The sequence below is a fragment of the Cheilinus undulatus genome, linkage group 20 (assembly GCF_018320785.1).
Source record: "Cheilinus undulatus linkage group 20, ASM1832078v1, whole genome shotgun sequence".
Taxonomy (NCBI): domain Eukaryota; kingdom Metazoa; phylum Chordata; class Actinopteri; order Labriformes; family Labridae; genus Cheilinus; species Cheilinus undulatus.
The window spans coordinates 888,905-1,132,697 of record NC_054884.1 but is presented as its reverse complement, the minus strand read 5'-3'; the positions used below and the strand labels follow the sequence as shown (position 1 = coordinate 1,132,697).

The 243,793-nt window shown below is 41.0% G+C and overlaps 1 protein-coding gene across 1 annotated transcript; it reads right to left on the bottom strand.

Moving 5' to 3' along the window:
• Positions 1-2,930: 2,930 nt before the first annotated feature.
• LOC121528762 (protein shisa-6) lies at positions 2,931-213,287 on the bottom strand. The gene is made up of 10 exons (XM_041816340.1): positions 213,260-213,287; positions 212,040-212,917; positions 189,752-189,912; positions 153,683-153,784; positions 74,383-74,421; positions 47,022-47,084; positions 44,972-44,992; positions 20,116-20,268; positions 7,257-7,360; positions 2,931-4,223 (listed from the first exon to the last, which is right to left on the bottom strand). Exons 2-10 carry the CDS (start codon positions 212,564-212,566, stop codon positions 3,351-3,353), a joined length of 2,043 nt encoding a protein of 680 aa, XP_041672274.1. The 5' UTR covers positions 212,567-212,917; positions 213,260-213,287; the 3' UTR covers positions 2,931-3,350.
• Positions 213,288-243,793: the final 30,506 nt, after the last annotated feature.

The following is a 243,793-nucleotide window of genomic DNA, read 5'->3' as shown; positions in this document are numbered from 1 at the left end:
TTTCTCTGGGGCTCTGGTGGCCTAGTTAGGCTGCAGCAGGGAAACTGAGGCTAAAAACCTCCAGCTGGGTGTGCTGGGTTCAAAGGTCACAGCTTTTGTCCTGCATATCATTCCCCACTCTCTCTCTCTCTCCTTGATTTTCTGTTCTGTCCTACCAAAATAAAGGCCTTAAATGAATCTACTGTGCAGTATACATACAGTGTCATGCCTCCTTTCAGATACTGTGGCCTTCCTAACCAGACTGGTTCTACTGGTTCGAAGTCAAATGGTGAAAACGTGGTCACATTCTACAGCGCTGTATGGTTCATACATGCTCTACACTCTTATGTGGGTAAAAACTGGTTGAATACCATGTGTCTAGCTGAAGGACTCTGCACACTGAGTCCATCTCTCATCTCATGTTGTGTCCATCATGTTTGCAAACTAACTCCTGAATAAGTTCAAGCTGGTGAATGGGCGCTTCCTGGGTTTTATTTCTTAAAATCAACGTGTGCTGCATCTGCAGCCTTGGTGCAGCCTCCTGGCTAAAATGTACCTCCATCTGGGGCTAAAAATGGTATAAATGATTAATTTTAGGTTTCTAATTTTCCCAGTGAGGTTGTTCCAGGTTCTTTTCCTTTCTTGTTTGAAAGAGAGAATATTGATAACAATGACTGAACTTGCTTAGGTATGAAATTAAACATTGTTTCAATAGCAGTGTTTCTAAAACAATGACTAAAAATGTTAGTCCATGAAGGTGAGACTGAAGGTCTTTGCACACTCAGCCCATTTTTTTGGCCAGATTTTTTCACGAGGAAACTAACCTCACGTTGTTCTAATCATGTTTGCACGCTGATGCAGAAATCTTCATCATTTTTTCAGAGCAGGTTAAGTTTTCTGCAGGTTTTCTCATCACTACATGTCGTTTAAATGGATGAATGATGGTTCAGATCAGCGCCTGCTGCTTCCTTCACACTTGCTTGGCCCCGCCTGATCCCTCCTATCTCCAGCTGGGTTTCCATTACAGTTTATCGCAAAATAAAAGCGATGTTTCTTAAATTTCTATTGAGAACAATTGCGCTTTGTATGCGTTTCCATTGAAGGGAGGTTTGGGCATAGGCCTTGCAATTCTCGTAAAATCTCCTCTCGCGTGAATCTGCTGCAGGGAAGCTTGACGCTCGAAACCTGTTGCGTGTTGGTGAGGTTTTGGTTACATCTACGGCGGTTGCCTGGATAATTTAGAACAAAAGACGAAGGCAGCGGATGATAGTTCAGAGGTGAAGTCCGTACGTATGGCAAAAGCCACGTATAAGGGTAGAAGTATGGTGTTAAGAAAAGTCTCGTCTCTTCTTCTGCCCACACGTACCGTGCCATGTTGTCTCAGAGTGACTGGTCATGTGACACGGTACGTCACGTCCTGTGACTTGTAAATAAAAAAAAGTGTTTCCATTACACTTTTGCGAAATATTTCTATTTCAAAATGCCTGAAAATCCTCCTCATGAAAGTGTAAAAACTTTTAGCGATATTTTAGGTTTTTTTCGAAATTCAGGTGTTTCCATTACCAGTTTTTTATTTCTCTATTTCGATTTTGCGCATTTGCAAGTGTAATGGAAACCCGGCTTCGCTCTCTGCCCTCCCACACCTAAACTTCACTTTAGACACCGTAGAGCTAATCTGACACACCAGATGGATGTGAACCTTCCAGAGACGACGACTGGGGAAGGGCAGAGGCTTTGAAAAAAACTCGGAGGGTGATTGGATGAACGTTCTGTCTGTCACATCTTTACGGGCCAATCAGAGCAACAAAACACGAGACGCAGCCGCTATCGAGGAGTAAACTCCACAGAGAACTGCATAACATGAACCATGGTGACTGTAGACATGTCAGTACTTGACTTTTGTGGTTTTGAAAAGAAAAAAAACTCACTGCTGTTCTTTGTTCTTCTTTTAATGAAGAAATGTCGTCAAGTTCTGATAAAACTGGCGCTTTAGCAGCATCCACGCTAATGTCTCCGGTCATATCTGCGCCGGCCTCTTGTTGCTGCTTGTTTAGGTCGCGACTCCGCCCCTCGCCGCTGATTGGTCCTGTCACTTTCTAACCGGGCCCAAACGGTTCAGACGGGAGCTTTGCAAGATGGATTCACCAGTGAGAAACACAGAAACGGCGTATCCATCTGCTTTGCAAGGTTACTGTAGATATCAACCACTGAAATATAACAGATACAACCACCTGACAGAGACTGAGCTGAAGCTGTTCACAGCTCTCTGTCAGGATGGGTGGATCCAGAGTGATTTAGAGGAGTGACACAGAGCCACAGGCTGCTTATTTTTGTAGCAGTACAGAAACACTTTGCCACATTCTACAAATTTTCGCAGTGAATACAAATAAAACACAATGGACTCAGTGTGGAAGGTTTGAGTGTGTGACATTTCTTCATTATTGAGATCTGAAAAAACTTCAGAAATAACAGACTCAGTGTGCAAAGGCCTTGAGACAAGCTAAAAACATCTTTGGTGAAAATTAGGAGGCTAAAATGTTATGTAGTGCTGGACTGTTGGGTGTCACAGCCATAATACTTATAAACTATGCATATAAACAGGCAGAGATTAGTATTCATTCCCCCTGTTTTACTAATAGTCTACTTTCATGGAAGTGCTCATACTTCCATAGTATATGATGAGCTCTGTCAAGGATGGATCCAGGGTTTTCATTTTTATTTTTTGAAAGAACTGCAAAATCATCATCCTGCTTGACATCAGACTCTGCAAAGTGTCTGTGCCTAAGAATTCTATCAGACTGTAGATCAGTAAAAATGGACTCACTGTAAGACGGCCTTCATGGTGAATCTAATTGTCTCATCATCTTTTCTGTTAAACATCCTAGCGAGGAGACTGTAGAGCATGCCAGAGAGCATCTCCAACTCCAGTATCAAGCATGCATGGTCTGACTTTGAGAAATTTAGCTGGATTTCAGTTGCGCTGACATGTTTGTTGGAGTCTAAAGAAGCATTTTTCTCACATTAACCTGGTCATTTGTCTTTTTCTGACTGCATGTAAACGTACTGAGTGTTTTCGCACTAGAACAGACACAGGATGAGGCCACAGCCTGTGGATGAATCAGGGAATCAAGACAATGGAAATAATAGTAGGCAAGTTAGCTGGATAATAGCACGCCTCCCCGTCTCCCGCCCCTCTCTGGCTGCACATCTCGCTGGGCCTGTGTTTGTACAGTGTAGCTCTTTGTCCGGTCTCTCGCAGTAAGCTAAAGTTGTTCTTGGTCCTGGGATCAGTCAAAGAAAGTGGAACCGCCAACGTCCTGCTCGTAAAGAAGAAGGCCAATGAACCCACGTTTTCCCTCCCTGCGGCTGCGTTAAACAGTCACCTCAGTCTTGCTGCCTGTGCGGTAGTGCTGCTGCTGCTGCTGCTGCTGCTGCTGCTGCTGGTGGTGCTGTGGGATGTAGTGGAGCTGCTCCACCGTATGAGTCCGTCTGGAGGCAAACGCCTGCCTCTTAGAAGCTGTCTGGTTCATGGCTAAAGTGTTGGAGTGCGCCGTGTTTCCCCCTCCTGATGCCCCGCCCCCGCCGCTGCTGCCACCACCAGCATTGTTAGAGGCACTGGGATGGGAGTGCATTTTGGTCATCTTGTAGCGATCCATTAGCGGCGTGGTAGGTATGAACACGTCTGTGTGCGAGATGGCACGCGACATCGACATGTCGCTGCCACGAAAGCCGCCGGAGATGCTGCTGACCATGCCGCGCTTCAGCGACATCATCAGCTTGTCCGGCGAGATCAGAGGATCCTGGGACAGGAGGCGATCTTGTGAGTACAGGCGATCTTGTGAATAGAGGCGGTCTTGAGAGTAGTGGCGGTCTTTAGAGTACAGGTGTTCCTGGGACAGGAGCCGCTCCTTGGAGTACATGCGGTCCTTGGAGTACAGACGGTCTTGCGAGGTGTGGCGGTCTTGTGGAAGCAGACGCTCCTGGGATCGGAGGCGCTCGGCAGACAGGAGCTGTTCGTCTGAGAGGATCCTGCCTCCGTATGGGGACATCCCATTAGAGGACATGCTGTAGTCCTGCTGAGGGGCCCTCTGCGGGGACAGGACTCGATCCTGGGACATGGCCCTCTGGACTCGACGGGGCCTCTGCCTCTGCTGCGACTGCTGCTGTGAAGACTGCGACGAGGGAGGGGCCTGGGAGATGGACGATGGTGGGGGCTGGCTCTGGAGCTGCTGCTGGTCCCGGTGCTGTTGGACCAAAGATGGAGGAGGTTAGAGCCAGTCTGATACCAGGACCAGATTCATACATGTTTCTGATAATGTTTGAACAGTGGGGGGCCTGATTGACAAAGGGATGGTTCAGCTTTGATCTTAGTTTTTCTTAAAGACATCGTCTAATTCACAGAAAGTAGACTCCATTGCTCCCCTAACTGTGCTGCAGAGCAGACAGCATCTCTGCACCAGTGCAGTTTGCACATTTTTATCTAGCCATCATGCAGAATGACTACTAGCTGATGCACATTTAATTATAAGGCACTGTTCATAGAAAGGCTAGCTTTAGAATTTATTGAACTGAGACGACACTGTACAGGGTAAAAATATTGGCAATCAAAATAATGATGTCTCGTTTTCTAACTTCCTGATGAGTTTCAGCAGCAAGTAGCAGTACCAATAATATTCCAGGGGCGGAGCCAGTGGCAAACAGGACCCTCTAATATCTAATTGGCATCCTCAAAAGCGTGGACATTATTGCTGATTTGCCTCGTCTGCCATTACATCGAGCGTTTAGCACAGTGTTACTCAACCCTGCTCAACCAAAGAGCCAAATTTTTAAAAATATCTTTGCAAGAGCCACAATCTAACTGGTGAAAAGTTGCAATAAAGGGTTAAAATGGCAATTAAAAAAGGTAGAGGTGGCAAAAAAGGCAGAAAAGTGGTAAAATGGGCATAAAATGACAGTGGATAAAATTTGGCAAAAATGTGGAGAAAAATGGCAAAAAAGAGCAGAATTGGCAAAAATGGGTCAAAAAAGTGATATAAACATTAGTTACCGATGGCAAAATTGTCAAAAAGGGACAAATATGTCGCAAAATAAATGAGTGAAAAATGACTAAAATGGGCAAAAAGCAGCAAGAAGTTGGCAAAAAATGAAAATGGGCAAAAGGAAAAGAGTGAAAAGTGGCAAAAAAGGGGGAAAAAAATTGCAAATAGTTAAAAGCAGGATATACGTGGCAAAAAGTAGCAAATATTTGGCAAAAAATGATGGAAAAGTGACGAAAATAGGCAAAAAGTCACAGAAAGGTGAGAAAATGAGCAAAAGGAAGTTACATGGGTGAAAAGTGTCGGGGGGGGGGGGGTGGCAAACCCCGCTGTAAGAGTGGGAAACAAACTGATTAAAGTGACTTGTGATGGATCATTTCTGAATTCAAAGTTTCTTTTTTTAAGGTTTTCTGGGGGAATAATAGTTCACATTAAGACGTAAAAGAGCCACAAACCATCACAAAAAAGCCACATGTGGCTCCAGAGCCACAGGTTGAGAAACACTGGTTTAGCGTAAGGGCAGACAGGCCATGGAGTCGAGCTCTGATGTAAGCCCTTTATCAGCTGATGGCCAGCTGATGTGCTCTAAGCGCTATTGGCCAATTGCGCTCATGCTGCTGTAATTTAACTGCTTTTGCCTGGCTACACTCTGCTGCTCTCTGCAAGCTGTTCTTGAAACCTCCCTCCCCCCCAGCTCCTCCTTTATCCTGCTTCTAACTGGATCAACGCCATATACTGGGCCTTGTGGACATTAAAGTGGCCCAGGCACCCTTATATATCTAGAGCTATAAACCTGTATATCACTGGACCATTACAGCCATGTTTATGGTTTTTTCTTAAATCCCTGAACCCTTTGATTTCATATCTAGAGTGCTTATTTTGTATACTTCATGTGGCCCTGAAACCAAGGTATTTTAACCCTTTAAAGCCTGTTGTATCATATTTGATACATACTTTTATGAGACCTCTATCTAATCAATATGATCAATAAATTACAAAAACAACATCTGAATACAGTCTGATCAATGATGAAAATGCCCTCTGGATTATCAGTTACCAAAAACACCTAATGTGTCAAATTAGGTACAAAAAATATACATTTTATGCATTTTTTGGATTTCAGTAGAGGGTCAAATAATCATTTCAGTCCCAAAAAAGAGAATTTTGGCTATATCTGGCTATAGTTTGTGTTTTCAGGCTTTAAAGGGTTAAAATCTTAATTTCTGGGGACCTTGCTTCGATCCCTTGGGCTTTGAACCCGGATATTTTCTGGAGCCTTTAACCCTGATATTGTAAGTGGGAGGACGTCTTTACTTCCCTTGTTTTTTAACCCTCTAGTGCCTGTGTTTTATTGGGACTCTAACCTCTTGGGCCTTGAACTGTTTTGTTTAGTTGGGCTATGAAAGCCCTTGCACCTTAATATTTTATGGAGCATTGCAACTGTATATTCTGGACTCCTTGTATTTAATCAGGCCCAAACCATTAGGGCTTAAAATCATAATATGTGATGGGGTCTTGAGCCCCCAGGGCCTAAAACCCCATTATGGGCCTTGAGCCTTTATGTTCTATGGAGGACTGTAACCTTAGATTTTAGGGCCGTGAACTCTAGGGTTATCTTATGCTTTATACTCCAGGTCTTCTTTCTCACGGCTTATTTTCAAAGTCTCTAATTCTATTGTTCCAGGGCCTCAAACCTTTGTAGCCCTGGACCATTTGATTTGATCGGGCCATGAACACTAAGGGTCTTGAGCCCTCGTCATGTATGGAGCTTTGATGGAGTATTTCATGGGGCCTTTGAACCCAAACATGTTCTGGAGTCTTAAACCCTTATATATTCAGGACTGCTAAGGCCTTTAATGAGTCTGTATGGAGCCTTAAACCCTGAAGGCCTAATCCCCTTTCATTTTTTGAAGCCTCAAATGCTTACATTTATATGGCCTTGAACCCCTCGGGCCTTGAGTCCCTTAAATGTTAGGGAGTCTTGAACCCCTGTAGGGCCTGGAACCCTGTACTTTGTTGGTATTTATGTCCTGGAAACAACATCAGAAAGCAAATAATGGTGTCAGAACATCTATAAAGGAGTGAGTGAGTTTATTCAGAGGCTGGAGGCTAAGCAGCTCCTCCACCCACTGCAGCAGAAAAACAGTCCAACAAATTCAAATGTGGCACCACTTTCTTTGCCTCAAAGACGAACAAACAGCACAGTTCCTGCACTCTCAAACCAAGCACTCAGGCACCCACCTGGTCTTGAGCGATTTTTAGAACGTGTAACGGAAGCGTGCCTCTCGCTGCCAGGTCGGGCAGGTGGCGCTTACGAGTGTAGTAGTCCTCCACTTCTTTATCAGCTGCAGAGGAGATGGAAGAGAGGAGAAGAAAGAGAAGAAAAGAGGTGAAGAAGAGTTTCAGGGAGTGAAAGGAGGAGTTGGAATGCAGAGGGAGAAATCTGAGAACATGGCACACAATGCAGAGGGAAGTGTTGGCGGGCCCATCTGTGCTTCACCTTTCTGAGCTCATGGAGGGGAATAAAAAACAGAGAGAAACAGAGGAATCACAGTCAGACTGGATTACATGCCAGGCACATAACATCCACACACCCAGCCTTCATCTGGGATTCAACAGGCAGCGCTGGCTGTGGGGGCAAACTTTACAAAGGTCATGTGAAAGTCTACAAACAAACAGCGTCATAAACAAGAATGGAGGACAGGCACCTGGAAAACACATGCTGGAAAAGCTGATCGTAATATTGCACAACCACTCCGCAGTGAGAGCCGTGTTTCAGTGTCCTTGAGTGGATGTTTTCTTCTCATTTATGAGTACGAACAACCTCGACATGCATTTAGAGGCAGATCAGAAAAAAATGAATACATTTCCAGAGGCAGAAGAGTGTAGGAGTGAATGTAGCATTGACTTCATGCCTCACAACACAAACCCATGCATAAAGACTGGTATTAAAGTACATAACACACGGAGTGACGCACATTTACACCAACCGCCACACAAGGAGACAAAATGCAGAAAAATCATTCAGGTATAGAAATGCTAACATGGCCTTTGATAGGCTGCTGATAGACCCTTGGCAACATGAACTGATATAAAACAAGGAGGACCTCATATTTCAACCAGTTTTAACATTATAATCCTCTAAATGGACAGCCTTTCTGCAGATTTCAGCATGGGAGACCTCAGACAGAAGGACACGTTCAAGAGATCATAATACTCTAGACCAGTGGTCTCAACCTTGGGGTCAGGAGACCCTGAGAGGGTTTCCAAATGCCCTAAAAATGAAGAATATTTTTTGAATTACACTGTTGCCATTTTTCACCAATTTTGTCAATTTTTTTTTTACCTCTTTTCATCATTTTCCTGACAATTTTAACACATTTATGTCCCTTTAAAGCCTACCATTGTGCAAGTCTGCCAGGACATGTTCTTACAATTTTACATACTGTAGTGCTATTTTTGGGAGTATGTTTATTTGCTTTACATCAGTATAACCCTTATATCCCAGGTTTTAATAATATGTATTGACTTATGTCTTCACTACTACAATAAATTAATTAACAATAAACCTAAAAAAATGAAAATCGTTTGTTTTTTTCACATATATTTCAAAATACAGAAATTGCACAGCTGTATCCCTCAAATTTGTAAATGTAAAAAAGTTGCACAATATCCTTTGGAACCACAGGAAATTTATTTGGAGTCTGTACATAACTTTCTTTTTGAGATATAGTCAATTTTGTAACCTGTTAAAAAAAAAAAAAAGCCAGATGAGTAGTTGGACTCTTCATCCAACGCTGTAATTAGTTTGAAAGCTTGGCGCCAGCTCTAAAACTGTTTGGCACGGTTTTGTGAATCCATAACTACAGATGTGTGTAAGTGTGTCAAAGGTGTGTGTGTGTGATGGATGTCTGGTGTGTGTGGGTTGTGTGTCTGAGTGTTTTTGTAAAAAAGTAGGGCTGAAACGAGAGCGAAGGCGAGTATGTGTGCAGGCTAAGTTCTTCAATTTATTCCACGGAAAAAAATACAACTCCCGGGAAAATACGCCACTTCCTGTTGTTGAGGTGGGGAGCCTATGAGGTAGAGACACTTAAGAACCATGTGACAGGTCACGCCCACAACGTGATGACGTTTATTTTAACTTAGGAAGTGCTGCAAATACCCGTGGTCTCGTTTATGAAGATTTTTGTTATGTGCATTTTATTGTGTATTTTCACAAACCCATCACTGCAACGAAAAAGCGCTCTGAAACACGGTGAATGTGTGAAATGTTAGTGTAACTCCCCAGGTATTATATGCAAAAAGAATGATCCATCTATCTTATCCGGCTTCAAATCTACCGCCAATCAGAAATGGATATGCTTATCATAGCGCCGGCGCTACACTAGGTTCTATAGGGTTAACACCTATTCTTATCATTTAACACCTACTTTTGTCATGTTTAAACTCTTTCCACCACTTTCTTCTGCCTGTTTCTGCCACTTCTAAACCAATTCTTGCCACTTAAGCATAATGTTGCCTCTGCTGACCCATTATTGCCACTATTAACCCCTTTTAACCACTTTTTACACCCAATTTTTGCCCTTCTAACCACATTTCACCATTTGAATTGCCCATTTTTGCCAGTTTAACCAATTTCTGCTAGTATCTGCCTATTTTTTTTTCTCAGTTAACCCATTTTTGCCCATTTTAACTCCTTTTTATGCCCATTTTTGCAACTTCAATGAATTTTTGCCTTTTTTTTGTCATTTTTATCTAATTTTTCCCACTTGTAAATAATTTCTGCTACTTTTAAAATCCAATTTCAGCACCTTTTCCTTTTCCTTTTCCATTTTTTGCCATTATTAACCCATTGTAGCAATTCTTATTATTCTTTTTTTTTTTTTTTTGAAAAAGGGGAATTACATTTTTAATAAGGCTATTTAATACACAAAAAGATTTTTTTTTAATAAGGGCGGTTATTTTTTCAGGTTGAATGTGAAATATGGATTTCACAGCTTCACATCACAGTGGACCATGGTTTTGCTGGCCATGGGCCCCCAGTTTGGCTGGGTACCATAGAGATCTCCCATTTATCCCCCTAATGGACGGCCTTGTCTCCACATGACTCTTCTTGATTGTGCCTGGCTGTGTTCAACCACCTTCAGGAAATATTAACCTCTGTAGTTTTATGTCATGAACAGAATTTTCAGAGACATTAATGCCACATGGAAAGTATCTGCAAAGTCACAAAGTAAAATTAATAAGCCACCAGCATTTTTTCTTTTATTAAGGCACCTGAAAAGTCTTTTATTGTAATGATCAGGAAAAACCTGCAGGTCAGACAAAATGAATGCTAAGAAAGGGTCATGCTAGTTAGATCTTCTTTTGTTACTTCTGAGACTTAAAACAGAGAGAAGTATGTAATCGAGTGTTTTAGCATGATTTCAAGTTCAAAAATCATGCCTGAAGCTTTTTTTTTGCAGCTTTAGTACTACTGGTGTTTGAGGTTACAGTTATACGGAGGTCATCTCACAGAAACTCGGGTAAAAACGTGACTTCAGAGAGAAACACACGGCTGGCGTCTGCTAGCTCAGTGCCAGCGATGTCCTCACAAGTCGGTCCCATTTTAACAAGTTTAGAAAGACAAAGCCAGTATCTGATATGCTGATATTTCCTTTATACTGATGTATAAACCTTTCTTTATCATAAAGAAGACTGTCAGTAAGGCTGAATCAAGCAGAGCTTTGCTGTGAAAGAGTGTAAAGAACACTGAGAGAGGAGAGGAGACAGTCTGTTACACTTGGAGCTTCATTCACAATATTCACAATATCACATGGACACACCCACACCTGATGGTACACCTGTATATTTTATATTGGTAAAATAATAATATAGAAATTATGAATAAAAATACTAAATAACTGTGTGGGCTCAGGGTGTCAAAAGTTGTAATAGTCTCATTTTTACCTCCGCCAAGGAGGTCATGTGGTCGCCAGGGTTGTTAGTTTGTTAGTTAGTTAGTTTGTTAGTTAGTTAGTTTGTTTGTTAGCAACATAACTCAAAAAATTACGGACAGGTTTTGATGAAATTTTCAGGAAATGTCAGAAATGGCATAAAGAAGAACTGATTAGATTTTGGGAGTGATCCGGATCACCATCTGGATCCAGGAATTTTTTAAAGGATTCTGTACTATTGGGAGATAGGGCTAATGGTGGAGGTCTGCGCTGTTACCACTTTACACCAGGAGATGGCGGACATGAGTAACTTCAATCCCAGCAGCATTTGTGGGTGTGTTTCTATTCAAAATGTCGGAGTTTATAGAGTTTGAAAGACGCACGCCCAGTCGAGGAGACGAATCGGAGCGTAACAGAGAGAAAGACAGAGAATTGTAGCGAGAATACTCACAATGCTGGGAGGAATAGAGGAATATTCACCCTCTGACATGACTTCCGGTTGTCCAGTGAGACCAAGGGTGAGACTGTCAGTGCATCTGTTGGCACCGGCAGGCAATGCTTCCACCATGACAGTCCACCTGTAGCGAAGCCAATACTTTGCCTCACCGCATTTCCACCTCACCAGGGAGGGAGTAATCGGGAATGCCGTGGTGGGTGGCACATGGGGACGGACCCAGGAATTTATGAAAGGATTCTTCACTGTTGGGGGATAGGGCTAATGGCGGAGGTCTGTGCTCTTCGGGTGCCTCTCTAGTTTTACCAAGTAACAGCTGTGTAACATTAGGAATGTATTACAGTTACACAGATGCTCTTATCCAAAGATACTTACATCTGGGACAGGTGTTCCTGGTGTTCAGGACCAGGCACAAGGGCCCACACTAAACCCCCAATCTCCCATTCAGCATTCAGCAATGTAAACCGTCCAGGAAGTACTAAGCTAGTAAAAATATACCGATTATCAAGTATTTCCTCATAATATTTTGGCAATTCTCTGGAAATTAGTTGGAATTTTGTCAGAAAATTTCTTAGAAATAAAATAATAGTTTTCTGTATATACTGTATGTTTTATAGTAATCCCCAGCTGTTTTCTAGATTTTGACCCACTAAATTAAAGCGGGTCTTTCCTGAATAATTGTCAAGTACTTTTTAGGATTAGGGTTAGGGTAAAGTGCCATCTAATTACAAGAGGATGACCATAATATTACAAGAAATAACTGATACATTATTACTGGGTATACTGCCTGAAAATGACCAAGTTTTGACTTGGTAAAATGCCAACTTATTAAAGGTAAGCAAAGAAATTACTAAATAATGCTATGAAATTACTAGGTGAAATAAAATGTAATGTACAGTTTTCAGCTGATGAGGTAAAACCGAGCACACAGAGGGGCAGATAAGAGGTTAATGCTCTGAGGAGCTCCACTACAGCTGACCAGTGGTTTTAAACTGTTTTTACAAAAGGCACACCCGAGATCGAGCCATAATCTCAAGGCACAAAACATTCATGTTCATCAAAATAGCCTTTTTAAAATGTCTTTACTTGGTGTGTGTGTATGCTAGCAGTATGGCAGAGCTAATTCTGCTAACCCCTGTTGTCATTTCATGGAGGAATTTTACACAATGAGGGAGAAAAGCCGTTAATGCCCATTAGGCATGTTGGGACATGCAGCAGTGCAGATGAACAGTAGAGTTATTTTACAAAGCTGAGATAGGCAGAGCACACAGTGGTGTTAAATGGAGCTGCACCATAATCCTGTGTTAACTTGACGACAATATGACTGCCTTTAACTAGCATTACACCGACTGATGGCTGACAGTGATCCTCAGAATACCATTAGCGAACCTCGGCTAGCTTGTATTAGCTAATTAGCACCCACCTACACTGTAATGTGAAGAGTTTCTAACCTTTCTCTTCTCAAACAGCAGCATTTTAGACCTAAACACATGGAGAGCACATCAAACTGTCCATACTTTTGTAGTTTTTCATGGTGGTGTCAGGAGGAGGGTTCTTCTTTGCTGCAGACACCAGAATGTTCTGGATGGGACACGTCTGGTTTAACATGGACTTAAAGAGTGTCCCTGTGCTGCAGAGGGGTCTAAATCATGGAAGGCTTGGTACAGGAGACCATTTTAGGCCCCGTCTGATGATTTGGGGACTATTTTTACAGAGGAATCAGCTATTTTGAGATTGGCATTTGAAAACAGAATCTTGTGTTCAAAGTTTGCAGAAAAAAGAGATTGCCACGTCCTACCAGGTGTGGGGGAGGGGTCTAAATTGGGCCTAAAAGAGGGCCTAAATGTGCCTCGTATGTAGGCTGATTCTTCCTTCCTGCTCATGTTTAACCATCAAAGTCAGAGGTGAGTGTTATTATATGGGGGAATAAATTATGCAGAGCTGAGAGCGTGAGCCGTCTTTCTCAATAAAGCAGAGCTCACACCACCTGCCAGGTTCACTCTCAGACAAAAACCCCTTCAGCAGAGAGCCACGGGCGCCCGCTGCAAATCGATTCATTATGAGACATCATAAAAACAAGATGTTCCTTTCTCAGCCATAATAGTCCTCAAGATGTGGGCCGGGCTCTGCAAACTCATCAACCATATTACCATAGAGTGAATGACTTCCTTGTGGTGTACACTGTCCCGCGCTGCAATGGGCTAAACGCTTTTCTTCAGTTTGATACCAATTTGCATTAATAAGCAGTCGCATTCTTCTCTTTTATTGTCACTACAATGAAAACGCCGCTCTATCTTCCCTCCGGCACAATCCGACATGATCTATCAGCGCTCAGACACTACTTGAGCAACAAAAAGAAGCTTCACAGCCTTTTGGCTATTTGCTGCAACAAATAATCTGCTTTGGAAGCAGAAAGAAAGTTTGGGAGACTGAAGGACGCTGCCCGAGGAGATTTCCTCTTATTCTCTTTTGTGTGCTGCTATCTAGGACTGTTCATACGGTTTTGTTTCACTACTTATTGAAAATGTTAATTCATAAGCATTCTCCAAGCAAAGGGGCAGTCTTTTGTTGTTTCTTTTCTCCTACTCCAGCCGAGGACAGTAAATAGCAGCACAACCTGCTGTTATATAAGTTTATATTGTTGGCAGCCTCCGCTCTGACAGGAAGAGTTGTAGATCCTCATCCTTCACTTTGACTACCGGCCAGCAGTGAAAAGGGCCGGTCATGATGGAATTACACAAACCTTGTGGAATATTTGCGTTCCACTCAGAGAATATCAGGGGATGAGACCTCATTACGCAGTAGAAATCCAGCATAGCATCGCCAAATCAATACCAAGCCGGGCCGGGCACGAGAAGCCGCTTAATGTACTTATATGCTGGGAGAGAAAACGTGGCCGCGGCCTCTGAGGAGAGAGAGAGGAGCGCTGCATCTCAATGATCGGTTTCTTTTATTAAGGTTTAAAGTCATGTAGACTTAGGGGCGGGTTTACTTTATGGCAAGGATTAAAGTACAGCAGTGACTGGGTGAAAATCAGCACCTCATCGGTCCTTATGTGAGTCAGTTTTACTGTCAAACAGAGCTGAGACCACTGTGGTGCTCTCTCATGCATAGAGAGTTCCTAAGGGCCAGTTACAGCTGTACATCCCTGTATCCTCCTCATCCTCTCCTCACTGCTCTCTGTATGTCACTACAGACCACGTATGTGTGAACTGTTGCTGTGAAGTGTGTCGTCTGTTGTAGACTAAAGGCTCAGACTGAAAGAATCCGGCCAGATTTAAGCCTGACTGCAACGTCGCAGCTCATCGTGAAACTCGGGCCCAATTTAGAGTGTCGGCAACGACAAACAGTCTTGTAGTGTGACGTAATTAACGGCGCGTCCAAGACGCCCCACGACCACGATTCAACAAGACTAGCATGTCAGAAATTTCATACATTGTCGCCTGGTTTGACACCCTGACCTGACGTTATCGACGTGAATCCTGACGTCTACCAACAGGAGTGTTTGTCCTTATCTTTGCATCATCATTTAAAACACGGGTGTCAAAGTCAAGGCCCGGGGGCCAAATCTGGCCTGTGGTGCAGTTATACCCAGCCCACCAGATCATATGATATCTTTATTAGAACTGGTCCACCAGTATGTCTGCAGATTTCCTCGAGTATAAAAACGTAAACTTAACCTTGATAATTTATAACATCCTGGTTGAGTCATAAAAATAAGAAAATGTAAACAGTAAAAATAATTTGATAAAAGTCAGGAACATGGGGAAGAAATTAGTGTTTCTCTATATTTTCAGTTTTGCATCTCTATGACGTAAAGTAATGGTTTTGACTTTTTATGTCATATTTTAACCTTTAAATCTCATTACTTTGAGTTTTTATCTCATATTTTTACCTTTTAGATTAATAACTTTGATTTTTAAATCCTACTTAGACCTTTTAAAGCCATGATTTTGACTTTTATCTCATGTTTTGACCTTTCCAACTCCTAACTTTAACTTCTATCATTTTTTTTTTTTACCTTAAAAACGCAGGAATTTAAATTTTATTTCATATTTTGACATTTGAAACTCATGATTTGGATGTTTGACTCATCTTTAGACTGTTAAAAATTACAATTTTGAATTTTATCTCAATTTTTGACTTTTAAAAATCATGGTTTCAGTATTCTATCTCATATTTGCCTTTAAAAAACATTATTCTGACTTTAAATGTCATGTTTTACCCTTTAAACGTATAGGTTTATCTCAGATTTTGAGTTTTTACCTTATCATGTTTACCTTTTAATCACAAAAAAACATTTATAATCAGTGCCAAGTTTTTTACCCCCATAGTTCATTTCTGGTGAAAATAAGGTGAACATTTTATGGTTAAATATCGACTCTGTCAGACCCGAGTTCAGAATCCGGCCCCCGCTGTGATTGAGTTTGACACCCCTGATTTATAAGATTTACCACTTTTATCCCCATAACTGTTATCCATAATCCAATCCACTTTTTTACGAGCTAGAGACCGCTACAATCACATGGAGCGCTTCTGTTGTAGAGTGGTTGACACTCTTTGACCCGCCCCGTCAACCCGTGAACTCACACTCAGTCACGGAGACGGTGGTGACGTCAGCATACGGTGAGCGGTCAGGATCACTCCTGTAGTGTGGCCAGGCTGTCGGCCAAGATGGGACAAGATTTGGTCTCATAGTCTGGCATGGTGCCATCGTGAACGACCAGAACAATCGTGTATTCAGAGCCGGCCTTTAGCTGCTCTGATTTATGATGGTGAGAATAAATCCTGGACGTTCCTGATCAGTCAAATTGACTGATAACATAAATTTACACAGCAGTGAGTGTAATGTCAGACAGTACGACTGCTGTCAGCTATAACTGGCCAATGACTGATTTCCAAACATAGTAGCAGGTTTAATGATGTGTTTAATGAGATGTTTTAAAGAGCAGTGGTGTATGGTAAGTACTTTAACTTGTTTTAAGTCTCACAGATGTGTGCTGCATTTCTCTGCATGAATGAAATCTCTGTCTGAAAACTGTATTTCTCTTTTTTTCTGTTCTCCTGGTGTTGGTGATCTAAGAGTGAAGTCACTGATGTAACATGTGCCCTGTGGCAAAATGTGCTAAGTTCACTTGGCGGTGGGTGTGTTTGCACCTGCGTGTCTTTAGTGCAAATTCTTTAGTGGATTAGGTGCAACAGAGCAGCGGTTTCCAAAGTGGGGGTCGGGACCTCCAGGGAGGTCGGGAGACAGTGAAGGTGGGTCACAAATGCTTTCCAAAAAACAAAGAAAAATGTAATATGTTTAAAAATCTTAAATTTGATTGTCTATTGTTGAAAAATATTGTTAAATAAGTTCAATTTAAAATAAAAAAAGTAGTCATCAAGTGACATTTGTGCTTAAATTTACATAGAAGTTAAAAAAAAATGCTGCTTCGTGCACTTTATCCCTCAAGAGAAGGTGGGGGTCTGGATCTCTTATGCCGTCATTTTGGGGTCATGGGCCTAAAAGATTGGAAACTTCTGCATGTGGAATGCTTGGGTGAAAATCTTGCGCTGTCAGCGCGGCACAAAAATCTCAGTAGATCTGCCCCTTTGTTGTTAAATGTACGGATGGTTGTAGCTCCTTCGGAGTGTATTTCGGTAACATGGATGGTGCCTGGCTGCTAGGGCTGGGTAATGCCACTGATTGTCTGAAATGATTCGATTGCGATTTACAAGGCTCCTATTTGGATATCAATTCATGCAGGGACATTTTACTTAGAAAGTCTACTTTACTTCAACATTTAAGAGATTCTAAGAGAAGTGTAGTTGAAACTACTGCAAAGAATGTTCCAATCAGGCATTTTATTAATAATATCAGAGTTTTCATTAAAAATGGACCCTAACCTAGTAGTATTTACATTCCTGTTTTACCTCCATGTGGAACATTCTGGATGTGGCTTTTTGTACAGTTTGCCTCTGCATTTATAGGGTCAGATCTACTAAAGGTCTGCGTGCATAAAGACATGTGCAATCTCATTGCACACACAAAAAAATGTACAAACGGATTTACTAACAGTGCGTGCTGAGGGTTGCATCTTTCAAAGGTGAAAAATAACGCGGCTGCATCCAGTTAGTATGTTTGCTGCAATGAATATGCAATATGGGGCGTTAACACGAATTGTGTGTGTGCTGGGAGGAGAAAACATAAATATATTATTTTAGCGCACGCATAGCGATTTATCAAACCTGAAAGCAATTTTGCTCATAGAAACTTTGTCTATATTTAACACGTGTCAAAGGGAGGTGCAAACGGTTTGTATGTGTAATTGCACACACATGGCTGCGGTTATTGTGGCAAGAAGGAGACATCCAAACTATGAAAGCAGATGCAGAGAACGCATTTTTCACCCTCGTGTGAACATTTTTGGAATAAATGAGGAAACAGTCATTAAAACATATCGCCTATCCAGCCTTGGAGCTGTTGGAGGAACTCAGAGAGGATTTGGAGTCAGCCACGAGGAGGAGTCACGCAACACCTGCAATGACAAAACTCCTTCAAATTTACTTTTTTTTTGCATCTGGGTCAGTCCAGCGTACCGTAGCTGGGATCTCCCAATCCCATTTTTCTGATGCTCTGTATGAAGTTGTAACACTTAACTTTTCCCAAGCTAGCGTTAAACACACACAAGGGGGGATTTTTAAAGAAAATAGAAAACCTTGTCCACCCTTATCCAAACCTTACCCTATAATCCACCAGTCTCCTCAGAAAAAAAACAATAAATCCACACAGCAAAAACCCCCCAAAAAACAAAAATATACAATCGACTGCTAACTACTGGTATACCAGGTAAAAAATACAAAAACAAGACGATCTCACCCAAATCCAGGGAACATAATCCAACAGGGAAACTCTTTTTCTTCTCCCTGACTCCCGAGGGCTTCTTTGCTGTAGCTCATTTAAGTGTTTACTGGCTTCATCCATCAACTCCTCTAATTCTGTAATTCGAATTTCATTTTGCGCGTTCGGCTGTCATGCTGCAAAACATGAAACACGCAAGACCTTCATTTAAATAGGAATGTCTCCAACACGTTTGCACCTCTTGTCATTTGTGCATTCACTCTTCGTAAATCACCCGCAAACTGCCGTCCAACCCCAAACGTAAAATTCTAGATTGCACACGCAAATCAGTACACGCAAATTGGGATCTTAGTAGATCTGGCCCATAGTGTTCAAATCCAAAATGCATGATATGCACGTATGCAATGATATCCTCTTTTAGATTAATATAAATAAAGACAAGTACATTTCATTTCTCTGCTGTAAACGGTGGGGCTGTGCGTAATTTGCTGTGAAACAGAGGAATGGGGGTAGTAAAGTAAAGCACACTGTACAGACGATGCATACGGGGTTTCAAAGAACAGCTGGAGTTCGCTCCTCTTGAACGTAGCATCCCCAGGTGACTCTCCACCAAGTCACCTGCTCGTGCTGCACCAGTGAAAGTTTACGTAGGAAGAGATATCCAGCTTGTATTGAGAATGCGTCTAGATATCCATAATTCAAAGATTGGGTGTAAGATTCAAACCTGGAATCAGAGTCTAGACACTTTTAGAGGCGAGTGCAGCTGCATGAGCGACATAAGTCTGAGACTGGTACCGCCAAGAGCAACCAGGAGAACAAAAAGGCATTTATTAAAGATCGATCAAGAATTTGGTGTGCAAGGGTCCTTACTTACAGCTCCATAATTGGCTCTGGAATCAGCCCAGAGATCTTCATAGAAACACAAAATACATGTTGATATTCCTGTATTTCATTATCCAGTTATAACCTATAAAAATGCTCAACAGATGTGCGTGGAGTGAAGGTAGCACTGATAAGAGGTATCCTAAGGTGACAGAGTACTCTGTGTATTTTATCCTGTTCCCTAAAGCTCACATAGTAAAGTGCAAAGTCTTTTCAGGACAGTCAAAATGCAAACTAGTGTCACTAAGGTGAAGTAGAACATCACAGAGCAGCAAACTTTGCTACCTAACGTTTCCACTTGTTGGTCTACCTGGCCATAGCTTAGCAGTGTTAGCTCATCACCTCTTCTGCTGAGTATTTTTGTTCTTAGACAATCAAACACCAGTCTAAACTGTTGCCAACTGACAGCTAATGGTAACTTGGGTAGTGTGCTGATTGGTTGCCCCACTGAGCTAAGGGGGCGGGGCACAGCAGTAGGTCAATTGAAGCTAAATCACTAAATAGATGTTATTGTGGAAGGTGTTAGAAATAGAGCAGACAAACTTCACTATGATTGCGATCTTTAGCTCTTTGTGCAAAATAATGACAAATCCTGTTTGCATAAAATCACATGAGGGCCAGATCATTAGGACCTGACCTGGTCCACAAGGCACCATTGGGGGATCACTGCTCTAACTTGTGGCAGTATCTAATGGCAGATAACAGCTCAAGTTCAGCTATGCTTTATGATTGATGCCTGTCCAAGTATTGTCTTTTCTGGCCTCAGAGAACCCTGACATGAGTGATAGACATAAAAAGACCAGAGCTACAGTAACAGCGATCGAACCAATGGTGGACATCCATGTTCTATGATAAGAACCCGCCGCAGCGAAGTGATTCCCCGCGAGGTTGAGGGACAGCACACGTGATGCAGTGTTTGTTCATGCAGGGCTTCAGGGCAGCAGGGGGCCTACACTTGCATGAGAGCATTGAACTTGGACCTACTGAGTTTCTTCAGGGACGAGAAGCGGTTGAGGTCGGCTTTGACGGCCGCCTCGTATGAAGGCGGCAGGTGAGACAGGCTCTGGAAGGAGCGTGAGAAAGACAGGTCATAGGGTTCCGTCTGCGACGTCAGGATGCCGCTAATCCGATTGTTTTCTGGAGACACATACATACATATAGAGAGACAGAGGAAGGAAGAGAAGAGAAATGGGCAGGCTGGCTTCTTCACTCACTCACACCCCACCCCCGCCCCCCGTAAAAAGAGCGCCAGGATCAGAGCATTATGAGGACCACCTGCTGAGGGAGAGAAGGGGAGACGGAGCTGGAGTTTTAGTTTTACAAATATTTCCTGAGGGCAGATGAAGTCAAAAACCATGACTGAATACTTGGAAGCATTTTTATTAGAGAATTTACAAAATATATATGAAAGAGGAGGCGTCGTTGGTGATTCTCTCAACCTTTAAGCACTGCAAAGCCACATAAAGGTTCAATGGCTGACTGCCATTTTTGATTAAAAATGGTTATCAAGGTTAAAAACACTAAAAAAAACCATAGTGACCTTATATAATTAAATCTGGAATCACTCACATGACTCTTGTACAAAGAAACAGCAAAAGAAAAGAGAAAATGTGTTTATTAATTATGTTATTAATGATTATGATTAAAAAAATAAATAACAGCTAGTTAACCAGGGAATAAATGAGTGACTAACAGCTAGCTAACAAGGGAATAAATAAGTAACTAACAGCAAGTTAACCAGGGAATAAATGAGTGACTAACAGCTAGCTAACAAGGGAATAAATAAGTAACTAACAGCTAGCTAACCAGGGAATAAATGAGTAACTAACAGCTAGTTAGCCAGGAAATAAATGAGTGACTAACAGCTAGCTAACCAGGGAATAAATGAGTAACTAACAGCTAGTTAGCCAGGAAATAAATGAGTGACTAACAGCTAGCTAACCAGGGAATAAATGAGTAACTAACAGCTAGTTAACCAGGGAATAAATGAGTGACTAACAGCTAGCTAACCAGGGAATAAATGAGTAACTAACAGCTAGCTAACCAGGGAATAAATGAGTAACTAACAGCTAGTTAGCCAGGAAATAAATGAGTAACTAACAGCTAGCTAACCAGGGAAAAAATGAGAGACTAACAGCTAGTAAGCCAGGAAATAAATGAGTAACTAACAGCTAGTTAACCAGGGAATAAATGAGAGACTAACAGCTAGCTAACCAGGGAAAAAATTAGTAACTAACAGCTAGTTAACCAGGAAATAAATGAGAGACTAACAGCTAGCTAACCAGGGAATAAATGAGTAGATAACAGCTAGTTAGCCAGGAAATAAAAGAGTAACAAACAGCTAGTTAACCAGGGAATAAATGAGTAACTAACAGCTAGTTAACCAGGAAATAAATGAGAGACTAACAGCTAGCTAACCAAGGAAAAAATGAGTAACTAACAGCTAGCTAACCAGGGAATAAATGAGTAACTAACAGCTAGCTAACCAGGGAATAAACGAGTAACTAACAGCTAGTTAACCAGGAAAAAAATGAGTAATTAACAGCTAGTCAACCAGGGAATAAATGAGAGACTAACAGCTAGCTAACCAAGGAATAAATGAGTTTCTAACAGCTAGCTAACCAGGGAATAAACGAGTAACTAACAGCTAGCTAACCAGGAAATAAAAGAGTAACTAACAGCTAGCTAACCAGGAAATAAAAGAGTAACTAACAGCTAGCTAACCAGGAAATAAAAGAGTAACTAACAGCTAGCTAACCAGGAAATAAAAGAGTAACTAACAGCTAGCTAACCAGGAAATAAAAGAGTAACTAACAGCTAGCTAACCAGGGAAAAAATGAGTGACTAACAGCTAGTTAGCCAGGAAATAAATGAGTAACTAACAACTAGCTAACCAGGGAATAAATGAGAGACTAACAGCTAGTTAGCCAGGAAATAAAAGAGTAACAAACAGCTAGTTAGCCAGGAGATAAATGAGTAACTAACAGCTAGCTAACCAGGGAATAAATGAGTAACTAACAGCTAGTTAACCAGGGAATAAATGAGTAACTAACAGCTAGCTAACCAGGGAATAAATGAGTAACTAACAGCTAGCTAACCAGGGAATAAATGAGTAACTAACAGCTAGCTAACCAGGGAATAAATGAGTAACTAACAGCTAGTTAACCAGGAAAAAATGAGTAATTAACAGCTAGTCAACCAGGGAATACATGAGAGACTAACAGCTAGCTAACCAAGGAAAAAATGAGTAACTAACAGCTAGCTAACCAGGGAATAAATGAGTAACTAACAGCTAGTTAGCCAAGGAATAAATGAGTAACTCAATACTAGCTAACAAGGGAATAAATGAGTAACTAACAGCTAGTTAGCCAGGAAATAAAAGAGTAACAAACAGCTAGTTAGCCAGGAAATAAATGAGTAACTAACAGCTAGCTAACCAGGGAATAAATGAGTAACTAACAGCTAGTTAGCCAGGAAATAAAAGAGTAACAAACAGCTAGTTAGCCAGGAAATAAATGAGTAACTAACAGCTAGCTAACCAGGGAATAAATGAGTAACTAACAGCTAGTTAGCCAGGAAATAAAAGAGTAACAAACAGCTAGTTAGCCAGGAAATAAATGAGTAACTAACAGCTAGCTAACCAGGGAATAAACGAGTAACTAACAGCTAGCTAACCAGGGAATAAATGAGTAACTAATACCTAACTAACCAGGGAAGAAATGAGTTATCAACAGCTAGCTAACCAGAAAATAAATGGGTAACTAACAGCTAGCTTACCAGGGGAAACATGAGTAACTAACAGCTAGCTAACAAGGGAATAAATGAGTAACTGACAGCTAGCTAACCAGGGAATAAATTAGAAACTAACAGCTAGCTAACCAGAAAATAAATGAGTAACTAACAGCTAGTTAACCAGGAAAAAAATGAGTGACTAACAGCTAGTTAGCCAGGAAATAAAAGAGTAACAAACAGCTAGTTAACCAGGGAAAAACTGAGTAACTCAATACTAGCTAACAAGGAAATAAATGAGTAACTAACAGCTAGCTAACCAGGGAATAAATGAGTAACTAACAGCTAGTTAGCCAAGGAATAAATGAGTAACTAACAGCTAGTTAGCCAAGGAATAAATGAGTAACTAACAGCTAGCTAACCAGGGAATAAACGAGTAACTAACAGCTAGCTAACCAGGGAATAAATGAGTAACTAACAGCTAGTTAGCCAAGGAATAAATGAGTAACTAACAGCTAGCCAACCAGGGGAAAAAATGAGTAACTAACAGCTAGTTAACCAGGGAATAAATGAGTTTCTAACAGCTAGCTTACCAGGGAATAAATGAGCAACACCATATTAGCTGACAAGTTAATAAATAAATAACTAACAGCAAGTTAACCAGGGAATAAATGAGTAACTAATACCTAGCTAACCAGGGAAGAAATGAGTTATCAACAGCTAGCTAACCAGAAAATAAATAGGTATCTAACAGCTAGCTAACCAGGGAATAAATGAGTAACTAACAGCTAGCTAACAAGGGAATAAATGAGTAACTGACAGCTAGCTAACCAGGGAATAAATTAGAAACTAACAGCTAGCTAACCAGGGAATAAATGAGTAATTCAATGCTAGCTAACCAGAAAATAAATGAGTAACTCACAGCTAACAAACCAGGGTATAAATGAGTAACTGACAGTTAGTTAACCAGGGAATAAATGAGTAACTAACAGTTAGTTAACCAGGGAATAAATGAGTAACTAACAGCTAGTTAACCAGGGAATAAATGAGTAACTAACAGCTAGCTAACCAGGGAATAAATGAGTAACTGACAGTTAGTTAACCAGGGAATAAATGAGTAACTAACAGTTAGTTAACCAGGGAATAAATGAGTAACTGACAGCTAGTTAACCAGAGAATAAATGAGTAACCAACAGCTAGTTAACCAGGGAATAAATGAGTAACTAACAGCTAGTTAACCCGGGAATAAATGATCAACTGACAGCTAGTTAGCCAGGAGATAAATGAGTAACTAACAGCTAGTTAGCCAGGAGATAAATGAGTAACTAACAGCTAGCTAACCAGGGAATAAATGAGTAACTAATACCTAGCTAACCAGGGGAAACATGAGTAACTAACAGCTAGCTAACAAGGGAATAAATGAGTAACTGACAGCTAGCTAACCAGGGAATAAATGAGTAACTAACAGCTAGTTAGCCAAGGAATAAATGAGTAACTAACAGCTAGCCAACCAGGGGAAAAAATGAGTAACTAACAGCTAGTTAACCAGGGAATAAATGAGTTTCTAACAGCTAGCTTACCAGGGAATAAATGAGCAACACCATATTAGCTGACAAGTTAATAAATAAGTAACTAACAGCAAGTTAACCAGGGAATAAATGAGTAACTAATACCTAGCTAACCAGGGAAGAAATGAGTTATCAACAGCTAGCTAACCAGGGAATAAATGAGTAACTAACAGCTAGCTAACCAGGGAATAAATTAGAAACTAACAGCTAGCTAACCAGGGAATAAATGAGTAATTCAATGCTAGCTAACCAGAAAATAAATGAGTAACTCACAGCTAACAAACCAGGGTATAAATGAGTAACTGACAGTTAGTTAACCAGGGAATAAATGAGTAACTGACAGCTAGTTAACCAGAGAATAAATGAGTAACCAACAGCTAGTTAACCAGGGAATAAATGAGTAACTAACAGCTAGTTAACCAGGGAATAAATGAGTAACTAACAGCTAGTTAACCCGGGAATAAATGATCAACTGACAGCTAGTTAGCCAGGAGATAAATGAGTAACTAACAGCTAGTTAGCCAGGAGATAAATGAGTAACTAACAGCTAGCTAACCAGGGAATAAATGAGTAACTAACAGCTAGCTAACCAGGGAATAAATGAGTAACTAACAGCTAGTTAACCAGGAAAAAATGAGTAATTAACAGCTAGTTAACCAGGGAATAAATGAGAGACTAACAGCTAGCTAACCAAGGAAAAAATGAGTAACTAACAGCTAGCTAACCAGGGAATAAATGAGTAACTAACAGCTAGTTAACCAGGGAAAAAATGAGTAACTCAATACTAGCTAACAAGGGAATAAATGAGTAACTAACAGCCAGTTAGCCAGGAAATAAATGAGTAACTAACAGCTAGCTAACCAGGGAATAAATGAGTAACTAACAGCTAGCTAACCAGGGAATAAATGAGTAACTAACAGCTAGTTAGCCAGGAAATAAAAGAGTAACAAACAGCTAGTTAGCCAGGAAATAAATGAGTAACTAACAGCTAGCTAACCAGGGAATAAACGAGTAACTAACAGCTAGCTAACCAGGTAAAAACAGGAGTAACTAACAGCTAGTTAACCAGGAAATAAATGAGTAACTAACAGCTAGCTTACCAGGGGAAACATGAGTAACTAAAAGCTAGCTAACAAGGGAATAAATGAGTAACTGACAGCTAGTTAACCAGGGAAGAAATGAGTTATCAACAGCTAGCTAGCCAGAAAATAAATGGGTAACTAACAGCTAGCTTACCAGGGGAAACATGAGTAACTAAAAGCTAGCTAACAAGGGAATAAATGAGTAACTGACAGCTAGTTAACCAGGGAATAAATGAGTAATTCAATGCTAGCTAACCAGAAAATAAATGAGTAACTAACAGCTAGTTAACCAGGAAAAAAATGAGTAACTCACAGCTAACTAACCAGGGAATAAATGAGTAACTAACAGCTAGTTAGCCAGGAAATAAAAGAGTAACAAACAGCTAGTTAGCCAGGAAATACATAAGTTACAAACAGCTAGCCAACCAGGGGAAAAAATGAGCAACTAACAGCTAGTTAACCAGGGAATAAATGAGTAACTAACAGCTAGCTAACCAGGGAATAAATGAGTATTTAACAGCTAGTTAACCAGGGAATAAATGAGTAACTAACAGCTAGCTAACCAGGGAATAAACGAGTAACTAACAGCTAGCTAACCGGGTAAAAACAGGAGTAACTAACAGCTAGTTAGCCAAGGAATAAATGAATAACTGACAGCTAGTTAGCCAGGAAATACATAAGTTACAAACAGCTAGCCAACCAGGGGAAAAAATGAGCAACTAACAGCTAGTTAGCCAGGAAATAAATGAGTAACTAACAGCTAGCTAACCAGGGAATAAATGAGTAACTAACAGCTAGCTAACCAGGGAATAAATGAGTAACTAACAGCTAGCTAACCAGGGAATAAATGAGTAACTAACAGCTAGTTAGCCAAGGAATAAATGAGTAACTAATACCTAGCTAACCAGGGAAGAAATGAGTTATCAACAGCTAGCTAACCAGAAAATAAATGGGTAACTAACAGCTAGCTTACCAGGGGAAACATGAGTAACTAACAGCTAGCTAACAAGGGAATAAATGAGTAACTGACAGCTAGTTAACCAGGGAATAAATGAGAAACTAACAGCTAGCTTACCAGGGTATAAATAAGTAACTGACAGTTAGTTAACCAGGGAATAAATGAGTAACTGACAGCTAGTTAACCAGGGAATTAATGAGTAACTAACAGCTAGTTAACCTGGGAATAAATAAGTAACTAACAGCTAGATAACCAGGGAATAAATGAGTAACTGACAGCTAGTTAACCGGGGAATAAATGAGTAACTAACAGCTAGTTAACCAGGGAATAAATTGGTAACTAACAGCTAGCTAACCAGGGAATAAAGGAGTAACTAACAGCTAGCTAACCAGGGAATAAATGAGTAAGTAATAGCTAGCTAACCAGGGAATAAAGGAGTAACTAACAACTAGCTAACAAGGTAATAAATGAGTAACTAACAGCTAGTTAACCAGGGAATAAATTGGTAACTAACAGCTAGCTAACCAGGGAATAAAGGAGTAACTAACAGCTAGTTAACCAGGGAATAAATGAGTAACTAACAGCTAGTTAACCAGGGAATAAATTGGTAACTAACAGCTAGCTAACCAGGGAATAAAGGAGTAACTAACAGCTAGTTAGCCAGGGAATAAATTGTTAACTAACAGCTAGTTAACCAGGGAATAAATTGGTAACTAACAGCTAGTTAACCAGGGAATAAATTGGTAACTAACAGCTAGCTAACCAGGGAATAAAGGAGTAACTAACAGCTAGCTAACCAGGGAATAAATGAGTAAGTAATAGCTAGCTAACCAGGGAATAAAGGAGTAACTAACAACTAGCTAACAAGGTAATAAATGAGTAACTAACAGCTAGTTAACCAGGGAATAAATTGGTAACTAACAGCTAGCTAACCAGGGAATAAAGGAGTAACTAACAGCTAGTTAACCAGGGAATAAATGAGTAACTAACAGCTAGTTAACCAGGGAATAAATTGGTAACTAACAGCTAGCTAACCAGGGAATAAAGGAGTAACTAACAGCTAGTTAGCCAGGGAATAAATTGTTAACTAACAGCTAGTTAACCAGGGAATAAATTGGTAACTAACAGCTAGTTAACCAGGGAATAAATGAGTAACTAACAGCTAGTTAACGAGGGAATAAATTGGTAACTAACAGCTAGTTAACCAGGGAATAAATTGGTAACTAACAGCTAGTTAACTAGGGAATAAATACGTGACGAAGAGCTAGTTAACCAGGGAATAAATGTTTATATAACAGCTAGCTAACCAGGGAATAAATGTTTATATAACAGCTAGCTAACCAGGGATTAATTGAGTAACTAACAGCTAGCTAACCAGGGAATAATTGAGTAACTAACAGCTAGCTAACCAGAATATAAATGAGTAACTCACAGCTAACTAACCAGGGAATAAATGAGTAACTCAATACTAACTAACCAGGGTATAAATGAGTAACTAACAGTTAGTTAACCAGGGAATAAATGAGTAACTAACAGCTATTTAATCAGGGAAAAATAAGAGTCACCAACAGCTAGTTAACCAGGGAATAAATGAGTAACTAACAGCTAGTTAACCAGGGAATAAATGAGAGAAACAAAAAGCTAGCTAACCAGGGAATAAATGAGTATCTAACAGCTAGCTAACCAGGGAATAAATGAGTATTTAACAGCTAGTTAACCAGGGAATAAATGAGTAACTAACAGCTAGCTAACCAGGGAATAAACGAGTAACTAACAGCTAGTTAACCAGGGAATAAATGAGTAACTAACAGCTAGTTAACCAGGGAATAAATGAGAGAAACAAAAAGCTAGCTAACCAGGGAATAAATGAGTATCTAACAGCTAGCTAACCAGGAAATACATAAGTTACAAACAGCTAGCCAACCAGGGGAAAAAATGAGCAACTAACAGCTAGTTAACCAGGGAATAAATGAGTAACTAACAGCTAGCTAACCAGGGAATAAATGAGTATTTAACAGCTAGTTAACCAGGGAATAAATGAGTAACTAACAGCTAGCTAACCAGGGAATAAACGAGTAACTAACAGCTAGCTAACCAGGTAAAAACAGGAGTAACTAACAGCTAGTTAGCCAAGGAATAAATGAATAACTGACAGCTAGTTAGCCAGGAAATACATAAGTTACAAACAGCTAGCCAACCAGGGGAAAAAATGAGTAACTAACAGCTGGTTAACCAGGGAATAAATGAGTAACTAACAGCTAGCTAACCAGGGAATAAATGAGTATTTAACAGCTAGTTAACCAGGGAAAAAATGAGCAACACCATATTAGCTGACAAGTTAATAAATAAGTAACTAACAGCAAGTTAACCAGGGAATAAATGAGTAACTAATACCTAGCTAACCAGGGAAGAAATGAGTTATTAACAGCTAGCTAACCAGAAAATAAATGGGTAACTAACAGCTAGCTTACCAGGGGAAACATGAGTAACTAACAGCTAGTTAACCAGGGAATAAATGAGAAACTAACAGCTAGCTTACCAGGGTATAAATGAGTAACTGACAGTTAGTTAACCAGGGAATAAATGAGTAACTGACAGCTAGTTAACCAGGGAATTAATGAGTAACTAACAGCTAGTTAACCTGGGAATAAATAAGTAACTAACAGCTAGATAACCAGGGAATAAATGAGTAACTGACAGCTAGTTAACCGGGGAATAAATGAGTAACTAACAGCTAGTTAACCAGGGAATAAATTGGTAACTAACAGCTAGCTAACCAGGGAATAAAGGAGTAACTAACAGCTAGCTAACCAGGGAATAAATGAGTAAGTAATAGCTAGCTAACCAGGGAATAAAGGAGTAACTAACAACTAGCTAACAAGGTAATAAATGAGTAACTAACAGCTAGTTAACCAGGGAATAAATGAGTAACTAACAGCTAGTTAACCAGGGAATAAATGAGTAACTAACAGCTAGTTAACCAGGGAATAAATTGGTAACTAACAGCTAGCTAACCAGGGAATAAAGGAGTAACTAACAGCTAGTTAGCCAGGGAATAAATTGTTAACTAACAGCTAGTTAACCAGGGAATAAATTGGTAACTAACAGCTAGTTAACCAGGGAATAAATGAGTAACTAACAGCTAGTTAACGAGGGAATAAATTGGTAACTAACAGCTAGTTAACCAGGGAATAAATTGGTAACTAACAGCTAGTTAACTAGGGAATAAATGAGTAACTAACAGCTAGCTAACTAGGGAATAAATGAGTAACTAACAGCTAGCTAACCAGGGAATAAATGAGTAACTAACAGCTAGTTAACCAGGAAATAAATACGTGACGAAGAGCTAGTTAACCAGGGAATAAATGTTTATATAACAGCTAGCTAACCAGGGAATAAATGTTTATATAACAGCTAGCTAACCAGGGATTAATTGAGTAACTAACAGCTAGCTAACCAGGGAATAATTGAGTAACTAACAGCTAGCTAACCAGAATATAAATGAGTAACTCACAGCTAACTAACCAGGGAATAAATGAGTAACTCAATACTAACTAACCAGGGTATAAATGAGTAACTAACAGCTATTTAATCAGGGAAAAATAAGAGTCACCAACAGCTAGTTAACCAGGGAATAAATGAGTAACTAACAGCTAGTTAACCAGGGAATAAATGAGTAACTAACAGCTATTTAATCAGGGAAAAATAAGAGTCACCAACAGCTAGTTAAGCAGGGAATAAATGAGTAACTAACAGCTAGTTAACCAGGGAATAAATGAGAGAAACAAAAAGCTAGCTAACCAGGGAATAAATGAGTAACTAACAGCTAGTTAACCAGGGAATAAATTGGTAACTAACCGCTAGTTAACCGGGGAATAAATGAGTAACTAACAGCTAGTTAACCGGGGAATAAATGAGTAACTAACAGCTAGTTAACCAGGGAATAAATGAGTAACTAACAGCTAGTAAACCTGGGAATAAATTGTTAACTAACAGCTAGTTAACCAGGGAATAAATCAGTAACTAACAGCTAGTTAACCAGGGAATAAATGAGAGACTAACAGCTAGCTAACCAGGGAATAAATGAGTAACTAACAACTAGCTAACCAGGGAATAATTGAGTAACTAACAGCTAGCTAACCAGGGAATAAATGAGTAACTCAATACTAACTAACCAGGGTATAAATGAGTAACTAACAGTTAGTTGACCAGGGAATAAATTAGTAATTAAATGCTATTTAATCAGGGAAAAATAAGAGTCACCAACAGCTAGTTAACCAGGGAATAAATGAGTAACTAACAGCTAGTTAACCCGGGAATAAATGAGTAACTAACAGCTAGTTAACCAAGAAAAAAAAGCTCAATACTAGCTAACCAGGGAATAAATGAGTATCTAACAGCTAGCTAACCAGGGAATAAATGAGTAACTAACAGCTAGTTAGCCAGGGAATAAATTGTTAACTAACAGCTAGTTAACCAGGGAATAAATGAGTAACTAACAGCTAGTTAACTAGGGAATAAATGAGTAACTAACAGCTAGTTAACCAAGAAAAAAAAGCTCAATACTAGCTAACCAGGGAATAAATGAGTAACTAACAGCTAGTTAACCCGGGAATAAATGAGTAACTAAGACCTAGCTAACCAGGGAATAAATGAGTAACTAACAGCTAGTTAGCCAGGGAATAAATTGTTAACTAACAGCTAGTTAACCAGGGAATAAATGAGTAACTAACAGCTAGTTAACCAGGGAATAAATGAGTAACTAACAGCTAGTTAACCAGGGAATAAATGAGTAACTAACAGCTAGCTAACCAGGGAATAAATGAGTATCTAACAGCTAGCTAACCAGGGAATAAATGAGTAACTAACAGCTAGCTAACCAGGGAATAAATGAGTAACTAACAGCTAGCTAACCAGGGAATAAATGAGTAAGTAATAGCTAGCTAACCAGGGAATAAAGGAGTAACTAACAGCTAGTTAACCAGGGAATAAATGAGTAACTAACAGCTAGCTAACCAGGGAATAAATGAGTAACTAACAGCTAGTTAACCAGGGAATAAATGAGTAACTAACAGCTAGCTAACCAGGGAATAAATGAGTATCTAACAGCTAGCTAACCAGGGAATAAATTAGTAAGTAATAGCTAGCTAACCAGGGAATAAAGGAGTAACTAACAACTAGCTAACAAGGTAATAAATGAGTAACTAACAGCTAGTTAACCTGGGAATAAATTATTAACAAACAGCTAGCTAACCAGGGAATAAATGTTTATATAACAGCTAGCTAACCAGGGATTAATTGAGTAACTAACAGCTAGCTAACCAGAATATAAATGAGTAACTCACAGCTAACTAACCAGGGAATAAATGAGTAACTCAATACTAACTAACCAGGGTATAAATGAGTAACTAACAGTTAGTTAACCAGGGAATAAATGAGTAACTAACAGCTATTTAATCAGGGAAAAATAAGAGTCACCAACAGCTAGTTAACCAGGGAATAAATGAGTAACTAACAGCTAGTTAACCAGGGAATAAATGAGAGAAACAAAAAGCTAGCTAACCAGGGAATAAATGAGTAACTAACAGCTAGTTAACCAGGGAATAAATGAGTAACTAACAGCTAGTTAACCAGGGAATAAATGAGTAACTAACAGCTAGTTAACCAGGGAATAAATTGGTAACTAACAGCTAGTTAACCGGGGAATAAATGAGTAACTAACAGCTAGTTAACCAGGGAATAAATGAGTAACTAACAGCTAGTTAACCTGGGAATAAATGAGTAACTAACAGCTAGTTAACCAGGGAATAAATCAGTAACTAACAGCTAGTTAACCAGGGAATAAATGAGTAACTAACAGCTAGTTAACCAAGAAAAAAAAGTTCAATACTAGCTAACCAGGGAATAAATGAGTATCTAACAGCTAGCTAACCAGGGAATAAATGAGTAACTAACAGCTAGTTAACCAGGGAATAAATTGGTAACTAACCGCTAGTTAACCGGGGAATAAATGAGTAACTAACAGCTAGCTAACCAGGGAATAAATGAGTAACTAACAGCTAGCTAACCAGGGAATAAATGAGTAACTAACAGCTAGCTAACCAGGGAATAAATGAGTAACTAACAGCTAGTTAACCAGGGAATAAATGAGTAACTAACAGCTAGTTAACCAGGGAATAAATGAGTAACTAACAGCTAGCTAACCAGGGAATAAATGAGTAACTAACAGCTAGCTAACCAGGGAATAAATTATTAACAAACAGCTAGTCAACCAGGGAATAAATGAGTATCTAACAGCTAGTTAACCAGGGAATAAATTGGTAACTAACAGCTAGCTAACCAGGGAATAAAGGAGTAACTAACAGCTAGTTAACCAGGAATAAATGAGTAACTAACAGCTAGTTAACCTGGGAATAAATTATTAACAAACAGCTAGCTAACCAGGGAATAAATGTTTATATAACAGCTAGCTAACCAGGGATTAATTGAGTAACTAACAGCTAGCTAACAAGGGAATAAATGAGTAACTAACAGCTAGTTAGCCAGGGAATAAATTGTTAACTAACAGCTAGTTAACCAGGGAATAAATGAGTAACTAACAGCTAGTTAACCAGGGAATAAATGAGTAACTAACAGCTAGCTAACCAGGGAATAAATGAGTAACTAATACCTAGCTAACCAGGGGAAACATGAGTAACTAACAGCTAGTTAGCCAGGAAATAAATGAGTAACTAACAGCTAGCTAACCAGGGAATAAATGAGTAACTAACAGCTAGCTAACCAGGGAATAAATGAGTAACTAACAGCTAGCTAACCAGGGAATAAATGAGTAACTAACAGCTAGTTAACCAGGGAATAAATGAGTAACTAACAGCTAGTTAACCAGGGAATAAATGAGTAACTAACAGCTAGTTAACCAGGGAATAAATTGGTAACTAACAGCTAGTTAACCAGGGAATAAATGAGTAACTAACAGCTAGTTAACCAGGGAATAAATGAGTAACTAACAGCTAGTTAACCAGGGAATAAATGAGTAACTAACAGCTAGTTAACCAGGGAATAAATGAGTAACTAACAGCTAGTTAACCAGGGAATAAAGGAGTAACTAACAGCTAGTTAACCAGGGAATAAATGAGTAACTAACAGCTAGTTAACCTGGGAATAAATTGGTAACTAACAGCTAGTTAACCAGGGAATAAATTGGTAACTAACAGCTAGTTAACCAGGGAATAAATGAGTAACTAACAGCTAGCTAACCAGGGAATAAATGAGTAACTAACAGCTAGCTAACCAGGGAATAAATTATTAACAAACAGCTAGTCAACCAGGGAATAAATGAGTATCTAACAGCTAGTTAACCAGGGAATAAATTGGTAACTAACAGCTAGTTAGCCAGGGAATAAATTGTTAACTAACAGCTAGTTAACCAGGGAATAAATGAGTAACTAACAGCTAGTTAACCTGGGAATAAATTGGTAACTAACAGCTAGTTAACCAGGGAATAAATGAGTAAGTAATAGTTAGCTAACCAGGGAATAAAGGAGTAACTAACAACTAGCTAACAAGGTAATAAATGAGTAACTCAATACTAACTAACCAGGGTATAAATGAGTATCTAACAGCTAGTTAACCAGGGAATAAATGAGTAACTAACAGCTAGCTCTAACCAGGGAATAAATGAGTAACTAACAGCTAGCTAACCAGGGAATTAATGAGTAACTGACAGCTTGCCAACCAGGGAATAAATGAGTAACTAACAGCTAGTTAACCAGGAAATAAATATGTGACAAAGAGCTAGCTGACCAGGGAATAAATGTTTATATAACAGCTAGCTAACCAGGGAATAAATGTTTATATAACAGCTAGCTAACCAGGGATTAAATGAGTAACTAACAGCTAACTAACCACAGAACAATGAGCTAACGGCTATCCTAGTGGGTTCCTTACTGTACTATTACTGGGAACATAATGAGTCGTGTGTTTTGGGCTAATCTACACCTGATCTGGTACTGTGATGGAAACAGACACTTATTGATGCTTAACCACGAAACAAATGTGTACCTAATAAATTCCTTTCATTAATTAACATGTTTACTTTGGGTTAGTCTCCTTAAATTCCTTAGATACTTAATTACAGTTAGATCAAACAGTTTAAATAGTTACAGGAGATGGAATGAGGAGCTAACTGCTCGTTAACCATTGACTTTTATGTTATAGCTTCCTTTTTTTTCTGTATTCTACATTAGCTTCTTTTTCATGTTTAGTTGAGTAAAATCTCTGGCACTGAAACACTTTGGCTCATGTCAGCCTGTAAGAAATAGCTGCATCTAAAACTCCAGCTCTCTCAGGGTCTGGGTTTGGGAGTGTGGGGGGTAGGCGGTCACATCAGGCACTCATAGGACGTTTGGTGTGGGACTGACTTGACAGGTGACGTGGTGGTTTGACAGGACCGTGGTCAAAAGAAAAAAAACAAGATAACACACGGAACAACAGATGTGTGCTGAGAGTGACCTCACTCATGACAGCTCGGTGATGTGATCGGGGATGTGGCGAGGAGCAGCGCCTGGACCGGCTGTCGTTGATGTGACCTGATATGAAGCCAGGAAGACGCTCGGGGGGAGGCTGACTGGACCAAAGCCCTTCTTTTATTCCCTTCTTTTCTTTATCTCTCCCTCTCACACACGCACACGCACAAACATCCGCAGTCTGTTCCATTCACCGCCGTCTTCCTCGCTCTGTCAATCTTATCTGGCCCACCATGCTACCACCCACTTTCCTTCGCTTCTTAATTCTTTCTTGTCCATTCACTATTCCCCCCGCTCTCATTTTCTTCCTCGCTGCTGCTCTATCTCGCCCTCCCCAGTGGGCTGTGAGTCTGTCACGCAGTGCAGAGCAGCGGGCATGGGTGCGGCTCCGCACCAGCCTCCAACGGACGGATAAAAAAAGGCTTCAGTAACTGCTGCTGCAGGATGAGGATAGGGGGAGGACAGAGGAGAGGTGGAGAATCGAAGAGGGAGACAGGAGGCTGAAATACATAAAGAAAATAGAATTTAAAGAGGAGGGAGTCTGAGGGCAGGCTGCAGGGCCATGTGCAGCAGGGGGTCCTTGGAGCTGCAGGGAGTGTTGGTTTGAAGGATGTGAATGATCTGTGAGTGGACTCTCTGCCACACTGCATCAATAAGAGGAGCATCGACTCAGACTGTGGCATGCTGTTAGCGATCCCAACACATCGCTCTGCTTCATCAGGATGGACAGAACGAACACAGACCCGATCAAAGAGGCTCTGCAGAGCTTGCTGTCTGTTTTTGCATTCATGAGTTTAAGGATATTCTAGATTTTACTTATGCAGACCAATCCAAAATCAATAAAACAACATTTTGGTGATTCTACTCTAAAGTGGTCTCTCAGCATACACTGCAACAGGACAAGCATGTTTTAAATCACTCAAGTATTTCTCATCGTTGTACTGAAATTATTTGAAACTCATCCCTTCATCTGAAGAGTTTTCCCAGCATGCCCTTGGCCATTGTGCTTTTGGACTTAAAGGAAACTGTTTCAGTGTGTTCTGATGTTTGTTATGCATTTTTCCACTCAGTTCAATGAGCTTTCGTGGCGTGGAAAATGTGTGTTAGCATTGCTAAAGCAGTGTAGAAATACATAATAGATGTTAGGTTTTATACACTAAGAGAATAACCAGATGACCGTATTATAATTAGTACATACGGAACATCCAGAGAGTATTCAGACCCCCTTTCACTGTTTCAGTTTTTAGCCTTACAGCCTGATGCTACAGTCATTTACATTCATTCTCTCCTACATCTACACTCACTGTAGATTAATGACAACGTGAAAAGAGAAATTTAGATTTTTTTGTGCAGATTAATTGAAGATAAAAAACTGAAACATCACATTGACATCAGAATTCAGACCCTTTGTAACAAGAGTGTAAATGTAGCTCAGGCTCCTCCATGATCTTTGCTGAGATGTTTCTACACCTTACCTGGAGTACACCTGTGCTAAATTAACAGCTGACAATGATATCAGAGCAGAAACCAAGGGTCAAAGGTCAAAGGAGCTGCAGAGCTGGATTGTTAACAGGCACAGATCTAAGATAGGTTACAGAAACCTTTCTGCTGCTCTGAAGGTTCCCAAGTCCTGATTATGAGATGCAGAGTCAAAATCATGAGGAAGTATGAGATAAAACGTTGAAACTATGAGAGAAAATGTTGAAATATAGAGATAATATTATAAGGCAGAACGTTGAAATTGTTAAATAAAATAAAATATCAGAAAAAAGCTACAACCTTTACATTTTATCTCATGGTATAGACTATGTTAACTTTAATTTTACATTTGACTTTCTCATAATCATGACTTAGCTCACAACTGTGACATTTTTATCTTATGATTCTAACTTTATATTTCATAATACTGACATTTTTAATCAAAATTTTGACTTTTTTTAAACAATGATGACTTCTTTTTCATCATTTTAATTTTAAGATTTTTAAAAATTACCCAGTGGTCACATTTTTTTTTTCTTGTAGAAGAAACGAGCTTCCCTTGTTCAGAGGCTAGGTCCCTAAAAACCCAGAAAATGGACCCTTAGAAACCCAGAAAATGGGCCCTAAAAACCCAGAGAATGGCCCCCAAAGAACCCAGAGAATGAACCCCTCAAAACTCAGAAAATGGCCCCAATAAACCCAGAGAATGGACCCTAAAAATACAGAGAACAGACCCCTATAAACCCAGAGAATGGACCCTAAAAACCCAGAGAACAGACCCCTAAAAACCCAGAGAATGGACCCTAAAAACCCAGAGAACAGACCCCTATAAACCCAGAGAATGGACCCTAAAAATCCAGAGAACAGACCCCTAAAAACCCAGAGAATGGACCCCTAAAAACCCAGAGAATGGACCCCTAAAAACCCAGAGAATGGACCCCTAAAAACCCAGAGAATGGACCCCTAAAAACCCAGAGAATGGACCCCTATAAACCCAGAGAATGGACCCCCATAAACCCAGAGAATGGACCCCTATAAACCCAGAGAATGGACCCTAAAAATCCAGAGAACAGACCCCTAAAAACCCAGAGAATGGACCCCTAAAAACCCAGAGAATGGACCCTAAAAACCCAGAGAATAGACCCTAAAAATCCAGAGAATGGACCCCTATAAACCCAGATAATAGACCCTAAAAATCCAGAGAATGGACCCCTATAAACCCAGAGAATGGACCCCTATAAACCCAGAGAATGGACCCCTATAAACCCAGAGAATGGACCCCTATAAACCCAGAGAATGGACCCCTATAAACCCAGAGAATGGACCCCTATAAACCCAGAGAATGGACCCCTATAAACCCAGAGAATGGACCCCTATAAACCCAGAGAATGGACCCCTATAAATCCAGAGAATGGACCCCTATAAACCCAGAGAATGGACCCCTATAAACCCAGAGAATGGACCCCTATAAACCCAGAGAATGGACTCCTAACCAGAGTTTAGACCCTCCTCAGCTGTGATTTGCTGATGGTAACATTCATGTGTGTTGAGTATTAGCATTGGTGCTAGCGTCCTGGCTAACAGTTCCCTCATGTTGAGGCTGAAAGTGTCAGACTATTATTGGGTTCTTAAGTTGAAAGTATGTTTTTTTCCCACCTAATTTTGCCTAAAAATCTTTATAATTCACTGAGTTGGATTTAAAAATATTAAGTATTGTAAGATTTCACAGCTTTTTTGACTTTGAAAAAGTGAATGTAGCATAAATAACAGATATATCTATAACATAAATATAACATAAATAACACATCTACCATGGTAACACTGAGAGCCTCAAACTGCTCAGTACCTGCTACTTTTATTGAGAATTATTAAATTATTTTATGACCAGATTGCTCTTCTATTTTGAGTTCCTTGTTTTTTACAGTGTACTCTTCTGACATACGGTCATTTCTTTGTTTTTCTCTCATTAACCTCTCAGTCAACAGTCTCTTGACATTTTAGCCGACTTGAAGGCTGCAGCTGAGGAAAGAAGATATTTTCATGCTGCTTTTCTGTCTTAAAGCTGCGTTCAGTCCAAAAGTAGAACAAATTTTCGCCTCCAGTGTCTCGTGCAAGTTCACAGTTGGATCAATAGTGCCTTTTCCCTGTGGTTAAACTATAAAAAACCTTCATGTGTGGGTTCATTACATCACCCTCAGGCGCTCAAAGCTAGTAAAATTTCCCTACTGTCTCTGGGAGCTTTGTCTCAGCTTCACTGATTTTGCAATAAATGCATCGGCAGAACACTAAAATAATTTTATTATGATCCAGTTTTTAAGTAGGAAAAGTAAAAGTCATGATCTGTTAGCTGTGCCTGTTAAATGAGAAGGGGGCTTTTGCTGGTGTTTAGACTCAGCTTTCACTGCTCTGTAAAATCTGAGAGCCTGAAAGAGTGAAATGCTCCTTTAAATCAGAGCTGTAGCTGCTGTTTTACTCTGTGTTTCCAGCTCATACTTCTAAACCTCTAGAGGGAACAGCAGGAGTATACAGCTCCCTGCTCTGGATGAAAACTATAAAAAAACTAACATCAGTTTAATCAGAAAGCTCAGGAGACTCATGACCACCATCAGAACACACTGTCTGCACTATCTTCCTCTAATATTTTCCTCTGTGCATGGACATAACGGCCCTGGGGTTTCTCTTTCATAAGCGACCATGTTAACTGGTGACCTTCAGCAGAATGGGTTCTTAGGTGTTACAATGGCTGTTTAAAATAGATCACCTTGCAAAGCAAATGGTCTGTCTAGATTCCACATCTGTTATCAGGTGGATTGGATCCTGCAAAGCTCCAATCTGAAACGGTTCTGCAAAATTACAGAACCGTTGTTTGAGCAGAACAAGGGCATGGTGGGCATGGTTTAGTTGTGAGGTATACACCAAAAATCATTCAGATCATTAGAGGTCACATATTTAACGCCTTTAAGACAAGGAGGATCAGGAGAGGAGGGCGGAACTTTCTTCTAAGCAGGTAGGGCCAACCAAACCTGGGGGCGGGGCTAACCCCCCCTGATGACATCATGAGGGGAAATCTGAGAGCGGCTTGTTTCAGGACACATTTCTGAAAGGTGGGGGGGTCTGATTCTTGTGGCGACTGTGGACAGGCCAGAGGCATGTTTTTGCTAGAAAAGCCTGAAAAAGTGTGTCTTACATAGTATGTGACCTTTAAGATAAGAATTTGGTTTGTAAATAAGGTGCCCAGAGTGAATAAATCAGCATCAAAATAAACTTAGGTCAGAAAGGACAGCTGATGCTGCCCTGCATGGAGGTCCAAGTCCTTTAGAAATCTTCAGACTGAGCAAACTGAAGAACGGCAGACAGTGGTGGACTCAGGTGTTTGAGGGTTAGCAGGGTGCTGTATGTGGCGAGGCAGCAATGCACCAAAGTTGTCATAAATTTATAGTGAAATAATCAGAAACCCTAGTGAAGATTAAACATGTGTGATTTTACTCACTTCATCTCTGGTAAACAGCTGTGTACCATTTCTCTGCCACTGGACATGGAACCTTTAGGGGGCGCTTTATCAGGTTTAGTTCACGGAGAAATTAGTTCATCCTTTAGGGCAGTGGTTCTCAACATGGGGGTCTGGGCCCTTAAGGGTTGCTAGACACTGGGAGGGGGTTGCCAGATGCCTTAAAAAAATTATATTTTTTAAATAATTTAAATCATGTATTTTTACAAATTTTGTGTGAATTTATACATAAAATCAGTTAAATGTGAAAAAAAAACACGGTAATTTGATGAGACTTATGCCAAAATCAAAGTAATTTAAAAAGCTGTAGAAAGTCTGCAAACAGGACTGGCTGGGTCCCTAAAAACCCAGAGCAGGGACCCATAAAAATCAGTAGATTGGGGCCCTAAAAACCCAGAGAATGGACCCCTATAAACCCAGAGAATGGACCCCTATAAACCCAGAGAATGGACCCCTATAAACCCAGAGAATGGACCCCTATAAACCCAGAGAATAGACCCCTATAAACCCAGAGAATGGACCCCTATAAACCCAGAGAATAGACCCCTATAAACCCAGAGAATGGACCCCTATAAACCCAGAGAATGGACCCCTATAAACCCAGAGAATGGACCCCTATAAACCCAGAGAATGGACCCCTATAAACCCAGAGAATGGACCCCTATAAACCCAAAGAATAGACCTTGATAAACCCAGAGAATGGACCCTTATAAACCCAGAGAATGGACCCCTATAAACCCAGAGAATGGACCCCTATAAACCCAGAGAATAGACCCCTATAAACCCAGAGAATGGACCCCTATAAACCCAGAGAATAGACCCCTATAAACCCAGAGAATGGACCCCTATAAACCCAGAGAATGGACCCCTATAAACCCAGAGAATAGACCCCTATAAACCCAGAGAATGGACCCCTATAAACCCAAAGAATAGACCTTGATAAACCCAGAGAATGGACCCTTATAAACCCAGAGAATGGACCCCTATAAACCCAGAGAATGGACCCTTATAAACCCAGAGAATGGACCCCTATAAACCCAGAGAATGGACCCCTATAAACCCAGAGAATAGACCCCTATAAACCCAGAGAATGGACCCCTATAAACCCAGAGAATAGACCCCTATAAACCCAGAGAATGGACCCCTATAAACCCAGAGAATGGACCCCTATAAACCCAGAGAATGGACCCTGATAAACCCAGAGAATGGACCCCTATAAACCCAGAGAATGGACCCTATAAACCCAGAGAATGGACCCTATAAACCCAAAGAATAGACCTTGATAAACCCAGAGAATGGACCCTTGTAACCCAGAGAATGGACCCCTAGAAACCCAGAGAATGGACCCCTCTAAACCCAGAGAATGGACCCGTATAAACCCAGAGACTGGACCCAGATACACCCAGAGAATGGACCCCTCTCAACCCAGAGAATGGACCCCGATAAACCCAGAGAATGGTCCCCTATAAACCCAGAGAATGGACCCCTATAAACCCAGAGAATAGACCCTAAAAACCCAGAGAATAGACCCTTGATAAACCCAGAGAATGGACCCTATAAACCCAGAGAATGGACCCTATAAACCCAGAGAATGGACCCCTATAACCCCAGAGAATGGACCCTAAAAATCCAGAGAATGGACCCTATAAACCCAAAGAATAGACCCTATAAACCCAGAGAATGGACCCTATAAACCCAGAGAACCGACCCCTATCACCCCAGAGAATGGACCCCTATGAACCCAGAGAATGGACCCCTATAAACCCAGAGAATGGACCCTGATAAACCCAGAGAATGGACCCCTAAAAACCCAGAGAATGGACCCCTAAAAACCCAGAGAATGGACCCTAAAAACCCAGAGAATAGACCCTAAAAATCCAGAGAATGGACCCCTATAAACCCAGATAATAGACCCTAAAAATCCAGAGAATGGACCCCTATAAACCCAGATAATAGACCCTAAAAACCCAGAGAATGAACCCCTAAAAATCCAGAGAATGGACCCCTATAAACCCAGAGAATAGACCCCTATAAACCCAGAGAATGGACCCCTATAAACCCAGAGAATGGACCCCTATAAACCCAGAGAATGGACCCCTATAAACCCAGAGAATAGACCCCTATAAACCCAGAAAATGGACCCCTATAAACCCAGAGAATGGACCCCTATAAACCCAGAGAATGGACCCCTATAAACCCAAAGAATAGACCCTGATAAACCCAGAGAATGGACCCTGATAAACCCAGAGAATGGACCCCTATAAACCCAGAGAATGGACCCCTATAAACCCAGAGAATGGACCCTGATAAACCCAGAGAATGGACCCCTATAAACCCAGAGAATGGACCCCTATAAACCCAGAGAATGGACCCTGATAAACCCAGAGAATGGACCCCTATAAACCCAGAGAATGGACCCTGATAAACCCAGAGAATGGACCCCTATAAACCCAGAGAATGGACCCCTATAAACCCAGAGAATGGACCCCTATAAACCCAGAGAATGGACCCTGATAAACCCAGAGAATGGACCCCTATAAACCCAGAGAATGGACCCCTATAAACCCAGAGAATGGACCCCTATAAACCCAGAGAATGGACCCCTATAAACCCAGAGAATGGACCCTGATAAACCCAGAGAATGGACCCCTATAAACCCAGAGAATGGACCCTGATAAACCCAGAGAATGGACCCCTATAAACCCAGAGAATGGACCCCTATAAACCCAGAGAATGGACCCTGATAAACCCAGAGAATGGACCCCTATAAACCCAGAGAATGGACCCCTATAAACCCAGAGAATGGACCCTGATAAACCCAGAGAATGGACCCCTATAAACCCAGGGAATGGACCCCTATAAACCCAGAGAATAGACCCCTATAAACCCAGAGAATGGACCCTGATAAACCCAGAGAATGGACCCCTATAAACCCAGAGAATGGACCCTGATAAACCCAGAGAATGGACCCTGATAAACCCAGAGAATGGACCCCTATAAACCCAGATGGACCACTTTAAACCCATGTTTACATTTTGACCTGTTTTCATTGCTTTCTCCTGTAAATTTTAGCCAAGTTTTGCCAGTTTTAAACCCTTCCACCACTTTATTCTATGGACCACTTTAACCCAGAGAATGGACCCATCTATAGTTGTTGGACACTTACTTACATTTTTAAGAATGGACCTTTTACTACACAAATGGACCCCTATAAACCCAGAGAATGGACCCTTTGATAGAGAAGTGGACCCCTTACCCAGGTTAAATATGAAGTATGGATATCTTGGACTCAACTTTAATGGTCCAGGAGTTTACTGACCTCAATGGTCTCCCAGTTTGGCTGGGCTCCAGAGAATGGACCTCTCCCATTTATCCCCTTTATGGATGGACCTTGTCTCCACATGACTATTCTGAATTGTGCATGGCTGTGTTCAAACACCTTCAGGTACAGTGGGGTCCCGGTCTCCATAGAGGGTGCTTTATGAAATAGCACAACTGTATCTAGTTTGTAAGGTGACATTAGGGCACCATGGTGACATTACCCCCTCTGTCCTCTCTCTGAGTCCTCAGTGCCGGCAGATATCTGGGTCTAGGAGAATATCAAACCAATGAAGAAATCAAACCATGAATTTAAAGCAGTACGGCACAGACATGTTTTTATTTTTACGTTAAAGCTTGTCCCAGCACATATTAGGCTGTATTTAGATCTGACAGTCACTCATGTGAAATTTAAACCCTTCCACCACTTTATTCTATTTTTGCCACTTTAACCCATTTTTCCCATCTATAGTTGTTGTTGACACTTACTTACATTTTTAAGAAGGCTTTTTACTACACAAATGATTAAAAAAGTATTTTTTTTTCTTTGATAGGAGTGGTTATTTTTTCAGGTTAAATATGAAGTATGGATATCTTGGCTCAACTTTAATGGTCCAGGAGTTTACTGACCTCAATGGTCTCCCAGTTTGGCTGGGCTCCAGAAAGCTCTCCCATTTATCCCCCTTTATGGACGGCCTTGTCTCCACATGACTATTCTGAATTGTGCATGGCTGTGTTCAAACACCTTCAGGTACAGTGGGGGTCCCCGGTCTCCATAGAGGGTGCTTTATGAAATAGCACAACTGTATCTAGTTTGTAAGGTGACATTAGGGCACCATGGTGACATTACCCCCCTCTGTCCTCTCTCTGAGTCCCTCAGTGCCGGCAGATATCTGGGTCTAGGAGAATATCAAACCAATGAAGAAATCAAACCATGAATTTAAAGCAGTACGGCACAGACATGTTTTTATTTTTACGTTAAAGCTTGTCCCAGCACATATTAGGCTGTATTTAGATCTGACAGTCACTCATGTGAAATAAAAGAAAACTAGCATGGCTGGCTAGACTGCAGCTCTGCAGCTCTGCAGCTTTGTTAACTGAAAGAAAATAAGTTTGACTGATTGAAACAAACTGATGAGGAGACTCCTGTTTGTCTTTGCCTGGGGGCAAAGACCTCACCTGCGCTGCAGCTCACCTTTATAGGCCCTATGTTATTGCAGTGATGTGTTTTGTCAGTCAGACCTTGAGATGGAGCAGATAGCAGGATTATTAAGCACAAATGTTGGATCCATTAGTGGCTGCAGTCCATTTTTAGTGAGTCAGACCTTCAGTGCTGATAGGCAGTGGGTTGGGAGATTCTATGTTAAAGACAAAATACTGAATGTTTCGGGTCCATGCATTGAACTGTGGAAAGTATTACCAGATCTCTTCTTCTCTTTTATTTCTGCACATTAGCGTCAGATTCAATGGCGTTTTCATTAAAGCCTTGTCACAGGTGCAAACAGACAGCAAGAACGTAGTCCGAGCCTCATTAATCAGGTCTGCAAACACACAGGCTGAGGTGGAGGAGAGGACGACACACAGGCGGGGCTGGTTTGACGTGTATGTGTTGACACGCGTGTGCTGGGATGTCATGAATGACTCTGAATCAGATGCGTGAGTGTCAGACTTACCACGCCTCAAAGACCGGTGAGCTACCAAACCCAAGTGGAAAAACAAATATTTCAGAAACATGTTGATGTGGAGAAGACCAAAAACTACAACTCCATTGTTAGCAGGACGTTAACAGACAACACCTCGCTGAAAAACCCCGATCAAAGCAGCGTCTGCTTTCTGCTCCTGATTAGCAGCTTTACATCGGCGGCTGGCTGCACTCGCCCGGTTTTATCAGAACAACTCAGTGAAATTTGAATCCTTTCAGGGCGTCAGAGTCTGCCTCAGATGTGTTGTTGAATTGAACGTTTTATGTTTGCCACACATCTTCAAGGCTTTCTCTACAGTTTGCTTATCTGTGAGCGTGCATGGAAGGACCACACGCTCTTCATGCCCATAAGAAGGGTCTGCAGAGCTCAGCCTGAGAGCAGGCTAGTCATTATTTCATGGTTTTGTTGAAACAAACAGAATTTAAATCAAATGGAGAGATGAGAGGGATTTAATAAATAGAGATGGCCGTGAATATTCGGCGTTTCTCTCCTTTTATCTCTGCTCTCTCTCTCTCTTCAGCCTCCACCTTCATCGTCCAAAAGCAGCTGCTGCACGTCTGCAACCTCAGGCTCATGGCAAACACAGGTGGGAGGTAGAGAAGGAAAAATACCTCAGGTTGTCAGATACCAGGAATATAAACTTTGATTATCCAATATTTTATGTACTGCATAAAATCATTTTCTGCAAACTCCTGCATGTGGTCTGATTTGCAATAAAAACCTTGCTGTTGGTTCTGAAACGTTGCTAGGTTGTTTTTTTTTTTGTGCCGTTATGAAAGTGTCACCTCTTCTGCTCTGTTAGTAAGACATGCACATAGAGTTTAAAGCTAAAGTCCTAATATTGGGAGAGTAATGATGTGAGAATAAAATCACAAGTTATTCAGCTATATTTGGAATTAGTTTCAGTATCATTGAGTCTTTTTAGAATTCTCATTCTGATGAAAATATTTTTGATTTTTAACAAAATATGAAGTTTTCATTTTTTCAGTGTAAAGTCTATAGATGATCCAGGTCTCTCATTTTAGTGCAGGAGACGTATGAGTCTTCTGTATTCCTAGTCTGTATGAAATATGATCCATCCACAGCTAAAACTATCATTTAATGCTCAGAATGACTTCAGTCCTCTAAAATGGACTTTTATCTCTGAAAGGATTGCTTTTTCAAACTTTATTCTCCTAATATTACATCTAATTCCTGATCTAATGACTCTAGTTGCTTTAATGTTTTAATATCGTTCTGATTTTCTTTTAAGGAGGCCCCAATGATACATCTTTGGGACAGAAGCTGGAGCCACATGGACGAAAGTGAAGCAGAACACTGGCAATGTTGTTGTACCTAAGCAACGATGTTGTTTTTAAGTGCAGCTTAGACATTGTGCAGGAGTTTGTCTGCATTTGTGTGTGGATCCTGATGAAAAAGACGTAGTTTTGGTCCTAAAATCCCTGAAACAGCAGAGACTATGTCATTTGAAAACATGCAGTATCACAAAGTATTGCATTATCCAGGATTCTGACCACCTTCAATAGTTCAGGACTTCTTATTCTTCTACTTTTACTCAGTAATTTTTGCACAAGTCCATTTCTCTTGAGCAGACTCCCACAAACAGCTGCATGGCATCAGTAATAAAACGCTCACAGGGAGCAGGAGGTTGCGGTGATAACTTTCGTTCTAACAGCGGGGAACGCGGCAGGTTGCACACGCTCCGTCAACCAGAGGACGGCCTGACCTCGACAGAACATTAAGTCGATCCTCAGCCAATTTTATTCCCTTTAAAATGGAGACGGACAGCGACCCGCTCCCAGAGAAATGTTCATGACTATGAGACGTGACACTTCTATGATTCAATCTCAGGCAGAAAAAGCCTCATTTTCAATAACAGAATGGATCGAGGCGAATTGAAAAGAGGACCGTGTCAAGGGCTTTTTCACACGTCCGTGTCAAGCAGCGTATTGGAGTGAAAGCCTAAAGCTCAAACTCTGAGCTACACTGAGAATCCCTTCTCTCTGCTGGTTTCTCTTACCATTCTTAGGTGTGCGTGTGGGGCTACCTAAAGCCACATGGTTATAGTTGTGCTGATGAGTACCTGCAATGACAAAAGCAATGAAACATCTGTTCAGCATCCATGAGGAAGCACAAATACAGACTGTTAGCAGCGGGAGGGCCACAATTAAAGAGATAAATCCCCCAAAATATTCAATTCTGAAGCATAACTGTGATATCACACAGACAAATGTGTGCTTTAAATTTACTTTTATGGCACACATTATAAAACCGCATCATGATTCCACAAACTTGTTTCGTGGGTGAAATATCCCTTTAATTTCCTCAAATCTAAGCAAATGCACATAAATATAGATGAGAGAGTTTGTGGGATGATTGTAAGTAGAGCAGAGTCAGCTGTCACCGCAGCATCGCCCTGTAAAACATGTTAGCATCAAACAGAAATCAAGACGCTACAGCAGGATGAAAAAGAGGCAAAGCATTAAAACAGAGCAGTATACAATATTCATGGTACCATGCCCCACATCATACAGAACTCATAATCTGTGGAGATTACATGATTCAATATTAAAGACACAGATTCAACATTAAACTCCACATTCATCTTTCAAAAGAAAGCTCAGATGAGAGTCTTCACTTCAACACCAGGCATCGAGAAACAGAGGAGACACTTTGTCATATTTTTGCTTTTAGGAAGAAAATGCATCAAAATATGAAACTAGATCACACACCGCGGTGGAGGGTGCACTAATGTGCAAAGTAGAACATGTTTGCAATGTTTTGACTCTTTATTTGCACAGGGAACTTCTAAATTCATGTTCACTGCTAATGCATGGATGCATGCACACACAGCAGCAGGACATCCCTGCAACAAAACCAACAACAGGATCCCTGACGCCACAAACTCACAACATATCAGAGCGAAACTAGTCAAGATTTGGTTAGACAAGGTGAAGGACTACAATACCCATGAGCCTTAGCAACCATTTCTAAATCTAAGAAGCTGGAAACTCATGAATGGTTTAGAGCAGAAGCAAACAGATGAAAGGTGTTGATGGAGAATCTAAACATCAGTGTCAGAAGTTCAGAGCTGGGGAGAAGGCCTTAACTTTATATCAGCATATTTTCTGGTGTAGGCATAACACATTTAAATGTTGCAGCCCCCCTCCCCCCTAAAACTGTGATGAGCATTTCCTGATGTGGGCGTTCACAATCAACACACTCAAACAAAACAAATACAGACTTTTATTGTGAAGGACCTGTGCTGCATCACTGATTTAGCTTTAGCAGTGATAGCGTTGCGTGTACAGAGCTACAGGGTTTATGGCTACTTCTCTGACCTCACTTAATGCCACAGCCCACCTTCTCGAATCATCCTGGGCTCATCCATTAAAACACACCTCTAAAACAGTTGTTCAGAAGTGCTGCAGCTCTGGGCTAAATACAACCCGAGGGGGGCCATTAGCCGTTATCACAAACGTCAGACTGGTAGAGTGATAGACCTGATGGCTGTGCTGCATGCTCATCACACAGACATGAGTGGACGATGTTCAGATTGTTACCTGCTCTGTAGTCAGAGTTACCTCCAATTTCCATATACAGCGTGCGCGCTGCTTACCGAAGCGCCGCGGGTTTGCTCTGACCGAAGGAGAGCGAGCCCGCCCACTGGAAGCGTGTCTAGAGCGCAGCGGACAGTCCTGATCAGCAGGAAAAGATCACGGGAGAACTGCAAGTTCACACAGGAAAAGTGTGTCAACAGCGGCTAGTTTACCTTTTGGGTTTCATTTATCGTCCTTTCTGGTATAAGTCCATGATATTATTGCTTCCTCCATTGGGTGAGGACATCAGGAAGTTAAAAGGTTGATTTTTGCTTAAAGGATCTGTGGTTTTATGTGAAATTCTTTGGCTAAATATCCCCCAAATTTAACTTTCCCTTGTCAATAGCGCCGGTGTAGCTCTGTGACCCGCTGACCTCTCGGTGACCCTTCGCTCTTGCTGCAGGATGAGACATAATGTTGATATAGAGATGATTTACGATCAGGACTCCGTGCTTTGCGTCTTATTTTGAAAGAACCGGATGTTCTATGCTTGTGACTTCCATGGTTGGTGCTTTCTGAACGACGGTGAATTTACGAGGTTTGGCAGCAGCCGGCGCTGAAATAGACCTGCAGTGTATTTGAAACAGGTGTTGGTCCAGGCACGGGCCGCTGCCGGTCTGGAGCGCCGGGTATGGAAATGCTCTGAGAGACTAGAGAGGGAGCGAAGTGCTCCGCTGTATGATTTGCTTTCCGCGGCGTGCACGCTGTATATGGAAATTGGGGGTTAACCATGCTAGTGACGGGACTCAAACTGAGCTGTTGTCCATCATATATCACTCTGTTACACTACTTTTCATTTACCCTCCACTGTGACTGGCAGTTTGAGGCATCAGTGGCTTTAGTTTGACTTCATGTTCATTTTACAACAAAACAAATGAACTCAAACAGGTGCTGCAATAACGCCATCTTCTGGAGGAAATTACTCTGATTGTCCCGTACCGTGTCCCGCCGGTCTGCTTCACTTCAGTAGCGTTGCTCTGGGCCTGATTACACTTGCATGTGTACACAGTAGGTGGCAGTATGCACACAGTTGGTTTGCAAATCCACCAAGAAGAAGAGAGCCATGGCAGCAGCTGGGGTCTACACTTGTGAATGATGTTTTTCTTCACCACCAGCACTCACTATTTACATATCAACCATGCAGATCAGAGGATGTTATGGGCCTGTGCTGCACAGATAGAGACAGGAGACATTTGTAATTGACTTTTCACCTCTGCCCCCGGCAGGTATCCTGTACCTGGGTAACATTCTGCCTGAGGCCTCCTCTGTGAGTCCAGCTCTGTGCGGTTCAAATAAGCCTCTTAACCATTAAATCCACCATGATGGCTTTTCCTCCATTTCCACATTTTTAATAGTCACATTTTAAGGCAGTGGTTCCAGATGTGATTTCCATGGAGCTCCTGCTCCTTGTACTGAAGATCAGCTGAGACCTCCACTCTGAAGAACATCACACTGATTTCCTCTACCATGGATATGGGATGATGAAAAGCAAAGACGTGGCCCACAATCATTTAGTCACAGCTCCCCCTGTTGGCAACAGATACACTGGAAAAAAGGCCACTCTTAAAAAAGTAAAAAAAAAAAAAAAAAAGAATAAAATAAAACAAGTATTCCATGCTTGTAATAAGCAAAAAAATCTGCCAATGGAACAAGTGAAAATTCTCTTGATAAGATTTCTTGAAATTAGACATTTTATTCAAGCCTTACGAGATAAAAGTTGGCTTAAAGGTCACGTGTTTTACCCTGTAAGACGAGTTTACATCAGTCTCAGAGGTCACCTAAACACGCCTGTGAGGTTTTTTACTGGAGAAACACTCCAGTATTGATTTCTGCATGTCTAAAAGCTTCTCTGTTTCAGCCCTGCTCAGAACCAGCTGTTTCTGTGTCTGTGGCTTTAAAAGTTAATTAGCTGTCTGACTCCGCCCCTGACCACACCCCTCTGAGGAAATGGATGTGGCTCTCCTGATGTTACAGACACTTTTATCCAAAGTTAGGGACCTGACTGGGAGTTGAACCATCAGTCTCCCAGGCCGTAGTCGGCAGAATAACCCACTGAGCTATCCAGCATCTCAACTTTCTTCAGAGCAGGGAGGGCCAACCAAACCTGGGGGCGGGGCTAACTCCCCACATGACATCATGAGGGGAAAATCTGAGAACGGCTTGTTTCAGCACACTTTTTCTGAAAGGTGGTGAAAGAGAGGGGGGAGGGAATGGATTTTTCTGGTACTTGACGGGATTGTGGACTGACCAGGGCTCATATTTTTGTTAGAAAAGCCTGAAAAAGGGTTTTTGCATAATATGGCCCCCACCAAAACTAGCTTAGAAAACTCATTCTCAGCTATGTTTAACCAGTGTTGGGAAGTTTTGTGTCTCATAATAAGGCTCTGATGCTGAGAAGTGGCATCCCCTTTGTTTCAAGTGTTACTCATTTAAAGTTTTATAAAAGTTACACTGTTCTCCATCTGAGCCCAGCACCCACTTAAAATAAGATTATAAACTGGTATTTCCAGACAAAATGTCTTGAATCAGCATTCCTGTCTTGTTTTAGGAAGCACTTTTTCTGCCATCATAGTTCTCCAGGCTGTCTCTATCTTGTTGATCTGATTTGTTTTCTTCATTTAAGTTAAATCTCATTGTTGAAACAAGATAACTCATCTTTTACAAATTACACAGCAGCTTAAAAACCTTCTGCAATGTCAAATCATCAGATATTTTAAGACAGGTTCCCTTATCTAGATAGTCCAGATGTACTGTCTAAAAACAAGCTCATAGTTTACTGAAATGTAACTCTTTAGATCTTTGTGTCTTGTTTTAAATGAAAGGAGATATTTTGACTAGAATTGAGAGAAATATACTTGGTGAGGTTTTGAGTTTTTGCCGTGTAGGCACCGTTCATGGATCATGACTTCTACATGGCTGGCTGGATCAGCCTCTTCTGTGGTGTGGGACACTCAAACACCCGGCCCATTCTGCAGTCCACAGCTCAAAGGCTGGACCCGACACACACCATTCTGACTCTGTGGCTTAACTGTTCTTGTGTGTTTGTATTTGTATGAATAGTTGGACAAAGTATGTTAGAGAGAACAGTAAGAGGATCACCGAAACCTGGATCTGTAGTCAGCACTATCTGTCATCTGTGTCGTCATTAGTGAGAGCTGAGGCGTTTCACTTCCAGCACGGAGAATAACCCCCAGTTTGAGCCAACAGTTGGTCCGCCGTGCCGAGCAGGGGTGTGTGTGTGTGTGTGATGCAGAGTGCTGGGCTGGCTCTGCACTGTGGAGGTGCTTGAGTTGAAAGATGGGACCTTTACTGAGCCCATTGTACTGAGAAAAGTTGATGAATGACAGCCATTCTCAGCAGTGTGTAGGAGCGAGTGTGTGTGGGGTTACGGAGGAGGAGGCAGCGATGGATGGAGTCCTCGCCGACGAGTGTTGATGCTGCGACTGCTTCTTTTGCTGTCTGCTGCTGTGCCTGTTTAAAAATGCATTAGAGCTGACTGCTGAAAACCTTCATTTACATCTGTCACACTACTGAACGTGTCTGTGGGGGGGGCGTTCAATATTTGTTTGAGCTATAAAGATAGATGTGTTCATGTCAGATACTTGAACAGAGGAAGATGAGTTCCCCAGTCTCTGAAAGTTCAGCAGTTTCATACCAGCACGTCTGTCAGCTGTGCAACCATGATGCAGCGAGGCCTTTAAAGCTTTTAATATTTGCATTTTAAAAAAGCATTTACTATCCGATCTCTATTCTTTGTGAGTGTAATTATTTAACTAACCTCCTCTCTGGAACTAAATCAGCAGGTCTGTGTACAAGAAGCAGTTACATAAGAGAGGGTCACGGATGTTTGACTGAACTCTGTGTTTTGTCTCTCAGGAAAAATCTACGACAAAAACAAGAACACAAACCCACTCCAGCCCACACCATCAGCTGCTCCTGCCAGCTACACACAGCAGATATGAAGTTCAACCAGCAGGAGACGTTCAGAGTCAAACAAACACACTCTGAACACTCACACACTCCTGATGGTTGGTCCTAGTTTAATTCTGATGTTCAGTTATTCTACAGCAAAAAGCACGTCCATACTGACAGTGAACCCGTTCCTTTCAGTCCGGTGATTAGAGGACCCATGAAGTCAAACACGTGTGTCTGGATCTGTCGACCTCTCCACTCATTATTTAGACCAGAGCTGGACTACAGCAGAGGGATCTAAACCAGGGCAGTGACCGTACCTCTCAGTGCACGCAGAAGAATCTGTATGAATCATTTTTACCCATAATTCTTTAGTCTGGTCTCACGCTAATCGTGTTTTCAATGACGCCACCGTCATCCACAGCCAGTGTTGTCCATCCAAACATGAAAACAGCTGAGTGCCTAACACTGAAGGTGAGCCTGGTTCAGTCTGAAGAACAGCTGAAGGATGTTAAATATAATGTAATGGCAGTTTTCCCCGATATCACCATTAAATATGTGATTATTTCAGGGTGCTCATCTTATGTATAATTCAACAAACAAGAATTAATCATTTTATATTCTAAGAAGAGCAATGCCTAACAAATTAAACTAGGGAGGAATCGTTCTGAAAAAAATATCCAAGTGGGATTATTTTTGGCTCACTTTGCAAATTTGAGATCAATTGCTAAACTAAAGCGGTGAATATAATAATAATAATAATGATAATGATAATAATAATAATAATGATAATGATAATAATAATAATAATAATAATGATAATGATAATAATAATAATAATAATGATAATAATAACAAAAAATAATAATAATAGTAATTTTAATAATATTAATAATAATAATAATAATAATAGTAACAATAATATTAATAAATTAATAAATTAATAAAATAATACATTTATAATAATAATAACAATAATAATAATAATGATAATTATTATTATAAATAATAATAATAATAATTATTATTATTATTTTTATTATAATAACAATGATAATATTATACTAATAAAATAATAATATTATAACATAAGCAGTATTAGTAGTAGTAGTAGCAGTAGTATTAATAATAATAATTATAATAATAATGATGATAATAATAACATTAATAAAAATGATAATATAATAACAATGAAATAATAATTTATTAATAATAAAAAAAATAATAATTATGATGATAATCATAGTAATAATAGTAATTATAGTAATAATAGTAGTAGTAGTAGTAGTCATAATAATAATAATAATAATAATAATAATAATAATACAATAATAATAATGATAACAACAATGATAATTAATACATACATGTAATTATAAAGTGATAATTTTTTTTCTTGTTTTTGTGTTGAAAATGAAAAATATAAAAAAGTAGAATAGTAGGATTTTTGTAAACTATACTAAAAAAATAAGACACTTGAATGTTTGCTGTGTTTGACAGAAATATCTCTGGGGGAAAAATATATATTACAGTAAAATGGAATTTATATATATATATATATATATATATATATATATATATATATATATATATATATATATATATATATATGCCTGCCTGATCATTTTACTCTCCACATTTAACGAACATCTCTGTTTCTTTGTGTGGACTGTAGACTGTAAGCAGTTTGAGCTGTTAACCTCTTAGGTGAAGCAGTGCTCTAAAAAACACTGACAGTAAGAAATGAAGATACTGGGTGCTGGCGGTGTAGTGGTTATGTCTGTGCGTCCCAGGATGTCTTTCTTGAAGCAACATCGAGTTTGAAATTCAGCATGTGGCTCCTTCTCCAGATGCCGTTCCTACTCTCTCCACTGTTCCATCCTCTAAATAAAGGCATAAAACAGTTTGTAAAATCACAACAAGAAAAGGATGACTGCTCTAATGACTATTATTGATGAGGATCAAGGTTAAACATCATTTCTTGGTTAGTTTTCTCTCTGGTTGGAATGTAAAGTTTAGGAAAGGCTGTGCACTGAAAAATAATTCAACCCTGCGTGCTGCATCAGCGTTTGATTATCTGAAATTAAAGAGGCAGATTGCACAGCCTTATATTTTGAACCAGTTTTGCTGTGACTGAGCTGCTGTCAGCCATGTTGGCTAACATGGCTAACATGTAAACAGGCTGTATTTACATGTGCTGAGTGTCATCATCCAACAAGGACATTTAGATACAGACACAGGCCAAGCAGAGGAACCTGCACAGCAAAGATCTATGCACTTCAACTCTCTAAATCCACTGACAGGACAGACTTCAATGAAAGAAACCTGTCCCACCAACAAGGGTCCTCATTACGCTGTATGCTCTTCTTTAAAAGAGGGCCCAGCTCTCTGGATTTCTCTTAAAGTGATCTTTAAGAACCAGGAAATGGACCGACAGGGTTCTTGATCTGTGAGAAGTTTGGTCTCGATCTGCTGATTCCACTCAGAGACTTTCTGAGGGGTCCAGAGAGATGAACCCAGCTGAACGGTCCAAAGAGAAGACGCTCATTAAGAACCGGGTCGGCCAGGCTCAGTGATCCGTCTGTGATCTGGGGGCCAATTAACCATATTCAACCAAGGTTCGAAGCACAATCTGGCCCTAAGACTCCCAGAGCCAGCAGGATGCTGATTGGCTCGAGCACCACGGTACCATAAATCTCAGTGAGAGCTCTTCCTGCTTCATGCTTACTGGGACTGCTAACTTTACAGAAGTAAAAACCTGCACTGACCTCGATCCGACCACCATACCCGGCTACCATAGCCAGTCCAACACGTACGGACTCTGTTTCTGGGCCGCCCTCTAAGAGCTTTTAATGGCATTATAACAGTTCTGTATGTAGCCAAGCTGTGTCTTTTTGTTTGACTTTTTTGGCCTTTCACGGCTACCGTAGTTTAGCTCAGAGAGAAGCAGGAGGATGCAGCTGAGTGGCTGGCTGAAGTCAGCTAATGAGCTAGCAGTTTTAAGTTTACTTTTAAAGAGTGCTGGAAACATAAGCCTGTAGGTGTGGTTATTTAGGACTACTTATGAGGCTGAGTGATGAAAATGTGTGATTTAAGTTTCTGTTTCCGTCCACCGTATTCCTGGGGCCGCTGCTGTAACTCTGAATATGGGCGAAACTCCCGCTGCTAAGGCGGATGTACATAAATACATGTATTTTAATACAGCAGCTAACGATAGACGCTAACTACAAACGACAGTTTGATAGGAATTTACCGCAAATTTATAAATGTAAATATATTTTTGTGCTCACATGTTGACATTGTTTGTACTGTAAGCTGTAAATAAGGTGAATACCACATTATTCCTGGGGGTCTACTGTAGCTATGAATATGGGCTGAACTTCCAGGACAGCAACAATAAAAGCAAAACGCGATTCTTTTAAGGGCTCACTAAAGTGATTTAGTGTCAACAGTGGTTGTTCTGAAATAAATACACAGAGCTTAACAAATGTATTAGACCACCCTAACCCTAACCAAAGTAAGGTTTCTGCCACAGCTGCCCTAAATCAACAGCACTGGTAATTACCAAAATCATTTTTATGTCTCTGCAATGGTTAATACACCAATATGTAGAAGCTCTTTAACCCAAATGATATTTTTAATGCTAATATAGAATTATTATTGTTATCCACGAATTTTCAATTTTACTGATTTACAAAAAAAACTGAAAAAATAGTAAAGCACATTAATATTTCTTGATTTATATGTCAAATTATAGTTATTTACTGTCATTCCTGAACAGAAAAATGAGTTTTAGTGGTTGAATGTTATGCTTGATTCATTTCTGACTTCTCAGAGAAGCCCAGTGAGCCGGCTCACATTTGGGTGAATTCAGTTTGAAATTCCTCATTCCTGTTCAAAATGGTAAAACGTGGAGAGCTGACTGAAAATGAAAGAGTCCGCATTAAAGCACTTCATGATGCTGGATGGTCTCTGAGACAGGTATGACAGGTGGTCTAATACATTTGTTAAGCACTGTACATTTGCTGCAATAAACAATAAATCATTTTTGTTAACTAAATAAAGTTAAATGAGCTGAATGTTTAAATAAAGTTTGTTGTAATGCTCAGTACCTGTTACTTCCTTCGTGGTATTGCTTACATGACAAAGTTAAAGACGGTATACGTCTCTAACAGCAGTGGTTTAAACATGCTGTTCACTGTTTAAATGCATTTGAAATGTAATTCTTTCAATATTACTTCATCATTAATTTAAAACTTGACATTTACCAAACTGAAGAGCTGACGACTTTAGTCACAGATAACTTTATTAAAATAATTCCCACATTTTAAGAGGGATTAGTTGGTAGAACAAGGATTTCATCAACCCCACAAACTAGAAATGTTCTGTGAGGGTGGTGTCCAAACTCAGTAAACAAAACTATACTGATATGAAGCTAATGAAGTTAGCTGAATATGCTCGTCTAGGTTATCAGAGGTCATGTCGTCACTTTGTACTCTTTAGAAGGGCAGAGAAATAATAATATTGTCCCGTCCCACGCAAAGAATCATGGGGGCTAGGAATAAGGTGGATAGAAAATAACCACGAACGCAACGCTAATTTTTGTTAGCCCATAAATATGATTTTCTCTTATGTGTTAGCATCAAGCTAACGGACCTTTTTGGACTTTGTGTGAGAAGATAGCAGATGGCATGCCAGCTTTACAGAGCATCATGTTAAGGTGTGTAATACAGTTTGGTTACAGTGAAAATGTTATTTTAGGTCTGTCTAGTGACAAACTATATTCTCTGTTATTTTACAGTTTTACAGAAGGAAGTGCCTCTGTGTGTGAGGTCTTAATAAACGGCCAAATCACGGAGAAACGGTCCCTCATTTCACTGAGAAATGTTTATCTATCTGCCAAACTAAAGAGGAACGTTCAGGGAGGGCAGAGTAGTATCTTACAGCTCATCTAAAAGGGTAGAAATGGCAGAAGTGTGACTAAAACTAAAATGCAAAGACTAAAACTGAGACTGAAATTAAAAATATGCAGCGCCAAAATGAAAATCAAGCAGTCACACAGTCATTACACTGCTGCCACGCACCCAGTCTGAAACATCCCTGATAGAAGATGAAGAATTAGATCAGCTCTTTAAAAAGATGCAGACGTTTTTCTGTGTTAGTATACTGTCTGTCTGATACACTTACTCCAGCAGTGGGTGTCTTCATTTCAGTAAATTGGCAGATAAAGACAGATTCAGAGCCACATCCTCTCTCTAATTATACCGTGGGTTTGTTCTTCAATGACTGACGTGCTCTCCAGGGTGTCGGGTTAAAAAGAGTTTCCTATTTAAATTGCTAAGAGGATGTTTTTCTCTCACTCTGTGGATAATATGGCGCTGTGTCACTCAGATTCACCGTCTGAATCAACCAAATATCAGCGATCCTCGGGCTGCAGAGTCTCGGACACGTTCCTCTGCTGCCCCTCCCCTCCGCGGGACGATTCCTCACATCAACCATGTGATCTCTGGAGAATACCTCCTTGGTGAGTTTGCATAATAGCATCCAGATGGCACAGAAGTGAGTCAGTAATGTGACATTTGGTGTGGCATTTTGTTTCACATCACACCTTCAAACATCACATTCATAAACCGCAGACGGGAGAGGCGGCGTGCTGAGCCCGCCACAGAGCACCTTGAACCTGCACCGAGGCTAAAAAGCATCCGCAGAATCAATAGTGGTCACAAGCTGAGAGGCATGTGGGAAACCGTCGGAGCATCGATTTCTAACAATGTGCATTCTGTCCAACAAGTGAACGTCCTCGTCACCGTATCTTTGTACTTTGTGCCTGTGTGAGCGTGATTGGCTGCAGGCTCTTGACTTTCCATGAACAGGGACATCACTCTGACAGAAGAGATGAAGCAAACCAAGCTCTGACAAACATCAGTCTGTCTCTGTCATCTCTGTGACAACTCAAAGACAACAGGCAAACAAACAAGGTCATCAGAGGATTTACTGGGACGACCTGCAGATGTGAGCAACAGACCCAGCTAGGCAGGGATACGCGACGGTCCAGCACGACAGGAGCCAGGTGACAAAGTGAAGGAAGCCACGGATAAGGACACATTATCTCAGGAACACAGATGTCCAGATTGACTGTGCTTTCATGCCATCAGGGTGCTTTAGTTGCTGATGCTAGCTCATGCTGCATGCAGCAAGGGCATGCTGCTATCCCCAAAGACCCCAGAAAGCCTGCCGCTCTTTCCCCTCCGTATGGGCAGCCTCTGGTCGGTGTTGTTTTTGAAAGATTGGGCAGGGAGCCCTACACTTCTCACACAGTCTTTGGTTTGAATCCTATCCAGTGTTAGAGCAATAAAGCAGACATTAATTATAAAAATGAGACTTGGACTAAGAGATGTAGGTTAAGCCTTTGTCAGAGTAATTCCATGTTGTAAGCTCGAGTCTCCGAGCAGCCGTTCACTTAAGATTGAGCAGTGGAAGCTAAAATTAGCCCGGCTATAAATATAACTTATAAGCATTATCACCAGTGTAATTAGGTCAGAGTTAAGCCTCCTGCTCCACCAGAGAAATCAATGAGGAGGTGGGGGCTTCTGGTGTCCAGGGGGCTGGAGCTTTGTCCCCCACTAACCGAGTGAAGTGGAGCTATTATAGAAGTTAACATTTCCAGATTAAATGTGAACACTCTTGGTCCATTGTTAAATGTCAGGCCTTCGGTGGCTCCCCTTTCCTTCACTGCCAGAGGAGTGCAGGGACGCGCCGGTGGCCCTGGCTGTCGGCTGAGGCATCCACATTCGTACCTGTCACACACAGAGCAGCGTGCGCCTCCACTGACGCCGCCGCCTCCACCTCCTCTGGGCCTTTCATAACTCTGGTATAGCTCCACTTGGCAGGGCTAATGGGACGGTGGGGCTGTTGGTTTTAGAGAGGGATGTCAGGAGGAGAGTGGAGCAGAGAGCTCTCTAATAGATCGGGGGTGGGGGGGTGGGGGGGCTGCCTTGTGATCGCTGGCCCATGCTGCTGTTTCTCTCCACTCTTCATCCCACTGCTCCAACACATCCTCCGTTTTCATACTCTTCCTTCTCTTATCAGCTCTCCGTCTCGCTTTATCCCTCGTCCACATCATCTCCGTCTCTGCGGTCCTTTACTGCACCCCCCACCCCCACCCTCCATCCTCTCGTCCATGCTGTAGAGATACCAAGCCTTCAGGGTGTCCATTAAATGCTGCTTGTCTGACTGTTTTGTTTGTCTCTCTGTATGCAGCACAATCCCCACCATATCTAACCCGCTCTTACTCCCCAGACATCACGAACACTTGCATGTTTGGTGGTCCGATGCTTCAAAATACGACGCTTTAGCTTCCCCAGTGTCATTTCAAGGCACGGTCCTCTAGCTTGTTGTTGAGTGTACTGTGGATGTGCCGTTGACATCAGACGCGTATGAAAAGCTAGAACTGGAGGTTGAGGGCGATGAAATGGCCAGCAAAGCATGGGAATATCATGCAGAGGGCTAGGCCTGCATGTTTTTATAAAACAAAGGTTGGAAATCATCATTCCACCCCTTCTTGGTTGCTTTATTTGCTTTATTTACATCACTGGCAAACACCCATTGCCAGACTCTGAAAAAACAGAAACCTTTCTGCTAAGACTGGTGGTCACTAACTACAAGGCTAGAATACGATTCCTTTTGAGATTATTTCCCATCATGCATCTGGTGGAAATTCACAAGAATAATGTTTGACAAGAGAACACGAAATAGAAGGAGATGGAGATCGCATTTGAGTTAATATCTCTTATAATCAAACAAAAAGGAAAGTTAAACACTGAAAACTTTGCACATTGCTGTAACAACCCATGAACTATCCTGGAAACACTTCAGAATAAAAGTACTGTATCAAAACCAGAGTAGTCCCACCACTGGTACACACTGATCAGGCTTTTACTGTGAAAATCCCAGTAGTGGTTTACCGTTCCTGTCATGTCAGACTGGAATGAGATCTGACTGCAGCTCTGAGCAGAAATGTTTTTCAATCTCCTGAGTTGCTCTAGAAGGATCTACACTCACGTTCATGTTTTAAAGAATAAAGTGATTTTATGGCTCCCATTGGTCGTGGACGATGGTCACGTCACTGAGAACACAATTAGCATACGACCGCCTTAAAACAGCTAAAATCGAGTCTTATGACCACCTCACACCTAACGACTGAGACAACGGGGGAGAGCTGAAAGTTTAGCAAGACTCCCAAGATTTTAATCTGAGTTTCGAATATTGTCTAAGTCGTTAGTTGCAAGACCACCTTAAGTCATTTAAGGTGCACTCATACTGGGGCCACTTGCCCCATGCTGTGCATTTAACCCCCCTTTCCAGTCTACTGTTGCTCTGGGTCCAACAAAGCCTGAGCATGGAGGCTACTGGGCTTCCGACTACTGTAGCCCTACTGTTGTAGTACTGTTCAACTAGACTACACCTTCCTGCCACACCACTAAGCAGCTGAGCCCTCCATGAAACAAACTGTTGGTTTAAAGATGCCAAAACTGCAGAAGTGGACACAGTTAAACCAAAATTTAACTTGTTTGACGACAGATATGCTAACAAACATGCTAACCTCAGTTACAGTTGTTTCACAAAGCAGTCGACATGAATGTAGAGAGGGACCATCATGAAACATCTAAAGGTCTCTGTACACTATATTGCCAAAAGTATTGACTCACCCATCCAAATAATGTAAATCAGGTGTTCCAGTCACTTCCATGTCCACAGGTGTATAAAATCATCACCTAGGCATGCAGACTGTTTCTACTAACATTAGTGAAAGAATGGCTCGCTCTCAGGAGCTCAGTGAATTCCAGCGTGGTACTGTGATAGGATGCCACCTGGGCAACAAGTCCAGTGGTGAAATTTCCTGGCTCCTAAATATTCCACAGTCAACTGTCAGTGGTATTATAACAAAGTGGAAGCCATTGGGAACGACAGCAACTCAGCCACCAAGTGGTAGGCCACGTAAAATGACGGAGCGGGGTCAGAGGATGCTGAGGTCATAGTGCACAGAGGTGGCCAACTTTCTGCAGAGTCAATGGCTACAGACCTCCAAACTTCATGTGGCCTTCAGATTAGCTCAAGAACAGTGGTAGAGAGCTTCATGAATGGGTTTCCATGGTAACAGCTGCATAAGACATACATCACCAAGTGCGATGCAAAGCGTGGGATGCAGTGGTGTAAAGCACGCCGCCACTGGACTCTAGAGCAGTGGAGACGCCTTCTCTGGACTGACCAATTGTGCTTCTCCATCTGGCAATCTAATGGACCAGTCTGGGTTTGGTGGTTGCCAGGAGAACGGTACTTGTCTGACTGCATTGTGCCAAGTGTAAAGTTTGGTGGAGGGGGGATTATGGTGTGGGCTTGTTCTTCAGGAGCTGGGCTTGGCCCCTTAGTTCCAGTCAAAGGAACTCTGAATGCTTCAGCATACCAAGAGATTCTGGACAATTCCATGCTCCCAACTCTGTGGGAACAGTTTGGGGATGGCCCCTTCCTGTTCCAACATGACTGTGCACCAGTGCACAAAGCAAGGTCCATAAAGACATGGATGAGAGAGTTTGGTGTGGATCAACTTGACTGGCCTGCACAGAGTCCTGACCTCAACCCCATAGAACACCTTTGGGATGAATTAGAGCGGAGACTGAGAGCCAGGCCTTCTGGTCCAACATCAGTGTGACCTCACAAATGTGCTTCTGGAAGAATGGTCAAAAATTCCCATAAACACACTCCTAAACCTTGTGGAAAGCCTTCCCAGAAGAGTTGAAGCTGTTATAGCTGCAAAGGGTGGACCAACGTCATATTAAACCCTATGGATTAAGAATGGGATGTCACTTAAGTTCATATGCCAGTCAAGGCAGGTGATCCAATACTTTCGGCAATATAGTGTACATCAAGTCCTGTTTTTTAGTACAGGTTTGATTTTTAAGTCATTTAAATGGCCAACAGTTCAGAGCGGTGGCTGCAGCTCAAACATCTCTCAGCAGATTAAACAATAGTTCAACACAGATCAACGACAGCATTTGGACTTTAAACCATATAAAGCATGAAAACAGAACTAGAAAGATGCACACTTTCTCTCTAACTAGGCACTGCACCATACACATGCAAATAACTGTGCAAATAACTGAAATAAATGTAGGGCTCTGACGGCGTTCTCTTGTCTAATTTTTGCAAATGAATGCAAAAACAAAAGCTTTAAACTCACTGTGCATGTTTGAGCAGGAAACTTTTTTGTTTTTATTGGATTATGCATTTATTGGGAAATGAATTTAAAAATGGACTCTGTGTGCAAAGACTGTGTACAAACCTTATGCAGCATAAAAGTGTCTCCTTGGTGTCCATCATACAAGAAGAAATGCTTCTCACGGATCAATACTCTCTAACAAACCACCAAAAGTCTGCATTCATTTCTGGGAGTAAAAGTCTCTCATTGATTCCACAAACTAGCAGCTGTAAATGGAGCTTTCTACTCTGTTCTCTGGTTTTACATCAGTGTGGTCCGACGTGATGTGCCAGCATAAAGAGACAGGATGAATATGCAGGAGCGGAGGAAACAGGACTGAAAATAATGAGCTGTGTGGGCCGCTCCTCCACGAGCTGTCTGAGCTACTGACATGCAGACCATCGTCATAATTTAACATCCATTTAATTTCATCTCTTCACCACCAAAGCTATCAGACTAGCAAATTATGTTTTTCCCCAAACTATACAGACTGAACTTGAAACACAAGTTTTTTAAAAGGACTACTTTAAAGCTGCTGTAATATGTGTCTGCCTATTGTGTTTTTAATCTAGGAGGGAGGGACAAATACAACATCACAAACAAGTTTATTTTAATCTTTGGACAAGGGCCATACTCAGCCGTAAACTGTTAGCACATTAGCATTTTAATCAGACACTAGTCAAGTGAGAAGCTTTTACTGTAACTGCCAATTTTAAGAGGAAAGGCAAATCTAGATGACATATTGTGACCTTCATTAAAGTTCAATAACTTCAGGAGAGGAGGAGGAAAATTTAGAAAAATTCAAGCTTGAACCTCAAAGTGTTCTTCATTGTTCATTACAACAGGGGTTCTCAACCTTTTCAGCCCGCGACCCCCAAAATAAAAGTGCAAGAGACCGGGGACCCCCACTGGACCTGAAGGTGGCTGAACACAGCCATGAACAATCCAGAATAGTCATGTGGAGACAAGGGGGGCTCAAGAGGAGAGCTTTCTGGGGCCCAGCCAAACTGGGGGCCAGCAAAATCCTGGTCCATCGTGAAGTTAAACTTGGTATTTTATATTAAACCTGAATAATAACCACTCTTATCAAAGAAACACATTTTGATTCATTTGTGTAGTAAGTAGCCCTCTTAAAGGGGCTCTATGTAAGATTTTTGCTTTAAAACTTCCCACTTTTGAGTCTATAATGGTGCCACTTTATCCTGATGTGAAGAATGAGGCTCTTTATGTCGTCCTTGTTTGCCTGTATAAGTCTGTGGAGTCATTTCTCTGTGAAGAATTTGGGCCCAATTTTCTGCAAAAATCTCAACAGAAGTGACGTCAGGTACTACGTAATGCGCACACACCCCCTTGCTCTGTTTATACCTGACAACGGCGTGTTGAATGGAGAAGGCTGCTTCCGCGAGTAAACGACCGGCTAGCTCAGCCCAAACACCCACGCAAACTCCACGAAAACATAAAAAACTAAGATAGTTTTATCTGCTGAAGCCGGTCAGGCTAAAAGAGAGTGTGACCGACGCAGGAGGAAATCCAGGATAAATATCAGTGGAGCATTTGAGAAATAGAGGGAGCTACGCTCGGCACTCAGGATAAATACCGATCCAGAGACGGCCGTCTTTCTGTAGAAAAGGTAAGGCATCACTCTGGACCATGAAACACAATGTAGTGTTTATGTTGTATAAACCATATGCTACATCACGTTAGCTTGCTTATGATGACGCTATCCATACAACGAGAATGTCACGTTGCTCATTTAGTGTTTCCCGGATAATATTGCATCCTTTTCTTGCCTCCTGGCACTGGACTCAACTTACTGAGTTTATGTTTTGATACTTTGTAAAATATCTTGAACACATAATGTCATCTATCTGATCCCCGCGGTCGAGGCTCCATTATCAGAGCTAAGCAACGTTAGCCCTGCTGCTTCTGCTCTAAAACGCGTCCCATTCAATACACTTTACACATTACACACGTAAAAAGACAATAAAATTGGTCAATGCTGCACTAAGTAGTGAAGTTGTTCATTCATAGAAATGGTGGTGAAAATGTTGTCCTTTTTTAATCGCCTCATATGAACCAATATTTAATTTTGTGCCGTGTCCGCACTAGAGGTTCAAATATACTTTATATATGTATGTATATATCTATGTATATATTTATACTTTACTTTAAAGTGTTACTTCACTTACCTCCTCTGTATACATGATGCCGGTACATCACCTTGGTCTGCGTGTGTATCAGCTGATAAACCAGAGGCTCGTTCATGAGCAAGGAGCGCGCCATTGTGGACGAGAAACACAATGTTGTTGTAGTTCACCTAATGGCCAGCGGTGTAGCTACACTGATATTTTCCTAAATTTTGCATAGAGCCCCTTTAAAAATGTAAATCTTTTTGGTAAAAACAGAATCAAAAGATGTTAAAAATATCTAAAATGGGTTAATAATGGCAAAAAAGTGAAATCAGATTTTAAAAGTAGCAGAAATGGGTTAGAAATGCCAAAAATTTGATAAAAGTTGCATAAAATAACAAAAATATGGCAAAATGGGTTGAGATGGCTAAAATGTGCATATTAAGTGGTGAAAGGGGATTCAAAAGTGGCTGAAATGGCATTAGAATGGCAAAAATAGGTGGAAATTTGGTGAAATGGTATAAGAATTGACATAAATTGGCAAAAAAAAGGTTAGCTGAAGCAGAAAAAGTCAGCAACTGGCAAAAATGGCTTTTCAAATAGTGAAATGTGGCTTAAAAAGTGGTAAAAGGGTTAATAGTGGCAATAATGTGCCAACAGAGCCAACAATAGACAGAGAGTGGCAAGATTTGGTTTAGAAGTGGCAAAAACAGGCAGAAAAAAGTGGTGGAAAGGGTTTAAAATGGACAAAAAATAGTTTTAAGTAGCAAAAATGTGTTAAAATTGGCAAAATTGGTGGGGAAACATGATAAAAATGGGTTACAATTGAAAGATTTGGTGTTAGGTAGCAACAGTCTGATTCAAACATGTTCTTAGCTTTTGTAAGGCATCTGGGGACCCCCTCTCAGTCTCTTGCAACCCCCAATGGGGTCCCGACCCCAAGGTTGAGAACCCCTGTATTACAGGAATGGCTGAACTGTTACCACCGATAAATCACAAGAGTGTTGACCAGTGACATGGGTCTGCATGGGACTGTTTCCAGAAAACATAAATACTGATCATGTTAACTCAGAACTCTGTCCACGTCTGTGTCAGGACAGCAGGAATCAGCCTTCATAGAACCTTAGTAGTTAGAGCATGGGACCATAGCCACGTCTGTGTCAGGACAGCAGCAATCAGCCTTCATAGAACCTTAGTAGTTAGAGCATGGGACCATAGCCACGTCTGTGTCAGGACAGCAGGAATCAGCCTTCATAGAACCTTAGTAGTTAGAGCATGGGACCATAGCCACGTCTGTGTCAGGACAGCAGCAATCAGCCTTCATAGCCCCACTGCTCTTTATCTGATGTTTTTAAGGCTGAAAGCAGCATTGAATGGATCATCGCTCCTTTGCACAAGTCGAGTTTTGCACAAGTCTTGCCACACAGCGGATTGCTATGATTGGTCATCAGGGGTGTAGCAAAGAGAGGTGGGGTGGGGGTGGGGTGGGGGTACTGATCACCCTGAGGAGCCTGTGATGATAAGTGTGTTTTAATCTAGTTTTTCTTGGTAAGTAGTATCATTATTGAATTATTGATATTATCTAAAGTGACAAAATGAATCAGTCAGCAGACTGAAATTTGTATCAGATAGAGTGAAATAAATACTGGGGGGCCTCTGCTCCTCCCTTAAAAATGTCCAAATGGTTTAGTCCAGCATTGGGAAATAATGCAAGTAAATTCAGTTTGACCATGGTAAAAATATTGTTCATAAATGGTGAAATTATACCTCAAAAATGCATTAAAATGTACAGCTATTTGTAAGAAATGATGCAACATTTGTTGGCTGGCCGGCCAGTTTAAGGGGGGGCTGGTGAAATATTCTTTCTGGGGGCCCAGAATCCCTAGCTACGCCCTGGTTGGTCATGCAGGTTTTAGTTTCCTCTCAGGTTAAATCATCAGATATAATCACAAGTCATCTGTGGTCAATCAAAAACAGACTGAGGCAGTTTGGAGGCTAGCAACAGAAACTTCCTGTTTCATGGTGTGACATCAATCATTGACAAGCCAGCAGAGCCACGCCCCCTACATTTTAAACAAAAGCCAAATACATTTCTGTCTACAAGACTCTTCCAGCTCTTTTCAAAATGTGAATGTGCTGGATTCCCACAGCCGCCTCATCTTCGCTGTTTCAACCAAATATTCAGAATGGCACACTTCCTGTTGGCTTTATGAAGTAAGTCCTAGAGGCAATTGTGCTGGCATGTGGCTGCTAAATTTTTAGACCCAAAGTGCGACATATTTTGACTGTACCCATATGAAACTTCCACTTCTTTCACTGGCATCATGTTTACCAATTTTTACGGGAGCACAAGTAAAACTACTTCCTGTTTCATGGTGCATAATGCATTGCTATTGCTGCAGCTTTAGTCACAGACCTGTGAGCTTTGTGGGACAGTATGGGGAAAATTTAAGGCTATTTCAAACTGGTCCTGAGGATGATGGGAAGATTCCTGTAGAAGTTCTCCTTGTAATTTTTTAAGTGCCTTATTTCTTTTCACCAGAAGAGTGTTCACATTTGCATCCTTAGCTTTGTTTTCAGACAGCTTCTTTTTGGTGCAGAGTTGGTCAAGTTTTCTAAACCCCCAATTCTGCAAGCATTTAATACAAAACAATCAGAAAAACTGGCATTTTCAATATGTTATACCCGTTGTGCCAAATGTGTGGATCATGAGAGTAGCACTGAGCAGCACTGCAGGAAAAAGTGAAGCAGTATGTGGAGAAAAACACTATCAACAGTCCTGAAACATTAAAAAAATCACTGCACTTCATCATTTCAGCACAGCACTGCAGAATTATCAGACATTTTAGTGGTGACAGTAAAGACCATTCAAGAACTACAGCTCTAATTCCAGTAAATGGGCGTGCATTGCTGCTGTTAACCCTTTGTCTGCAACCACAGTCCAGTGCATGTGAGATTATCTACATGTGTAATGCTAATGAGCTGCACTGGTATCTCTCTGTATGCATACAGAGCTCCATCACTGAGAGACAGCAGAGCTGCAGATTACAAAGATCCTGGTCCTCAAGTGTAATAAAATCCCAGTCCAGAGTGTTTCTATCCATACAGCCAGTAAGTATCGCTCCTTATCTCATAACTCACAATCACCCCCGAGGCACGAGAGGCCAAGTCGTTGCTCCACATGTCAGAGCCTCTCCAGTTTGACAAATGTGCCCCGATCGTCCCAACAGGGACGGCAGAGGGCGGGAGGTCAAGATGGACTTCATATCCAGCTCATTTTGAAATGTGATAGACAGTGAACCCAGCGCAGATGGCTGTGACCCGCTGTGTTAAAAGGCAATAAGAGATCCATTTTATTGAAGTAGTGCTTCATGATGTTCCTACAGAGCTCGTCTGCTCGCTCGCTACTAAACCAGAGTGACTCCAAAGGTAATCATCCTTCCTGAAAATCAAACAGTGCAACAGTTTGGCATTTTCATCCGCTGTCACATCGGAGAATAAAGCGGCAATAAAAAAGCCATTTCTCTCAACAGATGATTGACATACCAACCGAGTCCTTTTGTTGAGACTTCCTTTGAGAGGAGGCGGAGGGCGAGGAAGAGGTAGAGGAGGAAGAGGAGGGTCCGTATATCTTCAGCAAGGATAAGCACAGATTTTTCTGATGTCTTCTTAAAATAAAAGAAGTAACATCATCAAAACTGCCTTTATCCATGCCTCTATAGACCAGCCCTCCTCTCCACTGAGACGGACACAGTCGAAGACCACGCACACCAGAGAGGTTAGCACATTCAGTTCAGTACACACAGAGAAAGCTGCAGTGAAACAGTTCAAAACATACATTTCAAAGGGCAGGATTAGCACACACTGGAATGGGACCAGTTGGGTTTTAAGGCACAACACAATGACAAAATAAGAAATGTGGGCCAGCCATAACAAACATCAAGAGGTGCTGGAAATTCTCATTTACATACTGGATGTCCCAGTGTGGGTTCTTTTTAATCATTTGGCCCAAACTCTGCTCAGAGGATGGACTTTTGGAGAAAACCCCAGATTTAAAAACAGTTTTAACGTCCTCTTTGTGGTGTTTGCTTCAAGGCGAGCCCACATTACAACAGCAGAGATTTCTACAGGAACAGGTAGGGGAAGAACGGTACAAGAATAAGGCTTTCAACCTAAAAGAGTGTGATTCAGTCATGTTTTTAGTTTGATAAGGAGTTCAGGTTTAAAAAAGGACAGCTACTGGTGAGAGAGAAGTCCTCAGTCTGAGTTCAAACCCACTCTAGGACCACCTTACTATAAGACACTGGAAGATACTCCATCAACTCCACCTCCTCCAAGACTAGGTCTGAACAACTTAGGAAAATAATCTCCTTGTGGTTTTCCCCCCAATATTTTGACTGTGATTTGATTTGCAGTTATTTCCTCATCTTATGTATTTTCAAGCAAACACAAGAAGTAAATTATTTTGTTATAACCAGCTCATTATTAGATCAAACCAGAGCCAAACCGGGGCACGCAGGCAGCCTAGCGGTCTAAGGCGTGACCCATGTATGCAGGAGGCCCGGGTCTGAATTCGGCCTGTTGCCCTTTGCCACATTTCTCTCCACACTCTCGACTCTATCCACTGTCCTCCTCTGTCGAATAAAGGCACTAAAAGCCCAACAAATAAATCTATATAAAAAAATAAGAGCTAAACCATTTCTAAAAAAATCTGATGATTTTGACTTGTATTATAAATCAGATATGAATTCTTGTATTGAAGGGAATGATCATTTTTATGTCAGTGCCATTTTCAATAAGGAAAACATATGGAAATGAAGAAAGTGTGATTTCTGTTGTAGAGCAGGGGGTCAAACTCAGTCACAGCAGGGGCCAAAATCTGGATTCAGGTCTAACCTGAGGGCCAAACAGGGTCAAGATTTAACCGAAAACTATCAACCGTGTTTTCACAGGTCATGACTTATTGGGGAAATTAAACAGTCTTGATAAATGATTTTAAGATTTATATAAAAAAGGTCCACTTTATAAGTCCTAAAGGTCAAAACACAACAATTAATGTCAAAATAAAGTTTTTAAAAGGCAAATAATGAGATAGAGAGTTACAATCATGAGTTTGAAGGTCAAAATACAGATAAAATACAAAATCAAGAGTTGAAAAGAGGTCATAATAGAAGATAATGTTCAAAATTGTGACTCTAAAAAGTCAAAATATGAGATAAAATTCTCCATCAGGAATTTTAAAAGTGAAAATATGGGATTAAAAGTCAAAGTTAGGAGTCTAAAAGGTCAAGATATGATAGAAAAGGTCAAAATATGAAATAAAAAGTCAAAATTCTTAGTTTCAGTCGTAATCTTGGGATGCAAAATGAAAATATGAAATGAAAACCCTTATTCCTGACTTTTTATCTGATTATTTCTACTCTCTACTTTTTCATATTTTTATTATTTATCAAGGATTTTCTTTTTAATCTTCCAGGTTAAATTTACATTTCTATACTGGAGGAAATCTGCAGACCTCATTTCAGTGAGCCTAATTAAGATGGGCCGGGTAAAACTGCACCATGGGCCACATTTGGTCCCTGGGCCTTGAGTTTGACACCCGTGTTGTAGAATATTCTACAAATTTGCACTTGAGTGTTTGCATCCTATAGTATGTAATACATAACATCTCGGCTGTAAAAACAGTTTTAAACCGCTATTTTGACTTAAATTTGAGCTGAAAGAAATATTGTGCGATTTTTGCAGAGGGCCGTACTGCCCAGCCCTACCCAGGACAAGTAGGTGGCGCTATGTATGAAGTTTGTAAACCTATCAGGCATAAAGAAGAAACACTTCTTTGGTAGTGTGGTAGCAGCAGCTGTAGTCCGTCCTGCTTCCATAGATGTTTTTAAGACTCCAGCTTCATATCCAGCATGCAGCTCAGAGGGGGAAAAATGCTGCACGGATGTGGCTGTCTCTGCAGGGAGGAGCGTTTAGAGCTGACTTCACAACTCCACACTCTGACTATAACTTAGAGTGAGTCACAGGGGACCATTTGTTGATTCTGATGATCTCCTCTGTGCATTTAGAAAAGTGTGAACAAACCATGCATGCATATTTTGTGCAATATTTCATTAATGGCAACTCATATGCTTTTCCAGTGCAGTAAAACACGCATAAACACATCTGTAAATGCTAACTATGTGCAATAGGGCTATGTGCATTAATATAAACACTTTAACTGACCAGGTCAAGGGTGAGGTGCATTAATATAAACACTTTAACTGACCAGGTCAAGGGTGCTGTGCATTAATATAAACACTTTAACTGACCAGGCCAAGGGTGCTGTGCATTAATATAAACACTTTAACTGACCAGGCCAAGGGTGCTGTGCATTAATATAAACACTTTAACTGACCAGGTCAAGGGTGCTGTGCATTAATATTAACACTTTAACTGACCAGGCCAAGGGTGCTGTGCATTAATATAAACACTTTAACTGACCAGGTCAAGGGTGAGGTGCATTAATATAAACACTTTAACTGACCAGGTCAAGGGTGCTGTGCATTAATATAAACACTTTAACTGACCAGGCCAAGGGTGCTGTGCATTAATATAAACACTTTAACTGACCAGGCCAAGGGTGCTGTGCATTAATATAAACACTTTAACTGACCAGGTCAAGGGTGCTGTGCATTAATATAAACACTTTAACTGACCAGGCCAAGGGTGCTGTGCATTAATATAAACACTTTAACTGACCAGGCCAAGGGTGCTGTGCATTAATATAAACACTTTAACTGACCAGGTCAAGGGTGCTGTGCATTAATATAAACACTTTAACTGACCAGGTCAAGGGTGAGGTGCATTAATATTAACACTTTAACTGACCAGGTCAAGGGTGAGGTGCAATCTCGTCTCCAAGCACATTTATAATCATATGCAATATTTCACCATGCACTGTAGCACTACAGCACTTTACCGTCTGCCTTATGCACTTGAACTGCAATGGTCACTTTATTCCTGGTCTATCTTAAGCTAAGGTCCCCTACCATTGGGTCTTTGTATTTTATTGTACTATGTTGTCTGCTGTCTGATTTTTAATGGACTCTGTTGTTTATACCATCAACCTGCCGACGACTACAGATGGAAATTAGCCTCTGATCATCAATGTTCATTGTCCCTTGTAATAAATAACTAAAACAAACCCTTGAAAGTTTAGTTGTTATGATGATATCTGTGTTCACGTCTCATGCCTACTGTTCCACACCAAAGACCACATCTCCAGACCGGCCCAGTGAACCAGTGTGGTCAAAACTCATCCACCCAGGCCAACTAGAGCCAGATTATGGGCTCAAGTGTTCATGAATCCACGCCTCTATGATGTAAAAGCTCCACTAGAGAGTTTTCCTGATGTCTTTGCTAGTTTGTGTGAATTTGCCTGTCGACTGTCTCTCTGTCATCCATCATGTAGTTTTCAGTGCTGTGGTGTATTTCTCTCACCTTAATCACAATAAATCTTTAAAAATATTGATGTTTGATTCCAACTGATTCACAACCCATTACCTATTTATGAAATAACAGGAGACTATTTTAGGATGTACTCCAGGACATTATTACATTATTGTTATTGGGTTAGGGTTATTGCATTGAAAAGCATGATAAAATGTGTTTTTATGGTAATTAAGCCTTTAAAGTGGTAACATTTTAGCAGCTATGTTTGTTCATAAATCCACCTAACACCAGCTCCTCTTACGCAAAATATGAAAATAATACAAGCTTGACTGGACTCCTGCTTGCCGTTATCATGTACAGCTTTCTAAGGCTTTTAAACAGATCAAACACACTGTTTCAGGCTTTTCTAACAAAGGTGTGTGCCCCTGGCCTGTCCACAGTCCCTCCTTTCTCCACCTTAAAGAAACAAGCCGCTCTCAGATCTTCCCCTCACGACGTCATGTGGGGAGTTAGCCCCGCCCCCAGGTTCAGTTGGCCCTCCCTGCATAGAAGAAAGTTCCGCCCTCCTCTCCTGATCCTCCTCTCAGCTGCCAGCTCACCAGGATCAGGAGTTACATACAGTGTCACATCCATTCCCGGAGACGGAGAGATGGGTGCCTGGGGTTATATACCTGCATCAGTAGGTGCAGCTAACCGCTTAGTGACTCATGCCTAAACCTAACCCCCTTCAGGGCTCTAGACTAAACACCTGACCTTAACCCTAGGACTTAAGGTGGGCTCCAGAGTATACCCCACTACCCTGCCCTAACCCTAACCGCTTAGTGACTTACAAAATACGGTGTTATTACATAATGAATTGAAAATGTATTACATTAAACATAATGCGGCGTTATTACATAATGTGGCGCTACAGGGCTGAAACAGAGGGGTTTTTAGACATGAAAATCCAACACTGGAGTGTTTTTCAGCATCAAACTTTACAGGCATGTTTTGGGAACCTCTGAGACCATATAAACTGACTTGAAGGGGGGAAATATTTGACCTTTAAGATCTTATCTTCTCAGTTTTCCATTCATTTATAAGGAGTATTTCCCCCAGAAAGGGGCAGATATGGACCAGGTTCTGGTCACTGCAGAAATACAGGGCAGAGACACAGGACTAGGACACGGCTGCAGGCTGCCTGTATGGACTGAATTTAGGACGTTTCTTTGTTACATGACTATGAGCCCACTAAAAATAAAGTTTATATTTTGTTATTTAATCTGTGGTACAGCCTTTAAAGCTTCACTAAATCAGGAACCGTGGTCAGCTGGAGCTGCGGGTCACCTTTTAGGACACTTCACTGGATTTGAACATTTCTGTTGGAGTAGCAAGTAAACAATAAAGGTAAAACGTGTCCATTAGTGGCTTTTAGAGGTCTTGTTATCTGTGTTTTATATTTAGAGGCTTGGTCTTTACCTTGTTTTCAGGGCTGCCAACGAAAAAGTGAAATACTTGAGAATAAAGTGATAAAACCCCACATGGAACTGTGAGAGGGAAACCAAGAGAAAAGCATGAGCCGCAGCATAAATACAGAGTGTTTGAGTCTGAGAGACGTCTGTCACTGTTTCTGGAGAAGCAATGATGATAGGGTACTGGGACTTTCACTGATCCAGAATCAGAGCTGGAGTAAAGGGGGGGTGAAGCCTTGTCTGACTGGGCGGTGTTGGCTTCATACCCAGTTAGAGCGTAAAGCTCGTGAGTCTAGATGAAGGCTCTTATGTTGTACCGTTCCACCTCTAGAACCAGAACACACAGATCCAACATCACAGTCATCACACAGACAGAAGAGCTGAAGGTAAAGGGGGAAAATACACAGGTTAGGGTTAAACAGAGGTTAACAGGAAGGCACTGCACTACAAGTAACACTGCGGGTTCAAGCTGCCTCCAAACACTCACCAGAAACCTCTTCAACTTCTGACATTTCTCTTTAGTTCGTTCATAAAACACAGAAATCTGCCACAAGTGTTTGGAGGCAACTTTGACCCGTTAAGAAAGAGCAGCCATCCCTACCATGGTGACTCTGGGAGCGGACCGGCCAATGTTTTTCTCCTGGAAAACACAACCAATGGTTACTCATTACACTGTGCCTCTGTGCAGGAAATACCACACAACAATGACGTCACACTCAGAGGAGGAAATCAACAGAAACGACATTTTTTACACTTTACAGTCATTAAAACAGTAAAAATCACTTCATCTGATATAAAAGTTGACTGATGCCCACAACAACACAATGATATAACTCTGTTAGGCTGAGGACATCCTGCTATATTCTCATCACAGTCCTTTAATCAGAAGTCTCATAAATTATTCTGGGGAAGGAATTTACCAAACAAAACAATGACAGCAGAAAAATGATCATCATAAACTAATGACTGGATTTATAATCCATTAATCTGCAGATTATTGAATGAACTCTTGACCCCAGTAAGTGGTGATAAAATCTTTAAACATCTACAAACATAAAGCAGGGGTGTAGTGGGGGGGGGGGGGGGCTGATTACTGATTACCCAGGCCCACAGTAGGGAGGGGCCCTCAAGAAGCCTGCAGTAAAAAAGATGTTTTTCTTTATTTTTCCTTAGCATTTAGTGATGAAATGATTCAGTCAACAGACTGAAATTAGCATCAAAAAGAGTAAAATGCAATACTGGGGCCCCCTTTAAAATGTCCAGATGGTGTGGTCCAGTGCTGCAGAATAATACAGGTAAATTTAGACAAATATAGCTCATAAACAGGGAAATTATGGCTCAAAAATACATTAATGTGCAGAGATATCTGTAAAAATGAGGCAACATCTGCTGCTTGGCTAGCTGGCTAAGGGGGGTCCTGTGTGATATTCTCTCTGGGGGTCCTGAATCCCTAGCTACGCCCCTGACACAAAGCTACATCTGAGAATGACTTGTTTATCAGAATAACTCCAAAAGCAAGCATTATTTAGAACAGCAGCAGCAGTCTGACATTTAAAAAGCTTAACAAACAAATGTTGGAGATATTTTAATGACAAGTCACCAGAAATACCACAGAGCACCAGAGCCATGAGAGTAAACACTGTTTTACAAGATTAAAGATGGAGGTGTGGTTAAGGAGGATCCGACCAATCAGAGCATTCCATCTCCTTTCCCTCAGGTGATGCAGACACACCTCTGGGCTAACAGGAGCTTTACGTCTTTACTACCAGGTTAAAAATAGACTGCAGCGTTCTTTAGCTTCACTGGTGACAAAGTTAAAGCTGTTTAAGTTTCAGAACTAAACCTCGATTTTATTTTGATGTAAAGAAAACACTGATTGATTAAGGAGATGTTCTGTAGATGCTGTGCAGCATGGAGCTCTGAGGTCTAGGACATCCTCAGTCCTTCACTCATCTCTGTATGATCCCACTGGTTAACATAGGCTCAACTCTGATTAAGGCTATACTAAATCTGCTTCCATCATCACTGTGTTATTTTTATTCATGTGGAAAGTTCTGGAAGCTCCCATCTCTGCTCTGTGACTCAGTCACAACATCTGCTTTTGTTCTCTGTACCTGAAATGAGTAAAAGGAGTTTCAGGTACGCTGCTGCTGCATGAAGACATCAGAGGAAGATGCTGCAGGATGAAGATGTTCTGACTGACTTCCCCTCTGCTCTGTGACTCAGGATCAGCTTTTCTCTGAGTGGAACTGCTCCGTTTTTATGTGTTCTGCTGTCTGTCCTGGCCAGGACACTCTAGTTAGGCATTCCTAAACTCAGGGAGGTTTTCCAGGTTAAAAAGTTAAAACAGAAACAAATGAGAGTATTTTTATAAGCCTTGGTATTTCTAATGTGGTGTTACTGAAAATGACAGCCTTTAAAAATCATTTTCAATCATCTGAAATCCTCCTGACTAAAAACACTGATGGTGAAGAGTTGGAATATACATTATATTGCCAAAAGTATTGGCTCACCTGCCTTGACTGGCATATGAACTTCAGTGACATCCCATTCTTAATCCATAGGGTTTAATATGACGTGGGTCCACCCTTTGCAGCTAGAACAGCTTCAACTCTTCTGGGAAGGCTTTCCACAAGGTTTAGGAGTGTATTGATGGGAATTTTTGACCATTCTTCCAGAAGCACATTTGTGAGGTCACACTGATGTTGGACCAGAAGGCCTGGCTCTCAGTCTCCGCTCTAATTCATCCCAAAGGTGTTCTGTGGGGTTGAGGTCAGGACTCTGTGCAGGCCAGTCAAGTTGATCCACACCAAACTCTCTCATCCATGTCTTTATGGATCTTGCTTTGTGCACTGGTGCACAGTCATGTTGGAACAGGAAGGGGCCATCCCCAAACTGTTCCCACAAAGTTGGGAGCATGGAATTGTCCAGAATCTCTTGGTATGCTGAAGCATTCAGAGTTCCTTTGACTGGAACTAAGGGGCCAAGCCCAGCTCCTGAAGAACAAGCCCACACCATAATCCCCCCTCCACCAAACTTTACACTTGGCACAATGCAGTCAGACAAGTACCGTTCTCCTGGCAACCACCAAACCCAGACTGGTCCATCAGATTGCCAGATGGAGAAGCACAATTGGTCACTCCAGAGAAGGCGTCTCCACTGCTCTAGAGTCCAGTGGCGGCGTGCTTTACACCACTGCATCCCATGCTTTACATTGCACTTGGTGGTGTATGGCTTGGATGCAGCTGTTACCATGGAAACCCATTCATGAAGTTCTCTACCACTGTTCTTGAGCTAATCTGAAGGCCACATGAAGTTTGGAGGTCTGTAGCCATTGACTCTGCAGAAAGTTGGCCACCTCTGCGCACTATGACCTCAGCATCCTCTGACCCCGCTCCATCATTTTACGTGGCCTACCACTTGGTGGCTGAGTTGCTGTGGTTCCCAGTGGCTTCCACTTTGTTCTAATACCACTGACAGCTGACTGTGGAATATTTAGCAGCCAGGAAATTTCAGCACTGGTCTTGTTGCCCAGGTGGCATCCTATCACAGTACCACGCTGGAATTCACTGAGCTCCTGAGAGCGAGCCATTCTTTCACTGATGTTTGTAGAAACAGTCTGCATGCCTAGGTGATGATTTTATACACCTGTGGACATGGAAGTGACTGGAACACCTGATTTACACTATTTGGATGGGTGAGTGAATACTTTTGTCAGTACAGTGTAACAGACATTCTTCATTTATTCTTAAAATATAAGGACTTTAATCTCATAGATTAAAAACTATAAACTTGTTAATTCTTCAGTCGTGTTAGTGTGTGATTTTAATTTCATTTATTAACACCGTTAATGCTGTAAATTCTTTACTCTGGTACCTTTTCAGTTTTAATCTAGTAAATCTACAGCTTTAATCTGGTAGTATCACCACTTTATTCTCTTATATCTTCATCCTGGTAAATTTATGACTTTAGCCTTGTAGTTTTAGGACTTTTTAATCATAGCATAAATCTAAATGTCTTCTTATGAATTTACAGCTTTAATCCTGTCATTATATTCTCCTCTGAGAACTCTGCTCTGGTGAATTCATGATTTAAATCCTGTAAATTCATCACAAATGTACGACTTTAAAGTTGTACGACTGTATTGAAGCAGATTTATGACTATAATCTCAATTTCCATCATTAATGTTGTAAATGTTAAACTTGAATCATGTTCTATTACGACCTCCTTCCTTCATGACTACAACCATGTAAATCTACCACTCTAGTCTCGTACTATTACAGCGTAGATGTCATGCATTTATGGCTTTAATATCGTTGATTTCTTACTTTAGTCTTGTAAAATACCAACTTTGTTCCCTGAAGACTTTTTCCAGTAACAGTGTGACATAAATCATGGGATTTATTGACATGAATTTTGTAAATCTATGATTTTAAACTCATTAATAATTTTATTTTATTATATAAATCTTGTATTATTCCGACTTTCTTCTCCCATGACTTTAACTGAAAATCTTAAATCAATAAAAAAGTCGATGCATTTTCTCCCGTCAGTTTCGATGTGATTCCTGCAGCTCTGCTCTGATTGAAAAATCTCAGTGCTGAGATATTAAGTGTGTAATATTTCAACTGCTAATAAACTACAGCGCTCTGTGCCGGCGTGATGACACGGTGAGTAACAGCTCTAAGTCACATGTCTCTGTCTCTGCCCAACACAGAAACAAACACACCAGCCACGCCGGAGCGTGGGAGAGGACAGAGAGGAGTCCGAGTTTGGAGACTGGGGCCGTCAGAGACGAGGGAGGAGAGGGTAATGAGAAGAGGGGAGGAGGAGTGAAAAGTCACTGTTGTTCCTGCACCCTGATACCGGCGAGCTCCGACCATGCAGCACTTTGATCCATCACTATCGATTTACCCTCAGCTCCTCATCGCCGCTGCCTCCTACACTCACGCTGCTGCAGGGACGCTCTGAACATCACGCACTGCCAGCTGACCTGAAACCCAGTGACCAAATGAACCTCTGGTCTGGATTAGCCTCCTGATAAGAAGTCTGCTGGAGGTACAGCCATGAGCAGGAGGTGCAGATTTCTCCACAGGAGTTCACTGATAACAGCCGCATGTTTACACGGAAGCTCAGTGAGGAGATATGTGAGCTTTACTGCAGAGACGTGCTGTTAGCATAGCATTAGCATTGCTAGTGTTAGAGGGTGGAAGGCTTCAAAGCCCGTTAAGAACCTGCAGAGGTCTTTACCGTGCTGTAAAGACAGGATACAAAACATCCAGCAGTTAGACGGACTGACTGACAGACTGTCACCATAGCCACATCCATAGCCACATCCAGAGTCCACATCCAGCTGGGGTAGGGGTGTGCCAGTGATAGTCAACGTGTGGCTCTGGAGACTCACGTGGCTCTTTTACGTCTTCATTAGAAATATTAAAAACCTTAAAAAGAGAAATGACCAGCTTCCTTCTCTGTACAGTAGGTTCTAATCTCAGTCTCTGTGTATTTACACTGCCTTTATTTGCGATTTTTCAGCCCTTTCCTCAATTTTTTGCCACTTTTAATCAATTTTTGCTGCTTTTAGCCCCTTTTGCCACTTCTGTTTCCAACATTTTTTCCCATTATTGCCACATATATCCTGCTTTTTGCAATTCATTTTCCCCTTTCTTGCCACTTTTGTCCATTTAAGCTGCCTTTCGCCCCTTTTTGCCACCTTTTTGCTACTTTTTGCCAACTTCAGTCACTTTTCACTCATTTGTTGCTACATCTTTGCTGCTTTTTTGCCATTTTGGTTCTCTTCCTGGTCAGGGCCTTTCTGTGTGGAGTTTGCATGTTCTCCCTGTAAACCTGTGGGTTCTCTCCAAGTTCCTCCCACCACCAAAAACATGACTGTTAGGTTGAAATAGTAGAAATATATTTGCTTATATTGAGTATATTTCATTTATTTTTAGACTGTAGGAAGTTCAGATTTTAGCAATATCAGCTTAAAACGGCATTTTCTGCCTATTTTAACTCTTTTGAAGGGTTTTGCTGACTTACTTAGTTCCAGATTTAACCCTTTACCTACTGAGCCGGCACTGGAGCTGTGTTTTATATGTCTGGAGTTTTATTACCGTAACTCTGTCAAAGTTTGTCTGATCAGAAAAATTCCAACAGTGCTGGAAAGCTGAGAATTGTGGTCATGTACACATATATGGTTCATTACGGTACTATAACCATATGACGTGGGCATTCATAGCAAAACACCAGAAGTATCACGAGACCGCTACACGGATTCTCAACACTGTAACTCCTGGAAAGTTTGCTCAATCTAAAAAATTCCAACGCTGACAGAGAGCTGAGAATCTGTGCTTTCCAGATTTATATGATGTGTGGTATATATATTACGGTAATGTCGACCAGCACCGTGAAAATGTCTGCTTTGGCAGAAGACGAGTGAGAAAGGAGGGTGAAGGAAGAGAGTCAAAGGAGAGCGAGTGAGAGTGGTGTTTAGTTTTCTAAAAATAGCGTTAGATAGTGGCATTTGTGCGTGTCTGTCATGTGCAATAACAACATGTTACTGAGAATGCTGAGAATGCATTTTTCCACCTTTATTTGCACTAGTTGTCTCCTATGTATATAGTTATCTTTTGCACTGTGTTTTGCACACCCAGAGTCCTAGACTCCAAAAATGACTGCTGATTGTTCTGAACATGTATAGGTTCACATTTCAAATGTCAAATCAAAACTTCATGAGCAATAACAACATTTCTTCTCATAAAAGCCATGAAAAACAAATCTGTTTTTGTGTTTTTCTTCTTTTAAACTGCTGATAATTCCATATAATGTGCAATAATCATCAACCAGATGTTGGAAAGTCAAGTTCAAGTACTCCTGGGAAAAGGGACCAAAGCTCTCAGACTTAGGGCATTTCCTGATTATTTTACAGTCAGAATAACAAAATATGTCCAAATCGCCATTTTTAGACTCAGTAGGTAAAGGGTTAACAATCTTTTTCTAAGAAATCCTATCAAGTCAAATCATCTCACTGCATGGACAGATCATTTCACTAGTTTTGAGTACCTTTCCTCTCAGATTTAGTGTTTTTATCTTAAATGGAGGCACCCTTTGTTGCAGTGTGTCTTGCTCTGATTGGCCCATGATGCCTGTGACAGACAGAATGTTTGGCTAATAACTTTACAAGAACTTTTTGAGAAGTCCTGCCCTTTCCAAATGCTTTGGGACATTCCCCAGATGAATGTGGGATCTGGAGTGTGGTCATGACAGCAGGTTAGCATCATTTATATTCTGTGTGGTGTTTTCTCTGCTGTAGCCGGTGTAACGTGTTGATCCGACTCTAAAGCTCGGCACTAAGGCTCTAAGCAGCGACCACAGAGCTAAGCTGGTCTGAAACCATCACTACAGTCTCTGCAGCTCCACTGTTTCCATCAGGACAGTGGAGAGATCAGGAGGGAGGCTGAACTAAATATTTATACATAATAAATAGTAATGTTCCCATCATCTCCAGGTTGTGTCTCAGTCTTGAGCCAAACAAACATCAAACATGTTCAACTGCACCTTAATGCAGGAAATAACACCTATAACCTTTGAAAAGTCCCACCCACCTCTCTGACACTCATCCAGGCTCACCTAGATGAACATGCAGACAAAGACCCTGGTCTTAGAGAGACTCTATTACATGGGCTGTAGAGTTCATGGGGTCCACCCCCTCCCACATTACAGGAATCCTCCACCCCCCCCCAGCAGGGACATCAGATCCTAACAAAGGCTGTGGGGATGACAGAGTGAGTCCTCGGGGGTAAAAACCCTCCACGGCCATCAATAAGCCGGCCTTGCATTACATGTCCGATGGATTTATCAAGCCATCGATAGGTTATTGACCGAAGAACGCTCAAGGTCATTTCTCAGGAAGCTCCTGCAGCCGAGCAGCGAGGTTAGCGTCAGAGCAGCTTCATGTTTCTCCGAGGAGCCATGAGGGCAGATTTCAGCGCCTCATGAGGAAAAATGATCGTAATTCATCTGAGAAGGGTTTATCAAGAGATACTGATCAATAACTGAGAGGAGACGCTCAGAGCCAGCAAGAAAAGAAATGACTTTATTCAGTGGGTTCTGACTTTCTATGAGGGCATGAAGGGATCAAAATGAACAGTAAATCAAATCCTCTCACATTCACACCCTGCTGTGATCCAGCATTTTAGACTGTTATACACCACCACAGCAGCTCTGACCATGTTTGCTCAACTCATTTATATTCATTAATGAGGAGATGCAGAAACGTCCGGCAGCAGCAGGCTGTGGTCCTGCTGTCCCCCTACCACTGAACTAAACTCAGGATAACAGCTAACCATGTCTCTAACACACACACTGAAAAAACTCCAGCTTAGCAAGACGACTGGTCTAATGTCAGATCACAAACATAAATATTTATACTAAAATATTCTACTCAAGACTCACCTGGCATGTCAAAATAAAGATCTCCTGTAAAGACTGAAGGGCTAACTGGTATCTAAGAGGTTAAGAATATCAGGAAATGTCGGCGTAAGCACAGAACCACTGTAAATGCTGTAGTCGATATGCCAAGCCTGTAGGTGGCGCTGTAACGCTGCCATGGAAATGCACCAAAAGAGAGAGGAAGACTACGGAGCATGCTCATTATCTATTATAACACTGGTTCCCAACCTTTTTCCCTTTGGGCCCCCTACTCACATTTAAGGAAGCTCAGCCCCCCAGGACCACATCATTCACATTACTGACAACGTCCAACATAACAGGCCCACATTGTTCTAGACTAAAGAGCTAGGTATGAACTGTCTGTTATTAGGACAGTGCATTAGGGACACTGAAGAACAAAAGAAAAGGTCATTTCAAGAAAAAAAAATACTCTAGTTTAAAGAGTTAATTTATGGAAAAGGGATGTTTTTAAGACTTTAAATGTTCCTGAACTCTGAATTATAATTATTAAGATTACAGTAAATCTGACCTCTGTTTTTAGGTTGAGTTCTTGTAAAATTTTGACTTAAAAATTTGAAATCTTTGAGTTTCTAATGTTAAATTCCTGACTTTTATAAGACTTTTATAAGACTTCGTAATTTCAGAAGTGTTGTGTTCCCTGCAGCAGATTCACGTGAGATGAGATTTTACGAGAATTGCAAGGCCTATGCCCAAAACTCCCTTCAATGGAAACGCATTCAAAGTGCAATTGCACTTAATTGAAATTTAAGAAATATTGCTTTTATTTGGCAAAAAACTGTCATGGAAACCCAGCTGGAGACGTCCTTCCTGTAGTCCTGTCCTGCAGACTGATGACAGCCTGCACAAACAGCAGAAAACCAAAACATGAAAAATGGTGAATATCAGACGGAGCAGAATCACTGCAGGCTCTTATTCTGGTTTATTAAAGATCATTAGGAGGACAATTTAAAGCAGGCTCTATAGAAAAGTCTTTTTCTTCTGCCTTTATTTCCATAAACAGTTTACCAAACCTTCTCATGTGCAGGCTGGAAATTCAAAAATAAGTAAATTCAACAGTTTGGAGTGTCTGTAGGGCATTTATGTGGCCGGGATATCAACCAGGTATCAATATTGTTTGATTTTAATTGTTTAATCAAAATTCTAAATCCTGGTATGATGAAAACTATGAGACAGAAACATGTCGATGATTAAAGTGAGAATAAACTTCTCTTCCCTGGTTTAAAGTGATGACTTTTCCTGCTGTCATGTAGACGACCCACCTCTCTCCATTCTGTCTTAATCATGGAGTACATATTATTAGTAGTAATGTTGTATTTTAGTGTAGTTTGTGCATGTGTAGTGTTTTACAACATGGCTAACAATCCTCTGAGCTCTATGACAGCCTCTCTCTGCCATGGAGTCCATTTTTAGCCCCAGATATGAAGCTCATGTTTCTACTTTTGCTCTCAGAGGTTAACACAAAACTGCGTCTCTGTATGAGGTCAGTCTGGCTGCTCGTGTTTGTGGCGGTGCTGTAAAAGCTGCAAAAGCTCCAAACAGATCTGTTTCCAGGCCTGAGTGCTTCTCCAAGGTTATTTAGAACCAAAATGTGACAGGAAACCTTGGAGCCCACAGCGCATGGTTAACAGTTCTCCTGACTCAACATAATGTGGAGTATTTACGACGTGTGTGCAGTGTTTTAGTCTCCACATTATGCAGCGTATTTATGATGTGTGCAGTGTTTTAGTCAACAGGAGCTTGTAAGGTTAGAGAGAGAGCTGCAGGAGGATTCTGAGTTTCCCCTCAGTGATGCACGAGCAAACAATCGTCTCACAGCGTGTTCATGTGGAGCCGAGGAAAACTGCAGAAAGCCTCGGCACAGACCTTCTGAGCTAGACTGTTTTTATAGTGAAACTCCCATTAATGTAGGAGCACAGGGGTTCAAATATCTGTATTTTTTCCAGTAAGACGGACTGAAAACTTCTGAGTATTACTACACTGAATGTGTCGACACATCAGGCCCTACTCTGACAGCAGCTGCTGCAGGGTCGGTGAAAAAGACGACGGCTTCAGGTGGAAAACAGGAAAAACGTGAACTGGAGATGGAGCCTACATCATTCTAGTGTAACCTTGTGTTCACCTCTAGGAGATGTTCCTCGCTAATTTCATTTAGCTTCCAAGGGTCATTGCACACATGCATCGTGAACTTTTAAAGGACTAAACCAAAGAAAACCTGCCCACATTTCTGATGCATCTTCAGAACATCAAAAACACACTTTAGACCAGATCTAAGGTGGTCTGAGACCGGTTCTGGCATGAACTCTAGCTTATCCATCTGCTTTGAAAAGTTAGCCAATAACAGGGGCCAGGGGCAGAAACCTATCCGTTGGTCCGCCCACCCCGCCACGCGTACTCCAGTCCGTCTTTATGCACATGTGTCTAGACCATTCTGTGATCATGAGTTTCCATAGCAGGTGGTTCCTGCATGGAGAAGAGCCTGGTGCTGTTTTCGGCTGCCAACCATTCATAATGTGAGAAAAAACATCAGTATTGAGCTTGTTTAGAGTTTCAACAATAGAGACCCAGCCAGGCCATGAAAAGAAGTTTAAAGAGCTCCTGGAGACACGGCAGCAGACTGGAGTAAAAGCCTCTGAGGTCTGGAGGAGCCGCTCCTGATCCTTTCCCTGAAACCAGAGATCCTCAGTGGCTCTGGAGCCACATGAGGCTCTCTTGTCATGATTTGTGGCTCTATGATGTCTTCATTTTTAGAAATTATTCCTCCAGAGACCCCTATGAAGGGAAATTTGACCTCAGACATTAAGTCACTGTAGTCAGTTTGTTCCCCACTCATACAGCAGCCTTTAATTGTCCAATTTAATTTTCAACATTTATTTTTTGTCAGTACTGTTCGATTGCCCTTATTTGCAATTTTTTGCCCCTTTTTCTGCCACTTTTTGCTGATTTTTGCCACTTTTAATCCGTTTTTGCTGCTATTTGCCCATTTTGATCACTTTTCACTAATTTTTTGTTGCTTTTTTTCTGTTTTTTTTTTTTTTTTTTTACCATTTTTGCCACCTGTACCTCGCGTCTTTTGTCACTTCTCACCCATTTTTGCCACTTACTGCCCTTTTCTGCAACTTTCCCTCCACATTTTTGCCACTTTATACCCAGTTTTAGCCATTTTATTTTGCCCCTTTTCATCCATTTGTGACACTTTTTGGTCATTTTTGCCACCTATTGCCACTTCAACCCTAAGAAAAAACCTCAGAAATGAGGTCACTGTTACCAGTTTGTTTTCCACACTTACACAGCAGGCTTTAATTGTCAAACTTATTTGTCAACCTTTATTTTTTGTCTTTATATTTCCATTGCCCTCATTTGAAATTTTTGATCCTTTTTTCTTTATTTCTAGCTCTTAATCAATTTTTGCTGCTTTTAGCTGATTTTGCCACTTCTTTTTGTCACTTCTTGCCAATTCCAGTCATTTATTTCTTCATCTTTTGCCATGTTTTTGCTGTATTTGACAATTTTTACCACATGTAACTCTTTTTTTTGTCAATTATCACCCTTTTTTGCTACTTTCTGCCCTTTATATCCACCTCTTCTTCTTCTTTTTGCCATTTTTCACTCAGCTATTGTCATCTGAAGCCTATGTTTCCCTTTTTACCCATTTTTTCCAACTCTTTCCCATCTTTTCCACCTTTAACCCCTTAATGCCTGTTGTATCATATTCAATACTCACTTTTATGGGAACTCTATCTAATCAAAATGATCAATAAATTACTTAAAAATATTTTAATACAGGCAGAAAAATGATATAAAAGCCTACAGTGGATTACTGGTTGCCAAAAACACCATAATGTATCAAATGTGATACAAAAATATTATATTTGTAATTTTATGGCATTTTTCCTTTTTTGGATTTGGGTAGAAGGTTAAATAAATATTTCAGTCACAAAAAATTAGAATTTTCTGGCTATAATTTGGTTTAACAGGCTTTAAGGGGTTAACGTATTTTCATTGCCACTCTTCACCTCTTAGGTTGAGGCTCTTTAAAGGTGTTTTTCAACAGTTCGGCTCTTTGGCTGAGCAGGGTTGAGTACCCCTGCCTGAAGTGATCTGGTTTGGTTCAGTACAGTCCGTCACAGTGAACCCTGATCCTGGGGGGACCGTGGCTCCGCAGGTAGAGTCTGTAGTCCTGGAATCTGAAGCGCTGTAAAAGCTCAAGCCCATTAAAGTGTTCAAACCGTGAGTGAAGGGATTAAATGTATGAAAGCAGAGCTTGAAGTGTGGAGTTGGCAGCTCAACAGTAAATGGCGACGGTTCTGATCCTTAATTGGACTAGAAACTCTGTCTACACCTACAAACAGTCAGCAGCACTGACAGCTGTAAGAGGCAGACAGTCTCGCCTTTCTGCTGCAGCATCGCTGAAACGGAGGGGTCCGTGCACCACGGCGCCCCCCCTCTCAGGGTAAATCATCCTGCCAGCATGTCCACCATCAGCACTTAACAATGTTTGGTGCGATCCTGAGCCCAGGGTAACTCAAGTACACGAGGCTCAGCTGTGTCTCCAGCCAGCCTCACCTCAGCCGGCCCTGACACGTCAGCGGGGTTTCATCCTGAGATCAATGATGGATGATGGACTCAGCCCGCCAAAATGTCAGCCGCAGAAGTGTTGTGTGTTCAAAATAAACCCAAAGAAGAAAAATAGCCCGCAAAGTCGGACGTGACAAGCTGCACAGTTCCACCTTGATTTTTTTAAAACTCCCCAGTCTCCATGGCTAGCTCTGAGTTTCACTGATGATAACGTGTTTTTCAGTAAGTCTACATGCAAACAGAGACTCCAGGGCCGCTGCCATGCTGTGATGTATGCTGCAATAAAACTAAATGTTTTTTTATGACTGTAAGACTTCACATACTCGGGGATTCATATTAGCACATAATGTAGAGCGTGCAATATCTCATAAAGCACGCCTGCTAATGGTGCTGCTGCACGAGCCTGGAAGCTGCATTCAGACAAACTGATCATTAATTCATCGGCACAAATGTTTCACCGTAAGAAGATGACTCTGAGCGCTCAGGTTGGCATGCAAAGGCTGCTGTTAGGGCAGGAGAACTACAGCAGAGACAGAGCTGCAGGAAGTGAGACAACTGATGCTCCTCATCACAGCATAGAGGACCAGCAGGCTGAGTGAGTGTCCTCTGATGGGTTATCAGCCTCCTGCGCTCAGATACAGGGGTGGTGTGGGTATATTTGAGGCCCCAGGAGACCCTGATCCATTTAGCTGAAAGCATTAGAACAGTGAAACTCAACCTGTGGCTCTTTTATGTCTTATTTCTAAATGTTTTTCCCCTAGAAAGCCTTAAAAAGGGAAACTCTTTTGCTACTATTCACCCATTTAAGCTACCTTTTGCCATTAAATACCACTTTTTGTCTACTTTTTTTGCCCATTTCAACAATTTTGAAAAATTTTTACCCATTTTCTTGCCACTTTTGTCCCATTTTTGCCCTTTTTTTTACCAATTTTCTCCCATTTTCACCCACTTAAGCTACCTTTTGCCATTAAATACCATTTGTCCTAGTTTTTGCCACTTTAGCCACTTTTTTCAACACTTTTATCCATTTTTGCCCTTTTCACCATTTTTTTGCCACTATTCACCCATTTAAGCTACTGTTTTGCCATTAAATACCACTTTTTTTCTTACTTTTTTGCCCTTTTTGACACTTTTCAAAAATTTTTTACCCATTTTTGCCCTTTTTCACCATTTTTCTCCCATTTTTGCCCCTTTGAGCTACCTTTTGTCATTAAATACCACTTGTTTCCCAGTTTTTGCCCATTTTGGCCACTTCTTTTCACCACTTTTATCCAGTTTTGCCCTTTTTCACCAGATTTTTCACTTTCCACTAAGACCTCACTTTGAAAATATAAGTGGTGTCTTATTTTGGTTGACATTGATACTACTGGAGGCCAGAGGTTAGCGCTGTTGCCTCACAGCACGAAGGTTACTGTTCTCTTCCCAGTCAGTCTGTCTGTGTGGAGTTTGCATGTGTGGGTTCTTTCTGGCCTCCTCCCACCACCAAAAACATGCTCATTAGGTTAAGTGATCACTCTAAATTGCCCGTAGGTGTGAGTGTGTGAGTGTGCCTGTGCCGGTACGTCAGAGACTGGCGACCAGTCCAGGTTGTACCCGCCCCCCTGCGACCACCAGTGGGACATCAGTATAGAAAATGGATTTATACTATTTCAGTTAAAAAACCTACGCTTTTTTAACATGTGTCACAGTCTCTTTAGTTGTTGTGTAGTTGTAGTAATAAGGCTGTACAAATTCCCACGCCACACCTGGACTTGTCCTGGAACACACTAGTGTGTGGGAACCACTGCACCAGAGTAATAGGAACCTAAAATCTGAAGTCAGTCAGCCTGCTCTAACTGAGACCTGGAGCTTCACTGTAATCCAGGACTGAATCCTCTAAGGTTGCACCCAGAGGTGAGAAGTGTGGCGAGCAGCTCTCCTCCACCCTGACCATCCTGCTGAAGCTACCATCAGCTCTGCACAGAATGTGCCGTGGACCTGGTCCTCCATTCCTCTCACTGACATTGCTGCAGAAAGCTACGTCTGTGGCACAGAGAGGTCTGCAGAGATGTGGATGTTTCATTAAATGATTCTATTAAAATTCACATCAGCCTGACCTTTAAGAACAAACTTTGGCATTTAATTACAATGAAGAGCACAAAGTTTTGGTAGCTCAAAAGTGCATTTTCTTCCTCATCTGCCTCCCAGGTTTCTGTTTTCTTTCAATCAACACCTCACCGAGAGAGGACGCGCCGGTTTCATGCTCCGCTAATCACGCTACATTAGCATATTAACAAATCAATTGGCACCAAGGAGAGCCTCTCAGTGTACCTGTGGCAAAACACTGCCTGCAATATTATTATGCAGCGTACTGAACGTGTGATTGGTTTCCACACACCCCCACCCCTAACCCTACACACACACGGCACGGCCCCCCTGCTGGGAGTGTTGGATTGCTATCAGTCCCTGAGAAAGCTGCTTACATAACCGCTCTGCCAGCAGCACCAGCCCACGTCAGGCTCCATATTAGATGATAGCATCTTTAATGGCTCTTTGACAATGTTGCATCTCACTTGCAGTTTACGGAGATGAGGCCTTTTATGTGTGCGAGCGTGTGAGCGTGAGGGAAAGAGGCCGCTGTTGTCTGCAGTAAGACGGCGTGTAATGAAAAGGAATAAAAAGGATGATGATGCTGCCTTCATGGAGAAAGACCAAAGCTGCTCTGCCAACTTTAAGAGCAAAAAACAATAGTTATGATTCATTTGTGTAGCAGCTCATGCGATTGTTTAAGACTCTCCGGGGCTTGAAAATAACGACGTGAAATATTTATGCTGAACTGGTTCAGGGTTTGGGACTGCAGAGCATGAAAGCCAGTCGTGACGTGATTAACAAGAGAAGAGTACAAAGTTGCCAGAGTTTACCGGTCTTCTTGCAGGGGAGTAGAAAAAGCTTTCTTCATTAACTCTCCATCTCGTACAGCAATCCCCCAAGCTCAGATAGAGCGGGGCGAGCGAGCAAGGGGAAGATTAAGAGAGGGAGAGCAAGAGCACAGATTCGATAAAGAAGGGGAGAGTCTTATTTCAGTGCTTCACACACTGCTGCATGATCAAAGTGGAAAATGCTGTTTTAATTCCAAGAATCATATCTCATCTCCTGTCCACAAGCTCATTATAGAGAATTATGCTGCAGGACAGGGAGGAGGAGGAGAGACAGAAGAGGAGCACAGAATAAACCCAGAATCCTGCTGCTGCTCCACCACACTGGGCGTAATACTCTCTGACACACTGCAAACCTCACATGACCTGCTTTAAATGTCGTAAATGGGGAACGCTGACCTTTGCTTTAACCCTGAGGCATGCACCTGCATGGGGCAGAGCTGGAATACATTATTTAACATGAACATAGCTTAATGCCAAGGCTAGTGCATGATTATATGCAGGATTTTTGCCTGATCCTGCAGGATTAGGGTCCCTAAATCAATCAGTGTATCCTGTGACATTTAGTGTATTTCTACCCAGGCACTTTATTTTCCATCTCCAGATTCACTCGTCCCAACCTTAATCATTCTCCACCAAAGGAAGCAGTCCACATTTTCCAGCAGAGAGTCAAGGCCTCAGAGTTGGAGCTGCTGACTCTTGTCTCGGGTACTCTGCATTCAGCTGCAAACCAGCGCCTGGAGGCCGCCAGCTGAAGAAGTGAACAGAACCACATCATCTGCAAAAAGCAGAGAGAAACCCCTCCCCTCGTCCTGCTGCACCTTGAGATAGAGCCCATGAAAATCACAAACAGTCATTGACAAGGAGCAACACGCTCCAGGAACATGTCTGACTTTATGCCGAAAGAGTGTTAACGTACGTAGGAAGGGTTTTGATTCCACTGTAGAACATCCCCATCATGATTCTCTCCTGTCTACACAATGCATGAACATTTAAGGCATACAGGTAAAAGCTCATAATGCTCAGTGTGGATGTATCCCAGTAAGACATCATAGACTGCCCTGTCAGCTGACGTGATCCGCCATATTCTCCTGGTACAGAAAAGCTTCATTTATGCTCGTCCAGCTCAGTGTGAAGAGAATCAACACACTTGAACTGTGACTGTATTTCAGGATCAAACCCTGCCTTTGAATCTAAGCAGAGACTGGTGGCCACCCTGCTTATGCCTGTGCTGGACTACAGTGATGTTTCAAACATGCATGCTTCATCTCAGAGCGTGCATGCTCTAGATCCTATTTATCATCTAGCTCTGAGGTTCACCACTGACTTTTTTCACTCATTTTGAACTTGGTTTATAAAAACTTCTGTTTGCTGCTCCCTTTGTCTGGACTGAACTACAGAAAGAGCTGAAACTTTGAGACATGTGACTGCAGATGCTTTGAAGGATGTATTCTGACTGTAGCTGACCTCCATTCCTCTGTTTATTTCTTGTCTTCCTGTGTATTCATGCATTTCAGGACACTCTGGACAGAGAGAATCTAATCTCAACCAGCTGGTTAGAATATAAATGAACAGGTATCTGGATCCTGATATTCAAAGGAGTCAGCTCGTAGACCAGCCTAACCATCAACCAAACATCATGACTCCTCGTAAGCCCACAGGATTTATTAACTAAATAGTACATCAGCAGGCCCTTAAAAGCATGTTTACAACAACAGGGAGAAAAGCTGTTAAAGAGGCACCACTAGCCACTTAGCTCATGACTAATAGGCCCCCATTCATTATCAGCAGCAGCAGAGATACCAATCCTCAGATAGAGCAGGGGTTCTCAACCTTGGGGTCAGGACCCCATTGGGGGTCACGACACACTGAGAGGGGGTCTCCAAGATGCCTTAAGAAAACTAAGAAGATTTTTCAGATTTACACCGTTGCCACTTTACACCAGTTTTGCCTAATTCTAACCCATTTTTATTGCTTTTCCCACCAATCTTAACACATTTTTGCAACTTTAAACCCATTTTTTTGTCATTTGAACCCTTTCCAACACTTTTTTCTGCCTGTTTTTGCCACTTCTAAACCAAATCTCTGCCTATTACCACTTTAAACCTCTTTAACCACTTTTTAAGCCACATTGACAGATTGATATGCCCATTTTGACAGTTTCTGACTATTTCCAGCCCTTTAATGCCCCTTTAAATAAACTGTACCCTCATTTCACCAGTTTACAACTGTTTTTGCCACTTTAACCCACTGTAACCCACTTTAACCCACTTTTGCCATTTGGTTGTTTTTTTGCAACTTTTATCTTGCCCACCATTTTTTTTTGCCATTATTAACCCATTTTAGCTATTTTTAACATCTTTTTATTCTGTTTCTACATTTATAAGAGGGCTACTTACTACACAAATGTGTTAAAATGTGTTTCTTTGATAAAAGTGGTTATTATTCAGGTTAAATATAAAATACCACAGTTTAACTCCATAACAGACCAGGATTTGCTGACCCCCAGTTTGGCTGGGCCCCAGAAAGTTCTCCCATTCCCCCCCCCATGCTGTGTTCAACCACCTTCAGGTACAGTGGGGGTCCCCGGTCCCTGGCACCTTGATTTTGGGGGTCACAGGCTGAAAAGGTTGAGGACCCCTGAGCTAGAGAGCCACAGAGATGCATGCACTGTTGTTACTAAAAGGCCAGTCACTGTACATCTAAATGACCAAACTGGATTGTTAATCTGAATCACTGCATGGTCTAAACAACCTCTATGACCGGTCAGCAGTTTGTTTACGTCGCATTTTAGTCCCACCTCAGCTCTGAGAACAGCTGGAGTGATTCTAGATAAAGTAGGTACCAGGTATGATCCCTAATGGGAAATCTAAAGAGACTGGCAGTGGGTCAAACCGGTAAAGAAAAGAATCAAAAGTGAAAAAATCAAGCACAACAGCAAAAGACTAACCATGGAAATAAAACTTTTTCATGTACTGAACAAGGAGCGTCTAATTCCAGGGAAAGTACACTCTAAAACCGTCCTCTTCAGGCCTTCATTACTGTACACTACATGTGCACTCAGGCATTAGCACATGTTCTCATTTATACTGTACAGGCACCAAATTATACAGAAATACTATGCAGCTTTTAGCACGCCTGCTGAGCACAGCTTTCAGCACCACGGACAGCGTTCAGTTTCCATGTAATTAGAGAAGAACAAAGTCCACCTCCTGGAGCGCCTCAGACAAAAGAGACTGGAGCTAACTTTCACAAGAGCTTCCAGAAAGTGCTGCAGACTTCCAGTCTGTGGCCTCTTTAGTCTCAGATGAAGTAATATTTCATAAATTGTTCAAAACTTAGACCAGAAGAAGACATGACGTGGTGATGGTAACTGACACATGAACAGTGTTGGATGAGGATGGACGGTGTACTGGGTATGCTGGTTTAAGTCAGTGTCACTAACCCTGCTCAACAAAAGAGCCAAACTGCTGAAAAATACAAGAGCCACAATCTATGTGGTGAAAAGTGGCAATTAAAATAGGTTAAAGGTAGCAAAAATGATCAAATAACGCCAAACACTGGGAGAAAAGTGGCAAAAATGGACGGGAAATGACCAAACTATGAGTTAAAGAGAGAGAGAAATGGTCCTAAAGTGGCAAAAACATGGTAAAAAACAAGTGAAAGTGACCAAACTGGGCAAAAATCAGAAAAAAGGTGAGAAAAAGTGGCATCTAGTTGCAAAATATAGCTCAAAAGGACAAGAAGTGGCAATAAAAAGGCAAAAGGGGCCTAAGAATTGCAGAAAGCAAGATAAAAGTGTCAAAAATGGGTGAAAAGTGAGAAACAGAAGTGGCAAAAACAGACTAAAAGCAGCAAACACTGGCAGAAAGTGGCAAAAATGGGTGGGAAGTGACCAAAGTGGCAGGAGAGTGACCAAAAATGAGTTAGAGGGGGCAAAAATGGTCCCTAAGTGGCAAAAACGTGGCAAAAAATGAGTGAAAGGGACTAAATTGGACAAAAACAGCATCAGAGAGTGGCAAAATGGGAAGTAAGTGGCATTTCATTGCGAAAGGCCGCTTAAATGGACGAAAAGTGGCAAAAAAGGTGAGAAAGGGGCTAAAAGTGACAACAGGAAGTGGCAAAAATAGGCTCAAAGCAGTAAAAATTGAATTAAAGTAGCAAAAAAATTGCAAACAAGGGCAACGGAAGTATGCAGAAAAAAAAATAGAGGTTGACAATAAAGTCTGACGGTTAAAGCCTACTGAGTAAGAATGGAAAACAAACATTAATGTGAGTTGCAGTGGATGATTTCTGAGGTTAAATTTTCCTTCTAAAGGTTTTCGGGGGGAATAATGTTTCAAATTAGGACATGAAAGAGCCACACGTTTACGAGATAATAGACCGCAACCTCCGTTACAGCACTGTATGAGCGTGTTAAAGTTTTACTGATATCCCACAAAGCCTGGGACACCCAGCTTGAATCAGGGTAATAATGGATGAAGCTAAATGTCTAATGACAAGTTTGGACCCAGAGTTTGGAGACAATCATCTTTACAATCATGATTTCAGAGAGGGAGTGGGATATAAAGTTGTGATGTCACTTCCTGTGTTCCCATGAACCAGCTGGTTGTCTGTCAGTGAATCAATAAGCAGTGATTTACCTCCTACCTCTTTTTTACCTCTTTTTTTTCTGACCTCTGTGAACCGTTACACCCCCAGTTTGATAATCATGTTCTACTATTTGCTTTTTTTTTTTCTTTTTGCAAAAATATTTTCTCATTATTTATGACCATTTTTCTGTCTTTATGCATGCTCTGACATCTATGAAGAAATAATAATTTCTCTTTAGAGCATTTATGAAGCATTAACTGATAACACACGTGCAGCTGTGGTGAGAGTCCGCAGACAAAAGCTTAATGCTAGCTCAGCCTCCAGCTCTGAACAAACCCAATTTAATCCCTTATAATTACTCTTATAATTACCTGGGTAAATCAGCGCTAAGGTGGCTGAGGGACAGTAAGAAAAATGTGCATCACCAGCGGTCAAATCCCGCTGTATATGCTAATATTTATGCTAATATTTATGGATTAGTGAAAAGACAGCATTAGGCCTCGTCTGTAATGACTGTGTCCACACCTACAGCGTTTAAGGCACGGTAACAGCACTAACTATTCTGAGTGTAATGGAGGAGTCTGTGTGGAGTTTCAAGCTCCCCGCTGACCGAGGCCGCAGCTCCACCAGCTGATGTCTCACATCAACACTCACAATAGAAGCAATCCTCTGAAGGAGATGAGCAGCTGCAGGAGGACACCTGATGTCTGTTTGTACAAGCAAAAGCATGGAGGTGTGACCGTCCGGGAGAAAACAGCCTCCCAGTCCAGCACACAGACCCTCAGCAGGTTCACATGCACTGTTGAATCCAGGCACGGCTTTTGGTGATGAGAGTCCTGACTGTTTTTTTTGATCCGGATTATTTGGCTCAGCAAGAAGAGACCAACAGCTCCTCAAGCCCTGGCCAATACCTTACATCCCTAGTTATGAACTCAGATTGCTTTATTGATCTCTATCTTGATCAACTGATCTCCAGAGGCCGTGTTAGTCCAGTTTTGTCTGATTTTAGAGCAACCAGCAGGATCCATGGTGGATATTTAGAGTTTAGTTTGCACTAAAACAGTCAGTCAGCCTCTGTCTGCATGGAAACAAATTTGTTTCCATCCTCCAGTTTTCACACACATTATACATTTTACTCATATTAGAAAAAATATTGAAATGCTGTAAATCTGAAAAATAAAAAAACATACAAAAAATATTTTTGCTTGGTTAGAGACGGTGGAAAAGAGGGCGTATTGCTCATGTGACTTTTTTAATGCAGTCTTTATTGTTGTGAAAGTCCAGGGCACTGACACTGGGCTCTGATTTTTCTTCAGACTTTCCATCCAAACCTACCTCTGACCTCTAAATGTCTGCTTGCTCTTTAGTTACTCCCTCAAATTTTCTGTGCATATGCTTGAAACCATTCCCCTCTTCTTCTGGTAAATTCTGTTCACTTCTAGGATTGTAACTGTTTTATATTCGTCCTGATCCATCGAGGTAAACAAAGGAAAAGAAAACTAATGCGACAGTATTTATCCGCCAATCTTGGCGGCACTAATGTTGGTACGTGTGGTTGCTAACCACTATTAAACCACCAACGAAGAAGAGGAAGTTGCTGTCACCAAGAAGAAAAGTCCTCCTGCAGAGCAGCGAGACCCGCTGCCGTTTCTCCCTCTCCTCATCTCTGCGCTGTTTTTAAAACAAAACCTCCAGATGTGAAACAGCGAGGATTGAATATATTACCGCTGCTACTACATTTTAAAGACAAGACACAGACTTTACGAGGAATCACTGCACCACCTTTTTAAAATTCAAAACGGTGTTACAGCACTCTTCATCAATCATAAAAAGCACTTTTTTAAATTTGCAAATGTATTTTAATTCATTTGGTTTTGTAAACCAGGAGATATGGGGCTGTTTTCCGGTTTGCTTTCATTTTGCATATTTTTTTTGTTTTCTTCTTTTCTGTCTCATATTTTAAAATCACAGGCTGTACCATTCATATATCTCTCCAACTGTGGCTGGAGCATCCTCTGCATACAGAGAACATCCTCTGCATACATGGAGCATCCTCTGCATACATGGAGCATCCTCTGCATACACGGAGCATCCTCTGAATACAGAGAACATCCTCTGCATACATGGAGCATCCTCTGCATACACGGAGCATCCTCTGCATACATGGAGCATCCTCTGCATACATGGAGCATCCTCTGCATACACGGAGCATCCTCTGAATACAGAGAACATCCTCTGCATACATGGAGCATCCTCTGCATACATGGAGCATCCTCTGCATACATGGAGCATCCTCTGCATACATGGAGCATCCTCTGAATACAGAGAACATCCTCTGCGTACATGGAGCATCCTCTGCATACATGGAGCATCCTCTGCATACATGGAGCATCCTCTGCATACACAGAGCATCCTCTGCATACACGGAGCATCCTCTGCGTACATGGAGCATCCTCTGCATACATGGAGCATCCTCTGCATACACAGAGCATCCTCTGCATACACGGAGTACCTCTGCGTACATGGAGCATCCTCTGCATACACGGAGCATCCTCTGCATACACGGAGCATCCTCTGCATACACGGAGTACCTCTGCGTACATGGAGCATCCTCTAAATGCACGGAGCATCCTCTGCATACACGGAGTACCTCTGCGTACATGGAGCATCCTCTGCATACACAGAGCATCCTCTGCATACACGGAGTACCTCTGCGTACATGGAGCATCCTCTGCATACACGGAGCATCCTCTGCATACACGGAGCATCCTCTGCATACACGGAGCATCCTCTGCATACACGGAGCATCCTCTGCATGCACGGAGCATCCTCTGCATACACGGAGCATCCTCTGCATACACGGAGCATCCTCTGCATACATGGAGCATCCTCTGCATACACGGAGCATCCTCTGCATACATGGAGCATCCTCTGCATACATGGAGCATCCTCTGCATACATGGAGCATCCTCTGAATACAGAGAACATCCTCTGCGTACATGGAGCATCCTCTGCATACATGGAGCATCCTCTGCATACATGGAGCATCCTCTGCATACATGGAGCATCCTCTGCATACACAGAGCATCCTCTGCATACACGGAGCATCCTCTGCGTACATGGAGCATCCTCTGCATACATGGAGCATCCTCTGCATACATGGAGCATCCTCTGCATACACAGAGCATCCTCTGCATACACGGAGTACCTCTGCGTACATGGAGCATCCTCTGCATACACGGAGCATCCTCTGCATACACAGAGCATCCTCTGCATACACGGAGTACCTCTGCGTACATGGAGCATCCTCTGCATACACGGAGCATCCTCTGCATACACGGAGCATCCTCTGCATACATGGAGCATCCTCTGCATGCATGGAGCATCCTCTGCATGCATGGAGCATCCTCTGCATGCATGGAGCATCCTCTGCATACACGGTGCATCCTCTGCATGTCTCTGGATTAGCAGACATCAGGGGGCAACCTTCCTTACTTTTAGACCCTTTCCAGCACGTAGAGCACCTGGTTTTTAAAAAGTTGTTCAAAAGTGCTCATTCCACTGAAAAAATCCCTCTGAAGTGGAAGCTCCACTGTCATACATTGATATTCTGCATAGAGAGAGATACCTGCTAATAAGCAGGTGGACTGTAGTTTACCTCAGCTTTTAGAGCAAAAAGCAGCTTAGCCGGGAATGTGCATTAAAATGAACAAACAGGACGGCAGTCATACTTGGACGTTCATAAATAGACATTCTACATAACGACTGTTGAGCACTCTACGCAGTGCAGCATACTGAGCTGAACGGTAGTATGAAGTAGACAGCCTAGATATTCACCAGCTTCTAAGGCAGCGCTGCAGTTCTCCTTTTTTCATGAGTATCACACCGATTGTCTGACTTCTTCTACATAACAGTAGTGAAGGGGAAAATGCCCAAATATGTGCAGAATGTCTAAAAATGCATTGCTGTTCTGCATAGAGAGATACCTGCACACATCCATGCATGAGTTCCTCCTGCAGCTCCCCATTCAGCAGCACAATCAGCCTCAGCGGGGGCTCCACTCATTGCAGCCAGTTAATTCTAAACTCATTAACAATGGAGCCGGAACAATAGTGCGCACAAAAGCAGAAGGTGTGGGTGGACTGCCTTCACGCACGGGGGAGAAATGAATGTTTTCATAATCAACTGTCAGTCATTTGCTAAGATAAAGCCTTCTTTATGTCTGCATAGGGGACTGAAGCCCACAGTTGCTATTTAATTACCATTTTGCTGGAGTTTTACAAAAGAAACATAAGTATGCAGTGTCATGACTACAGAGGATTGGCTTCATGAATAGAAATGTGTTTCTACAAAAGACGGAGGAGCCCGTTGAATTAAAGGCCTGACACATTCATTGAAAGTTCTGATTTTTTCTGTCTCCTCTGGCCTGCTGCTTCAAGAAGGAATAAAAAAGACTAAAGGAGTGGATGAATATTAACCAGTCGGCTCTGTACTGGGAGGGAATCTCGCTGACCTTTCATGCCCTACAGGATTTTTTCCCCAGACATCCTTTTTGTTCGGCTTTTACTAATTTTTCAATTACCACTAGCTAAAAAGCTTTTTTTTTGAAGCGTTGAGAGTCAAATTTAATCTTGAGAGTGGTATTTTTGTCTGTGACAGCCGCATCACCACGCCGCCCGCAGCACAAAGCTGACAACACTTGACGAGGTGTGCACATTGTGCCTCCAGAGCGAGGTGTGAGTGAGACAAATCTGAATATTGATTGAGTCCATTTAATCCACCTCTGCGTCTATTGATATGTCAATCATCCTGCTAAATCTAGTAAAACGTATCAGTCCCGAGCTGCACGGCGGCCCAAGGACACGGCTCCTTTCTGTCGTGTTTTAATTGCTGTTGGCACCGCGCGCCGTGACTCATGGTAATGACTTAATGAAGTCATTGAGATTTAGTGAGCAGCCACGGGCTACGGACTTCCTGCCGAGAATAGTGCACCATTCAATATGGCTTTATTAACATTTCAGAAAAGTGCCACGAGTCACATCGGTTACACTGATCACAGAAATAGTGATTAATTTCATGGCCTGCCAGATCAGACTGGAGGGAGCGCAGGGAGGAATTTTATGGCACCATGTGTTGGAATTTTAATATTTCATGATTTCATCTTGCAGGAAATAATCCTTCTCTCTCTCTGCTGTTAAGCATTCTACTCTTTCCCCAATACTCATGATATACGCCTTTGAATACAGCTAAACCTCACTGGATGCTTTAACCTTCAGCTGTTTTAGAGGGATGAGCAGAGACAATACACTCTTCTTAAAGCTTGAAAAATTAGATGGACTATCAAAGGTTCCTCTCAGGATTTCAGGAAGACTTAGACCTCCTTCTAGAGTATTCTGATAACTGACAAGTACCACTGAATGCATTTACACATCTATTAAAGGTCAGGACCGAGGATTTCCAAAACATCTAATTAAGAAAAGATAAAGAGGAGAAAATGCTAAAAAAAAACAGCCAACATAATGACAGGGTTTATTAGGACGCATTCACACCAGAGCTGTTTGTTCCGCTTTAAACCAACTCGCTCCGTTTTACCAGATAGTCTGGTTTGTTGAGCGTGGTGTGAAAGCTCATACGAACTCTGGTGCGGACCAAACAAGTGGACTCTGGTCTGCTAGAAAACAGGGGGTCGTGGTCCGCTTCCAGCTGAACCCTGGTGCGGTTCGTTTGAGGTGTGAAAGCAAAGAGGACCAACTTGTGAGCCAAAGGCAGGAAGTGACATAAAGTGTAATGATATAAGGATTTATATGTGATTTAATTCACTCAAATACATGTTGGTGCCACGCTTGGCGTCTGTGTAGCCATGGCAACGTCATAGTCGGTGCGGATTTATTCGTCTCATGTAAAGAACAACATGCTAGACAGCTCACTGCCTCGCTGCCCGAGTCTGTCTGCCAGAACGCCCCAGTGCAAAACTACAGACCCTAAGACGGCATAAATTCAGTGTTTTTCATTGTTTACGTGGATAAAAAAAGCCCAGTGGAAGGAGATGGATTTCTGATTTCGTCTTCTTCTATGCTCTCTTTTCTTCTTGGTTGCTGTTTGTCTGTGACGACAGCGCCCCCTACAGGCAGAGGTTGTGGGTGTTCAGACGGTGTGGTCTGTTTGGCCAAGAGCAATGTGAATGCTTTCCAAAGGAAAGTGCAACATTGTTGTAGTCCCTCGGACTATCAGGTGTGAAAACGACCTTAGTCAGCAGGCTTGATGCTAGCCTGATGTACTCTGTGGAGCACGGCTAACATTAGCAGCTAGCTCCAACAGCCTTCATTCTGCTGTGCTTTCATTTGTGGCCTCTTTTTACTTCAGTTCACTACTTATACACGAGTTCAACCTTCGGCAGCCAACATGCCACTCTATTTCCATTTTCTACTTAAAACAGTCGTACTGCGCTGTTTATCTACCGAGCTTCTCGTATCTGACAGGAATGTAGCATCCATTAACCCTCTGAGGACGGTATTAGCATCCATTAACCCTCTGAGGACGGCGTTAGCATCCATTAACCCTCTGAGGACGGCGTTAGCATCCATTAGCCCTCTGAGGACGGCGTTAGCATCCATTAACCCTCTGAGGATGGCGTTAGCATCCATTAACCCTCTGAGGACGGCGTTAGCATCCATTAACCCTCTGAGGACGGCGTTAGCATCCATTAACCCTCTGAGGCCTCCATTGTGCCGTTCTAATGACGCTATCCACACCTTTAAAACCTACGGGATCACCGGCGCTCCCATCTTTCTTTAACTGAGGGTAGAATTGTAACCAAATGAGATAGAGCAATAATTCTTCATGCATATAAAACCAGAGGAGTAACACTAACATATCACACATTCAGTGTGTTCCAGAGTTCTGTTTCCTTCTAGAAATATCCTTCATTTTTTTGCAGAAATGTAGTATAAAGTGCACACATCATCAGCAATATAATATGATCTGTGCTAGAATTGTGTTGTTATTGTTTATCATGCTCTACTACAATCAAAAGTATCTGCACACTTAGAGATCTGATTTCACTCCTGTAAATATTTACTTTTTAAAAAGATGCTGTCTTTTTACAAATTGTGGACATTTTCATTTCATTCTCGTTTTTGCCACAGTTTACAAAGATGAGTGTATTTCATGAATGAAGTTATGACCATACCCAAAATCATTTTTTTGTGGGTTGAAATTATCTCATGCAACTTTTTTACAATCACAATTTTGAGGGATGCAGCTGTGACATCTCTGTATTTAGGAAAATGTGTAAAAAAATATATATGCTTTTCATTTTTCTTGTGGTTTTTTTTTTCACTTTTGAGAAATTTAATTTGTTACTATGGATTTAGTACATACATATCATTAAAATGTGGGTTCTAAGGGCTGTATTGATGTATATAAAATTCAAATACTCCAAAAAATGGCACTACAGCATGTAAAAATGTAAAGATACGCTCTGGTGGACTTGTTGTACGCCAGGTCATAAAGAGTTAAACTCTTATAGTCGGTCAGGAGAAGAGCAAAAGCATCTTTTTCACTAACACACCTTTAGCTCCGCCTCTTTTGCCTAAAGTGATGCTGATTGGTCCGGTCTTTCTCTGACCGGGAACAAACGTATCAGCTGACACCTTTCAAATGCATCCACCTGATGGCAGACATGGAGTCTTTGCTGGTGACGTGGCTGCTGGCAGGAAACTGAAAGCACACGTGTGAAAAGATGGAGCAACAAAAACAATGGCGGCTTCAAAATTTTGTGTCCAAATGTTTCCAGGCACCCAAATTACCATTTTAGTGAATTTGTTTTCATGCAAACATGTTAGTGTGCTTGTTTTATTTAAGGGAGTTTGGATGGTCCATTTCTGACTCAGTCTCTGGACATCATGATCATTTTAACACCAACAGGCTTTGGCAGCGCTATGTTTGACGAATCAGAGTGATTCCCAAAGGGTCTTCCTCCGTTTATATTCTTAGAAACAATTGGAAATTATTTTAGGAATGCATTTTGGTCAGAGCTCCGGGATCAGCACCATGGCGGGCTTTAGTCTCCTAACGACCCTTCTGTGTTCATCCCTCAGGCTGTTTTTATCAGTGCCGATTTAACCGCCGACGTCTCCTCCTCCTCTCCAAAAAAACAAACAACCCGGTGATTAAAATGTGGTTTCATTTTTAAGTCGGAGTTATTTGGATGCTGTTCAGAGAGGCTTTGGGGAGCTGCAGGCCCAACATTTGATACCTGAACCTCATCTGTCAGAATATTGTTGGAATCAGAGAGAAATAACTCCAAACATGAAGTCAGATGGAAATGTTTTATGACCTGCTGCTGGTGCTTTTGGAAAATGTGGATAAATCTGTGCCCTGCTGGTAAAAGATCCAACTTACAGAGATTTTAGTTGGAATTCAGTTTCTTACTAAACCCAAAAAAGGACTAACATATCAGAAGTTTGTGTGAAATAAACAGTGATAAAATACCATCCTGAGTGCAGCCGTAGAGCAGAAAAGCTCTCTCACACTCAGAGGAAAACTGATTTTCTGTGTGCATCGTGGCTAGTGACTTAGCAGTCTGAAAATGTAAAGGTGCAGAAAGATGCAGGGTGAAGGAAGCTCCTTGTATGGAGAGGATGCACCAGGGGCGTTTGTCCTGAGCTATCACAGTTATGTGCTCGTAATCACGGGACGAATATGTCTGAACCCTTAAAATACAGCAACAAAAGCAATGTGAGCATCCTATCTGCCAACCTAAACGGCGGCCATGTTCCTAAGGGTTTACTAAGCACTACTAAACAACCAACGGAGAGGAGGAAGCAAAGCCAAACACACGAAGAAGAAAAGTTCTCTCCTGCTGCGAGAGAAGCAGAAACCCAGACCTGCCAGCTTCTCCTCGTCTCTGCGCTGGTTTTAAAAAGCCTCCAGATGTGAATGCAGAGAGGCTCAGAGAAATGACTGATGCTAGCACATTTTAAAAGTCATGCATGCAGAAGTAGAACCCAGCCTACAAACATGTCACTGGTGCTCGGTGCAACATCCCCTCCTGTGTTTACCAGAGCTAGTCTGACAAATAACCCACAATTTCCTCATAGGACGACTGCGGTGCGCGCCAACATGCCGCGGGATTGGTCCGACCGAAGGCGAGCGACCTCACCCACTGGAAGCGAGTATAGAGCGCAGCGTGCAGCCCTGATCAGCAGGAGGAGATCACGGGAGAACTGAGTTCACGCAGGAATAGCATGTCAACAGTGGACTAATTTACCTTTGGGGTTAATTTATCATCCTTTCTGGTATAAGTCCATGATATCATCGCTTCCTCCACTGGGTGAGGGCTTTAGGAAGTTAAAAGGTTCATGTTTGCTAAAGGATCTGTGGTTTTATGTAACATTCTTTGGCTAAGTGTCCTCAAAAGTAAACTTTTCCTCATCAATGGCGCCGTTGTAGCTCTGAGACCCACTGACCTCTCGGTGACCCTTTACTCTCACTGCAGGATGAGACGTAATGTTGATATAGTGATGATTTATGATAAGGAGTCCGTGCTTTGTGTTGTATTTTGAAAGACGTGGATTTTCTATGCTTGTCACTTCCTCTTCTGGAGCTTTCTGATCGACGGGTATTGATGCGGTGTGGCGTGTTCGCTGTATGTGGAAATTGGAGGTAAGTCAGGATGTTGCACATGGCACTGCTGCACCAGTTTTTTGTGTAACTGCACTCTTCATAAATATGATTCACTGCTCTAAACATACAATATTTTAGTTTCCATTTCACACATTTATTTTACTTTTACAAATCGGGGAATATTAGACTGTTAATTTCTGTTTTGCTTTTTAAACTTCCATCAATGTTGGAAGGTTTCATGGCAGCTGGGTGGAATTTTAATGAACCTGTGCAAAGAGTCTTTGATTTTAGGGAAACCATTGTGTCACCTTTCCATGACAATGAAAACAGTGCTGTTTTCAAAAGTTGGCACCCTCGAGCACTGATTAGTGTGTAAACCTACATCCAAAAAGGCAACACCAGGTTCCATACTGCAGAAATGTGTTAACTTGCATGGACTATATTACATGTTAGAGACTCATGCATGCAAAGCAGCATCTTTGTTTTCAGTCTGAAAGCTGACACGCCCACTGAGCTCCTGTTTTACCACTCAACCCCCGAGTAAAGTTAGGATTCATGGAGCTTCTGTTTCCTTCATGTATGATAAACTAGTCTTTCATCCAGGCTTGTAAGGCTGATGTGTTTTTAAGAAACAGAAATGAAGCTCTGTAGAATCCTCAGACACATGCGGTCGCTAACTTAACTGTCCACAACACTCTCAACATCATTAACACCAGAAACACAGATCAAAACTGCTTCCCAGTCCACCTGCTGTGCAAACTGAAGGCTTTCTTGTTGGTTTCTACCACTTCTGACTCCACCATTCAACATAAAGCTGCAGATCCCACAGACTCTGCCCACAGCATGCCATGGTTTTCTCTGTGACCCACTGATGACCTGTGGTGTTAATAGGGATTCATGATCGGTCAGTGCATTGTGTTGTACTAAATTCCCTGGATGGGCTGAGCATTTTCATTCCTGTTTCTTTTCCTGAAAGTAGACTCAGCATGCATTCAAGCAGAGCAGAGAGGATTGGTGTAGTGCATGTACCAGAGAAGGACCAGCAGATCGTATTTCATGTGCAGATCGCTGCTCAGACAGAGTATGTGGAATTTTAGGATGGTGTGAAGGCAGACCAGAGGGTGCTGCACCCTCTAGTCCGAGTCTTGGAAGTTTTTAGAGTATTTTTGTAAACTTTCTCAGTATAATCTTAATGTTCTGAGTGAAAACTTTCTTTCCTACAAATTAATATGCACACATTCAGAACATAAAACTGTCATGAAACGCTGTGGGAGCCCTCCGTCTGTGTGATGAGTTTTAATCTTAATGATTTTAATTCAAATCAGGCTTCCTGGCTTCTCTAATGGAAAGTAAAAGATTAAATTTCCTCTGAGTTGAGGAGCGGTGACTCACTGCACAACATGAGGGAGAAAAGTTATAAACAGCTTGAGTGGAAATGTCTCCATGTATTATTTCATATTTTATTGATGTCAGGTAATTGGTTAAAGCGTCTGCCGGCTGATCAGTATTCTGGGTCGGGCGTGAGCAGAGTCAGAGGGGAGATCTCTGACGGAGCCGTCCTGCCATCTAATTAAGTAATAAGCTCGCAGAGAGAAAAGCCCAATGAGCGGAGGAGAAAATCTATAGAATTCATTTCCACAGATGCTGCAGCAATTTGTTTCAAATGACAAACATACTGCATTCATTAGATGTACAAAAACATAAATCATCTTCAGACTCATTTACGGGGTGGAGGAGCGTTTGGCTCTGGCGGTCATTTTGGTTTGTTAAATTGGCACATTAACGCCCATTTAAGGACGCTCTGGTTGTGGCGGCTTCACTTTTCACTCCTACTCTGCAGACGTGTTCTCTCTGAGTCCATCCTGATCCTCCATCAGGCCGGCAAATTTATCAGAGATGATGAAGCAGTTCAAACTGACACAGCAAAGAAAACCAGCTGGGATTTAACCCATTAGAATTTACTAAATCAGGCTTTGTTCATTTTCATTAGAAAATAGAAAAGAAAATAGAAAGATGAATCGTCGACTTGGACTAATTTTACATGCAATAAGGTGTGTCAAAACCTCGAGAAGGTTTGCCGTTTCCTTATGTTAATATTTACGTCACAAATTCGCCGCGTCTAAAAGTACTGCGCCTCGCCGCTGATTGGTCCTGTCACTTTCTAACCCAAACAGTTCAGACCTTTAACTAAAATCAGACTAAGCTACAGATTTACCTCTTATTTCCACATACTCCACGATCAGGGTGTGCGGAGCTTTGCTCTTACCAAAGATGATGGACCTCTCACACAGGAAGTGCTGCATGGCCCCGAGCAGCTGGAGACTCAAGACCAGAAGATCAGTGGAGAACTACGAGTTCACACAGGAGGAGTATACAAACAGTGGGTCATTCAACGTTTCTGGGATTGATGTGCAGAACAGTTTAAATCATTCTGTGATCTTTCTGCCTCCACCATGGCTGAGCATGAAGGTTTATGTGTGCTTTCATGTAAACTTCTACTTACAGTACTGAGTAAATCTATGACCCCCTGTCTGACAGGTAATGAGATGTAATGTTTATAAAGTGATGATTCACTATCAGGGGTCAGCGCATTGTTGACTGGATGCTTTCACTTTTTCCCTCCTATTTGGATCGATCTTTTCTGCGTGGATTAACAGCCAGAGCCTAAAACAAATCTGGCACGTGTCCCGAACAGAGAGGTGCTTATGGGACGGACTGGAGTGCGACTTAGAATGCTCTGCAGTGCGCTTTGTGACGGGATAGACAGAGTGCAGGAATTATCTGGTAATCTTGGGTGGATTCATTCTTTCATACACATTTCTCTTATGACAAAGATGCCTTTTAATTTCTACATTTTGAATCGAACATTAAAATAAAGATTGAACAAAATACCATATCTATCACGAAGGTATTTAACACTAAGCAATCTTAATTCACATAAATCATAATGCAGTTTTTGTAGTTGTACAGGTTTGATGTTTCTCTAGTGATGTTTCTCGCTAGTGAAGCATCCTCAGAACGTTTCAGCTTCTTGATTTCAGTCATTCTCAGTCTAATCCACGCACACAGGAAGACGTGTCTTATCTTAGTGGTGCTGCACACCCTGCACAGATGCATGCATGGGCGTGTTAGTGCACGTGCTCATACAAGTCAACACATTTCAAGTCAACTCTAGTGGCAACTTCAGAGACTACCATTATGAAATAGGACATCTAATCATGTTTAATATCTTCAAACACAGTCAGCTCTCCTCTATTTACCTGCAAAAGCACAAACACTAAACTGTGTATACAACCCACACCATCCAAGTCTGTGACAGCTCAGAGAAACACACATTTACTGTAAATACTCCAAAACTATGGACTAACTAAGGTTAATTAAAGATGCCCAAAGTCGTTGTGCTCAGGTCTCATGGCGCTCGTTCAAAACTCTCCCAGCAGCCTGAATTTTGGGAACAGTCAAGGAGAGAACTCTAAAGAAGGCCTGAATGAGTCTCTAAGCACCAAATCAAGGACTCTTTGTGCAAACATGCTGAGCACCTGTTGAGACGAGCCACACGCTGTCTGATGGAGAGACGGCGTGGAGGAGAGGGCGGGAGGAGGCCAGCCTGCAGATTGCAGGGCGATGGGAGCGGGGACTCCTGCAGCTGAAGAGGGAACGCTCCCCCCGCTGTGTGAAATTACATTTGCACAGCCGAAAACTGCAAAGAAAACAACTTCACAGATTTGTAAAGAAAGCAGGGAACCACCCCTGCTGCACTTTATAATCCAAAACCAACTCAAGGACGGGTGAGGCCGGGGACGCGCAGAAGATTGAAAATCAGAGCGGAGTTTTAGAGACATGGCAGAGCAAGGACAGTAGGACTGTTTTAACACTTAAGCCATCAACACATCAGAACAGAGTTTAGAAGCATGAGAGAGCACTGACATAAGGACTGTTCAAATCTTTACCTTTTTAAAAACAGGAAAATCAGACGTAGTGGATTTTTAACAGTTATGGCTCAAACATGGTTTTAACTCTGATGAAGATGCAAAGAGAGACAAAGAGCTCCTTATTTCAGAATCAAAGCATCCTCTACAAGCAAAGCCAGTTTCTCCACAGAAATCCCAAACCAGGTTTCAGGATCATCAGTTCCTGTCCCTCGTTCCGGTCTGTTCTGACCTAGAGACACACGTGTCCACGTAGAAATAGACAGGCCTTCTATTCAAAGGAATCTCAGAGAGTTTGATGCCGTTATTGTTCACACAACCCCCTGCAAGCCCGTACTGCACATGAACACTAGAATGGAACCATCCATGATGCAGACGAACTCCCTGTCTGAGACGGCTTTAACTGTCTGAACACACACACGCTAGATGATTCAGATTAGTGAGACCACACACACACCTGCCTCCACAGGCAGAAACCCCCAGGATCAGTGACTGAACAGGCCAAACAAACGACCATCGATGCCGTCAGCTGGCGCACATTAAAGTGTGTGTGTTCAGGTTAACTGCCATGGTTGTGAGCTATGGAAGCATGCGACGTCCAGTTGGTGGCCCTTCCTGTCTGGCTCTCATGGGCTGTTATATTATATTCATCCCATGGGTTGCAGCTGTGGTATTTCAGGGAGATATAGGGGGGTTGATCAGGATCAGAAAAAAGCCACACAGCTGAGCATTATCTGGACAAAGTAATGCAGTGATCCTCAACGTGTGGCTCTGGAGCCACATGTGGCTCTTTTGTGATGATTTGTGGTTCTTTTATGTCTAAATTTGAAACATTATACCCCCAGAAAACCTTTAAAAGGAAAATTTGACCTCAGAAATCATCCATTGCAAGTCACATTAATCAGTTTGTGTCCCTCACGTGTACCGTAGGCTTTAATTTTTAAGCTTTATTGTAAACCTCTATTTTTCTGTGTACTTCCATCGCCCTTATTTGCAATTTTTTGCTACTTTAATTCAATTTTTACTGCTTTTAACCCATTTTTGCCACTTCTGTCCTGATTTTTGCAATTCTTTGCCCCCTTTGCCCCCTTCTTCCTGATTTAAGCTGCCTTTTGCAATTAAATGCCACGTATTTCCCATTTTGCCACACTTTGATGCTATTTGCCCATTTTAGTCACTTTACACTCATGTTTTGCCACTTTGGGACTACTTTTGCCACCTTTCACTCATTGTTTGGTCACTCCCCATCCATTTTTGCCACTTCCCACCCTTTGTTGCCACGTTTCTCCCAGTGTTTGCCACTATTTGATCACTTTTGCTACCTTTAACCTATCTTACTTGCCACTTTTCACCACTTAGATTGTGGCTCTTGCAAATGCATTTTTCAACACTTAGGCTCTTTGGTTGAGTCACACTGAAGTGATGGCTGAACAGGATTGCAGGCATTAGGGGGAAAACCAGCTTGTTTTTAATACTTGTAGTGTTTTTGTTGATATCTTTCCGTATATTGCTGTCATTTATTAATATTACTGCAGACTTGTTTTGGGGTTTTTTGTGCCTTTATTAGATAGAGGAGGACAGTGGATAGAGTCAGAAACAGGGTCAAGAATGGGGGAGAGACATGTGGTACAGGGCCTCAGGCCGGATTCGAACCTGTGCCGCCCGCATACATGGGGAGCGCCTTTAACCACTAGGCCACCTGCTCCCCATTACTGCAGATTTGTTTGTGTCTAGGTCTATGTGCATGCAGTTTGGTTTATGTTTTACCTTATTGCCTCTTCCCTCTTTTTCTCTGTTTTTATCCTCATTGTTTCTCTTGTAACGGCTCTCATCTTCTTAAATCTTTGCTCCTCTTGCTCTCAGCCTGTGTAGTCTTGGTTCTTTTATTGTTTGGATTTTGTTGATGTCTACTTTTACTCTTGGTTGTCTTTAACTTTGGTTTTTGTTGCTTCTGCACATGTCAAAGTGCTTTGTAAACCTTCATATGTGCCCTAAAAATACAGTTATTATTATTATTAAAATAATCTGGAGCAGTGTTTCTCAGGTGGAGGGTCAGGGCCCAAAAGAGGGTCGTGGGTCAAGGACGTTTGCCTGGAAACAAAACTTGGCAAAGAGAGTTCATCTTTTCAAGATCTTTAAAAAAAACAAACATCTTGGTGTCCATTGTCTCTATAAAACAACCAAAAATATCTTCTTTATAGGAAAGTGTTTAATAAGGTGCATGCATGTCCTATCTGGGCTTCCGTAATCAGGTCAAACCTGTCCTGTCTCTTAGTTCGGTCTAAGGCCAAAGCTACAACATGTCCCTGGGTGCTGATCCTGTGGTGTTGCTGGTTCTGATCCAGTCTGCAGCCAGCCTCGGTGTAGGACCCCGTCTTGTGGCTTGGAAACCTGAAAGTCTCTGATGAATGTTTTTGGATGGCGTGCAGAGGAGGCGCAGCTTCCTCTCCACCATTACTCTGATGGTATCACGCGGGGAAACAAATTGAAAGATGAGTGAAGTGGAAAATGACTGTTAGTGTATTGTAGCTCTGTTTAAACTGGTGAGGCGTTGTAATTATGCAGCCATGGAATGTTTACCCAGGGAAACGGCGTCAGAAACGCGTCTCTGCATGAAATACAATGGCTCTTTATGGGCGTGTTTAATTATTACGTTCTGCAGCTCCGCGGCCAACGTGCTGCCTCTGCCTTTGACGAAGCGTCATATTTCACGTTGGCATGCGTTTCAGTCAAATGAGAGCGAGTCAGGTTGATAGATGGAGGCTGTGTAGAGATGATGCATTTCCCCTGTGATTGCTTTCATAGCCATTACTCACAGCGCGCCATGATTAGTAGGCTGGCAGCTGACACCTCTGCCTGCGCCTGTGCGTGGCAGCGTCTCATAGGAGGGTCCGGTTACCTCCGCCACAACACTGATCTTTGATTGCCGGGCTCAATCAATGAGCCAAAATAATGGATTATGTGCATTCCTATCAATCAGCCTGCCAGAGGAAGGCAGTCATGAAGGACAGACGGCAGCTGAGCTATTTATAAGAAAGGCCGGGGGACTTTCAGGAATATCCATCACAGGCCGTCTCCCGGATGTCATTGTGTTACCTGTTCGAGGTATTTTGGGAGGAATGTGTCTGTGCTGACCTTGGCTCGCCCCTGTGTGAGATGGGAGAGAGAGAGCAGTGATGAAGTGTTAGCTTGACCCTGTAACTGAGGTAACGTCCTCTGACACCGGCCTGCTGGAGAGATTTAGGCGAGTCGAGCTGTCACTTCTAAATTTGAATCAACGCGGCGGCGGCGGCGGCGGCTGCTTTGACTCCGAGTCACAGTCAGTCAGCGTTAGGCTCTGAGCTGGCAGCAGACACGTTTACCTTTAGTCACGGCGCTCTAAATCCAAACGCCTCCATTCTTCTCCCATCCTTGCTGTCATAATTTATTGTTGAGCACGCTTCGCTTGTTCTCTCCAATTTGTGTTAAGTGAGAAAACAACCACAGTCTGGCTTCCTGATGTGGCGGCAGATCAGGCAGAGGATGAGTGAGACAACTCCTCTAACACCAGACTCATGGGTAAAGCCAACACGCTGGATAACATGTCCATCTGGGTAACGCCGCGTACACGCGTCTGGAAGGAACCTTCAGAAAGAGTTAAAGGAGACTGAATTAAAGTTCTGTCTCATTCATTAAGAGCCAATCAGAACAGACTGCACACAGCACCACAGCTTCATGGGCCGGTTTGTGTCTGAGCACTGGTTCATCAGGACCAGGAGGATCTTTAGAGATTATGGTTTAGAAATTCACTTCCTGTTAAAGCCACACACCAACGCTGTCGCTGTGCAAAGCTCTGAGTCTGTCTTTGACTATTTAAACGTCTCTGACTGTCCTTCCTGTCCTGCTCCAGACATTAAATAGATATACAGTCTTTATTTACAGCTCATTCATCCTTTTTCCATGAAGCATTAGAAAGTCGTACAGCAGGGGTCATCAAGTACCGTACACAAGGGCCAGATTTAGACAGAAACTCTGGGGGCGGGACTTTCAAATACACAAAAATAAATAAATATTGTGGTCTGGTTAACACTTTTTGACTTTTTTATTTTCTCAGGGTGCCGGTGGCCTAGTGGTTTAAGGTACGCCCCATGCACGTGGATGGCCCGGGTTTGAATCCAGCCTGAGGCCCTTTACCGCATGTTTCTCTTCTGTTTCCGACTCTATACGCTGTCCTCCTCTATCAAATAAAGGCACAAAATAAATCTTAGAAAAGAATGCAGGACATTTCTAGGCATCAGTGAGATCAGTCCCTGTTATCTTTAATCAGCAGGCCACAAGGAGACAGGCCTGACAGCAGAACTGGCTGGACCCCTGAAAATCCCAGAGAAGGGCCCTCCACAGTTGTGAATTACACCAGCATTAACACATTTTTTACCTCTTTAACCCATATAAACCAATTTTTCTGCATATTTTATCCCCTTTGTGCCACTCTTATCCATTTTTGCAACTTTTCTTTTATTTTTTGCCATTTCTTTAACCTCTTTTCTTCACATATTTTCAACAATAGTTGTAACTTTTAACCAGTTTTTGCCACTCTTTAACCCCCTTTTGCAACTTTCCTGCCAACTATTTCTCTTGTGTGCCACTCTTGAACACCTTTTCACTAATTTGCAATTTTTGCCACTTTTGACCCATTTTTAATACTTTTTTCCCCTTTTTGCCTCCTAAACCCATTTTTTGCCATTCTTTAACCCATTTAAACCAGTTTTTCTGCATGTTCTATCCCCTTTGTGCCATTCTTTAAAGTCAAACTTTATTAATCCCTGAAGGGAAATTCACAGTTTACACTCGATTGTTTTACATGCTACACACACGCAGACAGAGTGATGGCCTTGCTGCTCTCGCTGAAGCGCTGCCGTAGGCTGTTGGGGGTCCGGTGCCTTGCTGAAGGGCACGTCGACAGTGCTCAGGAAGTGACCTGGCACCCCTCCAGCTACTAGGCCGAGGTCCAGATATGGTCCAGCCGGGACTCCAACCGGTGACCTTCCGATTCCTTCCAGACTGAGCTACTGCCGCCCCTTTTATCCATTTCTGCCACTTTTTTATACTTCTGCAAATTTCTAACCCATTTTGATTATTTTTTTGAACTATTTTTGTCATTTTTAACCAAGTTATGGTACTTTTTGCCCCTTTTCCCCTCTTCAACCAATTTTTGCCACATTTCAACCCCTTTTCACCACTTTCTCTGGTCTTTTTAGCAGCACTTCTGCCAACCTTAACTCTAATTTAAATATCTCCTAATTATGACAGTAAATTTCAGTAAAAACAGATCTGATGTTGAGTCCTTCTCAAAATATTTCCACATGAATTATTTGTTGGATGGATTTAACAGCTGCAGACATTTAAAGCCAAAGGATAATCTTAAAATCATCTTTTCCTCCTTTTTCTGAATTTAATGATCTTCTGGGGGCCGGACAGGAAGCTTTGGGGGGCCTGATGTGGCCCCCGGGCCGCCAGTTGATGATCAGTGTCATACAGCATGATGAAGAAGAAGCTGCGCCTGTTGCAGACATATATTCTACTCCTGCAGCTCATTTCTCTGCTTTTGTTTAGTCTTTTTTTTTAAATAAGCCATTTTTCTTTGCACAAATCCATCTGCTCCAGTCAAACAGCATAGTCAAATTCAATTAGCAGAAATTAGAGTACATTAGTGACGGCCTATTAAATGATTAGAGGGAGTCACTTCAAAGAACGCTTGCATGAGAGCAGCTTTTCTCTTTAATAAATACATCCTTTAGATCTCTCACCGTGCAAAAACGCGGTGTGACGAGTCGCTCTCCTGAAGTTAAAGGGCAAAATGACATTTCCTCAATTAGCAGTCTCAAAATAGAGCTCAAGATGGCCGCCGGGGTTTACTGGACGAGATCGTTAGCCAGCTCAGCCACGGCGCCCTCAGAAACAGGCCGTGGCCTCTTTCCTCGACCAAAACATCCCATTTAGACACAGTGGCACGCCTAAGTGTGCATTAATCACCATATCTCCACACTGAGTCACAAGCACAGGCGCTGTGGGTTTGAAGTTATTTTAAGGCCATTCATTAAAAGTGAAAATGTTTCAAATAAAAGCCTGCAGCTTCAGTTATAGCTAAAAGGCTAATGAGCTAGCTAAAAGGCTGGCAGTCAATGAGCCGCCAGCGCTGCAGATATCATCCTCTGGAAACACTTTCCATTTTTTACTATATTTCCCAGGGGGCATTGTGGCAGCTGCATGGCTGATTCCTCCTGGTTTAATTTAATATCTTCATGCTTCCTTAGATTGCTGTGTGTGCTGGATGAGCCCCGGCCGTCCAGAGAGGGATGGAGGAGGCATCTCCGGGTGGAGCTGGGGCCAAAATCTGGAGCCGCTCGAGGACAAAGCTGAAAACTCCCCGTGCTGCTCAGGTGGGTTTGAGCGCTCAGAAGTAATTCTTCCCATAATTCAGTTTAACTTCCAGCGAGCAAATATTGACTCGTTCTCTTGTAAACATTTAATTTTCTCAGCACAGCTGATTCCGGCTGATGAAAGGACCGAACTCTAATTACCGGAGATTACTAATTAATGTTTGAGGTGATTAATAATGTAAAAGTCACTTTTTGCATTGCTCCAGAGTATCATTCTCTAAGCTCACCTCTGAACACAGGATTATTCTGCAGAGGAAAGAGCCAGCTCAGCCGTCGTGTGGCTCTCCTCGCTCAGGGAATGAAGACAGGCAGGAATTTTATTACCTCCCCGCGGACCGCAGAGAGTTCAGAGCTGTTTAGGCTGAACCTGATGTAATATTGATGGGGCCGGTCAGGCTGGCACAGACAATGCTCCAAGTCGACGGATCAATGCCACATCAAGGGAACAGAGGCAGCTTAGTGAAGGGAGCACAATGGAACAGGAGGTAGATCTAGTCTGAGGGCTTTAAAACAGACAGGAAGTGAACATGGAGCGACGACACAGCCTCATCACCGGCACAAAAACAGCCTCTCCTCCGACTCTGAGCTGAGAGGACGAAGAACAAGTCTTAACAACCACAACAGGTCCGAGTGTTTGTGTGGACCGGAGTGTTCTGCAGTGTCACAACATCCCTCTTCAGCGCCGTGTTGCCGTGCATGGTTTCCCCACAAACAGCTGACTGCTATAATTAAAAGACTGAGCCAGCAGACGTGGCCGAGGCCGGGCAGCAGAGATTTGTAGCATGGATACAGGAACAGTTTCTACACTAACACGTCCGCTGCTTCGCTGTCAGACTTTGCGGTTCGATGCTCACGGCTGCAGGAGTCGATTCTCTCTGCAGGGTCTGTCTCTTGTTTTTCACTGTCGATGAGGAGCTCTCCGAGAAAACAGCACATCGGCCTTTTATTTAAGCATCTTTCCAAATTGAGTTATAAAATTTAATGGAGGTTTTCCACGAGCAGATTCAATCCTAATTACTGATTTAGACTCTGATAGAAGACTAAAGTGTCCTTAAGTGGTTTGAGCCCTGAGGTGTCTTTACAGCAGCTGAGTGGGTTGTGTTTAACGCGCTGTCGTCTACATTTACGCTGATTTTGGTTTCTAAGACCGACATATAAGATAGGGAGGTACGAGCACTGAGATTATTCATCTGAAGGAGGGAAGATGCAGATAATATTGAAATGTCTTCATTTACAGTCAAGTTTTGGCTTTTTTCAACCAGGTTTACACCAGAATAAAGGTGCCAGAGACCGGGGACCCCCGCTGTACCTGAAGGTGGATGAACACAGACATGCACATTCAAGAATAGTCATGTGGAGATGAGGCCGTCCATTAGGGGATAAAAGGGGAGGTTTCTGGGACCCAGCCAAAATGGGGGCCCATGGAGGTCAGCAAAACCATGGTTCACTGGGAAGTTCAGCTGTGAAAACCATATTTTATATTTGATCTGAATAATAACCACTCTTATTGAAGACAAAAATATCTCTTCTATTATTTGTGTAGTAAATAGCCTTCTAAAAGTTAAATAAAAGTGGCAAAAATTAAATAAAAGGGGCCAAAAAAATAACCAAAAATGGATTAAATTGGCAAAAATGGGCACAAAAGGTGGTAAAAGTGGATTAAAAAGTGGCTGAAATGGCTTTAAAGTGCAAAATTTTAGGGAAATTAGGTGGACTGGAATAAAAAAAAAAATGATATTAATTGGCAAAAATGGGATAACTGTGGTTAAATGTGCAAAAAGGGGTGTAAAAAGGGGTTAATAGTGGCAATAATGAGGCAACAACGGGCAGAAAGTGGATGGAACTGGTTTAGAAGTGAAAAAAGTCATTTAACAAACGTTAAAAAGTGATGAAAACTGGTTAAATTTTGGCAAAATTAATGTAAAGTTGCAACAGTGTAATCTAAAAATTATTCTTCCTTTGTTTTTTTAAGGCATCTGGTGACCCCCTCTCAGTGTCTCGTGACCCCCAATGGGGTCCTGACCCCGAGGTTGAGAACCCCTGGTTTACACCATCATGATGATGCAAAATGACTTTGGGGTTCTCTTTTGAAGTAGATTCATTTACTGCAGGTTCAGGTGAGAGAGTCTGCAGAGATCTTAGATGTTAGCTCCTGCTGTTTTGCTCCTGTACTTTAGTTTGCACCATATTAAAGTGGTGACATGAGCCTCGTTCTGTTTGATCAGCACAAAAACAGGATGACCATTTCCTTTCATTCTGAGGATAAAAAGCACAGCTTTGTTTTGCTTTTTTGCTGCATTCAAAGATTAAAGTATGATGGATGAAGGGAATCTGACGAGGGCGCAGTGCAGCGGTGTGTCTGCCTTAAACTAGACTGGAGCACCAAATCCTGGACGTGCATCGGCTTTTTGCTTGTTATAGGCTGGACTCGTGTCACAACCAGCTATTTCATTTCTGTTTTTTGCCTCACATGTCATCATAGCTTATGTTTTTTTATTTGTACACTGAACTGTAAGTAAATCCTTTGTTTTTCACATCAGACTGGTGCATAGGAGGAGAACAAGGGTGGACTTTAAGACACCAGGAGTCTGACTGTCTCCACGCTACGACTCCTTGTCTCTGTTCCAGCACATCTTTTGTTGTAGCGCTGCAATGTTTTCCCTCATGACTGAAAAATGCTGAAGAACTTGGGATGTGGTCTGTTGTTCTGAGTTCTGATGGGTCCTGCTGCTGGACTGGCTGAGGAACACGGCTCTAGATGATTCTAGTGTGAGACCACGCGCCTGACATTTGTGCTGTGGATATTCCACAGAAATGGGATCCTGTAGAAATCAATGGGATCAAATGTCAGAGAATAATCAGCATCATCAGTCCTGGCTTACATTAGAGATGCAGCCAAACCAAGGGAGAAGACTCAGGGTGAAATCCTGCTCATGTGAAGGTAGAGTTATGTTTTTGTTTGTGAGCTGTAAAAGTATGCAGCAGCCGCTTGGCGATGCTGCCCAGTCTGGTTGTTGTCGTTGGGAGACTCTCCTGCAGGAGGAAGCAGGAAGTAATCATGAGGAAACCACACCGGAGGATTATATGGACAGGTAATAATGCAGCCAGCCTCAGCTCAGAGCCATGCCCCCCTCAGTCTTCAGAGGGGGTACATCTGGTCGAAGGGCTTGGTCACAAGACTCTGGACTTGGTTTTACTATATCAGGACCTACATTCTGACCTGGACTTTAGCATCACTGACTCAGGACTTCACTTGGATCTTAGAGTGTGCATCTGAGGTGTGTTACAGGTCTTAACCATGCTCCTGCTGGATTTCTGACCATTCCCACATGCATCTGCACAAACGCTGACCGTTCACATAAAACAGAATATCAAACTCTACTTTCATTGTACTTTCATCGTGTGGATGAAGTGGCGCCGCTGATGGTCCAGGACTAGTCTAAGCTATAATGGTCACAGCAGCGCCTCTCTCTGCATTCATTCATGCTAAATTCATACAGAGGTGGTTCCTGATCATGGAAGAGAAAGCAGCAGACTGTGTTCTTTCATTGACTCCAGCTGTGCAGAGCTGTTCAGCTCTAGAAGCTGATTGGTCAGACTCTGTTGACCTGGAGCAGATCTGCACCATCATATCTTCATTTCAGTTTTGCATCCTGATGTGATAAAATTAGATAAATTATCAGCCTCCATCATAAATCAAAAGATCCTCAGCTAGCCTCTCCTCTTTCTGAAGAATGTCAAACCCACCATCTCTCCATAAACGGACCTGAAATTCAAACCTCAGAGCGCACGCATTCAGGTAAAGAGTGTTTTAATCAAAGCAGCCCCCCAGCTTATAAATGGCCTGTTGGACTGTTGGTACTGATGTGATATGAAAAACAGTTTCAGCGCCAGCCCGCAGGGTTTGTGTGCCAATTAAATTTAAAAACATATATCACCAGAGGATTAAAAAAATCACAGGCCTGGAGGAAACGTAAGAGAGGGCTGCAGTTACTGAAGCCAGAGTCAAAGTGTTACCAGCTAGTGCTGCTACAGCTCCAGGTATTCACACCTGGAGACGAGCCTAGATCAGCCGTGCTCAACGTGTGGCTCTTCAGTCATGATTTAGATATTATTCCTCAGAAAACCTCAGAAAAGGGAAACTTTGACCTCAGAAATCAGAAATATTATACAGAAGGCTTTCATTGCCAAACTTAATTGTCCCATTTATCACATTTTTGCCACTTTTCACCCGAATAAGCTACCTTTTGCCATTAAATACCTCTTTTTTCCTGCTTTATTTTGCCCTATTTTGCCACTCTTTCATCTAGACCAGTGTTACTCAACCCTGCTCAACCAAAGAGCTAAACTGTTGGAAAATAACTTTGTAAAAGCCACAATCTAAGTGGTGAAAGTGGCAACAACGGCTTGAAGTAGCAATAAAAAGTTCAAGATGGCAAAAAATGGTCCAAAAGTGGCAAAAAATGAGAGAAAAGCAGTCCTAATAATGTGTCGTAGAGGGTTGGCCGCTAACTGGCGTTAGCCCGAGTGTGTGAACCATCATAATGTTTGGATGGACAGTAGTACAGCGTGGCATGGTCATACTGAGCTTAAAAACACACTGTGACACGTTTCAGCATCAGGTCTTCATCAGGAAGTCAGACAGAAGCTAGGGAGCAGTGGGTCCTTTTAAAGAGGTTTTTGACCAATCGGAACAAGGGATGGCTGCAGAGGATGCCGATACATGACGCCACCTTCAGGTTTGGATTTCAGGTTTATGGAGAGAGGATGGGTTTGACATTCTCCATGAGAAAGAAGACAGGCTAGCTGGTATCATCTGATTGACAACGGTGGCTGGGAGGGCATGAATTTATCTGACACCCGGACCATCCTGAGTCTGGAGTCTGACCTCATTTGGTACTAAAATATGTTTAAAACTGACAGATAACCTGCTAACCTTGCAAAGCAGATGGATACGCCCGTTTTCTTGTTTCTCTCTGGTGAATCCATCTTGTTAAGTTCCCATCTGAACCGTTTGGGCCCGTTTAGAAAGTGACAGGACCAATCAGAGATGAGGGGCGGGACTTTCAGGTGCAGCAGAGTCGTGACGTAAACAAGCAGCAGCAAGAGCTGGTGCAGTTATGGAGGAAGAGATTAGCGTGGATGCTGCTAAAGCGCCAGTTTATCAGAACTTGACGACATTTTTTCGTTAAAAGAAGAACAAAGAACAGCAGTGAAGTTTTTTTCTTTTGAAAAACGACAAAGGTGAGTACTGACATGTCTATAGTCGCCATGTTTTGCGTTATACGCGCAGCTCGATAGCAGCTTCGTTACATGTTTTGTTGCTCTGATTGGCCGGCAGAGATGTGACTGACAGGACGTTCACCCAATCACGCTCAGTGTTTTTTCAAACCCTCTGCCTTTTCTCAAACGTTTCCTACTGAAGCTTTCCCAGATGGATGTGTGAAATAAATCCATCTGGTGTGTCAGGTTACTAACCTGCTACATATGAAAGCTTTGCTACTTTTTGATATTCTTGATGATTAAATAAATGGAGATTATATAGTTTTAAACCACATTGATCCCAAAAGTGCTAAAGAATCAAAGCAGGAACAGTTTTGACCACTTTCTTACTAATATATAATGTTTTAGAGCAGATTAGTGCTCCCATCATAAATGCAGACATATGTTTTCATTGTTTTCTGGTTCCTCAGAGCTTTGATATCAAATTGGTTTTATTGTAGCTCATATTTTGCTGCTCCCTCTGCATCCCGACCATGACTTTGTATTCCCAGTCTGGAGATTCTGAAACATCTTTTCTTGCCTCTGTTTCTCTCTGAATCCCTCTGAGATTTGAAGTTACGTTCAAAATAAAACAGACCAGCCGGCACACAGGATCTCAAAGAGAGAGAGCGGGAGCCCCGACACTGAACGTCTTCAGCTTTTTTACGCCAGCATATGGATGTTTCGATTCTGCCATATGTGCCTGAGGGGGATTCTCCCTTGAGCTAGCTCTTCCTCTTTCTTCTGCGTCTCCTCGGGGAGCTCTCTGGCCCCCTCCACCACCGCTCCTGTCATCCCAGGCAGGCTTGCTGAGAGCCTTTTCTTCCCCTGCATCCTCCCCTGGCTTCTGTCACCAACCGCTGTCTGAGCGTCTCAGCTGAGTCCCCGTCTCCCCGTGGCTCTCGCTCACTCTAGACTGCACTGTGCCAAATGTGCAGTAATTAAGACACAGAAAACTCCTCCACTCAGTTGGGGAGAGGATTGAAAAGCTTGTATCTGTCGGAGGCGGCAGCATGCTGCTAATTTTGCCTGGTTTGAAAGCGCTTCAAGGGTGAGCCAATTACTATGTGCATATACTACAGGAAGTGACATGACTCACACGGCAGGAGGGCAGACTGGTTAGGTGGCAGGAAAGTTTGAGCATCTTCACCATCTTCATCCTCAACACAAAAACAATGAAGTAGTGCTGCACTTTAAACAAGCTTTGCACTCGGAGCTATGAGCACTGAGGTTATTCTGTCTGCACATTTAAAAAAAAGGACTTCATGTTGAATCAGGAGTTTTGCACATTTTGGTACATTAACTCAGGAACTTTCAGGTTTTTGTCTCTGAGTTTGATTTTCTGCATCTTTTAATCAGTTTGAGTCAGTTCAAGGGCAGAGAGATAATTCATCACACGGTACAGTAACGGTAGACGGTAAAGCATCAGTACTGTCAGCGGTAGAACTTCAACCATGGTATGGATTCATTGTTGGTGAGAAACTGTGTAAATGCTGGAGCTGTGGTGAACACATGAGCCTGAAACCATCCCGCCGTAAGCGTAATGTGACTCTAATGTGCTCACTCTGAGTCCAGACATCATGTTTCCCTCTGACACTAAAGAGCAGCCAACCATCACCCACTGGGACTAATGTGAAGCACAGTAACAAGGTCAAAGGTGTGTCTGTAATAACAGCAACATGAAGCGAGTGTTCATTTTACCCAGCATCCCTGCTGGCCTGTCTGGAGCTTTGATACAAGCCCTTTAGCCCGGCGCTGCTGCGTCTCTTGAACAGCTCTTTAAGCGAGTGTTTAACCTCCTGAGACCTGAGTTTGTGTTTGGAAAGCAGTTTTAGTTTCCCCACTTATCTGAGATAAGAAGGACCTGATAACTTCAAAACATCGGCCTCGTCTTTGAGCAGGGATTTATCAAAAATGTTCCTTTCCAAACCCCCCCAAAATTCCCTAAATAAAAAAAATTTGCTTTTTTATTCTTAAATATTTTTAAAGAACACAACAAAAAATACCCAAAATTTCTCTAAGTAGTCTTTTTTTTGTTTAGCAGAAATGTGTCATAAAGCCTACTCCTATTTTTTTCCTAAAAATTCTTGTAAATTCCTTAAAGGGATACTTCAACATTTTGGCAAATTGCCCATTGCCATAATCCCTGTAGTCTTATTAATCGGTTCATTTCCTTTAGCTGTCGGTGAAAGCTGTTTTTAGATGCCAGCTGCTCTGCCAACTCTAAGGAGTCTTGTGGTAATTCTGGCTTTCCCTCATCAAACTCTGGCAGCTGGCATCTCAGCGGCCGATCTAAAGACAGCTTTCACCGACAACTAAAGGAAACCAAACTATTACTAAGACTATAGCAATTATTGCAATGGGCCAATTTGCCAAAATGTTGAAGTATGCCTTTAAAATTTTCAGGCAAACTTCCCAAATTTCAAAGACAATTTAGCCACAAATTTCTGAGCAAATTCTAAGGAAAAAATGAAAGATAAAAAATGAAAGATCCCCCAGAAAATGACCAAAACATGCAGACAAATTCCCTGAAATATCCATGAAAATTTCTTTCTTTCTTTTTATTTCTTTTTTTAAAGATTTATTTATTAATTTCACAAGTGCAGCACAGACAAACAGAGCAAACATCAGCGACATGTCTCCTTTTTCCCCCAACAATCGCACCCCTCCCACAAAAGACACCCAAAACGAAACAAAAACAAACAGACAAAACAAAACAATAAAAACAACAACAACAACAACAACAACAACAACATTTCCCTGAAATATACATGAAAGTTTCAAAGGACAACCCCTACCAGCCAAATTGCCAAACCAGTTTCACAGGATTTATGGATTAATTCCCCAAATTCCCTTAAAAGTTCCAAAAAGGCCATTTTTCCAGTGAAACTCTCCATACAACCATATTTCCTACATTTCTATAAAAAAACTTTAAAATTTCCAAGTAAATTTCCTGAAAATATCCAACCAGCAAATTATCCCAAAAATTGGAAAATTATGTAAAAATTCTAGCAGCAGAAATGATTATTATGTTGCAAAAGAGCCAAAATGTGATGTCCACATCTGTGCATGCAGGGTCGAGGAGGTTAAATTTGATTTTTAGTCAGAAGTGACCTGTGGTGAAGCAGCTGAAGACTGCATAAACCTGCTTACACTGCTGTTAAAGCTAAGTTAAATCAATGATAAACCCGGTACTGAAGATGAATCCTTCACAATAAAAGTCTTTAGTTGTTGTTTGACCCAAGTGCTTTTATTGTGAAGGCCTACATTTAGAAATCTGGTGTTTTAAGTAGCAACGACACACCGCAGCAAAAAGGAACAAAACCATTAAACCTTCTAAGACCAGTTTCTATCGGTCTCAGATATCGGTCTCCCTAAAACATGCCTGTGAAGTATGTTGTTAAAAAACACTCCAGTATTGATGTTTGCGTGTCTGAAAACTCCTCTGTTTCAGCCCTCCTCAGAACGAACCGTTTCTGTGTCTGTGGCTTTAAATGTTATTGAGGTGTCTGACTCCGCCCCTCTCAGGAAATGGGTGTGGCTCTCCTGATCCCCCCTTCAGCCAAGAGGAGGAATTGGAGAGGAGGGCGGAGCTTTCTTCAAAGCAGGGAGGGAGAACCAAACATGGGGGCAGGGCTAACTCCCCTAATGACATCATGAGGGGAAAATCTGAGAGCAGCTTTTTTCAGCACACATTTTCTGAAAGGGGAGAAGGGGGCTGGGGGGTTTTTCTGATTTTTGGGCTGATAGTGAACAGGGGCAGATATTTTTGTTAGAAAAGCCTGAAAAAGTGTATTTTGCATAATAAGCAATAATCCAAAGTGTCCTCACATATCTCTGTGTCCTGACATGTTTAGAGAAAGTTCATTCCAACATATCTGGTCAGTTTAGAGCCAAAGTTCTGCTTTTGCTTTCAGGGACTTTAAACTGGCAGCGTTCCTGCAGTCCTCTCATGGATAAGCACCAGTACTACTCCATTTTAAACTCTCTGACAGCAGTTAGCCAGCCTGCAGAGACGTGTTTCCTGGAGTTGGTGTCTCTCTGCTCCTTTAATACGTGGTCATGAGTGAGATAATGGTGTCTGTAAATAACACAGGAGCTGGCAGTCATACACGGTTATGTCACGAAGCTGCTCCTGTTGATTCATAATGAAGCCGTGTCAGCGACCCCCCCTCTGTTTTCACACCGTATCATATTCATGGCTCACTCTGAGGGGGGCCAACAGGCCCGCTCGATATCTGTGAGAACACCTCCTTCATTCGACACACTCCCGTCCCAGGCCCCTAATGGCCCCGCGGGAAACTTCATTATTTATCGCTATTGAAGGGGCCTTTCAATTATAATACCTCACCCCCCCTCCGTCTATTACCCCTGGTCGGGGCAGGGGAGATTGAATACCTGTAGCCTCTCTCAGCGATAATTCAAGCAGCCCACCGTGAGAGGAGTTCACAGAACCTTCAGCAGGGACGACGTGGAGGCAATTTGCCGCCATGGTCGTAGAGAAGCGGGAAGGCTGCTGTGGTGAAATGGAGTCGGTGACAGCTCAGAGATGTAGACATGGCTCCATCTCTCTTTTCAGACCGGCAGCAGCTCCTAAAGCCGCTCTCAGGCCAGCTTTCAACACATCACGTCCCTCGCTCCGACCGTGGTTCCCTCAAACGTCCAGCCTGACGAGGCGCTGATCCCTCGCCCCTTCAGCTCGCGTGGACTTAAGTGTGAAATGGATTCCCAGAAAAACCCAGCAGCCACTTCACAGAGAGGCGGTTGGGCTTGTTTTTAAACACACCCAGAGATAATGAGAGATAGGCTTGAATGTTCGCTCGCCCACTTCAGCAGATTGTATTATCACTGAGTTAATTCACTCAGAACAACAAGCACAGAGCCAGCGATAATGTTTTATCATCTGTGAATGTGAAATTAGTGAATTGTTTAGGTAGTCAGAACACAATCGCTGGCTGTAAATTGATAATGATTACTGATTATCACAACAACAGCACACATTCATCAGCCTCACAAAGAGAGCGAGCGTCTGAACGCCACTGGAGGTCTGTTTGTGTTTGCATGAAAGGAAAGTGATCTGGCAGTTAACAAAACTCTACAGCAGCAGGTTTACCACTCCAACTCCTTCCTTTTCCTTCTGATGCATTTGAACAAGAGCTTTAAAACAGTTAAAATCCAGCTTTTATAGTATAGTACAGTATACCTGTCAGCAGAAGCACGAGTGAAACTTTGATACCAGAGTCCTTTTTATGGAGCAACAGTAATGGAACTACCAGCGTAACTACTGTGAGAAATGAGGATCATTGTATGCCAGTGGGTCATTTTGTACATGCACTCCTGCATATGTCTTCATGTATAACAGCATTAAACTTTGACAGAAGCTCTCCTAGCTCTAGCTCATGGTTTCAGTCCACACCAGTGTAGCAGAGACTCTGTCTGAACCTAGCATGGCCTAGCATGGCCTGCAGCCCTGATCCAGGTCTGGCCGGGAACCCTGCCCCCTCTCTTTGGCTCAGGTGGAGTCAGAAGTGCTCTGTAAGACAGCAGCATAAATATTACCTTTGAGTTTTGTCTTTTGTCATGAAATAACTGCAGGTTAACTTCCCTGGTGCAGACCACCTGCAGCAGCTGTGAGATGGAGATGACCTGCCCAGGTTCACTCGTCACATTTCTTCAATCAAAAGAAATATTTTAGACAGCTTGGACTTTAGATGGGTCAGAAGTAGAGACTGAGTCTGGAATTAGGTAAAGTAGGCCGGAGCTGGGAATCATCGGCCTGTCCTAAGCTCTACATTGCAGCACTCATTTAAATAATCAGTCTAAAAGTCAACACATTTAAATGCTTGTCCTCGAATTTATTTATTCACTTATAACACACTGGAGGATCCGCTCACATGTCAAAATTGACTTAAAATTTGTTTTGAAATGCAAAATAAGTGGATTTCATAAATGTGATTAATCAGAACTAAAAGACTCCTGATCAGATAGCCTTCATCATGATGAGGAACTGTCCCATGATTGTGTCCCTAGCCCTTGAAGAATAAGTCTTGTGCATAAGCGACTGCAGGGACAGAGGTCAGGCTGGGTTCTGGTCCCCACACACACACACACATTTTCATGATGTTTTTGTCCTGAGCATAAAAACAGTCTGTATTTAAAACCCCTTAGCTCCCCTGGACTCACCGCACACTCTTAACTTTTGTCAACTTTGATTCAAACCCAGGAAGAATGCAGAGAAAATTAACACCAAACTGAAAACACGCTCTCCCTTTTGCCTTTTCAATTTTTCATCTGCAGGAAATATATTTGGAGATGGATCCCGACCCGGAGCTGATAAATTTTAATTTGATCCCTCCCATGCATCATTATTTGCACAATGCAACTGGCAGCAGCCGTGGCTGCTGTGCTCTGAATAGCAAGTCTACATTCAAATTCTGCACCGAATACAAAATTTCCCCGTCTTCCCTTACAACAAAAGGCAATCATTCCATTTGTTTTCCCACACAATGGCCTCTGGATAATAGTAGTGTGTGGGGGTGGGTGTGGACAGGGGAAAGCTACCAAGTTATCTGCCTTTCCCAGTCTTGGTCTCTGCCTCGTGGTTATGAATAATAGATTACAGATGAGAGAGCGCCGCTGCCTTGCAGGGAGGTGGCTATGAAGCTGCTTGAGGTCAGCGCGGCAGAGCCAAGATCAGTCTTTTAGCAGGCCTTTCTAAAACACTCTGACAAGTATCCTCAAAATGCCCTCAGCTCCACTATTTATACCCACGGCTTTATCACTAAAGCAAGTGTGTGAAGGACACGGCCGTCCACCAAACAAAGTCATGCTTTCCAATATGATAAACAGCCTCAGACGCTTACAGTTGGAGCGCCGCTCACTACGTATTTGGTGAACTCTCGCCAGGTTTTACAGGATCTGTGCTCTTTCTGTGGGGTTTGACCAGCAGGGGCGCCAGAGAGCTGGGACTACAAGAAGCTTTGTTTTAAAGTAAGGACCTCGGATTCTCTGACGCCACACACAACCACGCTAATATCAGGGTTAATTATTCAGTTTATGGAAATAACATGCCCACCAAGCTGGAAACACCAACAAATAACTCAGCCAAGAACATCCAACAACAATAAAATCCCAATCAATACCATAAAACCTCCTGAGGAAGTTTTTGGCCTGATTTGTAAGAAAACAAGAGACGTGAAAAGAAATCAAACTATTAAAGACAACCATTGATTGTTCATGCAGTTCAGATGTTAAAAACATGATCTGAAGAGTTGTACTGAGTTGGGTGCTTTCCTCTCCTAAGTTGCTCTAAACCTTCTCTCTCTCTGGTCAGCACAAATGTGCATGGGGACGCCAGTGTAGCTCAGTTGGTAGATACAGTCTTTGCTACACTTGGTGAAGATTTTGAATCCCTGATCCTTAAAAACAGGGGATCTGACGGGCTAGTGGCTATGGCTGCATGCCCCATGCCTAGATGTCAGACTGCCTGTGGCTCCTTTCCTGACCCTCCCCAGCTCTGACCACTTGTCCTATCTCTGAAATAATGGCATCAAAGCCATAAACTCATTAAAGACAGAAAAATGTTTACAAAAAACATAAATAAAAGAGAAAAACGGGGTTCTGACTGTCAGCTGATGATGGTGCATTGTCATCCTCCACTCTCTCACACTGTTTTTAAATAAACTGATGGTAAAAAGCTCCTCTGCAGCTGTGCTGCTGTGGCCACCATTAGCCAAAGGCACATAGCAGTGAAAGCCCAACTTTAGCATCTAATCCTGCCAGGTTACTTATTTCTAAACTCTAAACAAAACAAACATTTAGTAGAGTAAAAAATGAAAGTTCTTCTAGTGCTGCTTTTACAGTAAATTCATATTTTCCAACAACAAAAAGATTTTCTGTTATAGAAACCAAAGCTACTTCTGCAGAGTTCAGGTGTGGCTCTAATGCAAACTTAACCCCTTAAGCCCTAGCGGGACCAGATCTGGTCCTGCTCCCCTGATCCAAACAAACCCGCTCTGTGAGCTCTAGTTTTACACAAAAACAGTCATGTTAGACATGAAATTAAACAGACATCACAGTAGCCGTAGTGCTAGAACACTTACGCCCCCTACGGGATGGTTCCTGGTACTACAGACACAACTACAGACTTCCTTTGAAAGGGAACTATATGGAGGTCTGGGTGATCTGACAGGAGAAGAAGAATCCCAAGAGGGGATTTGGCCTGGATATTTTTTTCTTCTAAAATCTCTCTTATTTTGTCCTGATAACCCTCTCACTAGAGGTTAAAGTTGAAAGAGGCAATGTCAAAATGTGGTGCTTTGGCCTACTGGAGATTTTGGACTTCAACTGCATTATTTCTGTGGGATATCTGTGCTAAAATTGCAAAAAAAAAAAAAAAAAAAAAAAATTAGGCGAAAATGAAATTTTTCATTTGCTATTATGATTCTCTCTGATCCAGTAACATATGTACACATATTTACAGTTGTGAACAAATGTCACCAGTGCCCTCTTCATCATTGTGCCTGGATCATTCAAATAGAGCTTGTAGTTTCAGAGTTACACTCATTTAAAGATGGGCTGGTCATTTCTAGCAGTAGCCTAATAAAAGAGGCTTAATGGGCCTTTCTGCAGATATTTCAGTAAACCTTTACAGTACACTGGTTAGCTGTGTTTAGATTAATTGTGCAGCACTGACGCTGACTACGTTCTTAATTTGCATCGTAGGAACACAAACCAAACCAGTTTTACTGGATCCATGTACACCAGCATTAGTGACCCATGCTGCTGAGTATCATATGAGTCAGGTCCCCTTATATAATCAATGCTTGGATGTATTTTATATTTGTGGATATTTTCATACAGAACTCTTTGAGTGGGGGGGTTTCACTGCTTTCAGGCTGAAGCCTCAGCTCCATCCGTCAGTGTTGTTCTCAGCTGACTACCAGGTTAGAGGTGTTCAGAGGAAACAACACCCCTCTGTGTAATTTAATAAATGTTGAAACAGTGAGAGGCATCATGAATAGAAAGAAGAAGTCTGTTTGATTCAAAGGCCGACACAGTCCTTTTAGCGGAGGATTAACAGCCCTCAGATCTGCGCCCATGTCTCTAATGGGAGCGGGTGTTCACGGCTCACGTTTGGTCATAAAAAATCAATTAAAGCTAAACATTGATTCTATTCCCGGAGCGCACGCTGTCATGCAGAACAAGAAGAAGGAGAGTGGAGGAGCCTGGATTCAAAGACTGGGACCAGACCCAAAACACGATTCCAGCGTTCACGCCATCCTTCTTTCATCTGCTAACGCATTCGCTGCAGGAGCACAGCAGTCCACGAGGGAGGGGGATATTTATGTCAAAGTTCACAAGTTCGTTTTATTCTGGAGCCGGCCGCGGCGTTTTAAGTCATCTTATCAGAGCTGCAGACGTGCAGGTGAAGGTGGAGAAGCAGCGGGCAAAGAGGGTTTGGATTTAAAGTTGTTAAATGTTCTTTTCATCAGGGAATCGCTCCCCGGGGAAGAGCTGGAGGACAGAAAGCTTGATTTCCACACTCTATTTGTTCTCCACTTTAAAGGATGATAAATGCTTCCTTATAAAAGAACTTCCTAAAGAAAAGTCTTGTTAAAACTTGCAGGAAGGTTTAATCCGTTATCACTGAACATGTATAAAACTCCTGAGCTGGCTAAATAAAGCAGAGCAGCAGCAGCGGCCCACAGATGTGATGCTTCAGCACATGGCGGATTCCAGATCCATCAGGCGCAGCGGCCCTCTTTATTTGTGTACAGGACCCTGTTGATCAAAGATGATGAATAACGAGTCTAAAGGAGGGAAATTAGCATGAAAAAGTCCTTGCATTTCCACTGATGCATAAAATATCTGCACTTACTTTAATGAGTGGCGATAAAAGTTGCCATGCTGTGTGGCGGGCGGCTCGGTGATTGATGCTGCACATTAAGTTTACGCAGCCGTGCCCGAGCAGACATCACAGCAGCCTATTGTCCCCCCGACTACCTGCTGGAGAGGACTCTATCTCTGTTACCTGCTCTCCACATCCTCTCATTTCTGACTTTTGAACCAGGGCTGTGCCGTGGTGGAAACGAAGCTCCTGCTGGAGGTTTTAGGCCTCTGTGAGGGATACAGCATCAAAGTAGTGGTGCACCAAGCTATAGCCCAGTATAAGCTCACTAAAAATGCCATCAGTTCATGGTCAAGTCCAAGGCTTGATCCAGGTAGAGCCTAGCCCCTCCCTCTTAGCCCCAGCTCTACAGTTAGCATGTCCATGTCTACAGGTAGGCTGTCCTGATTCTTATGAACGGAGGGCAAGGTTGAAGCTCTAGAGCAGTGATACTCCACGTCTGGCTCTTTGTGATTATTTGTGGCTCTTTTATGTCTTGATCTGAGAGATTATTCCCCCAGAAAACCTTAGAAAATGGAAACTTTGACCTCAGAAATTAATCACATTAATCAGTGTCTCTCCCAGAATTATACAGAGGCTTTCATCGCCAAACTTAATTGTCCCATTTATCCCATTTTTGCCCTTTCTCACCATTTTTGCCACTTTTCATCCATACCACTTGTTTTCGCTTTTTTGCCCTATTTTGCCACCCTTGACTGCTTTTTGCCCATTTTAGTCACTTTTCTCTAATTTTGTTGCCATGTTTTTGCCACTTTTGGGCCATTTTTTCCCCTTTTACAATTTCACCACTTTTCACCCATTTAAGCTGCCATTAAATATGACATATTATACCAATATAAAACTATATATATACAGTGCTTAACAAATTTATCAGACTGTCATATTTGTATCAGAGACCATCCAGCATGCTGAAGTACTTTAATGCGGACTCTTTCATTTTCAGTCAGCTCTCCACGTTTTACCATTTGGAACAGGAATGAGGAATTTCAAACTGAATTCACCCAAATTTGAGCCGGCTCACTGGGCTTCTCTGAGAAGTCAGAAATGAATCAAGCATAACATTCAACCACTAAAACTCATTTTACTGTTCAGGAATGACAGTAAATAACTATAATTTGACATTTTAATCAAGAAATATTAATGTGCTTTACTATTTTTCAGTTTTTTGTAAATCAGTAAATTTGAAAATTCACGGATAACAATAATAATTCTATTTTAGCATTACAAATATCATTTGTGTTAAAGAGCTTCTACATATTGGTGTATTAACCATTGCAGAAACATAAAAATGATTTTGGTAATTACCAATGCTGTTAATTTAGGGCAGCTGTGGCATAAACCTTACTTTGGGTGGTGGTCTAATACATTTGTTAAGCATTGTAGATAAAATATATAAAAAAATCTAACACTTTAAATCAGAGTTGTAGTGGACAGAATTAACACTGCTGCCTGTGGATATCATGGCATTCCTGTGCAGCCTTGTTTTCAGCACTCCGGTATTCCCGGTGTCCCACATTCCTGCACAGTCCCGCCTTTCAGAGATAAAGCTCTCGTTCCCTCTCCCCCTCCTGCGTACCTCGCTGCCAGACAAATAGCTGCACTTGTTTCAAAGTGGCCACAACAGAAGGACTATGATAAGAGAGAGCTGTCTCCAAACTGTCATTTCCTCCGTCTGCCTCCACATCTCTCGTCCCTGTAATTGACTGCAGACTGTGAAGAAGTGTGATTGTTCCTCAGGACGACCCGCTCGCTTGTCACTAGTTGTAGGGCAGCTTGTCATTCACTGACCTCCACGTCTGACTTCTGATGGCGTTCTGGAAAATGCTACGAGGTGTTTGGTCACGTGTTAATTTCTCAGAGGTGGTTATTAATCCAGACCCTGGGGGGGGGCTCCACAGGGGAAGGGTTTTAATGAAGGAAGGAGAAGAAATACAATCAGCTGGTCCAGCTTTAACTTCTCTACAGCTCAAAGAGAATGAATAACTCTCCCTGCTCTCTGCCAACCCCAAACTGAGCCGACAGCGTGATGAGAGGTTAATATGCTTCTAACAGAATCCTTAAATCCTGATGCATAACTGGGACAGAGTAATGTTAGGCTGGCCACTTACATGATGATTTCTAAACCTTCACTGATTTCAAAGAAGTGGGAGCTGTGAACGTACACGCCCTCCCAGCCTGCTGGCTCTTATTGGCTGCTGCAGGGATTCAGATAAAGGCGGTTCAGTCTAGAATGGTGAGAGTCAAACATGTTTTCATGATTCCAGATGAGAGCAAAGGCAGGGCCAGACTTTTAAGGCCAGGGGTGTCCCAGCTGTGGCAGTGACTTATGTAGGGGTGGGCCTGAATCGTGCAGGAATGGATCACATTTAACCTACCAACACATCCGTAAGTCCTCTTAACTTTATTCATTTAAGGACTGACATAAAAAGAAAGCTAAGCAGCACAGAGGAGGGCAGCTGGCAGCTTGGGGCAGCATGTGGCCCCGTCCACTCTCAAAGTGGCCCTCAAGTCGCTTCCTCCTCACCGCAAAACAGTATTGAGTCAAAAGTTAGGGGGCAGTGCCACCAAGCATCACGTCTGTGGCATGTTTTAATAGAAGTTATAGAGGAGGAGTCATTTTTACACTAAAGAGGAGCTGCTGTGTCTACTCTTGTTTGCTTAAACAAGGACAGAAGAGGAAGACAGTCCGAACAACCACTCAATCAAGAGAGGCGGGACGAGGGGGAGTGTGTGGTCTGTGTGTGAGATTTCATCTAGGAATGTTTCATGATCCGGCTGTCTCTGTGATCCTTCATGGAAGAATCAGACTGATGTTTATATATCTGACCTCTGTAACTAAAAGTTCTTAAAAATCGGCCATCTTGACGTCTGGCGCGTCAGAATCTGTAATGTAACAGGTTAGTCACCGCAGAGTTTTTGGACCAGCCAATCAGATCCCTAGGTGGGCTATGGCCACCTCCTGGATACACCCCTGGATTAGGAAGGCTGGATAAGGAAACACTCCTGTATGCAGTGGTAGGGTCATTTTCTTTCAGGGACACCAACCTGCTGCAAAATCAGAGCACACAGTTACATTTTCTTCATACTGGAGTACTTAAAAGCCAAAGGTAGAAGATTTTCTCAGCAATCACTGAATCTGTTTTCTAATGTCTGTATCTGCAGAGAGTCTGCTCTTCGTCTTTATTTATATTTTCTTATTCTTTCTCATGTTTCTGAAGTCATTACAGAACAGTATGGGGAACCTTAAGACAAAATAATCTTCATGCAAAGATGGAGAAGACACTGATGTCTCTGCTCTTTGTTAAAGATACTAAAAGGGAACATGTCAGGCCAGCTGAGATCCCAAGTGTGGTGATAAAATGGTGGTATTTGCCGACCTGTGAAGGACGGCGGTCTGCTTAGCAGAGCAGAGAGGAGACACACTGCAGGTAGAGTAAAGCATCACTACAGAGAATGAAGAAGAACCCAAACTAAATCCTTCAGTCCCTGGCTTTAATGGAAGTTTGCACATGTGTTTGTCTTTCTTAAAGTGGCTAAGATAATATTATCATATGTATTCTTTGCTTTGCTCTTTGGCTTAATAACCTTCATCTTTAATTACAACTCTGACTTTAATTGGTTCTTTTAAAGCTTTGCTACTTCACTACAGCAGTGGATGTAATCTCTCTAAACAGGATTAGCTTTAAAACTGATCCTGCAGGCAGAGCCATAGATCTGGAGCTGCAGAATTACCATCAGTGGGCATGGAAGCTCCATGCTGTATGGAGGGAAGGGGGGGTGAAGAGCAGCATCCATAATAGCATGCATTCTGAAGATAAATACCGTGATCAAGTGTCTATTCAGACGTTTGCATGGTAACCGTGGTCAACCTATTAACCGTGGTCTACCCATGGTAACCGTAGTCAACCTATTAACCGTGGTCTACCCATGGTAACCGTGGTCAACCTATTAACCGTGGTCTACCCATGGTAACCGTAGTCAACCTATTAACCGTGGTCTACCCATGGTAACTGTGGTCAACCTAATAACCGTGGTCTACCCATGGTAACCGTGGTCAAACTATTAACCGTGGTCTACCCATGGTAACCGTGGTCAACCTAATAACCGTGGTCTACCCATGGTAACTGTGGTCAACCTAATAACCGTGGTCTACCCATGGTAATCGTGGTCAACCTAATAACCGTGGTCTACCCATGGTAACCGTGGTCAAACTATTAACCGTGGTCTACCCATGGTAACCGTGGTCAACCTAATAACCGTGGTCTACACATGGTAACCGTGGTCAACCTAATAACCGTGGTCTACCCATGGTAACCGTGGTCAACCTAATAACCGTGGTCTACCCATGGTAACCGTGGTCAAACTATTAACCGTGGTCTACCCATGGTAACCGTGGTCAACCTAATAACCGTGGTCTACCCATGGTAACCGTGGTCAAACTATTAACCGTGGTCTACCCATGGTAACCGTGGTCAACCTAATAACCGTGGTCTACCCATGGTAACTGTGGTCAACCTATTAACCGTGGTCTACCCATGGTAACCGTGGTCAACCTATTAACTGTGGTCTACCCATGGTAACCGTAGTCAACCTATTAACTGTGGTCTAGCCATGGTAACCGTGGTCAACCTAATAACCGTGGTCTACCCATGATAACCGTGGTCTACCCATGGTAACCGTAGTCAACCTATTAACTGTGGTCTACCCATGGTAACCGTAGTCAACCTATTAACCGTGGTCTACCCATGATAACCGTGGTCTACCCATGGTAACCGTAGTCAACCTATTAACTGTGGTCTAGCCATGGTAACCGTGGTCAACCTAATAACCGTGGTCTACCCATGATAACCGTGGTCTACCCATGGTAACCGTAGTCAACCTATTAACCGTGGTCTACCCATGGTAACCGTAGTCAACCTATTAACTGTGGTCTAGCCATGGTAACCGTGGTCAACCTAATAACCGTGGTCTACCCATGGTAACCGTGGTCTACCCATGATAACCGTGGTCTACCCATGGTAACCGTAGTCAACCTATTAACCGTGGTCTACCCATGGTAACCGTGGTCTACCCATGGTAACCGTAGTCAACCTATTAACTGTGGTCTACCCATGGTAACCGTAGTCAACCTCTTAACCGTGGTCTACCCATGATAACCGTGGTCTACCCATGGTAACCGTAGTCAACCTATTAACCGTGGTCTACCCATGATAACCGTGGTCTACCCATGATAACCGTGGTCTACCCATGGTAACCGTAGTCAACCTATTAACCGTGGTCTACCCATGATAACCGTGGTCTACCCATGATAACCGTGGTCTACCCATGGTAACCGTGGTCAACCTATTAACCGTGGTCTACCCATGGTAACCGTGGTCAACCTATTAACCTTGGTCTACCCATGGTAAACGTGGACTACCCATGGTAACCGTGGTCAACCTATTTATCAAGGTCTACCCATGGTAATCGTGGTCTACCCATGGTAAATGTGGTCTAACCATTAATCGTGGTTTAACCATGGTACCCATGGTCCAACCATGGTAACCGTGGTCTATCCATTAATCGTAGTCTAACCATTGTAACCACGGTCTACCCATTAATCGTGGTCTAACCATGGTAACCGTGGTCTATCCATAAATCGTGGTCTACCCATGGTACCCATGGTCTAGCCATGGTAACTGTGGTCTACCCATTAATCGTGGTTTAACCATGGTAACCGTGGTCCACCCATTAATCGTGGTTTAACCATGGTAACCGTGGTCCACCCATTAATCGTGGTTTAACCATGGTAACCATGGTCCCACCATAGTAACCCTGGTCTACCCATGGTTTAAACCATGAGGATGAAGCTGAGGATGCTGATGCTGGAGCGGGGAGAATTTAGGGAGTATTTTAAACCCACAGGTCCTGCTTGGCTTTTGTCTGCTTTGCAATATTCAGCATCTACACAAAAAGCAAAAAAACAAAGGAATTTCTTATTTTATTTTCTGTACAAGAACAGAGCAAATGAGGTCTAGGTGGGAAAGCATCTTAAAGGTTCCCAGTTCTGGCCCAGGGGTTCAATGGTTCCACCAGAAAGCCAGAGCAGCTTTTGGAGGCAGTGTGGACATCTGATGATAGCTGGTAGGCTCTAAAATTGTGACGTTTTGCACTAAAAATGACTCCAAGCATTGAGACTTCTGACGGCTCTTCACTGTGCCTTTCCATCCAGCGGCTCAGATCCATCAGCTGCATATTTCAGCGAGCGTGTAAGGGATAGAGACGTGCCGTCTCCTCTCTGTTTTTGGTAACAGAGGAATCAGTCTTGATCTCTCTCTACTAATGAGTGCCGCGGCCCGGCCCGGCTCTCTGCTGGACCTTATTAACTCTTTCTTATTGGTTATTCTGCAGAGCGCTTAGCCAGCAGGTCAGCTGTGCCACCTCCCCTGATCCTCGCCATGCATTTGTATGAGCAGGTACGCTCCAGCCGACAGCAGCTCGCTGTCAATCAAAATCAGCCAGAGTGGATCAACTGGGGGACTTTTCAGCCTCAAAAAGTGATCTGGGGCTCAGATTGTTCCCTGAAGTGGGACAGGCTTTCAGAGACGTTAAAGAGAAAGTTCTATCAGAAAAGAGATTTTACCCTACACCCCGAATATCTGCTTAACAAATAAATGAGCAGTGATATGTTTATAGTGCTACAGGACAGGCCTGCTGTCATCAGGTACTAGAATTTATAAAGTCCACATCCTCCAACATTGAAAGACATATGAATCATCGCAGCATCTCTGTTTCCCCGACTTAAACTGGGCTCCTGCAGAGATCATTTCCCATCATGCTCCCAGTAAGAACTGGAAAGAAAAACTGGAAGAACAGACACAGCTGTCCTTGTTTGTGCAGTTTTTCATCTTTTGCATTTATTGAGGTAGTGGTAGGCGGTAAACCCGTATCAATACCATCACCTTTCAAATGTCTGCCATCGAATGGATTTTGGCAACACCATCATCACTGGTTTCAATGTTGTATTTCAGTGCACACGCGAGGCAGCAGCTCGGTCCGAGTCCTGTCATCAGCGTTACGAGTAACTGAACATCACCTCCTGTTGTAACTGAGCCCAATAAACAGGTAAAGCTTGCTTTTCTTCTCCAAGTCTGATGGCCGTAATAACAGCAACATGCAGCCAGTGTCTGCTCTGCAGCATCTCCATCAACATGTCTGAAGCTTTAGCAAAGCTAAGTGCTACATTAGTTTGTCTCAGTATGAGCCCAGTGCTGCAGTGACTTATCTTATAACAACTTAAACAAGCATTTAAAGGAAGGTTTAGAAGTTTCTGGGGCCTCAGCAATCTCTTAAACTTCAGTCACTTAATCTCCTTTCCTGACACTTGTAGTATATTCACCATCTTCACTGTTAGATCAAGCTGAGTGGAGCCCAAAGGATGATGGGTACACAACGACACTTCTTGCCCTGAAGATCTACAATTTGAAACAGCGTTACTCAACCAAAGAGCTGAATTGTTGAAAAATACATTTGCAAGAGCCACAATCTAAGTGTTAAAAAATGGCAATTAAAATAAATTAAAGGTGGCAAAAATGGTCAAAAAGCAGCAAACACTGGGAGAAAAGTGGCACTAAAGCCTGGGAAGTGACCAAAACATGAGTTAAAGGTGGCAAAAATGGTCCAAAAACAGCAAAAGCGTGGCAAAAATGAGTTAGTAATGAGTGCACTTGAGCCCTAAGTCCTGTTCATTTTGTCAGTGTGAATACAAACGAACTGCGCCCTGGCACCGGGCCCACTTGGGGAGGTGGTCTCGGGCACGATTCAAGTGGACTCTGGCACGGTTCCAATGAGATGTGAATTCAACTGCGCTAGGATACGGGACAGAGCGCCGTATCAGCTTTATGACATCATCGTAAAAACTAAACTTCTTTCCACAGCGCGGCAGTTTGTTCACATTTTTCCTCAGTAAGGGGCTGAAATGATCAGAATCCAGTCAATAAACGGTCTGCTGTGACTCACCTTACAGATGAACACAAGCTGGAGTCAGTGAGAGGAGGAGCAAAGGCAATAAAAGTCTCCTGTCACCTCAAAAACCGCTGTATCTGCACAGCGCGAGCCCATTTAATCCTCTGAGCTGTAGTAGATGTGCAGATATGAAGAGCAAAGGTGCTGGCATCTTAAAAGTGATTTCAATCGTCCAAGGCTGCAGGATGAACTTTTTGCCAGGTTAAAACAAAAACAATCTTTGCTCAGGTCATGACCCCAGTGGTTGCCATGGTAGCTTCTTCTTCTCTCTCCTCCTTGTTGAGGTTGTAAACCAGCTATGTGCATACTGCCACCTGCTGTTTCAGACTGAGTACAGATGCAAGTGGGCCCGGGCACGCATTGATGTTAGTGTGAAAGCAGGCCAGGGAGGGAAGGGGGAGGGGGAGGGATCACACCGTGACGCGGTTCGAAACAACTGGGCCTGAAAGCGCCCTTAAACCAAGGGTAATGGTTGGTCCTGCTTTTATAGATAGATTGAAGATTGTGACGTGAACTGCGCCCCAGAAAAAGGAACTTGTTATGGATGTACAAGGAAATAAGTCAGAGGTGAATGTTTGACAACTGAAGGTTCAGATGATCTCTGACTATTGCACTGCGCTGTCTTAAAGCTAAATGAGAATAAAGGAGCAGAGGTGGACTTGTTCTACATCACTGTGGCTGCTGACGTGGATAAACTAAAAAAGGCTAAAAGGGACAATAAAGCATGAGATTAATGACATTTCTAAAATTAATGCACTAATTCAGATCCTTACTTCACTGCAATGAATTCTAATGATCTTGATACCTGAACAGAAACAATGTGAGCTGAAGAAGCAGATTTGAGTTTTTACACAGATCTCTCTCTGATCACACAGACTGTTTTTATCATTCCTCTCTCTGCGACCCAGAAAGCATGCTGCCTTGCTGCTCTTTCCATGCGCTCTCATTCAGCTGTATGTAATGAATAATGGTTGTGACTCACTGTTATGTGTTTGTGGTTTGATTTCAGAGAAAGTTTCAGCTGACAGAGGGTGAAATGCAAGATTAAAAAAAGTGACACATTGAGCTGCAAAAAGAACAAACCCACACTGAGTCAGTCTTGGTGACTAACTGGACAGAAGGTGATGTTAGTGACTGCTGCACTGCCTGATTTGCTGTAAAATGTGCTTTTTGCATCACAAATCACATTCCCCGTCTCTGGTTTGGTGATGCATTTAAGACTTTTGTGGTCAGTGCATGATTCACGCCGTGCCACGCTCGGCTGTTTTTCTGTGTGTTCCTTAAACAACACCAAAGGTTTTTCACGGCCGGATGTTTTCATCTTCTGCCTCATCAGCCCCGAGTGTTGATTACACGGGCTGGAAATGATGATACTGCCTGCAGGCTTGTTGTTGTGCAGCGGCTGATTCATGTGCAGGAACAGGAGATGACTGTTTCACAATCAGAGGACGCGCTGAAACGCACAGACGCTTTTTATACCCCATCATCAAGATGGCACAAAAGGTAAACAAAATGGACAAATTAGGGCTGCAAGAGTGTAACAGCAGAACAAATGATCAGTGTTTGCTTTGTTAAATCCTTTTATTCCTCGACTTCTTCCCTGCACGCTCTCTCACACTGGCGTACTGTACAAGAACCAACTGCCAATTAGTGGCTCTTGCACTCGTTAATGTGCTGAAATTGCACTGTAAATAAAGTTCTGTGATAACATCCCCCGCTAATTCTGCTGCTGCATCACCATATCCACCGTTTCCAGACACAACGTTTTCAGAAAAACAATAATTGCCTGCCATGAAAACCAATTTGACTTCCTCCACAGGGCAGAATTAAAAGTTGGGCTTAGCAAGGTAATGAAGTATGGCACACGCTAAGTCAAGGATGGAGGCTTTGTCTGAAGTAATCACTTCTCCGGATGCTGTGGCTTGGCTGCGTTTCATATCAACAAGACTGACATATGGAAAAATAATTAAAATGGACGCATTCAACCAACAACAGCTGGTGAGCTGCATTTTTAATACACTATCACATTTGCATGGTGGCTGTCAATCCATCCTCTCCTGTCTGAGGCGGAAAATTCTAATCAATCAAGGTGTTTGAGCGTAATGTAGCTTTCCTCTCGACCCCTGAGGTTAAATGAAGTGCCGGGCATTTTTAAATCCCTCACAGTGATGCCAAACAAGAGGAAATAAAGGCAGAGCTGCATGTTCTTATCACTTTATCTAAATAAATGTTTTTATGATTTCCCAGTTTAAATGGCTCCACCAGTTAGCTGCATGATTTTGAAGTGAGAGCAGAGACTGTATAAAAATGGACACCAGGCTACCTCGCCCCAAATGAAGCCAAACCATCCAGAGCTGTCTCTGCTGCTGGATGGTTAATGTATGGATGGTTAATGCACAATGTGTCTACAAACTGTGGCCATACTGGCTCTCGAACAACCTCAGTGGAAACTAACCCTCTATTTCCACACGCTCTGTCTGTGCTGCTCTGACCAACAGCACACACCGTCACCCACTGAGCCCTGAGCAGCTCGGGATGAGAACTACCGGTTCATGCAGGGATGACGTGTGCACAGACGGCATAGGCTTCATGAAGTTCACCAGCTCCTCATGTTGACACAGTTCAGTTTTCTTTTGCTACTACCAGCATGAGCTAAGAGGAAGTTACCAACCCACTAAACCTGACATGATCATTTCAGATCAGTGTTTGGCTACATGTTGACCTGTGTCTTTATGTAGCTCAGAGCTTTTCTTATTAATGTTTACTTGATGCTACGCTGTAACAAGTCATAGCTAGTTTTAGCTAGCACGCCAGAGGCCTTAAAAGGGGAACGCTTTGGTCTTGGCCAGTGTTAAGTATAACCTGGCCAAAATTACTCCTCTGAATACTTCAGCGACTCACCGCTGGGCCAGTCGCTCCATTTGGATTAATGTAACCCTGAGGAAGGGGAGGCTTGATATAGCATGAGAATGATTACATGACTTTAAATCTTATTGGTTTATTATTCCTACAGCAGGAAGGTTCCTGGCTCAACACCCAGGCAGGGCCATCCTGTGCTGGGTTCTCCCCGTGTATGCGTGGAGTCCCTCTCCAGGCACTCCGGCTTCCTCCCACAGACCAAAAGCATGCTTTGGTGGTGCGGGTGAGAGAGTGCCTGGTTGTTTGTCTCTGTACGTCAGCTCTGAGATTGACTGGCCACCAGTCCTGAATGTACTCTGCCTCTTACCCAATGACAGCCGCGATAGGCTCCACCCCTCTGTGACCACAAACCGCTGCTGCTGATTGGATCCAGCCACTCCTCCAGCCTTTAAATCCCAGCTGCTGCAGTCTGCTCTCCTCTTCACCAGCAGCGTTAACTTTTGTGATTTGACTATTTAGACCAGGGGTGTCAAACTCAATCAGAGCAGGGGCCGGATTCTGAATTAAGGTCTCACCTGAGAGCCTGACAGGGTCCACATAAAACCATAACCCGCCAACCTTACTTTTCATCAGTGATGAATTATGGGGTAAAAAAAAAAAACACAAAACAAATCTGGAGCTGATGTTTATGATTTTTAAAAATTAAAAAAAGTCAAAAAGAAAACTTTAAAGACTCAAAATCTGAGATTAAAAGTCAAACTTCTTAGTTGAAATTGTCAAAACATAAAATTAAAAGTCAAAATAGTGTTTTTAAAAAGCAACTACATGAGAAAAGACTTTAAAATTGTGAGTTTTACAGGTCAAATTATGAGATTAAATAAAAGATTTGAGTTTTAAAGGTCTTAAATAAGCCAAAAATTCAAAACTTTGTTTTAAATTATGAGTTTAAAGGTAAAAATACAAGATAAAATTTAAATCCATTAATTTAAAATGTAAAAATAATATGATGAAGTTCAAAATCATGAGTTTTAAAGGTAAAAATATGAGATAAAATTCAAAATCATGAGTTATAAGATCGAAATGATACAAAATTATAATATAATGGGCTTAAAAGGTCAAAATATAAAATAAAATTTGAAATTGTAAGTCCAAAATTCAAATTTAGAAGTTTAAAAGGTCAAAACATGAGATAAAATTTGAAATAATGAGTTAAAAATGTGAAGGCACTACTTAAAATTAAAAACTGTGAATATAAAAGGTCAGACATGAGATAAAAAGTCAAAATTATAAGTTAGAGTCGTAACTGTGCGATGCAAATTTGGAAATATCAAATGGAAACAAAAATGATTTTCTTTTCCACATCCTGACTATTTTTACTTCTTCTATTTTGTTTGGCTGAACAAGGATATTTAGGACAAACAAGGTCAAGTTTACATTTTTATACTGGAGGAAATCTGCAGACCTCATACTTTAGGGCCACTTAAGGTTAAAAATTAAATGATCCTGCGGGCCGATTTTAACTGTCCCATGGCCGGATTAGGCCCCCAGGCCTTGAGTTTGACACCCTGATTTAGACTTTGCAGTGAGATTTGGTAAGTTACTGATTAGTTTGTGATTGTTAGCTGTTAAAACTCTTGAGGAAAAATGTGTGATCAAACTCAGCTCTTTGCAGCCTCTGTTGTTCTTGTCTTGCTTTGTGTAACTGGAATCCAGACAATCAGGACTGCTGCTTCTCTTCACTACTGGCTTTCTTAGGAGTGGGCTGAGTGGGGCCACACATTGTTTTATGCCCACATTCCCCTAAAACCAGGGATGTAACAATCTGTGACAAAATCAGCCTGATTTCCTGTTTCAGCATCCAAACTGGCGGTAAGACCCAGCACGCCGTTTAGCCCTGTTTCTTTTCGTCTTTTCTGTCACTTATGTAGACACGCATGAGGAACAAGGGGCGAGGATGACAGACAAGCTGCTAGAAGAGTCTGACAGGAAGGGTCTCTGGACTTGCTTTCACCTTTTTGAGATAGTGGGGCATTAGAAACATCCATATCTGTGTCTGGAGGTAAAGTTAGACTGGTCAGTTCAAAGAAATTCACCAAGCAGGGGATTTTAAATGTAAGGTTTTTATGTGACAGTGAGTGTCTGATGCGGCATGGTGCTGACTAACTTACCAAAGTTGGTTGCATGCTCTTATTTTGAAACGCCAGAATAATCCGGTGAAGGATTTCTGATTCAGAATGTTGACTTTGATATGTTCTGAAATCCACAATCTCAGGACAGAAATACTAAAGCTTTTGTTACGGTTGTTCCATCTGATTTTTGTTGACTCCACTCTTTCAAAGTTGTGTGTATCTGTTTCTGTTGATGAGCTGGGGTCGTTAGTTTGAGGTAAAATGACTGGTTTGAGTGACGATTCTCGGCGCGGCGCTGCAGCTCTTTGAGATTCTGCTGGTTTAAGGAGGGTTAAACACACTGCAGCAGTGAGGAATGTGTGTGTGTGTCAATGTGACAGTGATTTACAGTGCAGACTTTTACCCGGCGACAGTGACTGAATAGAAAAGTACACTGCAGTTCTTCTGTGACAAGAACAATTAATATAAGGCTGCGATGGGCTTCAGCCTGCGTGGGCCACGAGCGATGATGTGGTGTAGCGTCGCATCGATGCTGCCAGCGAACACGGCTCCCCGGCTCTTATCTATCTGCTGAGATTATGTTTCCACAGCTTTTATACAATTACCAGAGACTCTGAAGCTGCTAACGGACTTCTGCAGTTTTTACACCCAAGGCGGTGAACAGTGCAGTCCCATCTGACAGCATCCTCATTAGTTTGGCTCAGTTTGACAGAAGCCTCAACCTTCCCGCCTCCTAATTTTTGGACAAGAGGACAACAGAAAACACCGGAGCATGGAGAGTTTGAGGCGCTGCATCGATCTGCACAGATGGCTGAGGGGACGGGGGCGAGGCGGGCAGCTGTGCATGCTAAATAAAGGTTAGCGCTACCAAAAGATTGGCACTTTGGGAAAACACCACATTGGAGCTGAAGAACGAGGAGGCATTTCACAAACAGCCACAAAGTGACCCTCGCTACCATGTGCCTTTAAACGAATGGAAGGTAAGTTCTGACACCAGGGGGCTCCACATCAATCTAAACCACAGATGACATCAACTCCCTATTACAGGGATGAAGCTACATGTAACAGGGATGAAGCTACATGTAACAGGGATGAAGCTACATGTAACAGGGATGAAGCTACATGTAACAGGGATGAAGCTACATGTAACAGGGATGAAGCTACATGTAACAGAGATGAAGCTACATGTAACAGGGATGAAGCTACATGTTACAGGGATGAAACTACATGTTACAGAGATGAAGCTACATGTAACAGAGATGAAGCTACATGTAACAGGGATGAAGCTACATGTAACAGGGATGAAGCTACATGTAACAGAGATGAAGCTACATGTAACAGGGATGAAGCTACATGTTACAGGGATGAAACTACATGTTACAGAGATGAAGCTACATGTAACAGGGATGAAGCTACATGTAACAGGGATGAAGCTACATGTAACAGGGATGAAGCTACATGTTACAGAGATGAAGCTACATGTAACAGAGATGATGCTACATGTAACAGGGATGAAGCTACATGTAACAGAGATGAAGCTACATGTAACAGAGATGAAGCTACATGTAACAGGGATGAAGCTACATGTAACAGAGATGAAGCTACATGTAACAGGGATGAAGCTACATGTAACAGGGATGAAGCTACATGTAACAGGGATGAAGCTACATGTTACAGAGATGAAGCTACATGTAACAGAGATGAGGCTACATGTAACAGGGATGAAGCTACATGTAACAGAGATGAAGCTACATGTAACAGGGATGAGGCTACATGTAACAGGGATGAAGCTACATGTAACAGAGATGAAGCTACATGTAACAGGGATGAAGCTACATGTTACAGGGATGAAGCTACATGTAACAGAGATGAAGCTACATGAAACAGGGATGAAGCTACATGTTACAGGGATGAAACTACATGTTACAGAGATGAAGCTACATGTAACAGAGATGAAGCTACATGTAACAGGGATGAAGCTACATGTAACAGAGATGAAGCTACATGTAACAGGGATGAAGCTACATGTAACAGAGATAATGCTACATGTAACAGGGATGAGGCTACATGTAACAGGGATGAAGCTACATGTAACAGAGATGAAGCTACATGTAACAGGGATGAAGCTACATGTAACAGAGATGAGGCTACATGTAACAGGGATGAAGCTACATGTAACAGGGATGAAGCTACATGTAACAGGGATGAAGCTACATGAAACAGGGATGAAGCTACATGTAACAGAGATGAAGCTACATGTAACAGGGATGAAGCTACATGTAACAGAGATGAGGCTACATGTAACAGGGATGAAGCTACATGTAACAGAGATGAAGCTACATGTAACAGGGATGAGGCTACATGTAACAGGGATGAAGCTACATGTAACAGGGATGAAGCTACATGTAACAGGGATGAAGCTACATGTAACAGAGATGAAGCTACATGTAACAGAGATGAAGTTACATGTAACAGGGATGAAGCTACATGTAACAGGGATGAAGCTACATGTAACAGAGATGAAGCTACATGTTACAGGGATGAAGCTACATGTAACAGGGATGAAGCTACATGTAACAGGGATGAAGCTACATGTAACAGAGATGAAGCTACATGTAACAGGGATGAAGCTACATGTAACAGAGATGAAGCTACATGTGACAGGGATGAAGCTACATGTAACAGGGATGAAGCTACATGTAACAGGGATGAAGCTACATGTAACAGGGATGAAGCTACATGAAACAGGGATGAAGCTACATGTTACAGAGATGAAGCTACATGTAACAGGGATGAAGCTACATGAAACAGGGATGAAGCTACATGTAACAGAGATGAAGCTACATGAAACAGGGATGAAGCTACATGTAACAGGGATGAAGCTACATGAAACAGGGATGAAGCTACATGTAACAGGGATGAAGCTACATGTAACAGGGATGAAGCTTCATGTAACAGGGATGAAGCTACATGTTACAGGGATGAAGCTACATGTTACAGAGATGAAGCTACATGTAACAGGGATGAAGCTACATGAAACAGGGATGAAGCTACATGTCACAGAGATGAGGCTACATGAAACAGGGATGAAGCTACATGAAACAGGGATGAAGCTACATGTAACAGGGATGAAGCTACATGTAACAGGAATGAAGCTACATGTTACAGGGATGAAACTACATGAAACAGGGATGAAGCTATGTGAAACAGGGATGAAGCTACATGTTACAGGGATGAAGCTACATGTTACAGGGATGAAGTTACATGTTACAGGGATGAAGCTACATGCTACAGGGGAAGCTAGGATGAAAGAACACAATTGTAGCATGGCTGCCCTAAAATAGTTACATTTACAATCATGATTATTTTCATTGGTTTTTTGTGATTGCAATCATTTATCATGTTTTTGCAACATCCTCAAGCATCTATGAAACTTAAATTTTCCTACTATATGGGTTGAATAAGAATAAGTAAAAAATCTAGATATTAGATATTATCTAGATACTAAATGTTCTTCAGTAATCATCTAATCTTCATGATCTTGTTTTCCTGATTGTTGAGTGCAAAAATGTAACATACTGTACCTTTAATCTTCCCAAAAAGAATGAATAAATATACACTCGCTTTAAATCAAACCCACGTCTGCAGGGAGAGTTTCTGGTTGTTCATCTTCATTTGCACGAACCCGTCACTTTGAGCGAAGGCAAATCACACAGTGAACAGATGGTGTCCCACCCTCACACTACACCTGACTCCATACAGAGACAGAAGGCTTCTGGAAGAGTCATAAAACTGCACAAAAGGAAATGTTTCTACACCAACACAGCCTGGTTTAACTGCTGGGAGAAATACTTCACACTGGTCTCCATCTACAGGGAGGTGGATGGTCTGTAGGGTGGTGTAAAGGTGACTAAACACAGCCCATGTGCAGCCCGAAAAGGATCATTCAGAGTTTTTTCTTACAAATTTACCATCTTTGACAATTATCATGAATTCAAATGATTACCTTTTCAATCTAAAGTATTTTCTTCCTCCTGATGCACACCGACAAGAACAATTCTGCAACAATCTGAAAGCCTGAAAGCTCACATCGCTGCAAGTGGAGGAGACGATGTCCACGGACACAACGACACAACGACCTGTCGCTTATCTGTATATGACTTTAGTATGCAGTGTGAATGAGGACAGTGGAAGTGAGTTACTCCATATGGTTGCAGTTTTGTCAAAAAACAAACAAACAAACAAAAGCAGAAACAAGGATCCAAACTTTGGCAACAGCTAGTCTTAAGATGAAAGGCATGCCATTCAACAGCCAATCAGCACACTAGAGCCTAGAGAGGAAGTCAGCTGGTCACGCTGGTTGCGTTGTTTCCAATCATCAGCTCCATTAAAGTTATGGTGACACCAGATTCCTGCACAGCCAGGGAGACATCAGCAAAAGATGGAGATCCTCAGACCCAGGCCAGTGTTCCCATGATGCTGTTGGACTCTGGATTATTCTAGTAGTAGACTAAAACAGCTGAATGGAAGTAGGAAGAGGGTCATTGTCAGTGTGAAAATAATAAAACCATCAGTAATAGCAGGATGGACTCGACTGTCTGCACAGAGCATGAACAGATATCCACACAGCCGGTGCCATGGCTGTGTCCTCTTTCTTTTCTTGGCAGATTTATAAACCAGCTACACTCGTACCATTACCTACTGTATCCAACTGGATGGGTATGCGAGTGTGCTCAAGCACAGAGCGGTGTTAATATGACAGACCAGTGAGGGAAGGGGATGGACGAGCTATCTCAGACTGCAGCAGTAGTAAACAACCATGCCTAATGTCAAAACATCCTCAGCTTCAAGCAGTGCAAATCATGCTCACAACATACTTCCTGTGTGCATTACACATGCTATAGATAATTTACATCTTCCCTTTAAAACACAGACACAAGTCCAGGATCACAGAACCCCTGCAGCGCTGCAGAGCCCAGATTTTAGGGCTTAATCCACCACGTGCCATTCCCTCTTTACATCATTTAAAAAGGGCCAAAGGTTTGTCCTTCGTGATATTGTCTGTCTTTGCAGCGTTAAAATGTGTTAGTTTGCCATTTCAGTGTTGGTTTAACATCCTCTGTTTAAAACCAAAACTCTTCTGTAGCCACCAAAGGCTCTGGTATTCATGAGGCCAGGGGTGATATGAGCCAGTTTCTGTGCTGAAGGATGACATGTTGGCTTCCAGTTCCTCCTAAGCCATCTGACTGTGGATGTTTTTGTGTCTGCTTTCCCACACAGGCTCACAGCGCTGCTTTAATCTCAGAGACAGAGACATTACATTTTCTGCTGCAGCTTCAAAAACAAAAAACTTTCATAACCTGTTTAAAAGTTGAACCTGGTGTAAAATAAGGACATGTAAAAACTCTGTGTTCCCTAAAATCTGCAACAACAAGTTCTGACCTTTCTCCAGCGGGTGCTGAAAGGCATGTTGGGAAATGTAGGACACAAGTTGAGTAACGCGGGGTAAGCTAAGGGGAAGGTTAGCACTCCGTTAAGGTACATCTGAACAAACCAACGCCGCGGCTGCAGACCGGGTTTGAGTTCCCCGACCCGCCGCTCGTGGCTGATCTCATTTGGAGTTCACATCAGGGTTGTTTTGTACCCACAGATGTGAAGCATCCAGCTGCTCTGACCCCACGCGTCCTCCCTGGGGGCCACGCTGCAACACACATGCACACAGTCTGCTGTATAATTAACAAGCAAACACTCTTTCAGTCTGTTTAATTAAGCAACATAACAGACACCATATCCCTGCCAGAGGTCTGCTCACACACCTCGCTCTGTCTGCACGGCCAAACACGTTTAAAAAAGAGAGAGAGAAAAAGGCAACATCTGTGTCCAGGTTCTGTGTTTTTCCACTCACAGGACAGTGAATTTTTTATTTGCATTCTCTTTTTTCCAGCGTTACTCTGGGCCAGAGCAAAGCAAGCTGTGCAAACCTCTTCAGTAACAATGACGCTGGCCGTGATTTAAATACAAGCTGACTGTTTACCTGCTCTTAACCTCAGACTGCAGCCCACAGCGATGGGCGCTCATACCCCTGTCCTCTAGGCCAGTGCTTCTCAGCGTGAGAGGCATCTGGCTGCAGACCTCGAGCAAACCTCTACGCTGGGGTGTGACGTACATTGCCCAAGCCATGGACCTCTACGCTGGGGTGTGACATATATTACCCAAGCCATGGACCTCTACGCTGGGGTGTGACGTATATTACCCAAGCCATGGACCTCTACGCTGGGGTGTGACGTACATTGCCCAAGCCGTGGACCTCTACGCTGGGGCGTGACGTACATTACCCAAGCCATGGACCTCTACGCTGGGGCGTGACGTACATTACCCAAGCCATGGACCTCTACGCTGGGGCGTGACGTACATTACCCAAGCCATGGACCTCTACGCTGGGGCGTGACGTACATTATCCAAGCCATGGACCTCTACGCTGGGGCGTTCAGCTGCAGACCTTCACGCTGGGGCGGACCTCTACGCTGGGGTGTGACGTACATTGCCTGAGCTGAATTTTCTGCTCTAGCTGCTTGACCACTGACTTACCCTAAATCTAACCACTCGGGTTTTAATAGCTATGCCCCAGTGTAGGGATCGGGGTCTGCTGCTGCACGCCCCAGCGTACAGGGCTATGCTAATATCTAGTAAGAGTCAGCGGTCTAGTCATGCTAACAACAGCTAACACGCTGCACGCCCCAGCGTAGAGGTTGTGTTGAGGTCTGCACCCAGACCCTCTTTCTCAGTGTTGGGGTTGGGACCTCCTTGGGGGTCATGAGAGAGTAAGAGGTTGACTAAGATGTCTTTAAGAAACTAAGAATATATTTTGCATAATTTGCATTTTTGCTTCTTTTCATCCTTTCTCTGCCACTTCACACCAGATTTTCCACCTGTTTTCATCACTTTTTTCTTGCCAAATTTTGGCCCTTTTTCTACATTTTTGCTACATTACTCCCATTGCTGCCACTTCTTAATCAAATTTCAATGCTCTTTCTGTGCATTTTTCCCACTTTCAAGACATTTTCATCACTTTTAAACCCTGTCCTCCTTTCCTTGCCCCCCCAGGGGTGCCCAGACCCCAGGTTGGGAAGCACTGATCTAGGTTATACTCACAGATGACTGAAGCATTTAGTGAGCATGATCAGAGTGGATACTGAATAAACAGAGCTCAGGTTTGACTGTTTACTCGAGACTAAATCTCAGTCAGTTTAACCAGGTATGAATCATTTACCTACTTGAACCGGTCTACATGTTCCTGGATTATTTCACCTGTGAGGATTGAGGGATTTACTGAATTTTTTGCATTATTATACTAGAAAGAAAAAGAAGTTTGTGTTGCTGAAAACAGTGAATACACTGCAGTTTGGAGCAATTTACATCCTTCAATCAGTCAAGGAGAGAAGTGAAATGTGATGTCGCTGAAGCGTTTCTGCTTTTGTGGATGTGAAGAGTGCTTAAAAAGAGACGATGAGAGAGCGGGGGAGGAGCGGTTAAACTGCTCGTTTCCCTGCATCACCCTGAAGTGATTGTACACTTGTGCAAAGCTAAAGATAATACCAAGCTGCAACAATACCACAACTGAAATCAGAGCAGTGTTTCATAGATCCCAGGCTTCAATCCTGCAGTAATACCTGCCTGTGGGCTGGAGACGCTCAAACGGAGAGGCTGGGGAGAAGATTAAAGTCCTGACACTCGTGCTTCACATGCTGGTTTTTGGAGAGATTTTGGAGTGTCAGAAGACCTCTCCGAGATCTCAATCTGCCACTTTTTATTTGTTTTGCAGCAGAGGAATCAAAAGCCGCAGACTGCACAGATGCTGAGCGATAAACACCGACACATGCTGTTGTTGTGGCAAACATATATCTGCTCAGAGAAGAAATTCTGTTTAAAAGAGCCCAGATTCATAAAACAGCCTCTTTTTCTATTACCCGTCTGTGCTAGTGCTGTGTGGGTGAGGGTGGTAGTGGGGAATCGTGGTTATTTTTCCTGGCAGCGTATGAATGTGATTGTGAAATAGACCCCCTCTGGGGATGAAAACAAATGAAGCAAAGAGCAGCAGAAACAGCTAATTTCATGCAAACACAAGTACCAAGGTTCCTCATTAGAAAGAGAAGAGCCTCTGCAGAACAGGGAAACAAAACCGCTGATATTTATGAAGTCATGTGATACGCCATCAGCTGTTTTCAACCCTTTTTGACTGACAGACCGTCTCCAGTGAAGGTGGCGAGCCACCAAGGCTTACGTTCATATTGTCGTCTGAGATTTCCTCCATTTCAGAGGTCGCTGTTACAGTCAGCTTTAGTCTTCTGGAGGGTCTTTATTTATTAAATCCAAACGTTTCAGACTGGATGCTTTCTAGGGATGCAATGTTTTTACATTTTTGGTGTCATGATTATAGTTTAAGAAGGTTTCTTTATTGCTTCTTTTATTTAAATGGAAAAAAAACAAGTAGCGTTCTGCCCTGTATTTGCATATGTCAACAGAAAACAAGGTGTTTAAGAGCTTTCAGGATTAATGTGACGTTTTAAACCGCGGCTAACCGTGACGCCGTATAATCACTGCTTCCTAAACAGACATTTCTGGCAGCAGCCCTCTCCATTTTTTTACCTCAGTAAATCTCCCTACGAGTGGCTTCACAGTTTAACTGAGCTGTAAAAATAATACCATTCTGTGGAGTTTCTTCTCTGGCAGAAAATCCAAACCGGGCTTTTACTGTGAAAGGCACAGAGTTTCTCTTTCCTTCGACATCTTCTGCTGACGTGGACTAAGCTGCTAAAACAAGGTAAACGTCTTTTTCCTGTCTGTTTAGGTGCAGACGTGTCCGGCTCATGATAAAGCTAGGCAAGCCTTCTAGTCCAGAGATTTTCAGCAGGACTGGGCTCCTGAGGACCTCACTGAACACATCCATGCTGTGACAGCCCCCTGCTCTACCTACCTTAGTACCTGTGCTCTTTCAGTCGAACCTGTACTCAGTAATGTGTATTTACTGATCAGTAAACCATGCCTTCTGTGGTTACTGGAGTTTCTAACATTGCTAAAAATGAGGTTTGTGTTTCTAGCTTTCTGAGCCCCGGGTGTGGCTCACTAAATGACAGTGAAGATTTACTAATCAGTAAAAACACCTCAGAGAGTGCAGGTTCTTTTGAAAAGAGTCCTGCATTAAAAAAAGGCCTGGTAATCACAGAGACGTGCCCAGCAGGGTCATGCATCAGCCGTGTGACCCCGGGACACAAAGGCATCTAGAGCCCTCATCTTGTTAACATGTCACAAACAAGCTGTGCTTGTCTGCTCTGTGAGGAAGAGAAAGCTCCAGAAGTTTAGCAGCTTTGCTAAATCGCTGTGCCTCAGCTTTTGACCTTCATCAGCATCATCAAGAAACAAACATATTCTACTGCTGCGGACACACATTTCTACTAAAACAAGGTACTTATCAATGTTCTGGTCTATTATTGCAGAGAGACGAGGCGAGCCTTTTATTCTCATGATTCTTGGCATGAAAATGTGGCAGCCTGAAAGCCCTGACTTGTTTCTGTGGACGCTGAAATGAAAATGAACTCATGACAGATCCTCACTCAGGGCGCGTTCACACCAGAGCTGCTTTAAACCAACTCTGGTCCGTTTTCCCGGATACTCCGGTTTGTTTGGAGTGGTGTGAAAGCTCACACGAACTCTGGTGTGGACCAGACAAGTGGACTCTGGTCTGCTTGAAGACAGGGGGTCTCGGTCCTCTTCCAGCCGAACCCTGGTTCGAACCCTTCGTTTGAGATGTGAAAGCAAAGAGGACCAACTTGTGAACCAAAGCCAGGAAGTGGCATAAAGCGTAATGATATAAGGATTTATATGTGATTTAATTCACTCAAACACATGTCGGTACCTCGCTTGGTGTCTGTGTAGCCATGGCAACACGTCGTAGTCCATGCTTATTTATTCGTCTCGTGTAAAGAACGACATGCTGGACAGCTCACCGCCTGCCTGGCTGCTCCTTATGCCCCACTGCAAGAGCAGAAACCCCAGACATCGTAAATTCTGTGTTTTTTTCATTGTTTATGTGGAAAGAAGACCGGTGGAAGGAGCTGGATTTCCCCGCTTCATTTTCTTCTACGCCTTCTTTTCTTCTTGGTCGCCGTTTGTTTGTGATGACAGCGCCCCTAGCGGGCAGATGTTGTAGGTGTTCAGGCGGTTTGGTCCGTTTAACAAAGAGCAGTATGAATGCAAACCAAACCAAACAGACCGAGTCCCTCAGACTATCAGGTGTGAAAACGACCTCAGTCGCCATGCAGCCAGTCTGAAACAGCCATGAGAAGTCAGGCCAGTTATCTGGAATGGTTTATTAGCTGTATTTGTGCCTTTTGGTAACTGAGAGAAACTTTAATAACAATCACGGCTCTAATAAGTTTTATCATGAAGAAGAGTTGCAGACCGACTGGTTGCTGCGTCTCTGCAGGGGAAAAAGCTGGTAGATCTGTGGAGATGGAGTTAAAAATGTGCAAGTTTGTCTGTATAATTGACACAAACTGATCAAACTGCCCTATCAAGGCCTCTCCCAGTCCTAAAACTGGTCAGAGCTGCAGTCAGTTTGATAAGGAGGGGACCAGAGAGAGAAAGGAATGGTGGAAATACGAAAGCAGAGAGGAACCAAACTCCATTTAAATAATTGAGGTTTTTACTGAAGCACTCAGCCACCATGAAACATTACAAGCATCCTCCCTGTGGAACAAGCACATTCAATTAAACATTTGAAAGCAGTATCAGGTAAAAGAGCTCGCCTTGAAACCACTCCGAGGTCACACACAAAGGCAGGGTTTGGTGTTTGGAGCCAAAATGGACGAGAATAAATCACAAGAGCTCGGCCAACATGGCTGCATACTAATCAGTGAATTACCCGCGGGGAAACTCTGCCCCACAACTAATGCTTCTCTGTGTGTAGTAGATGTGTGGACTGTTGTGCAGTCACCTTCTGCTTCAGCTCTGCGTGTTATTGTGTCTTTAATTGCAAAAAGCCGAGGCAGGAGGTGGCGTGAAGTGTCCAGGAGAGAAATTGAATCTGGAAACATTTCACCTCCGTGTGGTTAGAAGATGGAGTGTTTGAGCATTCAGCACGTTTACTGAACAGCGTCTGTTAAATCACAGTTCACTCATTCATTCAGGAGGAGAAAAGACGGTTTACCTTTGGGATGGCCTCGACCCAGCGTCACAAAGCCCGACGAGATGAAGTTGTGAAGGTCGGCGCCTCCACTGCTGCGCACGCTCTCCTTCCCATAATGGAGACCTGCTCGCAATCGCACACAAACACACACACACACACACACAAAAACACAACCAGAGAGACACAGTTAGTTTGGAGGGTTTACTTCATGACTGAAGACTCATGAAACAAACTGAAGACTTCTGATTAGACAGCAAATTTATGGATAAAGTCTGATGATCCTTAACAATCCCCTATTTTATTAAAGTGGGACACCCTAGACCCAGGCTATTCAAAGGGACACCGCGGGGCCCCAAAGTCATTTCTAAGTGGCCCTTTCAGTAGACTTCCAATGCTTAAAGATAATCAGGCTAGGTTATTTCAGCCAGTGAGCCAGACACGATCACAAGATGAACATGAACACGTGTTTCTCGTATGTGCTGTTACATGTTAGTTTGAGCACAGATATTCAGGATGTACCTGCAATCTCTGCATTCAATGACTTTCACGTTAATAAAACACAACATCCTGTCTCGTAACCTTGGTGCCCCCCCCCCATTGTTAAATGTGGGAGCCCAGAGGAATCACTGTCAGAGGCCCTCATTTATCAAACCTCAGTGAAAAACACTGCTGAGGTGATATTACAGCTTGTAATGGAGCTTTGATAATAACTGAGGGCAGTCTGTGTAATTTTTTAAATAAATTGATAGCCTAAAGCAGTGGTTCTCAACTGGTGGGTCGGGAACCAAAAGTGGGTCCCAGAGCAGTTTTCAGTGGGTCACTCAGGTGTCTGACAAAAAAATGGTGGCAAAACTCTTAATTGGGCACGCATCGATACCTTTAATTTTACCGTTTTACTGTGAAAGTGGCTATGTTTAAATGTTTTTTTCAGTATTTCAACTAATTTATCTCCTCTTCTTGCAATAAATGGCTACTTTCCCCATGATAATAAGTAAATTCACAAGTTCTCTGGAAAATTGGCAAAATTGACACATAATGATGGGAAAGAGGGTGTAACATTTTTCAGTTGTGTCCCTTTTCTTTTTAATATCAGGTGTTTTGGTCCAATCACGCTCTAAACTGCACCATATTCAATTACCTACACATGCATTATTCACCATTTTTGTAAACTTGGGTCACGGTCAGTCATCAGACAGACTGGTGGGTCCTGAGGCCGGACCAGTTGAGAACTACTGGTACATCAAAGATAACAAACAACAAGCTGAAAGCTCGCTGTGTTCGACATCAGTTAAAAAACAATACTGCTGCCATGGACGGTCAAAGCTTTGGTTTGATGTTAAATACATTTTAGAAGTCATATCTGATCTAACAGCCAGGTCTGAGATTGATAAATGCCAGTCTGTGTGTGGAAATAAAGGTACAGCCACATTTCTGGTGTATGCATGTTTGACAACTGAGGAGTGACTTTACCACTCCTTGTTTTCATTTAGAGTTTGATTCTATTACAGTCGTTGGTAATAGTCTACACAAGCGTTTTAGCAGAAGCATGTATAAATGTATGCATGTGTTTGTTGGTGTGTTCATGTGTGTGAGTAGAAGGAAAAGGTGCCCTGGTCGGCTTATTTACCTGCGTATCTGTGTGCACAATCATGTGAGTGTTAGGGACTACGCAGCAGCACCCTGTTGTTAGGACACTGAATGTGCAGCAGCCCAAAATAAAACACTTTCATGGAAAGAGCTGTATGCATAGATGTGTTTAATCACTTTTCATGGGTCCGGGTGGATCTGTGTGGTAATGATAATTGCAGGAAACAGGCTGGTTTTTGGTTCTGAGCTCTACAGGTGCAGAAAGATGCAGTTAGACCTGTGCAGGACGGTTCTGTTCTACTAGATCCATTATTTACTGGATCCAAGAGTCAGGACTCAGCTTTGCTTCGCCTGTTAATAAGATGCATGTGAGAAATATGAAAATGAAATGACATTGTCGATTACTGCTTCATACGACATGAGGAGAGAAAGCAGAGCTAGTTCTGGACCTTAGAGGAAATAAGTGATCAGTAGAAAGGTAAAATGTGAGTTTTTACAGTAAATGAGACATTCAGGAGCTGTGGTTGGACTTGTTTCACATCACTGTTGCTGCAGGGAGACGCTGACATGGATTAACCGAGGTGAGCTAAAGGGACAATAAAGCATGAGATTAATGCTGACAGCTCCATAAATACAAACGTTTTTAAGTAACAAGGCTGACATGAAAACTGTAGGACAGGACTGACAGGTTTAACAGCCTGAGAAATGTAAAAAAAGATATGAAAGAGTCTGTGGAGTGTATATGCATGGAAAGCTTTCCTTAATGTTTGATGCTCTTTTAAAGAGGCACATAAAAAGTTTAAAAAAAGGTCAAAAGTTGAAGATTACAGAGCGAAAGCAGAGCAATAAAGTTCAGCTTTAAAGCAGTTACAGACATGAAAAATCTGTTTGTGCTGCTCCATCATGCTCTCTGCTGTGTTTCTGTCGGGTGTCAAATGAAAACTTCCTGTGGTTTCTCTCCCTGCGGCACTCAAAGATGGGAAATGATGTAAAAGTGAGCGCTACGAGCCAGCACATTGTTGTGATCCTGGTAAAAAGAAAAGGCAATATGTTTCCACCACCCACATTCAGCTCTTGCACACGTGCACTCTGAACTCAATCACACTGGCTCGCTCGCTGGCTGCAGAGAAAATCAGCCATCCCATCATCGCACACTCGCTACTGTTGTCTTCCTTTGTCACCTCTGTCATTGGTAGGCCGCTCCACGAGCCACTGCGACAACCCTCCAATCTGAAAGACCCTTCAAAAGCAATCCCCCTCCTCTCCTGCCGCTCCGCTCGGAGCTCATTAAGGAGAGGTAGCATGAAGAGCTGCTGGGGAAGGCTATGCATTAGGAATTTATCGTCCTTGATACAAAGAAAAATCGTGACATTCACCCCGACAAATCAGCAGCTCGCGGCGGCCAGGATTCATATGGTAATATTTTTTTAATCAGACTTTTCTCTGGTCACACACACCTCAGAATTAGCAGTGAGAGATGGGGAAATGTGAATAATAAGATAATTATATCATGAACTGAGCAGGATGTGGCCTGGCATCAGGGAGGTTATCCGCCCCCAAGGTCGATTACGCTTTAACCCAGCCAGGGGCGGCTAATTCACATGGTATTCTGCGTTTTACGGCGTCGATGTGCTGGAGTGGACACGGAGCTGTGTGCATCATCTCGATGAAGTCGTTCAGCTGTGTATCTTCACATCTTCATTCCCCTCGATGGAGCTGCACACCCTGGCCTCTTTAGAAGCTTTTTAAACGCCACCCAGGCTAAAACATGCCTCCTCTTCTTTAACTCTGCCCCCTCATGAAGCCAACCATGCAGGGCTGATCTGCACAGGGACATAATTACTGCAACACACATGCACACACAAGGCCAGAGGTGCAGCTGAATAATAAGGGCCAATAATGCGATCTAGGCCAGGAGACAATTAGGAGGGGTCTCTGAGAGCTGCGCTGCAACACTCAGGAGGAGCTTTAGATTAAACATGATGATGCAGTCAGCACTGAGATGTTGATTTGAACATGTGGGTGATGATAATCTGACCAATGGGGAGCCGGCGAGGTCACAGGAGAGATGTTATAGCTGCGGATTAATCCAAGGGAAGTGGTGCAGGTGGATCAGGCAGGTGTGTGTGGATGTTTGTGTGCAGAGACTAAACACATTCTCACCATTAATATATCAGTAACAGCAGCCCGCTCAGTGGCCTTGTGCTCTAAACACAATCATCTCAGCATCCCTTAAGTGTCAGCTTTGGGCATGGGCAATTTTACTATCAGGCAAAGGTCCACAACTACCTGGGGCCCCGTGCTCCAAGGAGCCTCAAGGTAGTCATTATAGGTGTGCCTCCATTATGAGCTATACCTCTAGAATGACTTTACATGATGAAGATGTCAATGTTTAATGTAGCTAAGGGGCACAGAGTGAATAAAATAACTTTACAACAGATTTTGATTATCCACAAAAAGCTCCAAATGTCTGCACATCAAGAAAATGATGGTACAGTAGATCCCTCATGAGCTGGTGGATCACTGTGTGGTAAAATGGCATCAATTGACCTTTGACCTATGGACAAGTTCAAATATAATGACATGGAGAGTATTTATGCATTTGTATTTTATATTAGAGTTTGTCCTCTAGTTCTCTGGCTTACACACTGTCCTGACAGACGACAGGCCTCAGACATCACATCACACTGACCACACTGCATCTCATCCTCTGCCCTGTGCATTTCAGTTTTAGCATGGTATAAAGTTTCATATCTAGCTCTTTTTTTTCTAAATGTGGAGAAATGTAAGTGTGGCTCTTATTTTGGTGTGTTTTGCTGCATACTCTTGCCTTCATGCTGACATGAGTCAGAGCACCAATATACCAAATCAAACATGGAAATGGATGTTATTACTACACAGCTATCTGGTTCCTTGTCATCTCCCTGTTTCCTTGTTCCTTGTCATGTCAACACAAGCGGCAGTGAATAAAACAGGAAAAGAAGCGCGATGCATTGCCCTGTGTCTTTCTGCATCACTTGTGAGTTGTCAGGATCCAACAGGAGCCAGTGTGTTGGAGCTGATTTTGCCACTAAAGCTCTTTTGCATTTGGAGTAGTAAGGACATGATGGTACCTGAAAAGAGATGCTTCTAAATGTTTTGTTCACTGGCTGTGATCGCTCTTAGCTAAATGTGAGATGGGCCTAATAGACTGTGTTTACATGGACCTGATATATAACTTCATTATTATGACTATTAGGTGATTAGAATTATTATCATTAAACTCTACGAAGGTTTGGCAGAGAAGCTAAGAAAGAGCAAAGCCACTTGCAGTTGACTTACTTCTCTAAATAAGTGTTTCGGAAATGACTTCAAAATAAAAGTAGCTCAAAGTGGTCTTGAAAAGGTTATGCTTTTACTTTGAAAAATACACTGGAAGAGTCTCTGCAGGACTGGGAGGTGTTGACAAACTGTGCAGGATGAATACCAAGTGCCGTCTTTCCATCTTCAGCTCACTAACTCATGGCGTGAGCGGTCATTCTCTGTCTCCACAGAAAACTACACTCACATTTCATTCATGGATGAAAAATGTAATGGTTTAGTTCACGTTTTATCTGAGTATGAGCGATTAATGACACAAAACTGCCGTCAGTTCACAGACTGATCCTCTGCAGACAGCCGCTCAGCTGTCACTCTCTCTGGGCAGCATGGATCAGCTGTTCCTCCGCCACACAGATCGGTATTTACAATATCTGAATGTAGATGCAGTTAAATCAAAGTCGTGCCTGCGCAGGTAGCCTACAGCTGTCTGAAAATAGGATACGGCGTGTACATGGCACTGATCCTGTTCTCTTTTGGAGTTCTCCAGGTAGCAAAACTGGGTTCCTCAAAACTGGGATACTGTAATATCCCGGTTTCTGAAGATGTATACATGCACAAAGAGAAACCAGGATACTCAAGTCATAGAAGTCTTTGTCTTCTGCTTCCAAATGACCAACACTGCCCCTGTGCATCATCAGCCCCACTTTATGCAAAGTTGAGAAACTCTACAGCCCTGCTGAGTCCATCCAGGACATGTAGTGATGAACCCCTCTGTCAATAAGAATACACAATTAAATAAAATACATGTTTGATAAGACAGGGTTCAGATGACTTCTGATTGTCCACTGAGCTGTCTGTGAGGTGTAAAGTGAGCTGAGACATATTTTACATCACTGTGGCTGCAGGGAGATGAGGGATGATTTAGTAAAAGACCAATGTGATCAAAGAAATGCATGCACTAATTATGGACCTTAACCAGCTGCAGTTAATGCTTAAATGCTGACAACACAACTATTTACTTTCCATTATCAGCCATTTCCACTTTAATGGTAAATTTCATACTAGCTATGCCTTCTAGGTATTAGACTGGATGGAGACTAGATTAATGCCTTTTCTCCCTCATCAAGTGAAATTCCTCCTTGAAACAGAAACATTGGTTTACTGTTCAGGTTTGATTGAATTGACTTCATGGTTCCTATTATTTATGTATGAAGTTTTATCTATGAAAATGTTGTGATTTTCCCAAAGGTCTCATCTCCCAGGTGTGTAGTGATTCCTGTAGAAGATGGTCCAGTCTTTATTTATCCTCCAATTCTTTAAGAACTTGTTTTAAACAAAGACATGTGAGACCATCTCACTCTTCTTCTGCTGCTTTCTCAGGGAGGGGTTATTGTCAAATGAGCTGAAGAAGAAGAGCAGATTTGACCATTTTCTCTGGTCCAACACAATGATGCATTGTGAGACAATAATTCCATTTTCCTCTGCAGTGTGAGGGGTCATTAGTGGTTAGGGTAGGCAATTCACTAGTGTTATTGGATAACTTTTCAGTAATTTTTGGCATCCTAGAAAAAGGGTTTTATACTGATTATCTGCAAATATCCTGCAATGCATCTCCTAAAAATATCTTAGACCATCTCTGGAATCTGAGCCATCAGAAATCAAGACACAACCCCCATTTTCTCCCATTGCTTTGTCGGTGGCGTGTAAATGTGTGTTTGAACAGGATTAGCGAATACTGACAACCAATTCTCCTTAGCAACCTCTGCCATCAGTGTGTAAATGGATAGGTGTGACCTAGGGCTGGGAAATTCATTGCAAATAAGATTAAATCGCAGTATAGCCGGCTGTAATTTTTTAAATCACAGAAGTTGCAATATTTCTTTAACTTGAAATGTGTCAAAATAGCAGTTTTATGAATCATATTTTTGCAGCGGCAGAGATTTTATGCACATTATGCAAACAATCCAGTGTCAATGTTTTCATAATGGTTTACAAAAATCCTCCTTTTTGTGTTTTATGTTTTTTTTTTTTTAATCAAAATGAATGACATAAAAATGATAATACCCTTAAACAAAGCAAATCACATTACATTTCCAAAATAAGCAAAAATAGTTATCTCATTCGGGCTAAAACTGATGAAGACTAGCGTTCCTTCACCAAAGTCATACCGCAGCTGTGATCAGATGGTAGCCGGCCTCACCTCCTCGACCCCAGCCTCCTCCTTTATAGACTAAAGCTCCACCTCCTCCACCACAGCCTCCTCCTTTATAGACTAAAGCTCCACCTCCTCCACTCCAGCCTCCTGCTTTATAGACTAAAGCTCCACCTCCTCCACCCCAGCCTCCTCCTTTATAGACTAAAGCTCCACCTCCTCCACCCCAGCCTCCTCCTTTATAGACTAAAGCTCCACCTCCTCCACCCCAGCCTCCTCCTTTATAGAATAAAGCTCCACCTCCTCCACTCCAGCCTCCTCCTTTATAGACCAAAGCTCCACCTCCTCCACCCCAGCCTCCTCCTTTATAGACTAAAGCTCCACCTCCTCCACCCCAGCCTCCTCCTTTATAGAATAAAGCTCCACCTCCTCCACTCCAGCCTCCTCCTTTATAGACTAAAGCTCCACCTCCTCCACCCCAGTCTCCTCCTTTATAGAATAAAGCTCCACCTCCTCCACTCCAGCCTCCTCCTTTATAGACTAAAGATCCACCTCCTCCACCCCAGCCTCCTCTTTATAGACTAAAGCTCCACCTCCTCCCCCCCAGCCTCCTCCTTTATAGACTAAAGCTCCACCTCCTCCACCCCAGCCTCCTCCTTTATTACTTAAAGCTCATCCTCCTCCACCCCAGCCTCCTCCTTTATAGACTTAAGCTCCACCCCAGCCTCCTCCTTTATAGACTTAAGCTCCACCCCAGCCTCCTCCTTTATAGACTAAAGCTCCACCCCAGCCTCCTCCTTTATAGACTAAAGCTCCACCTCCTCCACCCCAGCCTCCTCCTTTATAGACTTAAGCTCCACCCCAGCCTCCTCCTTTATAGACTAAAGCTCCACCCCAGCCTCCTCCTTTATAGACTAAAGCTCCACCTCCTCCACCCCAGCCTCCTCTTTATAGACTAAAGCTCCACCTCCTCCACCCCAGCCTCCTCCTTTATAGACTAAAGCTCCACCTCCTCCACCCCAGCCTCCTCTTTATAGACTAAAGCTCAACCTCCTCCACCCCAGCCTCCTCCTGTATAGACTAAAGCTCCACCTCCTCCACCCCAGCCTCCTCCTTTATAGACCAATGCTCCACCTCCTCCACCCCAGCCTCCTCCTATATAGCTTAAAGCTCCACCTCCTCCACCCCAGCCTCCTCCTTTATAGACCAATGATCCACCTCTTCCACCCCAGCCTCCTCCTTTATAGCTTAAAGCGCCACCTCCTCCCCCCCAGCCTCCTCTTTATAGACTAAAGCTCCACCTCCTCCACCCCAGCCTCCTCTTTATAGACTAAAGCTCCACCTCCTCCACCCCAGCCTCCTCCCTTATAGACTAAAGCTCCACCTCCTCCATCCAAGCCTCCTCCTTTATTACTTAAAGCTCATCCTCCTCCACCCCAGCCTCCTCCTTTATAGCTTAAAGCTCCACCTCCTCCACCCCAGCCTCCTCCTTTATAGACTAAAGCTCCACCCGAGCCTCCTCCTTTATAGACCAAAGCTCCACCTCCTCCTTTATAGACTAAAGCTCCACCTCCTCCACCCCAGCCTCCTCCTTTATAGACTAAAGCTCCACCCCAGCCTCCTCCTTTATAGACCAAAGCTCCACCTCCTCCTTTATAGACTAAAGCTCCACCTCCTCCACCCCAGCCTCCTCCCTTATAGACTAAAGCTCCACCTCCTCCATCCAAGCCTCCTCCTTTATTACTTAAAGCTCATCCTCCTCCACCCCAGCCTCCTCCTTTATAGCTTAAAGCTCCACCTCCTCCACCCCAGCCTCCTCCTTTATAGACTAAAGCTCCACCCGAGCCTCCTCCTTTATAGACCAAAGCTCCACCTCCTCCTTTATAGACTAAAGCTCCACCTCCTCCACCCCAGCCTCCTCCTTTATAGACTAAAGCTCCACCCCAGCCTCCTCCTTTATAGACTAAAGCTCCACCTCCTCCACCCCAGCCTCCTCTTTATAGACTAAAGCTCAACCTCCTCCACCCCAGCCTCCTCCTGTATAGACTAAAGCTCCACCTCCTCCACCCCAGCCTCCTCCTTTATAGACCAATGCTCCACCTCCTCCACCCCAGCCTCCTCCTATATAGCTTAAAGCTCCACCTCCTCCACCCCAGCCTCCTCCTTTATAGACCAATGCTCCACCTCCTCCACCCCAGCCTCCTCCTTTATAGCTTAAAGCGCCACCTCCTCCCCCCCAGCCTCCTCTTTATAGACTAAAGCTCCACCTCCTCCACCCCAGCCTCCTCTTTATAGACCAAAGCTCCACCTCCTCCACCCCAGCCTCCTCCCTTATAGACTAAAGCTCCACCTCCTCCATCCAAGCCTCCTCCTTTATTACTTAAAGCTCATCCTCCTCCACCCCAGCCTCCTCCTTTATAGCTTAAAGCTCCACCTCCTCCACCCCAGCCTCCTCCTTTATAGACTAAAGCTCCACCCGAGCCTCCTCCTTTATAGACTAAAGCTCCACCTCCTCCTTTATAGACTAAAGCTCCACCTCCTCCACCCCAGCCTCCTCCTTTATAGACTAAAGCTCCACCTCCTCCACCCCAGCCTCCTCCTTTATAGACTAAAGCTCCACCTCCTCCACCCCAGCCTCCTCCTGTATAGACTAAAGCTCCACCTCCTCCACCCCAGCCTCCTCCTTTATAGACCAATGCTCCACCTCCTCCACCCCAGCCTCCTCCTATATAGCTTAAAGCTCCACCTCCTCCACCCCAGCCTCCTCCTTTATAGACTAAAGCTCCACCTCCTCCACCCCAGCCTATTCCTTTATAGCTTAAAGCTCCACCTCCTCCCCCCCAGCCTCCTCCTTTATAGCTTAAAACTCTACCTCCTTCACCCCAGCCTCCTTCTTTATAGACTAAAGCTCCACCTCCTCCACCCCAGCCTCCTCCTTTATTACTTAAAGCTCATCCTCCTCCACCCCAGCCTCCTCCTTTATAGCTTAAAGCTCCACCTCCTCCACCCCAGCCTCCTCCTTTATAGCTCAAAACTCCACCTCCTCTACCCCAGCCTCCTCCTTTATAGCTTAAAGCTTGTTGCGCTCTCATATCCAGATTCATGTTACTATGGATGAATAGCTTCTGAATAATTTCATTGTTTTCAGTACACATGGTCTTATTTATGGAATTATTTATTGCTTGAATTTGTTTGAAAAATTCATAAGATTGACCCAAGAATAATCGCATATGAAATCGCAATTAGATTATTTTTGCAAATCGTTCAGCTCTAGTGTGACCTGCAGTGTAAAAGTGTAAAAGAGTAGTCAGATGACTAGAAAAATGCGAATCAAGCTCAAGTCCATTTACCTCATCAAACTGTTCTCAGTGTGCATTAAGGTGCTTCCACTTAGCAGGAAGGACTGTCACTAGGTGTCATGAGGCCTTAAATTGACATGAATCTGTTCATTTGTTGTATAATTGGGGTTTAACAAGACTAGGTAAAAACCTAGTTTATGGCTGATAGCAGCTATCTGGGATGCTTGTTGAAATGTCTGACTGAAATGTGTGTTCTGGCAGAGTGATGTTATCATGATTGTTAGTGGTTTATTAATTTAGCCAAAGGTATAGTAAGTGGTTACTGAAATGTAAAATGCTACATATTGCCCTCTTTCTCTGTCTGGCTATGTGTTGTTCTGCTATAAGGCCGAGCTAACATTCGGCTAGTCCACAAGCTTTCACACGACAAGTTCCCTTTTCCCCCTAAACTATCACATAATCATGCCAAAACAGCTCAGCAGAGGAGTAAAAACATCTTTCCCAACATGAAAAGCTTATAGGGTTGTTTTAGTCTTTGTCATACATAAATGTGGCCCAGTTCTGGTGAAACAGAGGCTAAAGCTATATCTGAGTATTTAGAGCAGTGGAGGCAGCCATTAGAGAGCTTTCAGCACAAGTAAACCCCGCCTGCAAAGCAACTCTGTATGCATGGCTCTAGTTAACAACATGGAAGCAGCCATTAGAGACAGCAGAACAAGCAAATGCAACTCTGTTATGTTAGGCCATTGGAAGCCATATGTAGGGCTGACCTCAGCAGTCAGCCAAAAACAACAACTTCATCCCCCTGCCTGCTCACTTTAGTTTAGGTTTAGTTTATTGAGACAAAAATGCCACACAAGGATGAAACATATTATATATAAACATGAAATTGAATGAAAACATACACATGGACACAAGAATTGTGGAAAAAATCCAACTTTCCAAGACAAAACAAGCAATTTCTCCAAATGTGAAATAAAAACTCAAAATCCCATGAGCCCTCAGTTCCCTAAGTAAAAAGAAGTCCAATGAGGGTCAGTCAGTTCCTCAGTCTCCAGTCCAGATCCAGATCAGGGTTTGGCTGCTGGAGTGTGGAGAGAGAATGGCTTCTGTAAAGGTCAGGGGTCAGCAACCTTTTCTGTTGAGCCATTTATCTGACCTGTTTCCAGAAAATCTTTGAAGAACATATTTGAATCTTCCAGTGAAGGTGATGCAGTCGATTGTCATGTCTATGAACTGACTGATAAAGGTCTGTGGTCATCCATTAATATGTTCAATCACACTGATTATTCTCCAGGTATTTTACTTACTTTGCATTTTACTCTGGATTTTCATTTTGATGCATTTATGGATTTAAGAAAGAACTCTGCACATATTTCATTATTTTTATAACTGCTATTATCAGTCAGGATTATTTTAGAGAGTCAGAGTTCATGTAGGATATTGTAGTAGCCGACTGTTCACATACAGAATAAATCTTCTCTACCTCATCTCCTCGCTCTAAGCTAATGTCTGTCTGTTTACATCACATATAGGAATGCAGGAGGAAAGACGTGTTTGAGCCCTTTCATTAAAGAACAGCATCCACGATCACCAGGTCTCAGACTTCAGCAACAACACCATCAGAGGGACAAACATGAACATTCACAGTAATCAGTCAGAGGATCCAGGAGAGAGGAGAATCAGCTGTTTACTTAATCCCTCACTCTGGTGACAGCTGTGAGTCAGCACCATGGACAGCTCCACATGTCAGCACCACGGATAGCAGCATGGACAGCACCACTGACAGCACCACAGATCAGCACCTTGGACAGCACCACAGGTCAGCACCATGGAGAGAACCACATGTCAGCACCACTGACAGCACCACATGTCAGCACCATGGACAGCACCACAGGTCAGCAACACTGACAGCACCACTGACCACAGCACATGTCAGCACCATGGACAGCTCCACATGTCAGCACCACTGACAGCACCACATGTCAGCACCATGGAGATAACCACATGTCAGCACCATGGACAGCACCACAGGTCAGCACCATGGACAGAACCACATGTCAGCACCACTGACAGCACCACATGTCAGCACCATGGACAGCAACACAGGTCAGCACCATGGAGAGAACCACATGTCAGCACCATGGACAGCACCACAGGTCAGCACCATGGACAGAATCACATGTCAGCACCACTGACAACACCATGGACAGCACCACATGTCAGCACCATGGACAGCTCCACATGTCAGCACCACTGACAACACCACAGGTCAGCACCATGGACACCATCACATGTCAGCACCACGGACAGTGCCATTTGTCAGCACCATGGTAAGCACTACATGTCAGCATCACGGACAGCACCATGTGTCAGCACCATGGACAGCACCACATGTAACCACCATGGTCAGCACCATGGACAGCACCACGGACAGCACCACATGTCAGCAGCATGGACAGCACCACATGTAACCACCATGGACAGCTTCACATGTCAGCACCATGGACAGCTCCACATGTCAGCACCACAGACAGCTCCATATTAACACACAACAAACATCAACAATCTCTTCTTTTATATCACAAATGTCCACTCCTACCATTTACTTTACTTTCTTTATACCAAAATATTTAAACCATCATCAAATTTATCGATATTCTAAATGATAGACTTCGATGAATGAAGACTTCACAGCAGCAGAGAGAAGAAATACAGGGACACTGGAGCGTACCTGTTTATAAATTTAGAGATCTTTGGCCTAGTTTCTCCCTTTCTTTACCTGTCTGATGCTGTTCAGTGAGGACCTTTCTTAGTTTTAAATGTTGTCTTTTACATAATTACCTCTTTTCTCTGCTGACACTACTGTAGCATCTAATGGACGCACTGTTTAATATGAGACCAATCAAAGTTGATGGTATCTTTCACATCTCCTCTTGCTGTGCTAAACCAGACTGCAGATTTAAAACGTAACTCCTATGATTTTAAAACAACTCGCGTGATGTGCACAAAACTCCTGATGCATGATGCACACTTACGGTGATAATTTACAAATAAACATATAAGTGAATGTAAAAAAGCTGCACATTTCAGATAAAATATGCAAAACTTTCTCAATGCAGATTTTTTCATGCTAAGAAAAATTTCCTTTCTTTAATTTTTAGGCACCGCTGCAGAGAGACACTCAGGAGGAGCAGAAGAACCACATGTGGCTCTGGAGCTGCAGGTTGCTGACCCCTGGTGTGGGTGAATGGCAGCTGCTGAGGATGAATCTGAAGCTTTGCAGAGGTTTTTGTAGAGCTGCAGTGGTTAATAGAGGGTGATGCAGTGGGAGGGATTGAACCACCTCACTTGTTTTTAACCGCAGCGTTGTTGCTCCAAGCTTGAGGCACTGCTCCTCTCTCTACTCTGTTTCTCTGGCTGGAAAATACACAGAGAACTGAATGGAGGGAATGATGAGCGAATGGTGAGTAGACGGAGGGGAGCGGGTGTGAATGTGGTGGGGGGGTGTGGCCATGAGGATCAGGTTGTCACAACATGCATTCAGGAGTTTAGTGCAAGTCTGAAAACACTAGGACTGCTTAATCATGGCTAAAATCACAGTTACTATTATTCTGATTCAGAATAAGTTCACAGTTATTAAACATGTTTACTCTGACTTTAAAACATCTGCATCCAAGTGTGGATTTTAAAAGATTTCAATAACAAACTCTGATTAACTTAACATCTTTCCATGTCTGAGTCTTGACAATCAGACTCATTTGATATGACTGAGGTTGATTTTTTTGCTAACCAGCTAATGCCTCTGTCATCCTGCCATGGCTCCCCCTGCTCCTCACTTAAATTAAAGTGAGAGCTGTTATGGTGGGAGGGGCAGAGGAAGAAATGGTTGGCTTCATTCAAACCAGAAATGATGGAACCTTAAATGATGAACATGATGGGCAGCACAGTTATCACCTCGCTTTCATTATCATTTGGAGATCACACTCTGAGTCAAATTAACACTTGATTTAAGACATTAAAGGTCTTATTGTTGACTCATTCTTGCATGGCCACCAGCCAATAGCATCCTTCCACAGTTCCCAGCATGTTAAATGAATTCAGCAGCTCAGAAACACGATGACTACTTAAGGAAAGGACACAAAAGGAGAACGTAGCTCCTCGTATAGGGCGTCTGGGCCGCTGACAGAGAATACGATGGTGAAAGAGCCTTCTAGTGAAAAACGAGAATAACTAAACCACTGTTATGTTTTTAGGCAGAAGCTCTTGTTTGGGTGACTCTCAGAGAGCACACACATAAACGTGAAGGCTCGCTGCTTCAAAAATATCTGAAGGTCATGTCACAGCTGCTAAATATCTGGAAATGTTTTTCTATCATCACGACCTCTAATTGTCCACAGCAGCTGACCTTCAGTGGAGAGGTTGCTCATCTCAGACTAAATTAACTGAATGGCTGAAGGCTTTCAGACCTCCACGCTCACATTATTCACATCCTTCTGCTGCTGTAAACACAGAGCTAGATCTCATCGTCCCATTTGCCTTTTTTAATCAGAGTCGTTGTTTTCTTTTTGGAGTTCTCTGCTCCAGGGTCGTCACGATATCAAAATTTAAATTTCAGCACCCTCTTGTCATAAAGCAAACAAGATCAATACTTGATTTAAGGCAGCAAATATAGAAGTCTTAAGGCAGTCACACACCAAGGGCAGCATGAATAAACAGCACAAAACTGATCATAATTCAAAGTAAATCTCCACATGCTTTCACATCAGGAACAAGGTGATATTCTGAATAGATGATGTACATTCTGAAACCATTCACAGGGGGTCTGCAGGATTTACACTACTGGAACCAACAAACTCACTAAAACAGAAGATGAACGGACTAATGCAGGGTTTCTGAATTTCTTGTCCAGGTATGTGCATAAAGGCGTGGTCAATGTTACGTTATTTCTCTGTGTCATTATCAGCGCTCCTTGATTCAGGCTGTTTTGGCCAACTTTTCATTTATTCTATAAATGAACGCATCATTGATATTATTAAAGCCAGGCATTCATTTATCAAAGTCAAACATGAACCCTGAGTTGTACGGCTGCCTTGGAGATGACTTTCAGCCTGGTCGTCATTAGTCGCCAGTGAACAGGAGGACAAAACGGCAGATCACGGCCCGCCCATCTGCTCCTGACTAGTCCCAGGGATCCCTGACATCTTTGATTTTTTGGATGAAATGGCTGCACACTGTTCCAGAGTGAGAGCAGAACCATGAACTCCTACTGTCACTGTTTTTAATCATCATGAAAACAGCAGCAGTGATGTTCTACTGTACCTTCCTGATAACAAAGGAACGTGCTACCTGCAGACCTGAATATTTGTTCTGTTTTAGCTGCTAGTTGTGTCTCCTGGTGGTGCCACTTCTGTTTGACACTTTTCTCTCATTTTTTTGCCCCTTTTCACGCATTTTTGCCACTTTTCACAGATTTTTCACCACTTTTTGCCAATTTAAGCTACCTTTTCTCATTTAACACCACTTGTTTCCACATTTTTTGCCATTTTTTTTTTGCGACTCTTGACTGCTTTTTGCCCATTTTAGTCACTTTTCTCTCATTTTTTTTGCCACTTTTTTTTGTGTCAAGTTTGGACCATTTTGGCCCCTTTTTACCATTGTTTACCACTTTTTGCCCATTTAAGCTGCCTTTTGCCATTAAATACCACTTGTTTTCTATTTCTTTGCTCTATTTTGACACTCTTGACTGCTATTTGCCCAATTTTGTCACTTTTTTTTCCCATTTTTTGCCATGTCTCTGCCCCTTTTGGACCATTTTTGCCACCTTTAACTTATTTTCATTGCTACTTTAAGTGGATTTTGCTACTTTCACCACTTAGATTGTGGCTCTTGCTGAGGTATTTTCCAACAGTTTGGCTCTTTGGTTGAGCAGAGTTCAGTAACACTGTCTCAGACCATCAGAAAAGTGTGAACACAGAAATTATACATGAGGGTCTAAGTCAGGCCTATTCAATCAGCGGCCCGGGGGCCACATGCAGCCCAGAACCAACCTCCAAGTGGCCCAGCCTGTGGTCATGCCAGAGAAGCAGAGTGAAACCTGTTTTGCAGGTTTTCATAAATTCCCACAGTATTTCAGACTGTGAATGCAACACTCTGCATAGCCTAGCAACAGTCTACCCACAATGCACTGTGTTGTTTTGAAGCATTGCTAGTGATGCTGACAGAAGTAGCCCCATGATACCGAGTATAAAACATGTCCGTGCCAACTGTAGCTACAACTGTGCAGGTTTAGCTTTAATGCAGTTTAAGATATGCCTGGGTAAGATGTGACCAAACTTACTATCTACAGAATTTCATTTTATTTTGTCATTCTATTTATTCTATTATTATTCAAGTGAAAAAAACATTTCTGCTACCTCAGGTTATGTTCAAACACAGCTCTGTTGTTGTGTTTCTATGCAGCTTTTCATGTTTGCTTTTGTCCTGCATTTATTATTATTATTATTATTATTATTATCATTATTCAAATTGAACTGTATTGGTTTGAATTTCTACATTTTTAGCTACTTACTGGGAGCTGAAGATGCCTGGCCTGGCTACATTTTTTGATTTTGAAATTTGGCCAGTTAAATCTGTAATTGAATAGCCCTGGTCTAAGTGTTTTAAACCATTCCCTCACACAGTGTGAGCTGAGCTCCTTACAGAGGAGTAAAGTCAGGGAGCGGTGGTTGGCAGTGCGGCAGCAAATACGACTGAGGATCTGAATTTTTCATTGTTTTTTTTTTTTTTTTTTTTGGTTCTGGTACTTTTGCCTCCATCAATGATTAAAAAGAGAGATTGTATTGTTTAAAGAACATGGTAGAATGATGAAAATCTTGACAACTTTCGCTTAAAGAAAAGATCAACAACACTTCTGTAGAACCCCAAGTGTGCCTCTGTTGGCCTGTGGCGCTGGTAAATAAATCAGCTTCCTCTGAGATAGAGATCTGCAGGGCAAACGGCGCCGCTCAGACGGCCTCTTTTTGTTTACTTTGACTGAAAGTGAGCTCTTGTGAAGGTACGTCTCCTCCCTGTTCAAGGTCTGCCCGTGCTCCGTGTTCACACCCCGACCTATCGACAATCTGATCCACAACAATGCAGGGAGGATGAGCATAAATATAGCAGCACTCTGGCTGGTATCATATTATGCTGTCTGCTCTCTTTATGCTCAAAGCTCGCTGTTTTTAAAGGAATACATCGTTCTGAAAACGCAGAGATGTTCTGCAGTGCAGGCAGGAAACCATGTCTAAATAAACCAGCAGTTTAACCAGGGATGCAAGAAAGTGTCCAGGAGATCAACATCTCCTCTTTAATGCACTTCTTTTCCACTCATTTATGTCAGTTATGCCGTTACAAACACAGGCCTAAAGTGCTTCCTCTAATGTTTCCACTATAAAATAACCAAACCTGATCTAACTAGAGAATTACTTTAAATATATAATATGAAGATATATAAAATGATTATTTCCATGGATCTTTGGCAGCAAGCTCACAGTAAGAGTAAAGACATTACATCCTAAGTTCATGCACCAACCTCAGCTCAGTAGAAGCTAGTCAGCCACCCTGCTGTTTGATACGCCGTCTGAGGCTAAAGATGCCGTCAGATTAGAAATCTGGATCAGAGCAAGGTTATATTAGTGCAGGATTTTACATTTCCTTTTCACTTCCTGTGTTCGGCTTCAGTTTGTCTTAGTTTATACTGCTGGGTTGTTAGTTTAGGTTAGTTTGTCTTAGTTTATACTGCTGGGTTGTTAGTTTAGGTTAGTTTGTCTTAGTTTATACTGCTGGGTTGTTAGTTTAGATTAGTTTGTCTTAGTTTATACTGCTGGGTTGTTAGTTTAGATTAGTTTGTCTTAGTTTATACTGCTGGGTTGTTAGTTTAGGTTATTATTTCTTAGTTTATACTGCTGGGTTGTTAGTTTAGATTAGTTTGTCTTAGTTTATACTGCTGGGTTGTTAGTTTAGATTAGTTTGTCTTAGTTTATACTGCTGGGTTGTTAGTTTAGGTTAGTTTGTCTTAGTTTATACTGCTGGGTTGTTAGTTTAGGTTAGTTTGTCTTAGTTTATACTGCTGGGTTGTTAGTTTAGATTAGTTTGTCTTAGTTTATACTGCTGGGTTGTTAGTTTAGGTTAGTTTGTCTTAGTTTATACTGCTGGGTTGTTAGTTTAGGTTAGTTTGTCTTAGTTTATACTGCTGGGTTGTTAGTTTAGGTTAGTTTGTCTTAGTTTATACTGCTGGGTTGTTAGTTTAGGTTATTATTTCTTAGTTTATACTGCTGGGTTGTTAGTTTAGGTTAGTTTGTCTTAGTTTATACTGCTGGGTTGTTAGTTTAGGTTATTATTTCTTAGTTTATACTGCTGGGTTGTTAGTTTAGGTTAGTTTGTCTTAGTTTATACTGCTGGGTTGTTAGTTTAGGTTAGTTTGTCTTAGTTTATACTGCTGGGTTGTTAGTTTAGGTTAGTTTGTCTTAGTTTATACTGCTGGGTTGTTAGTTTAGGTTATTATTTCTTAGTTTATACTGCTGGGTTGTTAGTTTAGGTTAGTTTGTCTTAGTTTATACTGCTGGGTTGTTAGTTTAGGTTATTATTTCTTAGTTTATACTGCTGGGTTGTTAGTTTAGGTTAGTTTGTCTTAGTTTATACTGCTGGGTTGTTAGTTTAGGTTATTTTTTCTTAGTTTATACTGCTGGGTTGTTAGTTTAGATTAGTTTGTCTTAGTTTATACTGCTGGGTTGTTAGTTTAGATTAGTTTGTCTTAGTTTATACTGCTGGGTTGTTAGTTTAGATTAGTTTGTCTTAGTTTATACTGCTGGGTTGTTAGTTTAGATTAGTTTGTCTTAGTTTATACTGCTGGGTTGTTAGTTTAGATTAGTTTGTCTTAGTTTATACTGCTGGGTTGTTAGTTTAGATTAGTTTGTCTTAGTTTATACTGCTGGGTTGTTAGTTTAGGTTAGTTTGTCTTAGTTTATACTGCTGGGTTGTTAGTTTAGGTTAGTTTGTCTTAGTTTATACTGCTGGGTTGTTAGTTTAGATTAGTTTGTCTTAGTTTATACTGCTGGGTTGTTAGTTTAGGTTATTATTTCTTAGTTTATACTGCTGGGTTGTTAGTTTAGATTAGTTTGTCTTAGTTTATACTGCTGGGTTGTTAGTTTAGGTTAGTTTGTCTTAGTTTATACTGCTGGGTTGTTAGTTTAGGTTATTATTTCTTAGTTTATACTGCTGGGTTGTTAGTTTAGGTTAGTTTGTCTTAGTTTATACTGCTGGGTTGTTAGTTTAGGTTATTATTTCTTAGTTTATACTGCTGGGTTGTTAGTTTAGATTAGTTTGTCTTAGTTTATACTGCTGGGTTGTTAGTTTAGGTTAGTTTGTCTTAGTTTATACTGCTGGGTTGTTAGTTTAGGTTATTATTTCTTAGTTTATACTGCTGGGTTGTTAGTTTAGGTTATTATTTCTTAGTTTATACTGCTGGGTTGTTAGTTTAGGTTAGTTTGTCTTAGTTTATACTGCTGGGTTGTTAGTTTAGGTTATTATTTCTTAGTTTATACTGCTGGGTTGTTAGTTTAGGTTATTATTTCTTAGTTTATACTGCTGGGTTGTTAGTTTAGGTTAGTTTGTCTTAGTTTATACTGCTGGGTTGTTAGTTTAGATTAGTTTGTCTTAGTTTATACTGCTGGGTTGTTAGTTTAGGTTATTATTTCTTAGTTTATACTGCTGGGTTGTTAGTTTAGGTTAGTTTGTCTTAGTTTATACTGCTGGGTTGTTAGTTTAGGTTATTATTTCTTAGTTTATACTGCTGGGTTGTTAGTTTAGATTAGTTTGTCTTAGTTTATACTGCTGGGTTGTTAGTTTAGATTAGTTTGTCTTAGTTTATACTGCTGGGTTGTTAGTTTAGGTTATTATTTCTTAGTTTATACTGCTGGGTTGTTAGTTTAGGTTATTTTTTCTTAGTTTATACTGCTGGGTTGTTAGTTTAGATTAGTTTGTCTTAGTTTATACTGCTGGGTTGTTAGTTTAGGTTATTTTTTCTTAGTTTATACTGCTGGGTTGTTAGTTTAGATTAGTTTGTCTTAGTTTATACTGCTGGGTTGTTAGTTTAGGTTATTTTTTCTTAGTTTATACTGCTGGGTTGTTAGTTTAGGTTATTTTTTCTTAGTTTATACTGCTGGGTTGTTAGTTTAGGTTAGTTTGTCTTAGTTTATACTGCTGGGTTGTTAGTTTAGGTTATTATTTCTTAGTTTATACTGCTGGGTTGTTAGTTTAGGTTAGTTTGTCTTAGTTTATACTGCTGGGTTGTTAGTTTAGGTTATTATTTCTTAGTTTATACTGCTGGGTTGTTAGTTTAGGTTATTTTTTCTTAGTTTATACTGCTGGGTTGTTAGTTTAGGTTATTATTTCTTAGTTTATACTGCTGGGTTGTTAGTTTAGGTTATTATTTCTTAGTTTATACTGCTGGGTTGTTAGTTTAGGTTATTTTTTCTTAGTTTATACTGCTGGGTTGTTAGTTTAGGTTATTTTTTCTTAGTTTATACTGCTGGGTTGTTAGTTTAGGTTATTTTTTCTTAGTTTATACTGCTGGGTTGTTAGTTTAGATTAGTTTGTCTTAGTTTATACTGCTGGGTTGTTAGTTTAGATTAGTTTGTCTTAGTTTATACTGCTGGGTTGTTAGTTTAGGTTATTATTTCTTAGTTTATACTGCTGGGTTGTTAGTTTAGGTTAGTTTGTCTTAGTTTATACTGCTGGGTTGTTAGTTTAGGTTAGTTTGTCTTAGTTTATACTGCTGGGTTGTTAGTTTAGATTAGTTTGTCTTAGTTTATACTGCTGGGTTGTTAGTTTAGGTTATTATTTCTTAGTTTATACTGCTGGGTTGTTAGTTTAGGTTATTTTTTCTTAGTTTATACTGCTGGGTTGTTAGTTTAGGTTATTTTTTCTTAGTTCATACTGCTGGGTTGTTAGTTTAGGTTATTTTTTCTTAGTTCATACTGCTGGGTTGTTAGTTTAGGTTATTATTTCTTAGTTTATATTGCTGGGTTGTTAGTTTAGGTTATTTTTTCTTAGTTTATACTGCTGGGTTGTTAGTTTAGGTTATTATTTCTTAGTTTATACTGCTGGGTTGTTAGTTTAGGTTATTTTTTCTTAGTTTATACTGCTGGGTTGTTAGTTTAGGTTATTATTTCTTAGTTTATACTGCTGGGTTGTTAGTTTAGGTTATTTTTTCTTAGTTCATACTGCTGGGTTGTTAGTTTAGGTTATTTTTTCTTAGTTCATACTGCTGGGTTGTTAGTTTAGGTTATTTTTTCTTAGTTCATACTGCTGGGTTGTTAGTTTAGGTTATTTTTTCTTAGTTTATACTGCTGGGTTGTTAGTTTAGGTTATTATTTCTTAGTTTATATTGCTGGGTTGTTAGTTTAGGTTATTTTTTCTTAGTTTATACTGCTGGGTTGTTAGTTTAGGTTATTTTTTCTTAGTTTATACTGCTGGGTTGTTAGTTTAGGTTATTTTTTCTTAGTTCATACTGCTGGGTTGTTAGTTTAGGTTATTTTTTCTTAGTTCATACTGCTGGGTTGTTAGTTTAGGTTATTTTTTCTTAGTTTAAACTGCTGGGTTGTTAGTTTAGGTTATTATTTCTTAGTTTATACTGCTGGGTTGTTAGTTTAGGTTATTTTTTCTTAGTTCATACTGCTGGGTTGTTAGTTTAGGTTATTTTTTCTTAGTTTAAACTGCTGGGTTGTTAGTTTAGGTTATTTTTTCTTAGTTTATACTGCTGGGTTGTTAGTTTAGGTTATTATTTCTTAGTTCATACTGCTGGGTTGTTAGTTTAGGTTATTTTTTCTTAGTTTAAACTGCTGGTTTTCGGCCAAGTTTAGTTTTCATTTTTCAGAAAGGCTTCATTTGAGTTTGGTTTTTATCATTTTTAGTTTGATTCAGATACATGTCAGGGCTGAGTGAGCATCAAATATTTAATACATATTCAAACAGGCTACACTTCACTTATCATTCATTTATTTAATGATGACTTTCGAATAAAACTTCAGACATAAATCTACCACTGTGCGAAGTCTTAACCAATCAGATCAGGTCAGTTTACTCCCACCAGACATGGGTGTAGGTGTCATTTTTTGGTAAAGCTTGGTTTTAATTTAGTTTCAGTTAAATACAAAGATTTTCACATTTTAGTGGCAGTTATTCAGTTAGTTACATTTTGTTTGACTAGTTTAAGTTCTTTAATTAGTTGTAGTTATGTAGTTACTTTTAGTTTGGCTAGTTTAAGTTATTTAGTTACTTTTAGTTTGGTTAGTTTAAGTCATTTAGTTACTTTTAGTTTGGTTAGTTTAAGTTATCAAGTTAATTTAAGTTATTCAGTAAGTTTAATTTTTTTTTAAGTTATTTAGTTTCTTTCAGTTTGGCTAGTTTAAGTTATTTAGTTAGTTCTAGTTTGGTTAGTTAAAGTAATTTAGTTACCTTTAGTTTGGATAGTTTTAGTTATTTAGTTAATTTTACTTTGGCTAGTTTAAGTTATTGAGTTAAATTTACTTTGGCAACTTTAAGTTATTTAGTTTGTTTAAGCTATAAAGTTACTTTTAGTTTGGCTGCTTTAAGTTACTTAGTTTGTTTAAGCTATAAAGTTACTTTTAGTTTGGCTGCTTTAAGTTACTTAGTTAATTTAACTTTGCCCAGTTTAAGTTATTTAGTTACTTTGGCTAGTTTGGCTTGGCTTTAGTTACTTTTGGCTAGTTTGGCTTGGTTAGTTTAGCTTATGTAGTCAGTTTAAGTTATTCAATTAGTTCTACTTTGGTAAGTTAATTTTAATTATTTAGTTAGTTCTAGTTTGGTTAGTTTTAGTTATTTAGACAGTTTTACTTTGGCTAGTTTAAGTTAATTTGTTAGTTTTAGTTTGGCTAGTTAAAGTTATGTATTTAGTTTAAGTTTGTTTAGTTTTAGTTATTTAGTTAGTTTTAGTTACATAGTTAGTTTTTGTTTGGTTAGTTTTAGTTATTTAGTTAGCTTAAGTTTGGTTAGTTGTAGTTATTTAGTTAGTCTTGGTTTGTTTAGTTTTAGTTATTTAGTTTTAGTTATATAGTTTTTGTTTGGTTAGTTTCAGTTTTTTAGTAAGTTTAAATTTGGCTAGTTTTACTTATTTAGTGAGTTTTAGTTTGGTTAGTTTTAGTTATTTAGTTTTAGTTATATAGTTTTTGTTTGGTTAGTTTCAGTTTTTTAGTAAGTTTAAATTTGGCTAGTTTTACTTATTTAGTGAGTTTTAGTTTGGTTAGTTTTAGTTATTTAGTTAGTTTAAGTTTGGTTAGTTTAAGTTATTTAGTTAGTCCTAGTTTGTTTAGTTTTAGTTATTTAGTTAGTTTTAGTTATATAGTTAGTTTTTGTTTGGTTAGTTTTTTTTTAGTTATTTTAAGTTTGGCTTGATTTAGTTATTTGGTTAGTTTTAGTTATATAGTTTTTCTTTGGTTAGTTTTAGTTATTAAGTTAGTTTTAGTTAGGTTAATTTTAGTTATTTAGTTAGCTTTAATTTGGCTAGTTGTAGTGATTTAGTTAGTTTTAGTTTGGGCAGTTTTAGTTATTTAGTTATTTAGTTAATTAGTTAGTTTAAGTTTGGTTAATTAGTTTTAGTTATTTGGTTACTTCAAGTCTGGCTAGTTGTAGTTATTTAGTTAGTTTTAGTTTGGTTATTTAGTTTTAGTTTGGTTAGTTTGTTGTAGTTATTTAGTTAGTTTTAGCTTGGTTATTTAGTTTTAGTTATTTAGTTAGTTTAAATTTCGTTAGTTTAAGTTGTTTCGTTAGTTTTAGTTTGGCTTGTTTTAGTTATTTAGTTCTTTTAGTTTGGCTTATGTTAGTTATTTAGTTAGTTTTAATTAATTATTTAGTCTCAGTGTGTTAGTTTTAGTTATTTAGACAGTTTTAGTTTGGCTAGTTTAAGTTAATCAGTCAGTTTTAGTTTGGCTAGTTTAAGTTTATTAGTCAGTTTTAGTTTGGCTAGTTTAAGTTTATTAGTCAGTTTTAGTTTGGCTAGTTTAAGTTAATTAGTCAGTTTTAGTTTGGTTAGTTTAAGTTACGTATTTAGTTTAAGTTAGTTTAGTTTGGTTAGTTTTAGTTCTTTAGTTAGTTTCAGTTTGGTTAGTTAGTTTAAGTTAGTTAGTTAGTTTTAGTCATTTAGTTAGTTTCAGTTTGGTTAGTTAGTTTAAGTTAGTTAGTTAGTTTTAGTCATTTAGTTAGTTTTAGTTTGGTTAGTTTCAGTTACTTTTAACCAATTAGTTTGATTTAGTTTGGTTAATTAGTTTTAGTTTTTTAGTTAATTTTAGTCTGGTTAGTTTTGGCTCTTTAGTTAGTTTCAGTTTGGTTAGTTTTAGTTATTTAGTTTTAGTTTGGTTACTCAGTTTTAGTTATTAAGTAAGTGAGTTATTTTGGTTAATTAGTTTAAGTTGTTTAGTTAGTTTCAGTTTGGTTAGTTTTAGTCATTTAGTTTAAGTTTGGTTACTTAGATTTAGTTATTTAGTTAGTTTTAGTTTGGTTAATTAGTTTAAGTTGTTTAGTTAGTTTCAGTTTGGTTAGTTAGATTTAATAATTTAGTTTTAGTTTGGTTAGTTTTAGTTATTTAGTTAGTTTTAGTTTGGTTAGTTAGATTTAATTATGTAGTTTTAATTTGGTAACTTAGTTTTAGTCATTTAGTTAGTTTTAGTTTGGTTAATTAGTTTTAGTTGTTTAGTTAGTTTCAGTTTGGTTAGTTAGTTTTAATTATTTAGTTTTAGTTTGGTTAGTTTTAGTTATTTAGTTAGTTTCAGTTTGGTTAGTTTTAATTATTTTGTTTTAGTTTGGTTACTTATTTTTAGTTATTTAGTTAGTTTTAGTTTGGTTAATTAGTTTTAGTCATTTAGTTAGTTTCAGTTTGGTTAGTTAGTTTAAGTTAGTTAGTTAGTTTTAGTCATTTAGTTAGTTTCAGTTTGGTTAGTTAGTTTAAGTTAGTTAGTTAGTTTTAGTTATTTAGTGAGTTTTAGTTTGGTTAATTAGTTTAAGTTGTTTAGTTAGTTTCAGTTTGGTTAGTTAGATTTAATAATTTAGTTTTAGTTTGGTTAGTTTTAGTTATTTAGTTAGTTTTAGTTTGGTTAGTTAGATTTAATTATGTAGTTTTAATTTGGGAACTTAGTTTTAGTCATTTAGTTAGTTTTAGTTTGGTTACTTAGATTTAGTTATTAAGTAAGTTTCAGTTTGGTTAGTTAGTTTTAATTATTTAGTTTTAGTTTGGTTAGTTTTAGTTATTTAGTTAGTTTTAGTTTGGTTAGTTTTAATTATTTTGTTTAAGTTTGGTTACTTATTTTTAGTTATTTAGTTAGTTTCAGTTTGGTTAGTTAGATTTAATTATGTAGTTTTAATTTGGTAACTTAGTTTTAGTCATTTAGTTAGTTTCAGTTTGGTTAGTTAGATTTAATTATTTAGTTTTAATTTGGTTACTAAGTTTTAGTCATTTAGTTAGTTTCAGTTTGGTTAGTTAGTTTAAGTTAGTTAGTTAGTTTTAGTCATTTAGTTAGTTTTAGTTTGGTTAGTTAGTTTAAGTTAGTTAGTTATTTTTAGTTATTTAGTTAGTTTCAGTTTGGTTAGTTAGTTTAATTATGTAGTTTTAATTTGGTAAGTTAGTTTTAGTCATTTAGTTAGTTTCAGTTTGGTTAGTTAGTTTAAGTTATTTTAGTTTTAGTTAATTTGGTTACTAAGTTTTAGTCATTTAGTTAGTTTCAGTTTGGTTAGTTAGTTTAAGTTAGTTAGTTAGTTTTAGTCATTTAGTTAGTTTTAGTTTGGTTAGTTAGTTTAAGTTAGTTAGTTAGTTTTAGTCATTTAGTTAGTTTCAGTTAGTTAGTTAGTTTTAGTCATTTAGTTAGTTTTAGTTTGGTTAGTTAGTTTAAGTTAGTTAGTTAGTTTTAGTCATTTAGTTAGTTTTAGTTTGGTTAGTTAGTTTAAGTTAGTTAGTTAGTTTTAGTCATTTAGTTAGTTTTAGTTTGGTTAGTTAGTTTTAGTCATTTAGTTAGTTTCAGTTTGGTTAGTTAGTTTAAGTTAGTTAGTTAGTTTTAGTCATTTAGTTAGTTTTAGTTTGGTTAGTTAGTTTAAGTTAGTTAGTTAGTTTTAGTCATTTAGTTAGTTTTAGTTTGGTTAGTTAGTTTTAGTCATTTAGTTAGTTTTAGTTTGGTTAGTTAGTTTAAGTTAGTTAGTTAGTTTTAGTCATTTAGTTAGTTTTAGTTTGGTTAGTTAGTTTAAGTTAGTTAGTAAGTTTTAGTCATTTAGTTAGTTTAAGTTAGTTAGTTAGTTTTAGTCATTTAGTTAGTTTTAGTTTAAGTTAGTTAGTTTTAGTCATTTAGTTAGTTTTAGTTTGGTTAGTTAGTTTTAGTCATTTAGTTAGTTTTAGTTTGGTTAGTTAGTTTAAGTTAGTTAGTTAGTTTTAGTCATTTAGTTAGTTTTAGTTTGGTTAGTTAGTTTTAGTCATTTAGTTAGTTTTAGTTATTCTTTTAATTTTAGTTATTTATTTATTTCTAGTTATTTAGTCAGGGTTAAGGTTTGCCTGACTTCTACAGCTTGTTTCTGCCTAACAGCAGGTGTGCTCTCTGTCCCCCTTGTTTGAAGTGTGTTAATCCCAGTCTGAGTGTTGAGAACCACAGACATGCAGAGCTTTGACAGCGTAAAAGTGTCACACTCAGTTCTGAAGCAGAATTAAAGAAGCAGCTTTTTTCAGCACATGAGGAGCTGATGTTGAGGTGACCGGTGGCTTTTTCTGATGCACCTCAGTCTTGTTTGGTGCTTCTTCACTGAACTGTCACTGGCATATAGATGTCTGTAGGACTAGTTCTTGTTGCCTTTGTTTGTTCGGTTATGTGTGGTCAGGTGTGGACTGACTGACATGCTCATGGTCCACCAGGAGTTTTCTGGAAGTCCAGAACTACTACTGAGAGAGGACTCATGTTAATGTTGGACTGATGAGCTTTCAGAGGACGTTTGTTGTTTTATTTGTTGTATTGTGTGTGTTGTGTCCTCTTCTTACTTGTTTTATGGGAGCTGATGTCCTTTCAAAGCCTTTTTCTTTCCAAGCTGTGCTTGTTTTTGTCTGATTCTTGTAGTGTTTATAGTTTTGAAATTAAATGAATATGAAGAAATAAATATTTTTGATGCAGAATTAGGCTGTCTGGCGTGTTAGGTGAATGGTTTCATGCTAGAGTTAAAGTGTCAGTGTGATCATGTTGGAGATATGTTCATGAGTGACTTCCCTGTGGAGTCTTTGCTGTAGGTTAAATTCTTCCACTTAGGCATATTTTAAGCTGTAGCACCGATGCAGCAGGGAAATGTGAAAAATAAATGAGCATGTATTTTTAGAGGGGTGAGAAAGTGATTACTGCAGAGAGTGAGCGGGCATCATCACACGTAGACGATGAAAGGACTGGAAGCTGTTCCCGCTCTTGAACTAAGTTGATAGGATCCTCTCGGGCCCTTTAGCCACTCTCTTTATGAGGTCTCCCCCCGATTTAAAGTGTCTCAAAAAGCCTCTGGATGTAGAGAGCCGTTCTCAGCAGAGGACCCTTTCCTTAAGAGCCCCTCCTCCCTTCCCCCACACGCCGCCAAACGCCCATTTAGGCAACCATGAATATGCATTTTCTCTGAGAGCGACAGCTCCCTCTTCACGGCACCTTGGAGTGGCGCTCCCAATTTACATGCACACATTAACCACGCTCTCGCCTGCGCTGTCACTGCCTTTCATGTCCAACCCCGTTAGGACCGCTGCGGTCTCTGATGGGGGAGGAGGGGGCGTTGGCTGGGGTGGATTGAGCCGGGCTGGCTTGACTTGAAGTGATTGTGTGCGAGCAGGCAAAATAGTTGCAGCAGCCAAGCAGAGTGGCAGATAGACAGATAAAGTCATGGCTGACCTCTACTGAGTGTGCATGAATGCAAGGTCGGACTGAAGGCAGCACGCCACGTGCAGCTACATGCCCGCCACATCCCTCATGCAGCCCCCCAGCAACCATGAGGAAAGGACTGCTGGTCAGGAATATCAACCACAGATCACACCTGGGTATTTTTAAGATGAATGGTAGCATTGCATACATGCATCAGTAGTTCCTTTGTTAAAGAAATAATTCAGAATCAGGCAGATAAGCTTTAATAGGATTCACATCAAATCAAATCATATTCATATATGTTTGAGATTTCTTTTTTATCACAGCAACAGAATAAGTCCTTGAACACCAAATATTGATAATTTTTTTGTTTCTAAATATCAAAGATTGCAGACAAACTCCTAAAAGGTTGGCAGAAGGGCAGAAAGTGGCTGGAACTGGCAGGAGCGAGCTTTGTCTGAGGGCTTCCTTTACTCTTCGCCAAGTACTCCCTCTTTTCCAAATCATACCAATCTGTGCCGCGTAGACATTGCCTGCTCCCTTTTGGTTCAAAATAGGATTAAACATCTTGAAGTTTCTGTACTTTTTGTGACCACTGATATGCATGATATTTAGGAGGACAGAACATTTTGACAACCCTAACAAACAGACATAAAGCTAATGTTTTTGGACTGTTTAGAACGTATGTAGGAGATTTCTGATTTTTTTCGTTACAAAATAAAAAATAAGCCATTTGTTCATAATCTTTAAAGGCCAAGTGATTGTCCATATTCCATGTCTGTCCTCAGGTGGATCCATCATACCAAGTTTCAGTGAGCGGGCCAATCAGCATCATTTGAACAGAATGAGGCAGTAGCTGCAGACATGGTTTAGTTAAAGAGACTGCAAGTCTGTGAAGAGATTAGCATGGATGCAGCTGTAGCAGCAGTTTGATCAGAACTGATGCTGTCCTCAGTGGAAAAGATGTCTTTGCTCCAGCAAGAGTTTAATTTACCAACTGGCTCCAGTGACAGTGAAGAATCCTGGATTGGTGTGACATTGCCTGCCTGCAAGCGGCTAGAATCTAACTTGCTCCTTTAGGCTCTGAATGTGACTGACAGGAAGTGTTCAACCACTCTCCAGATTTGTTTTAAGGTTCTATCCTTCCCAGAACCACCCCTTCCTGGTGTGCTGCTTGGATGGATGTAAAATTTATCCTCTGCCATATATATGCGAGACAGTTAAACGGTCATGTCAAGTTCCTGTATTGGGTATTTATTTTTATTGCTGTGGTATCAAACAGGCATCAATATCATTAAATTTTTACTTATCAAATAAATGAATGATACAAATGTGCAAATACCACCAACATTTGGAAAAGTGGGTGTAACGGACAGGGAGCAAGCTCACTAGTTCTGAGGTTTTTCTTGCTTCTTGTCTGTTCCCCCCACTTTACACATGTTGCACTGAAAACCAGATACATGTGCTCTACAGAAAGATAAACACTCAGAGATGAAGTCCCTAAAGCCAGTAAATCCTAACTATTTGCCTCCACAAACCAACGCTGCAGCAGAGTTGTAAAGCAGGACCCTCCTTCATATGCATTTCATTCAGGCGGTCCTACGGCGCCTCCAGAGGGATGAACAGTGATTTCCACTGTCACCTACCTCCATGCTAGCTCTCACCACCAACCATGCCAACACAGAGACATTCTATTTCTTACCTCCCCTACCACATAGCCAAACAGCAGTGCCACCTTAAATCATATCTGTACTTTATAGACAGAGAATCCTTTCTTTTGGTTGAAAATTGTGACTTAACATCGATAAATGAATCCTGCACTCTCTTCTGACAAGATAATAGCTCAAACACTGCAAGAAAGCTCAATGGCTGCTGCTACAATGGCTCACCTCATATGCACATTTTCACTAAATAATCTAAACTGTCTTAAGTTATCTTATCAATCTCATGTTCATCTGTCCACATCCTTGCATATTTTATTCTTCTGATCATGTCTATTCAGCACTCTTGCACTTTTTGCACATCTTGCACACAGACTATCATTGCACACTGACTATCATTGTACACACACTATCATTACACACACTATCATTACACACACTATCATTGCACACTGACTATCATTGCATACACACTATCATTGCACACAGACTATCATTGCATACACACTATCATTGCACACACACTATCATTGCACACAGACTATCATTGCATACACACTATCATTGCAAACACACTATCATTGCACACAGACTATCATTGCACACACACTATCATTGCAAACACACTATCATTGCACACAGACTATCATTGCACACACACGATCATTGCACACAGACTATCATTGCACACACACTATCATTGCACACAGACTATCATTGCATACACACTATCATTGCACACAGACTATCATTGCATACACACTATCATTGCACACAGACTATCATTGCACACACATGATCATTGCACACAGACAATCGTTGCACACACACTATCATTGCAAACAGACTATCATTGCACACAGACTATCATTGCATACACACTATCATTGCACACAGACTATCACTGCACACACACTATCATTGCACACAGACAATCGTTGCACACAGACAATCGTTGCACACAGACTATCATTGCACACAGACTATCATTGCACACACATGATCATTGCACACACACTATCATTGCACACACACTATCATTGCACACACACGATCATTGCACACACACTATCATTGCACACACACGATCATTGCACACAGACTATCATTGCTCACACACTATCATTGCACAGGCATTCACGTTTACTTGATGACTGCCATGGTTATCTCTTCTTCTTTGCAGACTCACCAGCTAACCACAGCCATACCACCTACTGTATCAGGCTGAGTGCATTAACAGGTGTGCTCAGGCACTTAACACTGTTACTAATAAGACAGCAGACCAGCAGGGCAGAGAGGAGCAATCGCACCCCAGGGCACAGCACAGAACAATAATGCTTAATGTGAAAAAGGCCTCTATTTTTGTGTCCTTGGTTTCCAACAGATATCAGTAAAGTCTGATCTATACGAGAATCATACCAAAATTCACCATTCTGCTTTCAACATTTCACCATTTAGCTAAGAAACATCATCTTCATCCACTCTGTTAAAAGGTACAAAAACATCAGAGACTGTCTGTATATAGATGTTATCAAAACTGTCTATTTTAATAGTTTAAAATAGCAACATAAATGTGAAGAGACGTTGGGTCCCTTAGCAACACTTGGACTCATCTCTACAGCATTTGTATTTGAACACTGATCTCCTGGTGTAGGAGTGTTTATAGACATTTCCAGTGTTTGCATTGTCTAAATTGCTGAAACATGTTGGCATCATTTGGAAAAGTGGGTGAAACCTAGAGTGACTGAAGGAGCAGAGCAAGAGTTTGGCTGCAGTTTTTAATCATTAAAGTCAATAAAATAATATTGTCTCACACTATAAGTCATGTGAAAATATCTCTTCGATACTGAATATATTGCACAGCTGTACACAGTCTGTGGTTTCTGCAGCAAACTCAGAGCTGCAGGAAAATGTTCCCGGGATACATTTGATCGACGGCGACTTGGCAGAAAGAGGCCAAGTTTACACGACAGACGAGAGTCTGCAAGCCCAAATAAAGCTGGAAGTTTGCACAATCTATTATTTAGAGCCAAAGATGCAAAAATGCTTCTGCTGTCTCGCAGCTCAAATGAAGCGGAACAACGACATGCAGTGCATGGAGCGCTGCGCTGTTGGGCTGTCAGAACTTCAGGAATGAGGCTGCAGGTCTGTCAGGAGCTGTGAAACCCTCCTAAACACACCAACAGCCTGTCTGCACGCTTCCTGAGAATTTCACTTCCTGTAACAAAGCGTGAACCCTGAACTGCAGAGTGCTGCCCTCAGGCTACAGAGCAGCGTTTTGACCCGCTCACTTATAAAAGTTCAAATATTTACCGGATCTTATCTGATGGCTGGTTTCTGATTAATTAAATGAAGCCCTGAAGTGGTGAGGTGTTAATGTGTTTGGTAAGAACATGGCCTAAAGGTGCTAATGTGGCACTCTGCCAGAGTTAATGCATTTGGAAGAACGCAGCCAGTTTACATGGAAGCAGGATTAACATTTCAGAGAGATCCTCCACAGGATGCTGATGTTTTATAAGTTCACACAGTGTAACCTGGTACCAATGCTTTGGATTGCTTTTCTTCATGACATAACTAACAGGAAGTTTCCTCCTCACGTGACTCAGCAGCTGTAAAACACCACTGCTGAAAACAAAACAGATCAGAATTCACGTTTGTTCCACAGAAAACAAAAAAACGTAGTTTAGTCAAACTTCATACAGAACACAGTACCAGCTGATGTCCACCTCTGTCAACCAATCACAGCTCATTCTCTATAAGACAGCCCATTTCTCACAGATTCCTGCAACACCAACCCTGATCACAGCTGACTGCTGGCCACTTTTCACCTCCACCACCCAGCCTCCTCCTTTCCGGCCTCATACCATTGCACCTTGATATTCACTTTAAGGCCAGAGGTCTCTACCTTGTGTTTGTGTATGCGCCCGCCTGCTTCATCAGCACTGTTGTACACATACTTAAATATATTAATTTTACTGGAGGACCCCTCTAGAAGGTGCACAAAAGAACTGTGCTACCTGATGTGGACGTAATGCAAACTACAAACATGGTGAGACACTCAGGGAAGGTACTATGGTGTTAATTCAGAGATCAAAACTAACAGAGAGAGGGGAAGGGTGTCTCACTGTTTACTCTACTGTGTGTTCCTCATCACTGAAACATCTATCAGCACTCATTCCTACATTTCACTGAGGCTTAAGATGTTGGCTCAGATGTATATGACTGTCATTTTCCATCCATCTATTTTCTATACCGCTTATCCTGTTAGGGGTCTCAGACTGATGACGGGAGGTCAGGACAACCGTCTAGATTTTGTTTCTTCTACATTTCTCTCTGCACAAATACAGAACACTCCTGTTGACAGTAACACATCATAGACATGTGGATGGTTGCGCTTACATTAGCTTTGATCTGAAAGATGCCACGAGAGCTGAGAGGCTCAGTTTATACACTATATTGCCAAAAGTATTGACTCACCCATCCAAATAATGTAAATCAGGTGTTCCAGTCACTTCCATGTCCACAGGTGTATAAAATCATCACCTAGGCATGCAGACTGTTTCTACAAACATTAGTGAAAGAATGGCTTGCTCTCAGGAGCTCAGTGAATTCCAGCGTGGTACTGTGATAGGATGCCACCTGTGCAACAAGTCCAGTGCTGAAATTTCCTGGCTCCTAAATATTCCACAGTCAACTGTCAGTGGTATTAGAACAAAGTGGAAGCCATTGGGAACCACAGCAACTCAGCCACCAAGTGGTAGGCCACGTAAAATGACGGAGCGGGGTCAGAGGATGCTGAGGTCATAGTGCGCAGAGGTGGCCAACTTTCTGCAGAGTCAATGGCTACAGACCTCCAAACTTCAAGTGGCCTTCAGATTAGCTCAAGAACAGTGGTAGAGAGCTTCATGAATGGGTTTCCATGGTAACAGCTGCGTAAGCCATACATCACCAAGTGCAATGCAAAGCGTGGGATGCAGTGGTGTAAAGCATGCCGCCACTGGACTCTAGAGCGGTGGAGACGCCTTCTCTGGAGTGACCAATCACACTCCTCCATCTGGCAATCTGATGGACCAGTCTGGGTTTGGCGGTTGCCAGGAGAATGGTGCTTGTCTGACGGCATTGTGCCAAGTGTAAAGTTTGGTGGAGGGGGGATTATGGTGTGAGCTTGTTCTTCAGGAGCTGGGCTTGGCCCCTTAGTTCCAGACAAAGGAACTCTGAATGCTTCAGCATACCAAGAGATTCTGGACAATTCCATGCTCCCAACTTTGTGGGAACAGTTTGGGGATGGCCCCTTCCTGTTCCAACATGACTGTGCACCAGTGCACAAAGCAAGGTCCATAAAGACATGGAGGAGAGAGTTTGGGGTGGATCAGCTTGACTGGCCTGCACAGAGTCCTGACCTCAACCCCACAGAACACCTTTGGGATGAATTAGAGTGGAGACTGAGAGCCAGGCCTTCTGGTCCAACATCAGTGTGACCTCACAAATGTGCTTCTGGAAGAATTGTCAAAAATTCCCCAAAACACACTCCTAAACCTTGTGGAAAGCCTTCCCAGAAGAGTTGAAGCTGTTCTAGCTGCAAAGGGTGGACCCACGTCATATTAAACCCTATGGATTAAGAATGGGATGTCACTTAAGTTCATATGCCAGTCAAGGCAGGTGAGTGAATACTTTTGGCAATATAGTGTATGAGAAACAACCCGGTATCACCGTATCACATCTGAGCATGATGTTACAGGGACATGGCCGCTGGTAGAATATCGTCTATTGCAGGGATTGAACTTGTGGGTCAGGAAACCAAATCAGAAAAAATATATTACACCCAAAAGTCTATGAAACTTTTAAAAACATGCTTGTTTTGTACTGAATCTTTGATTCGTCACCTTTTTGCTCTGTCTGTGATCCAATCTGAGCTGATTTCTTCATCAGACAAATCTGATTAGTTAAAAATGTTTGACATTTGGGGTTGCAATGTCTCATTAAAGAGTTTTTGGTGAGTCCTCTTGAGACCAGCTGAGAACCAGTGATCTACTATGTAGTGTCCAACAAACGTAAACTAGGGATGCTCTACTGGATTTTTTTCCCATACCTGAGATGCCAATATTTCCAAACGCATTTAAGCTGAAACAGACACCACTACAGATTTATGCACACCTTTTATTTATTGTTGGGAACACAAAGGGTCTCCTGTGCAAAGAGAGTCTGAGTCAGGCAGAGCTGAAGAGGAGCAGGGCAGTAGATGTTTCATTCAGAATGTTCAGGGCTTACAGTGGATCTCCTTAAGTCTGTGGAGCTCTAGGGATCCACCTTTACCTGATGGTACAGATGTGCAAAGATTAAAGATGTTTAAGGCTGGTTCATGTATTTCTATACTGATGATTCGTACGGATGATACACCAGCTGTAAATATCAGAAGAAATGTTCCTATCTGAACACCATACCAATAACATCATCTCTGTCATGGCCTGTAGACGTGTCAGAAGAAGTCAGAGTGATGTCAGGTTGGTCTGTGAAGCTGATCCATGTTGTAACTTCAACAAAGAGGCAGAGCTGAGAAGGGTCTGCAGCTACAGCTACAACACACTTGTGGTCATATAAGCCACGCCCCTGATGATGCAGAAGTCATTTCCTTCTTCAGATGGGTTATCGGTGTTAAATCAACATCATTCATCGTTGTACATTTCTGTCACCTCCCTCCTCTCTGCCTCATAAACGCTGCTCTGCTAAGGCCCCTCCCATTTCCTCCTTCCGCCCCTGTTCGCCCTGCACAGTTTTCCTCCATATTAGCGATGGATGCTTCCTGTCTCTTCTCTGAATTGTGGGGTTAAATCACGCTGTGTGTGATTCACCCGCAGAGTGACTGAGAGGTCATCACTTCCAGCCTGTCAGACACCGCGGGGCTGCTCTACCTCCCAGCCTGTAATTATCTCCACTAGCAGGCCTCTGTTTCTCTCCGTCGCTCTGCCTGCACTCTAACACACAAATCGGATGATTACTGGATGTTAACATTGGAGATTACACTGCTGAAAGGGTGAGCACAGCAGGCGGTATTTGGAGGGGGATGCAGAATATTGAACAGAAACAAAGAATATATCCCAAAGACAGAGAGGGGGAGGATTAAAGTCCCGTCAAACCGCAGTCACACGGAGCGTTTTCAGGGAGAGGAGAGCTCTTACCGTGGTTGGATTTGGAGGAGTGCACCGGAGTGTAGTGGTTCTTGGATGAGGTTCTGACTGGTGTGTTGTCTTTGGGTGAGCCGTTCATCGCTGCAAAGTTCTCACAGTCGTATTGCGATATAGGGATGGGCCCCTGCTGCCTCAGGATGTCTGCGAGGGCCCTGAAAGCACCAAAAAAACACAAGCGGACTGTTAGTAAGGCACCAAAAAGACGCTCCTCTTCTGGTACAGTCCTCTCTGAGTGCAGCTGAGCTGAGAGGAAAAAGAAGTGATGGCTCGTCTGTTCCTGCACGCAGAATTGCTGCTAAGTGTTGTGCTATTATGAGTAATTCAGAGCTGCTCTGTTTCTGCTTTTTTTAAACGTGTGGGAACATGATGAATGTTCATTTGCAAGCGAAACAACATTGGATGTGTGAGAGCATCTCTCTCGTCTAATTGGGTTGAATTTGAATGTTTTTTCAGACCGCACCAGGTGCATATGGAGGAAGGAGCCCTCAAGGGGGAGATGGGGGAGGAGAGGGAGAAGCAATCACGATGAAAGAAAGTTCAAAAAGTGTTTGTTTGAAAAAGGAAATTACTTTTGCAGCTCTGCAGAGGCTCAAAGCATCTGAGTGACAAAAGTATCTGCCATGTAACCTTCAGTTCTTTTTACCTCTTTTATTTAATTTCAGGAGCTAATATTCTGCAGGAAAAATGTTCTACACAAACACAGACGCATCTTTTATGGAGCAGTGTCCATACGTGACCATGCTGCCTCCATGGACAGACGTGCACTTCTCTCATTCAGCATGCTGGAAAAAGAGCTTTTAATATTTGACAATAAAGATAACCGGGAGATGAAAATAAGGACAGAAGCGTGGGCGACCACACCGACTATTTAACCTACTGAAAGTGACTAAGAATACTGATGTGCTTCTAAAGAAGGAGAGCGTTTCAGCAGGGATTAAATAGGATGCTCTGATCACGCTATAATGTTTATTTATGAACATCATATTGCTTAAAACAGTATGATGTAATTTTGGCATTGATGTAGTGTTAGCATCATTTTACAAAGTACTGTATGTATGTCTAGTAAGGCAGACCAGAATGTCTAGAGCAGTGTTACTCAACCCTCCTCAACCAAAGAGCCAAACTGTTGAAAAATACCTTTGCAAGAGCCACAACCTAAGAGGTGAAAAGTGGCAAAAACAGCTTATAGTAGCAATAACAACAAGTTAAAGGTGGCAACAATGGTCAAGAAGCAACAAAAATAGGTGAAAATGGGGAGAAAGAGTGGAAAAAGGGGCAGAAAGCAGCAAAAATGAGTGAAAAGCGACAAATAGATGAGTTACAGTTGGTCCAGTGTGGTCCAAAAGTGGCAAAACCGTGGCAAAAAAAAACGTGAAAAGTGGCAAAAATTGGCAAAAAATAGGAAACAAGTGGTATCTAGTGGCATAAGGTAGAAAACTAGGAAAAACTAGGAAAAAAAAGTGGTATTTAATGACAATGGGTAGCTTGAATGGGTGAAAACGAGAAGAAAAAGAGGTGAAAAGGACAAAAATGGGATAAAAGTGGCAAAAAATGAGTAAAAAGTTGCAATATCGTGTAAAAATGGGCAAAAATTAGGAGAAAAGGGTATTTATTGGCTAAAGACAGACCAAATGGGCAAAAAATTAGATAAAAGTGGCAAAAAAAATGAATAAAAGGTTACAAAAAAAGGCAAACATGGGCAAAAAAGTAGGGAAAAAGTGGTATTTAATAGCAAAAGCTAGCTTAAATGGGTGAAAAGTGGCAAAAAATGGTGAAAAAGGGCAAGAAGTTTCCCTTTTCTACGCTTTTCTGGGGGAAAAATATTTAAATTGAAGACATAAAAGAGCCACAGATAATCAGTCACAGGTTGAGTATCACTGGTCCAGCTCATCACAGTTATCTGATTTGTTAAACACTTTGTTGATGCGCTGCAGAAGGACAGCGAACAACAGCAGACCTCAGCGATAAGTTCATCAATGAATCTGGTCAGATAGATATCAGGGAACATTGGAAAAATCCTTGGAGGATTTTCAACGAGAGATTCTGTGTGACCTAGTAACAGACGCCGAGGAGGGTGGGGCTTCACTAAAGGTCATATCTGTGTTTACCTCCAGTTCTCATTTCTCCTTTATATCAAAACTGCTATACTTTTATTTCTTTAATATGTTGGTAAACCGCAGTTAGATCTGTATTAATTGTGAATGACCCAGTGATAAAGGAAATGCAAATGCTTCAAACCAAAAGACATTTTGTACCTATGTAAACAATTTTGACTTTTCATTCACTTCTTGCTGAAGCTGCTTGAATGGAAGCATCGTGTCAGAGCATCTGCATTCATATTATCCTTTCTCAGCCTTTCATCCTCTGAGCTGCACCGTAGATGCTGAAGTAGGAAAGTGGTTGACGTTGGTATTTAAAACATGAAAAAATGCATCCATAATACCGTGCAGGATCATGGACTTCAGCGGAGCATGCACAAATGTCAGCCCTGCTCGGTTGCCATGGTGGTCTCTTCTTTCTTCTTTTCGGCTGATTTGTAAACCATGCGTGTAACACCGAAGAGGATTCATTCACAGAAGGATGTTACTAATATGAGAGCAGACTAGAGAGGGGGGAACACGGTAGGAACAACCGTACCTAATGTAAAAACACTAAAGAACATTAGATCACCATCAAACCTCTCACCCAGCATCCTCTTCCTCCCATTTTTTAAACCCACTTAGATGGGGAGGGGAACTTTTCCTTCTAAATTAATATTTTAGCCTCCTTCCCCCCTCCCTCTCCATCTTCCTGTTACTTACTGAATGTGTAGCGGTGCATGCATGTCACCCGACCTTGATACAGCCCCAACGTTAACACCATCCATTATTCACAGTCTTAAGATTGCTCAAGTGTTGAATAATGCATCCAATAAAAAAAGCTACTCAATCTTGAGGAAATAATGTGTGTCAGCATTTGTTAACTGATGTTGGAACGCTTCACAACATGTGGTCCACTCATGTATGAGAGCATGGGGGGGGGGGCTAGCTGAGGAGAGGCAGACGCTTGCCACCCAAATCCCCATCTGGACCAGCGGACAGATGTGGACTGATGCACAGAGAGCAGCAGGGGGCAAAGGATTGTGGGAAAGGTGTTGGGTAGTAGACTTGGCTGCCTCATTAATGAACCCGTCATTGATAATGACGTTGAGATAAGAACAAATAAACTAAACTACTGGTTAACACCAGTTAACAGGTTGATCTTTAGTAACTCCATCAGCTTTTACAGTAACTGATCACATGATCATTGTTGCATGTTGACTAACATGTTGTTGATCATTGTTGCATGTTAACTAGCATGTTGTTGATCATTGTTGCATGTTAACTAACATGTTGTTGATTTGTGTTGCATGTTGACTAACATGTTGTTGATCATTGTTGCATGTTAACTAACATGTTGTTGATCATTGTTGCATGTTAACTAACATGTTGTTGATCATTGTTGCATGTTAACTAACATGTTGTTGATCATTGTTGCATGTTAACTAACATGTTGTTGATCATTGTTGCATGTTAACTAACATGTTGTTGATCATTGTTGCATGTTAACTAACATGTTGTTGATCATTGTTGCATGTTAACTAGCATGTTGTTGATCATTGTTGCATGTTAACTAACATGTTGTTGATCATTGTTGCATGTTAACTAACATGTTGTTGATCATTGTTGCATGTTAACTAACATGTTGTTGATCATTGTTGCATGTTAACTAGCATGTTGTTGATCATTGTTGCATGTTAACTAGCATGTTGTTGATCATTGTTGCATGTTAACTAGCATGTTGTTGATCATTGTTGCATGTTAACTAACATGTTGTTGATCATTGTTGCATGTTAACTAACATGTTGTTGATCATTGTTGCATGTTAACTAACATGTTGTTGATCATTGTTGCATGTTAACTAACATGTTGTTGATCATTGTTGCATGTTAACTAACATGTTGTTGATCATTGTTGCATGTTAACTAACATGTTGTTGATCATTGTTGCATGTTGACTAACATGTTGTTGATCATTGTTGCATGTTAACTAACATGTTGTTGATCATTGTTGCATGTTGACTAACATGTTGTTGATCATTGTTGCATGTTGACTAACATGTTGTTGATCATTGTTGCATATTAACTAACATGTTGTTGATTTGTGTTGCATGTTGACTAACATGTTGTTGATCATTGTTGCATGTTGACTAACATGTTGTTGATCATTGTTGCATGTTGACTAACATGTTGTTGATCATTGTTGCATGTTGACTAACATGTTGTTGATCATTGTTGCATGTTAACTAACATGTTGTTGATTTGTGTTGCATGTTAACTAACATGTTGTTGATTTGTGTTGCATGTTGACTAACATGTTGTTGATCATTGTTGCATGTTGACTAACATGTTGTTGATCATTGGTGCATATTAACTAACATGTTGTTGATCATTGTTGCATATTAACTAACATGTTGTTGATCATTGTTGCATGTTAACTAGCATGTTGTTGATCATTGTTGCATGTTAACTAGCATGTTGTTGATCATTGTTGCATGTTAACTAACATGTTGTTGATCATTGTTGCATGTTAACTAACATGTTGTTGATCATTGTTGCATGTTGACTAACATGTTGTTGATCATTGTTGCATGTTAACTAGCATGTTGTTGATCATTGTTGCATGTTAACTAACATGTTGTTGATCATTGTTGCATGTTAACTAACATGTTGTTGATCATTGTTGCATGTTAACTAGCATGTTGTTGATCATTGTTGCATGTTAACTAGCATGTTGTTGATCATTGTTGCATGTTAACTAGCATGTTGTTGATCATTGTTGCATGTTAACTAGCATGTTGTTGATCATTGTTGCATGTTAACTAACATGTTGTTGATCATTGTTGCATGTTAACTAACATGTTGTTGATCATTGTTGCATGTTGACTAACATGTTGTTGATCATTGTTGCATGTTGACTAACATGTTGTTGATTTGTGTTGCATGTTGACTAACATGTTGTTGATCATTGGTGCATGTTAACTAACATGTTGTTGATCATTGTTGCATGTTGACTAACATGTTGTTAATCATTGTTGCATGTTGACTAACATGTTGTTGATCATTGTTGCATGTTGACTAACATGTTGTTGATTTGTGTTGCATGTTGACTAACATGTTGTTGATCATTGTTGCATGTTGACTAACATGTTGTTGATCATTGTTGCATGTTGACTAACATGTTGTTGATCATTGTTGCATGTTAACTAACATGTTGTTGATCATTGTTGCATGTTAACTAACATGTTGTTGATCATTGTTGCATGTTAACTAGCATGTTGTTGATCATTGTTGCATGTTAACTAACATGTTGTTGATTTGTGTTGCATGTTAACTAACATGTTGTTGATTTGTGTTGCATGTTAACTAGCATGTTGTTGATCATTGTTGCATGTTAACTAACATGTTGTTGATTTGTGTTGCATGTTGACTAACATGTTGTTGATCATTGTTGCATGTTAACTAACATGTTGTTGATCATTGTTGCATGTTGACTAACATGTTGTTGATCATTGGTGCATGTTAACTAACATGTTGTTGATTTGTGCTGCATGTTAACTAACATGTTGTTGATCATTGTTGCATGTTAACTAACATGTTGTTGATTTGTGTTGCATGTTAACTAACATGTTGTTGATTTGTGTTGCATGTTAACTAACATGTTGTTGATTTGTGTTGCATGTTAACTAACATGTTGTTGATTTGTGTTGCATGTTAACTAACATGTTGATTTGTGTTGCATGTTAACTAGCATGTTGTTGATCATTGTTGCATGTTAACTAACATGTTGTTGATTTGTGTTGCATGTTAACTAACATGTTGTTGATTTGTGTTGCATGTTAACTAACATGTTGTTGATTTGTGTTGCATGTTAACTAACATGTTGTTGATTTGTGTTGCATGTTAACTAACATGTTGTTGATTTGTGTTGCATGTTAACTAACATGTTGTTGATTTGTGTTGCATGTTAACTAACATGTTGTTGATTTGTGTTGCATGTTAACTAACATGTTGTTGATTTGTGTTGCATGTTAACTAGCATGTTGTTGATCATTGTTGCATGTTAACTAACATGTTGTTGATTTGTGTTGCATGTTAACTAACATGTTGTTGATTTGTGTTGCATGTTAACTAGCATGTTGTTGATCATTGTTGCATGTTAACTAACATGTTGTTGATTTGTGTTGCATGTTGACTAACATGTTGTTGATCATTGGTGCATGTTAACTAACATGTTGTTGATCATTGTTGCATGTTGACTAACATGTTGTTGATCATTGTTGCATGTTAACTAACATGTTGTTGATTTGTGTTGCATGTTGACTAACATGTTGTTGATCATTGGTGCATGTTAACTAACATGTTGTTGATTTGTGCTGCAAGTTAACTAACATGTTGTTGACTTCTGTTGCATGTTAACTAACATGTTGTTGACTTCTGTTGCATGTTAACTAGCATGTTGTTGACTTCTGTTGCATGTTAACTAGCTTGTTGATTTGTGTTGCATGTTAACTAACATGTTGTTGATTTGTGTTGCATGTTAACTAACATGTTGTTGATTTGTGTTGCATGTTAACTAACATGTTGTTGATTTGTGTTGCATGTTAACTAACATGTTGTTGATTTGTGTTGCATGTTAACTAACATGTTGTTGATTTGTGTTGCATGTTAACTAGCATGTTGTTGATCATTGTTGCATGTTAACTAACATGTTGTTGATTTGTGTTGCATGTTAACTAGCATGTTGTTGATCATTGTTGCATGTTAACTAACATGTTGTTGATTTGTGTTGCATGTTAACTAACATGTTGTTGATTTGTGTTGCATGTTAACTAACATGTTGTTGATTTGTGTTGCATGTTAACTAACATGTTGTTGATTTGTGTTGCATGTTAACTAGCATGTTGTTGATCATTGTTGCATGTTAACTAACATGTTGTTGATCATTGTTGCTTGTTAACTAACATGTTGTTGATTTGTGTTGCATTTTAAGTAACATGTTGTTGATTTGTGTTGCATGTTAACTAACATGTTGTTGATTTGTGTTGCATGTTAACTAACATGTTGTTGATTTGTGTTGCATGTTAACTAACATGTTGTTGATTTGTGTTGCATGTTAACTAACATGTTGTTGATTTGGGTTGCATGTTGACTAACATTTTGTTGATATTTGTTGCATGTTTACTAACATGTTGTTGATTTGTGTTGCATGTTAACTAACATGTTGTTGATTTGTGTTGCATGTTAACTAACATGTTGTTGATTTGTGTTGCATGTTAACTAGCTTGTTGATTTGTGTTGCATGTTAACTAACATGTTGTTGATTTGTGTTGAATGTGAACTAACATGTTGTTGATCATTGTTGCATGTTAACTAACATGTTGTTGATTTGTGTTGCATGTTAACTAACATGTTGTTGATTTGTGTTGCATGTTAACTAACATGTTGTTGACTTCTGTTGCATGTTAACTAACATGTTGTTGATTTGTGTTGCATGTTAACTAACATGTTGTTGATTTGTGTTGCATGTTAACTAGCATGTTGTTGATTTGTGTTGAATGTGAACTAACATGTTGTTGATCATTGTTGCATGTTAACTAACATGTTGTTGATTTGTGTTGCTTGTTAACTAACATGTTGTTGATTTGTGTTGCATTTTAAGTAACATGTTGTTGATTTGTGTTGCATGTTAACTAACATGTTGTTGATTTGTGTTGCATGTTAACTAGCATGTTGTTGATCATTGTTGCATGTTAACTAACATGTTGTTGATTTGTGTTGCATGTTGACTAACATGTTGTTGATCATTGTTGCATGTTAACTAACATGTTGTTGATTTGTGTTGCATGTTAACTAGCATGTTGTTGATCATTGTTGCATGTTAACTAACATGTTGTTGATTTGTGTTGCATGTTGACTAACATGTTGTTGATCATTGTTGCATGTTAACTAACATGTTGTTGATCATTGTTGCATGTTAACTAACATGTTGTTGATCATTGTTGCATGTTGACTAACATGTTGTTGATCATTGTTGCATGTTAACTAACATGTTGTTGATTTGTGTTGCATGTTGACTAACATGTTGTTGATCATTGTTGCATGTTAACTAACATGTTGTTGACTTCTGTTGCATGTTAACTAACATGTTGTTGATTTGTGTTGCATGTTAACTAACATGTTGTTGATCATTGTTGCATGTTAACTAACATGTTGTTGATTTGTGTTGCATGTTAACTAGCTTGTTGATTTGTGTTGCATGTTAACTAACATGTTGTTGATTTGTGTTGAATGTGAACTAACATGTTGTTGATTTGTGTTGCATGTTGACTAACATGTTGTTGATCATTGGTGCATGTTAACTAACATGTTGTTGATTTGTGCTGCAAGTTAACTAACATGTTGTTGACTTCTGTTGCATGTTAACTAACATGTTGTTGATTTGTGTTGCATGTTAACTAACATGTTGTTGATTTGTGTTGCATGTTAACTAACATGTTGTTGATTTGTGTTGCATGTTAACTAACATGTTGTTGATTTGTGTTGCATGTTAACTAGCATGTTGTTGATCATTGTTGCATGTTAACTAACATGTTGTTGATTTGTGTTGCATGTTAACTAACATGTTGTTGATTTGTGTTGCATGTTAACTAGCATGTTGTTGATCATTGTTGCATGTTAACTAACATGTTGTTGACTTCTGTTGCATGTTAACTAGCTTGTTGATTAGTGTTGCATGTTAACTAACATGTTGTTGATTTGTGTTGCATGTTAACTAACATGTTGTTGATTTGTGTTGCATGTTAACTAGCTTGTTGATTTGTGTTGCATGTTAACTAACATGTTGTTGATCATTGTTGCATGTTAACTAACATGTTGTTGACTTCTGTTGCATGTTAACTAGCATGTTGTTGACTTCTGTTGCATGTTAACTAGCTTGTTGATTTGTGTTGCATGTTAACTAACATGTTGTTGACTTCTGTTGCATGTTAACTAACATGTTGTTGACTTCTGTTGCATGTTAACTAGCATGTTGTTGACTTCTGTTGCATGTTAACTAGCTTGTTGATTTGTGTTGCATGTTAACTAACATGTTGTTGATTTGTGTTGCATGTTAACTAACATGTTGTTGATTTGTGTTGCATTTTAACTAACATGTTGTTGATTTGTGTTGCATGTTAACTAATATGTTGTTGAATTCTGTTGAATGTTAACTAACATGTTGTTGATTTGTGTTGCATGTTAACTAACATGTTGTTGATTTGTGTTGCATGTTAACTAACATGTTGTTGACTTCTGTTGAATGTTAACTAACATGTTGTTGATTTGTGTTGCATGTTATCTAGCATGTTGATTTGTGTTGAATGTGAACTAACATGTTGTTGATCATTGTTGCATGTTAACTAACATGTTGTTGATTTGTGTTGAATGTTAACTAACATGTTGTTGATTTGTGTTGCATGTTAACTAACATGTTGATTTGTGTTGCATGTTAACTAACATGTTGTTGATTTGTGTTGCATGTTAACTAACATGTTGTTGATTTGTGTTGCATGTTAACTAACATGTTGTTGATTCTGTTGCATGTTAACTAACATGTTGTTGACTTCTGTTGCATGTTAACTAACATGTTGTTGATTTGTGCATTTAACTAACATGTTGATTTGTGTTGCATGTTAACTAACATGTTGTTGATTTGTGTTGCATGTTAACTAGCATGTTGTTGACTTCTGTTGCATGTTAACTAACATGTTGTTGACTTCTGTTGAATGTTAACTAACATGTTGTTGATTTGTGTTGCATGTTAACTAACATGTTGATTTGTGTTGCATGTTAACTAGCATGTTGTTGACTTCTGTTGCATGTTAACTAGCATGTTGTTGACTTCTGTTGCATGTTAACTAGCTTGTTGATTTGTGTTGCATGTTAACTAACATGTTGATTTGTGTTGCATGTTAACTAGCATGTTGTTGATCATTGTTGCATGTTAACTAACATGTTGTTGACTTCTGTTGCATGTTAACTAGCATGTTGTTGACTTCTGTTGCATGTTAACTAGCTTGTTGATTTGTGTTGCATGTTAACTAACATGTTGATTTGTGTTGCATGTTAACTAACATGTTGTTGATTTGTGTTGCATGTTAACTAATATGTTGTTGAATTCTGTTGAATGTTAACTAATGTTGTTGATTTGTGTTGCATGTTAACTAACATGTTGTTGATTTGTGTTGCATGTTAACTAACATGTTGTTGATTTGTGTTGCATGTTAACTAGCTTGTTGATTTGTGTTGCATGTTAACTAACATGTTGTTGATTTGTGTTGCATGTTAACTAGCATCTTGATTTGTGTTGAATGTGAACTAACATGTTGTTGATCATTGTTGCATGTTAACTAACATGTTGTTGATCATTGTTGCATGTTAAGTAACATGTTGTTGATTTGTGTTGCATGTTAACTAGCATGCTGTTGAGTATTTGTTGCATGTTAACTAGCATGTTGTTGACTTCTGTTGCATGTTAACTAACATGTTGTTGATTTGTGTTGCATGTTATCTAGCATGTTGATTTGTGGTGAATGTGAACTAACATGTTGTTGATCATTGTTGCATGTTAACTAACATGTTGTTGATTTGTGTTGCATGTTAACTAACATGTTGTTGACTTCTGTTGAATGTTAACTAACATGTTGTTGATTTGTGTTGCATGTTAACTAACATGTTGATTTGTGTTGCATGTTAACTAACATGTTGTTGATTTGTGTTGCATGTTAACTAACATGTTGTTGATTTGTGTTGCATGTTAACTAACATGTTGTTGATTTGTGTTGCATGTTAACTAACATGTTGTTGATTTGTGTTGCATGTTAACTAACATGTTGTTGATTTGTGTTGCATGTTAACTAACATGTTGTTGACTTCTGTTGCATGTTAACTAACATGTTGTTGACTTCTGTTGAATGTTAACTAACATGTTGATTTGTGTTGCATGTTAACTAACATGTTGATTTGTGTTGCATGTTAACTAACATGTTGTTGATTTGTGTTGCTTGTTAACTAACATGTTGTTGACTTCTGTTGCATGTTAACTAACATGTTGTTGACTTCTGTTGAATGTTAACTAACATGTTGATTTGTGTTGCATGTTAACTAACATGTTGTTGATTTGTGTTGCATGTTAACTAACATGTTGTTGATTTGTGTTGCATGTTAACTAACATGTTGTTGATTTGTGTTGCATGTTAACTAACATGTTGTTGATTTGTGTTGCTTGTTAACTAACATGTTGTTGATTTGTGTTGCATGTTAACTAACATGTTGTTGACTTCTGTTGCATGTTAACTAACATGTTGTTGACTTCTGTTGAATGTTAACTAACATGTTGTTGATTTGTGTTGCATGTTAACTAACATGTTGATTTGTGTTGCATGTTAACTAGCATGTTGTTGACTTCTGTTGCATGTTAACTAGCATGTTGTTGACTTCTGTTGCATGTTAACTAGCTTGTTGATTTGTGTTGCATGTTAACTAACATGTTGATTTGTGTTGCATGTTAACTAGCATGTTGTTGATCATTGTTGCATGTTAACTAACATGTTGTTGACTTCTGTTGCATGTTAGCTAGCATGTTGTTGACTTCTGTTGCATGTTAACTAGCTTGTTGATTTGTGTTGCATGTTAACTAGCATGTTGATTTGTGTTGCATGTTAACTAGCATGTTGTTGATCATTGTTGCATGTTAACTAACATGTTGTTGACTTCTGTTGCATGTTAACTAGCATGTTGTTGACTTCTGTTGCATGTTAACTAACATGTTGTTGATTTGTGTTGCATGTTAACTAACATGTTGTTGATCATTGTTGCATGTTAACTAGCATGTTGTTGATCATTGTTGCATGTTAAGTAACATGTTGTTGATTTGTGTTGCATGTTAACTAACATGTTGTTGACTTCTGTTGAATGTTAACTAACATGTTGTTGATTTGTGTTGCATGTTAACTAACATGTTGATTTGTGTTGCATGTTAACTAGCATGTTGTTGACTTCTGTTGAATGTTAACTAACATGTTGTTGATTTGTGTTGCATGTTAACTAACATGTTGATTTGTGTTGCATGTTAACTAACATGTTGATTTGTGTTGAATGTGAACTAACATGTTGTTGATCATTGTTGCATGTTAACTAGCATGTTGTTGATCATTGTTGCATGTTAACTAACATGTTGTTGACTTCTGTTGCATGTTAACTAGCATGTTGTTGACTTCTGTTGCATGTTAACTAGCTTGTTGATTTGTGTTGCATGTTAACTAACATGTTGATTTGTGTTGCATGTTAACTAGCATGTTGTTGATCATTGTTGCATGTTAACTAGCATGTTGTTGACTTCTGTTGCAAGTTAACTAACATGTTGTTGATTTGTGTTGCATGTTAACTAACATGTTGTTGATTTGTGTTGCATGTTAACTAACATGTTGATTTGTGTTGAATGTTAACTAACATGTTGTTGATTTGTGTTGCATGTTAACTAACATGTTGTTGATTTGTGTTGCATGTTAACTAACATGTTGTTGATTTGTGTTGCATGTTAACTAACATGTTGTTGATTTGTGTTGCATGTTAACTAATATGTTGTTGAATTCTGTTGAATGTTAACTAACATGTTGTTGATTTGTGTTGCATGTTAACTAACATGTTGTTGACTTCTGTTGAATGTTAACTAACATGTTGTTGATTTGTGTTGCATGTTAACTAACATGTTGTTGACTTCTGTTGAATGTTAACTAACATGTTGTTGATTTGTGTTGCATGTTATCTAGCATGTTGATTTGTGTTGAATGTGAACTAACATGTTGTTGATCATTGTTGCATGTTAACTAACATGTTGTTGATTTGTGTTGCATGTTATCTAACATGTTGATTTGTGTTGAATGTGAACTAACATGTTGTTGATCATTGTTGCATGTTAACTAACCAGTTGTTGATTTGTGTTGCATGTTAACTTGCATGCTGTTGAGTATTTGTTGCATGTTAACTTGAAGGTCATGACCCTTTTATTTACAGATGTTTGTGTTGCTTACCTAGCAGTTAGCGGTTCATTTGTGTATCAGCTGTTAGTTTCTCTTCTGTTCTGTGGGTAACTCTAGTTAGTTACTAATTCAGCCTTAGATAACCAGCCATTCATTTCTCATTAGCGCCTTTGTTGACAACGGTTAGATACTCATTCTCCCCAGTTAGCGAGCAGTTTGTTACTTATTTGTTACCTGTTAGTTAACCCTTTGTTCACTCTTTCATTAGTGGTTAGTTATCAGCCATCTTTTTAACCAGCAGGGAGACCCCTCCTGGTTTTCTGTGTAACTAGCATGGAGTGACTCACTTCTGTCCTGGTTATCTGGCAGGTAGGTCCACGTTCATTCCCGTGTTCACCAGCATTTTTATTCATTCATTTCCGAGTGTGCCGATGTCCTTCTACCTTTTTGTAAGTTGTTGTCTGTTTTTCTCTTAAACCTCCAACAATAGAAGAATAGATAGATGTTGAAAATGACGTTTATGTTTCTGAAGCCCTATTTTTTCTCTGCGTTGTCAGACAAATGTGTTCATTTAACTCTGGGCCGAGTGGGTCAAATATGTGGCCTGTGTGGACTCATTTTGTGGAGTTATCTGATGAATCACGCTGTAATTCTGCCATATTTGAACAAGCCTCATTGATTTCTCTTTTATTATCTCTCTGGTCTCTCCCTGACATTCTTCTTATTACTCTGGTTTGCTCACTTCACCTCAGCAGTGATGTTTTTAGTCCTTAAATCTTAAAAATGTGAGCATGGCAGAGAAAATGAAGCTGTTTTTGTTCCCTGGAATAAAGAATTTCAATAAAGAGAACATCATTTTTCTCCCAGCTTCACGGACAAAAAGAGAGATTTTTATCTAGATATAAACTAAAAAAACATCCAATATGAGTGTTGGGCATCAGTCCTTCACACTCCCACACAGAACAGATGCACGCACGCACACAAACACGGGCTGAGCTGCACAATCACTGTTACAGTTCTCTTTCAACTCCTCCGTAATTATTTTAGGCTGTGGGTTTGAACATCTGCTGCAGATCTGATGGAATCTGATCCGTCGTCAGTTTTTCAGCTTCAGATAAGAATCTGCTAATTAATTTAAACACATTAAAGTCTGATTTTTAGCTCATTAAAGGCCTGAGTGCAAGATTCTCAGGATACGAGACATCTCATGATAAAGGGGAAGGGATGCAATACATCACCATTTTTACTAGTATTCTTAAAATCTTATCTGAGCAAAAATGTTGGAATATAAAAAGCACAACCTCAACATCTACATCAAATTTGGGTAAAAATCAACTTTTTATGAAAGCTGAATATTTGTAGCAATGCAGCATCTTGTTGTGCAGACATCCATGTTTGCATCTGCAGTAAAATCTTCAGATGCAAACTAAAAATACCAACAAATACTGAGTAATGCTCAATGCAGTGTGACAGAAAAATAGAAGCATTGTTACTTTTAGGGATGCATGATACCATTTTTGTTGGACCAAGTACAAGTACTCTTAAGTAGGTACTTTTAGGTATAAATATGAATACTTTAGAATACCACAGCTGTTCTGGAAAGTATTTCAAAGGTTGGATTTGTTTCTATTGAAATGTTCGTCATTCCATCTTTGGAGGATTTATCATTTCCCATCCTAATTTAGTTCAAACATCATCAAATCCACGTTTTCCGACCTGCTGGAAATACTGAGGGTATACACAGCAAAGATCTACAATGAAAATATCGAGCATTGGTTCAGACAGGCCATGGAGTCAAGCACTGCCATATAATTGAGATCAGCTGATCACACACAAGCCGTCATCAGTTGACACCCAGCTGATTTGCTCTAAGCCCGCTGTTGGCTAACGTCACTCATGCTGCCATATTAAAACTACTCTAGTCTGGCTTTCTTTTCCCGTATTTTGCAACCCTCCTCCACCCCAGCTACTCCTCAGTTCTGCTTCTGGCTTAATCAGTACCAGCCTCTCGTCACTGGTGCCTGCTCTGCTCTGCTCTGGGTTTTTGCTGCTTCTGTCCCTGCCTCAGGCTTTCCTTGTAGGCACAGGAAAGGCAGGATTGTGTGCTGTTCCTGCATGATGCTTTAGGCTCGTAGAAGGATTCTTTACAAAGTGTTCCTGGCTGAAGTCTGTTTAAGAGCGGGCACAAGTGCACTGAACTGAGTCATTGCAGCTAAATCAAGCTGGCTGACAGTGTTTCCAGGAATTCAGTTCATCAAATCATCAACAGATGGTTTTTGAAAGCAGATAAATGGGAAATGGAAAATTGATGCAAAAATGTTTGTTCAGTGTTCTTCTGAGTTGAAGCTGCTACCCTCTGACTGCAGAGTCAGCCAGCATGCAGGACTCATTCTTCTCTGCTGCCATTGGGTTTTTAAATGATAAGTTGCATCCCTGTATTATTTTGTACTTTATATTTTTATTGTTGTATTTGCTCTCATTGAGCTTCTATTTATGGTGTCTTTATTCTGTTCCTGTGATTGGTCTTGATGCTTATATGTCAAATCTGTTTTGTTGGATGAAACCCTGCCGTTGTCTTTAGAAATGATCACATCCATAGTTTTTAAAAACTTTACTCACAGAAACACGGATAAACACTCCTGTCCCTTTATCAGCCGTGTGCGTACCAGGACCATGATTCTTGCTATTCTGGCTAGTGCATGAGAAAATCAAGGCTGTGGTTAAATTTGTCTGTAGGAATATATTGTTTTCAACAGATAAAGATAAACTTTATTGTCCTCAGAGGAAAATCTGTCATGGTGTTGAGCAACTTAGCTGCTCACAGTCGATACATCCAAAATAAAACGAGACAGAAAAGACACAAAAAGACAACCGTTTAAAGGATAAAAGTTAAAAAAGAGGTAAAAATTGAGAAATGCACCTGCCCGTTAATATTAGACTGGTCTCTCTCTCTGATAAGCACATGTAAATATTTCACACAACACATTAAACAAGCAGGCAATATGCCTGAAAATGTAACATAAAAGAAAGCACATAAGGAATAGCAATAATGAAATATGAATTTTGATAAGACTGAGCTAGAAAAGCATATTTGAGCTTTTATGTGCTGTAAAATTTCACTGTTGTGCTTTAATGATGATGGCAAAGGAATTCATGATGAGCAGGATTGATACAGCCAGATTTTACACATTATTATTATCATTATTATCATTATTATTACTACATTATTATTATTATTATTATTATTATTATTATTATTATTATTATAGTATTATTATTACTATTATAATTATTATTATTATTGTTATTATTATCATTGTTATTACTATGATATTATTATTATTATTATTTTATTATTATTTTATTATTATTATTATTAGCATTATTAGCATTATTATGACTACTACATTATTATTATTATTATTATTATTATCATTGTTATTACTATTATTATCATTATTATCATTATTATTACTATTACATTATTATTATTATTATTATTATTATCATTATTATCATTATTATTACTATTACATTATTATAATTATTATTATTACTTTTATTATCATTATTATAACGTTTATTATTATTATTATTATTATTATTATTATTATTATTACTTTTATTATCATTATTTTAACTATTTTTATTATTATTATTACTTTTATTATCATAATTATAACTATTATTATTATTATTATTATTATTATTATTATTATTACTTTTATTATCATTATTTTAACTATTTTTATTATTATTATTACTTTTATTATCATTATTATAACTATTATTATTATTATTATTATTATTACTTTTATTATATTATTTTAACTATTTTTATTATTATTATTACTTTTATTATCATTATTATAACTATTATTATTATTATTATTATTATTATTACTTTATTATCATTATTATAACTATTTTTATTATTATTATTATTACTTTTATTATCATTATTATAACTATTTTTATTATTATTATTATTATTATTATTATTATTATTATTATTATTATTATTACTTTATTATCATTATTATAACTATTTTTATTATTATTATTATAATTATTATTATTACTTTTATTATCATTATTATAACTATTTTTATTATTATTATTACTTTTATTATCATTATTATAACTATTATTATTATTATTATTATTATTATTATTATTATTACTTTATTATCATTATTATAACTATTATTACTTTTATTAAATCATGATAAAGAAACAGAAACAACAGGAAAAGAGCAGTAGTGCCCTTCTTGAGCTGATAGATGTATTTTGCAGTAATGAAAGAAATAAAGCATTTAAATGTAGAGGCTTGTTTCAGTGGAAGTGTTGCATCATCTAGGGCTGTGTATTGGCAAGAATCAATACATAACACGATACAGGGGTGACAATATCCATATATTGTGGTATACTGGGATACTATTAGTTTATCGCGATATTTTTGTAATTTAAGTTTAATATATATGAATTTGTATGATAATATGATTGTGTATATATATATTTATAGAAATAAATAACTATGTGTCTAAGTTAATATGGAATATAGCAGAAGAGAATTAGGCTGTTAATAAAAATGTGTTAAAATCATATGTATAGTATGTAAATAAAAATATATGGTGTATTATAAAATATATGGTCCTGCATTATCTACAGTTTTAGATCTTTTTGTGGAATTTGAAGATGAGGATTTTTCCCATTTGTTGTTATGAATTAAAATGCTTTCAGGATTTCTAAAAGAAAAGTGGAAAAATAAATCAATGTAGAGTAAATGTACTCAAATCTTTTACATTTCATGGTACATCAGCTTGTATGTCTTAAAGACAAGGTGCTTGTGGAGGAAGACTGATCCTCATGTCCAGCTTTAAGGACTGATGGACCGTGTCGTGAGGAGGGCATGATGTGACAGGCCAGTGTTTTTTTGTCGTATTCATTCTTAACGACACTACAATGGTGCAGGTCCTTACAGAAAAACAAAGTACTGACTGGTTAATTATAGTGACATTAGCAGAAATGAGAAGTAGCTGCAGCGGGCTTCTTTCACTTTAGCTGTTAGCCGCTAAGCTATTGCTATGATGTCTAGTGTCAGGTTCATAGTGTCATCCAAGTATTTCACTCTGGCGTGGCATATCTTACAAATGACTTGACTCCTGTATAAGTTTGTACTGTCTTTAATATTTTAGAAGCCAAAAAATAACTGATTACATAACATGCTTTACATAGAGAAAAATATTTATTTCAGTATGACTCAAGTGAAAATATATTATTTTCATGTTTCTCATCCTCTGAAATTTTCCCGTATGTCTTGGACAAATTTAAGTTTGTAGTCATGTAATTGACCACAGCTAACAAAGACTGAAAGGCGACCTTTGACCTCCTATGCTGAAGCTGCTCCTGCTCTGACTGACAGGTAATTTCACTCATGGTGCAAAAGTGTCCATACCCAAAGGCATTCTGGGAAAACTCTGCAGATTAAGGGATGATTGTCAAATCATTTAAGTACAAAAATCACTTGGAGTGATTGAGTTCTGTTGACTTAAACTAAAAACATGTTCTATCAGCGTAGAAAAACTGAGCTGTTTTTTTAAGTTAACACAGCTGTGTGGTCTGACAGAGTTTAGCGTTTCTACTCCTTTTGTTCCATCTCTGGTCTGAACTGGCCTGACAAAACTTTCTATCTTCTCCTAGACTTCCCTTAAGCCACGCCATACTGGAACCACTGATCTCTATGGTACATGTAAGAAACCGTGGATAAATGAGTTAATCTTCAGTGAAAACTACGAGTTAAGGCCAGATGCTGTGACTCTGATGCTTTTTGAAGACATGAACTATCTGGATATTCCAGCGTATCATTGCACCTGTAGTTTGATATTCCTAAAACAAAGGAAAGAAAGGCGAAACCAGGAAATGCAAAAATGTGAGTCCATCACACCTGACGTGGCTGTGGATGTCTATCAACATAAGTCTACATCTGATGTTAGGCATGGCGCTGTAAAGATTATTTTATGCTCTAACCTTTAATGGCCAGGACGGATGAGAAGACAGGAAATACAAAGAAAGAGAGAGTAGGGGAAGACATGCATGGTAAAGCACCAGGACCAGGACTCAGTCCTGGGACCAGAGTAGACCTTAGCCTCTGTATGGCTGTGTGCCTAAGCCAGGTGTTTTATTTCTCTTATACATATATACTGGAGTAATATGGGGGGGGGGGGGGGTACTCAAGTACAGTAGATTATGAAGTACAGTAAGAATCACAAACATAACCATGCTTATTTACCACAGGGTAACTATCTGTTAATTTAAAAAGCATCATCATTACTATCAAACCACACTGATACCTGTCTGACAACACAACAGTAAAAACATGTGATATTTGGCAATCTGTTGTTTAAATTATCAGGTCTAAATTGCACAGACTCATTGGTAACAGATGGGGATGTGGGTGGAACCAGAGAGGAACCAGGTTTTCCCTCTGTTCCGCCCACTTTCCCAAACGTTGACAACATATATGTGCAATTTAGACAGTTAGCAGTTTCCACATTAACAAACACAGGTGTCTGATATGCTGGCTAATTTGATCTTTAACAACCTGTCTAACCTTGTTGTAACCCTTGTTCTCACTAGTTTGACCCAGTTTTCCAGATGTTTCTAACATATTTCTGTAATTCAGACAGTGTCTGGCTCTCTCTTGGTTGAAAGTATGGCTGAAGATCATAGTGTTTCGGTATTTTTAATGTTAAGTCTAAGTCGGGAATTAGCTCTTTACTTATTCATTTATAGGAATATTCATATTAAAACAAATGATACTGATACCTGTTTGATTCCCCAGCAACAAAAATGAAGCTCACAATGTGAAATGATAGAATTGTAGGACAGTTGAGGGTTAATATTAAGGTACAACATTTTTCTGGGTTATTCTTTGGTACAGGACAGGCAAAGACCAAAAACAATGAAAGCTCCAGCTGCTTCCGTTTTAGTCTCTGATTGTCGAACTTGTGATCAAAAAGAGCCTTGTCTGTATGGACGTTTTGTTTTGTTAACATGTATGTTAAACCAAAATTAAACAATTAATCCATGTATCCCTTTATTCATTTATACATACATATTCATGTCCCAGACCCCCAATAATGGGCAATTTACTGTTTTAAATTGACAAATAGAAGTTAACTCCGGATACGTTCCTCACACCCAGTGTGAGTTTTCATCACCATAGAGCATACACACTTTCAAATGAAGAGTTTACACACTTCTTCACACACCACCAGCTCATTTAACCTATCGATGCCAATCTATCAGGATTGATCAGATCATGCTCTCTTTATTTTGACTGAATATCAACTTAACTGTTTGATGTTGAGTCTAAACGGGGGGTTATTATGTCATTTCATTTGAACTGAATACATTCGTTTCATTAATTAAACTCAAACTATATTGATACCTGTGTGTCACCATAGTAACAAAAATAGATTTCCTTGACAGTTTGATTTTTAATAGCCAGTGTTCATTTTGGCAGCTATTTTTAGCCATTTTAGTCATTTATACCCTTTTTAGTTTTAGTCTAGTTTTAGTCCATAAAAGTCCTCACATTTTAGTCTTTACTTTTAGTCCAAGCATTTATTCTGTTTTCTAAATCTGGTACCAAATCATGGTAGTGTGTTCTCTGTCTAACCTGGGGTCCCTGCTTTCTACAGCTGAGAGGCAGAATAGATACAGACGTACTGATTTAGACAGATTAACCCACAGTGGAGAAATATCACAGATTTAGAATGTCCAATGGAAACTACATTACATTTAAGTCTAGTTTTAGTCATCACAGATCTATTTTTGTTAGTTTCAGTCTAGTTTTAGTCGTCAGAGATCTATTTTTGTTAGTCTCAGTCTAGTTTTAGTCGTCACAGATCTATTTTTGTTAGTCTCAGTCTAGTTTTAGTCGTCACGGATCTATTTTTGTTGGTCTCAGTCTAGTTTTAGTCGTCACAGATCTATTTTTGTCGGTCTCAGTCTAGTTTTAGTCGTCACAGATCTATTTTTGTTAGTCTCAGTCTAGTTTTAGTCATCACAGATCTATTTTTGTTAGTCTCAGTCTAGTTTTAGTCGTCACAGATCTATTTTTGTTAGTCTCAGTCTAGTTTTAGTCGTCACAGATCTATTTTTGTTAGTCTCAGTCTAGTTTTAGTCATCACAGATCTATTATTGTTAGTCTCAGTCTAGTTTTAGTCGTCACAGATCTATTATTGTTAGTCTCAGTCTAGTTTTAGTCATCACAGATCTATTTTTGTTAGTCTCAGTCTAGTTTTAGTCGTCACAGATCTATTTTTGTTAGTCTCAGTCTAGTTTTAGTCGTCACAGATCTATTTTTGTTAGTCTCAGTCTAGTTTTAGTCATCACAGATCTATTATTGTTAGTCTCAGTCTAGTTTTAGTCATCACAGATCTATTTTTGTTAGTCTCAGTCTAGTTTTAGTCGTCAGATCTATTTTTGTTAGTCTCAGTCTAGTTTTAGTCGTCACAGATCTATTTTTGTTAGTCTCAGTCTAGTTTTAGTCGTCACAGATCTATTTTTGTTAGTCTCAGTCTAGTTTTAGTCGTCACAGATCTATTTTTGTTAGTCTCAGTCTAGTTTTAGTCAGGGAAAAAGGCTGTTGACGACCAGTTTTAGTCTTAGTTTTCGTCGATGAAATCAACACTGTTAATAGCATCATATTTACGTTGATCATTCTGGTTCTGTGAATACTTTCTTTTATTTCTGATGTTTTGCATCACCATTCAGCTGAAAATCCTGAGACTTGAATATCGGTCCCTGTTGCCCAGCCCTACCTCGTTGGGAAAGTCAGACTTCGGAGCGTTTTAACGCTGTGAGAGCTTAAAGCAGACACAGAATTCAAGGATAATCAAATAGATCCGTTTCTAAGTTCTAATAATGATGTAAAACGTTATTTCCTGTGCCTCTTTTAAGCTTCTGTTTAATATGCATCATTTCTTGTGTGTTTTTGCTGTCCTTTAGTTCTCCAGATGTTTGTAATGTTTGGTTTTTACTCTGTAATTCACTTTAAAGTGCTGTTTGTTTGCAGAGTGCTCTCTATCTTAGCTCGCCTCGCCGTTTCTGTGTGTTTTAGAGAAATGACTGCGCACATTGGCGCATGGTGCGCCGTTGACGCGCTCACCTGTGTATGTTCATCTCCTGGGGCGGCTCTGTAGCTTTGTCGTACGCCACTTTGACGGACACTCCGAGCACTATGATGAAGGCTATGATCCCACACGTGATGTAGACCGCCGTGTTGGTCTGGTCCATGCTGGGATCGTAGGTTTCCCCGGTCGGGATGGGGGACGGGGAGGCTGTTTGGACCCAGTCTGGGGTTTGGTAGTTCTTGCAGGCTTTCTGGTCCAGCCGGTCCTTCTTGTACTCGCAGCAGAAGCGCAGGTAGCACGTCCCGCAGCAGTACCTGTGGTTGGTGTTGTTGCACTCGAACATTTTGTCATACTGCCCGCTGACATCGTAATAACCCAGGCAGGTGTCGTGGTTGCTGGCGGGCGCGGGTTGCGGGGTTTTCTGCGGGACCACTGTGGGGATCGCCGTGGCTTTGGGAGCCTTTCTGGGCGCCTGTTTGGGCTTTTTCCCGCCTGTGGCTGCGCTCAGCACGCTTAGAGGGTCCAGGTATATGAGCAGCAACAAAAGGTGCCTTATCCCCATGGTACTGTGAGAACTGTTGGAGCTTTCTGTTCAACTGTGTTCACGGTTTTAGTCTCGAAGTTTCACCGACTCTTCCCCAGCTGGCTCGGTCTCCTGCGCCGCCGTCATGCTGAAAACAAGTCTGCGCGTACTGCTGTGAAGAGCATTTCTTTGCAGGACTAGAGCCCCTCGCGACCCACGGGGGAACAGAGGCACGAGAGCACCATGTCCTGGCCGAGAGGGTGGCTGGTTGGTGGCCGGGCTCTGCGCGCTCTTCCTCGGATACGCGGAGAGTGAAAGCCGCGGTGCGTCGCTGTCCAAGGTGCTGAATCCTGGAGCCCCCGGTCTGCTCTGCTCCAGTCCGACTGTGCGCTGGACAAACACATCAACCGACAGAGCTCATTAGATATTATCGTCACGTCACAGTCACGTCATTAATGCATTAGCAGCTTTCAGATAACTTGAGAGATTTTTGTCCTGTTTGGAGTCATTTCTGCAGTTTGCACGACGCATTCAAGTTGGAAACACGACACCCACCCAGCATCGATATCATTCAGATACATCAAACCTGTACCAAGCATCAGACCCTAGCACTGCCTTACATTCACACACAGCATTTTCATTTACTGTTTAGCAATCAAACGCCAACCCAATGTGGTCTGTTTCATTTTGTCTTCATATTTGGAGAGGGCGGAGGAGTCAAATTCTGCCTACCTCAGATCGGATCCCCGCTGGGGAGTTGCTCTCCGTCTGGGTCTCAGAAAGTGAGGAGCTCGGATCCCCTCTCTCTCTCTCTCCCTCTCATTCTCTCTCTCCTCCTTCTCAGCTTTCCTCCCTCCCTCCGTCTCTTACATCACTTCAGTGCTGGCGTCAGAACTCAGCCAAGTATCGGCAAATTGCAGCCCCCTTCTCTTCTTCCTCCTCCTCAGTGCAAGTCAGAAAGAAAGAACCAACCCGGCAACAAAAGGCGTCTCCTCCATACGTCTGAAGATGTCTCGATTTGTTTGCAAATCTCCACCATGAATTCATGATTACACATCCAATATTACAGCATCTCTGTGATGAAAATAAAATGTCTCACTTCATTAAGTAGAATGATAAAACATTTTTGGACAACATCATGAAAAATAGGCTGCACTCATTGGTGTGACATCACGTTGGTGGGCGGGGCAAACATCAAACAGAAGACTAAATCATGAGGTGAGAAATGATAGAAGCTTTTGCTTTTTTTTTATCATGAGACTAAAACTGTCAAGCCAACAGCATGTCCAAAAGATTTCTCAAATTAAAACTTGAACTTGTGCAAACAAATAAACAAACAAACAAACAAAAACATTTTAATGCTTTTGTGGATGGAACTAAGTTATTTTTTGCAGTCCCACCCACCCAGGGTGGTTGGGACAAAGGCTGCTCATAAAGGGGGAGTAAGGGGCAAACTTTGGGGTCTGTGTGAAGGTAACACCACGAGTCAGAGACTAAAGAAGCTTGATTACATTTCCTCGACATCGGTGAGCAGTACAACGTCATGCATAACGTTTCTCCTCCATGCCCCAGCTCCTACGTCACTCTCTTTGGTTTGCACTGAGATGGGAACAAGGACAGAGATGACAAGGCATCAGGAGTGTCTGACAGGAGTATTTTCTTTCACTTCCGTCACTAAACAGAGCTGCTTAACAAAATGGAGGTAGTTGTGAGTTAACAATCTCCATATCTGCAGCGCAGTCTGAAAGTCACAGGGAAGAGAATTCAATATTTCATGGCTTCAGTCTGGTGTGTATTATGACATGATGTGGGAATGCCTGCTTGCTGTAAAGAAACAGTCCATCCTAGACTCCAGCCGTGTTAAAGAAATATTGATTTGGACAAATTTAAGCAACACAAAAACTCTCAGTTCCTTTCCTTTTTCTTTCCTGTTTTCTTCAAGGTGTCTTGTTGCAGAAGGTAAAGTCTATTTTCTCACCATGGTATGAGTCTTCTTGTGTCTGACTGTTGGGCTGTGTAAGGCCACTCCAGAACCTGCACAAACATGGGGAGGTTCTAAAGGAAAAGAATAGAAAATGAAGGAGCTAGTTAGGGATTCTGATTCTGATAACAACCACTTAAAAAACTCCAAAGCTGGTCAAAGCCTGGCAAGGAGGAGATTTAAATGGTTCAGGGGCAGACCTCTGGGCAGGCCTGGGGGGGCACGGTCTCTGTTTGGGTGACTGGGACAATGCAGCAGGCTTGAACATGAGGAATAAATACACTGCAATACAAAAGTTTTGTGTATGCTCTCAATATTTGTTTCCTAACCTGTTCATGTGCTCCAGCTTTGATAATCAACCACACAAATGTTTATAGAGAACCTGCATTTAGCCTTTTGCATACAAGGTTTAGCAAAAATCACCCTTGTGCATTTAAAGTGATACAAAATCTACAAACTTGACAACATCCCGCAAATGTGGCTAATAAACCAGAAACATAATCCAAATCTGCAACCACAGCAACAAAGATTGTCATCCTGGGCATCCAAAATGATTCATTTTGTTATTTTTTATTTCCAACCTTCAAAAAGACCCACTGAATAACTATATTAGGCAAACCGTTAATAGGAATGAAAGGATAAAAATAGTAGTAACAATAATAATAAATTATTATTATTATTGTTATTGTTATTATTGTTATTATTATTATTATTATTATTATCATTATTATTATTATTATTTATTATTATTATTCTTTTTAGGGCTGTTAAAATTGATGCATTAATGCGGATAAATCCATCATCATGATTAATCTGATTAAAAATTTTAACACAATTAACCCATCTACAACACAGATTGACTCAAAATCCCTGAAACGTCTCTGGCAACAGCAGGGTTACCATCGAGCATGCCGCCGCACATGTGCAAATGGGTAGTGACCAAGAACTCGATATGGAACAGAATACAGCACGCTGGCCCTCTCAATGGGAAATTCGAGTACAAACCCCCCCCCCAAAAAAACCAAGACGGAACAGTCAACTTAAATAAAGTATTATGCACATTCTGCAGGAAGGACTTTTCTTTTCACCTGATCATAATAATAATGATTCAAAAATATACTTATACAACTAACACTACTACTACTACTACTAATAATAATAATTATAATAATAATAATAATAACAATAATACTAATACTAATACTAATAATAATAATGATAATAATAGAAATCATAATAATAATGATTCAAAAATATACTACTACAACTACTACTACAACAACAACTTCTACTACTACTACTACTACTAATAATAATAATAATAGTAATAACAATAATACTAATACTAATACTAATTCTAATAACGATAATAATAGAAATCATAATAATAATGATTCAAAAATATACTACTACAACTACTACTACAACAACAACTTCTACTACTACTACTACTAATAATAATAATAATAATAGTAATAACAATAATACTAATACTAATACTAATACTAATACTAATAACGATAATAATAGAAATCATAATAATAATGATTCAAAGATATACTACTACAACTACTACTACAACAACAACTACTACTACTACTACTACTACTAATATTAATAATAATAGAAATCATAATAATAATGATTCAAAGATATACTACTACAACTACTACTACAACAACAACTACTACTACTACTACTACTAATATTAATAATAATAGTAATAACAATAATACTAATACTAATACTAATTCTAATAACGATAATAATAGAAATCATAATAATAATGATTCAAAAATATACTACTACAACTACTACTACTACTACTAATAATAATAATAATAGAAATCATAATAATAATAATGATTCAAAAATATACTACTACAACTACCACTACTACTACCACTACTACTAATGATAATAATAATGAAAATAATAATAAAAATTATAATAATAAAAAACAATAATAATAACAAAAATGATATAATAACAATAATAATGTCACCTCAGAGCACCTGTATTTGCTGCATTATTCCCTCCTGTCTCTCTTTAAGCAGCTGTGTATTAAATAGCCGTGTGTTACACCACCGTGTGTTACTCCACCGTGTGTTATCATGGCTGTAAACATGCAGGATAAAACAGTAATTGGCTGTTCTCTCCCTCTCTCATTATTCCAGATAGAGTCGTTCATATCGGTGTGTGGCAGAGTCCTGACACCTTGGGGGATTATGGAGGACTGATAGGGCTAAATTAGCACTGAAGAGTGTTTCAACAATGCTGCTCTGAAATAAAACACTCCTACACACCCAGCTCCATCAGTGCATGTGCTTTATCTGCTGCAGCACCATGTTTGATGACATTCCTCTATCAGGTACACAAATGCATCAGCATGGTAATGAAGCAGCGATTAACCAGTCTACTGTTAGCATGGTTACTGCCACAGCTCGGTCATTGTTAGTTAACTGGGGACAGAATGAGTAACATACTGCTGGTTCACTAGTGAGGAATGATGATCTACATGCTAGTTAACCAGGGACATACATGCTAACATATGAATAACCTACTGCTTTTTAACCTGTAGACGCCCAATTGGCATAGTAACAAGCTAACATGTGAGTATCTACCTGCTAGGAAACATACACTGACCATGGAAAGATGGTTGTGAAACCCTGGTCTAGCAAACATTAACTACAATAAGTGACAGACATCTTTTTCTAAAAATGAGGTCACTACATCCTGATTAACCAGAGAATGAATGAGCAGTTCACGTCTAGTTATTCTAGACGTGAACTGCTGGGGGGGGGGGGCATTGTTTATTATAAATACTTGTAATAAAGAATGCCCCTCTAGTAGAGGTGGAAAAAGAGCATGACTATTGTACTCCAGTAAAAGTAGTTTCCCCGCTTAAAATCTACTTAAGTAGAAGCAAACATACTAATTTAAAAATCTACTCAAGTAAAAGCAAAAAAAAAAAAAAAAGAAAAAAAAGAACTTCGATTAAAGTACTGACTACTGAGTAGATACTGATGAGTTTGTCTTTTTCTCTTATTGGTAATTAAAAGAAAATTGATCTCCAACCAGGTTATTCAGGGTCACACCTCTATAATAAAGTCAAATACACAACAAAATTTGGAAAATTATATGTGATTTTGTTTGTTTGTTTGCTTGTTTGTTTGCTTGGTGTTTTTTTTTATTTGGGGTATTTGAAATTTTCATGAATTTTAATGGAAATTTCTGGAATTTCTTTTTAGACATTTCAGAGAATTTGCCATTATTTAGTACAAAAAGAGATTTTAGAGAAAATATAATTAAGATGTATTTGAAATTCAAATGTAATTTGGGGGGATTTTTTGTTGTCGCTGACACATTTAGAGCAGTAGTTGGCAAAGTTGTGGGTTACTTTTTATGGGATGCCTTAGTAAAATGTGGTTGAGAGTTTTCACAATATTTTTTGACAATTTCGTTTCAATTTGAGGTACCTTGTGTCAATTTTGGAAGGGAAAGTGTCCAAGAAACCCAGAACTTTTTGTACATTTTTTTCATGTTTGGGATCAATAAGCCCTTGTGGTCCATCTGCAGAAATTTGTGGCCAAAAATTTATTTGGGGGAAAAAAACCCTGAATTTTTGTTCAAAGAGAAGCTGAGCTTTAAAGACTATAAGGATCTTCATATTAGAACAAAAGCTCAGGGGGTTAAGTGTTGGACAGCTTTTTCAACAATTGTGCCCCACTGCATATAGCAGCTGCTTTTTTGGTTGGTTTGACACCTCAAAGATCCAGAGTCAACCAAAGCATTGGTTCCCAACAAACATACCCACAAATGGGGCTATGTTGGGAGCAGTGAGCAGTGAGTTATCATCATTTTCTCAGGTTAGCTAACAGTGAGTTATCATCATTTTCTCAGGCTAACAGTGAGTTATCATCATTTTCTCAGGTTAGCTAGCAGTGAGTTATCATCATTTTCTCAGGTTAGCTAGCAGTGAGTTATCATCATTTTCTCAGGCTAGCTAACAGTGAGTTATCATCATTTTCTCAGGTTAGCTAACAGTGAGTTATCATCATTTTCTCAGGTTAGCTAACAGTGAGTTATCATCATTTTCTCAGGCTAGCTAACAGTGAGTTATCATCATTTTCTCAGGTTAGCTAACAGTGAGTTATCATCATTTTCTCAGGCTAACAGTGAGTTATCATCATTTTCTCAGGCTAGCTAACAGTGAGTTATCATCATTTTCTCAGGCTAACAGTGAGTTATCATCATTTTCTCAGGTTAGCTAACAGTGAGTTATCATCATTTTCTCAGGCTAGCTAACAGTGAGTTATCATCATTTTCTCAGGCTAACAGTGAGTTATCATCATTTTCTCAGGCTAACAGTGAGTTATCATCATTTTCTCAGGTTAGCTAGCAGTGAGTTATCATCATTTTCTCAGGTTAGCTAGCAGTGAGTTATCATCATTTTCTCAGGCTAGCTAGCAGTGAGTTATCATCATTTTCTCAGGTTAGCTAGCAGTGAGTTATCATCATTTTCTCAGGCTAGCTAACAGTGAGTTATCATCATTTTCTCAGGCTAACAGTGAGTTATCATCATTTTCTCAGGTTAGCTAGCAGTGAGTTATCATCATTTTCTCAGGTTAGCTAGCAGTGAGTTATCATCATTTTCTCAGGTTAGCTAACAGTGAGTTATCATCATTTTCTCAGGCTAACAGTGAGTTATCATCATTTTCTCAGGCTAACAGTGAGTTATCATCATTTTCTCAGGCTAGCTAACAGTGAGTTATCATCATTTTCTCAGGCTAACAGTGAGTTATCATCATTTTCTCAGGTTAGCTAGCAGTGAGTTATCATCATTTTCTCAGGCTAACAGTGAGTTATCATCATTTTCTCAGGCTAACAGTGAGTTATCATCATTTTCTCAGGTTAGCTAGCAGTGAGTTATCATCATTTTCTCAGGTTAGCTAACAGTGAGTTATCATCATTTTCTCAGGTTAGCTAGCAGTGAGTTATCATCATTTTCTCAGGCTAGCTAACAGTGAGTTATCATCATTTTCTCAGGCTAACAGTGAGTTATCATCATTTTCTCAGGTTAGCTAGCAGTGAGTTATCATCATTTTCTCAGGTTAGCTAGCAGTGAGTTATCATCATTTTCTCAGGCTAACAGTGAGTTATCATCATTTTCTCAGGTTAGCTAGCAGTGAGTTATCATCATTTTCTCAGGCTAGCTAACAGTGAGTTATCATCATTTTCTCAGGCTAACAGTGAGTTATCATCATTTTCTCAGGTTAGCTAGCAGTGAGTTATCATCATTTTCTCAGGCTAACAGTGAGTTATCATCATTTTCTCAGGCTAACAGTGAGTTATCATCATTTTCTCAGGTTAGCTAACAGTGAGTTATCATCATTTTCTCAGGTTAGCTAACAGTGAGTTATCATCATTTTCTCAGGTTAGCTAACAGTGAGTTATCATCATTTTCTCAGGTTAGCTAACAGTGAGTTATCATCATTTTCTCAGGTTAGCTAACACTGAGTTATCATCATTTTCTCAGGTTAGCTAACAGTGAGTTATCATCATTTTCTCAGGCTAACAGTGAGTTATCATCATTTTCTCAGGTTAGCTAGCAGTGAGTTATCATCATTTTCTCAGGTTAGCTAACAGTGAGTTATCATCATTTTCTCAGGTTAGCTAACAGTGAGTTATCATCATTTTCTCAGGTTAGCTAACAGTGAGTTATCATCATTTTCTCAGGTTAGCTAACAGTGAGTTATCATCATTTTCTCAGGTTAGCTAACAGTGAGTTATCATCATTTTCTCAGGCTAACAGTGAGTTATCATCATTTTCTCAGGTTAGCTAGCAGTGAGTTATCATCATTTTCTCAGGTTAGCTAACACTGAGTTATCATCATTTTCTCAGGTTAGCTAACAGTGAGTTATCATCATTTTCTCAGGTTAGCTAACAGTGAGTTATCATCATTTTCTCAGGTTAGCTAACAGTGAGTTATCATCATTTTCTCAGGCTAACAGTGAGTTATCATCATTTTCTCAGGTTAGCTAACAGTGAGTTATCATCATTTTCTCAGGTTAGCTAACAGTGAGTTATCATCATTTTCTCAGGCTAACAGTGAGTTATCATCATTTTCTCAGGCTAACAGTGAGTTATCATCATTTTCTCAGGTTAGCTAACAGTGAGTTATCATCATTTTCTCAGGCTAACAGTGAGTTATCATCATTTTCTCAGGTTAGCTAGCAGTGAGTTATCATCATTTTCTCAGGCTAACAGTGAGTTATCATCATTTTCTCAGGCTAACAGTGAGTTATCATCATTTTCTCAGGTTAGCTAGCAGTGAGTTATCATCATTTTCTCAGGTTAGCTAACAGTGAGTTATCATCATTTTCTCAGGTTAGCTAACAGTGAGTTATCATCATTTTCTCAGGTTAGCTAACAGTGAGTTATCATCATTTTCTCAGGCTAACAGTGAGTTATCATCATTTTCTCAGGTTAGCTAGCAGTGAGTTATCATCATTTTCTCAGGCTAACAGTGAGTTATCATCATTTTCTCAGGTTAGCTAGCAGTGAGTTATCATCATTTTCTCAGGCTAACAGTGAGTTATCATCATTTTCTCAGGTTAGCTAACAGTGAGTTATCATCATTTTCTCAGGTTAGCTAGCAGTGAGTTATCATCATTTTCTCAGGTTAGCTAACAGTGAGTTATCATCATTTTCTCAGGCTAACAGTGAGTTATCATCATTTTCTCAGGTTAGCTAGCAGTGAGTTATCATCATTTTCTCAGGTTAGCTAACAGTGAGTTATCATCATTTTCTCAGGTTAGCTAGCAGTGAGTTATCATCATTTTCTCAGGTTAGCTAGCAGTGAGTTATCATCATTTTCTCAGGTTAGCTAACAGTGAGTTATCATCATTTTCTCAGGTTAGCTAGCAGTGAGTTATCATCATTTTCTCAGGTTAGCTAGCAGTGAGTTATCATCATTTTCTCAGGCTAGCTAGCAGTGAGTTATCATCATTTTCTCAGGTTAGCTAGCAGTGAGTTATCATCATTTTCTCAGGTTAGCTAACAGTGAGTTATCATCATTTTCTCAGGCTAACAGTGAGTTATCATCATTTTCTCAGGCTAACACTGAGTTATCATCATTTTCTCAGGTTAGCTAGCAGTGAGTTATCATCATTTTCTCAGGCTAGCTAACAGTGAGTTATCATCATTTTCTCAGGTTAGCTAACAGTGAGTTATCATCATTTTCTCAGGCTAGCTAACAGTGAGTTATCATCATTTTCTCAGGCTAACAGTGAGTTATCATCATTTTCTCAGGTTAGCTAACAGTGAGTTATCATCATTTTCTCAGGTTAGCTAGCAGTGAGTTATCATCATTTTCTCAGGCTAGCTAACAGTGAGTTATCATCATTTTCTCAGGTTAGCTAACAGTGAGTTATCATCATTTTCTCAGGCTAGCTAACAGTGAGTTATCATCATTTTCTCAGGTTAGCTAGCAGTGAGTTATCATCATTTTCTCAGGTTAGCTAGCAGTGAGTTATCATCATTTTCTCAGGCTAACAGTGAGTTATCATCATTTTCTCAGGTTAGCTAACAGTGAGTTATCATCATTTTCTCAGGCTAACAGTGAGTTATCATCATTTTCTCAGGTTAGCTAACAGTGAGTTATCATCATTTTCTCAGGTTAGCTAACAGTGAGTTATCATCATTTTCTCAGGCTAGCTAACAGTGAGTTATCATCATTTTCTCAGGTTAGCTAACAGTGAGTTATCATCATTTTCTCAGGTTAGCTAGCAGTGAGTTATCATCATTTTCTCAGGCTAACAGTGAGTTATCATCATTTTCTCAGGTTAGCTAGCAGTGAGTTATGATCATTTTCTCAGGTTAGTTAGCAGTGAGTTATCATCATTTTCTCAGGTTAGCTAACACTGAGTTATCATCATTTTCTCAGGTTAGCTAACAGTGAGTTATCATCATTTTCTCAGGTTAGCTAACAGTGAGTTATCATCATTTTCTCAGGCTAACAGTGAGTTATCATCATTTTCTCAGGTTAGCTAACAGTGAGTTATCATCATTTTCTCAGGCTAACAGTGAGTTATCATCATTTTCTCAGGTTAGCTAGCAGTGAGTTATCATCATTTTCTCAGGCTAGCTAACAGTGAGTTATCATCATTTTCTCAGGTTAGCTAGCAGTGAGTTATCATCATTTTCTCAGGCTAACAGTGAGTTATCATCATTTTCTCAGGTTAGCTAGCAGTGAGTTATCATCATTTTCTCAGGTTAGCTAGCAGTGAGTTATCATCATTTTCTCAGGCTAGCTAGCAGTGAGTTATCATCATTTTCTCAGGTTAGCTAGCAGTGAGTTATCATCATTTTCTCAGGCTAGCTAACAGTGAGTTATCATCATTTTCTCAGGCTAACAGTGAGTTATCATCATTTTCTCAGGTTAGCTAGCAATGCGTTATCATCATTTTCTCAGGTTAGCTAGCAGTGAGTTATCATCATTTTCTCAGGTTAGCTAACAGTGAGTTATCATCATTTTCTCAGGCTAACAGTGAGTTATCATCATTTTCTCAGGTTAGCTAGCAGTGAGTTATCATCATTTTCTCAGGCTAGCTAACAGTGAGTTATCATCATTTTCTCAGGTTAGCTAGCAGTGAGTTATCATCATTTTCTCAGGCTAGCTAACAGTGAGTTATCATCATTTTCTCAGGCTAACAGTGAGTTATCATCATTTTCTCAGGTTAGCTAGCAGTGAGTTATCATCATTTTCTCAGGTTAGCTAGCAGTGAGTTATCATCATTTTCTCAGGCTAACAGTGAGTTATCATCATTTTCTCAGGTTAGCTAACAGTGAGTTATCATCATTTTCTCAGGTTAGCTAACAGTGAGTTATCATCATTTTCTCAGGCTAACAGTGAGTTATCATCATTTTCTCAGGTTAGCTAACAGTGAGTTATCATCATTTTCTCAGGCTAACAGTGAGTTATCATCATTTTCTCAGGCTAACAGTGAGTTATCATCATTTTCTCAGGTTAGCTAACAGTGAGTTATCATCATTTTCTCAGGCTAACAGTGAGTTATCATCATTTTCTCAGGCTAACAGTGAGTTATCATCATTTTCTTAGGTTAGCTAACAGTGAGTTATCATCATTTTCTCAGGTTAGCTAACAGTGAGTTATCATCATTTTCTCAGGTTAGCTAACAGTGAGTTATCATCATTTTCTCAGGTTAGCTAACAGTGAGTTATCATCATTTTCTCAGGTTAGCTAACACTGAGTTATCATCATTTTCTCAGGTTAGCTAACAGTGAGTTATCATCATTTTCTCAGGCTAACAGTGAGTTATCATCATTTTCTCAGGTTAGCTAGCAGTGAGTTATCATCATTTTCTCAGGTTAGCTAACAGTGAGTTATCATCATTTTCTCAGGTTAGCTAACAGTGAGTTATCATCATTTTCTCAGGTTAGCTAACACTGAGTTATCATCATTTTCTCAGGTTAGCTAACACTGAGTTATCATCATTTTCTCAGGTTAGCTAACAGTGAGTTATCATCATTTTCTCAGGCTAACAGTGAGTTATCATCATTTTCTCAGGTTAGCTAGCAGTGAGTTATCATCATTTTCTCAGGTTAGCTAACACTGAGTTATCATCATTTTCTCAGGTTAGCTAACAGTGAGTTATCATCATTTTCTCAGGTTAGCTAACACTGAGTTATCATCATTTTCTCAGGTTAGCTAACACTGAGTTATCATCATTTTCTCAGGCTAACAGTGAGTTATCATCATTTTCTCAGGTTAGCTAGCAGTGAGTTATCATCATTTTCTCAGGTTAGCTAACAGTGAGTTATCATCATTTTCTCAGGTTAGCTAACAGTGAGTTATCATCATTTTCTCAGGCTAACAGTGAGTTATCATCATTTTCTCAGGTTAGCTAACAGTGAGTTATCATCATTTTCTCAGGTTAGCTAACACTGAGTTATCATCATTTTCTCAGGCTAACAGTGAGTTATCATCATTTTCTCAGGCTAACAGTGAGTTATCATCATTTTCTCAGGTTAGCTAGCAGTGAGTTATCATCATTTTCTCAGGCTAACAGTGAGTTATCATCATTTTCTCAGGTTAGCTAGCAGTGAGTTATCATCATTTTCTCAGGCTAACAGTGAGTTATCATCATTTTCTCAGGCTAACACTGAGTTATCATCATTTTCTCAGGTTAGCTAGCAGTGAGTTATCATCATTTTCTCAGGTTAGCTAACAGTGAGTTATCATCATTTTCTCAGGTTAGCTAACAGTGAGTTATCATCATTTTCTCAGGTTAGCTAACACTGAGTTATCATCATTTTCTCAGGCTAACAGTGAGTTATCATCATTTTCTCAGGTTAGCTAGCAGTGAGTTATCATCATTTTCTCAGGCTAACAGTGAGTTATCATCATTTTCTCAGGTTAGCTAGCAGTGAGTTATCATCATTTTCTCAGGCTAACAGTGAGTTATCATCATTTTCTCAGGTTAGCTAACAGTGAGTTATCATCATTTTCTCAGGCTAACAGTGAGTTATCATCATTTTCTCAGGTTAGCTAACAGTGAGTTATCATCATTTTCTCAGGTTAGCTAACAGTGAGTTATCATCATTTTCTCAGGCTAGCTAACAGTGAGTTATCATCATTTTCTCAGGCTAACAGTGAGTTATCATCATTTTCTCAGGTTAGCTAACAGTGAGTTATCATCATTTTCTCAGGTTAGCTAACAGTGAGTTATCATCATTTTCTCAGGTTAGCTAACAGTGAGTTATCATCATTTTCTCAGGTTAGCTAGCAGTGAGTTATCATCATTTTCTCAGGTTAGCTAACAGTGAGTTATCATCATTTTCTCAGGCTAACAGTGAGTTATCATCATTTTCTCAGGCTAACAGTGAGTTATCATCATTTTCTCAGGCTAACAGTGAGTTATCATCATTTTCTCAGGTTAGCTAACAGTGAGTTATCATCATTTTCTCAGGTTAGCTAGCAGTGAGTTATCATCATTTTCTCAGGCTAGCTAACAGTGAGTTATCATCATTTTCTCAGGTTAGCTAACAGTGAGTTATCATCATTTTCTCAGGCTAGCTAACAGTGAGTTATCATCATTTTCTCAGGTTAGCTAGCAGTGAGTTATGATCATTTTCTCAGGTTAGTTAGCAGTGAGTTATCATCATTTTCTCAGGCTAACAGTGAGTTATCATCATTTTCTCAGGTTAGCTAACAGTGAGTTATCATCATTTTCTCAGGCTAACAGTGAGTTATCATCATTTTCTCAGGTTAGCTAACAGTGAGTTATCATCATTTTCTCAGGCTAGCTAACAGTGAGTTATCATCATTTTCTCAGGCTAGCTAACAGTGAGTTATCATCATTTTCTCAGGCTAACAGTGAGTTATCATCATTTTCTCAGGCTAACAGTGAGTTATCATCATTTTCTCAGGCTAGCTAACAGTGAGTTATCATCATTTTCTCAGGCTAACAGTGAGTTATCATCATTTTCTCAGGCTAACAGTGAGTTATCATCATTTTCTCAGGCTAACAGTGAGTTATCATCATTTTCTCAGGCTAGCTAACAGTGAGTTATCATCATTTTCTCAGGCTAACAGTGAGTTATCATTTTCTCAGGTTAGCTAGCAGTGAGTGTCTCATGTCTCTCTTCATGGTAGCGTGTCCGTGTTTCTGTCTTGTCAGATATTGAACACACCTTTAACCAGGTGAAAGCAGAACCTCAGCATCTATCGAAGGCTTAGTTATGGCTGGGTTGGGGGGCAGTGGGCTTTGCTGCACACCATATTTGCTACTCAACACTTTTCTTTCACAGAGAGCCGAGGGTGTCTCAACATCAGCAGCTCCACAGAGGTGAGGAGGCTGCAGGCTGAGAGCGGGACCTTAAATCGCAGCTTTCTGCTCTGGTTGGGAACGCAGACAGACAACGTGACAAGAATATCCAGCTCTTTGTTTTTGCAGACAGCGAGTTGTGATGATGTGGGCCGAAGAGCAGAGAAGATCAGAGGAGAGGGAGGAGTGAGGAGGAGCCGGGGGACATAATAACAGATAGCCTGTAGAGAAATTAACTTTTTCTGTCTTATTTCACTGTAAAACCATGATTCATTTTGTTCATTTGGACGTCATGTAGACACTGCCAGGGCAGCTGATAAATCTTCATGGAAGCACACATTGAAAAATCTCAAATCTAAGCACATGCATTTGTCTGTTTCCTGTCAGATACATCCAGTTCCATTTATGTTCAGTCAAACAGGGCTGGTAAGTCCAGATAACGTGATGTAACCCCAAAAAAGCAAAATAAATAAATAGATAAATTAATGAATAGATGACACAAGGCCAGTGTTGCCGTGACCTTTGACCTCTACAATCTGATCAGTTCACCCTTAAGTCTAAGTGAATGTTTGTGCTTAAGGTTGCAGAAATCCCTTGATGCATTCTTGAATTGTGTGCAGATTTGATGTCCAATGATCTTGACGTTGAACCTCCAAAACCAAAGCACTTATCCTGGAGTCAGATGAAATGTTTGTGCAAAGTTTAGGGAAACCTCCCTAAGTGTTCCTGAGATAACATGTTCACAAGCAGTAGATGATAAGGGGGATGAATTCACCTTTGACCTATGAACTCTAATATCTCACCAGTTCATCCTCGAGGCAGACTCGACATTTGTGCAAAGTTTGAAGATAATCCCTAAAGATAATCTCTAAATCCTGTTCTGGACATATGAAGCACATTTACATCCTAGACAACCAAAAGACCTACATCTAAATTATTCAACCTCCACTGCAAATCTGGTTTATTGTGAACATTTACAGACTTTCAGCTGTTTGCAATAAAAAAAAAAAAAGAAATCAAACAACAGGAATTTAAATAGCTCAACACACTGAATGCTTCAAGTTTCCCCAAATTCAATTGAAAATGCAACTCATGACTTCTCCAGTCTCAGAATGATTCCACCCTTGAACAGAATCCCTGACAGCAGCTCAGATTTGTAAACCAGTGAGGTTTCAGTCACACCTGATGAACCAATCAATGTCAGCAGGTTTACTTGAGCTGGAACTCATAAAATCCCTGAACCGTGAGGGTTTGTTGACTTTAACTGCATGTTAGAAATATAACAAAGAAGAATGGTCCAGTTTATTAAGACAAGAGAACATCGACCTTCACAAACAAGGAACAGGACACAGATAGATAGCAAAGGCTCTGAATGTTCTAGAAACACCGCTGGAAGCAGAGTTCAGAGTTTCAGGAACAGTGGTTCCACTACCTGGATGGGGCAGAAAAAGGAAGCTAGCAATGGCTTCAACCAGACATCTGAGAAGGCAGGTTGGGAAAGACCCTTGAGTGACTGCTAAAGACCTCCAGCAAAACCTGGTGTCAACAGCAGATGAGGTTTTAGTGAGTACAGTAAGGTGGAACTGAAGGTAGCCAGAACTCCTAGACCTCCACCACTACTGACCCTAAGACCAAGAAAATTCAGCTCCAGTCTGCTCACAATCAAAGAAATAAGACACAGAGGTTTGGGGATTCTGTTCTGTGGAGACATGAAACTAAACTGGAACTTTTTGGCCTGATGGGTCAGCGGTATGTCTGGAGGAAGAAGAATGAAGCAGGCACTGAAGAGAATACTGAGCCCATAGTTCAGCGGGTGGCTCGCTGATGCTCTGGGGCTGCTCTGCATCCTCTGAAAACCTGCAGCAAGAGGAAACATCATGCCATCTATGAGGAAATGAAGCTTAGGTGACACTGGAACTTCTGAAAGGATAATGATCCCAGGCATGCCTCAGATTCTATCAAGGCTTGGCTGCAGAAGTCCTAGAAGATTCTACAATGGCCATCACAGTCTCCTGACTTGAACCCCGTAGAAAATCTCTGGTGGGATTTGAAGAGGGCGGTTGCAGCATGCAGACCCAAGAACATTGCTGAGCTGGAGGTTTGCGCTTGAGGAATGGACTATGATTCCTCAGGAACGCTGCCAGAAGCTGGAGTCTGGATATGCATCTGGTTTGCAGCAGGTCATGGAAGCTAAAGGTGCTCTATAAGGACTAAAGATGCTGCCATGAAGAGGTTGAATCATTTTGAGAGTGGAGGAGTCATTATAAGTGGCATTTTCAGTTGAATTTGGGGAAACTACTCAAAGCATTTGTTGTATTGAGATACTTCAGTTGCTTTTGTTTGATTTGTTCATTGCAAACACCTGAAAGGCTGTAGATTTTCAAAGTAAACCTGATTTGCAGTGGGGGTTGAATAATGTTTATAACAACTGTAAAACTTCCCACCCTATCGCTACTGCGGCTCAAAAATATCTGCAGATGCAATGAAATAAGACATATGAGCTAATTCAGGTAATACTGACCTTAAACACATCCTTATTTAACCTCACAGAACCTGATTTGGTAAGCTTACTTGTAGCACTGATGACAACATTGGATAAATATTTTTAGCTGGCAGGAGATTTACTACAGCTTCTTAGAGTGAGGAGGACGACTGGCCAGCAGCTAGTTCAGTTAGATAAGGGCGCTTTCACATTAGGCCCAGGTGTTTCGAACCGTGCTGCGGCGTGATTCCTCCCCCTCCCCCAGCTGGCTTGCTTTCACATTAGCAATATCGGATCATGCCAGGGCCCACTTGCGTATTTACTCGGTCTGAAACAGCAGGTGGCGGTATGCACATGGCTGGTTTACAACCCCGCAAAGGAGGAGAAAGAAGAAGAAGCTACCATGGCAACCACTGGGGTCATGACCTGAGCAAAGATTGTTTTTGTTTTAACCTGGCAAAAAGTTCATCCTGCAGCCATGGATGATTAAAATCACTTTTTAAGATGCCAGAAACTTCGCTCTTCGTATCTGTCTGTCACATTCATTTCAGACATTTTGGAGCCACAAACCCGATGACATAGTAGGCGTAGAATAAAGGGGTACGCTATGTACTGCTGGACGGGCTGTAGTCATTAATCCAGGATTGTTCACTCTCAGTGGAGCCAGTTTATAAATTAAACTCTGCTGAAGCTGGTCAGGAGAAGAGCAAGAACATCTATTCCACCAAGAAAATCTGTGAGTGCTTCTTTGCTCTTCCCTTAAAGAAATGCCGTCCAGTGTTGTCGCTAATCTCTTCATCAGCCGCCATTGTTTACAGGCTTGCAGTCACTTCTGCAGCTACCTTGTCAGTAGTCAAAGTCTCTTTCTCTTCAAATGGCACTGATTGGTCTGGTTGTTCTCTGACTAGGAAAAGCATATCTGCTTGAAGCTTTGCAAGATGGATCCGCCTAATGACAGACATGGAATCTGGACAATCCATCAGCTTTGCAAGGTTATGCATGTGTTTATTATTCTAGTGTAAACTACAACCTCAGGAAGTGTGATTCCAACTCATGCTTGAAGCTAACAGGGATCCAAATAAAGATACAAAAAAGTTTCATTTCTAGCAACTGAACATCTCAAGAAGTAGAATAAAAAGTACACTTTTCAGGCTCAAATAAACAACTCTAATTAGGAGGAAATAGTCTTGGGTGATGTGCAGACATTTAGTGATTTGCATGTAAAGAAGGAGAAAGACTTAAAGCAGAATAAGTGGTGGATTTTCTGCACGGTGAGCTGTATACTCGGAGTAAGCTCTTTATCATTAAAGCTGCACTAATAAATAATTTTATACTAATAGACTGATTAACTTTGTGTTATGTGAAATGAGTCACTTTAGAGTGATGAAGCCACAGGGAGTTATCACCCAACTCCCCTCTGCCCTCGTCTCTAAAGAGCTTTTTCATCTCTTTAAGTTCAGTTTTGGGATGTTTTTGGCCTTTATTCAGAGAGGACAGGACAGTAAACGGGGGGCAAACTCAGACAGAGAGAGTGGGGATAGACATGCAGGAAGGGTGCCAGCAGATTGGATTCAAACCTGTGGAAGACATTGTTTAAACTCCATAAGAATACTTCTGCTGGCTAAAAACAAACTCTTAATGCAGCTTTAAGTCTTCTCTCCACTTCTGAAAATGCAGCTATGGTTATTGATGTTGTTTGCTTTGAGTTAAGTCTTCAACATCAGTACACAGATGGATTGTTAACATATTTCTCTGCTCATAAAAAAGATTTGGAGTCATTTCACAGCCTTTATTTACAGTATAACTATCCTGGATTGATCACCACGGTTATTATGTGTGTTTGTGCTGCTTCAAAGATAAAAATACTCTGAAATTTCTCTGCAGCAAGGCCAGTTTGTAGGATTTGAAGTGGAACGGCAGCACTCAGCGGGTCAGGAGGTGAGCACACACTAATTAAAGCTGCTCTGTGCCAACCATCCACCATGACCCACCCCGCTAACTGAAAAGAAGTGCACACTCACCATGAGCAGCAGGAATTAGCCAAATCTAGGTTAAAACAACATGGTGTTTCCTTGGGCCAGCCTAATGACCTTGGGTAAGTGAAACGGGACAAACATGGGTACTGTCAGAGAATTATTTATACTTAAATAGTTACCACTTTTCCACAAAGCCAGTTCAAAAACTTGTTTGGAGCCAGTTCTTCACTCAGCACCACATCTATGTTTTTTAATTGCTGAGCAGTGACTCTGGGATGGAAGAAACAGCTCCAGAATGGCATCAACTCCTCATTGATACAGCGGAAGAACCAGTTTACCTCTAGGCCTACCAGGTGTATTTTGGTCTACATGCTCATGGAGGCTGCATGCTTATATTGGAGGCTACAATACAGTACAATAACTTTGTTTATCCCCGCAGGGAAATTCAATTGTTTGGAGTCTCTCTCATCTGTTTAGGGTAGAATTATGAAGTCTAATTGCTGATAGAATAAAAGATTTTCTAAATCTTTCCGTCCTGCAGCGCAGGGATAGCAGCCATCCACCACCGTTGTTTCTTTGGTCATTTAGGAAGATATGAAGTGGATGATCCATGTCCTTCAGAATGGCATCCAACTTCTTCATTGTGCGTCTCTCCACCTCATCCTCAAATAAGTTCAGCTTGATTCCGACCATGTAGCCAGCTTGACATGCTTACATTGGAGGCTGCATGCTTATATTGGAGGCTACATGCTCCTGGAGGCTGCATGCTTATATTGGAGGCTCCATGCTTACATTTGAGGCTGCATGCTTATGGAGGCTGCATAGTTATAAAGGAGGCTGCATGCTTATATTGGAGGCTGAATGCTTGTACTTGGGGCTGCATGCTTATATTGGAAGCTAAATGCTTAAATTGGAGGTTGCATGGTTATAATGGAGGCTGTATGCTTTCATTTGAGGCTGCATGCTTATGGAGGCTGCATAGTTATAATGGAGGCTGCATGCTTATATTGGAGGCTGAATGCTTGTACTTGGGGCTGCATGCTTATATTGGAAGCTAAATGCTTAAATTGGAGGTTGCATGGTTATATTGGAGGCTGCATGCTTACATTTAAGGCTGCATGCTCATGGAGGCTGCATGGTTATAATGGAGGCTGCATGCTTATATTGGAGGCTAAATGCTTATACTTGGGGCTGCATGCTTAAATTGGAGGCTGCATGCTTACATTTGAGGCTGCATGGTTATATTGGAGACTGCATGCTTATATTGGAGGCTGCATGCTTATTTTGGAGGCTGCATGCTTATATTGGAGGGTGCATGCTTATATTGGAGGCTGCATGCTTATATTGGAGGCTGCATGCTTCTATATGAAGCTGCATGCTTATATTGGAGGCTGCATGCTTATGTAGGCATGAATGGCATCCACCTTCTTCATTGTGCGTCTCTCCACTTCATCCTCCTTTATATTGGAGGCTGCATGTTCATGGAGGCTGCATGCTTATATTGGAGGCTGCATGCTCATATTGGAGGCTGCATGCTCCTGGAGGCTGCATGCTTATATTGGAGGTATTATATTGGAGGCTGCATGCTTATATTGGAGGCTGCATGCTTATTTTGGAGGCTGCATGCTTATAGTAGAGGCTGCATGCTTATATTGGAGGCTGCATGCTTCTATATGAGGCTGCATGCTTATATTGGAGGCTGCATGCTTATGTAGGCATGAATGGCATCCACCTTCTTCGTTGTGCGTCTCTCCACTTCATCCTCCTTTATACTGGAGGCTGCATGTTCATGGAGGCTGCATGCTTATATTGGAGGCTGCATGCTCATATTGGAGGCTGCATGCTCCTGGAGGCTGCATGCTTACATTGGAAGCTGTATGCTCCTGGAGGTTGCATGCTTATATTGGAGGCTGCATGCTTATATTGGAGGCTGCATGCTTATTTTGGAGGCTGCATGCTTATATTGGAGGCTGCATGCTTATATTGGAGGGTGCATGCTTATTTTGGAGGCTGCATGCTTATATTGGAGGCTGCATGCTTATTTTGGAGGCTGCATGCTTATATTGGAGGCTGCATGCTTATATTGGAGGCTGCATGCTTATATTGGAGGCTGCATGATCCTGGAGGCTGCATGCTTATATTGGTGGCTGCATGCTTATTTTGGAGGCTGCATGCTTATTTTGGAGGCTGCATGCTTATTTTGGAGGCTGCATGCTTACATTGGAGGCTGCATGCTTATATTGGAGGCTGCATGATCCTGGAGGCTGCATGCTTATATTGGTGGCTGCATGCTTATTTTGGAGGCTGCATGCTTATAATTGAGGCTGCATACTCCTGGAGGCTGCATGCACATATTGGAGGCTGCATGATCCTGGAGGCTGCATGCTCATGGAGGCTGCATGCTTATATTGGAGGCTGCATGATCCTTGAGGCTGCATGCTTATATTGGAGGCTGCATGCTTATATTGGAGGCTGCATGCTTATTTTGGAGGCTGCATGCTTATATTGGAGGCTGCATGCTTATATTAGAGGCTGCATGCTTATATTAGAGGCTGCATGCTCATGGAGGCTGCATGCTTATATTGGAGGCTAAATGCTTATATTGGGGGCTGCATGCATAAATTTGAGGCTGCATGTTCATTTTGGAGGCTAAATGTTTATTTTGGGGGCTGCATACTCATATTTGAGTGTGCATGCTTACATTGGAGGCTGCATGCTTATGATGGAGGCTGCATGCTTACATTGGAGGCTGCATGCTCCTGGAGGCTGCATGCTTATATTGGAGGCTGCATGCTCCTGGAGGCTGTATGCTTATATTGGAGGTTGCATGCTTATATTGGAGGCTGCATGCTTATATTGGAGGCTGCATGCTTATATTGGAGGTTGCATGCTTATATTGGAGGCTGCATGCTTATATTGGAGGCTGCATGCTCCTGGAGGCTGCATGCTTATATTGGAGGCTGCATGCGTATAATGGAGGCTGCATGCTCCTGGAGGCTGCATGCTTATATTGGAGGGTGCATGCTTATATTGGAGGCTGCATGCTCCTGGAGGCTGCATGTTTATATTGGAGGCTGCATGCTTACATTGGAAGCTGTATGCTCATGGAGGCTGCATGCTTATATTGGAGGCTGCATGCTTACATTGGAGGCTGCATGCTTATTTTGGAGGCTGCATGCTTATATTGGAGGCTGTATGCTTATATTGGAGGCTGCATGCTTATATTGGAGGCTGCATGCTTATTTTGGAGGCTGCATGCTTATATTGGAGGCTGTATGCTGATATTGGAGGCTGCATGCTTATATTGGAGGCTGCATGCTTATTTTGGAGGCTGCATGCTTATATTGGAGGCTGTATGCTGATATTGGAGGCTGCATGCTTATATTGGAGGCTGCATGCTTATATTGGAGGCTGCATGCTAACATTGGAGGTTGCATGCTCCTGGAGGCTGCATGTTGATATTGGAGGTTGCATGCTTATATTGGAGGCTGCATGCTTATTTTGGAGGCTGCATGCTTATATTGGAGGCTGCATGCTTATATTGGAGGCTGCATGCTCCTGGAGGCTGCATGCTTATATTGGAGGTTGCATGCTTATGATGGAGGCTGCATGCTTATATTGTAGGTTAAATGCTAATATTGGGGGCTGCATGCTTACATTGGAGGCTGCATGCTGATATTGGAGGCTGCATGCTTACATTGGACGTTAAATGCTGATATTGGAGGCTGCATGCTTATATTAGTGGCTGCATGCTTACATTGGAGGCTGCATGCTTATATTGGACGTTAAATGCTTATATTGGAGGCTGCATGCTTATATTAGTGGCTGCATGCTTACATTGGAGGCTGCATGCTTATGATGGAGGCTGCATGCTAACATTGGAGGCTGTATGCTTATATTGGACGTTAAATGCTGATATTGGAGGCTGCATGCTTATATTAGTGGCTGCATGCTTACATTGGAGGCTGCATGCTTATGATGGAGGCTGCATGCTAACATTGGAGGCTGTATGCTTACATTGGAGGCTGCATGCTTACATTGGAGGCTGCATGCTGATATTGGAGGCTGCATGCTTATATTGGAGGCTGCATGCTTATATTGGAGGCTGCATGTTGATATTAGAGGCTGCATGCTTACATTGGAACCTGTATGCTTATATTGGAAGCTGTATGCTCATGGAGGCTGCATGCTTATATTGGAGGTTGCATGCTTACATTGGAGGCTGCATGCTCCTGGAGGCTGCATGCTTAAATTGGAGGCTGCATGTTATATTGGAGGCTGTATGCTGATATTGGAGGTTGCATGCTTATATTGGAGGCTGCATGCTTATATTGGAGGTTGCATGCTTATATTGGAGGCTGCATGCTTATATTGGAGGCTGCATGCTTATATTGGAGGCTGCATTCTTATATTGGAGGCTGCATGCTTATATTGGAGGCTGTATGCTGATATTGGAGGCTGCATGCTGATATTGGAGGCTGCATGCTTATATTGGAGGCTGCATTCTTATATTGGAGGCTGCATGCTTATATTGGAGGCTGTATGCTGATATTGGAGGCTGCATGCTGATATTGGAGGCTGCATGCTTATATTGGAGGTTGCATTCTTATATTGGAGGCTGCATTCTTATATTGGAGGCTGCATGCTTATATTGGAGGCTGTATGCTGATATTGGAGGCTGCATGCTTACATTGGAAGCTGTATGCTCATGGAGGCTGCATGCTTATATTGTAGGTTAAATGCTAATATTGTGGGCTGCATGCTTTTATTGGAGGCTGCATGCTAACATTGGAGGCTGCATGCTTACATTGGAGGCTGCATGCTCCTGGAGGCTGCATGCTGATATTGGAGGCTGCATGCTGATATTTGAGGCTGTATGCTGATATTGGAGGCTGCATGCTGATATTGGAGGCTGTATGCTGATATTGGAGGCTGCATGCTTATATTGGAGGCTGCATGTTTATATTGGAGGCTGCATGCTTATATTGGAGGCTGCATGCTTATATTGGAGGCTGCATGCTTATATTGGAGGCTGCATGCTTATATTGGAGGCTGCATGCTTTCATTTGGGAACTCTAGCTTTCAATGGGGCTGCATGATTACAGACAGAACATTCATCCAATCACCCTCAGAGTTTTTTTTTTTTTTCAAAGGCTCTGCCCTTTCCAAAACACTGTCTATTAGTGGTTTACTAGATGGATGTGTGAAACAATACATCTGGCATGCCAGGTTACTCCATACCACCAGCCAGCATAAACCTGATTAAAGGAAAGAGGACTCTGAAGCTCCAAAGCCTGTCAGTCTAATGAACCACCATGTTGGAGCTCATATGATAACTGTCACATGACTGATGGCATTTGGAGCTCTTGAATGTCACTGACTCTTCATAGAGTGTTACTCACTGCAAAAGTTTTGGTGTCTGCATGTGATGCATGCATACTATCATGATATGGTCAGAGATTTTCTTCCCCAAAGCTAAAGACATCGCCCCCCTGAAAATGAAACAATAAAGCCAAGCACTGTAATGAAAGACTATTCTAAATAAAAATCAGTAAAGAAAAGAATGATACATAAAAGCCAAGCTCCTGGTCACAAGCATGTTCATTTTTGTGTCCCAGTCGTTCAGAAGTAACTGATTAATCAAAGTACCTGTCATCAGGGCTAGTATTAGAAAAATGAATCTGTTGGCACTAGGCCAGTCTTTAGAGCAGAGGTTCTCAAACTTTTCAGCCCACGACCCCAAAAATAAAGGTGCCAGAGACCGGGGACCCCCACTGTACCTGAAGGTGGCTGAACACAGCCATGAACATTTTAGAATAGTCATGTGGAGACAAGGTCGTCCATTAGGGGGATAAAGGGGAGAGCTTTCTGGGGCCCAGCCAAACTGGGGGCCAGCAAAATCCTGGTCCATTGTAAAGTTAACCTGTGGTATTTTATATGTAACCTGAATAATAACCACTCTTATCAAAGAAACACATTTTAATTCATTTGTGTAGTAAGTAGACCTCTTAAAAATGTAGATTCTTTTGGTAAAAACAGAATTAAAATACGTCAAAAATATCTAAAATGGGTTAATAACAGCAAAAAATGGTGAGAAAGATGGTGAAATTAGATTTTAAAAGTAGCAGAAATGGGTTGGAAATGCCAAAAATTAGATAAAAGTGGCAAGAAATTTAAAAAAGGCAAAAAATCAGAGATGGGCTTTTCAATTGTGAAATGTGGCTTAAAAAGTGGTAAAAGGGGTGAATAGTGGCAATAATGTGTCAACAGAGCCAACAATAGACAGAGAGTGGAAAAATTTGGTTTAGAAGTGGCAAAAACAGGCAGAAAGGATTTAAAATGAAAAAAAAAAAGGTTTACAGTTGCAAAAATGTGTTAAAATTGGCAAAATTGGTGGGGAAAAGTGATAAAAGTGGGTTAGAATTAGGCAAAACTGGTGTAAAGTGGCAACAGTGTAATTCAAAAATGTCGACCCCCAGTGGGGTCCCGAATCCCAAGGTTGAGAACCCCAGCTTTAGAGCACCACAACAACTACAAAAAGATCTGTTCATGATTGTAAATTTGTAGGATGAATATAAAGAAGGGAACGCAGCATTATATATTGTTGTGTATAAATATATTAATATATATGTTAATGTGAGATCCAAACAGAGATGTGCCACTGCTGCAGCGCCTCTTTTGAACAGCTGCAGCATTCTAATCTGTTCTCAAATGTAGAACCTGCTGTGTGGTTGTCCTTACTACTAGATCTTCATGCTGATTTTGGGCCCAATGTTCTGACCAAAGTTGGCAAAGACCTGACTATCTGATGGTTTTATGATGACCTTCTGTGGTGTGAGGTGTGTAAGGAGGGATTTTACCCTCCCTGATACACTGGGAAGCAGATGGATGTAGGTGGTAGCTAGCAGCTAGCCACATTCAGCTTGTCATGTTGAGAGAGCGTTTGACCGTGTGTCATTGGGGATGCTTTTGGAGAGGACTTCAATTCTCAAGTGTGGAGACACTAAGAACTGTAGAGCTAGAACAGATCTGTCATGAGTGTGTTTGATTTTTATTTGGGTTATAAAGGATGTTCAGAAGGAACATCCTTGAACATGTGTGTCATTTATTCACCTCTCTTCTCTCAGCTGCTGTAAAAATGAAAACAAATACTGAGATTATTTCTGAATCTCCTGGAGTGTCCCAGAATCCGCCTCCATCAGCAGCGCCTGTCAGAGCTGTGCGGGAGGAGCCAGGGGTGCCAGATCAGATATCAGCGCTGCAGATGGAGGTCACGCAGCTGACCGCCGCCGCACAATCATACGACATTGTTTATGAAACAGAAGAATCTCCGACCCCTCAAACAGCAACTTCTCCATAAGCCAAGAGCGGGAGACTTTTCCTGACTGAGGCACTTTCTCTGCTGTCATCCTTCTGTCGCTAACCTCCGGAGGAAACACTGAAGGAAGGTGGGATGCCAGCTCTCATTAGAAAAGGATTTCAAAAGCCGCCTGACAGGAACAGTAGGGGAAATGCTTTGCATAAGCATCTTTTTCCACCAGTGGTGAGACTGGCAGCAGGTTAGGGATCCCAGAGTTCCTCATTTAAAGTCTAAGCCTTTCATTTAAACTTCTCTGATTGGCTTATTCAGGCTCCTGACGATAGGTGGACTTGGGACGGTGATTTGTCCTCATCGAGGTGACAGTGAAAGCCGTTTAGATCAAAAGCACTTCCTTGTTTCATTTACTACACGTCAAATTAATCCATTCAGTATCTCGGTGCATGCTGAGCGGCATGCAGAGGAGGAGACGAGAGTCTGATGGTATTTGTGTCTGAATCTCAAACCAGCTCCTTGCTGATTGGACGTCTGTGAAGCAGTTGCCTGGTAACCACGTTTTACGATGCCATCCATACTTGTTGTGATGAAAAATTTAAACTGAAGTATTCTGTGGGACTTGGACATGAGATATGAATGTGCACAGAGACGTATGGATGAGCGGTCCAAAACAAACACACCTAGCTGCTGCTCTGTGAATCCAAACACAGGCAGGGCCTAAAGATGGGCTCTCAGCCGCCACAACGCAGCGCCAGCAGCTGATGTTTCACCTCCAGCCTTCTCCATCTGTGTGCTGCGGTTTGTGACCGGCTGGGACGATTTTCCATTAATGTTTCAGACCCAGTTCTGTTCCTGCAATAAACATGATTGAGGATGCACGCTGCACCAGGCTGCATTTGAGGTTATTACCACGGCTCTGTTTTTTCTACATGCGTATCATTACTGCTGCTGGTATTATATGGAGGCCTTTGGAGGGGCCGGGGGAGGAAAATAAGATGTCTGTTTGGGCTCCTGATCAAATTCAGGCCCATAACCATGATAAAGTGTCCAACAGTAATTTAATTGGGCTTCACAAATATAACAAACATTTCATTCTATTACAATAGTACCATGTTATAGTAATGAAATTACACAGACTCTCTTATTCTGAAGTGAACTGCTGCTCTTAATAATCCCACACTGCCCCCACCTGAGTCTCTGCTATTATTGATCATGTATACTTTTTTAAAACTCCATGAAGCAGCCCCAGATATATGCCCATCTAACACCAATACTGACAGATCCTTGCTAAAGTTTTAACTCAGTATGTATGAATCAATCAGCCTCGATCACAGCAGAAGTGGGGAGAAACTGATTCTGCAGCATGTTCTCAGCATGTATGTTATTACCAGGTACATACCTATATCACTTAAATGACATGTTAGATATTGAGCCGGTGAGCATGCGTTCCCATGCATGCTTAGGGATTATAAGAGTATCTGTGAGATACTCGGTAAGGTTGTGTTGTTATCAGAATCAATGTTGGGCTGCAGCCAAAGGCAGAAACGTATCAGAAAATGCACAAGAGACCACGCAGCTGAAACATGAGCCTGTACCAGTGAGCAGATGTGTGCATGTCAGGCTAATCCATCCTCCAAACGCTGCAGGCTGATGCACTTGTCTGTGATCAGAGAATGACCAGACCAATCAGCATCATTTGCAGAGAAAGAGGCAGAGCTACAGGTGTGGTTCAGTTGGAGGAACTCCAAGCGTGTAAACTGGTAAAGAGATTAGCATAGATGCAGCTATAGCAGCAGTTTGATCAGTACCAAACTTTTCTGTTTTAATAAAATAAGCACAGACTTTCAATGTCTGCTGTCCTCCTGCCAGAGTTTTATTTACAGACTAGCTTCAGTGAAATCTAACAATGACAGCTGTCTGTTGGACTTGTGTTATAGTGTTTACTCCTCAGCAGCAGTGCATGCACACTATATCACGTTTATTTGCTCTGATTGGCCCATAACTAAGGTGACAGAACATTTGTCTAATCTTGCTTTTAAGGTTTTTTTTTTTTTTTTAGAGGTTCTGACCTTCACAGACACCATCTATGCTTTTGCAGTGGATCAGTGTCTTGGCTGCAATTTCTAATTTTAGTCTTAGGTTTAGTTTTCAAACGAAATGCATTTTAGTTTAGTCTAGTTTTAGTCCATAAGTCCTCACATTTTAGTCTTTACTTTTAGTCCAAGCATTTATTCTCTTGCCTAAATCTGGTACCAAATCATGGTAGTGTGTTCTCTGCCAAACCTGGGGTCCCTGCTTTCTACAGCTGAGAGGCAGAATAGATATATGATATCTATTATTGTTAGTCTCAGTCTAGTTTTAGTCATCACAGATCTATTTTTGTTAGTCTCAGTCTAGTTTTAGTCATCACAGATCTATTTTTGTTAGTCTCAGTCTAGTTTTAGTCATCACAGATCTATTTTTGTTAGTCTCAGTCTAGTTTTAGTCATGAAAAAAGGCTGAACATTTTTAGTCAGAGTTTTAGTCAACAAAATAACACTGGGGTGGATGTGTGCACAGACATTTGGAATAGTGATCTGGTTGTCAGGTTACAGAGAAACAGTGCGTCCAGACATACCTGGTCCATTTTTCTTAAAGTGCTGACTTTGCCACAGAGCCTCTTCAGTCTGATGAGTAATAAAAAACAAAAAGTCTGAAGGCCCAACTTTGCCAGCCTTCTAATGTGAACAATTACAAGCCCGTTTCTAAATTGGGTATTCTGACTGAAGTTATGAACGATTAGTCAGGTCTTAGCAAACAGCTCGGGACCACTATGGCTTACAATGATTATATCCAGGCTCTGTAAGAAATACTGTGTTGCCCGTGTTTTGACTTATCAACGGTATTTGACACCCTTAACCATGGTTTTTTGATAAATGAAACAATTAAGATGTTGGATTTTGGCATGGGTCCAGAGGGCTTTTTTTAGGCCTGATGATGATCTACATGCACACCAAAATTCATAAGCCTGAGTCGAAGGGTGTTCAGGGGCTGATTTTTTATGCTAACACATGAAAAAACACATCAAAAATTAGAGGTGCAAATGTTTGACTGCCAGAAGGGGGCGCTGTGAAAAAATAATGATATTGATGCATGGATGTGTTTAGGATCAGTGTATGATTATCCTTGTAAAGTTTGGTGATGATTGAAATAAATAATAAAAAGTTATAAGGAAATATTGGTGTGATTTCACAGCAAAAAATACACAAAAACAAACTTTAACTTTGGGCTCCAATAACTGCCCCGCCGTATGGCAAAAACTCACAGTGGGCACAACTTTGGGTCTCAAGGTTGTCTAGGTTGCGTAAAAAAAATCTGGAGTCAATCAGATGAAATCCCTCCGACAAGTTTGTTCAAATGTGCAAAGTGTCCATCAGTGGAAAAGGCCAAAAAATGTCAAAATTTGACCTTTCCCTGTTTGTAGTTTGGTTCCTGTACATTTTAGAGGATGGCTGTTACATATGTATATATTTGTCTAATCAGATATTCATGCATGTAGGTCTTACCCAGGGCCCTATCTCACTTTTGGCACCCCCCAGATGGCTATTTCCACAGGAGGACAGTTTGGTGAGTTTTGGGGCTGTTAAGGCCTCGAATGGCAGACATGAGCAGATCCAAAAGGGTTCTCGTTGACCCTAGGTCAGTGCTCGGGCCCTAATTCCAAGTGCAGATTTGTTTTACAGATGCAACAAATTATTCTGCAGTCACAAATATGTTCTGCATATTTTGTGGACACCTTAACTTTGTGCACAAAATGTTTTTAAAGATACAAAATCTTATTACATGTTGGAAGTATTTATGACCCTTATATGATCCCTACATAAGGTCGGAAGCAGAGTTAAAACATCTTGAAAGCCTTTGGTGTGGCTCTATGCTCGTTTTAATGGAGGAATGTGGTCAAATTCTGATCAAACTGCCACTGTGGCTACATCCAAGCTAATCACTCCCCTATAACTCACAAAGTCATTCCCAAGTAGCTCATCATAAAAAGCTCTCAGTGTGGTTCTTTGTCCTTTATTTCATGAACTGCTACATCTGAGCTCATCTACGTATGCACACTAACCGCAGTAATTGCTGTTGGCTTTCAGTACAGCTAAACTCCGCCTGTAGCTACCGCCTCATTCTCCTCAAATGATGCTGATTGGTCTGAACAGAGTTCGGTTTGGCATAAACAGTGTGGATTGGAGCTTTACCTGATGACAGACCAGCAAATCCATCTGCTTGACAAGGTTAACCAAAGGCAGCATCCATCCATCTATTTTCTATACCGCGGGGAGCTGGACCCTATCCCAGCTGTGAGGTGGGGTACATCCTGGACTGGGCATCAGTCAGTCACAGGGCTGACACATAGAGACAGACAACCAGGCATGCTCACGCTGACTAAGAGGCCCCAATTAACGTAACGAGCATGTTTTTGGTGGTGGGAGGAAGCTGGAGTACCTGGAGAGAACCCACACATGCTCAGGGAGAACAGAAAGGCCCTGACAGGGAACCACCTGGAACCTTTCTGCTGTGAAGCAACAGCATTAACCCCTGCACCGCCATGCAGGCTGTATGCCAGTGAAAATGAACTCAAATCAAGGAAATTATGGCACTTTATTGTATTTTTACACTCTTGTGGAAACATGGACACATGCTATAGATCAGGGGTTCTCAACCTTCCAGCCCGCGACCCCCAAAATAAAGGTGCCAGAGACCGGTACTCCCACTGTACCTGAAGGTGGCTGAACTGCCAGGAACATTCAGGAATAGTCATGTTTAGACAAGGCCGTCCATAAGGAGGGATAAAGGGGGAGGGTTCTGGGACCCAGCCAAACTGGAGGAGCATGGAGGTCAGCAAAACCATGGTCCATTGTAAAGTTACACTGCGAAAACTTTATTTTATATTTGACCTCAGTAATAACCACTCTTATCAAAGAAACAAGTATCTTTATTTCATTTAGCCTTCTTTAGATGAAATAAAATTTTATAAAACATAAGTCAAATGGGGTAAAAATTGCTAAAGTTGGTTAATAATGTCAAACAATGGTGAAAAGGTGGTAAAATTAGATTTTTAAAGAACATAAAAGAGTTAAAAGTGGCAAAAACTAGACAAAAGTGGAAAAAAATAACCAAAAATAGGTTAAAGTGGCAAAAACGGGCACAAAAAGTGATAAAAGGGGATTAAGAAGTTTCTGAAATGGCTTTCAAGTTTTAAAAAAAGATGGAAACTAAATGAACTGTGGTTAAAATGGGCAAAAGGATGGAGAACGTGCTTCATAGAGGCAAAAATGGGTCACCAGAGGCAACAATCAGCAGACAGTAGCAAGAAGTGGGTTTAGTAGTGGCAAAAACAGGCAGAAAGAAAGAATGGAGAGTTTAAAACAGACAAAAATGGGTTTTAAGTGGCAAAAATGTACTAAACTGGTGTTAAAAATGATGAAAAAGAGTTAACATTTGGTAAAAAATGGTGTAAAGTGGCAACAGCATTATCATAAAAATATTCTTAGTTTTTCAAGGCATCTGGTGACCCCCTGTCAGTGTCTCGTGACCCAATGGGGTCCCGACCCTAAGGTTGAGAACCACTGCTACAGAGGACACTGTCAGAGCACCAACAAAGGCTTTGTCAGATCTTTCTGAC

Bases quoted from the DNA above. Each gene is read 5' to 3' on its own strand.
- LOC121528762 (XM_041816340.1), bottom strand. From the start codon at position 212,566: ATGGGGATAAGGCACCTTTTGTTGCTGCTCATATACCTGGACCCTCTA. The intron at 153,785-189,751 runs GTAAGAGCTCTC...GATTGCGAGCAG, and splicing joins CTCCTCCAAATCCAACCACG to GTCTCCATTATGGGAAGGAG. The intron at 20,269-44,971 runs GTAAGTCTGACA...ATGTGTCTCCAG, and splicing joins TCACCGGTCTTTGAGGCGTG to AAAACAATCGGATTAGCGGC.